Source organism: Phocoena phocoena, chromosome 6 (genome assembly GCF_963924675.1).
Source record: "Phocoena phocoena chromosome 6, mPhoPho1.1, whole genome shotgun sequence".
NCBI classification, from domain to species: Eukaryota; Metazoa; Chordata; class Mammalia; order Artiodactyla; family Phocoenidae; genus Phocoena; species Phocoena phocoena.
In genome coordinates this window covers 64,233,247-64,480,893 of record NC_089224.1, presented here as the reverse complement: position 1 = coordinate 64,480,893, position 247,647 = coordinate 64,233,247, and the positions used below count along the sequence as shown (strand labels likewise).

General features: G+C 41.4%; 1 protein-coding gene across 2 annotated transcripts; it reads left to right on the top strand.

Annotated features, from left to right (window-relative positions):
- The first annotated feature begins 15,980 nt into the window (after positions 1-15,980).
- DOCK8 (dedicator of cytokinesis 8) lies at positions 15,981-238,605 on the top strand. Of its 2 annotated transcripts, XM_065878473.1 has the most exons (48): positions 15,981-16,232; positions 68,939-69,041; positions 81,430-81,605; positions 84,753-84,824; positions 100,263-100,386; positions 104,912-105,124; positions 109,474-109,559; positions 113,316-113,382; positions 115,474-115,623; positions 118,868-118,948; positions 122,284-122,443; positions 124,561-124,691; positions 126,299-126,392; positions 127,117-127,279; positions 151,252-151,369; positions 152,802-152,872; positions 153,960-154,098; positions 154,701-154,802; positions 157,926-158,021; positions 158,693-158,927; positions 161,488-161,652; positions 164,083-164,252; positions 166,904-166,999; positions 170,687-170,782; positions 176,605-176,754; positions 178,035-178,148; positions 184,590-184,745; positions 186,566-186,705; positions 192,330-192,499; positions 195,952-196,094; positions 197,999-198,181; positions 198,512-198,644; positions 199,611-199,698; positions 204,555-204,651; positions 206,247-206,381; positions 207,440-207,592; positions 208,656-208,814; positions 209,464-209,564; positions 210,642-210,834; positions 215,716-215,859; positions 217,414-217,545; positions 218,012-218,146; positions 219,575-219,664; positions 223,611-223,847; positions 226,555-226,698; positions 227,923-228,029; positions 236,986-237,156; positions 237,553-238,605. In XM_065878473.1, exons 1-48 carry the CDS (start codon positions 16,180-16,182, stop codon positions 237,611-237,613), a joined length of 6,297 nt encoding a protein of 2,098 aa, XP_065734545.1. In that variant the 5' UTR covers positions 15,981-16,179; the 3' UTR covers positions 237,614-238,605. The 2 variants fall into 2 exon arrangements, with proteins under 2 accessions (XP_065734545.1, XP_065734546.1); XM_065878474.1 differs by lacking the exons at positions 15,981-16,232; positions 68,939-69,041; positions 166,904-166,999 and having other exon boundaries at positions 81,478-81,605; positions 237,553-237,613.
- The last annotated feature ends 9,042 nt before the right edge of the window (positions 238,606-247,647 follow it).

Genomic DNA, 247,647 nt, shown 5'->3' with positions numbered 1-247,647 from the left:
TGGGATCTTCCCGGACCGGGACACAAACCCGTGTCCCCTGCATCGACAGGCGGACTCTCAACCACTGCGCCACCAGGGAAGCCCAAAGCTCACTAATCTTAAGTGTACAGATTAATGATTTTTTTTTTCATATAACCACAGATATTGGAAAATTTAACTTTTTTTTCATCCTTCACCTACACCTACACCTAGTACAAACACTATTTCTATCTCCCCACACTTTCAATATGTTTATGGTGGCTAAATTAATATTTATTTTAACATTGTTATGACTGTGTACATGATATCACAGTTGAGCCTCAGGGTGTCCTATGAATATATTTTTCTTTCTTACTCAACTTTTTGTTTTCCCTGAAATTAATAGCTTTTTTGTTTTAGTTCTTGTAGTTTTGTTTGTTTGCTTACTATTATGTACTTATCACTAATTTATCTCAAACTCTTAAACACTTTAAATATCCTTTTCATATGTTCAAAAGGATCAGGTATTCCTTTAATTTCACATTCTTTACAAAATCTATCCTGGGGTCATATGACACCTTGATCTTGGACTTCCAACCTCTAAAACTGTGAGAATAAATTTCTGTAGTCTAAGCTACCTAGTCTGTTTTATCTTTTTATGGCAGACCTAGCAAATGAATACACCAGTGTTTTGAAATTGCACAATAATATACCTTGAAGTGCGTCTAATTTCACTTATTATCTAGGCACTCAGTAGCTCTTACAGTATGTAAATGCATGTCCTCTCCTTGAACTTTCTAGAATTATTTTATTGATGATTTCCTTTCTTTCATTTTTCTCTGTCTCTCTCTTTGTGGGACTGCTCTAATGCAGCTTTTGAACTTCTTATTCTGGTCCTATCACTTTTTTTTTAAACTCTTATTTTCCACCCCTTTGTCTTTTTGCTCTACTTTCTGGGAGATTTGCTCAACTTTATCATTCAAACTTTCTTTGAATTTTTTATTCTGCTAATCCCCAGGTCCCCTTTTTTATTCCCTTAATGTTCCTTTAAAAAATAACATAATATTCTTGTTTCATGGGTTCAAAATCACCTCTTATCCCTCTGTGGATATTTATAATAGTTTTCTGATCCCATCATAGGCTTGGTTTCTTCCAGTTGCTTTTTTGTTTGTTTGTTTTGGTCTCTACCTTTCAAGTTGGTTCTCCTTAGGTGTCTGACAATCTTTGGTTGTCTACTCAAATCTAGGAATGAGGTACTAAAAAAGCTTCTTGGAAGTTCTGACCCCATGGGTAAGCCTTGTTGACTGTCAGCTTCAGTTTTGAGTCATCTGGCTAGGTCATTTATTGGGGGCACTCTTGATGTCTTTCCTCTCAAGGTGGTCAGATACCGGAGAGAAATTACCACAGTGCTCTGAAATTAGAACAGAGGTAAAAGACTTGGGATTTTATTGGGTTGTAAATGTTTCCAAAAATGTGTCTGTTTATGGTATTGAATCTCATCTCCAAATATGCCAAGTGTTCCCTAAAAGTAATTCTATTTTACCATATGCAGCCTCTGACAGGCTGGGAGAGGGACAGTTATCTGGCTATACAGGGTTGAATAGAAGGTCTATGGATCTAACCACTTCTTAAACACACTTACAAACCAATTCCACTGTTTTTAACCCAACCTTTATCCACATTTCCAGAGGTACTTGATATTCCCAGTCTTTTGGGAGGTCTTTGATGTAATCAGGTACTTCCTAGCTTTTTCCAAGGCAAGGTAAGGGATCATCTTTCTCAGGTCTATTAAATTGGATACCTCTTGTCTACATGGCTTCTAAATCCCAAAATCTTATTGTTCTTATCTTCCCTCCTAATCTCATTGTCATTGTGGATTTCTGCCTTAAAAAGCAATTCCTTTACTGTCATTTTACTTGGGTTTCAAGTAAAACCCAAAGTAAATGCATATATTCAATGGATCACCCCAAATCAGAAGTCAGTTTTGCATTTTTACAAGGGAACTAAAAGATGGCTCAGGAGTGTTTGAAGACAAACAGGCCTGCTTTATAAATTTGCTACTGGCCATCCCCACATTCAGTGTATCGGGTTGACAACTGTATCCACAGAGCAGAAACTACAACTCTGACTCATGCTTTTATCTGAGCAGCCACAAGTTCATTCACTTTTATAGTTCACTTGTCAATTGAAAAGGAAACTCTAATTCTAGTAGCCTTAATTTTGGCCAAAGGAATCCTGCAAAATTTCAGATCTTCCTGGCTTTAGTCAAAAGTATTAATCTTCCCCCAATCCCTGGTTTTCTTCTGAAATAACACAGCCTCCAATTTTTGAGTGCTCAGTATGTGCTAGGCACTGGGCTAGCATGCATAATTATCCCATAAATGGGATAATTTACATGCATTATTCCATTTAATCGTCCCTACAACCCTGCAATGTCCACATTATTGTCCCCATTTTGCACAGTGGGAAATTGAGGCTCTGAAAAGTTAAAGGGTTTGTTCAGCTTCACACGTCTGTTAAGTGATGAAACGAGGGTTTAAATTCAAGTCAGCCTGAGTCCTGACCCCCTTTCACTCCACTATGCTATCTTAATGATGATTTCTTTCTGGGATTCTTGTGGGTTCATTTTCATGTCCCCAGGTCATTTAATTATGTTCCCTTCTCCTTTTCCAATCCAATTCCCATACTATATGCCCTATGTCAGTGAATGGCATCCAGCTGCTTCTGTTTTTCCAAATGTCTAGACCACTCTTCTAACCTGTATCTGGCTACCTTCTTACCCACCTTACACATCACTTCCTTGGGAAAGATTTCATGACTTTCCAAGGATCGATTTGGTGTCTTTCGTGTGCTTCTGTGACACATACAGAATCCTGTTTGCCTGATTAAAGCAGTGAGTATCCTGTCTAGAAATTATTTATTTACTTATCTATATCTCAACTCCACTAAACTATAGGCTCCTGAGGACAGCGGCAACATCATCTTATTTGTGTGACATGTCTATAGCCTAGTGCAATGCCTGGCACATAGCAGGTGCTCATTAAATATCTTGTTGAATGAATAAACAAATGAAGTTATACATACACCTCAGTCTGAATGAAAAAAACATTTTCATTTAAAATAATGTTCTAATGACATTTTAACATATGTCAAACAGGATTTCATAAAACACACATCTTTAACACTTTACATTTACTATTCAGAATACAGATAATATTTCAACTCCCACATTTAAAACTGTAGTGTGGATGTTAATCCATGAAGTAAATGCTAACAAGTTTGCAAAATACTTATTGAATTTCATTGTAGAATTTTAAAATGTGAATTTTAATTTATATATAAATTAAATGTCATCTTATTCTCAGATAGAAATCTGTCACGCTTTGAAGCCTTCTGTTTTAATTGGGGGAAAAAATTCCATTATATAATGGTAAAGTAAAATGCAAGGAATAATCAGAAAAGTATTTATGATCTCCAGTTGTTACTGTGAATGGATCTGTTGTTATTTTTCTTGAGGTCTATGTGATAAACCTCTTATCATAATTCCTGAGGAAATAGAAATTCATACAACTGTTATCAGAATTCATGCAAAATGTTTCTCAGAAGATGTGATTTTCCAGCTTAGATATTCTATGATTCAAAATCAGCCAAATTAAAAGAGCAGATTGATGGGATAAAATACAAAGAATGGGGAGAAGCAATAAACTCTTTCCCTGAAAGAATATAACCTTTTACACAGTCTTTTAAAAATTGTAAAGGGGCTTCCCTGGTGGCACAGTGGTTGAGAGTCCACCTGCCGATGCAGGGGACACGGGTGCCCCGGTCCGGGAGGATCCCACATGCTGCGGAGCGGCTGGGCCCATGAGCATGGCCGCTGAGCCTGCGCGTCCCAAGCCTGTGCTCCGCAACGGGAGAGGCCACAGCAGTGAGAGGCCCGCATACCGCAAAAAAAAAAAAAAAAAATTGTAAACAATTCAACTGCTTTGTCATGGCACCCCATACAAATCTTTACAGTGATTTTGAGAATCCACCTGTGGATTCTATTTAGAATCCGGGAAGGTCTAGGAAGCCACAGTCAACCTCTAAGCTACCCTTGAGGGAAAAGAGTCATTGACCAAATATTAACTGTCCAGATATATTCATAGCATGGCCACACAGTAATGAGAATGAATGGTCTCCAACTGAAGACAACAGTATGGATGAATCCACAAACAAAATGTTGACCAGGCAGAAAAGCTTCCATTTACACAAACTTCAAAAGCAGATAAAACTGATATATGGTGTTAATAGGATATTAGTTGCCCTTGTGAGAACTCAGCTAGGAAAGGGTAAGATGGGCGCTTCTGGAAGCTAGTAATATTCTCTTTCTTGAGCTGGGTGATTATTACATGAATGTGTTTACTTTGTACATTTATTGCTGTGTACTTATCTCTACATCTATTATACATTGAAAAAATTACTAGCAAAATAAAGCATCATCTGTAGCATTTTCCAGTAATCTACTGCAGTCTCCAAGAGCTCCTAATCTAGGGAAGAGAATGCCCTGAACTATGGCCTTCCTAAATGTGGCTTAATGGCAGGATATCTAAGACTATAGTAACAATATGCTGAAATGTAAGTTCCACTGGGATAAACAAATACAACAAATAAGATATTCCACAACCAGATCAGATGGTAATATGCAGAATTTACCAAGGAAGTTCTGAGAACCATTTCCATGATTCTTGGATCCCACAGGATTTCTAAAGTGTTTTTGTTTGTTTGTTTGTTTGTTTTGTTTTTGAGAAGATTTTGCCAAGGAGAGTTCCCATTTCTGCCTGTGGGGACAGGAGACATAAATGAGGGAGGGCTGCAGCTTCCTTCCAAGGCTTCCAAGACACATTTTAGAGCTTGAAATGACAATTTTATTGCATCTGGGAGACACACAAGTATGCTGCCTGATGCCTGACTAAGGATGTTAAAGTGGCCTGGGACACAAAGGTAGAGGTTGTGTTGGGATCAGCCAGCCAGGATTGTCAAGCCAAGGAGTTGATGAGCAGTTTCAATGAATCGGGTGTGGGTCACATGGAAAAGATCCAACCAAGGGTCATTTGGGGACCCATCAAGTAGGGTCACTTAAGAGAGTGGAGGACCCTAGCAGCAGGAAATTGGAGGGGAGCTGCAAAGGAGTCACAAGTAAACAGGAGGCATAGAAATGAACAAACAAAGTAAAATGACTTATAGGAGAGAAGTCTCTAGGAAAACAATTTTCCAAAAGACCTAAAAAGATCCAAGGAAAGAGTCAGCTTTGAATAATAAGAGCTTTCTTATACTCACCATTCCTCCAACCCCAAGAGGTCAGAAACTAGCTAGCCAGCTGTGGTGGGAGAAGAAAAGAAAGGAAAAATAGTACAAAGCGGAGGGAAGAAGGCAACCATGCATGCTTCCCCTCCTTTGCCTCTGCAGGCTGCCAGGCTCAAGCATTCCCCAGCTGGGGGAATATTTGCCATTAAATTTAAGGTGGAGTTTTGATCAGTATCGGGCTGGACATTCTGGTCTCAGACTTGAAACTATGTTTGCAGCCAAGAAATTTGACCTAAGAGTAAGAGAAAAGTCATGGGACCTGCCCACATTCCCATATGGGATTGGCAAGGATTATCCCTGCTGAATGCACTTTTGAAGAGGCAGTGGGAAACCATAATAAAGATGTGTTTTGTTTCCACTTATCAGTCATATATTCACTGGATGGGTTACATGGACATTTACATTAGTATACTCAGTTTTTATTTTTTTAATCTGTTTTTTAATTTTTTAATGAGGTATAGTTGATGTACACTATTATATAAGTTTCAGGTGTACAACATAGTGATTCACAATTTTTAAAAGTGTACTGAATTTTTTAAAAGTTTATTGCTGAATGATGATCTGGTCCTGGACAGAGAACCATGTCAGGATTCTAAATTCACGGTATGCCTGCTCATACAGGTTGCCTATACTAACTGATGTTTCTTCAAGCTATCCCTCTCAACTATGTTAAAATAATCCAAGCTAAAACTTCATCTGATCATGGTTATTAATCTTATACCCTTTGAGGATATTTGCATTTTATTTGGTAAGTCTCAAGCAGCTTTGGTATATAACAGAATCATCTGGAGACCTTGGCAGACTTATAGAGGTCTATGCTTCATCCTATTTCAATGAGTCTGGGCCCCTGTGTTTGTTCTTAGCTCTCCAGGTGATTCTAATCTTCTCAAAGTTTGAGAACTTTTGTCTTAAAAGACATAAATTGTTAGCGGTTGGGACATAGGTTTGCGGGCATGGCAGACATAGCACCTGAATTTAACATCTATATTCTGCATATTACTCTCCACCAGCACCGTGCTGCTACGCTGTTATAAGAATTGCAAAGATCACATGGTTGAATTGTACCATAGTATGGCATCCAGTCTGTGGTCCTGCCCAGTCAGTGGTGTGCGAGGGCCAGGGGACACTGAGTCAGGAAAATTTGGACAAAGAATCACCAAAAAAATTTTCCATCTTTTGAAAGTGTCCTGGTGCTTGTCATGCTACCTGAATCCTTCTGGTAATATGTGGGGCTATAGGGTGGAGTGAAGTGACTGGGAGGATATTGAAGAACACTGAAATGGGAAAAAAGCATTTCAAAAATGCATATTAAATTCGGTCTCATGTTGACAGTCACCCAGGGCCAACAAAATTTCTAAAATTCTGTAAACTTGTCTGGTTTCCATTTTTCTCCAAATAGCTCAAGGTATTTAGGGAGATCATAGTTCCTTAAAGAGAGATAACCTACAATGATAACATATTACTCAAAAGGGTGGACACAAACCAACAAGAAAAACTCTAAGGCTTTAATAGGCAAGTGGGACAAGATACAAATAGACACACAAGAAAAATACAACTCTATAATGAAATAACATGGAAAAATATTCAACTCATTTAACTAATAAACACATAATTTAAAATTTATTTTTAGTTGAGTAAACTTGCAAAAATTAAAAATGAATGCCAGTGTTAGTGAGCGTATAATGAAAGAGCCTCTTATACATTGCTTATAAGTTGCCACAAACTTACAAAAGCCAAAATTATGTTTGTAATTTTTATATCTTTAACTTTTTATTTTGAAATTTTTTCAAATTTACAGAGCAGAAACTTCTACATACTCTTCATCTAGATTGATTTAGTTAATTTATTATTATTTACAATTTTATTTTAGTATTATAAACATTATTATCATTATCATTGTCATCATCATTGATGACCATCTGAGAGTAAGTTGCAGACATCATACCATTCTGCCCTTTAGCATAAATACTTCAGTGTACATCTCCTAAGAATAAAGCTATTGTCTTTATTTTCTTATGCAACCACGATGTAAGTATCAAATTTAGAAAATGTAATTTTGGTAGAGTCAAATACAGAGTCAATTGGCACATCTTGCCAATTGCCTCAGTAATTTTCTTTATGATGTTCTTTTCTTGATCCACGATCCGCTCCAGCATCCCTCATTGCCTTTAGTTGCTCGGGCTGTTTAGTTACTTTTAAGCTGTGCCAGTTCCTCAGCCTTTCTTTGTCTTTCATGGCACTGACATTTTTTAAAAGATCGGCGGTTGTTCAGCAGAATGTCCCTCAATTTAAGTTTGTCTACTATTTCCTCATGATTACATGCAGGCATTTCTGGCATGAGATTATAACTTTGACCTAACAATTTCCACTTCTGGGACTCTATTATGAGGAAATAATAGTAAATATGTAAAAAACAATTTAAAAAACAATTTTAATGTTGTATCTACATGAGATGATGGATGTCCTCCATCCCCTAAACCTGTTCTGGTAATCATTTTGTGATGAGTGTAAATCAAATCATTACGTTGTACACCTTGAATGTATACAGTTCTGTATGTCAATTATCTTGCAATAAAACTGGGGGAAAACCCCAATTTATATGGCTCCAGAGCAATACAAATGTCAAATAATAATAAAATCACAGCCCACATGTTCTGAGAGTGCATACTCGATAACCAGCAGTATGTTCTGTCCTTTATGTGCTTCGTCTTATTTAATCTCAATGAAATGAGTCTGGCAGCCTCTGTTCACTGCCTATCCTACAGCTACTCTCCCCTTTGTCCCTCTTCTGTTTTTGCAGCTCAAGAGAATGAATCAGAGTAATTCTAAGCCAAACATGATCACCCACTTCTGTTTCTAGGTACTCTTTCCCCGCTTCCCATGCAGTTGAGGAGCAGCCTCTGAGCCATCTCTGGCTAGTGAGTTCTCAGGGCAGATTTCCTGGAGGACTTCTGGGAAAGGCAGAGTTTCTCATGGAGAAAGCCAACTCTTTCTTTCTCTCTTCTTGGGGTGATGGTGTGTGCTGTGGCTGATCGGAGTCCTGACCTCATGGCTACAAGTCCAGCTTGTAGCCATGAGGTCATAAGCGGGATGACCAACATGACGAATGGACTGAGTATGGCAGAGTGCAGGGATGGAAAGAACCTGGGCGCTTGATGGTGTTGTTGAGTTGCTGACCTAGTTCCTTCCTCCGGTTTACTAGGGTAATAAACTTAAACATTAAATTACTTTTATTTAGACTTTTAGTAATCTGCTTCTGTAGACATTTCAAATAGTGATAATAATAGGAATAATTATATGTCACTTATTATGAGCGCTTTAGATTATTTAATCTTTGTAACAATCCTGGAATTGGTACCACTATTAACCACATTTTACACATGAATAATGTCAGCTGCAGCCTAGAATAGAAGCCCACCACTAAACCCCCCCAGGCGTGGATCAGAACCCAACTTTTCCCCTGTAGGGACAGTGGAAACTAGGGGAAGGAGAAAGTGCAACATTTAGTGGATGCCTGGGAAATTGCCCAGACATAACAACAAACCAAGGGATGGGTAACTGATTCTTTAGGGAGAAGATGGTAGATTGATGGGAAAGTGGCTAAATAAAGAGGCAGTAACCATACACATGTGGGGCACTCCAGTGAGGGGCAGAGGTAACCAGACCAGAGGACCAGCACCTGACTTTCTGTCCCCCATAAATCCTCCCTCTCTCCATGCGATATGACTTTGGGAAAATTGCCTAAATCCTGCTGTAAAGAGCAATTTATTGCTTCATTAGTGTCCAGTGTATGTGTGCTCAGGCTGAGGAAGACGGGGATGGCAATGCCAGATCTGGGAGACATAATCCTTACCACCCTGTGTCTATACTCTATGGGACAGTCCTTATCATGGATTGCCAGGTGGCAATGACCTTTATAGAAACAGCAGTCCCTTTCTGGTGGTTTTCACAGCCTTTGGGATAATGTCTGAATTCTTTAACAGGACCCTCACATTCAGGTCCCGCCCACCTTCCAAGCTTCATTTCTCGCCACTTCTCTCTGCACCGCTGGACTCCATCCTACTTTTGACTCCTGGGATGGGCACTGGTGTCTCCTGGCTCCCTGCCTTTGCATGTAGTGCTCCTTCTGCCTGGAATATCCTGAATGAGCTCTTCTCTGCCTGGTGAATGCTTACTTGTCATTTAAGACCAGTTTCCATGTCACTGGGTCAGTAAAGTCATTCTTCCTCAGCGTCAATTTCTCTGCCAACACCCTGTCCACAAGAATAAATCATTTCCTGTCTGTGCTTCCTCACTCTCACAGAGTTCTGTGCAGGAAAACATTCCTGCATTGTCCCACGGAATAAGTCTCTTCTTTCCTTGGTAACGTGTATCTTGTACCTAGATCGTGAATTCTGGGAAGTCAGGGAACAAGTATTGTTAATGATTTTGCCCCTAGTATCATTTAGTTCAGAACCTGACATATGGGAACCACTTGGTAAATGTTTGGGGGATTAATGGAAGGCACATAAATGATAATGAGAGAATTTATTCATTCATTCATGAATTAATCCAAGGTCCTTCTAGGTATAAAATGCTATAGTATGAATATTCCTATTGAATATGAAATAGCATTGTACATTAGAATATGGCCTAACTCCTACATTTAAAATACTAATATACATACTAAAGTAACCATATAAGATACATGTATATAATATGTGTGTATACAGTAGCACCCCGTTATCCAAAGGGGATATGTTCCAAGACCCTCAGCGGATGCCTGAAACTGTGGATAGTATTGAAGCATATACATACTATTTTTCCTAAACATACATACCTGTGGTACAGTTTAATTTATAAATTAGGCCCAGTAAGAGATTAACAATGACTAACAATAAAATAGGACAATTATAACAATATACTGTAATAAGTTATGTGAATGCAGTGTCTCTCTCTCTCTAAATATCTTATTGCACAAATTCAATGCCTTTTCCATATTAATAAGCACATATCACATACCGTGGTCATAACTTTTGCAGTCTGAAGTGTGATAGCAAAACTAGTATGAATTTCTTTGTCCTTCTTCACAATTTCATGGAGAGAAGATTCATTCTCACCATAGATCTTAGCAAACTCAACATACGATATTTTTTCTTTCCTTATTAATTTAGGAACTTTCACCTTTTCCCTTAAAAGAAGCACTTTACAGCTTCTCTTTGGCATATCCGGATTCCAGATCACTACTGTTGCACTTTGTGGCCATTATTAAGTAAAAAACATTGCTTGAACACAAGCACTGTGATACTGCATGTATAACCAAGATGGTTATATATATATGCATATATATAACTGACTACTGGGCAGATACACTGGACAAAGGGATGATTCATGTCTGTGGTGGGATGGAGCAGGACAGCGGGAGATTTCATCACACTACTCAGAACAGTGTGCATTTTAAAACTTACATTTATTTCTTGAGTTTTTCATTTCATATTTTCAGACTGGTTGACCGAGGGTAACTGAAACCGTGGAAAGTGAAACCATGAATAAGGGGGACTAATATATACATATTAAGGGAAAGTTTCTTAGTTTTATTCTTTTCATATTTACAGATCTCTTATGACAATATGAGGAATGAAGTGGAGAAAACTAGAAACTCCAAATTCTAATATCTGAGCTATGGCTGGATTTAAATACTAGCAAACAAATCTTTCTGTATCTGTCCTCAATTACAAGATGATAATAAAGAGATCTACTTGCTAGTAGTAACCTATGTGCTAGTTTGATTTCTCAACCCAAGACATAACTACAAAACAGTGCTGGAAGATATTCATAAAAAGGCACAACTGAAAAACTCAAGAGAGTAAAAAAGGCTCTAACTTCCTTCTGAAAGACTCATGAACTTGGCCACTTCCATTCAAGTTCAATTTAACAAATATTTATTGTCTGCTTTTTTTTCATTCATTTATTCAACAAGAACTTATTGAACACTTACTTTGTACCAGGCATTACTCTAGGTAATAGAGATAGAGAAAGGAATAAAACAAAAATCCCTGCACTCATGGAACTTATAGTCTAGAAGCATGAGCGATAATAAACTTGCAAATAAATAAAATATGTAGTATGTCAGATAGTGACAAGTGCTATGGAGAAAAACTATGCTATGAAAGTTGGAAAAGGAGCTAGGGAGGGTCAGGATTAGGGAAAGGGGCATTGCAATGTTAAGTAGATGGTATGGAAGGTGACATTTGAGTGAAAGCTGATGGAGGCCGGCTTGCAAAATAAGGAAGGAAATGCACAAATGTCACCCTTTTCTCTATAGTCCTATGGACCTTGCATTCCACTAGGCTGTGTTTATTGGTAACGACCTATTTAACTAAACAAAGGGTGCTGTCAGACTGAATGAGACACTCCTTTAGGTAGAGGTGGAAACTGACAACTTGACTCAAACTTTAAAGGATGGGGAGGGACTGGATGTGATGTCTGGTGGGGATGGCAGAAGAATGACATAAGCAAAGGAGGCCCCAGGCAGGAAGAACACGGATTTCTCTAGCTGAAGATCTTCCTTGCTTCCTCAAAGAGGTAAGGGATAGAGTTACTTACATGACACGGAGAAGCCACTATAAGCCAGTTGGAGAAGGTCACACTTGGTCATAGAGGCTATAGGAAGCCACCAAAGTTAATTGAGCAGGGAAATAACATGATGAAATGGTATTTTAGTAAAATTAATACAGTGGTAGAGTCAGAGTGGATTGGAATAAGGAGAAGTTATAGGCAGGGAGCCATTTAAAATCCTATTTTTGTCATCCACACATTAATTTATAAGGGCTGGGTCAGAATGGAAGCAGTGAGAACAGTGATATTTATGAAGGAGTGATGTTTATATAGAATAAATGACAGGCCTTGTTAGCTGATTAGATCTGAAGGGTAAAGAAGAGGAAGAAGTAGAGCTGACACATTATAAAGAGAAGAGCAGATGGGGTCATTCTATGACTGAGAATTCTGTGGTCCAAACAGGGTGTGACTCGCTCAGGATCACATAGTTAGTGAAAACCTGAAGCCAGAACCCAGATTTCCTGCTTTGCCCTCCATTAAATGATTCCAAAGCTTTTAACTGGCAAGTGGGAAACAGTGCCACCAACAGAAATGAGTGATTATGGAGGGACAGCAAGCTTATACAACTGGGTAGAGGAGATGGAGAGTTTCGGTTTTTTGTTTGTGAAGTTTGAAGATATTTAAGTGGAAATATCTAGGGGGTTGGAAATGCCCCGTACTAGTCTGTGATCTTGGGCCAGTCACTTAACCTCTCTGAGCCTTGGTTTCCCCAGCTGCAAAGTGAGGATAATGTTATTACTTAAGGGTTGTTATTAATTAATTAATATTTGAAAAGGGCTTGATACAGGCCGTGGTACAAGGTAAGTGTTATTTGTCTGTTGTAAAAAATAAGTAAGATGCAATGTAAAGAAAGAGATTGGCTTTCTGAGGAGGTAAGAAGAAGATATGGAGAAAACTACTGGAGAATTTGGGATAATTGATATAAGGTCTGTCATAGAAGGGAGGAATTTTATAAAGGTGAGAAACAAAATCAAATGACACAAAGATGCAGAGAAAGAGGAAGGCCTAGAGACGTCACATGGTGTGGAAAGAAGGAAGCCTTTCAGAGTGGGCTTTGGACAGAGTGGCAATTAGGAAAGAAGCCCTAGAGGGAAATAGGAGGGAGTGAGAAATGAAGCAAGGCACTTAGCTATTTTCGAAGTTTGCCAGAGATCTGTGACTGTACCCAAGAGCAGATAGAATATTTAAAAATAGGCATTTGCCTAATTTAGTGGATAACACACTCATGGTGAATTACCAAAAGGCTGTTAAGGAAATCTGGAGTCATTTCTAACCATCATTTCTAACTAAGGAATTGATGGGATGGAGGATAATGATGCTGGCTTTACTTTCATAGTTACGTACCAAATGCTAAGGTGAATGTGTTGAATGCAGCATGAGCTGACATAAGATGGGAGATTTTGACCCACCTCCTAGAGAAATGGAAATAAAAACAAAAATAAACAAATGGGACCTAATGAAACTTCAAAGCTTTTGCACAGCAAAGGAAACCATAACCAAGACCAAAAGACAACCCTCAGAATGAGAGAAAATATTTGCAAATGAAGCAACTGACAAAGGATTAATCTCCAAAATTTATAAACAGCTCATGCAGCTCAATAACAAAAAAACAAACAACCCAATCCAAAAATGGGCAGAAGACCTGAAAAGACACTTCTCCAAAGAAGATATACAGACTGCCAACAAACATATGAAAGAATGCTCAACATCATTAATCATTAGAGAAATGCAAATCAAAACTACAATGAGATATCATCTCACACCAGTCAGAATGGCCATCATCAAAAAATCTAGAAACAATAAATGCTGGAGAGGGTGTGGAGAAAAGGGGACACTCTTGCACTGCTGGTGGGAATGTGAATTGGTTCAGCCACTGTGGATTACAGTATGGAGGTTCCTTAAAAAACTACAAATAGAATTACCATATGACCCAGCAATCCCACTACTGGGCATATACCCTGAGAAAACCAAAATTCAAAAAGAGTCATGTACCAAAATGTTCATTGCAGCTCTATTTACAATAGCCCGGAGATGGAAACAACCTAAGCGCCCATCATCGGATGAATGGATAAAGAAGATGTGGCACATATACACAATGGAATATTACTCAGCCTTAAAAAGAAATGAAATTGAGCTATTTGTAATGAGATGGATAGACCTAGAGTCTGTCATACAGAGTGAAGTAAGTCAGAAAGAAAAAGACAAATACCGTATGCTAACACATATATATGGAATTTAAGGGGAAAAAAATGTCATGAAGAACCTAGGGGTAAGACAGGAATAAAGACGCAGACCTACTGGAGAACGGACTTCAGGATATGGGGAGGGGGAAGGGTGAGTTTTGACAGGGCGAGAGAGAGTCATGGACATATACACACTAACAAACGTAGTAAGGTAGATAGCTGGGGGGAAGCAGCCGCAAGGCACAGGGATATTAGCTCGGTGCTTTGTGACAGCCTGGAGGGGTGGGATGGGGAGAGTGGGAGGGAGGGAGACGCAAGAGGGAAGACATATGTGTATGTATACTGATTCACTTTGTTATAAAGCAGAAACTAACACACCATTGTAAAGCAATTATACCCCAATAAAGATGTTTTAAAAAAAAAAAAAAAAAGATGGGAGATTTTAAGATTCCTCTCCCCCTCCCCCCCCACAAAAGTTTTCCTTAATTGCAAATTCTGAAAATTTGAGATACTCTCATTACATTTTATTTATGTTTGTGTGGACAACAATATATTTTGCTCTATATGAAAGTGTATGTCACCATCATTCAGAAACTAAGAGAAGCCCATCCGAAAGGCTGACTTAGTACACGGTAGACTGAAGATTCTACTGTAAAACAACTTTCTACAAATCATCTATTTGTTCCCAGTTTGAAGAGGTATTGAATTGTTATTATTGAATTGTTCTCTTAGTATTTTTCTATGTACATCTTTGCTTATAAATTCCAGTGTGGTAAACATACCTGGGAGAATTTTGAAAGTCAGAAACTCCACATTTCAAAAAGTTTTCTTTTCTTTGGGTCTCGTTTCATAGTCTATGTAATGTCTCACTTATGACCCGTGTCTTATACTATGCTTAAAGCCATTGATATTTGAAGTGGGGAGGGGGAGAAGAGTTACCTAACCAGCTCTGAAGAATTACTAAACTACCTGAGCTAGCTGAAACCAGAGAAAGAAAGGCAGTCTGTACTGTGTTCAAAGTTCGGTACGAATTTTACACAGCACATCTCAATTCAGACTAACTATAATTTCAAGTGGTCCATAGCCACATGTGGGTAGTGGCTACCTACTGGACAGTAATGCAGCTTTGAACCAAACGTATCTCGATTTCGTATTTTTTTTAAGGGTCAGTTGACAAACAGAGGCATTACATACGGAGTGCTCTAGCAGAGTAAAACTTAGAGCAAGTCGGTAAACACAGACTTTTCCACTCCAGTGAGCACTGGGACTTTACCGATATTTTTCTTGAATTTGGGGCTGGACTTCATACACTTCTCGGTCTGAAGCTGGAATAAACAGGGTTGCAGCATATGCTTGAATCACAGGAAAGTGCTGTGCACTGCTTCTCCAGAGAAAAGCATTTATCTCCAGGTTTTAAAAAACTGTTTATTCCTTGCATGGATTCGTATTTATTTAAAGTCACCCCAATAAGGATGACGGACATACCGTTTGCGAAAGTTGGTATGTCTCCTGAAGTTTCCACCAACGTTTTTTCTTCTTCTTCTTGTTAAATTTAAGCTGCCTGCTCCAGGGTATGGTGCGAACACTTAACAAGGCCTGGCGCAAAGAATTCCAGGGTTGGTTACCCGACCTCGCGCCAGCTGTGCGGGGCGGGCGGAAGGCGCGCGTTCCCAGCTCTTGCCCACAGGCCTTTGGCAGCCTCGCAGCTTCGGGCAGATGGAGTTTCCGGCCTCGCTCAGTGGTCGCCGGGTCATCCGCCCGAGCTCCTTTCTGCCTGAGGTCAGGGCCCCGGGAAGAAGCGCGCCGGCGGTCCGAGCATCCGGAGGGCAATTCCGCGGTGGGTCCACACCCTCCTCGCGCTCCGCTCCCTGCGCGCCGGGCCGGGCGCCGGGTGGCAGGGCTGGCCGCCGCAGCTCTGAGGTTGGGCCCTCCCCCGGGGTGATTTCAGCGCTGAAGGTGGAAATGCGGAAGTTTCCAGCTGCGACTGACAGATGAGGCTCGCGTCCCGCTCGGCACGTGCTGCTGCAGCCCCGCGGCGCACCGGGCCCCCGCTGGGCGCCTCACGAGACCCTAGAGGCCGAAGAGCCGCCGGCGCGCCATGGCCACGCTGCCGAGCGCAGAGCGCCGCGCGTTCGCGCTCAAGATCAACAGGTAAGAGGCGCCCCGCGGCGGACTCGCGGCCGCACCGCCCCAGCTGGTGGAGTGCGGCGCCTGGGCAGCTCCAAGGGGTGGGGGTGGAGGTTGCCGCCGCCAGAGTCCCAGGGAGTCCGCGGGGAGGGGTGGCGCCCGAGACACGGCGGGGGGCCCGGGGCCCCGAGGCGGCTGCGGTGGGGCCGTTGAGCGCGGGATGGCCCGAGGGCTGGGCTCAGCCAGCTCCTCCCCGAGAATCCCAGTCCCCCTGATGGTCCTGTCACCAGTGCCTCTTCCCAGAGCCACGTCCCCAGCCCCGCCTCGCCCGCGCCGCCCTCGGGGTTGACAGGTGGCCGGACCCGGGTAGTGGGAAGGACGCCCGGTTAGCAGTGCTGGGCACGCCACGGAGTTTCTCATAAACTGCACCTTGCTTTGAGGCTGCTCCGAGAAGGGGCGAGAGAAGAAGTGGTTGAAATGAGGAGAGTTTTGCTTTGAGGCAGCTGCTTCAAGATTTCGGTTGTTCTGAGGAGGACGCTTTCCCCTCTCGTTTTATTTTTCCAGAAAAAAGTTTGGCTCCTACTGACATCGCTATTTTTATTCTCTGGTCAAGTGATTTTTTTAATTCTCCGTTTAAATAAACAAAAAGGAATGGCCTGTGGCTGACATTTTTACATTTCTAGCACTCCAGCAAAGAACTAAGGACATAGATCCAACCCACCATCCAATGCATAATCAAAATTGCACAAACTAAATGCAAGCACATCTACTGCTCTCACTAAAGGTGCTTTAGCTGCAGTTTTTCCTCCACTGAAAACTGCCGAGAAGTGTTTGGAGACATTTTTGTCGTGCCCTGAGAAATCTAGACTGTCTGGTTGAAAGATAATATGGAATTCATCCTGAAGGGTCAACTTATTATTTTACTACCCTCATTGCTCTAGGATTAGTTAGTCTTCTTTTAGCTGAGCCTGTGAAAGGCTAGTTCCACAGTCCATTTTTGTGCTGTTAGACTGTGAAGAGGTTTCAGCCACGGGGAATTAGAAGCCCAGAATAATAAGGTGGTATGGTCTTGCAGAGGGCATATTGAGCTTTACTGGCCTTTTTATTTCCATCTGTTGTGTAGCTGTGAGCAAACCACTTCTCTTACCTTACTATTTCTTCATCTTTAAAATGAGTTTAATTATTATTGTGTACTGTGTATTAATGTTGGAGGCCGAAAGGTAGTAGTCAAAAGGCATAAAGTATATCAGGGATTTCCCTATGGGGATTTTTTTCTGCATCGGGTTTTTTGCCTGTTACCATGCAGGAGGGGCAGTTCGTTTTGGGGGCTGAGGGAAATCAAACTGAAGTTCCTGATGGATGTACCACTTGTCATAGCTGCTGCTCTTCTGTCTCTGTGAATTTCAGGTCAGGTGGTATGACTGACAGAAATATGTTAGAGCCTTGGGGTTGGGTGGAATTAATCTGAGGAGAGCAGTAGAACCTGCACTGATCCCTACAAGGCAGTTTTGAAAGCAGCAGTGGGGTTGGTGTAGCCTGGGGTTTCAGAATAAAGGCCCTTTCTGACTTACTTAAAATGGTATGGATGATCCTATTTGCAAAGCAGAAATAGAGACACATAGAGAACAAATGTACGGATACCGAGGGTAAGTGGGAGGGTGGGAGGAATTGGGAGATTGGGATTGACACATATACACTGTTGATACTATGTATAAAATAGATAACGAACGAGGACATACTGTATAGCACAGGGAACTCTACTTAGTGCTCTGTGGTGACCTGGATGGGAAGGAAGTCCAAAAAAGGGGGGATATATGTGTATGTATGGCTGATTCATTTTGCTGTACAGTAGAAACTAACACAACATTGTAAAGCAGCTATACTCCAATAAAAATTAATTTAAAAAACCAATAATACCTGTGTAACCATGACAAATACTAGTCTATTAATCCAACGAAAGAAGATAATAAAAACAAAGATTCTAAAAAAAAAAAAAAAAAGAATAAAGGCCCTGGCTGGAATCACATCTGCTTACCGATTGGCTCTCTGCACCAGACTAACTGTGTGACACTGGGCATGCTATTTAACCTCTCTAAACTTTGAGTTTTTATATGTTGAATGGAGATATTCATCGTATCAATACCTACCTTGTATGACTGTTGAGAGGATTAAGTGAAATAATATATACAAAGTGCTTAGAGTGCCTGGCTCAGAATAAATGTTAAATAAATGCTAGCTGGCTTCATCCGCATTACTATCAGCTTCATCATTGTTGTCGTCATCTCCATTGCCACCAACTTGAAGATTCTAAGAAAGAAAGGTAGGAAGGAGAGCTGAAGCTGGAGAACTTCCTGTGCAGGGACCAATGGGCTGGGAACAATGATGCCAGTAGCAGATTGGATCCCCCTTGGGGTTGAAGTTCTTGCTCATACGTCTTCCATCTCTGTGCTGAGGATACCAGACACACCCAGTGGAACAGAATGCATGATGCAATCTGACCAAGAAAGGCCCCCCTCAAGTTAAATAAAATTTAAAATGTTCCCTAATCCTCAGGCAAAAATAAGGATTGGATATTCCTGTTTAGGGGGTTCTGTTTTCCCTTTGGAAGCGTTTTGTGTACTGGGTAGAGAGTTATGCAGAGGAGCTTGGCAGAAATTATTGTTCAAAGGAATGGATTAATAAGGGCATACCTAGTATTAAGATAATATCAAAATGCACCATTTATTGATCATTTAGTATGTCCCAGACACTGTATTATGTGCTTAACAGATTATATTGTTAGATTCTTACAAAAACCCTATGAGACTCACCTGATGTCTCATACAGAAGAAGAAAATGAAGCTTGGAGATGTAGTTGCACAGGCCATGTAATTTGTTCAAGGCCATGCAAACATCAGAGGCAGAGCTGGGATTACAAACTGCTCCAAAGACTGTTCTTAATTGGGCATGTGCTATTTTGATCCACATTTCTTAAGAATTTCCTTTAAAAATAAGTAAGTAATTAAAAAAAAAAACCTTTCAGTAGCAGCATTGCAGATTGTTCTGATCAGTGTTTAACATGTAAACAAACTGTGATGTTTTGCAGTTTTGAAGTTGGAAAATAAAATATTTTCCCTTGCATGCCTATGTACTATTCTTTTTTTAAAATAGATCAACTTAAAAAAGTAAGGCAATGTTGCAAATATGGCCATCAGGACATTCAGCATATTTTTCACCTTTCTACCCTGAATGATACAAACTATCATTAAAAAATGTTTGTGGGGTTAAATCCATGTGCTCCCTATAAAGGAAATACTCATATCTGATATATTAAAAATTTTACTTGTAAAAAGCTGAGTTCTGCCCATACCAGCCTAAAGAAAGAGTGAGCAGACTACCTCACAGTAGGAAAAGAATGTTCCTCATTGTTCCCAAATTCTTTGGCTTCCTGCAAGCAGCTTTGCCCAGTCTAGGGGCAGGACCAAAGTGAAGGAGGAACCTGGGAATGCCCACCAGTGCCCATTCCCCCATGATTGCCCTGGCTCTTTCATATTCTTATGAAACCTAAATTTCCATGTGTTGGAAATCATCATAGGATTTTTTTGTTGTTGCATTTTGACCACCAAGTGTAATTGTATGATGTGATCGTATGATGTGTTACAGTTGAACATCTCTCTAGAACCCACAGCTTGGGGAGATACAAGAGAAAAGATCTACCACTGAATTTTTCTAAGCTGGAAGAGTAAAGTTTAATTTCTTATAAGCGTTAGATATTTGTCTTCGTTTCAGTTTAATTGTCACTAACTTCCTGTGCGCAAAGGAAAGACTACATCTGAATTAAGCAGTTCATAATTATGTTTGCATTGGGGAATTCAGGCACTGCTGCATTGTGTCATAATACATTCCTTGTATGAGCACCAAGTCTTATCAACTACCTTTCTTTCTTAGTAGCATTTAGGGCTTTCGTGTGTTATAAAAATTATTATTACTATTCTGGAAATTCGTTAAACAGAATCTTAGTTTCTTTCAAACACAGGATATAGAACTAGATCAAATATTAAAGTAATGTAAGAACGTTGGGTAAAGAGAGGAAAAATGCACAATGTAGAAAAAATATTAATGAACCTCTGGACATTAAGGATTGAAAGGGGTAAATAATAATGACTTATGCTTGTATAATTCTTACTGTATGGCAGGTATGGGTCTATGCATATCATAACTCATTCACCCCTGTGATGTAGGAACAATTACTATCTCCATTTTACAGATGGAAAAACTGGGCACTAAGGACTTATGAAAATTGTCCAAAGTCACAAACAGCTAAGACCAGAGCTGTTATTCAAATGCAGGCAGCCTTGCTTCAGAATCCTCTCCCTAAACCACTATACACCATGCTACTGTCTCAGTTTTTTTTTTTGCGGTACGCGGGCCTCTCACTGTTGTGGCCTCTCCCGTTGCGGAGCACAGGCTCCGGATGCGCAGGCTCAGCGGCCATGGCTCACGGGCCCAGCCGCTCCGCGCGGCATGTGGAATCTTCCCAGGCCAGGGCACGAACCCGCGTCTCCAATGTACAAAGTGACATTGACATTGACAATGTAGTGAGATCATAACATGACATTGTAAATCAAGTATACTTCAATAAAAAAAGAACAATCCCAATAATTTTCGGCATAAAGACCAGAACAAGAAGAAGGCACTGAGCTGTTCCTGAGACGTGTTTGCTAATTTTGTCTGCAAAAATGATGCAAGCATAAAATATATGTATTCATATGTCTAAATGCACGTCTGCAGTGAAACGGTGCTATTCTTCAGTAGTGACGGCAGAGCAGGTGTGGTTGCTTTCAGAAATGGCTTCATTCATCGGACGTGTTCTAGACCAAAAACCACAAGAAGAGGCTTCAGGCAATCGAACTCAGAATTTTGGTCTTTCACACTCAGAATCATTTTATTTTTGGATTCTTGGAAAAGCTCCACTTGAACTTCAGTCATCTAGTACAATAGAAGGAACCTTCTGCCAGGGTGAGCTTTTCAGTTGGAGTTCTTTGAGCTCTGACAATTCACATGTACATGTAAAGTCAGTGTTTACTTCTGCATGGCAAAGAAAATATAATTATGTCATGTGGTTACCTAGGGAGAGAGGAAGAGTTCAGGGGACCAGGTCTCACATCTTCACTCCCCACACAGAGCTAGTGATGGAATGAGATGATGTTAAAAACACCTCAACCTTCCATCCTCTGTAACAGACAGGGATGTGACTACTCAGACTTCTTGCTGGAGGAAGCTAAGAAAAAAGAGTGCTTAGTGCTTTTCAGTGGTAAACACTAGGTGCTTATTCATGTTTTGGTCAATAATCAGTGGCTAAAGCAACAGGAATGTGCTATTCCTTTTCCCAAGAATGTTCAGTCTAATTTATTACCAATCAGCAGCTATAAAGGTTCTCTAGGCTCTAGGAAATTACAACAGAGTTTATGCAGTTGTGGTTAAGTGTGGTCCCTGTGCTTCTAGAGTTTGCACTTTTGTAGTATAGTTTGCTATATTGACAACTTGGGGGTACGCAGAATAAAAACAGAATGATATCTCTGAAAGTATATAGGAAGGCATCTGTATGCAGGGTGTGCTGAAATCAAACAAACTGGCAAAGCTGGCCTAGGGTATAAGACCATTATGTTATGTCCCACTGTGTTTAAATCAGATGCAGTATCAGAAATGGCAATGGCAGAACCAGTGTTTCATCCACATTCTGTTCTTTCATCCATGTTCATCATTAAAAGTAGGAAAGTACAACAAGCAAAAATTTCTGTTACCCATAAGTTATAGCTCTTAATATTTGGATGTACATCTTTCCACTTTTAGAAAAATGAGATCACATTGCACATGTTTTATGCTGTATTTTTTAAATTTAAAAATATGAACTCTCCATGTTCATCCATGTAGAGCTACATTATAATTTACATAGGCTGTATAAAATTGTGTTGATTAGATATACAGTGATTTATTGAATTAATTCTCTATGATTGGGCCTTAAGATAGTTTCTAATATTTTTATAATAATATACAGAGCTTGATGAACAGTTTTATGTATATATCTTTATGTGTTAGTGCAAATACTCCCTTAAAATTTCTAGAAGTGGCATTGCTTGCTTAAAGGAAAGAAACATTTTTCAGGCTTTTGCTACACATGGCCAAGTTGCTTCCCAGAAAAGTTATACCTATTTACACTCCTGCCAGTGGCCCTACGAGTTCTCATTTCCTCACATTCACACCCCCGCCTGGTTTTATCATTCTTTTAAGACTGTATTAGAAATCTTGACCCCTTCTCTTCAATGTCTCTTACCTCTTCCTATTCAGCTTCTCTCCCAGATCCCTGTATGACCTCTGAAGTCATTCTTTAGGGATTAAAATAGTTGTGCAATATATACACTACCAAATGTAAAATCCTTATGGGGATATTTGGGACTCGGTAAAACTGAATGGTTGGGCTGATTCTCCCCTGTTTGATCAGGGAGATGTTGTTCCTCTATTGTACCATACCTCAAATTAGACAAACTGGGAAGAAAGGCCATGGATAGAAATGTTTTTCCCCAAATCTCTGCTTTGCCTTGTTGCTACACAGGGCAATACTCAGCACACAGCAGACGTCTTCTTTGTTGGAGTTGTTTGAGTTCTCCGTAGTCAGTTCTGTGCTGTGTCCTCTGAACACTCAAGAGAACTTGGGGTCTCATCAAGAAGTTACCCCCCTGAGGCCCTGGGTTGTTAGGGTTAGGGGTGCTTTTTGTCCTCATGCAGTAATTTACACCAGAATGACCATCCCCTTTCCCTTTTGCTCATAGAAAAACTTGGGTTCAAAGTCCACTAAAAATGCACTTTAACCTACTATTTACCGTAAACGTTGTTTCAAGGCAATGCTGGCCATCTGTTCTCTGTGGGAACAGGATTGCCTCTGGTTTGCTTTACCTACTGGTATTTTACTCTTTCATTCTAAATCACTACCTGTTCTCACAGTGTCCCTTTAGAAGGGGTATCCAATTTGCCTATTTTTTAAAATTAATCTTTATTGGAATATAGTTGATTTACAATGTTGTGTTAGTTTCTGCTGTACAGCAAAGTGAATCAGTTATACGTATACATATATCCACCCTTTTCTGGATTCTTTTCCCATATAGGCCATTACAGAGTATTGGGTAGAGTTCCCTATGTTCTGCAATAGGTTATTATTAGTTATCTATTTTATATATAGTAGTGTGTATATGTCTCCAATTTGCCTACTGTATCTTGTTCTCTACCCAATAATTTCATTCAACTCACATGAATTTTTTGATTGCCTATGATTCTCTCTAGGCATTATAAGAAACAAACAAAAAAACCCAAACCCCCCAAACAACAAGTTTATGCCCCCAGAATTCAGCTGGAGTGAGCAGATTCACATAAGTGAACGCAAGAGATGGTGTTTGGTTGCATGGCCAGGTGAGGGTTAAGGGCAGGAATGAAATGTTGACATAACTCAGAGGGGAAGAAAGGAGTAGCAGCCCTAGAGGGTGAGGGGGTGAGGCCTCAGCCAGGCCTGAAGGACAGGGAGGTGATTGACAGATGAAACTGGTATAGTGCGAAGAATGGGTTGGAAGGGGCTCCACGAGACGGGTAAGGAGGCAGCTGCAGTCATTCCGATGTGAGGTGATGTCTGGGATTAGGCTGGCGTAATGAGCATGGAAAGCAAAGGGTCTGCGTCAACAGATACTTCAAGGGGAATCAGCTGGACTTGAGAAACAACTAAATATTTATTCATTGGCTCATTTCACGAATATTGATTGTAGTCATCTATGTGCCTGGCAGTGTGTGTTCTAAGAGGTGAGGATAGAGCAGTGAATAAGCAGACAAGGTTCTTGTCCTGAAAGAAGTCATTTTTCCAATGGGAAGACAATAAAGAAATAAACCAGGAAATGAAAAGGAAATAGCAGGTAAGATATGGTGCTATGTATTTAGAGAATGTAAAAAGGGCCATGTCAGGTGTGTGGATACTTTAAGATGGAATGGTCAAGGAAGGCATCCCTAAGGAGATGAGCTCTGGCCAGGACCAGGCAGGGGAGTTAGTTAGCAAGTGCCATACCCAGGGCAAAAGTAAGGCTGATGTGGAAGAAAAGAGAGCCAGTGTGTCTGGATAGAGTGAGTGAGGGGGCTTGGGGGTGGGGAGTGGTAGAGATGAAGAGAAAAGTAGGCAGAAACGAAATCATAAAAAGTCCTTAGGGCTTCCCTGGTGGCTGTTGCTCCACAACGGGAGAGGCCACAACAGTGAGAGGCCCGCGTACCGCAAAAAAAAAAAAGTCCTTAGAAGCCGAGGAAAATGTTCAAATGTTATTCCAAGTGCAATGGGAAGGTTTTGAGAGCAGAGGCATGATGTGATTGACCTCTGTGTTTAGAAGATCACTCTGGCTCCGCTATGGAGAAGAAAAGAGCAGAAGCAAGGCCAGGTGAGAGGTAGTACAGGGTCCAGGGGAAAGGTGACAGTGGCAGGACTGGAGAGCCGAGAATAGAGGGAGAGAAGCCGTCAGCTCTGAGACATATTTGGAAATTGGGTTGATGGATTAGATGTGGCATGGAGGACAATGAGAGAAAAAGAGGAATCAAAATGTCTCTCAGGTTAGAGTTATGTGTGGATGTTGATGCTTTTAACAGATAAAAAAGGCTGGATGAAGAATAGGCTTTCAGGCTGAATCAGGAGTTTAATTGGGGACATACTAAGATGCATATTAGAAATTCAACTGGAATTACCTATTACATAGTTTTGTTTTTTTGCGGTACGCGGGCCTCTCACTGCTGTGGCCTCTCCCGTTGCGGAGCACAGCCTCCGGACGCGCAGACTCAGCGGCCATGGCTCACGGGCGCAGCCACTCCGCGACATGTGGGATCTTCCCGGACCGGGGCACGAACCCGTGTCCCCTGCATCGGCAGGCGGACTCTCAACCACTGCGCCACCAGGGAAGCCCTGGAATTACCTACTACGTAGTTTTATTTGGGAATCTGGGGCTCAGGGGAGAGGTCAAAGCTGGATATTTAAATTTGCACATCATTACCACATAGAGGATATTTTAAAATAATGGGGAGAAAGAAACTATTAGAGTAATCTTGGTAAGTTTTCTAATAGCCACAAACCTATTTGTATAGTATGGTATCATTTTTATGGAAAAGTAAATATGTGTGTGTCTCCCTACAGAGATTAAATAGATTGATACATGTGGATAGGGAGGTGAGCAGAGGGACATGTGCTAACATGTGATAAGTGTTGGATAATACCTGGGTGTTAGGATTATTGGTGATTTTTTGTTTCCTTGTATGCGACGTGTGTGGATGTATGTTTGACAAGTTTTCTTCAAAGAGTGTTTTTGTAATTGGGAAAACTAAAGTTTATAAAAGAGGTAACACAAAGATTTCCCTCCTGGGGAAATTGGATAAAGAGGATGCCAATGAGAAATTATGAAAATTAGGACCTTGAGTTGGTTTAAGGAGGATGATTTTGTACTTCTCTTGTAGAGTTTTGTTTAAGAGAATATAGTAGATTTCACATTTCCACATATTTGCTCTCCCTCCCTGTCAGAGGAATTTACTTTTCACCTTGTTGAAAGTGATGTGGTCACTTTGAGGTGGGCTTTCAGAGCTGGCCTGCCCTTTGTCATATCATTGCTTCCTATTCTATACAACCAGCAATGTTCCAGACAGAGGCTGATCTGTCAACCTGTGTCCTAGAGTAGAGACAGAGCAGAGCCACAATTGCTCTCTGGAAGTCTTTGTTTTTATAAGCCACTAAGATTTTTGGATTATTTATTATCACAGCAAAACCAAGCCTACCCTGACTAGTACAGATGAGCATAAAATATACAACATTTCTAGTGGGCAGTTTGAGATACAAGCTTGCGGCTTAAATGATAGGTCAGGATGGAAAATATTGATTAGGAAGTCATCGATAAGATGGGGCTGGGAATGAAGAATGGACACATTTTCTAAGTAGGGACGTAGCCTGGGAAGAGAAAAGGAATGGGCCTAGAGGGTCACTGCTAGTTGGTGCAAGAGAAGAGCTATACGGAGAGGAGGAAGAATTTGACTAAGATGTGGCAGACTGGGGTGGTATCAGAAAAGGGAGGTAACAGGGCAGTTAAACAGGTCAGATGCAAAATTATGAGGACAAAGAAAGAGGCATCCGATTTGACTCGATGGTGATCAGTGTGAACCTCTGAGACAGCAGTTTTAGTGGAGCTGTGGGGAAGGAAGTCAGATTTCACAGGTTATGAAGGGAGTCAATGCAGAGGAAATGGAGGAAGTTGGTAGAGACCACTCCTTTCAAAAGTTTGGATCAAGCAGAGGAGAAGTGGGGCAGCGGTAACCAGAGGCTCTAACAAGGCTTTGACGTTCACACGAATATCACACGTGATGCTAACAGAGGATTCTTTCATCTCAGGGAGAAAGCACGCAGTTGGTTTTTTTTTCCCCTATAAAATAAGTCTTACATGTGACTAAAGATATTTAAAATACCTGATACTGTCTAATATGTCATAAATTTTGCTTGGTACTACCAGTAATTAAGATAGTCAACTTAGATATTTTCTTCCTGGGAGGTTTTGAAACTCAGTGGCACTGTCATATATTATCCTTAAGAACATGGTTATCCTTTCTGTTTTATTTTCTTTACATTTATCTTCATACGTTTGAAGTACAAAAATGATAGGAAAGAGTACAAATATTAGCTACATGTTAAACAAACCACATGTTTTGCGTTGAGTTGTGTCCCCTCGAAAAGATTCCTAAGTCTTTGTGAACGTCATCTTATTTTGTAAATAAGGTTTTTGCAAATGTAATCAAGTTAAGATGAGGTCACACTGGATTAGGGTGGACCCTAAATCCAATCACTGGTGTCCTTATGAGAAGAGACACAGAGCCACACAGAGAGGAGGCCATGTGAAGACAGGCAGAGAATGCAGTTATGTCACCACAAGCCAAGGAACACAGAGGTCTGCCAGCAACCACCAGAAGCTAGAAGAGGCAAGGAAAGATTCTTCCCTAGAGCCTTTAGAGGGAGCAGGTCCTGCTGACACCTTGATTTTGGACCTCTGGCTTCCAGAACAGCGTGAGAATAAATTTCTGTTGTTTTAGGCCACCAGGCTTATGACAATTTGTTATGGCATCCCTAGGAAACTAATAGAGTACCTCAAAGTTTATTCACTTAAAGCAACAGCAGTTCAGTGTCTCTCATGATTCTGTGGGTTGGCAGTTTGGGTTGGGCTCAGCAGTTTGGTTCTGCTGGTCCTGCTGTGGGCATCACGTGGCTGCAATTCCCTGGTGGCTGGACTGAAGCTGGAGCATCTACGATGGCCTTAATCACAAGTCCAGGGCCCTGGGGGGCTGGCTGTCTCTCTGCACATGGTCTCTTTTCCTTCAGAAGTCAGCTCCATATTCCTTACATGGTAGAGAGGACATTCTAAGAGGATGAAAATGGAAGCTGCAAGGCTCCTTGAAGCTTAGTCTAGAGCTCCTACAACATTACTTACACCACATTCCTTGGTCAAAGCAAGTCACAAGGCAACCCAGCTTCAAGGGATAGGGAAGTAGACTAAGTCTCTTGATGGGAGGAGCTGCAAAATATTTGTCCATTTTAATCTATTACAGCCCCCAGCAAAAAAAACTGATCATATCCCATTTCAAATTACACGTATTTAAGCCAAAGGTCTTGTCATTCTCTGTTCAGATCACAATACCCATTTCACTGGCAGAGAAACTGAGAACAGATTAAATCAACTCCTTCAAAGTTACCAATGAGTCATGCTTTGTGAGAGACTTTTTTGGCCCGTGGAAGACAGCTATATATCCGCAAGAGCTAATCACAGTCCTGCCTGGAGGCAAGTGAATAAACAATAACTTCTTGGGTTTCTCTTAAATCCCATAATGACGTTGATGGAGCCCAGATTGCAGAGCTCTCTAGTCCAGAGATGAAGCAGCAGTTTGAGGATATCAGAGAAGGAAGGTGCTTGAAAATTGCTATGTGTCATTCAAAGGAGCAGGATTTGAGACTAAATTAAATGACTAGGAAAAGGGCCAGTGAGCTCTTTATCCTCAAGAGTGTCCAAATGGGCTTAGAAATTCAGTGACTGCCCTGGTTCAGTGTATGTTCTGGGCTGGGAAGAATTAATGAGAGTAGAAGAAAAGAATGGTGCAGAGAAGCAGAGAGATCAACCTGTTAGGAAGGTATGTGCTGTGGTCTTTCTTAGAAGGTTCTCCCTTTTATGAGTTAGGATTGCTTTTAGCTGCTGCAAGGAACAGACAATCCTACTAAACAGTGGCTTAAATAAATCAGGGGTTTACTTCTTTTTCTTGAGTAGGAAGAATTCCAGTGGTTGGCAGTCTAGGCTTGGTGTGATAGTCCAAAATACCACTGGAGACCCAGGCTCCTTGTGTCTTTGTGTTCCACCATCTTTAGTCTGTAGCTCTCATCCTCATGGTCAGAAGATGGCTCTTGAAATTATATGCATTGAAAGAATACTGAAGACAGAAAGAAGAGGAAAGGCCAAAGAGGCATGTCAGCTAACTTTGCTCTCTTTTCAGGAATTTTCCCAGAAACTCCCACAGTGACATTTGCTATATACCTCATTGATCAGGTCTGTTACTCTACCTATAAGAGAGGTTGGCAAATGTAGTTTTTATTAGCCAGGCACATTGCCACCTCCAACAGAACTAGGGTTGAGTTAGAAGGAAGGGGATAATGTCTATTGATGGGCAACTTAATGGTCTTTGCCATTGCTCCCAACAGTTGCTCTGGGGACAAATTAGTGACAGAACTTCCATTGTGGCAACATGGTGCTTCCATCCCGTTAATATTTATAGCAGATTCAAGCTCATCTAATTCCAGGACCCTGGCCTAATGAGGAGGGATATCCAGGCTTATAGGTCTAGTATTAAATTAGCTGTTGTAACAAATAATCCCAAGATCTCAGTGGATTAACCCAACAAAATCTTATTTCATATTCATGTCACAGTCTGATGCGGGTCAGGTGGCTCTCCTCCAAGCAGTGTCTCAGGAACCCAGGCTGCTTCCACCTTATGGCTCTGCCATCAGAAAAACTTTCAGGTTTTTCTGATAACATTCAGCTGTTGGCCAGGAGGAAAAGAGAGTGAAAGATTGTGCCTCCAGTTCTTAAATACCTCAACTCAAAAGTGGTACACATCACTTCCACTCACATCCCATTGATAAGGACTACTTACAAATCCATTGATGTGCAAGGAAGGCTGGGGAAGAGAGTTCTTGTCCAGCAGCTGCTTTCCAGCAACAAATCTTCACTGCAAAAGGGAGCATGAATCTTTGGGGGTCAACTAGCCATCTCTGCTACAGGGTCCCAATCACAAAGGAGGAGCCATTAACAAAATATCAATAAATGTATGTGTAGGCCTGGTTTGCTGTGTGTTTGGTGGATAGATAAAAGCCATTTAAGCAAATGCTGAAAGCACCTGAGATTCTAGGAGGAGATAATAAGGATACAAGGCATAATTATCATTTTAAGGCAGGTGACTGATAGTTAAAAAAAAATATTTTAAATCTAATTGCAGTCAAGGACACCAGAAGTGCTATGTACAGCTGTACACTTATTGGAAACTCTGCAGATTGACAAGGAGCCAAGTTGCTCAGCCATTTTTTTTTTCCTGAGAACAATCAGTTTTAACACACTTTAGGAAAAACCACAAGATGAAGATATTTTTAAAGCTTTTGAGTGGTTAACTTAGAATTAATATTTCACTTGACAGGAAATAAGATGTTTCGGATGTCAGAGAAAGAAGCATTCTAAAACTTTGCGTTCCCACTGAGGAGTAACAATGTCATAGTCCAATCTCCCCTCTGTGACAGGAGAGCTTTGATGAAAAGCTGAGTCACTTTACTTTCCATGACTGGTTCCCTTTGGGTCAGTTGAATTCTCTTGTTTTTTTTGCCTTTTAATCGTTTTAATAATCTGTGAAATCAGTCTTCCTTATTCATGTTAACAGTTGTAGTGATAATAATAATAACAACAACCCACAGAGCTCTCACCGCAGAGAGAAAACGGGTTAAACCTTTGAGTCAGGATAGGAGGAGGCAAACAAGTCAGATTCCTGTCCCAACCCCACTGATTCCCAACAGGAGCATTTTTCAGAAGTTCTTTAACTTCCCCGAGTCTTAGTTTTCTCATCTGTAAGACAGAAATATGAATAATACCAACATCAACAGGGTCAAATGAAATAGTATCTGTGAAAATGCCACATAAATCAGAGAACACTGCGCGCATTTTAATAAAACATCTGTAAAATGGGAATAAGTGTCGTGTTTCTGTGATCAGTCGATGAGGTGACGTATGTCATACGCCTGGCACAGGGTCTCACAACTTGGTCACACAGGGCCCCAGAAAAGGAAAATAAAACACATATGGACGAAGTAAAATACACTGGAAACGAGAGATGGAGAAATGTTAAAAACAGCCGCAACAACATAAAGTAAGGGTTCAACTCATTTACATGTACTTTTTCCCAAAAAAGTAACTCTTTATAGAAAATCTTGGAAGTTGTATAAGACTGTAGAGGGAATTTGGTAGAGTCACTTAGGTAAAGCATGTCATGTGATCACCAGGAATGTTTATATGAGAGATGGGAAAGAAATAAAATGTTGAAAAATCAGAACCATTGAGGAGAAGTGATTCATCCTGAAGAGTAGCAACGGCAGTTAGAGACTGGAGACCTACAGACATGCTTCCTATCCTTTCCTAAAATGAAAAATGGCTTTTTATTACAAAAGCTGTATTTGTGAATTATGGAAAAAGCAGAAGTGCACATAGCAAACAATTCTTTTTTTTAAAAAATTAATTAATTTATTTTTTGGCTGCATTGGGTCTTCGTTGCTGCGCGCGGGCTTTTTCTAGCTGCGGTGAGCAGGGGGCTACTCTTCGCTGCGGTGCGTGGACTTCTCATTGCAGTGGCTTCTCTTGTTGCGGAGCACGGGCTCTAGGTGCACGGGCTCAGTATTTGTGGCTCTCAGGCTCTAGAGCGCAGGCTCAGCAGTTGTGGCGCACGGGCCTAGTTGCTCCGTGGCATGTGGGATATTCCCGGACCAGGGCTTGAACCCGTGTCCCCTGCATTGGCAGGCGGATTCTTAACCACTGCGCCACCAGGGAAGTCCCACAAACAATTCTTAAATGAAAATTATTTCTAGATTTTTAATCTAAAGTTAATCACTTTTAATAGCTTGATATACGTAGTTTTCAGATACACACAAATACATGCATCTTTTTTACGGAGTTGGAAGCATGCTTATATACTGCTTTTTTATTTAAAAATATATAATGAACAACTTTTCGTGTCACTAAATATTTTTGCATTACACTTCTAAATGAATGCATAATATTCCATTGTGAGGCTAGTTCATAATTTATTTAACTAATTCTCTTTTGATCTACATTTATTTCCAGTTATTCACCACTAGAAACAGCACTTCAATAAATAAATTTATGCATTCAAATTTACTTACAACTGTAATTATTCCTCAGGATAAATGCTAGCAATCAAATCACAGACTCACAGGTATCCATTTATATATATATATATATATATATATATATATATATATAGAGAGAGAGAGAGAGAGAGAGAGAGAGAGAGAGAGAGAGAGAGAGAGAGAGAGAAATATTTCCCTTTATATTGTTGTCCTTCTGGAAGGTTTTGTGTGACATCTGTCTTTAAAATGAAGTTTAAAAATATTTGAAAAACATAGCATCCCTGAACTTTGCCTTAATTCGTGGGGAAAGTTATTGAAAGATGGTTTGTTTTCAAATAAGTATAACTGGTAAGGTCAGTCTTTTATAGATGACATAAAAAAAAATCAACCTTGAAAGATTGAACTGAAGCCATTATTATGGTTGAGTCAGTGAACCTGCAGGTAAATCTGATTTGGACAAATACTATTAATTCATTAGGTTTCCCTGTGGCCTCAGTTTTTAAAAATAAATGCTTTTCTGGATAATCTTAATCCTATTTGAGGCTCTCCTCATAATAAATACCAACATTTCCAGCTATAACCAGGAATCTATAAACTATCCCTTTTAAGGCAGTTAAATGTATATTTTCTCAAAGAGAGTAAAGTTATATAGAAGTGTAAGTTCACCTAGAAAAACTATTAATTTATTACGTACAAATTCTTTCTTATTGCCAGAGTTATGTACTATTTACATTTATCTATTTAATTTTCTATTGTGTCCCCTTATTAAGTCATTAATAACTAATTCATCCATTCATCCATCCATTCATATGAAAAATATTTCTTGAGCACTTACTATGTGCCAGACTCTATTTTAGACTTTGGGGCTGTTGAAAGACCCTACCCTCATAGAAGTTAGGTTCTAATGGTGGAAACAGATAATAAATGCTCAGATCAATACATAATATAACGTCAGGTGGTGTTAATTGCTGTTAAGAAGAATAACACAAGGTGAGGGTTTATGAAGACACTAAGTCATTTTGAAACGAACCTGAATATTTGAGTCACACCAGCCTCCAAATGCTCATTTTACCACTTCCTAACTAGTGTGAGCAAGCTACTTAACTTCTCTGGGCCTCAACTTCTTTATCTGTTACAAATAAAGATAATGTACTATCCTATAGGGTTGTTATGAGAATTAAATGAGACTATGCAGAAATTACCATAGAGTTGTTTGATAAATGTTAATTTCTCTTTCCTCTTCTCCTTTGGAAAAGGAAAGTGATTTGGTATAAATAGTTGAATTCTCATTTGTGATTAAGAAATAAGCAAATTATTTATTCCATATTAAAGGAATTGTTTTGTTTTCTGAGCAAAGTTAAATAGCAACTGCTCCTCTGCAGTTTAAAAAAAAATTTTTAACATTTAAAAAAAATTGTTTTGTTTTGTTTTCTGAGCAAACTTAAATAGCAGCTGCTCCTCTGCAGAGAAAGGCAGCCTGAGCCTTCATATCAAGTAGTCCTGATGATTCAGGTTTTCTTTTGCCTGAACACAGCTGTCCTGGGCTGCTACACACACCCCACACGGCCTTAGAAGAATTCATACATTTCAACTTTCTGGGTCTCAGTTTCTTCAAGATGGAGTTATAATAGATGATTTCTAAAATCCCTTTCAGAGCTAACATGACTTCGTTTGTTTATAAATGCTTCCCCCACTAGATCCACTCAAAAAGATGAATGCCAGGTCCCAGACTGTCCTTGAGAAGAAATTTGGGACCCAAGCCAATAACAAATGACAGCAACTTAACTATGACTTTTTCAAAATTGTTTTACTGAGAAGTAGACAGATCAACTGTATAATTTGTCTTCGCTGACAGAGGAAGACTGTCAATGAGAAACTGAGAAATCAGTGGTATATTTCTTGTCACATCAGAAGGAAAGAGATAGACACAATATGATCAATGACTATTATTTTTAAAAATGAATTCTTGCATTTTTTGAGCACTTCTACCATGTCCTTCACATGTGTTACCTTATATAATTCTCATAACAGCCTAAAAGGTTCAGGGTGTTCTTATTATCCCAAGGATGTAGATTTGGAAACTGAGGCTGTGAGGTTATTCAGTTTTCCCAAGGATATAAATAGTAAAGCTGTGGTGGAAACACAGGTCTAGCTGAGACCAAACCCATGTTCTTCACCGCTTGCTTCTTGTTACTGCCAAGCATTGTTGCCAGCAAGCCAACTTTCTTGCTGAAATAAGTTTTCATTGTGACCTTGCCGTGGAATTTGTCAAGATTGTTTTTTCCATATGCCATAATGTGTTTCGTTTCGCCTCAGACGAGTCAGAGGATTAACTTCCAAGAGAGACGGACTGTGTCCACTCCAAACACAACTAGAGGTAGCCTTACAGCGTCTGAAAATCCTGTGCTGGTGTCTCTTCATCACAACTTGAATACGATTTTATGGACTTTTTTCTATCTTTCCATTAGCGTGGACCAAAATAGACTTGATTTTTTTTCTCTGAAATTAGCTGTGAACAAAGGTGCATTTTCAAACTGAAGAGTCTTTTTTGTTTTTTCCTTCTCCATGTTATCAAAACTAGAAACAGGGCTTCCCTGGTCCGCAGTGGTTGAGAGTCCACCTGCCGATGCAGGGGACACGGGTTCACACCCCGGTCCGGGAAGATCCCACGTGCCGTGGAGCGGCTGGGCCCGTGAGCCATGGCCGCTGAGCCTGCGCGTCCAGAGCCTGTGCTCCGCAACAGGAGACGCCACGACAGTGAGAGGCCCGCGTACCGCAAAAAAAAACCAAAAAAAACCCAACTGGAAACAATCCACTAAAAGCACTGCCCAGACTCAGGGGCTTAATTAGCTCAGTGGTATAATGGATGAAACTTGACTTTTAGATGGAGGAGAGAATGTCTGGGGTGTTGGGAGGTGTGGGGAGACCTCTTTATGTTTCGGTGTAACAAACACAGCTCCATTCACATCTGGCCCCTTCAAACCAGTGCCCATTCCCATCCCCAAGTGCTGCTGACGTATGAACTGCACCACACCCACAGATGGAGAGTCAACTGCTGTGTTCATTCTCTGGGAAAATGTCATAGTGTGGAGAAAGAGATGCCACCCTGGGGATCAGACTTGGGTTCTAGTCTCTACTACCAGTGAAATTCAAGTTTCAGATACAAAGAAGAAAGATCTGATTGATCCCCTGACAATTCAATATTTACTAGTTGATGTGTGCTTTGTTTAATGTCAAGATTCTCAGGGTGCCCTAGTTTGAACAACAGCTGTGTTCCCAACTGCAGAGCTATTTTTCTTTCTTCCCTACCCTTCCCCGGAGGCCTCAAGTGGCTCCAGATGAAATGGGGTGTGTGGAGGGAGCAGGGGAGGGGGATGGAGTTATTTCATTTATCTCATTGCCCAAATCTAGACGACTCTGACAGCAAAAGTATTTTCCATCTTACCCTCTGGAAGAGTATGTCAGTGAAAGGGACTGCTTGGTCCACAGCCCTCCTTTCTCTCCAGAACTCCATCATCCATCCTCAAAGATGATCTGTGGTACCTACTACTCCAAAATCTTAACTTGGTCTTTAATGTTAGCTTTCAAAGTTTTTTCCTCACCGTCCACAGATAGAAATACATGGGGGCTTCCCTTGTGGCCCAGTGGTTGAGAGTCCGCCTGCCGACGCAGGGGACACGGGTTCGTGCCCCGGTCCGGGAAGATCCCACATGCCGCGGAGTGGCTGCGCCCGTGAGCCATGGCCGCTGAGTCTGCGCGTCCGGAGCCTGTGCTCCGCAACAGGAGAGGCCACAACACTGAGAGGCCCGCGTACCACCAAAAAAAAAAAAAAGAGAAATACACGGTACATCACAATCTCCCCCTTTCATACACACAGAACACTCTCTTCTTTCTAGCATTTGTAATCCTAAATTTGTATGATTGTTTATTTCGTGCCCCTGCTGCCCCACCTGCCCCTAGTAGACTGGAGGCTTCAGAAAGGTAGGTTTTGCTAACTTTCCAACGTTTAGAGCTTAGCATAACTCCTAGCATATAGTAGATGTTTAATAAATATTTATTAAAGAATTAATAAACTAATTTATGTGGCCAGCCGTTCCCAGGTCTTCAGGGTTCCTCCACAGAATTCCATCACTCCTCTCAAGTCTAATGTTAGCTACTAGCTGTGGAGGTTTGAAGTTCAAAATTATTGGAGGTGCTTCCCCACCACAGCCCCTGAAGGCCCTACTCGTGTTTTCTTCCCAGTCCATCTATGGTCACTTATGACAGGTGGGCCAGTGAATTTTGAAGATGGCTGGCTGCTGCCTCACTGAGTTCTTGGGGGCAGGTGCATCCCTCCAAGGGAGCTGATGGAAGGGCTGTCCAGGGGCAGGGCAGACCTCTGGATCCAAGTCATAAGACACCTGGGTTTTCTGACTGCTGACCATTTGTTTTGCCCACATCAGATTATCATTCTAGGTCACCCACCTTCTAAGGCTGCTTTGCTGATGGCTGACTTCAGGTCCTAGGCCCCTAAGGCCTCACTCAGCCTGCTGTGTACAGCGTAGTAGGCCATCTTCAGCTAACAGCATGGGTAATTTAGCCTTCCAGGGTACTTGCTTTTTTAAAAAAGGCGGCTCTCAAAGTATTTATAATACATCTCTAATGATGAAATCATTAAGCATCTTGAAAAACAGTGAAGAAACTGAAGGGTTCTCTCCATAGGACCCCAGTGAGGCTGACCCTACCCTACTCCCTACCATAGGTTGGCTCCATTTGCTGTACTGCTGTGACTAAAGAAAGAAACTGATATCTTGAAGCATCTACTCCATTGCAAAGTATCAGGCATTTTCCCAAATATCTCTGATACCTACACAATTCCAGGTCATTGGCAGAGAAGCCAATATTCGTTGGCTAGCACCAAGATGTGGATGTTAAAACTTCAAACTCACTAGACCAAGGGATATGGGACTTTGAGATGATTTTTCAGACAATTTAGGCAAGCAAACAAAACAACTAAAAAGGGCACACAAAAAAATGTGGTTTCTTGACCTACTTTTTATCTGACAGAGGCAGGAGAGGCAGAGGAAATGGACTGTAGGAATACTTAAGTGATTCTTTCTTATGGTGGAAGAAAGGACAAATATATATTTTAAACATTTAGAATATACCTATAAAATGATTCCACTTTTCTAAGTGGTCTTGCTGTGGAATCCCAAGATTGTGGACATGTAATTCACAGGTAATTTACCAGTTTTAAAATAAGACCTTCAACAAGTCCAAGTAAGTTAGATAAACTAGATGGAGGTGCCACAGAAAAAAATGAAATTTACCAGTATTTTTTCTCTTTGAGCATTCAATTTAGTGTCTCCTAATTGGCATTGAAGATCACATGTGAATATTGAGTGTTTAAAAGGTTTTATATGACCTGAATATTTTCCTTTTGATGCTTAATAAAAATATTTTTATACTTACAACCAAAATAGAATATAATACTGCATAAATTGTCATTCACACCTGATGTATAGAAAGAAGTACATTTCCTTATTTATCATACTGTTAATTTGAATTTGCTGTTTGTTTTATATTTTCTCTCTTTCTTTCTTTTTAACATCTTTATCAGAGTATAATTGCTTTACAATGGTATGTTAGTTTCTGCTTTATAACAAAGTAAATCAGTTATACATATACATATATCCCCATATCTCTTCCCTCTTGCATCTCCCTCCCTCTCACCCTCCCTATCCCACCCCTTTAGGTGGTCACAAAGCTGATCTCCCTGTGCTATGCAGCTGCTTCCCACTAGCTATCGGTTTTACATTTGGTAGTGTATATATGTACATGCCACTCTCTCACTTTGTCTCAGCTTACCCTTCCCCCTCCCTGTGTCCTCAAGTCCATTCTCTAGTAGGTCTGCGTCTTTATTCCTGTTCTTCATGACCATTTTTTTTTTTAGATTCCATATGTATGTGTTAGCATACGGTATTTGTTTTTCTCTTTCTGACTTACTTTACTCTGTATGACAGACTCTAGGTCCATCCACCTCACTACAAATAACTCAATTTCGTTTCTTTTTATGGCTGAGTAATATTCCATTGTATATATGTGCCACATCTTCTTTATCCATTCATCTGTCGATGGACACTTGGGTTGCTTCTATGTCCTGGCTATGCTGTTTGTTTTTTAATGTCTCTTTGTCAGCTGGAGAAACATTATGAATTGCTATTTTATGTCTTTTCACTGCTTCCACAATTTGAAAATTAATCAAATACGGCAAGTTAATGAGCCTGTAGAATTTACATGAATTTTTTAATCTTTTAATCAAGAAGGGTATTTTTAAAAAATTTATTTAATTAATTTATTTTTGGCTGCTTTGGTTCTTCGTTGCTACACGCGGGGTTTCTCTAGTTGCAGCGAGCGGGGGCTACTCTTCGTTGCAGTGCGCGGGCTTCTCATTGCAGTGACTTCTCTTGTTTTGGAGCTCGGGCTCTAGGCACATGGGCTTCAGTACTTGTGGCACACGGGCTCAGTAGTTGTGCCTTGTGGGCTCTAGAGCGCAGGCTCAGTAGTTATGGTGCATGGGCTTAGTTGCTCCACGGCATGTGGGATCTTCCCGGACCAGGGCTTGAACCCGTGTCCCCTGCACTGGTAGGCGGATTCTTAACCACTGTGCCACCAGGGAAGCCCAAGAAGGGTATTTTTGACAGGGGATCTTTTATGGTGCCTATTTGTCATTTTTAAAATATTCAAATTTGTTTTATGGCAGAGAAATCGTTGTTTCAAAAGTGTGGCAGTCTCTGGGGAAATAAATATTTCCAAGCTTAACTTCTGTTGATAGTATTATTGTTTATAAATAAACTGAAATATTTCTAATTCCATTCTGTTGCCTCCATGTAAAGTATATCAAAAAGTTATTTTCTGTTCCTCTATAAATTAAAAAAAGAAACAGAGTTGAACAAGCAATCTGTGCAAACTTTGTGTTGAAGTTCTTCCATACCTTCAAGAAAGAGAGTCTTGTGTTTGGTATAGTAATCTGGTGGGCTGGGGCCTCACGTGAGGTGGCTTTTCTGGGGGACACTGACACTGAGGTGTTACATGCTGCCACACTCACTCTCCCCTCTGGACTTGTGTCCCTAGAGCCCCAGAGGGAGCCCTTGGTTCTCTTGCTTGGCTATTTTTCCCCATGCTTTCCTTGACCTGTGCCTTTTATACAAAACACTAGCATTGCCCCTTCTGTCATCTTATGGCCTGACTCATTACCAGATTTACTTGGTCAATTTTATATTTCTTCCTTTCAAAGAAATACCATTCACTTACATCGGGTGCTCTTTTTTCCCCCTTTTCTCTGATTCAATTATCAAGGGCCTGGGGAAAATTGAGACATAAGTGATGTTGGTTTAGATTCTCCAGCTTCCTATTCCATCCGTCCCTGGCTCCACCCACTTCTAGCATGTTCTGAGATTCTGATCCAGACATGGTCTGCAAGGGCTCTCTCTATCTGTACCTGTCTTTCTTCTTCTCCCCCAGCCACCTTCAAAACCTCCCCTTACCTGATCCGTCCTTCAATGTGAATTGGTTTGTGGCTGGTAAGCATGCAGTGGGTTATTGCTCATAGAGCTAGTTGCATTTTTACTGAGATAAAGTTATTACCAAATGCAGGGTCACTGCCTGGGGAAGCAGAACTAACTCTGGAAAATGGGACTTTCCAGAAACATCATAATATTATGGATGGGCATTTGTAGCCTGATACTGTTACTTCATTCTAAAGGACAGAATGAGGTGAGGGCAGAACTGAATGCAGTTTATACCTCCACTCTAGGCAGGTAGCAGGGAGGTCATGCCTTCCCAGGTTGGACCCAGTGCCCCATCTTCTCATTTCTCTCTTTGTACCTGGTTGTGTTTGTAACTGTTGTCACTGCTGTATACACTTCTGTTACCTGGGACCTCACAGGATGGGGTGAAGCTGGAGGCAAAGGACTGCTGGGAAGTTGCCCAGGATCTTGGGCCAGTGCCAGGAAATGGCAAGCTTTCATGTCCAGAAATAGCTCTATGGCATGACTTTGGGGGATAGAACTGCCTACACCAGAGTATTCACATCCCAAATTTGTCACGCTGAGTTTTACTCTCCGACAGTAGCCTCTTTAAAGCAGTACAAAGATAAGTCACCATCCAAGTCTTAGCCTGCCTCTGACTGCCATCTATTTTTCCAGGCAGGTAAATGAAAAAAGAGCAGTCAGTGATGTTTTATATACTGTCAGCACCAATCTGACAGCCTCAATAAACATCCCTTCAAAAACAATATATAACATCAAACCTTTCTTCTCTGTTCCTGGCTGGTTACAGTGTATCACATCTGCCATGCCATTTTTGGCCTTTCTACGTATATTCTGTTACTTTTAATTATAGCATCAAAACAATTCATAACACCCTGAAAGCTTCATAAAGTTGCCATTGGCCCAAAGGCCCTCTTTCTTATTTTAGAACATCGGCTTTGTAAGGAGAAACCACAGCTTGTCATCATCTGATCTTCCTGACTGTATTCCACACACTAAGGATCTTTTAAGTTGTCATTATGTCCTGACACAAGCATTTACCATATCTTTAGGAGCATGTGCGGTTCAAGATGAGAGGGCAAGAGAGGGCTGGGTTGTTTATTATTAAACTGACAGGAAACAGTCAAGGCTCATGCGCTGCTGCTTTCAGTTGGGCAAAAGAGGATAAATTGATTGCTTTATAGAAATTCCATTCTGCATTCTTTAGGGAAAAATTTTCCATGTGGGCCAAATGATCAAACTGGGCAATTTTGAGCTCAACAACTTTGACATTGGCTCTTGAAGGAATGAAACAATTAACTGATTTCCTTTGAGAAAAGACCATTTAGTATAATTTATCTGCTCTGCAGAAAATATTCCCAATAGACTCATCACAGCAGGACCCTCTAATACCACATAACATTGGGGTTTTCACTGCTGGGATTCTCCCCTGTTTTTCTTCAATTTAATGCTTCCCCGTATTTGAGGAATAAGATTTACTTACCTGGATCAGCTGCTGATCCTTTTCCTCTCAATCCCAAATTTATTCAAGTACTACCAGTTGGGAATTAACAACATCTAAAGGACAGAAAGGGGGAGGAAAACCAGTTTAAAAAACTAAGGACATTTGACTCGGAGAGTTGGTAGTATGTGTATAATTCCAGGGAGGGTTTTCATGAAGGATGGAGAAGGTCAACAGTGTGTGATGCAACTGAAAGGTCAAGTTAGAACAGGACTGGAAAGAGGTCACTGGCTGCCCAGTGTATCAAGGGCAGCTTCTGCACGGAAGCCTGAGAGCACTGGATTAAGGATGGGAGGGGGTGGCAGAAGGGGAGGCTGGGTGGTCAGGGGAAGGGGAGAGATAGGCAGCTTGAGGATGAAGGGAAGGTTTTCTTTTCTGATGGAACTGAGTTGAGCAAGTTTCTAGGAAGTAGTGAGGAGTCTGGAGATGGAGAGTGCTGGTTAAGATCATATATGAATCACTGATGAGGAAAGATCTTGAATAACATCTCTGTTCCAGGTACCTTTTCTGCCTTCTCCATTCCACATCCCCCACAATATTTAGTGCATTAACAGATTTTGGATTTCAAAGGGCTTCACTTTTCATGTGTTTGAGATTTGTTCCTTGGTGAAACATGAAGAGACAAAACTCTACACAAAAAAAGAGAATCATAGTTGATGAAAAATCAACCTTCAGTAGTTGATCTTAAATCTTTTACCGTTGCTAAATGTATTTGAATTACCTTTGGAACGTATTCCAAGACTGCTTACTGTGGAAGGATTAATGATGTTGGAGCTGGGTTCAAAGTCTCAATGACAAGCTAAAACCTGTTCTCTTCCATAGTCAGGTGTAAGGTTTAATATCCCTTCTTCAGAAAGCTTTCACATGCTGGGCTTTCCATTGCTAAGCTGCTGGAACAGGAAAATGCCAGAAATTTAACTCTTAGAGCAATTATGTTATGCAAGTTTCTTAACCTTTGTTGGCCTCAGTTTTCTAATTTGTAAGGTGAAGATAATACCTATCTCATAGGGTTGTTGTGAGGATTAAGTGGGTTAATTAAAGCAGTTCCTGTCAAACAGTAAGCACTCAATAAGTGTGAGCTAGCCTTATAATTGTAGCAATTGTAAGCTTTTCTAGGTTACAAGGATTATGGATACTAATTACCTCTGGTAATGGTAAATGACCAAGTTACCTGTTAATAGTGAATTATTTTAAGGATACGACACAAAGTAAGGAGAACAGGAAACTACTTAGCACATTAGGTCAGCAGATCCAAGGGAAATGTTTTGTTTTTTTTCTCTTGCCAATACTTACAAACTGTAGATTTCATATGAAAATTCAGATTTCCAGTAACACTAGGCATGTTACTCCAATGATGGCCTGGAGCAAAGTAGTCCCTCACTTCTCCAGATGGGTCTGCGATCTCAGGTTTGCCAAGGTTAGTGCCAATCCCTACTACTAGTTACGGGCCCAGGGCCTCCGTGTAAGGCTGTTCAGGTTGCTCACTGCACAAGGCACCCAGCTATGGAGCCAAATAGGGGCTGAATTCCTACAACCTGCAAATGGCATTTCTTGTAGCCTGACAGATTTGGGACTCAGGGTATCCCTCTTTCCTTCTTTTCTTTATCCACTCCTCCTTCCTTCTCTACTAGAACCATTGACATCTTTTCATTTCATGGCTTCTGCTCACCTATGGCTTCTACTGCTTTACAATTTCTGCTTTTGGCGTCCTCTTTGTCTCTATACGTCTGCCGACACCACCATGTTTAGAAGGTCAACTAATTTGCCCCAAATCACACAATTAATAGGTGATGCAGCAGGATTTGATCCAAGGTTATCACTTGTTAGAAAATGATTACTATATAAGTTAGCATCAGGATATTGAAGGTAAATTTCTTATTTGATTTTTTTTATTTAAAAAAATCCTGGGCTTCCCTGGTGGCGCAGTGGTTGAGAGTCCGCCTGCCGATGCAGGGAACACAGGTTCATGCCCCGGTCCGGGAAGATCCCACATGTCGCAGAGCGACTGGGCCCGTGAGCCATGGCCACTGAGCCTGCGCGTCCGGAGCCTGTGCTCCGCAACGGGAGAGGCCACAACAGTGAGAGGCCCGCGTACTGCAAAAAAAAAAAAAAAAAATCCTATGTAGACTTACTTGCAAAAATTAGGGCAAGGCTTATCATTGACTTTTATTCCTAGCCAACATGCATTTAAACTACCTTGTCATTTCCTAATCTAAGGAAAACTGGAAAATGGACAAAGTTGATCCTAGAGTGCCCCCAAGGTCTTAGAGTGTCCCTGTGTGCTTTGTTCTGTCCCTGGGATGAGGGTTTGATTTAAAATGCATTAGTCTGAGACTAGCCTTGAAAACCTGATTTTTACCTTCTTTACTCTCCATCCCTCCTGGAAGAGGACTGGACCCCCCAGTCCCACCATTGCTTTTTGGGACTCGTTATCTTCCTCAGTCCCCTAGGCCAGCGGTCCCCAACCTTTTTGGCACCAGGGACTGGTTTCCTAGAAGACAGTTTTTCCGCAGGCGGGAGATAGGGGGGAAGATGGTTCAGGCGGGAATGCGAGCGATAGTTCAGGTGGTCATGCGAGCGGTGGGGAGTGCTGGGGAGCGGCAGATGAAGCTTCGCTGGCACTCCTGCTTTGCGGCCCGGTTCCTAACGGCCCTGGGGCTGGGGACCCCTGCCCTAGGCCCCCGTGGGATGGTCTGGGCTCCATTTCCTCAGTGTCCCTGTATGAGAGTAGAGGAAATAGATTAAGCCAATATAGGGACCTGACGTAATAGTAGGTTTCATTGATATATTATTCTCTCAAGTGACTAATCAGTTCAACCCAATGAAACACTTCCTATAATGCTTTAGAAGTGGCGGAAGTTACAAGTACAGCAAGTTACAGTTAGTTGGTCAGGTATTTTTGCCCCCTTTAAATCATAACACATTGATGTATGCCCGTTGTGCCTCCTTAAAGCAACTTTCTTAAGAAGAAAACGACCGCAGCTGACTTTCTTGAGCACTAAGAACTGAATTCCCGTCCCAGCTTTGCTGCTTGCAAGGCTTGTTAGCTTTAGCCAGTGGATCAACCTCGCTGCTTGCTGACTTGTCCCTTGACTCCCTGAGTGTTGTCGACTGCTCGTGCCTATAGGCAGTGAGGCTTTGGACAGGGAAGGTGAGCCTTAGTAAGGCTCTAAAAGTTGTGCCAAAATAAGATATTAGCAGAGCTGGAGACATGTTCAGCAGCCTTCTTGTGGGAACACCTTGCCCTTGACTAAAAGGATGGGCTGTGTGAATTTGGCTACAGGATGGGCTGTGTGAATTTGGCTCTGTGCCCATTACGTGGCCTCTCCGCTAGGTGTGGTGGCTTCATGTCAGAAACTTGTTTTAGATTTTTTTGTTTCCGAAATCTCATTCATGTTAATACCATGTAGTAACTTCCCCCCTACCATGTTTTGTGCAGTCACCTAGTACAAAGGCATTTGAACATTTTCAGGAATTATAACTGCATACTCATGCTTTGAACAAAGAGGGTGAGTGTGGCCAAGATTTTGAGATGTGTTCAAATGCAAGAGACTTTTTTTTTTTTGGCTGCGTTAGGTCTTCGTTGCTGTGCGCGGGCTTTCTCTAGTTGCGGCGCGCGGGGGTTACTCTTCTTTGGGGTGTACGGGCTTCTCATTGCGGTGGCTTCTCTTGTTGCGGAGCACAGGCTCTAGGTGCACGGGCTTCAGTAGTTGTGGCACGTGGGCTCAGTAGTTGTGGCTCATGGGCTCTAGAGTGCAGGCTCAGTAGTTGTGGCGCACGGGGATAGTTGCTCCGCGGCATGTGGGATCTTCCCAGACCAGGGCTCAAACCTGTGTCCCCTGCATCGGCAGGCAGATGCTTAACCACTGCGCCACCAGGGAAGCCGCAAGAGACTTTTAAAACACAAAGTGTTCTAGAACTGTAGGAAGTTAAAGCTAAGAGTTATTCCTTTGTCAAAGTTCAAAAATAAAGCTATTTTCAGGAAAATGCTTTTCCTTGTGTGTTTAATCACTGGGAACTGCATAGGATAGCAGTTTAATAGGAACCATGGCATCAACAGTAAGATACTTCTTAATGTAATAGCCACACCCAGAGTAGAATTTGCAAACCCTTGGCAGACATAGGGGTGACTGAAGAAGAATTTGGTCATCAGGAATCTCACTGGGACATGCAATTCCATGCCATCACTTGGTGTGGATTGAGATTTCTGAGCAAGATCGTCCTTTTAAATGCTCATGGACTCTGCAGAAAATATGAGGCCAGAAAATGAATAATTCCCAACTCTTACTGTTTGGTTACTGGCCAATATTCTGGCTTAGCTGAGTACATGCCTTCTGAAGCAGACCCTATAATTATGCAGCATTTACACTGCAGTCCATCCCCTTATGTGAGCCATATAAACTTTCTGGGTTTTTTTCCTGTAAAAAATCCTCCTTTTCCATCGTTCCTCCTTTCTCTTTTCTCTTTCTTAACTTTTGTAATCTAAAGCCCTGAACTTGTTTACATAGAGTGAGGAGGAAAATATTTACGTAGGTTATCCTGGGAACCTTGACCTTATTGCCTTGTGGATAAAATCATTCCCCTGCTGGAGGAAGTGGGAAATTACAGATTGGACCACAGAGACACACATTCTCCTCCTAGTTCTGTCTGAGTGAGCACCAAGTATGAATTATTACCTGAGATTTAGTGGTTGGTCTAATAGCAAGCTAAGTTTCTCTGTCAGGTTTTCCATTGGCTTTGAGGTCATGAGGCAGTCCTTCCTGTTCTCAAAGTGTGCCTAGAGGGACAGCATCTGAACCCCTGAGGCTGTTGAAAGCGCAGATTCTGGCATTGCTCAGACTCATGAATCGGAATCTCTGGAGGTGGAGCCCAGACACCTGCACTGTTTACCAGTTTCCTAGCTGATTCTTATGTACACTTAAGTTTGAGGCTCACAGCTGGAAGAAAAAGGATTTCAGGACAGAGGCAGCAAAGGAGGTGTTCAGTTTGGTCAAGTTAGCCTTGTTTTTATGTTATTAACTTGAATACCAGAAGATTTTTTATTAAAGTTTTCTAAAAAAAGAAAAAGAAAAAAGTCTCAATACATAAAAGGAAAGATTGTCACACATGTGCCCAATTATAAATATTTTGCATAATTTTCTAGGCCTCTAGACAGAATGTCTTTAGGTCATCCTTATTATTTTGAGACTCTTTGGACTGTTTTGATTTTAAGACAAGTAATAAGAAAGAATCATCAATTAATGGAGGAGGAAAGAAATTTCTTTATATACAATCCTTACTTTTCCCATTTGTCTCTTTAAAAAAAGTTCATGTAACTTTACTATGCATGTCCTCTGGTCTCTTCTTATTTCTCAGTATTAAGAATATACCCAGTAGTATAAATTTTGCTATACTTTTATACAGTAATTATAGTATCATTGTTCTAATATTGCACATGGGGGAAACAGCACATAAGAAACCTCTTCCCGGGAATTTCCTGGCCATCCAGTGGTTAGGACTCCATGATTCCTGGTTGGTGAACTAAGATCCTGCATGCCGCGTAGCGTGGCCAAAAAAAATAAAAGAAATCTCTTCCCCCCAAAATTAGATGAGCTAGTGTTTTTAGCCAGTGTTCTTGACTTAAAATACTTCTTGGTCCCTAACTCAGGCTTTGAGATTTTGACAAAGCAAATACTCTAATAACTGTCATCTTAAATAACTCTTTAGTGCACAGAATATGCGCGCAGTTATTAGGAAGTAATTTTTTTTGAGGGTGAATACGAATATTTATTTATTTTTGTAATAACTTTTTTTTAAACATCTTTATTGGAGTGTAATTGCTTTACAATGGTGTGTTAGTTTCTGCTTTATAACAAAACGAATCAGCTATACATATACATATATCCCCAATTAGGAAGTAATTTAAGGGACTTTTACTTCTGCATATATCACACTAACATGACCAAGACTTTAGTAAGGGATGAATAAAAACTTATTTTTCTAACTACATAGAAATTTTATTAAGGATACAGCCTCAGGATTTTTATGGCAAATAGTGGATGGGACACAAGAACGAGGCTCTTTCTACCCGAGGCCAGCAGGAAAGAATATTTGCAAATTGATAAAGGGCATGGTGGTTTCCTGGAAAATGATGGCGGAAGACTGGGTCTTGCTTCCAGAATAGGATGACTGCTAAAGCTAAGTGAGTGTAAATATGCCCATTCAGCAAGAAAAAAAAAAACCTGGGAGAGGAAGACTTGACTTTTTAGGTCAGAACAGGCTCTGCATCAGAACTTGACCCAGTCAGCCAATTCTTCTCTATTTCAGTGTCCTTTTCTGTAAAATGGGGGTATTACTTATCCCATGGGAGATGTGTTATGAGGATGGATTTGGCTTTATAGAATATGCACGATACTAGGAACTTATAGAGAAATAAAATTTAGAAGCCTCCTTTGCTTTCTGAGTGGCTAGATTTGCTTAGTTGAGATGAGATTGGTTGCCTTCCCTTTTTGAACAATTTCCCCTCATCTTGGTCATCTCCTCCCCTCCCATGAAGGCACCCAAAGATTCCCTTGCCTCAGACACCTACTGTCATGAAACCCATGAGCTGAAAAATCACTGAACAGGGCAATGCTTGGTACCCACTAATGGTGCAGAAGCTCAGGTATCACTGCACATTCAAATATCAGCTTCTTAAGGGCAGGGACTTTTGTCTGCTTCCCTCACTGTAGAACCTTGAACAGGTAGGTGCTCAATAAATATTTGTTGAAAGAATAAATCAATGTCGGACTTCTGGGCTTACATCTCATCTTTCCTTTCTACTCTTCTCAACTAAGAGATTCTCTTCATTCTGCATCTTTCCTCACCTTGCTCTTTCTCCAAAACATTCCCCCTTCTAGTCTCTACTGCCCCTCGATTCAGAGCTTTTTCCTAAAGTAAACAATAGTTCACTATTAGTAGCTTAATAACTTAGAAATGGTGCAGTTTCTTTGGTTTAAGAAGCACTGTTCCCATCCTCCAATCTAAAATAATTTTTTTTTTGCGGTACACGGGCCTCTCACTGTCGTGGCCTCTCCCGTTGAGGAGCACAGGCTCTAGATGCGCAGGCTCAGCGGCCATGGCTCACGGGCCCAGCCGCTCCGCGGCATGTGGAATCTTCCCGGACAGGGGCACGAACCCGTATCCCCTGCATCGGCAGGCGAACTCTCAACCACTGCGCCACCAGAGAAGCCCTAAAGTAAAATTTGAGGAGATGGTTTGGGACTGGGGAAGAGGGATTGGGGAAGGTGATTATTTTGGGGTGCGTTAACAATTTGTATAAAGTGGCATGTTTTAGTTAAATCTGGCTATGTAGGAATTTAAGCATCATTAAATGAATGTTTGTTAGAATCTTGATCTTCAAATTAACTAGCTAGGCAGAGTTAGTTAGACTGAGGAAGGGTGATCAGATGGCAAAGTCCAAAGTCTGAGGGAGGGTGAGTACAAGGCAAGGGAAGGTTGGCAGGTAGAGCTGGGATTTGTCTGCTACAAGAGACCTGCGGTTCTCAGACCTGAGGGTGCATCAGAATCACCTGGAGGGCTTGTTAAAACACAGATTGCTGGGCCCCACCCCGGAGTTTAGGATTCAGTAGGTCTGGGATGAGGTCCAAGAATTTGCATTTCTAACAAATTCCCAGGGGAATGTTGTTGGTCTGGGGACCACACTTTGAGAACCATTGCAATGTAGGGCACACAAGAAGATACAACCAATCTTACAGTCCGTTTGTCTAACACAGATTGAGGCTGTGTTCAAGGGCAAACCAAAACTTTCTCTTTCAGTCACCTCAATAAATTAAACTAAATTCCACTTAATGTAGGAAACTCACAAAAATGGAGGGAGTTAAAATCGCCCCATTTTATCTTATGGTAAAAGGCATTTGAACTTCACAGCTGCAATTACCTTGGGTAGCAGAGGCCAGGGGGCTCTCAGGATCTTTCTGAAGGAACTGGGACAAATAACTTAGATAAATCACAGATCAGAGTGGAGAAATGAGGTGCTTTTTTAAACCAGTGGCACCCAAAAAGGATTGTTGAGTTTAACTGAATCCAGATAGATCAGGAAGTGGATACAAGGGCTTAAACAAAGTGTACTGAGAACACAGTTTTATTTATAAATTGCAGGAGACTTAGAAACAAAATAATAATGGTGAAGGGGGCCCTCAAGAGACTCTTAAGATATTCAGGTTCATTCTTGTGTGTCTCAGCAGAAGAATTTATATTACTCAGTAAGTTGACACATGGGAGGTTAAAAGTGTGTGTGTGTGTACATGATTTGTTATAAGATTATGGCAACTACAGTACAGACACATTGGAAAAAGAAAAGAGAATAGAGGGGAAAAACCTTTATTATCCTGCCTCTCTAACACAACTGTAAATAGTATTTCCTTCTAGTGGTTTTTCTTCTGTATATTTTTTAATAGCGCACTTAAATTTAAATACACTTTTTGAGCTTACATAATCATAGTGACCAAGAGCACAGTCTTTGCAGTCAGATAGCCTTGGTTTCAAATCCTGACTCCAGACATTTCTAGCCCTGAGTTTTGCGTTTGTTAAATTTGAGAAGATAAATTCAGCTTAGAGTGTTGCTGTGTGGATTCAGTGGGATGGTATGCATCAGTGCTCAGCACAAAGCCAGGCATCATGCAAACACTTGATAAATAGTGGCATGGTTTTCTGTTCTCACTAAAAGGCTGTGTCAACTTTCCACAGTCCTAATAACTGGGAAGTTTTTCTCAACATTTAGAACCGTATCTATTTTTATTTCATGAGTTTGGCAAAATTTTATTCCATAAATTCTTCTGTGGTTCAGACACTGCTTTGAGGATCTTTTATGAACAGCTTGTTGAGAGCCCTTATTACCTGGGTTTTCTCAAAGAGTAGAGTCATCAAAGAGGACTCAAAGCTAAAACATAAGGATGACTGTGCTTGAACTGAGAGGTTGGTTCAGTTGCTCTTTAGTTAGGTTATGTGGCTTCGCTCCAGGACCACAGATTCTGACCACACCATTGCAGGTACCACATACAGCCATCTAGGTGATGGGTTGCTAGGGAGATGGGTGAGAAACCGTAGGTGGAGAGGTATTGATCTCTCACTCCTACTGGAAAAACAACCCCTAGCTCAAACCTGGCTAAATTTACATCTGCAACCTGACCTATCATTCTGCTCCAACCTGATTATCCAGCTGCCAACTTGACCACCACTTGGAGTCCTTTTCCTTGGGACCACAAACTCAGTATATCTAGACCAAATCTTCAGCCTGATGGAAGTTAACCAACCATATAGTCCTGAGTTTTACAGTTGCCCTGTAAACGAAGGGATTAACTTTGTTAGATGACACCTTCCTGTCCACAAAAGGCAAAAAAGCTCCTCATTGAAGACCTTGGTTTTCTTTATCACATAAACAGATCTTGACTCTACAGGATAGTTGCAGATAACAATAGGCAGAATAGCCAATTCATTCATTAATTCCTTAAATTTGATGGAACCATTCTGTACGTTCTCTTATATTGCTGGCTAGAGAATTAATTGGTAAAATACTATGTAGGACAAACACACAAACCCTTTGACCCAGCAACTCCACTTCTAGGACTGTATTCCACAGATATTTTTATAAATGTATGAATTAACACGTGCAATTTACTGAACGTCATTTGTGTTGGCAAAAATATAGGAACAACACACGAATGTAAATTGGTGTGGCCAATTTGGAACACAGTATGGAAGTCCCTCAAAAAAATTTTAAATGTTGCCATTTGCGACTACATAGATAGGTCTCGAGGGCATTATGTTAAGTGAAATAAGTCAGAGAAGGACAAATACCATATGATCTCACCTATATGTGCAATCTAAACAAAACAAACCATAGATACAGAGAACAGATTGGTGATTGTCAGAGGCAGTGGGTGGGGAGTGAGCAAAACTGGTGAAGGGGGTCCAAAAGTACAAACTTCCAGTTATAAGATAAATAAGTCATGGGGATATAATGTACAGTATGGTGACTATAGTTAATAATGCTGTGTTGCATATTTGAACGTTTCTAAGAGAGTAGATCTTAAAAGTTCTCATCACAAGAAAAAACTTTTTGTAACTACGTATGTTGACAGATGTTAACTAGACTTATTGTGGTGATCATTTTGCAGTATATACAAATACTGAATCATTATGTTGTATACCTGAAACTAATATAATTTTATATGTCAATTATACCTCAATTAAAAAATTGGAAACAACAAAAATATGTAAAAGAGACTAGTTGAGAAATTATTGCCAATCTATATAATAGAATACATATGCAACTGTAGAAAGAATGAGGTATTCTTATGTCCTTACCTATTAAATGAAAAAAGGCAAATGCAGATCACCAGTGGATGATAAACAGATGATGGATAAACAGATTGTGGATGGGATAAACAGATTGTGGTATGAATGGATAAACCATGAATGGATAAACAGATTGTAGTATATCCATACACAATGTAATGCTCCATAAAAAAAAGAATGAACTATTGGTCCACACTACAACATAGATGAATCTCAAGTATTGTGTTCTCATTTGTGTAAAGAAAATGGAGGAAAGAATATATACATGTATTTGTGTGTATACTCTATATGCACAAAAGGTACACAGGAAACTGTTATGTGGATTGTCTATGGGGAGGGCACCTGCATAACTGGCAAACAAAATTATGAGGGAGACATTTTACAGTGTTCTTTTTTAATACTTTTTATATTTAAAAATACAAAAATATTATATACTCAAAATAAAAATAGAATAGTTTATAACTATTGCTATGTCTAGGTATTATATATAATTTTTCTCTCTTTTTCTTTTAGTTTTTAATCAGTTTTGAAAAATCCATTTATTCAGCCTATGTGCAGAAACATAAAGGAGATGAAGCTTAATATTATGCCATTGGCAAAAATAGCAAATATTTAGAAAGCTAGTTTGTTTTCATTGATTTCTAGTTTAATTCCACTCTGGTGTCAGACTACCTGCTCTATATGATTTCTGACCTTTGAAATTTGTTGAGATTTGTTTATGGCCCAGTATGTGGTCAATTTTGCTAAATGGTTCACTGTGCACAAAAAGAATGTGTACTTTGTCATAAGATGTTGTGTTTTCTATATAAGTCAATGAGATCAAGTTTATCATGTTCAAATCCTATATATCTCTAATTTTTTTAAATCTACATGTTCTATTGCTTACTGAATTAGGTATGTTAAAATCTTTCACTATAATTGTGAATTTGATATTTCTCCTCTTCTACAGTTTTTGTTTTATATATTTGAGCCTTTATTACTTGGTATATACATATTTATAATTGCTATATCTTTCTGGTGAATTGATCCTTGAACATTTAGGAAGTGTCACCTTTATAGTCATGTGTCTGCCTTAAAGTCGTTTTTGTCTGGTATTACTATAGCTACACAAGCTTTCTCTTGGCTATTTTTGCATAACTTTTTCCCACGACTTTGTAAACAGTTCATCTAGGCATTTACCCAAGAGAAATGAAAGACTATGTCCATATAAAGACTTACACATGAATGTTCATAGCAGCTTTATTTGTAATAGCCAAAACCTGGAAATAACTCAAATGTGCATCAACAGGTGAATGGATAAACAAATTTTGGTATAGTTGTGCAATGAAATACTCCTCTGTAATGAAAGGGAATGAACTACTGATATACACTACAGCATAGATGGATCTTAAAATAATTATGCTAGGTGAAAGAAGCCAGACAAAAAAGACATATATCGTCTGATTCCATTTATATAAAATTCTAGAAAATGCAAGCTAGTCTATAGTGACCAAATGCAAATAGGTTACCTAGGGGAAGCGAGTGGGAAAGAGTAAGAAGAAGCATGAGGACACTGTGATTGCAGTGGTAGTTTCATGGGTGTATATCTACATTAAACTTACAAATAGTACACCTTAAATATGTGCAGTATATTGCTTGTCAAATATACCTCAATAAATCTGTTAAAAATAAAGTATGACTCTTGTTAAGTAGCATGTGGTTTTTTTTTTAATTGACATATAGTTGGTTTACAATGTTGTGTTAGTTTCTGGTGTACAGCAAAGTGATTCAGTTTATATACTGTTGTTTATCTAGTTTATATATAGTAGTTTGTATCTGCTAATCCCAAACTCCTAATTTATCCCTTCCCAACTCCCTTTCCCCTTTGGTAAACATAAACCTGCTTTCTATGTCTGTGAGTCTGTTTCTGTTTTGTAAAGAAGTTCATTTGTATCATATTTTAGATTCCACGTGTAAGTGATATCATATATTTACCTTTCTCTGTCTGGAGCACTTCACTTAGTATGATAATGTCTATCCATGTTGCTGCAAATGGCATTATTTCATTCTTTTTTATGGCTGAGTAATATTCCATTGTATATATGTACCACATCTTCTTTATCCATTCATCTGTCAGTGGACACTTAGGTTGCTTCCATGTCTTGGCTATTGTAAATAGTGCTGCAGTGAACATTGCAGTGCATGTATTTTTTCTAATTAGAGTTTTCTCCTGCTCTGTAGCGGATAGTTCTTTTTAATGTAATTTGACGGTGTTTGTCTTTTAATTGGAGAATTTAACCTAGTTATATTTAATGTAATCACTGATATATTTGAATTATTTTCTTTTTCTTGAGCCTTTTCCTTCCTAAAACTTACATAACTTATCTCAAATATGAGGGTGGTAAAGCTTATCTACCTATTTCCCTAGGTTATTTTGAGGAGTAAGTGAGATCATTATACATAAAAGTCTCAGTATGTTATAAATCATTACAGTTTTCAGTTTCTTTCCTGGTTTTCAGAAATGAGCAAGATGAATCCCAGGTAAAATTCTGAAGTGGATGTCCATTTCTATTAAGAACACAAAGGTTTATACTTAGGCAAATCACCTGGCACTGACCTAACAACATTGCTATACTTTGAAACTGCGTATGATGTCCTATTTCTTCAACCGTTTGACCCCCTTCACCCATTTCTTTCACCCCACACCCATCACTGGCAGCCACTAATCTGTTCTCTGTATCTATGAACTTGGTTGTTTTGGTTTGTTTTAGATTCTACATATAAGGGAGATCCTGTGGTCTTTCTTTAGATTCTACATATAAGGGAGATCCTGTGGTCTTTTCTTCTTTTTCTTTCTGACTTATTTCATCTAGCATGATGCCCTTGAAATCTATCCATGTTGTAACAAATGGCAAAATTTCATTCTTTTTTATGGCTGAATAATATTCCTCTGTGTGTATATGTGTGTGTGTATAATTTCTTTTTATTAAACAGCTTTATGGCAGTATAATTGCTTCACAATGTTGTTAGTTTCTGCTGTATAACAAAGTGAATCAGCTATGTGTATACATATATCCCCATATCCTCTCCCTCTTGTGTCTCCCTCCCATCCTCCTTCTCCCACCCCTCTAGGTGGTCACAGAGCACCGAGCTGATCTCCCTGTGCTATGCAGCTGCTTCCCACTAGCTATCTATTTTACATTTGGTAATGTATATATGTCAATGCCACTCTCTTACTTCGTCCCAGCTTACCCTTCCCCCTCCCCGTGTCCTCAAGTCCATTATCTACATCTGTGTCTTTATCCCTGTCTTGCCCCTAGCTTCATGAGAACCTCTTTTTTTTTTTAGATTCCATATATATGTGTTAGCATACGGTATTTGTTTTTCTCTTTCTGACTTACTTCACTCTGTATGACAGACTCTAGGTCCATCCACCTCACTACAAATAACTCAATTTCGTTTCTTTTTATGGCTGAGTAATATTCCATTGTATATATGTGCCACATCTTCTTTATCCATTCATCTGTCGATGGACACTTAGGTTACTTCCATTTCCTGATTATTGTTAATAGTGCTGCATTGAACATTGTGATACATGTATCTTTTTGAATTATGGTTTTCTCAGGGTATATGCCCAGTAGTGGGATTGCTGGGTCATATGGTAGTTCTATTTGTAGTTTTTTAAGGAAGCTGCATACTGTTCTCCATAGTGGCTGTATCAACTTACATTCCCACAAACAGTGCAAAAGGGTTCCCTTTTCTCCACGCCCTCTGCAGCATTTATTGTTTGTAGATTTTTTGATGATGGCCATTCTGACCGGTGCGAGGTGATACCTCATTGTAGTCTTTTTTTTTCTTTTTTTCTTTTTTTTGGCTGTGTTGGGTCTTCGTTTCTGTGCAAGGGCTTTCTCTAGTTGTGGCAAGCAGGGGCCACTCTTCATCGCGGTGCACGGGCCTCTCACTGTCATGGCCTCTCTTGTTGCGGAGCACAGGCTCCAGACACGCAGGCTCAGTAGTTGTGGCTCACGGGCCTAGTTGCTTCGCAGCATGTGGGATCTTCCCAGACTAGGGCTCGAACCCATGTCCCCTGCATTAGCAGGCAGACCCTCAACCACTGTGCCACCAGGAAAGCCCCTCATTGTAGTTTTGATTTGCATTTCTCTAATGACTAGTGATGTTGAGCATCCTTTCATGTGTTTGTTGGCAATCTGTATATCTTCCTTGGAGAAATGTTTATTTAGATCTTCTGCCCATTTTTGGATTGGGTTGTTTGTTTTTTTGCTATTGAGCTGCTTGTATATTTTGGAGATTAATCCTTTGTCAGTTGCTTCGTTTGCAAATATTTTCTCCCATCCTGAGGTTTGTCTTTTCACCTTGTTTATGGTTTCCTTTGCTGTGCAAAAGCTTTTAAGTTTCATTAGGGCCCATTTGTTTATTTTTGTTTTTATTTCCATTACTCTAGGAGGTGGGTCAAAAAGGATCTTGCTGTGATTTATGTCATAGAGTGTTCTGCCTGTGTTTTCCTCTAAGAGTTTTATAGTGTCTGGCCTTACATTTAGGTCTTTAATCTATTTTGAGTTTATTTTTGTGTATGGTGTTAGGGAGTGTTCTAATTTCATTCTTTTACATGTAGCTGTCCAGTTTTCCCAGCACCACTTATTGAAGAGGCTGTCTTTTCTCCATTGTATATTCTTGCCTCTTTTATCAAAGATAAGGTGACTGTAGGTGCATGGGTTTATCTCTGGGCTTTCTATCCTGTCTCTTGATTGATATTTCTGTTTTTGTGCCAGTACCATACTGTCTTGATTACTGTAGCTTTGTAGTATAGTCTGAAGTCAGGGAGCCTGATTCCTCCGGCTCCGTTTTTCTTTCCCAAGATTGCTTTGGCTATTCGGGGTCTTTTGTGTTTCCATACAAATTGTGAAATTTTTTGTTCTAGTTCTGTGAAAAGTACCACTGCTTGTTTCATAGGGATTGCACTGAATCTGTAGATTGCTTTGGGTAGTATAGTCATTTTCACAATGTTGATTCTTCCAATCCAAGAACATGGTATATCTCTCCATCTGTTTGTACCATCTATAATTTCTTTCATCAGTGTCTTATAGTTTTCAGCATACAGGTCTTTTGTCTCTTTAGGTAGGTTTATTCCTAAGTATTTTATTCTTTTTGTTGCAGTGGTAAACGGGAGTGTTTCCTTAATTTCCCTTTCAGATTTTTAGTCATTAGTGTATAGGAATGCAAGAGATTTATGTACATTAATTTAGTATCCTGCTACTTTACCAGATTCATTGATTAGGTCTAGTAGTTTTCTGGTAGCATCTTTAGGATTCTCTATGTATAGTATCATGTCATCTGCAAACAGTGACAGTTTTACTTCTTTTCCATTTTGGATTCCTTTTATTTCTTTTTATTCTCCGATTGCCATAGCTAAAACATCCAAAACTATGTTGAATAATAGTGGTGAGAGTGGGCACCCTTGTCTTTTTCAGGAAAATGGTTTCAGGAAATGGTTTCAGTTTTTCACCATTTAGAATGATGTTGGCTGTGGGTTTGTCATATATGGCCTTTATTATGTTGAGGTAGGTTCCCTCTATGCCCACTTTCTGGAGAGCTTTTATCATAAATGTGTGTTGAATTTTGTCGAAAGATTTTTCTGCATCTATTGAGATTATCGTATGGTCTTTATCCTTCAATTTGTTAATATGGTGTATTACATTGATTGATTTGCATATATTGAAGAATCCTTGCATGCCTGGGAGAAACCCCATTTCATCATGGTGTATGATCCTTTTAATGTGCTGTTGGATTCTGTTCGCTAGTATTTTGTTGAGGATTTTTGCATCTATGTTCATCAGTGATATTGACTTGTAGTTTTCTTTTTTTGTGACATCTTTTTCTGGTTTTGGTATCAGGGTGATGGTGGCATCGTAGAATGAGTTTGGGAGTGTTCCTCTCTCTGCTATATTTTGGAAGAGTTTGAGAAGGATAGGTGTTAGCTCTTCTCTAAATGTTTGATAGAATTTGCCTGTGAAGCCAACTGGTCCTGGGCTTTTGTTTGTTGGAAGATTTTTAATCCCAGTTTCAGTGCTTGTGACTGGTCTCTTTATATTTTCTGTTTCTTCCTGGTTCAGTCTCGGAAGGCTGTGCTTTTCTAAGAATTTGTCCATTTCTTCCAGGTTGTCTATTTTATTGGCATATAGTTGCTTGTAGTGATCTCTCATGATCCTTTGTATTTCTGCAGTGTCAGTTGTTACTTCTCCTTTTTCATTTCTAATTCTGTTGGTTTGATTCTTCTCCCTTTTTTTCTTGATGAGTCTGGCTAATGGTTTATCAATTTTGTTTATCTTCTCAAAGAACCAGCTTTTAGTTTTATTGTTCTTTGCTATAATTTCCTTCATTTCTTTTTCATTTATTTCTGATCTGATCTTTATGATTTCTTTCTTTCTGCTAACTTTGGGGTTATTTTTGTTCTTCTTTCTCTAATTGCTTTAGGTGTAGGGTTAAGTTGTTTATTTGAGATTTTTCTTGTTTCTTGAGGTAGGATTGTATTGCTATAAACTTCCCTCTTAGAACTGCTTTTGCTGCATCAGGTAGCTTTTGGGCCTTCGTGTTTTCACTGTCATTTGTTTCTAGGTATTTTTTGATTTCCTCTTTGATTTCTTCAGTGATCTCTCGGTTATTTAGTAGCATATTGTTTAGCATCCATGTATTTGTATTTTTTACAGTTTTTTTCCTGTAATTGATATCTAGTCTCATAGCGTTGTGGTTGGAAAAGATACTTGACATGACTTCAATTTTCTTAAATTTACCAAGGCCTGATTTGTAACCCAAGATATGATCTATCCTGGAGAGTGTTCCATGAGTACTTCAGAAGAAAGTGTATTCTGTTGTTTTTGGATGGAATGTCCTATAAATATCAATTAAGTCCATCTTAATGGACTTTATTGTATCATTTAAAGCTTTGTATCCTTATTTGGTTTCATTTTGGATGATCTGTCCATTGGTGAAAGTGGGGTGTTAAAGTCCCCTACTATGATTGTGTTACTGTCGATTTCCCCTTTTATGGCTGTTAGCATTTGCCTTAAGTATTGAGGAGCTCCTATGTTGGGTGAATCTATATTTACAATTGTTATATCTTCTTCTTGGATTGATCCCTTGATCATTATGTAGTGTCCTTCTTTGTCTCTTGTAATAGTCTTTATTTTAATGTCTCTTTTGTCTGATATGATATAAGAATTGCTACTCTAGCTTTATTTTGATTTCATTTGCATGGAATATCTTTTTCCATCCCCTCACTTTCAGTGTGTATGTGTCCCTAGATCTGAAGTGGGTCTCTTGTAGATAGCATATATATTCAGTTCTTGTTTTCGTATCCATTCAGGCAGTTTATGTCTTTTGGTTGGAGCATTTAATCCATTTATATTTAAGGTAATTATAGATATGTATGTTCCTATTACCATTTTCTTAATTGTTTTGGGTTTGTTTTTGTAGGTCTTTTCCTTCTATTGTGTTTCCTGCCTAGAAGAGTTCCTTTAGCATTTGCTGTAAAGCTGGTTTTGTGGTGCTGAATTCTCTTGCCTGTAAAGGTTTTAATATCTCCATAGAATCTGAACGAGATTCTTGCTGGGTAGAGCAATCTTGGTTGTAGGTTTTTCCCTTTCATCACTTTAAATATGTCCTGCCACTCTCTTCTGGCTTGCAGGGTTTCTGCTGAGAGATCAACTGTTAACCTTATGGGGATTTCCTTGTATGTTATTTGTCACTTTTCCCTTGCTGCTTTTAATATTTTTTTTTGTATTTAATTTTTGATAGTTTGATTAATATGTGTCTTGGTGTGTTTTTTCTTGGATTTACCCTGTATGGGACTCTGTGCTTCCTGGACTTATTTCCTTGCCCATGTTAGGGAAGTTTTCAACTATAAACTTTTCAAATATTTTCTCAGACCCTTTCTTTTTCTCTTCTTCTGGGACCCCTATAATTCGAATGTTGGTACGTTTAATGTTGTCCCAGTGGTCTCTGAGACTGTCCTCAATTCTTTTCATTCTTTTTTCTTTATTCTCCTCTGTGGTAGTTATTTCCACTATTTTATTTTCCAGGTCATTTATCTGTTCTTCTGCCTCAGTTATTCTGCTATTGATCCCTTCTAGAGAATTTTTAATTTCATTTATTGTGGTGTTCACCATTGTTGTTTGCTCCTTAGTTCTTCTAGGTCCTTGTTAAACGTTTCTTGTATTTTCTCCATTCTATTTCCAAGATTGGGATATCTTTACTATCATTACGGTGAATTCTTTTTCAGGTAGACTGCCTATTTCCTCTTCATTTGTTTGGTCTGGTGGGTTTTTACCTTGCTCCTTCATCTGCTGCATATTTCTCTGTTTTCTCATTTTGTTTAACTTACTGCATTTGGGGTCTCGTTTTCGCAGGCTCTAGGTTCGTAGTTCCCCTTGTTTTTGGTGTCTGCCCCCAGTGGGTGAGGTTTGTTCAGTGTCTTGGGTAGGCTTTCTGGTGGAGGGGTCCGGTGCCTGTGTTCTGGTGGTTGGGGCTGGACCTTGACTTTCTGGTGGGCAGGACCGCATCTCGTGGTGTGTTTTGGGGTGTCTGTGAACTTAGTATGATTTTAGGCAGTGTGATTCTTTGCTAATTATACTGCTAATTAGGCAGTGTAATTCTCTTAGTATGATTCTCTGCTAATGGGTGTGGCTGTGTTCCTGTCTTGCTCTTTGTTTGGTATGGGGTGTCCAGCACTGGAGTTTGCAGGCCATTGGGTGGAGCTGGGTCTTAGTGTTGAGACAGAGATCTCTGGGAGAGCTCATATTAATTGATATTACGTGGGGCCGGGAGGTCTCTGGTGGTCCAATGTCCTGAACTCGGCTCTCCGACCTCAGAGGCTTAGGCCTGACACCAGGCTGGAGCAGCAAGACCCTGGGCTGTGTGACTTAGGATAGTTGTTAAATAATTCTGCATTTCAGTTTTCTCACCTGAATAAAGAATATCTGATATGCTTTCAGGGTGCAGTTCTGGGTATCTGTATAATTGCTTTATCCATTCAGTCATTGATAGGCACTTAGGTTGTTTCCATATCTTGGCTATTGTAAATAGTGCTGTGGTGAAAATGGGGTTACATATATCCTTTTGAAGTAGTGTTTTCATTTTCTTTGGATAAATATCCAGAAGTGGGATTGCCGGGTCATATGGAAGCTCTATTCATAATTTTTTGAGGAAACTCCATACTGCTTTCCATAGTGGCTGCACGAATTTTCATTCTTACCAACAGTGCACAAGGGTTCTCTTTTCTCCACATCCTTGACAACACTTATTTGTTGTCTTTTTGATAACAGCCATTCTAACAGATGTGAGGTGCTATCTCATTGTGGTTTTGATATGCGTTTCCCTGATGACTAAGGATGTTGAGCATCTTTTCATGTACCTTCCTTTTTTTGGGAAAATGTCTGTTCAGATCTTCTGCCCATTTTAAAATCAGATTGGTTTTTTTTTTTTGCTGTTGAGTTGTATGAGTTCTTTATATATTTTTGGATATTAGCCCATTATCAGATATATGATTTGCAAATATTTTCTTCCATTCATCAGGTTGCCTTTTCATTTTGTTGATAGTTTCCTTTACTGTTCAAAGACTTTTTGGTTTGATGTAGTCCCACTTGTTTATTTTTGCTTTTGTTGCTTAGGCTTTTGGAGTCAGAGTAAAAAAATCATTGCCAAGGCCTATGTCCAGGAGCTCATTACCTGTGTTTTCTTCAGGACTTTTATGGTTTCAGGTCCTGTGTTCAAGGCTTTATTTGAGTTTAAATGTACGCTTCTACTTTTTTTTTCTATTTTTCAATCTGTCTCTTCTTTCCATAGAGGTTACAATCCATACTTGACTTACTAAAATTCTAATATTAGTGTTTTTTATCATTTCATAGACAATGCAGGAACTTTAGAATATATGAACTCCATTTACCCCTCCCACCTTTTATATAATCGTTGATGTGTATTTTAAGTCTATGTATATTTTAAATTCCACATTATTATCATTATTTTTTACAGTCATTATCATTTAGATTTACTCACATATTTACCCTTTTGAGGCACTTCATTGCTTTCAGCACTTCTGTGCTTCCAACTGGGATCACTTTCCTTCTGCCTGAAGAACTCTCTTTACTATTTCTTTTAGTATGGCTCTGTTGGTAATAAATTCTCTCAGTTTTTGTTTATCTGATGAAATCTTTATCCTTTATTTATGAAGGATATTTTCACTGGGTAGAAAATTCTATATTGGTAGTTGTTTTCTTTCAACCCTTTAAAGATTGACATTGCATTGGTTTTGGACTTTACTTTTTCAGTTGAGAATTCAGTTATTACTCTTACTGTTCCACTTCCAAGGTAGTGTGTGTTTTCCCCAAATCTTTTTTAAGAGCATTAAAATTTCTCTTTGGGGAACTTCCCTGGTGGCACAGTCATTAAAGAATCCACCTGCCAATGCAGGAGACACGGGTTCGAGCCCTGGTCTGGGTAGATCCCACATGCCACAGAGCAACTAAACCCATGCAGCACAACTACTGAGCCTGCACTCTAGAGCCTGCGAGCCAAACTACTGAACCCGCGGGCCACAACTAGTGAGCCCATGCGCCACAACTACTGAAGCCCATGCACTCTAGGGCCTGTGTGCCACAACTACTGAACCCGCGTGCTGCAACTACTGAAGCCTGTGCACCTAGAGCCTGTGCTCTGCAACAAGAGAAGCCACCACAATGAGAAACCCACACACTACAATGAAGAGTAGCCTCCACTTGCTGCAAGTGGAGAAAGCCTGCATACAGCATAGAAGACCCAACACAGCCAAAAATAAATAAATAAGTAAATAAATTAGTTAATTAAAATTTCTCTTTGATTTTCAGCAGTTTTACTATGATGGGTGTAGGTTTGATTTTATCTGTTTTTTTTTTAACATCTTTATTGGAGTATAATTGCTTTACAATGGTGTGTTAGTTTCTGCTTTATTCTGTATTGATTCTGATTGGTGTTTGTAGAGCTTTACAAACGTTGGTCTTGGTTATTTTTGTCAGCAAGTTTTCTTTAAATGTTACTTCTGCTCCTGTTATGTCTCTCTTCTTCTTTCGGGACTTCAGTTTATGTATGTTAGATCTTTTTCTTTATGTCTCAACACACTTTTCTGGAGAACCCCTTTTTAACAACCAGTTACAAATAAAAAGCACTCAGTATTTACAGGTGTTCTTTTAGGTGATTATGCTGCCTCACTAGTAGGTGGTGATAATGGCAGGAGAAAAACTAACTTACAAGGTGACATCTGGGGGCTGTGGGGAGGAGATCCCTTAGAGAATCACTGAAGACGCTGAGTAACCCTTCTTCTCTAGGCTTGCTGCAGAAATCCTCAAATACTGCAGTCATCTAATAAATATCCTTCTGTATGCAGAGGAATTTTCCAAGTGAAAGGGATCTGGGACTCCCCTGTGAGGGAGAAACAAGTTCCACAGCTTGTTAATAGGGGCAAACTTCTGTTTGTAGTCATGTTTCCACCTGTTGAGTCATCTTTACAGAAGTTGTACATTTATGGCATGTCTGTTTATGAGAAGAGATGGAAAATATGAGAAACTCTAAAACTTGAAATATTTATTTTGAAACCTCAGCATGATGAACTTCTGAGGAATTCATTGCTCAAAACGTATGCATGTATGTATATGCAAGGATGGAGATAGATAGATATAGATATATAAATAATAGATAATATTATTTATAGATATATAAATAATGTATATTGTTAATACATATATAATATGATATATATCTATAGCTGTATATTATATATTACATAACATTGTATATTATATACATATAGATTTTGCTACAGAAATTCATTTTGTAGCCTTTTAAAGTTAAAGATGTACTTCACTAAAAGTATCTGAGGATGCATCTCAGGAAAAGCCTTAGATCATTTTTATATGGTCAACTCCAGGAACTACTCACTCTTGAGCCAGTTCTGTGTTTTCAGACGTTATCCATGCCCCAAACTGTGATCCAACCCTGTGTTATTTACATCATTCAGAGCTAGTTTTTCTACATACATACAGCACATTTTAAAAGCTTTATTATTGTTTTTATACAGCACTGCCCTAAACTTGTAATTCAGAAAGTTTGGGGGGTAACATTCTTTCACCATTTACTTGGTGTAAATCATTTCTAGTTCTGAACAGTGCCTCTTTGGCAAGGTTTAATTATACAGTGTGCTTGTGGCTACATCCATATATATGCCACCCACAAATCTCTAATTATTATTTGTTACCAGCTGGGTACTTTACACTGTAGTTGTTGAGTGTTTTATAGTCAGTTGTTAGTTACTAAGAGTAACTATATGTAAACTAAGAGTAAATTATACATTTGCTTTTTTTTATTCCCCTCCTTTCACTGTTGTTTAAAACATGTCAGATTCAGGAAGACCCTAAACCTCTTTAAACTCTTATAGACAAGGTTTTTTTCTTGAATCAGTTTTAAAATCCTCCCAACCATTTTGGCTGCTGGCCATACCAGCATACAGTGTGAAAGAATTTTCTTTTAGGGATGACAGCCAGAGAGAAGCCTTCTGGGGCTGTTCGGTTTCCTAGCAGAGCTGCTGGTGTAGATGACGGTGCCGATCGTTCCACTTGGAGAGGCTTAAGCATCTTTGCCAGTTAGAGCTGGAAAGGTGCCCAGGAGATCGTATAGCCCAGCCCCTTCATTTTACATGTAACGAAACTAAAACCCAGCTTGGTTAACTGATGTACTTGAATTCAAAACAGCTGGCAAATGGCAAAGCTCAGGGCTAGGTCACCGAGTTCACACTCTTTTTCTTTGCTCTTCTAGCTATGTCTGTTGTAAAGAAACAGGGCAGCCCAAATACTGCCCTATTAAAATGTAGGGTTAAAATACTTGAAGTAGGAGTATAGAAACCTAATGTCTAGATGTCATGAAATGGTTTAAAAAATGCTTGAAATGCATTTTTTTTCCAATCAGGCCTGTTCCTACTGATTTTTTTCTTTTTTTTTCCAAAATATGGTTCCAAAGTCCCCTTTTCCTGGAAGCCTCCTAAGCATTCTGAGACTGAGTTGGTAACTCCCTCCTCTTTGCTCACAAGGCACTGTGCACATTCCTGTGTATAATACATGCTTATCATGTTGTATTATAATTATTCAATTATCCATCTGCCCTCTGCCCTCCCACCTACTGGACTGAACTTCCAGGAGCAGCAGCAGTGTTTTCTTGGACTTCAAGTCCCTAGCACTTGGCAGAGAGGCTGGCACTGTGTGTGCCCTCAGTGTTTTTATGAATGAATGAATCAACCAACCACTCTCTCATAGACTTGCCCCATCAGTGAATCTTATGCTTTCTTGGACATGAAAATCACCTGGAGGTGCTGGTTAAAAATGCATTTTTTCCAGGCCGCACCACAAGAGTGGGGCAGGGTCTAAGAATCTGCCTTTTTACTAAGCAGCTGATGATTTGATGCAAATGACCCATAGGCCACACTTAGCAAGCTCTGCCCAATCATTAATTCCACTGATACTTAGTTCCAACTGTATATATCACAACAATCTGTCCATCTGAATAAAAATATAGAGCTTTGCTACCCATCCCATTCTACCATTTCTGACCCCAGAGTAGGGGTATTGACATTTGCAGAAATAAAGAAGATAATATTTATAAAGCATTTCAAGTTATTAGAAGAAGGCTATCTTGGCTCATCAGGGAAATATAATATAAATCTAGCATCATAAAAATTATCTTAGCCATGTTGAATTTGATCTGAGACTCGAATGCAGAGAAAATAAAACCCCCATGTAATACCTGCATGGACACCACACCTATAGGAGCTCTTTCCCTGGTTGGGTTCTCTTATTTGTGTTCCATATCAGTAAATTTAATAGCTGATATTTACATGATTTTTAAAAATCCCTAGTAGTGCATCTGTGCCTGCATGGCACTTTATAGGTACACACTATTTTTTAAATGATGACTTTAAGCAACTTTATAGGAGAAAGAGCTGAATTGGGTAGTTATTAAACTCCCTCTATATAATTACCAGAAACATTTCTGAACCTTCTGGTATATTTATTTATACATATATTGTTGAATATTTGTATTCAATTCATCATATTACTTTTTACTTTTAACTTCTTTATGTACATTTCCATACAAATATTTAAATGGTAAAATCATATTTCATGTATTTTGTGCTGTTATGTAGTTAGTGTTCTCCCTAATGTTGGATGCATTGGTTATTTTCAATTATTTGCTATCATATGCAGAGTTCTTATGTTCATCTTTGTTCAAATTATATTCTTGTCTGTATAAATTCCATGTGGTATATTCCCATGAAAGAGTAACGACAGTTTTAGAGTTCTTGTCATATGTTACAGTATTATTTTCCAAAGACACGACACCAATATACAACCCCACAGGGGTCTTCCCACAGCTTGACCAACATGTAATTTTATCATTCCAGTCTGTTTTTGCTAGTTTAAATGTGCGTAGGGCCTCTCCAGAGCTATTTTATTTTGAAGTTCTTTAAGTGAATACAAAGCAATTCATTCCACGTGTGATGATTCAGTGTTTTCATTTTAAGGACAAACAATTCATCTCCTCATTTGACGGTTTTGAAGGGACAGGTTTAATTGCCTTTTGTAGGATTGATTCTGTAGGGATAGGAAATAGGCTTGGGGCAGGCTTGACATGTCAGGGAAAAAGATGAGTTATATAGCTCTGAATCAGGAAGCTTATGTGAAGGGTTGAAACAGGAACTCCAGCTGTTTATGCAGGGCTGGGGAGCAGGAACATTCTGATGGCATTTGATGACAAACGTATTGCAGGGCTTCCTTGGTGGCGCAGTGGTTGGGAGTCCGCCTGCTGATGCAGGGGGCGCGGGCTCGTGCCGCGGTCCGGGAAGATCCCACGTGCCGCGGAGCGGCTGGGCCCTTGAGCCATGGCCGCTGAGCCTGCGCGTCCGGAGCCTGTGCTCCGTAACAGAAGAGGCCACAACAGTGAGAGGCCCGCGTACCGCAAAAAAAAAAAAAAAACAAACAAAAAAAACGTATTGCAGCTTTGTTAGACAGCCAACTGTACTTCAAAATGAAAGCAAGAACCTGTACCTCCCGCCGTTCTGTGATTCTCTCACGATGCCACTTCATGTTGGCGTGTTCACTTTCATGAACGTTTTCAGATATTCCCAATTCAGGTAGACCCCTCTGGTCTATGACAGGAAAGGCTTGAGAATGGCCAGAAAACTAAAACTCATTATTTGAGAGGCCCTGGGGGGAAGACCTGGAAGCAGAAATCACAGGAGCCGTCAATCTTGTCTGTGAAAAGTCAGCCCAGTCACAGAAAAGGACTTTGCTTGGATGTCTCTGCCCTTCGTGACTGTGGTCACCTTCTGAAATAAGCAGATAAGTGATTGCTCTGCTGGCTTGGGTTTCTGTGATGCCAGAAACAAGATACAATGTGGTTTATGCAAGATGGGCCTTTTGTTTTGGATAGTTGCCTAGGCTGTTGATTTTTTTAGAAATGGTGACTGCCAAACTTGTAATGAAAATGAACCTATTGAGCACCGGGGATCAAAATCTGAAAGTTTTCCTCCATTCTTGGTCATGCTAAATTCTTGCCTTCACTCTCGTCTCTGTAGAGTACTTACACACACACACACACACACACACACACACACACACAGAGCACACATTTATATCTCTATCAGCTTTATTTAGAAATAATTCAGGTACCACACAATTCACACAGGTACACAATTCAGTGTTTTTTAGTATATTCACAGAGTTGTGCACGCATCAGAACAATTAATTTTAGAACATTTTCATTACCCCTAAAAGAAACCTCAGTCCCATTACTCTATAGATTTGCTTATTCTGGACATTTCATATAAGGAATTATACAACATGTGGTCTCTTGGTTTAGCTTCTTCGACTGAATGTAATGTTTTCAGGGTTCATCCATGTTGTGGTATGTATCAGTACTTCTTTCACTTTTTTATTGCTGAATGTAGTCCATGTATGATATACCACATGTTGTTTATCCATTCATCAGGTGATGGACATTTAGGTTGTTTCCACATTTTGGCTACCGTAAATAATGCTGCTATGAGCATTTATGTATAAGCTTTGTGTGGAAGTATGTTCTCCTTTTTGTTGGATATAAACCTAGGGGTGGGTTTGCTGGGATATATGGGAGCTCTATGTTTACCTTTCTGAGGAACCGCCAGACTGTTTTCCAAAGCAGGTACACAATTTTACATTCCCACCAACAATGTATGACTGCTTCAATTTCTTCATGTCCTCACCAATACTCATTACTGCCCATCTTTTTTCTGGTTTATCCACCCTAGTGGTTGTGAAGTGGTATCTCATTGTGATTTTGATTTGCATTTCCTTGATGGATAATAGACTACTTACTCCTTATCCTAGTATTTTCTCATACTTTAAAAAAATAGAGAAAGAAAGTACTTCGGGAAATGAAGGCGTACAATCACTACGGGCCGCTGTAACTTCTCTGGGGGTTCACATCTCATTGCATCATAGTGTAAAGGGGCCACTGCTGACAAGAATGTGCTCCAGCCGTTTTCTTCCTTTCTCATGTCCATTCATCATTCAGGATCCTGGAAAGGAGAGAGAATTGTCTTACTTTGGGCTGTGTGCCCATCCCTTTGATTTGTGGTTATACCTGTACAACATGAGTGTGCCAATCCTGAAAGGAGATTGAGGTGCTCTTGGGTTGGGAGGATGGATGCCACAGGTGCGGCCAGGACAGGTTTCCTGCCTCTTTCCTGGATGTACCACATTACTAAGACTGGGAGCCAAGCAGGTCATGTTAGAAACCTCATCATGCAGAAAAATTAATAATGATGCCCTAGCATACTTTAAAATGGAGAAAATATAATAAGATTTATTTATAATATTTAAATATTTTATTTTAAGTTATAATTTTAAAAACGTGTATATCTCTTTGTTGGACATGCAGCATGTTTCAAATAGGGTCTCATTTGATCCTCAATAATGCCAGTTTCTAGTTATTTTCTGTAGTGGCCTCATTGTGGTTTAAGTATACTTTTGTGAACTAGGCTAAGAATCCAGATACCAAAGACTGACTTAATGAGAAAATGTGTTCTGAGTTACAAACAAATGACCAACAAGTGAGCGCACAAAAGTCAACCTGCTCATAATCGGGATATCTAACTTGTCGGTAACTCCTGTCAGCAGGTGTGTGTAGACAGTGGAGAGCGACTCTTCTCTGCTTGGTTCCCGGCTACAGGGATGTTGTCTGAGGGCTCAGCAGTGTCACTGCGGCTGACTCAGAGGATCACTCACTAGGAGTGGTTTGGAACGAATACAGTCCTTGGAATTCCAGGCAGCATCTCAGGTGCCTGTGGGGAGGTGGAAGTGTTCATTTAACAGGTCGCTGGCATTTTCTGTGAAAGCAGGCAGCGACCATAAGGGCTCAGCTGCTTGAAAGGAGAGTGACTGGTTCAAGATGACGGCTTGGGGTTTAAAGGACTCTCATCAGAGGCCAGATGTCCTCACGTGGAGAAAATGCCTTTGAATGGCCTGGGAAGAAAGAGCCAAGTGCCCTGGATTTTTTCCTTGGGCTGCAAACTCTTCTTCCTCCTCATGCTGTCATCCTTCCAGTATTGGGCAAGAGCCATAACTGCAGGCATCCTGGCTTCTGTGAACTTCTCAAGAGCGTATATTATCACCCTAAAGCTCTAGTGTCTACCCACAGGCCAGTGAGGACATTTTAGTCAGTTCTGCCAGTCACCCGGCTAAGGAATAAGTTTTATAACATGCTATCAAAGATTGTATCTATAATTGTGATGGTGTTTTAAAATTACCACTTCATTTAGATTTTTCTGTTTTAACCCAAGGTATTCTTCTGCGGAAATAAGGAAACAGTTTACCCTCCCACCCAACCTTGGCCAGTACCATCGACAAAGCATAAGTACCTCTGGCTTTCCCTCTCTTCAACTAGTAAGTATGAGTTACAGGTTTGCTTAGAGAATGGTCAAGGGCAGAAGTGCACAGCGTATACTTTTGCTTCCTGAGTCTTAGATTTTCCCACCGATCCCTTACATCACCAACCACCAGTTCCTGGCTCTGCACTGCTTTTTGACATCAATTCCCCTCTCTCCGTCCACTAGGGCTGGGAATACAAAGCAGATCTCCAGGGACTATGATTCTGAAGTCTCTGGACTCAGTGGACTTCCGGGCTATTTGATTTCACCCAAATTATGATTCACATCTTGGGGAGGGGAAGGATTAGCCTGGAAACTTAAAACCATTTGTAACATGCTTTTATTGGAAAAAAATGTATTCCCAAATCTGAAAAGTCAAGTTATGAACCTTAAGATTTTTAAATATTTTTTTTGGAAGTGTAATTTACATACAATAAAATTTCACTCATTTGTAGGTGTTTGAGGAATTTAGCCAATTTATAGTTAACCTGTACTCAGACAAGATATAGAACTGTTTACCCTAAAAAAGCCCCGTCATGCCCTTTTGCAGTGGGTCTCCTCTCCCAACCCTCAGCCAGCAGCCCTAGGCAATCACCAATACACCTCTGTCATCATAATTTTGCCCTCTCTGGAACTTCATGTCCATGGAATCAGACAGTACAAACCTTCATTTTTAAAACACACTCCCCCTTTTAAGTTGAAGATTGCCTACATTTTTATATTAACACCAATTGTTGAGTGTGTATACATATGTTATGTTATTTGAGGACTAAATGCGAGGCGTGTGCCCAGTGGGTTAAATCTGACTTAAATGAGATAGTTTATAAAACCAGAAGTGAGTCTTCACTTCCTTTGTAAGGGAGCTGCAGCCTCCACTGTACTCACTTCCCCTCACAGCACAGCCCCACTTTCTTGCTCGTTCTCTTGGTTATCTTAAGGAGGTTAGGTTATTTTTTTCTTTCTCACTTATTACTTCAAAACCACTTCTGCTCTTAGAAATTTTATAACCTTCCACTCGGTTTCCTGTAGCCGCCATTTTGTCTCCTGTAACAGTTTCCACGCCGTGTAACTGTGTATCTTTTAAAGGTATGTTTACTGGAGTGATTTGTGGTTCTTTCAGTAGGATAATTTGTGTGTTGTGTCACTGATAAATAGTAGTACTAAAAAATGTATAGCACCTTTTACTGCAAGAGGTAACTTTCGATGACAGTTCTTTAAAAAATCTACTTATGACTTCGGTGGCTTGTTCAACTGCCCTTTTTAGTTGTACTTTTCCTGTCTGTTTCAGATCACAGATTATAATAAAAGCACACCAAGGGCATAATGTCCGTGCTTTCAGATGTATTAGATATGCTTTAATCCAAGATAAAATAGATATGCTTTTTGGTTTCATGTGGTGCTGGTATAGATTTCATTGAAAACCAAAAAAAATTTTTTTTTAATTTCTGACTCAAATTGTCTTTCAAAATATGCGAAATGCAGTTAAAAAGTGACTGGAGGGCTTCCCTGGCGGTGCAGTGGTTGAGAGTCCACCTACCGATGCAGGGGACACGGGTTCGTGCCCCGGTCCGGGAAGATCCCACATGCCGCGGAGCGGCTGGGCCCGTGAGCCATGGCCGCTGAGCCTGCGCGTCCGGAGCCTGTGCTCCGCAACGGGAGAGGCCACAACAGTGAGAGGCCCGCGAACCGCAAAAAAAAAAAAAAAAAAAAAAGTGACTGGATACATTTTAAAATCCTAAACAAGGTGCGGGAGGTGGGATTTGGTGCTTTGCTTCTTTGTAAATTCAGACTGCAGCTTTCTGCAATAGTTGTCTTGAGAAATAGTGTGGACCTCACTATTAAGAGGCTTTAAGGAAGTTTAACTCAGAGGCTTTAACCCCTTAGCTACACACCAGCTGCAGCCTGAAATTTCTTCAGGAGAAATCTTTTTTATTTAAAGTCACAAATTTTAAAAATTGTTTCTTATTTTTGCAGGCGTTCTTTTGGTAGTTATGCTGCGTCATCAGGTTTTGAGAAAAGTGAATTTGGATGAATTATTTCATTAGCTAGGTGGTAGAGTTAACATGTGGCTTAACTTCTAATAGAATATGTCAAAGAAATAAGCAAAAATGTTTAACTATACATGAATCATGTGGTCCTGTCATAATTTCTACCCGGTTCTATTTGCGAATAAATAGCCTTTAAAATGTATTTCTCCTGGTTAATTCCAGTTTAGTCTTCTGAATATTTTCCCCCAGCACGGTGTGCTGACCCTGCTTCTTCTTGTTAACCGCCTGAAGGGCAGGTGGCATGAGGGAGCAAAAGTCTGCATTTGATTCCTCTTTTGTTTTTTAAATGCAAGGACTGCTCAGGAAATCCCAGCACCCTAATGTTTACCTGCTGGTCTTGTTGTAATGTCAGAATGAAGTGGCTGTTCTTTCCCTTGAGTCATCTTCCCGAATGAAGGTTCCTCCAGCAAAAACTCATCCACTTACATGGTGATTTCCCTTTCCCTTAAAAAAAATATTTTGTTTCATAGAAAGATAATGGGACATTTCAGGAAGATTTATTTCTGGCAAGGCAGAGGAGTAGTTTATCACCTAGACTTTCACCCTGAAGCACCTTTAAAAAAACTTTTCTTAAATGAGAAGCCATAGGCTATTCATTGTATGATTTTAGACAATTGGAAAATTTGATTAAGTGCGTTTTGACCTTTATTTCCCTTACCTTTGTTTATAGAACCACCATTTCAACAACCCCACACGCTGATATAAATGTTTAATTTTTAAAAGTATTTAATTGGCACCACGTTATTTATTTATTTTAATTTAATTTTTATTTTATATTAGAGTTGATTTACAATGCTGTGCTAGTTTCAGGTGTACAGCAAAGAGATTCCGTTACATATATACATATATGTATTCTTTTTCAGATTCTTTTCCCATATAGGTTATTAAAGCATATTGAGTAGAGTTTCCTGTGGTGTATAGTAGGTCCTTGTCGACTTTCTATTTTATATATAGTAGTGTGTATCTGTTAATACCAAATTCCTAATTTATCCCCCCACCCCCCTTCCCCTTTAGTAAGCATAAGTTTGTTTCCGAAGTCTGTGAGTCTGTTTCTGATTTGTAAATAAGTTCATTTGTATCATTTTTTAAGATTCCACATATAAGTGATATCATAGGATATTTGCCTTTCTCTGACTTCACTTAGTATGATAATCTCTGGGTCCATCCATGTCACTGCAAATGGCATTATTTCATTCATTTTATGGCTGAATAGTATTCCATTGTATATATGTACCACATCTTCTTTATCCATTCATCTGTTGATGGACATTTAAGTTGCTTCCATGTCTTGGTTATTGTAAATTGTGATGCAATGAACATTGGGGTGCTTGTATCTTTTTGAAGTATGGTTTTCTCCAGATATATGCCCAGGAGTGGGATTGCTGGATCGTATGGTAGTTCTATTTTTAGTTTCTTAAGGAACCTCCATACCGTTCTCCATAGTGGCTGCACCAATTTACATTCCCAACAACAGTGTAGGAGGGTTCCCTTTTCTCCACGCCCTCTCCAGCATTTACTGTTTGTAGACGTTTTGATGATGGTCTTTCTGACCAATGTGAGGTGAAACCTCATTGTAGTTTTGATTTGAATTTTTCTAATAATTAGCAATGTTGAACATCTTTTCATGTGCTTTTTGGAAACTGGCACCAAGTTATTTAAAACCCAGTCAATTATACCTTGTTGTTGTTTTGCAAGAGGCTGGAACTTGCAGTCAGATGGATCTGGGGTGGAGCATAACTGTCACTTATTAGTTACATAATTTGGGGCAAGTAGCCTTGATGAAGGCTTCAGTTTCTTCATGTGCACTACGGGCATAGTAATGCTACCCCTGTTAGGGTTAACATAGAATGATAAAATAGATGCTGTGTACGTAGAGGCTAATGTTGCTGTCTGTTTATTTGGCACTGTGGAGACACTGTGGGAGATTTCAAGAAGATGAATAGGAGATGATTTTGCCTCTTAAGGGCCTTATAATATATTTGGGAAGGCAGATAATACGGAGAATCCATGCTGGCTTTGGGTGTGGTGGGTGTTCAGAGGAGAGAAGATCCAAGATAAAATAGGAGGTAAAGGCTTAAAGGGGGAGGTTGAGAAGATTTAGAGGAAGGTTCTCAGACCTGGCTCTCATTAGAATCACCTGAGACCATTAGAAACATACCTGTGGCCTGTCGTAGAACAATTACATCAAAATCCCTAGAGTTGGGGTCCAGGAATCAGTATTTTAAAGTTCCATGGGACTTTAACATGTGGTCCAGGTTGAGGGTCATTTAAAGAACCTATGTGTTGATAGATAGAAGTAGTCCAAATAGGAGGAAGAACATAAGAAAAGTAAAGTTTCTTTTGTTGTCCTGGTGGCTCTGAATTTCAGAAAATGTAGTAAGCGAGGACTACTTGCTAATCCTGTGAATATATTTTTATATAAATATAGCAGATTCTGTCATAAATCTGATAAATCAAGTGAGAGGAAGGTTGCGTTTGATTTTGTGGGTATGTGTGTGCATGTGTGTATGTGTGGTGTTACTGGGTTTTTGTTTTTTTAACCCTAATTGTAAATGTTAGCTGTGGTGATTGTGTAAACATGCATTTTCAAAGTAGATAAAGTATTTTAAAATTTTGCATTTTTGAATACGAAGAGGATTCACCATTTAGAGTTGGTTTTATAAAACAAAATGCAATGATTACAGACTTGCCCTGGCTCTTTTTGACACTCCTAATACTGCCATCAGAGTCCTTTGTGGCCAGCACCAAAGAGGGGCTTGTGAATAGAATCACCTGTGCATCACCCATTGGCCTTGGAATTCTCCATTGCCACAGCTATGTGAATAGGTTGGCCAGACCCCCTCTGATGCCAGTCATCTATAAAGGCAAACAACTGTATATTAGTTGTCTTCATTAAGATGAAACTGTAAAATAGTAAAACTATCTTTCTGATTATTCAAAGTAGAAAGGAGAGTAAAGCATACAAGAGAAGAAAGGTAGGTCTTCTTTGCCCTAAGTTAGAAAGGATTTGAGATACTGTGTGCATGGTTAATAACTTAACTTACATTTTTATAGAGGAAAAGTGTTATTTTTAAAAGTGAGAAGAGAAAAACTTTGAAGTAAAATGGAAGGAATCAGCTGGATCATAACAGCTCTGGCTGAAGAGAAGGATGTAGAAAGCCACATCCTGGATATAAATCAAAACACTATGGTTACACGACATGTTTGTATATAACAGTTACAGGGGAAAGAAAAAAGAAGGTCTCATACCTTGGAAAGCATTCTTTTTTGTTTCGTGTTTAAGCTTCTCTGCAATAAAACAACCTTTTTTTTTTTAACCACTAAGGATGATCTAAATGGTGGATCACTCGATAAACGTGGTCTTTTTTGTTTTTCTTTTGTGCTTCATCTTTCAAAGAAGTTGGACTATCTTTAGGTTTCATTGATTTCACTGGAGGGGACATGATGGAAAATGAAGATTTCATTACAATTTTCATGCAGATTCACAGTGGAAGGCAAAATGAAAGAGTGCCACCCTGCACGCAGAGCGTGAATTTCATTACTGTCACTGTAAAGCAGAGGAATCAAGTCAGTCTTGGTAAGATTAGGTTGATGTCCATCATGGCATGTCAGTATCTTCCATGCAGTGGCATCAGTGGAAGATTGCCATTGGTGGAAACAGGGAAGTATTCCTTAATCTAAGCCATGAAGTACTTTGAAATATTGAAGCCAGAGGAACTTTACTGCCTTCTGCTCTGTTTACTTAAAGATAGTAGAGAGCCAAGAGGCTTGCTTTCCATATTCATTTACTCAGGAAACATGTATTGGATCTCACTCTGTGCCAGGAATTGCTCTAGGAGCTGGGGATACAGTAGTGAATGTAACAGAGTGTCTGTCTTCATGAGCTTACATTCTGGAATGAGAGACGTAGACAAATAAGTGAATGTAGACTCTCTCAAGGGGTAGTAAGTGCTTTGAAGAATGAAACGTGGATAGGGAATAGAGAGTGACACAGAAGAGAGCACTTTACTTTAGATCGAGTGGTCTGTGGAGGCTTGGAGGTCTGGAAAGGAGACACTTGGGAAGAATTCTGAATGAACTTAATAGGCATTTGAAGGAAGAATATTCGATTTAGAAGGAACAGCAAGAGCCAAGTCCCCAGAGCAAGAGCATATGGCATGCTCCAGAAACAGGAAGGATGCAGACTGTGAGCTGAGCAGAGTGGGCAATAGGAGATGAGATCGAAGAGGAATCAAGGCTGAGTCATCGGCCTCAGAGGCCATGGGAGAACTTTGTCTCTTACTTGGATTAAGATGGGAAGTCACTGGAAGCACAGACTCAGCACCATCAGAATTTTTATTAAAGAGGTTGCTTATAGGGTTCACTTTATAAAGATCACTCTGGCTGCTAAGTGAAGAATAGACCGGGGTGGGGAGGGCAGTTAGGACATTGTCACAGTAACTCAACAAAACAATGGTGGTGCTTTGGAATAGGGTGGTGGCAGTAGAAAAGGTGAGAAGCGGTTGGATTCTGGATATATTTCAGAAGTAAAGTGGATAGGATTTTCTGATAGATAATATGCAGGATGTAAGAAAAAGAGACAAATCAACGTTGACTCCAAAGATTTTGCCCTGGGCAGCTGGTGGAGTGGAATCACCACTTGCTGAGATGCACAGACCTGGAAAATACGGGAAGAGCAGATCCACAGGAAAGTTAAGTAATTTTGAATTTGTGACGTTTGAGAGGCCTGTTAGATCACCAAGGTGCAATGCTGAGACGTAATTGGAAAAATCAACCTGACTATCAGGGCAAAGGTAGAGGCTACAGATATATAGCTATAATTTTAAAAAGAAAGAAAAAGAAGGTATTTAAAGTCATGCGCATAGATGAGATCATATGGGAGTAAATTCGGATTGGGGAGAGAAGCTCTTTTAGGACTGAACCCTAGGGCTCTGCAAAGGAGAAGGAGAACCTAGGAAAAGTCATGTCCTAAAGGTAGAGTGACCAAGTGTCTGTTCCAGTTTGCTGGACTGAGGGGTTTCCTGGTCCATGGACTTTCAGAGATTGGGACACACTAGGACAGTTGGTCCCTCTCCACGTGAAGAAAGTGTTTCAAGAAGGAAAGAGTGATTAACTGTCCAGTGCTATAGATAAACCAGGAATGAGCGACAGCCACTGAATTTGGCAACATGGAAGTCTTGGGTGACTTTGACCAAGACTCGTCTCTCATGAACAGCCAAGTTGATTTGAAGACCACCCACCACAGGGATAGACATGCATGAGGGCACAAGGCCAGGGCATTTGGAAGCATCATGCCTCTTCCCCTAGCCCCACCCAAAGCGGCATGAAGCTTCCCCAGTGTTGTAACAAAGGACCCAGGTCTTTTGTGATTACCTGTGTGATTTGGACCAAGTTATGTAACTTCTCTGCTTTTCGGTATCCTTATTTGTGAAATACTGTGCAGATTTGTTATTTTAATCATCTATCAGTGTGATGGCGGCATACTATGCTATGCTAAGGCTACATAGATTAATTTTAAACAGACATGGTTCTGATGCTATAGAAGTTTTCAGCTTCAAAACAAATTGAATCCTACCCCGTGTCAGGAGAACTAGCCCTTGATGTGCATTAGGGGACAAGGAAAAACTTGAACCCTCTTCATTAAAAATGAATATTTGTCTCTGAATAATTTAAGCTTTTAGAGTATTTATACTTTTTGTGTATTTCTAGTCTTCTATGGATCAGACATCTGAAGAAAATAGCTAGAAAGAAAGACTGCACGAATCTTCACTAGAGGAGTGTTGAAAATTGATGGAGGTCGTTGACTATGTCTCCTTGGCCTAGTGCTGGACTGTTTAGGACCCCAGCGAGTATTTGTTGAATGAGTGAAAGTTGGTGTATTATTCTAGATTCAACCAGAGCAGTGGAACTGGTAGGACATGCATCTTCATGTTTATTAAGGAATTGATTACAGGAAATTGGTTTACCCACTGGTGGTGGCTAAGCAAGCCTGAAGTCCACAGGGCATTCAGGAAGGCAAGATCACAGCAAGCTGGAACTCCACGGGCATGAGCTGAAGCCTGGAGCCCTGAACTTCCAGAGAGCCTCCACTCTCTGTGAAAAGACATCCAACTGATTGAGTCAGGCTACCCAGGCTAATCTCCCTCTTGATTATCTTAAAGTCAACTGGTTAGAGACTTTAGTTACATGGGTAATATCACTTCACACCTAACTTAGTGTTTGATTGTATCAGTAGGTGTGTGTATGCTACAGAATAGCTGCAGTCTCCCTTCTGTCCTCCAGTTCTGGCAAGAGAAAACCCCGTTAGCCAACCACGACTGGAATAATACTAGGAAGGGAATTTGGAAGAATGTAGGTCTGCTGAGCCAAGTTGACACATCACAAAGCCATCACAATCAAAGCCTGATTTAGGATAATTTGCAGTCTTAAGTTGTTTTGTTTTTAAAAATAGGTTTTTTGTGTTTGTTTTTATTTTGATTATTTAGGGTTTTTTCTTATATTATTGTAACAAATGATAGACATGATATGATAATTCCTTGTATAAGATGACCTTGAAATTACTTTGGATCATACCATTTAAACTAGTCTTGAGTCTCCACTGACTAGGAGGCCACATATAACTCAGTAGTAGAGAAAACAGAAATAGTAAATTTTCACATTTGGCTTTTATGCTCCCAAGAGCCCAAGGGACTGACCTCAGAACATCCCCCTCCGGCACCATTCCCAAACTTCAGCCCCCAATGAAATGCAAAACCACTGTAAATCTCTTCAATATTTGTTTACCCCTAAATGTGTGTATGTGTTAATTGCTTAATAATAAAACCTACTCTTCTTTTTTTCTTTTTTAAAACTTACTCTTGAGATTGACTTCAGATAGTTTAGAGAACAGAAATCTCTTTTGGTTCCTGGTTATTTGAATATGCAAGAGGAACAACTTGCTTGGAGGCCTAGATAACTGTAGTTGGCCTCTCCACCCACTTGCCAAGAGCAGGACCAGTTTACATCCCTTTTGCAATGAACAGTTTCCTCCCTTGTTAGTTGCAGCATAGAAAGCGTAGTGGTGACTCGTTATTACATGCCAGCTTATGTGTAGTGCTAGAATGATACTCAAGAATTCTACCATTATGGCTTATTCTTATCGTCTGTTCAGTCCTGAAGTAGATTCAGACCGTAAGAGTTTATGACTTTATGATCAACTGTGTTTATTGCTTTTGGCACATTGCTGCATAGTTAGTGCTCAGTGATGACACTGTATTCTTTGTCATAGCTCCCCCCTCCAAAGATAGCATTATTTTGTATGTGAGAGGGTGGCAAGCTTCCCCTTCTCACAGTTGACTCAAGGTCTGGGGAAAGAGGCGTGAGAGTAGCTTCCTGTATTCATCTTTATCCCTAAGGGCCAACTCAGTGACTTGCATTTAATAGATGTTCAGCAAGTAATTGAACTTGCCGATGAAGTTCAAAAACGGAGTCAGCTATCCTTTGCGGGGGGGGGGGGGCCCCCCCCAGCTCGTCAGCAGCCTGTCCTGTAGGTAACAGGTGCCAGTATCAGCCAGGTTTTTCTTATCCCTTGTGGCTTTGAATTTTAGGGACGTGATAAGTATAATACTTTGGCTGGACCTAAATTTTTTTCTCTCTGATGATTTCACACAAATGCCATTTCTCTGTGGAAGCTTCTACCTGCTATTGGTTGGCCAAAAAGTTCCTTCGGGTTTTTTTTCCATTAAGACGTTACAGAAAAACCCGAAGGAACTTTTTGGCCAACCCAATAGTTATTAGTGCTAGTGTCACATTGTTTCAAATGTGCTTCAATATAATTTTTCAGTATATCTCTTCAACGCCTCTGCTCGAATAATTGATACTCTTCATGATAAATTTACGTTTAGTATCACTTTAATCAGTTAATTACTTCACTATTATTACTTTGAGAAGCCAATCTCATGAGAAGTTCAGGGTGGAGCGTGTGTGTGGTGGCAGATGGATTTATTTTACTCTCTTCTGAACACACTTACCACTGCCTTGTGTTTAATTATTTCTGGAAATCCAGATTCCCTGGAAAGCCTGCAAGAGAACAGAATTAGGAGCCTGCCTAGGTTTGAATTCCAGATGGGCTCCTTCCCAGCTATGTAAACATGGGCAGACTCTTAAATCTCTAGCCTTCGAAGTCCTCATCTGTAAAATGAGGGTAATAAAAGAGTGTACTTTACAGAGTTCTGGTGAGGATTAAATGAGATACTGTCTAGAGTGACCTAGCACAACTTCTCGGCACATCATGCTGAACAGTTTTTAATTCAAGGGTATAAACTTTACAGTAATAAGGTTGAGTATGCAAACAGTGCAATCTCTTCGTTTCGAGTTGAAGTCATTTCAGTCCCTGCCCCTGAACTCTGTGCCGTGTTGTGATAAGGAGTGGAAAGTCTGCTTTCTCCTTCGGGGTTGGTCTTATGTAAGTCTGCAGTATATTGTGTTTTGTTCTGTGCGTGGATAATGCCTGTTGTTACCTCTGGCAGAGGTCAACAATGTCTTTTTGCAAACTGTCCCCACCTGGCTTCTGCATAGCCTGATCTGCAGTTCTCTGAGCCCCTGGTGGTCCCAGCTGCTTCATCTTGAGAGGCCCCTCTAAGGACGGTGGTCCTCTCCTTAGCTGACTTCCAGGTCCCCAGTCAGAACCCAGGGAAAGAAACTTCCTTGTCCTCAGTCACACTTTGTGGGAGCCTTGGGGAACCAGGGGAGTGTCTGTGCTCTCTCCTACTGAAGAACGTCCTGCTGCCTTCTCTTCTGCCCCTTTTGGTCCTGCTGGCATAGGGCATTATGTAAGTCAGCCACTTCAGGAATCTCAGACAAGGAGGGCGTGTTTGCTCACTTCTCAGCTTCGTCCTCACTCTTTCACGTGTCAGTCAGGTCTCCACCACCACCAGGGACACAAAGGTGGGAGGAGACGGGGCAAGCCACACTTACCTTCTCTAATCTTCTTGCCTCTTCCATGGCACTTTTTTCCTCTTCTCTAACCTGGAGCCTTACATCTAGCCTGGTGTATGGTTTCAGGGTGATGAAAAACCGGTTTGGTCAGCATTTCCTTTAGATCTGTCCTTGTTTCAGAGCGAGGCAGTACAAGTCAAGAATCTGGGGTGTTTGTTGGAGTGATGACTCCAAAGAGTCTGCCAAAAATGAACACCACAGAGCTGCTGTTATTATTATTATTATTACTACTACCACTACTACACACGTCAACTTGATCTAAGTGATTCTTTTACTCCGTTAAGGCAGTGGTTTCCTAAGTCTAAGTGGACTTCACAAGCTAGAAAAAAATATTTGTTGAATTGCCAACTTGCACCTGAGGAAAATTATTTTTTAAATTACCACCTACTTCTATCATTTCTTTTATACCCCCACTATGGAAGGATATGATTGAAGAGACAAAATAAAAAAAGGCAATCCTTTCCAAGCAAGTACAGTCAGCCTTATGAAAACTCAGCCAGTTACCCTTAGTTTGCTCATTTAACTGCAGTCAGTGAAAATTCTTCCCAACCAGCACCAGGCAGTGCAGCAGCGTTTGGAAATCACTGCCTTGGAGTGTCCCAGACACCCAGCCTGGTTCACTGTGGGCTGTGATTACGAATGAAGTGCCTTCAAGAATCAATGTATAGGATAACTCAGGCCAAAGAAAGCACTGTACCTAAATACTCAGACAGAAGGACTGTCGAGTTTGCCTGAATCTCTAGAAAATTGCCTCCGATTCGCCGCTTCGCTGTATTTGGGTAAACGTGGCCTCAGAGAGCTTTTGCGTGAGAAATTATAAAAATGCAGCAAAGCCTAGTGATCTCATTTTGGATCTTCTCAGGAATCCTCATCAAGATGCAATTAGGGCTTCCCCGGTGGCGCAGTGGTTGGGGGTCCGCCTGCCGATGCAGGGGACACGGGTTCGTGCCCTGGTCCGGGAAGATCCCATATGCTGTGGAGCGGCTGGGCCCGTGAGCCATGGCCGCTGAGCCTGCGCGTCCAGAGCCTGTGCTCCGCAAAGGGAGAGGCCACAGCAGTGAGAGGCCCGCCTACCACACACACACACACACACACACACACACACAAAAAGATGCAATTAAGCAGAGAAAAATTCTACCTTGGGGTGTGATTTTAATTACTCACTGTGTTCTGACTTGACTTTCCATGCTGTGTTTCTTTTCCTTTGCATATCACCACTTCTGTGTTTGACAGCTTCTCTAAAGACAGCCCCACTTAGTTGTACATGAGGAGCGAAGCACTTACTGGGAGGAGAGGGAGGACAGAGCACACATCTCCTGTCGCCTTAGTGCTTTTACCCTAAACAGTGTGGGAACCTCTTTTTCCTTTCCCTGCCCCCAGCCTCAGTTTTATGACCCAGTGGAGCCAGTGGACATTGAAGGACTTCTGATGACACACCTGAACAGCCTGGATGTGGAGCTTGCCCAAGAGCTGGGAGACTTCTCCGAAGATGACTTGGACGTGGTGTTCACGCCGAAGGAATGTCGAACTTTGCAGCCCTCTTTGCCGGAGGAAGGGTAAATTCCTTTCTTAAAATGTGGATGGGATTATGATGATTATGCCTGTTCTTGGTTAGGGAGAGATGCCCTAATTCTGGACTTCTCTTACAAGTAACATGACTCAGATCTATCAAGATGTGCAGGATGACTACTGTGGCACTGTCACCTACATGTAGATAGATTTTGAACTGGTTTGACCAGAGGCTTTGAAAAGCCATGTGGGGACTAAACCAGTTAAAGCGCTGCAGTGGAACAAAATCGACTGCTTAAGAAGAGGTGAAGAGTGCAGGCTCTGGACCCAGACTGCCCGGGTCAGCTCAGTGACTGTGGGTGAGTCATGTGACCTCAGGAGGCCTCAGTTTTTCCATTTGTAAAAATAATGATCATTGAAATGCCTCCGTTCAGGAGCATTTTAATTCTTTCCATATATGAGACTGGATCAAGTCACAGAAGTAAGTCCGATCCACATTTCTTGAGCATCTACTATGTGCTGAGAACTGGGATAAAAAGATGAATAAGGCAAAGTTCTTTCTTGTGAAGCAAGTCTTGTCAAGCGGAAAAACAATGGGGAAAGCTCTGTAGTGTGAATATGTGAATAGCTGCTTAGGGTTGAGTTTCTACAGTGGGTTAATGGATGTGTTTACAGGTATCAGCATTAGCCCTCAGTATCAAATGATGGAATTATATTTAGATGAAACTCCTGTTATTTCCATAGTGTAACAAGCAATGTCTCTTTGGAGATTTAGGATGAACTTTTATTTGCATTCATCTTCAAAACCAAAGATTCACATCCTCCTGAGATTTTCAACCTTCTCCTCTTCCCCAAAAAGTCCTGGAAATGAGATCATGAAACACGGCCCCTGCCCTCATTATTCGGGGATATTCCAGTTCTATTTTGGATTTTATTTCATCACAGTTTAAGAAGGTTAGATGACAGTGATAGGGTATTATTTGACCCTGTGCTCTTTGTTTAGACAGTTCTCATTCATATAGAAGAGCTGACCATATGCTCTGCTCTAACATTTTGAAGATACTCACTCCCCAGAAAACAAGATCATAGTGATTCTTGGGAAACATTTTTCCCTGTTGTCAGTCCATTTATTCAGATGTGACTTTCATATAGATAACATCTATTATTGTTCCCTTTGGTAGAGAATAATTTAATTTCTTTGTGTAAAATATATGGTTAATTGTCTTCAAATGAGATCAGAATCTTGGAAAATCCTGTTTAAAATACTTAAAATAGGGCTTCCCTGGGAGCGCAGTGGTTGAGAGTCCGCCTGCCGATGCAGGGGACACGGGTTCGTGCCCCGGTCCGGGAAGATCCCACATGCCGCGGAGCGGCTGGGCCCGTGAGTCATGGCCCTGAGCCTCTGTGTCCGGAGCCTGTGCTCCACAATGGGAGAGGCCACGACAGTGAGAGGCCCGCATACCGCAAAAAAAAAAAAAAAAATACTTACAATAAGTTTACAGGTAGGAGGATTTTGATTTTTTTTTTTTGAAATTTGATAGAAAAGGTACTTTTTTTTCTTAACATCAGGTTTTTTTTGTTTTTTGCGATACGCGGGCCTCTCACTGTTGTGGCCTCTCCCGTTGCGGAGCACAGGTTCCAGACGCACAGGCTCAGCGACCATGGCTCACGGGCCCAGCCGCTCCGCGGCATGTGGGATCTTCCCGGACCGGGGCACAAACCTGCGTCCCCTGCATCGGCAGGCGGACTCTCAACCACTGCGCCACCAGGGAAGCCCTTAACATCAGTTTTTGAGCATAATGTTGCCTCGTCACCAGAATTGATAACTAACATGTTATGTGTCTGATGGCTTTCAGATACCCTCTACTGTTTCAATCGTTGCCCAAAAGTCTTGTGTATAATTACAGGAAAGTATCATCATCATCAGAGTAAACGACAGGTGACTCCTGTTGAACCCCAGTGCCTATCCGAGAACATGATATTGAGCTGTGATAGTGCAGTGGGTGTAAACCTGCGCTCCCAGGCGAGTGGCCTGGGGTCAGTTCCCTGCTCTTCCACTTGCTGAGTGTCTTTGAGAAAGATCTTTTCATCTCATCCCTCTGCAAAATGAAAATAGTAATAGCGTCTGTTCTATGGAGCTGATTGACATTAACTGAATTCATACATGTAGAGGGATTGCATCAGTGCCTAGTGCAGAATGAATGGCACACAAGTGTGAACTATCACACGTAGGTCTTATTATGTGCCAGACGCTTTTCTAAGCACTTCACACACTGACTTCATCACAGCTCTCCAAGGGAGCCCTGCACGATTACTATCACCACTTACAGTGAGGAAACGGAGCCACAGAAGGGTTGAGTGACTGGCCCAAGGTCTCGTAAGGAATGGGGCCGGGATTTGAGTAGTCAGGGCCCAGGGACCACATGTCTGACTTCTACAGTATTCCATCTGAAACTAACAGCCAGTCCACGAGGTGGGTACTGTTCTTACCCTCTTTCTACAAACCAGAAAATTAAAACTTAGAGCACTTAGACCTATCTATCTATAGTACCAACACATTTGGGAGAACAGCAAAAAAAACCCAAAACAAACAAACAAACAAAAATAACCTTTGCTACTGTGGGGAAGTAGTGATTTCTAAATTTCCAGACTCCGAAGCACTCTAAGAGTTTCTCTCATGACCCACTCTATGCAGTAGACAAGAGCTGCCCAAATTAATACTCACCAACCAAAGCCAGGGCCTGCCAGCTCCTCAAAGTACAACTCCTCTTCTTCATGGCTTTCAAAGAGGAAAACATGCATGTCCTAACAGGGTTACACGTGAGCAAAAATTATGCCCAGGTTACCCCAGAAGAGACTGGTATTTATACTTATTCTTCTTGTTTCGTATGTGATTACAGCTAGTTCTACCTGTCTTGTGTCGGAATGCCTTCAGGGATAGATAATAATCTAATACGATTCTATGTAATAAAGAAAACCCACAAAGCATAAAATGCCAACGTTTGTCTCATCAAAGTAAAAATGTTACTGCCTCAGGAATACTTCAGACACTTGAGAGGATTGGATAACCATGCCCTTCCCATTCTCAGTTGATACGGATTTGAAATCACCCTGCTGTCCTTGGTTATGATAAAGGATTGCTTTGTTGTGTTTACCTGGTAATAACTTTTTTATGTTGTTTTCCACCTCATTAGGGTTGAACTGGACCCTCACGTCCGGGACTGCGTTCAGACCTATATTCGGGAGTGGCTAATTGTGAATCGGAAGTAAGTTCGTTTTTTTCCCTCTTTACGTATATACTTACTTTATATCGTTACCGTTTTATAACTTTTTTAAAAAAAATTAATAAACTTTTTTTAGAACAGTTTAGGCTTACAAGAAAATTGATTAGAAGGAAGTACTGAGAGTTCTCATATACTACCTCCCACACACATTTCCCTCTATTATTAATGTATTGGGTTTTTTGGTGTGTGTGAGGTTTTTATGTCCTTGAATGACCATGAATATTGATTTTGGGGATTCCAAATAAATTTTAGCAAGTAGGCAAATTTGCAAATGCAAAATCCATGAATAATGAGCATTGAGTGTATCTTGTATCACTCTCCTGCTCAAACACCTTCTAAGGCTCTCTATTTCCTACTATATCAGATATAAACACCACCTGCTTGCCTTTCAAGGGCTTTAATAATCTGGCCCAACTCTTATCTATTAAAACGTATTTCCCTTAACTCCTGGAGCCCCTTCCTTTCTCTGAGCCTGCGTCTCTTCCTCACTGTTGCACCACATGACTGACTCAGTCCTCCCTCCACACCTTTGCTCTTGCTGTCTCCCCTCTGGGCATGCTCTCCCTTCTTTCGTCTGTCTACCCAATCCTACCCGTGGATAAAAGATCATATCAAATTTCTTTTTTCTTCGTGCAGCTTTCTCTGACTAATTTATCCTTCCTTGGATGAGTCTTACTTAAGTGTGGAATATTTGGTACAATTGATGAGCCAGTGTTGATCCATTATTATTTTTTTTTTTTTTTGCGGTACGCGGGCCTCTCACTGTTGTGGCCTCTCCCGTTGTGAGGCACAGGCTCCGGACGCACAGGCTCAGCGGCCATGGCTCACGGGCCCAGCTGCTCCGTGGCATGTGGGATCTTTCCGGACCGGCGCATGAACCCGTGTCCCCTGCATCAGCAGGCGGACTCTCAACCACTGCGCCACCAGGAAAGCCCAATCCATTATTATTAACTAAAGTCCATAGTTTACAGTAGGGCTTTTTTGTGTTTACATTCTGTGGTTTTGACAAATGTAAAATGACATTTATCTACCACTGGAGTGTCATACCGAATAGTTTCACTGCCCTAAAAATCCCCTCTGTGCCCTCTGGTCCTCCCTCCCTGGCAACCGCGTATCTTTTTACTGTCTCCATAGTTTTGCCTTCTTTCTCTGTGTGTTTTTGTGGCTTGATAGCTCATTTCTTTCTTCGCTGAATAATATTCCACTGCATGGATTTACTATAGTTTGTTCATTCATTCACCTACTGAAGGAGAAAGTTACATTTTAAACACAAAGAATAGAGCCCTTTTACTTCTATTCTGATGAATTCCTGGGGGGTGGGGGTGGGGATTAATGAATGGAAATTTGGCCTCAGATTCAAAGGGCACATTTAAATTTATGACCAAGAAATAAATTACTTGCTTGCCTTCTAGTCAAAAAGGCCCTTCTCTCCTGGGTTAATTAAATGTTCTATGACATTGTCCTGAGCTTTTTGTCTCCATGCCAATGACCTGGAGAGTACCCTCTAATGAGAAGCATCTACCCACACTGGAATTCGCAAACTGTATGTGTGTACGTGTTGGGGAGCTGTCTGGGGAGAGTCTGCAATCAGGGGCACACCCCACTAGAGAAACATCAGAGAACCTGTGACAACACACAAGTAGTTTGAAATTCTGATATCCTCACCTCTCCTATACTCCAGTCTGTGGGATAAATGATGAAAGACTTTGGAGGTTGGGTTTTATCCAGCTCCTGGAAGGGTACCATTGAATTTGTGGTGATGTGTTTTGGAGTAATGTCAGTATGCATACTATTTTCAGTAACTGAGAAAGAGAAAGCTTCACTTGTATAAAGTAATTAAGAGAAAGTTAGATGCTAATCCATCATCTGTTCTAACTTGAATAGAAAACCAAGTTTGCCGGGCAGTCAAGTAAGATTATACTTTGCTGGTAATAAATAAAAGATTTCAGAACAAGTTGTTCTCATGCTTTTAAATGTTATAATTAGAGGTACTTTCTGGATATGAAGGTTTGAAAGAAATCTGAGAAGGGGCAATAAATAGAAAGGTCCATTTTACTACATTTGGTTTTTATTTTCTATTTGGGACACTGCACTTTTTCATTCTTCATGGCAATTCCCAATGGAATTTTTTTCCTCTATCTTGAACAAACTTAAAGGACTCTTTTTAGAATACTCATTGTAAAAATTTTGGAGATCATAGCGAAACAAAAAGAGAAAACAAAAATCACTCCATTTCACTATAGACACATAACCACCATTAACATTTGATGTGTTGCCTTTGAATCATATTTCTTTGTATATATTTGCATAAAAATTAAGTCCGATTATGATACTATTTGGCAGCATGCTTTTTCAGTCTTCACACTAAGTGGTAACTATCTCCTTGCTATTAAATATTATTCCTCAAGACAATTTTTAATGGTTGTATAATGTATTTATACAAAAATTTATTTAAACAATTTTAATGTTTAGATGATCCCCTGTTTTTCAGTGTTATACCCAGTATAGCCACATTCTTGTGTATAGTTATGGTTTTTTTCCTTTTGGAATAAATTCCTACAAGAGGAGTTTCTGTGTGTTTAAATGTATGCACAAATTTGAGGATTTGGGAATAATATATCAGAAAGATTATTAGCAAGATATGCGTGAATCCTCAAGAATATTGGATGTTATCTTTTAATAAATTTCCAATTTTATTTGTAAAATGGCTGTCTTTTATTTGCATTTTCTTTGTTTCAATTTGGTATCTTTTTTTCCATAAATTTATCGTCCGTTTGTAAGTTTTTCTTGGTGCTCTGCTTATTCATTAAATTTGTGCATCTCTATTACTGTATTTGTCTGGTCTTGTTTATCTTTAGGGCTGCTTTCATTCGGTAAGGATATTATCCCTTTGTATGTCATATAATACAAATTCCTTACCCAGGATACTCTTTGTCTTTTAAATTTGTTTATAGTTTTTTAACATTCAAAATTATTTATTAGTAAAATCTATATTGACAGTTTTCCTTATGATTTATAGTTTTGCTGTCATGCTTAAAATTTAATCCATAAACCTAGTATTATGTACTAGGAATTTAGGATTAAAATGTTAAACTAGACCATTAGCCACTTTGATTATTGCTTCCGTTCCCTCATGTGTCTCCATTTGTTTTTATCTCTTCTGTAGGAACAGTGGTTTTTCGTATATTTATTCTGTGCAAGTTTTGTATCTTTTTATTTTCACAAAACAAAGCAATGTCTGTTTTAACTTTATGTTTGGCAACATACTGAGGATGGGGATTGTCATTGGCCCCGTTATCTGCGCACTTGGGTAACGGACCAGCTTGTTTCCCAGAAATTAGCTAATGGACAGGTAGATGTGTGAAACGTCGAAACTCGTTGTCAGTTTCTGGCAAGCTTTGACTAGTGTTCAACTGAGGAAGCACCTTTTCCAACCCCACTGTTTGACCTTTTGGTACTCTAAATCTGATACTCTAACATAAAGGCTATAATTCCTATTGAACAGTCCTCCCAGGATCATTCTGCCCTCACGTGCATCCATAGTATTTTATTTGTGGGGAGAATCCAATACACTCTTCCAGGTGCCCTTCATCTCCTAACCCTACATACATATTCAGCTAGTTGTTTTCTATGAGTTGTTTCTATATGGTTGCAGAGTGATGGTAGAAAGAGAAAGGCAAGGAAGGTAGTGGTTCTGGTGGAGAATTTAGATTCCTGACTATTATAGACATTGACTGTTCGGGGACTGGCAGGAAGGAAAATACATAGTGCCTTCCTCTGCATTGCCCTTTGGGGAGGCAAAGTATGGTACATCCTTCTCTTTCCAGCTGCATCTGATCCACAGAGATTCTGTCTAGACTTCGGCATTAAGTTATCTGTTTTGGTGAGTTTCCATTTTTTCTGTGTCTTCATAGGCAGGGAAGTTGGAGAAAGTCACAATAGTGTTGCTGACCAGTTGTTAATTAGCAATTAATGAGCTCTCCTTTGAATTTGTTATTTTATGTGCTAAATAATGTAAGCTTGTGTTTTGTTTTGTTTTGTTTTGTTTTGTTTTGCGGTACGCGGGCCTCTCACTGTTGTGGCCTCTCCCGTTGCGGAGCACAGGCTCCGGACGCGCAGGCTCAGCGGCCATGGCTCACGGGCCTAGCCGCTCCACGGCATGTGGGATCTTCCCTGACCGGGGCACGAACCCGTGTCCCCTGCATCGGCAGGCAGACTCTCAACCACTGTGCCACCAGGCAAGCCCTGAAGTTGGTTTTTGTTCTGTGCGGAAGACACCAGACTCATTGAGGTGGCTAAAGTCAGGGCTGTGCCCTTCTGTGTACTTGGCCAGAGGCAGCCCTGTTGAGGGAAGGAGTGAGGAACAAATATGTGTTTTGCATCAACTGCGGGTCTGGCCTGCCCTAGGCACTGGGGATGCAGCTGTGAACAAGACAGAGGTAGCGCCCTTTACAGAGCTCAGGATCTAGGAGGGCAGAAAGCACTAGATAAGAGTTGGAAGGGGAGCACCCCGCAGCGCTGTAGACGTCTTTAATGAGATGGTTTAACTTGGTTGGGGGCATCAGGGAGGGTGTCCCCAGGGAATAATAATGATAATAAACAGCATTTATTGTGAAAAATGTGTATATGTATTCTTTTTCATATTCTTTTCCATTATGGTTTATTATAGGATATTGAGTATAGTTAGCTGTGCAATACGGTAGGACCTCGTTGTTTATCTATTTTGTATATAGTAGTTTGTATCTGCTAATCCCAAACTTCTAATTTATCCCTACCCCCCTCTTCCCCTTTGGTAACAATAAGTTTGTTTTCTATGTCTGTGAGTCTGTTTCTTCTGTAAATAAGTTCATTTGTATCACATTTTAGATTCCACATGTAGGTGATGTCATATGATATTTGTCTTTCTCTGTCTGACTTCACTTAGTGTGATAATTCTCTGGGTCCATCCATGTTGCTGCAAATGGCATTCTGTTCTTTTTTGTTTGTTTTTTTGGCTGCGTTGGGTCTTCGTTGCTGCGCGTGGGCTTTCTCTAGTTGTGTTGAGCAGAGGCTACTCTTCGTTGCAGTGTGCGGGCTTCTCATTGTGGTGGCTTCTCTTGTTGTGGAGCACGGGCTCTAAGCACACAGGCTTCAGTAGTTGTGGCGTGCGAGCTCAGTAGTTGCGGCTTGTGGGCTCTAGAGCGCAGGCTCAGTAGTTGTGGTACACGGGCTTAGTCGCTCTGCGGCATGTGGGATCTTCCCAGGCAAGGGATCAAACCAATGTCCCCTGCATTGGTAGGCGGATTCTTAACCACTCTGCCACCAGGGAATTCCCTTCATTTTTTTTTTTATGGCTGAATAATACTCCAGTGTGTGTGTGTGTGTGTGTGTGTGTGTGTGTGTATACCACATCTTCTTTATCCATTCATCTGTAGACGGAAGTTTAGGTTACTTCCATGTCTTGTCTATTGTAAATAGTGCTGTAATGAACATACGGGTGCATGTATCTTTTCGAATTATGGTTTTGTCCAGATATATGCCCAGGAATGGGATTGCTGGATTGTATGGTAGTTCTATTTTTAGTTTTTTAAGGAAACTCCATACTGTTTTTCATAGTGGCTGCACCAATTTATATTTCCACCAACAGTATAGGAGGGTTTGGGGGGACCTTTTCGAACAATTCCTCAGAAGAAATAACTATTTAAAATATTTACGAAAGTGATTTTGGTTCCAGTTGCTCTAAGTGTGCAAATCATAGTGGTAAAAAAAAAAAGTAGATCCACATGTGACCAAACTTCATTTTATCTTATAATATTTATTTTCTACTTTCTAACAGAGATCTTTGAGAGAGAGCCTCACATGGGCATTCATAAACTTGCTAGCTTCTTCAAAGTTATTCTCACCAGTATTCATTAAGCAACATGTATGTGTATGCCAAATGGGTAAGCTTTTCTAGTGTATAAAATCCTTAGGGGGCTTTCCCTAAGGATTCAAATAAAAAGCTTCATGTGATCTAATGTCCTGGCAAAAAAACCACCCAACTCAAAGTAATGGAAAATATAGGCAAACATTAAGTTGCTTCCTAAGATTACACTACCCTAAATGACAACACACTGAATTAGCGAGTGTTTTTCCTGAGAAATCCAATTTTAAGGGGAAAAGTTCCCAAAGGAATTAACTAACGTTAATTTGTTCTAAGATGGAAAGAAAACAGTGAATTAAAACTCAAAATTCACACTTGCCCTTTGCCTTTCTTAGGATGTGTACACTCCAGAGGATGTTGACGTCACAGGTTCAGTGTCACATACTTCTTCATAAGGAAACCGGTGTGGGCCACAGGAATAAAAATCCAGAAACAACCTAGCTTAAGACCTTATGTGTGGTAGCCTTGGAGACCAGAACTATTTCTGGTCTTTAGCTTTCTTCCTTGTGTCATAAAATGCACTTATTTCCAAGAGTGTTTACTTACAAGTGAATCCCCACCCCCCTGCCAATTACAGCCATGTGCCTGCTTCCATTTTCCTCAAGTCACTTCTCTCTACGCCTCTTTCTCCATCGGGTATGGCATGGACATGAGCTGAATTCTAGGACATTTCCCCCAGCTTTAAGATTTTAAGATAAAGAGTTCATACACCATATCTGAAAAATTTTGTATCAGATTTTCTCCTCAAAAGAAACTTAAATCTGGGAGAAATGAAACTTATTTGGTTATTGTTCTTTTGCTATTTTATGCAAGCAGATGCTTTCTTTTTTGTCCTCCGTTTTGTTAGAATGTTTTCTGAAGTCATTTACCCGGACTGCCCAAAGACACTAACAAATGGGCATTTAAAAAAAAACTGAGTTACAGAATACTGTTAAAAGTTCATTTCACAACATGTATACTCTAACCATATATCTGTGTCACCCTCAGGATTTGGGGGATGGAAAGCATTAAGACTAAATGTATTCCATGGCTGTGGATTTGAAACCAGAGCAAACTGTGTTCCCCTTCCTCATTCTAGATTTAGCATCTACTTCCCCATTTTGAAATCTCAGAAAGTTGCAAAGCTACCTTGTGACAGCAAGGGTAAAGCTGGCTGGAGAGGAGAGGCCATGGGTTGGCAAGCATGTAAAGATGACTCATTTCAGAAGTGCCAGCCACAGAAGTCAGAAACCACCATGGGGTAGGTAGTGAGACTGCTGGCTGAGTGCCATCAGCTACCAGAGTCCCAGCCTCCTTACCCAACCCGGGCATCTGAGCCAAATAAAGCCATGCTCCTGTGGAGCCTATTTGCAGACAAGAGAGAGATGGGCAAGTAGCCAAATGGTAGAAAGACTATTTCTCATGAAATAAACACAACCTATTGCTTCTCTAGAGAACTGTGTTCCTTTTCTTCAAACACTACCGTTGCCCATTTGGGGACAGTCCAAAGACCAAACATATCTTGAGAGCGTTCTCTTTAGAGGCAGTGTCATGGAGTAGATAGAGTCTAGACTTGGGTCCCGATGCTGGCTTCTTATGTAATGTCTATGAGACCCTGGGCAAGTGACTTCATCTCTCTGAACCAGCATTTCCTCAAGTGTGAAATGGGGGGAAATGTTGCTCATTTTGAAGGCTTATTGTGAAGACTGGAAAATAATACATGTTCCTCTTCTTCTTTTTCCTCTTCCCCTTCCTATACGCTTTTCTCTTTCTTTCCTCTCCCTTCTTGTACAATTTGGTGTGGAAGCCATCAGAACAAGCTAGCCATCCATGACTCAGGGTGGGGAGTAGCTGAAGAGGGCCAGAATGAGGAGTGGAAGGCCAAACACGCTGAGGAGGACACACGTTTAGAAGGGCCGCCTGGCATGGAGAAGCAGAACCTATGTGGTGTGAGGGGGGTATCTGAGCCTGGGGCAGCCTGGCATGTGATAACAGAGCAGACATTCTGAGTAGAATGAGGGGGTGTTACATGGGGGAGAAGCCTACCACGAGGTGTCAGAGCCCAGGCAAGGGACAAGGATGTCCTTGTGGGAGGGTGGCCTGGCACTAACTGTCAGTGCAGACTGAAGAAGATGTCGAGCCAGAGGGCAAGCCTAGTGCAGGGTGTCAGAGTCAGAATATAAGGAGGGCAACATGTGTGGGCATGGAGGGGTGCTGTTAGCAAGGGTTACATTGAGGGGATTAATCAAGTAAGTAAGTATATTAAGGACAGTAGGTTTTAGATTTTTCACTATCTGAGAAGGAAGTTAATATGGAAAGGAAGAAAACTAGAATGGATACTGTGATGTCAGATTGGGATTGCAAGGATCAACATGAACTCCTGGCTTTCAAAACACACACACACACAAACACACACACACGCACACACACACTCCCTACCTAACTCTGTTCACTGAGAAGACATAGGAGGAGCAACACCTTAATAGCAATGAGCACACCCAACACCTACATCTTGGCTTCTAAGAACCATTTTCCACTAAAAAGAATCAGAGCTTCTTGGAGAAATGACTGATTCCAGGGTTGAGGAAAGGAAAGTATAAGATCAGCCTGAATATCTTGTGGCAGAAAGCAGGATGTGATCAGTGACTGCTGGGGACATGTAAAAAGTTGTAAGAGCCAGCTGAAGGGATTCACACTGGTCAAATTGAGGATAATTATAGCACCAAAATAAATAATAGAGATGGATTAAGATATGTTGAATAAAATAGGAAACTGTGAATCCATATTGATACAAATCAAACTGAAAGCTTGATGAGGAATGGGGCATTTACAACAATCAAACCCAAATGGAGGGACTTTCTAAATAATAACTGGCCTATAATCTTAAGGTCATGAAAGTCAAGGAAACACTGAGGAACTGTTCCAGAGTGAATAAGAGTAAAGAAATGTGACATATAAATGCAATGCATGACTTTGGACTAGATCCTTTTGCTCTAAAAGGCATTTGGGGGACATTTGGTGAAAGCTGAAAGGGGTCAGAGGATTAGATGGTAATAATGTATCAGTGTTAATTTCCAGAATGTGACGGTTGAATACTAATTACCATGGAGAATGTCCTTGTTTGTAGAAGTTACACACTGAAGTATTCAGGGATAATGGAGAATTAGGTCAGCAACTTACTCTCAAATAGTTTGAGAGGGGGAAAGGTCTTTGTACTATATTTGCAAGTTTTCTGTAAATTTGAGTTTGTTTCAAAATAAAAGGAAAATAATATATGTTAGGTGCCTGGCATTGTAATAAAGACTGTTAGTGGGTCCCCTTTACTGTCCCATGTGTTTATCTTGCAGCTGCCGTGAGTGTAGGAGCTATTGTGCCCAGAGACATTTGAGCAATTCGCTCTACCTCCCAGCCCCTTAACCTCCCACTTCGGATTGGTGGTGGTGACCAGTGCCTGACCGGCACAATAGCACTGGTGCAATGGGTACCATAGTCCCACCTCTTGTCTCAGAGTGGGACAGTGGGACAACTTTGCAATGTGATCCTTCCAGAGCACCCTGCGTATCAGGCCAAGAATTTATCTGAGCTCTCATCCTTAGTTGACTCCTTCTGCTTCCCTATCTCTCTTACAGGCTTTTCTTCAAGAACACACAATCAAAAATCACATGCACCTGAGTCCCTGCCTCAGGCTCAGCTTCTAGGGAATCTCAACTAAGACAATCAGGTAGACAATCACTAAGACAATTACCAGTCCAAGAAATGATAGCTATATTATCATCAATGATAATACCATTAGATGCAATACCAGTACATGTATTATAGATCTAGATACCCTTATTTTGTGGATATGTTGAATTTAAAATCTCCTAACATCCCTGTTTCTGCTAAACTATATAATAATTTCTATATGAGAAATTTACTTTCTACCAAAACCAAAAGTAGAACTCTGAAAAGTGCTCACTTTAGGATTTTCCACTAGTAGAATTCTCCCCCCAAACAATAAACACGTGAATGATGCTGTGGTCCCGGTTAAACTTGCTGCATTTCACCCCTTCCAGGAAGTCTTGGTGGATATCCTTTCCCAGATGTGCTGCTAAAACTATGGTTTAGATTGGATTTGGGGATTCCAGTTTTCTAATATCTTAGTAGCAATGGTTCTCAATGAGGGTAATTAATGTTTCTGTTTTTAATTGTCTCAATGGCTGGCGTGGGCTACTGCATTTCACACCCTGCAATGCATGGGGCATCACATACAATGAAGGATCATCCCCAATTCAACATCCAACACAACTATCAAATGTCCTGCTGGACATTCAGGGTGGTGAAACACCAGTCTGTAAATATCTGAGCCAAGCCTCTATGCCATCTTACAAATATTTTTGCACTGAATTTTTCAGGAAAACAACTATCATGTAAATATAGGGGAAGTTAAACTTTGTGCTGATTAGAGCTCTACAAGAGTTTTCCCCCATTTTGGAAAATCACATTTCTGACAGCAGTGCTGCTTTGTGGTGTTTGAGTCACCCATACAACACATCTGTTGCAGTCTGCTTTTGTAGGTGTTATATTTACAACGATTCTTCCTACAGGTGCAAACAGCTATTTCATTATGTCCTCTGGTGTAGTTGTGTCCAAGCATTTGCATATTTACATACATGCTATTTTAGGTATTATGTTTCTTTTATTTCTCATTTCTGTAACAGCTGGGACATTTTATTGACTTCTAAAAATGAGTAAGTTGATGGGTTTTAAAGGTGGCATTTTAAAACATTTGTTACAGAGAAAGACAGTGTTGGATCTGACAGATTTGAGAACACTTGTGTGAGAGGAAAACGATATAGATATTTGCTTGTTAGAGTTGCATTCGTTATCCCATTCAACAAATGTTTAGAAAATATCTCCTGAGAATAAGGCACCAAAGAAGATGCAAAGAGGAATACACAGGAAACCTATCGCTAAAGGAGGCCCTGTCCTCAGCGAAGTCATAGTCTAGTGAGAGAGAGCACATATTTAGCAGGGGAGATAACAATTTAGACAAGTAATTAGACTGTAACATAGAATATTATAAAAGCTTCTAAGAGAAATACAAACAACATGCTTTGAAAATTCAGAGAAGGGAGCAGTTACTTCTGGCCAGGTTAGGGAAGGCTTGGTGCAAGTGCTGGCCTTTGAATTGGGCTTTCGTGGGAGTGGATTTATGGGGATGGGGAGTCTGCGTGTAAGAAGTCAAGAGTGGCACAGTGATTTCCACAGCTGGATTGCTCTTTGTCACTGCATAGGCTGATGAGCCTGGCTTGCCTTCCATACTTTCAGAAAGCAGATAGCTAAGCACCTTGACAGCCAGAGCAACAAATGCATGTCATAATAAGCAGTTATTGATCAGGGAGACATTTTTATGGTGTTTTGGGAGTAACTGAATTATATGCACTGATGTGTTTGAATTTTAATTGTTTACCAGTTCACTGGGAGTAAAATATGGAGTAATAAAACAGATGATACCCCATTCCTTGATATCCCAGCTCTCCTTGAGCATGACCTTCCTTCAGAATTACCTTAATCACCAGGATGAAAGACAAAGTCTAAGGGCTTTTATGTGCTGCTCAAAACACCCGTGAAATGTTTCACTGTCACTATGGGTAATACACCAAGAATAAATAGCATGTCAACAAGTTTAATTACTTCAGAGTTTTACTCTCCACCAAGACACCAAACACATTCTTAAGTTATTCTCTCTTTTAAAGAAAATTACAGAGAAAATAATGCTTATAGTATTTACCATCACCCAAAGGATGCCAGTAAACAGCAATACATACAAAATTGTCAAAAGTATATGGAAATAAGATGAGATAAACAGGCAACCGTGGCACCGTTCTATTCATTAGATTAACGGTCATTTGCAAAAGGCATGAAGGAGAAAGTGCTATGATTTTTAGAGCAAGGACACAAAACTTTGTGCTATAGACATGAAAAAGATAAAGTGAAATTAATTCAAGGCATCTTCCAGTCTAAGTAACAGAGGCAAACAGTTCAAGTTGGAAAATACATTTCTCCCAAAAGGAGAACAGTACTTTGTTCTTCTGTGTAGTTTTAATCTTTCCCTACTAAGTTAAAATCTAAAACTTTCCTCTGTCCTGCATGAGCGGCACTATTTGTCTGATTTAAAAGTCTCAATTATAGGATCTGAGTGGCAGATGTCCTATAGAATTATGAGAGTGGGAGGGAACACAAGTGGCCATTACTCTACTCCTCTGCCCCCTAAGTGGGATTCAAAGCCATTATCACACATACCAAGGACATAAAAGACTATTCCTAGGTATTACAGAGAAATGTAATATCAGCAAGGAGATAATTGAGGAATAAAAGAGCTAACTAAATCAGTGTTTGACTGTATGGTTATGGATGACAAAGACATGCCCATAGACCAAGGGGGGAAAGCAGAGGTGCGGGGGGGCTGGTGGTGGTGGTGGGATGAATTTGGAGATTGGGATTGACATATATACACTAATATGTATAAAATAGATAACTAATAAGAACCTGCTGTATATATATTAAAAAAAGACATCCATAGAAAGCAAAGCGGCTTCATTAAGCATGGTCCTCCAGAGGAAAGTAGTTTTTTTTTCCCCTGTGATGCATTAAAATATATGAGATAGAGTTTGGGGTTCATTCCTCTGACATACTAAGATAAGTGCATTTTCTGAAGTCCTCAGAAAATCTTATTTCACTTGAAAGGAATATTTTGCATAGGATGAATTGGAACTAGAATAGCCCTAAAGTATAATTCTTACGATTTTTCAAATCTTATCCTTATTCCATGAATACATACATTTTAGTGCCTATGATGTGAAATCTATCCTGGACCATTGCATTAAAAGAAATCTTCAACAATACTGAGTTGTACCTTTTTTTATTTTTCCTTTGCTTGTAGTATCTTATTCATTGGTCTAATTTGGATTACTTGTCCACTGACAGGGACAATTGGCATATAATTGAGCCATATTCTCTAATACTATTTAATAAACATCATTAAGTAGTGGCAGATATTTACTGAATTATGGCCATAAGGCAAGAAATCTTCTAAGTATTTTACATATGAGAATTTATTTATTGCATGCAGTAGAACTGATGACCTAGGTATTATTCTAATTCTTATTATCTTGATAAGGAAATTGAGGCACAAAGAAGTAGACTAATTTGCCTTAAGTCACACAGCTTGTAAGCTGTGGAGCCAGGACTTAAATCCATTCACTCCTGCTTCAGTGAGACCACCATCCTATAATAAACCGCAGCGAAGTATCAGCCCTTATGTTGAATGACTATTAAATGTACATACTACCCTAATTAATGCCAGGCATAATCCGAAACTGTCCATTGATTTGGAGGTAATTGTAATTCATTCTTTTTAGACTAAAGTTCTGTGAGTTTTGACAAATGCATACAGTTGTGTAACCACTATTACAATCAAGATACAGAACGGTTCCACGCCCCACCCACCCCCCAAATTCCCCCAGGCCTCTTGGTGGTCAACCCCTTTCTCTACCCCCAGACCCTGGCAAGCCACTGATCTCTTTTCTGTCTCTATAGCTTTTCCTTTTCCAGAACGTCATATAAATGGAATCATGCAGTTATCTTTTTATTTTTTTCCTGGCCTCTTTTACTTAGTATTGAATACTTGCTCTGTGCCACTGTGTATAACCCAACACTTCGCCCCTCCCAAAGAGTTATAAACAGTGTTTGGATCATTGCTAGTAGCTCTCCTACATTTCCTGCTTTACCTGTCTTCCATCTGATCTGCCTAATAAATCCTAACCTCATTTCACGTCCCTTTACCAGCTTGCTCAGTGGTTTCCTAATAGTGTGGGAAATCAAACAAAACAGGTGCATGTTTGTGTGGTTGAGTCTGCAGCATGTTTTCCAGGAGGCCTATGAGTCATAACAATGGGGAATACACATGTTGGTTTCTATAGTTATTATTTGACAGCGTATATCTGTTGCCTTTTTTGTGATGGTCTCACTTCTTTCTCCAGTGACAGTGCTAGACATCATATTAAACCCTTTCCATAGCAACACATTTCTTAAAATTGAAGTATAGCTGGTTTACGATAGTGTGTTAGCTTCAAGTGCATAGCAAAGTGATTCAGTTATATATGTATATGTGTATATATATATATATATATATATATATATGTTTTCAGAATATTTTCCATTATAGGTTATTATAAGATATTAAGTATAGTTCCCTGTGCTATACAGTAAATCCTTGTTGCTTATCTATTTTATTTTATTTTTTTGAATTTTTGATTTATTTTTTATATAGCAGGTTCTTATTAATTATCTGTTTTATACACATTAGTGTATATACGTCAATCCCAATGACTATACTACCCAAAGCAATCTGCAGATTCAATGCAATCCCTATCAAATTACCAGTGCAATTTTTACAGAGCTAGAACAAAAAATCTTAAAATTTGTATGGAGACACAAAAGACCCCGAATAGCTAAAGCAGTCTTGAGGGGAAAAAATGGAGCTGGAGGAATCAGACTCCCTGACTTCAGACTATACCACAAAGCTACAGTAATCAAGACAATATGGTACTGGCACAAAAACAGAAATATAGGTCAATGGAACAGGATAGAAAGCCCGGAGATAAACACACGCACCTATGGTCAACTAATCTATGACAAAGGAGGCAGGGATACACAATGGAGAAAAATGTCTCTTCAATAAGTGGTGCCGGGAAAACTGGACAGCTACATGTAAAAGAATGAAATTATCCCTAACACCATACACAAAAATAAGCTTATCTATTTTATGTGTAGTAGTTTGTATCTGTTAATCCCATATTCCTAATTCATGACCCCCCCTTTCTGCTTTGGTAACGGTAACTTTGTTTTCTATGTCTGTGAGTCTGTTTCTGTTTTGTATAGATTCATTTGAATTATTTTTTAGATTCTACATATAAGTGATATATAATATTTGCAACATTTTTTAAACACAAGTTTAATGGCGTGCATGGAGTGGCGACTGAGAATAGCAGCAAAGACTTTCGGTACATAAATCATTTATTTCTATTTTTTCTTAACCATGTCCTGCCTTTTTTATTCATTACTAAGAACATTGATTTGGAGATTAAATGTTTTCCTCTATTTTTATCTTCAAACGACCTTTATTCGCTGCGTCTGCACTTTGCTAGATTTATTCCAGCCTCTTACACTAGGGTCATAGTTTAGCTTCAGCTTGGAGCCAAATGCCCCATAGCTGAAATGGCCGCACTGCTGAAGTGGCATTTTCCCAGGCCACTCCTGCCTTTAATAGTGAGCCAGCCAGGAGGCAAGTTTGTATGTCATTACAACAGAGCCTTGTGTTAGGCCTGGTGCATAATTAGATGTGAAGAATTACAAATGGTCCTCTCTTTGCAAGATCTTTCAGCACCATGTCTGCACTTAAGCCATTACTTTTATTTTAATCTAATGATTTTGCCTCTCTCTCTCTCTCCCTCTCCCTCCTTCCACACTCTCTTATTTAATAACAACAATGAAAGAAACCAAGGAAGTTCGGAGATTTGCGGCTTTAAAAAGACTGGATCCCGAAAAGATTTTCACAAGACGCTTCAGAAACAGATGTTTGAGTCAGAAACCTTGGAGTGCAGTGAACCCAGCTCTCAGGTATTTCCTATCAACAAACACGGTTGCCAGGTTACTGGACGTTCTTCCATGGCACGCTGTCGATCTTTTTTTTAAACTAATAAAAAGGCTAGACTCATAGAATATTGGAATAGGAGGAGTTCTACCATTTGAGTCAGTGATATTTTTTTTCAAACTTGTTTGTAGCTATAGACATTGGTGTTCAAATGAAAATAGATAAAAGTGGAGGGGCTCTAACTGGGGAGGGGGGGAATTGGGCCCATCCCTATAATGATTCCTGCAGAGACTCAGAGGTGTCCCCAGGCCTAAGGCAGGCTGCAGCATGATTGGAAGCTCCACACTGAGGCAGACTGTCTATCACATACCAACTCTATAACCTCAGACAGGATAACTCAACTCTCTGGGCTTCAGTTTCCTCTCCTGGAAAACAAGGATGATAAAAGTACCCAACTCATGAAGTTGTTTGAGTATTAAATGCGTTAATGTGTGTAAAGCATTTAAGACAATGCCAGCTCACACGTTGCACCCTATAAATGTTGGCAGCTGCTGCTGCTGTTGTTATTATTATTATTACTATTACAGAGTAGTTACAGTTTAGAAGTCAGTGCTCTATACACCTGTGTTCATAGAGCGTTATTCACAGTAGCCAAAAGGGGGAAACAGCCCAGTGTCCATGGGCATATGAATGGATAAACTAAATGTGGCATATACATACAATGGAATACTATTCAGCCTTAAAAAGTGGGGAAATTCTGACACATACTACAACATGGGGATGAACCTTGAAGACATTATGCTCAGTGAAATAAGCCAGTTACAAAAGAACCAATACTGTATGATTCCATTTATATGAAGTACCTAGAGTAGTCAGACTCATAGATGTATAAAGGTAAAACGGTGGTTGCCAGGGGCTGGGGAGGGGTGGGAATGAGGAGTTATAGTTTGATGGGTATAGAGTTTCAGTTTTACAGAATGAAAAGAGTTCTGGAGACTGGTCGAACAACAATGTGAATGTAATGAACATTACTGAGCTGTACATTAAAAAATGATGAAATGGTAAATTTTATGTTGCATATATACTTGACACAATTTTAAAAAGATTCTAAAAACCAGTGCTCTGGTCCAATCTGTCCATTTTATAGGTAAGAAAAATAAAACATAGAGGAAGAAATGTGTCCAAGTTTGCACAGGACTTCTTCTAAACCAGTATAGTTTTCAGCTTCCAGGTGCCCTCATAACACAAGCATCTTGCCATGCTGAATATGACTAGAGGTTTTAAATAATACCTATTTTTCAGACTACAGTCAGGCTGACTACTTATCTCTGCAGAGGAATCCGCCATCAATTCCAGTGCTGAACCTGGTGGGCTTACTGAGGAATGGGATATCTGTATGCTGTCCTCTGTGGGAAATTTCAGGGGTTTTTCATTGGTAATTTTGACTAAATTCAGCTTTCATCATGTAGCTGACCAACTAAATTGTTCCTTGTATCAGTCAGACAGAAGAAACACTAGGTATTTCCACAGAAGAAATTCAACATAGGGAAATGGTTAAACACATTTTGGAGGACTGCGAGAACCAAAAAGGAAAATTGAAGTCATACAGAAATTGTAACTACAAGAAACAGCGCGCCACCCTAAGCCTGGGGTCTATGGCAGTGGTTCTCAAACCTAAGCTTCATCAGAACCCCCTGAAGGGCTTGTCGGAACACAGATGGCTGGGCCCCACTCCAGAGTTTCTGATTCACTGGGTCTGGAGTGGGGCTTGAGAATTTGCATTTCTTTTTTTTTTCTTTTTTTTCTCGGTACATGGGCCTCTCACTGTTGTGGCCTCTCCAGCTGCGGAGCACAGGCTCCGGATGCGCAGGCTCAACAGCCATGGCTCATGGGCCCAGCCGTTCTGCGGCACGTGGGATCCTCCCGGACCGGGGCATGAACCCGTGTCCCCTGCATCGGCAGGCGGACTCTCAACCACTGCGCCACCAGGAAAGCCCGAGAATTTGCATTTCTAAATAGCATTTCCCAGGAGTTGCTGATACTGCTGGTCCCAGGACCATGTTTGAGAACCATGGGTCTAGTGGGAGGAGCTTGGAGTTATCAGAACCTAGCAGCTCAGAAGAGGGGCCTCAGAGCTAGGACTCAAATATCTGAGGAGGGGGCGCAGCCTAGTCAGTGGTGTCGTCAGAGGAGAGACCTCACAGGGGCTGGGAGTCTGGACTTAGACCTCCTGGGAGAAGGAATTGCCCAGTTGGTGCTGATACCTCCAAGGAAGGTAAGATGAGGGCTGTTCTGGAAGTGCCAGAGAAACGGAAGACTAGGACCAATGGCCACAACCAAGGTGAGAGAAACTGCAGGCAGAGAGGAAAGGGTCAGTCCCTTCTCCCTCCCCCAGCCGTCCAGTCTCCCTGGAGTGCTCCCTGTTTGCAGAACCTAAAGGGAGAAGGAGCAAAGCAGAAATGTGATTTGCTGAGTTGCAGACCCAGCACCACAGAGCAGAGCAGAAAAGGGTAAATTCAAAAGGTGAGTGTCCAGCGCAGCCATAAAGCACACTCATTTCTTCAGCACACTAACACAGCACTCAAGTCATCGGCTGGGTTTCAGAGCCAAGTTATACAAGAGAGGTGTGGTTTTAAGTATCAGACTAATACTCATCGTGGAGAGAGGCTCAGTCCAGCAGCATCCTCCCTTTCGATCATTTGTTTTAAATTTATTTATTTTTGTCTGCGTTGGGTCTTCGTTGCTGCGCACGGGCTTTCTCCATTTGCGGTGAGCGGGGGCTACTCTTCGTTGCGGTGCGCGGGCTTCTCATTGCAGTGGCTTCTCTTGTTGTGGAGCACGGGCTCTAGGCGCGCGGGCTTCAGTAGTTGTGGCACGCGGGCTCAGTAGTTGTGGCTCACGGGCTCTAGAGCGCAGGCTCAGTAGTTGTGGCACATGGGCTTAGTTGCTCCGCGACATGTGGGATCTTCCCGGACCAGGGATCGAACCTGTGTCCCCTGCATTGGCAGGCGGATTCTTAACTGCTGCGCCACCAGGGAAGCCCTTTTCAATCATTTTTATGCACCTTATTGAGTGGAATTGCGAGGCCAAATGCCTGAATTTCATAAGTTAAATATATATATGATGTGAATCCATGATACACATAATATTTCATAAAAATTATATACAATATTGTATAATTTCCTTTTTTATTAACAAGACAATATACTATGATCATCTTTCTCTTCCAATGGCAGCACATTTTTCTGTTTTTTAATGGCTGCCTAATGTTCCACTGTATGAGAGTTCCAACATCTCTTAATCAGAATAGTTTCTTCTTGAGGGGGGCATTTAGGTTGTTTCTATTATTTTGTTATTACAGAGTTCCAGAGATACTCTTGTCCTCACATCTTTGCTCACTTGTCCAGTTGTGGCCTTAGAATAAATTCTGAAGATAGATAAAGACATCAATAGCTATCTATCTATCTATCTATCTACATCTTTACATCCTTTTAAAGAGTGTTGGGAAATCCAATTCAGTTTCCCAAGCATCTTACAAATTCTAAGATGAACAAAAGTATTAATAATTAAAGTATTACCATTGATTATTGTTAACACATTCAGTTTAGATAAAATTTATGATCTAGGAGAGTAACACTTTTATGAGGTAGACAGATGTCACCAAAAATATGTATTATGGAGATATTGTACAGTAGTATGTCCATGTAATAGTACTTTGAGAATAACATTTTACTGTAAATTTTACAGGAGTTTATAACAGATCCATCTATTATTCTTACAACATATTCTTGATTATGATTGTATGTTTTTTGCCAAGTCTGTAGTTAGGTATCCATTTCCCAATTTCCAGGACATTTATAGTGGAATGAAGTGGCCACTTTGTGACTGAAATAAGACAGTTTTTTTCAAACACACTGCAGCTGAGTGAATACTGCTGGAATAGCAAACACTCTTTTTTTTTTTTCCTGGTGTTTATTCCTGTAACTGTTACTACAGTCCTGTAGGAAACTGTTCCCATGCCCACATCTCTGTCTTCGGAAACATACTATTCAGCTTTGGAGTTTATATAAAATTTAATTTTGAAGGCTTCTCATAGATCGTCTCATTTTCCAGTTTCGAAAGCCAAGCTCTGGAGTTGGGATTAGGATGAGGTCCCTTTATTCCCCAGTCCAGTCTCTGCTTTTTTTAAACACCTTGTTCCAGTTCTGTTCTGGTTGAGCACAAGACATGAGTAGGGTTCATAAGAGGTTTGGCTCCCAATCTCCAGAAAAGAACATGCCCCAAACTAACAGCAATACAGAACTGTTTCCAAACTTTTCCTCAAGAACAGGTGTATCTACATCTGATGAGTTAATTACCTGCTTCCAGGCAGGAAGGATACATTTAATTTTAGGATACCCAGTCCAGGAAGTTATGATGTGATTCTTGTCAGAAATTCTTTGAGGCCCAACTCTGCAATCTCACATTGGAGCAGTCTTGAGACATTCCAGAGCCTTTAGTTCTCATTTTAGACCCACGATCTCTCTCACCAAGACACGTCTTTTTTCACAGGCAGGCCCCTGCCACTTGAACGTGCTGTGCGATGTATCTGGGAAAGGCCCCATCACTGCCTGTGACTTTGACCTCCGCAGCCTGCAGCCTGACTTGCGGCTGAAAAACCTCGTGCAACAAGTGAGTGCCGAGGACTTTGAGAAGCAGAATGAGGAGGCCCGGAGGACCAATCGGCAGGCCGAGCTCTTTGCCCTTTACCCATCAGTGGATGAGGTGGGTGTGACCATCTTTATGCTGGGGAATTTCAGTGAAGACACAGGGAGGCTCCAGGAAAATATTATTGTTTGTCATTACTGTATAGTAATGTCAGGATGCTTACTTGTGTGATTTCTGGGCTGTTCTTTTCACTAAGGCAAGCCTGTGTAACAGCAGAGCAAATTATTGATCAATCATACAGACGAGGTTCCTTAATAACAACTAGGATTTTCATAGCGCTTTACAAAACACTTTCACTGATACTGTCTCATTTAATCCTCAGAACATTCCAAGGGTCTACATGCAGTCAGCCCACTCAGCCAGTTAAACCACTGAGTTACTTGAAGGTGTGTTTTGCGGCTAATCTATCAATACATGTATTACTTAATCCTTGATGCTCGTTAGTGCTTTGTTAAGATTTTTTGTTTTTTGTTGGATGGTCTCTGTGAACAACCAGAGAGACCTGCTTTGAAAGCATTCCAGTCGAAAATAATCATAGTGAGGTTCCCAATGCATAGAACACCCAGGTCTTGATTGTCTACTCTGTATAGTGGAGCTGACCTGAAACAATTCGATTTAGGCTCTGCCTGTGGTCGCTCCTGGGGGCACTTTGGATGGGATGGCGGATGACCGTTATTCAGGCCTGTTCAGGCTCCTTTATAAGAGGCTCATAGTCTCCCGTTCTGCATGTCAGAATATCTTCATTTCTGCGTCTTGCCAGAAACAGATTACCACAATATATCTTTGCTGTCCAAATTTTATTAAAAGCTGAGTTGCAAGAAATAAGATTTAGGGAAATTTTGCATAAAAGGTATGCCATCCTTCCATGCCTCTATGTATTTGAAATGGGATCTTAGGATCAATCAAAACCATCAGGGAGCCTCATTCTCACACCTTGTGAATCCCCCACCCCTGTGAATTGTTTGCTTATTTGCCCTTCGATGAGCTTACTAGTGGTCAGCAAAAAAAGACAATAAGGGAAACAGCAGTTGTTTGATATGATATGTCCACTGTGCAAATATTATTGAGGATATTGACCTACTCATCATGCAGCACCCGCCTCAATGAGGATCTAAAAAAAATGGTCCCTCAAGCCTTCGGACAAAGAAGAATTATGCTCCCACTGAGAAAACGTGTATGCTTAGAGATTGTCACATCTTGTAATCAGCTCCACAGAATTCGTTACTTGGAGTCAAATTTCTGTTCACCTCTACTAAATCTGGTGGCTTACTTATTGGTGTCCTGAATTTACTTCAGCTTTCCTTTTTTCTCATCCTTATTTTCCAACCACCTTGGTTTTCTCGTCTATTTATTTTATTTGCAATGGCCTCAAATCCTTTTTTTTAATTGTCAGGGGCCTCGAATCCTCTTCTGAATGAGGCAGATTAAAAATAAATATGAATTATGTGGGCAGTGTTATCATCTCCATCTTCAGATTACAAAGTAAGAATCAGAGAGGTTAAATAACTTGTTCAAGATACAGCAGGTAGATTGAATTATAGAATGGGGAATCCAAACCCATTAACTCCAAATTTTATGTTTAACTGTTTATTTATCTGTATATGGCTACCTGGTATATTAGCACACCTAATGGAAATCCAAAGATGACATAAACAATCACATCTTGTAACTTTTCAGTTTCCATCTACAGCTTTAAAACTTCTTACCAGATTTGTCAAGAAATATTATGTCTGACTGATATGACCTTCACTTGCATTCCTCTTCCTCCCAGTTCCATGATGGAGGAGCCAAAAGGTAATAAAGACCCAAAATGGACACAAGTAGAGAGAAAACAGTTAAAGAGTGAGGAGAAGACTTCCAGTGAGACATCAGCTCATTAAAGTCTCCTTCATGAGATTAAATGGGAGGATATCCAGGCTTGATTACAAGGATGAATCATAGACTATTTTGAAGGAATTTTGTTTTATGGTCTTTATACAATGCAGAAACTCAATTGAGACTAAAAGTTATGATCTAGCAGATGTCCTAATGGGGCCTGCCATACTAAGTGGAGAGGAATGCTTTGTGATTAGTGTATAGGTTATTTGGAAATTGCTAAGTCTAAAATGTTAGAGGGCTTCTATACCAGCCCTTTAATGTGTTGGAGTTGTACACACAGAAATTGCATCTGTTCTTCTAACTTGTACTTTCTCCAGAGAAAGTCCTGTAGAAAAAAGGGTAACTTTCTGGCCTACCATGAAATGATTACAAGTGCTGAATTTTTTGACACATTAGTGAAATTATTTTATATTATTATTACTTTATTTCCTGACGAAAAAAAGTTAGAAGAGAGATGAACTCTTACATCCAAATTATGACTGAGTATACAGGGGAGGCAAAAGTAGAATTCAACCACCAAGCTTCTATGAGGTGAGTGTTTTCCCTGATTCACTCTGATTCTATAAAAGGCATCCTATATGTTGATCCATAAGAAGGGTGCCACTATACTCCAAATTGTGGAGGAGTTGGCATTAGGACTCTTTTGGTTGCAAGTGATGGGACCCAACTAAAAACCAATTTTGAAAAAAAGGTAGGGACTTATTGGCTCACATAATGAAATCACAAGTAGGCAGATGTAGAGTTGGCCTCAGGATCCTTGGGTCAGCTGATGGAAGAGCATCATCTCTCATATTATCGCTTTCTCTCTTACGATCTCTCTCTCTCTCTCTCTCTCTCTCTGCCTTTCTCCCTCTCTCTCTTTCTCTCTCTCTCATTGTAAATATCTATCTGTTTCCTCCTAGGAAGAGGAAAACAACGGGTATCCAGTACAACTTCACATTTCCTCTTCTGCTTTATTGGCAATTCATTCTCATTTCAGATAACTGTAAAGGTGCAAGAAATTCATATAGATTAGAGTTAGGAAATATATGAATATGTAGACTTTGTTTGGAACCTGAATTAACAAACTAACTGTAAAAAAAACTGAGACAGCTGGGGAAGTTTGGAACTGACTACATATTTCGTGACAATAGGAAATTATTTTTAATTTTTAAAAAGTAATAATAGTATTATGGTACATGTTTTTAAAAAGTCCTTATCTTTTAGAGATCTGTACTGAAATATTCACAGATGAAAATATATGATATGTGGGGCCTTGCTTCTAAGCTTCCAACACTGAATGGGGGAAGGTAGTAAGAGGGAGTATAGATGAAACCAAGTTGCCCATGAGTCGAAACTGTTAAAGCTAGGTGATAGGTAAATGTGGTTCGTTACATTCTTCTCTCTACCTTTGTATATGTTTACAATTCTCCAAGTGAAAAGCTTTTTAAAAAGGATCCCAAAGTTCTGAATCCAGACCAAAGGCAGTCTTGGAAACCCACGAGTGTCTTTACGGTGAGGTTGTTTTCCAGTAAGGGGCCCCTTCCCTTTCAGATGTGTCTGTTCTGATCACCCTGAAAATTCCAGCTTGCTCTGAGAGACTTCAGCTCAGTGTAGGCATCAGAACAGAATTTAAAAATTCTTCTGTTTGCTGTGGGGTATTTGGGATATCATTTATAGCCCAGGAAAATACAATTAGACATGGCTCTATTCGTTGCACCCTTGTGAGCTGCAGACCACTCATCAGAGTTTGCATAGCTTACTACAAGAGCAAGAATTAAAGTTCTCAGGGAAACTGGCACTGTTGATCTTTGCATGCATGACTATACTTAAGATACTGTGATAGTTCACATTTGAATGTTAAAAGTTACAACAGGAACTTGATACTTCCCTTTAAGTCCCTTGGTCCCTATGTAGTAAAATAGACAGACGTATCTCTTAAATTTGTCATTACTAAGCTTCTCTATACTTAGAACTTTAGCAAGTTCTAGCTGGGCATGTCTATTTAGAACCTACCAATTCAACCCCAAATCTCTGTCATCTGTTTAAGAAAACAGTAAACCAAGAAAGACACTGTATTATAGTTTTAATGGTTTATAGCCTCAGGTGAACTGTTCTGACTCAGATCTCAAATCTGAAACTCACATATTTACTAGTAAAGCCTTTGGCAGGAGAAATATTCTGTGTCCTTAGAACCGGCCAAAAAAAAAAAGTCAACAATAGGTATAAGATTTTGCATTGCCATCTGGTGGATGTTACTAAGCCATATCCATGTTCACATTTCCTTCCTTCCTCCCTCGGTCTCTTTGTCTTAAATGCTTGGCTTTCTGAAAGGAGAAAATGCTTGCTGTAAATGCTGACTTTGAAGCATAGGGGTTGGATAATAAACTGTCTTGTAAAAGTCAATGTGTTATTCTGCAATTAGAAATAAAGCAAATGCAAGCTGTCTTGCATGGTGGCTAGCAGCCTTCCCTTCCCCGAGTTAACTTCAACTGGAACTCTTCATGGGAATTCACTACTGATTTCTTTTACAATGTGATTAACAATAGGAGGATGCTGTGGAAATACGTCCGGTACCAGACTGTCCTAAGGAACATCTGGGCAACAGAATATTGGTCAAGTTGCTGACCCTGAAGTAAGTATGAGCAGACACTAATCACTACATTGAGGTCTCTCTTGCCTTTCAAATACAGACTGTGTCTTTACCCTCAGAGCTTGAATCGGGGAGGACCCCCAACACACTTTTAACAGTGCCCTGTGAGGTAGTAGAAAGAGCAGAGTTTGGAGTCAGCTAGTCCCAGATTCTAATCCTGCCAAGCCTTTGACAGTCATTCTTCTATGACAGGGAAGGCAAAACACTAAGGTTAGGCACGTAGGTAATTAATTGAGTGAAGTGGCCTACATTAAGAAAAATAACAGTAAAAGCCACTGGCGTGCTGGAGTCCGCTCTAACTCCTGAGAGCTGATTGCATACTTCTCTTCCCAACTCTTTATTCAGTGAAGTCACGTTGGTAGCTTGAAATTGGCCATGGTGAAATGGTGGAAATATTTACAACACTGAACTCAGAAAATGCTACAAATTAGAGCCTTTTTTTTTTTTTTTAGAGGCTTGTTTGTTAAACATTTACCAGCACACCACTGTTAAAGCACAATGAAAAATGAAACTAAAATTCAGTCTCAGTGCCAGTGGACAATATAGAGTAGTGGGGACTGCAGCAAACTATCTCAACGGGGCACCCACTACTAGCTAGGGCCAATTCTTGCCATCCAAGTAAACAAGCCCATTTTGGTCAATTGTCTGATTTTTTTTTTAAGAGAAGCTAGAAATCCAGATTTTTCTGCATAATTTCCTGACTTCTTAAATATTTTCTCATTCTTAAGTACCACACATTTCAAAAAGAACATGTCTGAAATCTGGATTCATCTCATGGGCCGCATTTGCTTTAAAGCAATTGTTTCCATATTTTTTGATTGTATTTAGAAGTCACACATCCTCTGCACGTGTGTATTCATTTTGTACTTGTTTATTAAATATTACATATATTATAAAGCATACATAAATGAGGCATTTTGAAGGATGAACTCAATAAATAAAAATAAATGATAGTATTTTCTTCCTGCATTTCAGTGGATTGTCTTGCCTACCCCCTGGAGTGCTTGCCTGCCTCCCTTTCCTCTTTGCAGACTGCTGCTTTAGAGAATCAGTTCTTCCACTTCTTCATAGGCTCTTTTGAAGATATTAAGTTGTGAATGCTCTACCAAGGCAAAAGTTCATAAGCATAACATCTCTTGACGTCAATTCATGGACCCCTTAGGCAGCACCTGGTTTGCAATTAGAGCCTTTGGATTCTGGATTCAAGACTATGTTTCAGCCCTGGGGACTTCTCTGGGATTTTGAGTTCTTGTAAATGAAGTAGTGAGACCAGATCTCAAAGTTCCTGTGTGCCATAAATTTCTGATTCTGTTGCGGAGCCTCCCGAATTCTCTGCTCAGAACACAAGCCAGCATGACTGCTTACACAGGTGTGGAGATCTCTTGATGTTGTAACACCCTCCTTAAGCCAGTTTTACCAGTAGGATCGGGTGAGGAGTTCGGACATTTTGTCTTGTACACGGAGATGAGCGGCCAATAAGTGAGCTCTGTATCAAGCAACGGGTACAGAAAGGCAAACTCTAGCCCTTGCGAGCTGACCCGGAAGGGGGAACCTCCTAGCCCTTCAGCAGGAGGACTGAGTGGAAGTGGCTGATCGGTCCCCCTCTGCATTCATTGTTCAGGAAATCCACCCTATTGTCTGAGGCACTCACCCACCCACCACAGGAAGCTCATCCGACACAGCAACTATGCCCTTTGGGATTGGAGGAATTCTTCCCTGTGATGCATGACACTAAGTCTCCTAGATGTTTTCCATAAATAAATGGTAGCTCTTCTCACAGGTGGGAACACATGGTCACTAAGATAGTCATGTAATATTATTAAAAAAACAAATTGAGTCACTTGGATTTCTCTTGATGAAAATTGTGAAGTGTAGTTTCTAGTTATTTTTCCCCCAAACTGCCAAAGCAGAAATTAAGTAGAATCGCAGTGTTTGCTCAACGTATACTTGACCTACTCCACCAGTATCTTAAATAGTATTCATACCCACATATGCCTGCAATAGGGGAGATGAACCAAGGAGATCATCCTGTCTTTCACTACTTTAAATAAACTGGATAAAAGAAAGCAAGTTCTTATAGGTAAACCTAGAATGTTTAAATATGAACAGTAAAAATTTAATGATAATGTTAAATTTTATTTGTGGTGAAATATGCATAATGTAAAATTTGCCATCACAACCATTTTGAGTGGTGTTTCAGTGGCATTAAGTACATTCACACTGTTGTACAACTATCACCACCATCCATCTCCAGAACTCTCTTCACCTTCCCAAATTGGAATTTTGTACCCACTAAACAATAATTCCCATTTCTTTCTCCCACCATTCCCTCATAAAAGTGGAATTATGTAATGCGTGTCCTTTTGTGACTGGTTTATTTCACTTATACAGTGTCTTCAACATTTTTCCATATGGTAGGATGTGTCAGAATGTCCTTTCTTTTCAAGACTGACTAATATGCCATTGTATGCATATACCACATTCTATTGATCCATTCATCCCTTGATGGACACCTGAGTTTGCTTCCACCTTTTGGCTACTGTGGATCATGGTGTTCTTGACATTGTTTATAAGGCATATTCACACACATTATCTTTCACAATGCTTACAACAGTCCTAGGAAATGGGAAGAGCAGATGTCCTTTCCTCATGTGACAGATAAATAAATGCAACTGGGAAAAGTAAGTAACCTGATTAAGATCCCAGAGTTAGCAGGCAGCGGGAGAGGGAACAGAGCCCAGGTCTGTCTGACTCAGTGCCCTCCTTTGCCATCATGCCTTACTGCCTCATTTCCAAAAGTGCCATTTGACCGACTCACTCTTGTCTGTGGTTACCTCTGCCCAAATATTCTACTTCAAAAGTCCTATTTTTAGACAAAGCTATCCAATGATAAGGCCATCCTCTCACATAGGCCTTGAAACAAAATTTGACCTAATTTACCTGACTTCTGCAATAACGGTGATCCAGGGCCTGATTACTAGGGCTCTTAGCTGGCAGTATCATGGATTGTTAACCTGAGAAATTTGGAAGGTGAACATCTCTGCTCCATGTGCATCCTATAACGTGTGGCAGGATTATGCTTTGGGGATGCCCTCTCTTCAAACCCACCGTTTCTGGGGGAATTGGCAATTAGGGCCGTATTTCCAGCTCTCATTGGATCCACACACCTCAGTGTTTATCAGCAGTGCTCAATCCCCTCCCTCCACCTCAGGTCAGCAGCTACCCTGGCAGTGGAGGTAGGAAGGGCCAGATATTCACACACATCATAACCTAACCTAAAGAAAAGCAACTGAACTTTCTTTTTGTACTAGCTGAAAAGCCCCAGCCCTTAAAATTGAATAATAGAGCTTTCTAGTCTAGCAGTAATCTGTAAACTGTAAACAAGACCTTTAGCTAAGGCAGAGACTCAATCCTCTGAAAACACAGCAGCTACAATGGTAAGAAGTGCCATACTGGATCAGACCAAGGGTCTGTTCCACCCGCTCTCTATTGCAGTGACACCAGCAAGCACTTTTGGGGAGAACGTACCATCCACCATGATCTCAAATGATTAGGAATTTTCCATGAACCTCCCATATTTCTCCATTAACATTCCAGTGTGATTCTCACATGCATAGAGCTACCCAAATACTTCTGAAAACAACTTACATTTTTAACCAGATTATATATCCAGGCACTTTCAGAAAATTCAGAATTATCTAAGTTGAAACTATATGTTTTTCTCTCTTTCTCTGACAGGTTTGAGATTGAAATTGAGCCTCTGTTTGCCAGCATTGCCCTCTATGATGTTAAAGAAAGGAAAAAGGTAAGACAGCAAAAAATAGCCCAACCCTGAGGACATTGCATGTTGTTCGTTGTCTTGGGGTTCATGTTTTTAAGTCTCACTTCTATGTAGGAAAACCACATCAGATTTGAAAGCAAATGACCTTTGATATGTCCAGTTCTGTTGCCTTTGCAGTTTTTAAAGAAGTGACCTGGGAATTTATGTTCTTTGAAGAACCTTTACTAGAAAGTGGGCTGGAGGTGGTAGCCTGGCTGAGATAGAGAAGTGAAATAGTGACATATGGGGTTACACATAAAACAAAGCAATGTAAACATGGCTATAACAAGCCCAGTGCATATAATGTTTCCTCAGTTTGGGGATTTTTTGCATTGTGAGACAGGCTTATCATGAATGGAAGGCATCTCGTGCAATGAAAGTCTAAATTTGCCATCAGGTAGAGACCTCACCAAGTATATTGTGCTTTTAATTGAAAAGATTTCTCCATGAATGTCTTAATGTTTTGTCGTTTTGTAACTCCCAGAGGAGGGCACAAATAGCAAAACCAGAGGAGACGTTTCTGCCCCTCTACCCATAACCATTCAGTAGCTAAGGAAGTGTGTATAGTTTGAATAAATATTAATAATCACTAAGATTTGTATTGGTCAGGGTAGGTAAACTGCTAAAACAAGGAGACCTCCCCCACACACATTCAGTGGTTTAAAGCTGAATGGTTTAATGGTTTAAGTGGTTTAAATGGTTTACAGTGGTTTAAAGCTCAGATTTGCACAGGCAGAATCACCCGGAGGGCTTGTTAAAAGAGACGGTGGGCCCACCCCCAGAGTTTCTGATTCAGTAAATCTGGATGGGGCCTAAGAATTTGCATTTCGAACAGGTCCCCAGGTGATGCTGAAGCTGCTGGTCAGGGGACCACGTATGGAGAACCCTTGGCTAGAAGAAGGAGAATTTTCTGCCTTTGTCTCTTTGTCCAGAGTAGGGAGGTGCAGGGTCAACAGTGGTCTCCTCCACTCAGGCATTCGGGAACCCAAGTGGCAGTGTCTCCTCCGTACATCTTCAGTATGTGCCCTCCCCAGTCACTCTTGTCACTGCCACTACGGCCCCCGGAAAAAGGGGAAAAGATGGTGGGGGTGTGGGGTGGTGTTGGAGCCTGGAAGTTAGACACACCGTCACTTGTGCTCACGATTCACTGGAAAGAATCTAGTCACGTGCTCACTCCTAACTCTGCAGGGGCGGCTGGTAAATGTAGTCTCTGCCCGGGAGCCACTTCTTGGCTGTAAATCTATTAGTGGTGGAGGGGAAACCCAGCTCTACATGGTTCCTAAGTAACACCGCACCGCTGAGCTCGGGAGCATTCATCGTGACATGCTGTTGCTCGAAATCTGTAATGGATCCTCACTACCTGCAGCATCGAAAACAAACTCCTCAGCTTCCATGCCCGGCTTTCTTCAGGATGGCTCTCATCTGCTTTCTTTCCCTCGAGAGCCTAGGCAGAGTCAAGCGAGGCTCCTTGATGTGAACTAAAGTCACTCCCTGTGTTCCAGCCTCTGAGATATCTGTGCTGTACTCTCCCTGGTACACAGTCCCCCTCCAGCTCTGCTTGGCGGAACCTTCTTCCAAGGCCTGTCCATCTCACATGCCTCCCCCATGGAAAGCATTCCCCATCCCCCCAACTGGATGTGACCTCTCACCCTCGAGAACTTCCACAGCGCTTTTTTGTATGACTGTGGTCACTTATATTTTGCTCTTACCGTAGTTAGTATGCATTTGCCTTTTCCCTCATTCTCAATTGTAAACTAATTGAGAGCCAAAGTAATGCCTTGCTTTTCTTCAATGCAGGACCTAGCACATCACTGAAATTCAGGAGATACTGGTGGGTTAATACAAATTTTAATGTTTCAAAGAACATCTCTCAAATGACTCAGAAATACCTAGAGACTGTGACAAAATACGTATCAGATTTTCCAGCAGCCGCTAGTCATAAAACATGTCTACGGTTATACTTATTTGTTTGGTGAAACCTGGTGGGTTTTTCTTTTCCACTTTTTTTTTTTTAACATGTTTAGACCATGAGAACAATAGGTATAACTCATTTTTCATTTTGCCACTCATTTACAGATCTCAGAAAATTTTCACTGTGACCTGAACTCTGACCAATTCAAAGGATTTCTGCGTGCTCACACGCCCTCTGTTGCCACGTCCAGTCAGGCAAGATCTGCGGTATTCTCAGTCACCTATCCATCCTCAGACATCTACCTAGTAGTCAAGGTAGTTCAACACAATCTGATTGGCACAGTCTGATGTTCTCATTGTTGCATTACTCCCAGTTCATGTTTAGAGTGAAAGAGGTATCAGAAAATATTACATGTCCTCTGTGAGATTCGCTTTGTTTCCCTCTCAACTTTACTCCTTTTCCTTTATGAGCAAATTGTGTTGGGTACTAGAATGACTATGGGTTTTGGAGTCAAACGGTCCTAGGTTTGAGTCCTGGCTTTGCAACTTAGTAGCTATATGACTTTCGGCAATTACCTAACCTTTCTGAGACTTAGTTTCTTCATCTGTAAAGTGGAGATAATAACACCTCCCTCAATGAGTAGTTGTGATTACAGAATAAAGTCTGGCATGTATAGACACCCTTCCTTCTAACAAGGAAAACACCCTCAGCTATCCAGCTCTGGGATGCTGCTGTGGAGAAAAATCTCAGATAGGGTCTCCTAATCATGTTCACATTTTTCTAAAGACCCAGAGTTAAATGTCCGAAAATACAGGCTCTGACAGTTTGAGGTGTGGGTTATAGTGTCCAAGCTTCACTCTCCCTTTTCATCACCATCTCACAGACTGAGTATGTCTAGTGAGAGTCAAAATCTGTGGGCAGTTCTAAGCGGAAAGACCTTTCATTCTAGATTGTACTCTTTGCTGACGTAAGAAAACCAGAGACTTCCTCTACACACCAAAATGGCTGGTTAGAAGTTAACAGCAAACATTGAGTATTTTATCTACTTTAAGCCAAGTAATTAGTCTCATTGACTCTTTACCCTCAAATTAAAAAAAAGTCCTGTTGTTTTAATTTCATGTACACCCAGCATTCTAGGATTGGGACATTTTCTAGTTAGCACAGTGTTTTATGTCCATAATCTCATTGATTCCCCCACGATCCCATGAGAGTAGCATACAGGTTCCAAAAACTTCAGGTGATGTGGAGGTCACTTAACAAGAGGCAGATGTCCTTCCATTCTAGCTCCTTTTACACCGTTTTACAAAATTTCTGAAAGGCCATTATAGCTTGAAGGGAACTTATTGAAGTTTCTGGAAAACAGAGTTAAAATCCTATTGCTAAAAAGACACATCTCTTGTTGTCACACTTAATGTGTGTCCTTTTCATTGCAATATTACTTAGACATACAGGAAAATTAGCTTAAAGTCCACTCTAGCAAACTGTAGCAGCTTGCAGTTACTTTTAAAATTCACTCCAGCCTGGGAAATCAAAGAAGCCAATACCAGTTCCATAGATCCAAATTTTATTTCCAATTCCAGTTCTCAGTGGATGACTTTATTTTGGGTAACCCATGGTAGTCTGCTAAATATCAGTGGTTACCTACGGGTGACTATTACTAAGTATATTCCAAAATTTTCAGATGTATAAATGCATTCATTTGGCAGTGATAAACATTCTCTAAATTGTCTGGATAGAGTTAAGAAATTTAAATCTACTCAGTAAGACAGTCCCTGGTTTGCTTCTGATTTGTTTTTCTTTATTGTAATGCCACAGTTGTTGCTTCTTTCCGTCTAAATAGGGCTGAGGGTAGCCTCTTTACCTTAAAGAAATTCCCAGGCAATTCTGATATGCCCCTTTCCCCTGCCTGCCGTGGTTACGAGGACTCAGGCGTTTCTTTTACGTATCAATGCTGAAGGACCACATAATAGGCTCTCATAGCAGCCGGCAGCTCCTTCTCGCAAAGTACCTGAAGTTAGCCTTGTCCAACTCAGTGAAGGGAATCGTATCTGCTGATCTGGTCGAATCTGGATCCTCCTTCCAAATTCTGGAGATCCCTCTCCTGTGGGTTCCATGCTCTAGATGCAAAGTCATGGCATTCCCATTCTTCGCTTCCGGATTCTAATGAGAAGGTTCTTTATCTCGGTTCAAAGTTCATTTTAAAGGCCACCTTTCTGTCCACTGACCTCATGGAAAAATTAGCTTCTTTCCAATTTGCTGTATAAACTCCCGACCATCAATTTCAGGAGGATAGGGACCAGGCCTATCATGTTCACCACCTTGTCTCCCCAACAGTTACCCTACAGAAAGGACTCAACAAATGTTTTCTGAACAAATGAGTAGGTGAATGATCGCTGACTAACAGGAAAATGGGTTAGTCTCTACCTCGCGTGTTATGTGTCCATGGCCTCAACCTGGTGCATCTCTCAGGAGGATCAGCCTCCTCTTCAGGCTATGGCAGTGGGAAGGGGTTTTTAAGTTCCTCTGTGAGACGAGAGACTTAATGCTTGCAGTCTCCTTGAGACAGATGTTCATTGAGCAGCCCCATGCCATTTCCTTTGAAACTCCATGAATCACCCTCCATCACTTGGGTATTTCTGATTTAAATACTTGGTGCCTAATTGATAGTGCCTGTTAAGAATGTGTGCCTTTTAGGATATGTTGACCCAAACTTCTTCTTCAAGGATTATCTCAACTACTAACACAGACTAATGGGACTAAATCCATTTGTTTTTCTCTTCCACATATAAGTTAAATTAAATTTTCTTTGAGCAGAGGGTTAGACAATTTTAAATTTCTGCTGTTTTTCTCTTAAACATGGTGCCTAGATTTATGGCCAGCCAGGTCCTTCACTTGCAGCAAGATGGAAGACGATGCTTGACAGTAGTAATTCATATTACCAGCCAGTTAGCAAAGTGAAAAGCTGTACCATCCTACTGCTTTCAAGTTCCTTTCCAAGTCTGTTAAATCCAGAAAAGCAGCCCTAATAGGAAATACAAGGGAGACAATTACAGATAATTTATTCTGTTCATTTATTCATTTTGTGGAAGATTTTAGTCCCCAACCTGACTTTCACAGAGGTCATATCTCTTTTTTTACATTGTAAGCAATAATAAACAAAATGAGCTATTAACATCCTACATATATCTCGTGGGTTTTGTATTAAAAAATAACTTTTATTGTATTTTTTATTGTAGGCATAATACATGTTTATTGTTTAAAAACAGAAAATACACGTAAGCAATAGGAAGAAAATAAAGACAGTACATAATCCCACCATACAAAGATAACTACTATTAACATTTACTGTATATCTATCATCCTTTTAATATGCCTTTATGATTTTTTTTTACAAAACTGTGTGATACTCTTCGTACTAATTTTTTTAATCAAAAAACATATATTATGGATATCTGATGTCATCAAATATTGTCATAAGACACTATTTTGATGGTTGCATAGATTCCATTATACAAATATAATTCACATGCTTTGTTTTAATATTATTTTTGTTGGTAGATTGAAAAAGTCCTTCAGCAGGGAGAGATTGGAGACTGTGCAGAACCCTACATGGTTATCAAAGAAAGTGATGGTGGAAAGGTATGTTATTTTGAGTATTGCTAAATGGTAACATTTTAGAATAAGCAGGTATTTTTCAGAAGTCTCCCATAAAATAGTTAATGGAGTTTAGTCCATAATGTGTCCCCATATGAAGCACTAGTAAATTATATTCAAACAAAATAAGGAAGGGAAACTTCACTGATGACAACTTTTTAAAGAAATAAACTATTAAACTCAGCAAACGATGATGTACACACCAATGTCTAATTACAAAACTTGACTAGGGCAAAAACGCGTCCTGTTTTCTTGGTTCTGAGGCCCGGACTCGGTTGGGAGGGCCACAGACACCCCATGAAACGGAACAGTGCCACAGCTCCCCTAGCTTTCTGATTTGGATATTTGGACATTAGCTGAGACTGCTGTGCATCGTAAATTTATTAGTACAACATAGGTACTGAGCCATGAAAAGGACGTCTCTTCTAAGCACCCATTTGCAAAAGTTTCCAACATAATTTTTAAAACACGGCCTTTTTGGAATAAGACTTGCCTAACAGCATCCTACTGCAGACTCATAAACTTCAAGTAAGATTTATTGAACTCAAGATAACTTGCTTTTTTTAATATACCTTTTATCCTGAACTTAGAATGATTACTTTGGAAGTGTTGTCAACCTAATAGGGAGGTTGTTAGGAACCCTTATAGATCTTTCTGGAATCTTCCAAGACAACTATGGAAAAACAGACTCTCTTAAGAGCTTAATAGATGATGTACAAAACTTTTCATCCCAAGATTCTCTCTTGCGAATCCAGTGTAGCTAGCACCTAAAAGAGGTACTTGTTGATTAGGTAGTATAACAAGCCCCAATACTTTTGGGTTTTTTGTTTGCTTGTTTGTTTGTTTGTTTAGCTGAAGGTATATTTAATAATTGAATGTAGGCTTTCTTTAATTCTTTAAATTCCTCCTTTTCTATTCTGTACTTCCTTATCAGTTGGACTTCTGGCCTGAGATGTGTTGTTTTTCTGCCTATTCCCTCTTTTTAATCAGTAGAGTAGGGATTTTGGAGATGGCTGTCATATCCATGGCAGAGGCAGTTGACTTGGTGCTGGTGCCATATTGGTTTTTTTTTTTTATATCTTTATTGGAGTATAATTGCTTTAAAATGTTGTACTAGTTTCTACTGTACAACAAAATGAATCAGCTATATGTATACATATATCCCCATATCTCCTCCCATCCTCCCTATCCCACCCCTCTAGGTCGTCACAAAGCATTGAGCTGATTTCCCTGTGCTACGAGCAGCTTCCCACTAGCCATCCATTTTACATTTGGTAGTGTATATATGTAAGTGCTACTCTGTCACTTTGTCCCAGCTTCCCCTATCCCCCTATGTCCTCAAGTCCATTCTCTACATCTGTGTCTTTATTCTTGCCCTACCACTGGGTTCATCAGTACTGTTTTCTTAGATTCCATATTTGTACGTGAGCATACAGTATTTGTTTTTCTCTTTCTGACTTACTTCACTCTGTATGACACACTCTAGGTCCATCCACCTCATTACAAATAAGTCAATTTCGTTCCTTTTTACAGCTAAGTAATATTCCATTGAATATATGTGCCACATCTTCTTTATCCATTCATCTGTTGATGGACATTTAGGTTGGTTCCATGTCCTGACTATTGTAAATAGTGCTGCAATGAACATTGTGGTACATGTATCTTTTTGAGTTATGGTTCTCTCAGGGTATATGCCCAGTAGTTGGGTCATATGGTAGCTCTGTTTTTAGTTTTTTAAGTAACCTCCATACTGTTCTCCATAGTGGTTCTATCAATTTTCATTCCCACTAACAGTGCAGGAGGGTTCCCTTTTCTCCACACCCTCTCCAGCATTTATTGTTTGTAGATTTGTTGATGAGGGCCATTCTGACTGGTGTGAGGTGATATTTCATTGTGGTTTTGATTTGTGTTTCTCTAATGAATAGTGATGTTGAGCATCTTTTCATGTGTTTGTTGGAAATCTGTATGTCTTCTTTGGAGAAATGTCTGTTTAGGTCTTAAGCCCATTTTTTGACTGAGTCGTTTTTTTGTTATTGAGCTGCATGAGCTGCTTGTAAATTTTGGAGATTAATCCTTTGTCAATTGCTTCATTTGCAAATCTTTTCTCCCATTCTGAGGGTTGTTTCTTCATCTTGTTTATGGTTTCCTTTGCTCTGCAAAAGCTTTTAAGTTTCATTAGGTCCCATTTGTTTATTTTTGATTTTATTTCCATTACTCTAGGAGGTGGGTCAAAAAGGATCTTGCTGTGATTTATGTCATAGAGTGTTCTGCCTATGTTTTCCTCTAAGAGTTTTATAGTGTCTGGCCTTACATTTAGGTCTTTAATCCACTTGGAGTTTATTTTTGTGTATGGTGTTAGGAAGTGTTCTAATTTCATTCTTTTACATGTAGCTGTCCAGTTTTCCCAGCACCACTTATTGAAGAGGCTGTCTTTTCTCCACTGTATATTCTTGCCTCCTTGTCAAAGATAAGGTGACTTTATGTGCGTGGGTTTATCTCTAGGCTTTCTATCATGTTCCATTGATCTATATTTCTGTTTTTGTGCCAGTACAACAGTGTCTTAATTACTGTAGCTTTGTAGTATAGTCTGAAGTCAGGGAGACTGATTCCTCCAACTCTGTCTTTCTTTCTCAAGATAGCTTTGGCTATTCGGTGTCTTTTGTGTTTCCATACAAATTGTAAACTTTTTTGTTCTAGTTCTGTGAAATATGCCATTGGTAATTTGATAGGGATTGCATTGAATCTGTAGATTGCTTTGGGCAGTGTAGTCATTTTCACAATGTTGATTCTTCCAATCCAAGAACATGGTATATCTCTCCATCTGTTTGTATCTGATTTCTTTCATCAGTGTCTTATAGTTTCCTGCACAGGTCTTTTGCCTACTTAGGTAGGTTTATTCTGTTTGTTGCAGTGGTAAATGGGAGTGGTTCCTTAATCTCTGTTTCTGATTTTTTGTTGTTAGTGTATAGGAATGCAAGAGATTTCCGTGCATTAATTTTGTATCCTGCTACTTTACCAGATTCATTGATTAGGTCTAGTAGTTTTCTGGTGGCATCTTCAGGATTTCCTAAGTATAGAATCATGTCGTCTGCAAACAGTGACAGTTTTACTTCTTCTTTTCTGCTTTGGATTCCTTTTATTTCTTTTTCTTCTCTGATTGCCATGGCTAAAACTTCCAAAACTCTCTTGAATAATAGTGGTGAGAATGGCCACCCTTGTCTTGTTCCTGATCTTAGAGGAAATGCTTTCAGTTTTTCACCATTGAGAATGATGTTGTGCCATATTGTTTGTTTCTGCTGTCTCTTTCCATTTTCCTCTAGAGTAAAGAAAAGATTGAAAAACTAAAACTTCAAGCTGAATCCTTCTGCCAACGTTTGGGGAAATACCGGATGCCCTTTGCCTGGGCTCCCATAAGCTTAGCAAGTTTCTTCAATGTCTCTACCCTCGACAGGGAGGTAACTGATGTGGAGTCCACGGTTGGTAAGCTTTTCAACTGTGGTGTGAAGGGAAGGGCTCCCCAATGTACCAATTCTGAGGTTAGCTACTGATTGGTGGGGGATTGGGGGTGCAGTAAGGTGGGGGGAGTGGGCAGGAAGAAGGAGGTGAATAGAATGAAACATGATTAAGACTGGAATACAAATGCTTGAATGGACAGCGATCCCCAAGACAATTACAATGAACTTTGTGGAGTTTAAATATAGTAAGATTTTTGGTTGGAATTTTCTGTACAGTTTGACACTTTAAAGAGTTAATTTTTAGTGGCCATCTCTTCTTAATAGTAAAATTCTTGAAAATAACAAGAAGATATAATAATACAATAATATAGTTTGTAGTGTGTTCAACAAAGACACCATGGTTGGCTCCTAAATATAAGAAAAGCAAGGGCTTCAAAATGAAAAATTCTGGTTTCTAGCAAAATTTCCAGTTCCTTAAAGTTTATTTTGCCAAGGGCAAATGAAAAAAGTGGATGCCAAAAGAATATTTAGTTACTGTTCTGATTTATTTAGCATATTTCTCTTTTTCATTACCTAACCCTTGATCTGAGTTATTAATTCCCTCAACAGTTTGGGTATGGAACTATCCAAGAGGGTTACAGAGTTTGTAAGAATAGCACCCCTCACCTGTGGCAGAGTTTCTGTTTTTTAAAATGTCTTTGTATCCAGCAAATATTTATGTCTCCAGTCACATTTCTTGGGAAGTTTCTCATGCATTCCTTAGCTCTGCCACTTCTGAAATGTTGCCTTTACCAGAGGAGTGGAGGAAAAGGTATTTTGTTATTGCTGCTGCTATCCTGGAGTTATTGATGCATAATTACCAGTCAGAACTCCCGGGTTATTGCTGATTTATCAAAAACAAATCTCAGGGCTTCCCTGGTGGCGCAGTGGTTGAGAGTCCGCCTGCCGATGCAGGGGACACGGGTTCGTGCTCCAGTCCGGGAAGATCCCACGTGCCGCGGAGCGGCTGGGCCCGTGAGCCATGGCCGCTGAGCCTGCGCGTCCGGAGCCTGTGCTCCGCAATGGGAAAGGCTGCAACAGTGAGAGGCCCGTGTACTGCAAAAAAAGAAAAAAATCTCATTTTAGTGCATCCCAACATTCACACCACAATATGTGTGTGTGGGTTTTTTTTAATGCTAATTTCTATGTAGACCCAGGTAGCCTTATTTGAAAGAGTTCTGCATAGAGCTTAAAGGACACATAAACTAGGTAGTTAAGGCATAGAGCTTGCTGGGTCCTCAGTCATCTCTGGGTCAAGGAGAAATTAACCTGACTACAGAGGCTGATTTTTAAGAAGCAACCAAAAGATGTAGTGTATTATACTGAGGCAGCATGGCAAGTTTCGGTGGCTCAGTGGTAGCAGGAAGTTCCATTTCAGCATTATGACAAGAATTAAGGGTAAGAGAATGTTCAAAGACAGGGTTGAAATATAACAGTTCTATGCAATTTGACCATTCACTACAGAACCCCTGAGTTTTGCGGTACAAAAGTAACAAAATCCTCACCTAAATCTCAAAAGGGGTAAGAAATAACTAAGCAGAGTATCAGGGTTCAGGTTTGGGTGTGACTCAGTTCTAATTACCATTAGGCAGGTTGGCCAAGGCAGAAACTCAGTTCTGCTGCCTGGTCCACACAGCAAGAGCAGAAGAAAGCTCAGATCCAGGATGGACTCAGGCTGACCTGTACGTAGCATGTTCGGGCCAGAATCCCAAATGCCTGCAGGGGCATTTGAGTACATGCCTCTCCCAATGGAATGTAAATATAAAAATAAAACAAAACTAAACACTGTTGACTAAATAAAGCTTATTATTTAGCCAGACCCTGCTCTGGCTGCAGTTCTGGCCTCCTGCTCCTTGATCGCCACGTGGGAGGGCACTGTGGTTGCTCCTGGGCTCTCACTATGATCAGAGGAGGATTAGGGGCTCCAACAGGGGGGTCTAAGAACAGGGATCGGGGAGGGAAATTGTCATGCAAAACAAGAATGGCCGTGTTCAGTGTTCTCCTTCAGTGCGCTTCAACATATCTTACATACGGTAAAGTTAATAACTGCTATATATTCAAACAGAAAGGCAAACTTTAGAATGACAATTGTTTTCCTTAAAGGGAAAGGCTCTGTGAGTGAGCGGAAAACTTTGTCCCAATCTCGAAGACTTTCTGAAAGAGCCTTCTCCTTGGAGGAAAATGGGGTTGGATCCAACTTCAAGACCTTGACCATTAACAGCTTTTTCAAGCAGGTATCTCTTCATGTTACAGTGTGTCTGGCTTTGTCCCCTCACAATGGCATGAGTGCTGGAGCCCAGAGGGGGAGTATATGTAGTGACTAGGAGAACAAGTTAGTCAACCTCACCAAGCCTCGGTTTCATTATCTACAAAACAGGGATGATGGCACTTGCTTGATGTAGCTTTTGGGAGGGTTCGATGACATGAGACGTGTAAAGCTCTTCTCAGAGTGCCTGGGATATAACAAGTGCTAAATGAACGTTAGCCCTTTTAATTGAGAGAAGGACTGGTTCCCATTAATACAAACTATCCTATTTGAACTATCACGGTCAATTCATTTATTAGGCTATGAAAACAGTCTGGCTAAAATATCCATTTCCCCTCTGGCTTGGGGTTTCTTGGCCTAGGTGTTGTCCATCTCACCCCTTTTCCACGTGCGGGCTTTCCAGAGCTGCCTACTTCCTCACAGGGTGTGACCATTACAGACGGTGCTCTTTATTAGCTCAGAAATCATTGAGACTACTTAGAGAATGAAGAATTTCCTAGCGTAATCAAATTCTTAGAGACAGAAGGTGGAATGACAGAAAGTAGAATGATGGTGGCTAGGGGCTGCAGGAAGTGGGGAATGGGGAGTTGTTTCATGGGTATAGAGTTTCAGTTTTGCAAACTGAAAGTATTCTGGAGATCGTTTGCACAACAAAGTGAATGTACTTAACACTACTGAATGGTATACTCAAAAATGGTTAAGATGGTAAATTTTACGTGATATGTATTTTACTACCAAAAAAACCAACTTGACTTATACTTGGTTTGACTCTGTTTTGGAAAATTTTCTGCAGCTCAAGCAGTTCTCATGGGGTATGTCAAGGGGTTATGTTAACAAACTGAAATGCAGAAGAGATACTAAGGGTTCTGTGTGCCATGCCTCATGATGGAGATTGCAGGGGACTGAAAGGGTTTCTATTTGGGAAATAACAACTCCCAAATGTATTGCCTTGGGGAGCAAGGCCCTTGACTAAATAAGCCAAAGTTTTCTCATCTGTACTTAGGAATAGGACACACCTATCTACCTACCTACCTACCTACCTACCTTCCTTACTGGGCTGCTGTAAGGATCAGAGCTCATGCACACGTATCCCTCAGCAGCATGCCTGTCCCACATACACGCATGGAGCGTAGTATGTGTGCTTAGCCTTCTTAGTCAAGACAAATGTGAAGAATATGAGGACAGGAAAAAGATGGAAAGCTGCTTTCTCCATCTTCAAATGTTTGAAGAAAACTTTTCTTCTGTTTTGTTTCAGGGAGTAAACAAGTATCAGTGGGTTCAAGTTATAGGGGGAGGACCTTTTGGCCTGGATTACTAATGGTCAAACAGCCTTCCTCAGGAAGGCAGTAAAATCCCCATCTCCAGGAGGATTGAAGAGGCTGAGAGAGTCAGAGTGGTAGAGGAAGAATATTTGACAAGAGGTTGACTAAAAGATTTCAGAGTTGTTGCCTCGTATCTATGAAAGGCACGTTACGATAATACTTAAAGATAAAAATCTTCTGAGAAATAAATCTTTGGTCCCGACCCCAGGATTGTATGGTGAATCTACACTAACCCTGACTTCTCTCTTGGCAGGAGGGAGATCGCCTTAGTGATGAAGACTTATTCAAGTTTTTAGCTGACTACAAAAGATCTTCATCCCTACAGAGAAGAGTCAAGTCAGTTCCAGGTGTGGATGGCTTGTCTTTATCCTCTTTGTTGTGCCAAAGCCATTTATGATTAGACACATTATTCATGTAACGGTGCAATTTTTTGTCAAGGGAAATGTAGAATTTTGTATTAGGAGTTAAGGTCTGGGTCTTTTTGGCCAAGCTGTTAATGTTTTCTATTTTTATTAAAGGACTGATTCTGGAAATAAACATCATGCTTTATATTTGATTGCTCACTCAGAAAATCAGATAATTGTTTGAAGGGAGGAGCCTCTTATATCATATTGTATGGAACTCTTAACATGAGAAAAAGTGAAAGTGCAATGCTTTGGTAGAAGGTGAGGGCGCACCCTCCTTATCCTCAGCTTAACAGCCCCTGAGGCACTTCTGCAGCCCCCTGGGGTACCAGGGAACCTAGTTTGAAAACCACCAATTTTTAGTGCTTGTAATGAGAGAAGTTACTGAACTATATACTTATGGTGTGGTAGTTCTGGAAGGGACTTCAAAGATCTTCTAATGTGTTCTTACTCATTTTACAGTTTCTTGCTTTTTAAGTTCTAGAAACTAAATCTCAAAAATTGTCACGATATGCTTTTTCTCAAACTATGGGAAATTAACTGGGTATTCCAAAGTGCTTATACTCACACAACTTATCCTCATTTCCATAAAAGAAAGATAGTACGGCAGTCTTTCTTGACTCCCTCGTATATAACGTCTTTACTAAGTCCTATTTTCTTTCTTTAGGCTTGCTCAAACTGGAGATTTCTCTGGCTCCAGAGATGACCAGTTGCTGTCTGACTCCTGAAATGCTGCCAGTGAGACCCTTTCCTGAAAACCGGGGACGCCCACACAAAGAGATTTTGGAATTTCCAATCCGAGAAGTGTATGTCCCTCATACTGTGTACAGGTAAGAAACAAAAGCTCTTGGAAAATTATTGAACCAAAAATTTGAGCCTTGTTTGGGTAATGCTTTCATCATCCTTTGACCTATTTTGCTACTTCCTAAGTTTTGGGGAAAATGAAATATGACGTTTACAAAACTATAGATAATTACTTTTTAAGATCAATTTGTTCTCTCTTTTTTTTGTGGTACGCAAGCCTCTCACTATTGTGACCTCTCCTGTTGTGGAGCACAGGCTCCAGACGCACAGGCTCAGCAACCGTGGCTCACGGGCCCAGCCGCATGTGGGATCCTCCCGGACCGGGGCACGAACCCGCGTCCCTTGTATCGGCAGGCGGACTCTCAACCACTGCGCCACCAGGGAAGCCCTTAAGATCAATTTTTAAAGATGATTTATCTCATTTTTTTCACAAGAAAATGTTACTTCAGTCAAAACTGGAATGTAGAATTATAGTGGACATATTCCTTCTAGAAACAAAAAAATCCTCCTAGTCATTACCTTGGTTTTCCTATGGGCAGAAGGACATATTAGGGAAAGAGCAATGACTAAAAGTGTTCTGGTTGTCTAAAAGACAGGTTTTCAGCTCAAGACCAGCTCTGTCAATAGAATTTAGAGGAATGAAAGAAATGTTCTGTATGTGTGCTGCCCAATAAAATAGACACTAGCCACATGTGGCCCTTCAGCCTTGGAAATGTGACTAGTACAGTGTAGGGACTGAAATTTTCATTTTATTTAACTTTAATTAATTTGAATTCAAATTCAGGTAGCTGTATGTGGCTGGTGGCTACCATATCGGATAGCATGGAACTATACAGTAAAGACCTAAAAGGTTAGGTTGCCTCAGTTTCTTGGAGGTCCTTTGCATGGGGGCTCAGAGGGAGCTTGTCAACACCCGTCCGCCGAAATCATTGCTGATCATATACTTTTCTTTTTTATTTTGAGAAGATTTTTTTTAATGCAGAGAAGAAAGTTATAATAAGCACCTTTTCTCCAGCATCTAGAAATGACATTTTGTTGTTATGTGTGTGTGTGTATATAAATATATATATATATATATATACACACAAACAATCATACTGGTTAAGTTGAAGTCTCCTTTATCCCCAGTCTCCAATTACAGACCCCTACCCTGCCTCTCACATCACATTGTCATGAACTTACATAGTTCCTTTCTATGTTCCCTGGTTTTACACACACACACACACACACACACACACACACACACACACACAGAGTCATGTATTATGAATCTGAACACTGAGTGGTATTATTTTTATATTCATTTAAAATGTATGTAAATGGCTTCATACTCTACGTATTATACTGTACTACTGTACTTTGCATCCAGCAGTATGATTTTTTTCTTTTTTGTTTGAGTATTATTGTGGACTCATGAATTTTATTGATTCAGTGTGTTACACTCAGTAGCAGTCATTATTCTTTTCTAGTTACTCAGATTTTCACAAATGTAACCAATGGGAATTCCTTAATAGCTTGTATTTTAGAAATATTGATTTATAGAGAGCTTTGTCATTCTTTTAAACTGTTATTTAGTGTTCCTTTCTGTGAAGAGGCCATATTTTATTTATCTATTTCCTATTTTTCTATTGATAGATATTTATATTTTTTCAGCGTTGGGCTTTTATAAAGACTGTGCAGTGAGAATTTTTGTCTTTGTCTCCCTGTGCACATATGTGAAAGTCTCCCTAAGCAATATGCCTAGAAATAAAATTATTGGGTCACAGTGATACATATTTTCAGTTTTATTTATACCACCACTTATTTCCAAAATTGTGTCAGTGTGCAGTCCTCCCAGCAGTGTAAGAGAGTTCTGATTCCCCCAGATCCTCACTCATACTTTCCATTGTGATGTTTGGGTATGTGGGACTGAAATGCAAAGAATTTCAGAACTCACCTAATCTAAGTACCTCTACCCCTCACGTTTTCAGATGTATAAATTTGAGACCCAGACAGGATAAGTGAGTGGTTTGTTGATGTCAAAAATGGCAGTGGGTAAAACAACAAGGTTTTACTGTGTAGCACAGGGAACTATATTCAGTATCTTGTAATAAACTATAATGGAAAAGAATCATAGAAAAAGAATGTAGAATCTAAAAAATGGGAACTTATTTACAAAACAGAAGTAGAGTCACAGATGTAGAAAACAAACCTATGGTTAACCAGAGGATTGGGGGGAGGGATAAATCTGGAGATTGGGATTGACATATACACACTACTATATGTAAAATAGATAACTAATAAGGGCCTACTGTATAGCACACTTTGCTGTATACCTGAAACTAACACAATATTGTAAATCAACTATACTTCAATTTTTAAAAATGGCAGTGAGAATTACAACCAACCATTCATACAGTTAGAAGTGCACCTCTTCCTTTCAAAATTGAAGTACACATGCATTTCCCCCATTTAATCCTTTCTGAAGCAGTTCTTGGTTTTCTCTTCTCATTCCTAAATACAAAGTCAGCCAAGTCTCCCTCCTAGATAAGTAAGCATTCCTAGGATGCAGTAGTTTCCATTCTCCATTCCCTAGAGGGAGATGAAGACATGAAAATGTTTGCTTATGGATGCTGTGTATCTTTTTAGAAACCCTATCCTATAATTGGAAAAAAGAGTGCTCTTGGTATTGGAATAAACTTGCACCAAATGAATTCTATAGTTATTCAACTTCCCCTAGCTTTTAATCACCCATGGGAGACATTTACAACTCTCTCTACTCCTTGCTGCAAACATTATCCCTTAATTACATCACAGCTGGACTCAATGCATTAGTGCACCTACTGATTCAGAAATGTAGGAGTGCTGAGGAGGACAAGTTTGAACAGATTACTATGGACCCAACTTGGCATCATGAGAAACAGACCCACAAGTGCAAAGTGAATATTCTTTAGCTGTTCTGTACACTGTGGAAATGCCAAGGCCACCCCATTAAAAATCAGGTCTCTTAGGAATGATAGAAGACAATACTTCCCTCCAGCTTTGGTCTTCTGTCTTCTCTTGGTTCCCAGGCCACCATATTTTATAGCTTGTTTGAGGGAGGAGAGTTGTGGTGAACTTGGTTCAGAATCTTACTATGTGAAAATGTCAAGGAATTGAGAGAACATTTTGTCTAAATTTCTCACGCTGTTGTTAAATTTTTAAGTGTTTCGTCTCCAGGCCACATATGCTTCGTAGTGGTTTTGATTAGGTTGGTCTGGACAGTAACCCAGTCCTAGACTAATTCTCCCCTTTTCTCCACCACCACTCCCATTTCGCAAAACGGAAATGGAAGACTCAAGTCAGGTCCGAACCCCAGGTCAAATTGGGAAGTTGACTCAGTTTACCCTTGGTGACCTCATCTTCTCATTTTTGTCAAAACTTGTAACCTCTTGACTCTTCTGTCCTCCCCTCTCCAAATCAAAGTCTCCTTTCAAGCAAAGGTCTCTAAACCTCTTTACATTATGGTACCAATAACAGGTGAGGTCTAAAGTCTTATCTCTCCCAAGAATATTATTTCAGTAGGGACAGCAGTTCCTGTTTCTTTTAGAAAAGTTTTCCTTTGACTGAGTTGAATTCTGGACATCATTCTAAGGGTTTGGCATGTAGGGTAACTCTTCATGTTGACCTTGCTATTTCCATGTCTCTAATTCTGGCTGTATCCCTTTAAGGAAATCAAATAAATGAAAATTAAGATTTACAGAGCAGATAAATTTAGGGATAATTCTTTGCTTGATAGCAGACTCACCTCATAAATTTGACATATGGCTTGACATAATAAATTGATCTACCTGGAACTTGTGGAGAATATATCTATTGGGCCAAGCAAGGAATACCTACAGTGACAAAGCCAGGGTTCAGATTTCCAATTTGTGTATCTTTCACATAAACTTCAGAGCTCCTTTGAGTGGAGGGAACTATTACATGGACGAATGGCAGGTGTTTTCTGGCCTTGAGTGTCAGTTGTGGCCAGAGCCATGCTTTACAGGATTGTCATATGGGTGGGGTTTCAGTTTAATACCATATGAATAGCACTCAGGTTCTTTACCTCTCTTAAAGAGCAGCTGCCATGGAGCCTCAGATAAAATTGGCCTGGGATAGGCTGAGCTGCCTTCCTGCCCTCAGTCTCTCCGTCCTCCGATCTCTTCAGGTGCCTCCTTTGACAGCCTTGCCCCTTCAGGTGCCCTCAGTTGGGGTCACTGTGTTGCCCACAGGGGCACCATTCATACTGTATTCTCTGTGGATGCTGCCTGATGCCTCAACCTTAATTCAGCTCACTTTGAGGAGTGATCTAGATCGGTTATAAAAGAACTGGACCTGGCTGAGGAAGTATCCCCATGAACCAATGAGAGTGTTGATCACCCATAAGACAGACACTCACTTTGAGGGAAGAGACGAACTTCTAGAGCCAGAAGTACTCATTCTAGGAATGGCGAGCATCTCCCCAACCAGGGTCTTGGGCTTCTGCAGTGCTGTTGGCAGCCTCTATGTGTGAGAGGCATGGGGTCAGACAAGTACACCGAAGCAGACCCAGGCAAGAGCTATTTCAAAATCACAAGTAGAAGGACGGTCATTCCGAAAGCGGAGCAGAACAGCTGGAAAAATTAGGTCGATAAACAGGATTATCCGACTCTGAGTATGGCATTCTTTTCTCCATGCCCAGATTAAAAGAATACTGGTTGTTAGCCCAAGAACACGTTTGAACCAACTCCTGGCTGATTTTCCATGTGGCCCAGCAGCTGGTAATGGAGACTCCAGCTGCCTTCTGGTGGGGGCAGAATGAAAACAATGCGGCCTGGGGCCAAGGCCCAGCGAGACCTTTAAGGGCGTTTTATCCTGTGGCAGTTACTGGAGTTTGCGCTGAGATCACAGGCGCTGAGGTTGTAATGAGCTTGTTAAGCTCCTTGCCGTCCCTGTAACTGGTGATTACATTAGAGAAATCCACATCAAGTGCGTTTTCATCTCTCATCCCAGCCCCCAATAGCCTCTGAGGTCGTTTTATCCAATTATCAGACTCGCTGTGGACGACTGTGCTTGCCGTGAACAAGCATATCACTTAGAACATGATTTCTTTGATGGATAATTAGCTGTTTTCAGGCTGCCTCCTATTTAGCTGAATGTTCTCAGACCAGAAGTCTGCATTCTGGTCTAACAGGGAGGTGCCTTTCGTATCACAATGGCGTTTTGAGGAACACTGCCAGGCTTGCATCCTACAGGGGCAGAAAGCACAGCACAGGATAAATGTGCAAGCTGGTCTTGAATGACTGTCTGGAAGTTATAATTTAGTGAATAGCATTTCTAAGGAATAAACCAGAAATAATTCTGGGTGACGTGTTTAGGAAGGAGTCAGGGCATAGAGAATGGAAGGTATCTTTGAGAGGAACTTTCTTTTGTCCAATCTGAGCCCAGTTGTCTCTCCATCCAGAGTGGATCTGTTCAGTGTTGGGGTGGGGTGGGGGAGGGGAAGAAGGGTAGTGTGCCTCAGAGTTCATTGTAGAGCTTTGTAAAAATGCAAGGGTCCAGTCCTACCTGGAGACTCCCATTCAGGAGGCCTGGGGTAGGGTCTTAAGGGTACAACATGCTTCTTTGAGGATCAAAGCCTCTCCCTCCCTTTCATGGTCCCTCTTAATGAGTTCCTCTACTCATTGGAGTCATCCAAAGTCCACAGTGACGCAAGCCACGGGAAACTCAGGGGAAAGAGCCTTGCGACTTAATCCCTCTGACCTGGAAAGCAATCCTATCGTATGCCAGGATACCAGGTGAAATGGATACGGCGAAGAGCAAGTATTCAATACTTGTCTATCAGGAATCTACAACACCCAGAAAACCTCTCCATGTGAGGACGATGTTTTTTTAATGGCGTAATGCTCCTCAATGCTGTTAGTACTCCAGGCTTATTGCTAATTAATGGTTAGTAGTTTATGATGTGATTGACTCTGGTCTAAATCACCACAAAACAATGCCTTACTTAAATAACTATTCCAAATAATAACTCCCCATTCTTATGTGTTTCTTTGAATTTTATTTATTTTGGAATAGGTATCCTATTCTAATATTTCCATATTTTAAAAGTACGTAGGTGCACAGTGAAAATTCTCTCTACCATGCCTGACCTCCAACTGTAGATTCCCTTCCTTGGAGACAGTCTTAAAATATATATATATTTACACACACACACACACACACACACACACACACACATACGCATTTTATTTTCTTCATTTTATTCTACAAATATTGAGTGCCTGCAACATGCCAGGCCCTTTTCTAGACACGGGAGAAATACTAGTGAACAAAACAGATGAAAGTCATGTATATTTCACAGCTCAATCCTATTTTTGACAATTGGAAACAGCCATTTTTTCAGTTTCTTATTTATCCTTCCAGAAATAAACTATGTTTGTACAAACCAGTACAACCTTGCACTTTTCCTTTCAGAGTGCAAGTATAGCATAATCCTCGCACTGTTCTGCACTTTGATTTCTCATTGAACACTATGTTATGGAGAGTATTTCTATATGAATACAGAGTGGCCTCGTGCTTTTTTACACCTGCACTGAATCTCATTATATGGCTGTATCATAATTCATTTAACCCCAGACTAATGAGCATCTAAGATGTTGCCAATCTTTTAACATTACAAATGATGTTAAAATGAAGAATCTTATATAACCTTTCACACATGTACAAGCATATGGTATAAATTCCTACTTTTCACCCTTTAAAGGAGTGTTTAAATAACTGTTGTAAGTATAAGGCAGCCCTGAAGCTCAGTCATTGGTCTTCCTAGACTCAGTGAGCAGTTGTTTGTGGAACATGAAGCTTATTATAAACAAACACTTTATTTAGGAATAGCAATGACAGCCCAGGCAAAATCTAATCATTTAAATTAGCTGAGTAATGGAGACAAAGGCAAAGTGAATTCCTGGTGCCAAAATTACCCAGATAGTTAAGCTCCTGTACTTGACTTTGCTCTGGCAAGTTGGCCTCAATAATAAATCAGGAACACAATCCTCACTTTCCTCCAAAATTCAGTCATCCTTCCTCTTTTTAGAAGAATGAAAAAACTCAGGAGGGAACAAGTTACCTAAGATTTCTTAGCAGCAAGGGCAGGTTTTGCGAAGCTCCCCTTCCAGTACAACATTTAGCCACTTGAGGGCACAATTTGCTCATTTTTTTCAGAAGCGGCTAGGTACCTTTCCGTTTCTAAGCAGATGGCGTCGTGATTTATTAAAGGCAAACATGCATTGTATTTTTTTGGCCTTGAAGTGCAGGACCAAGAAAAACTGGGAAAGTATTCCAGTGTCCCAAGAGATCACTGTTGGCACTTTTTGCAAAGGATTTTCTTTTACCCTGTCAGCTTCTGCCTTCTTTCATCAGTTAAGTCAGGAACTTAGAAATCTATCACTTTGTTGAAAGATGTGGTGGAGAGGAGGATGGAGAAATGTATCCTGTGGTCTAGAGAGACAGCAAAATCTCGTTTTGGGGGTGTACTGCTCACTATACATTTTTACACATTCACCAAACCTGCCTCAAATACAAAAGTAAAAGAACGTGGTTTGGCAGTAATGAAATAGTGTTAAGGAGGCTCTGTGTACATTAAGTACAAGTCACAACCCCTCACTAGTCTCTATTTTATACTCATTCCCTTTGAGGCCATCATGCTTTAGTGTTACTGCCTGTAAACAACTGTCCTAACCAAAAATCCTGCTCTGTCCACGTATTGGGGGTGAATGTCATTTTTTTCCCCAGAGATCCTTTATGTAGATTTCAGCAGTAAGGTTCCTGAAGCATCCTGTTTTTACATGGGGTGGGACTGTAAGGTTGGTGGGGGCAGAAGCAACAGAGAAATGGTAATGAAAATGCGGCAAATCTGGGCCTGCATTTGATGATGGTGATGAATAGTTTGCCTAGATTAGAAGGAGCTTCCTAACATTCAAAAAGCCTTCTTTCTTTGACTTCTCTACTTCTGTTAGTTTTTCAAATTGTTATCTTAAAATTAGTTCTTTGAAGTGGCTTTGTCTTCTGATGAGATATCCTTCGGGGAATTGTTCCCTCTTATTTCTTTGACCATTTAGGGGGAAAAAAATCTTCTCTACTTTTTAGCTTCTCATTCTTTGTTCTGACTTTACTGTATACTTTAAAGATCCACTCTTCCCATGAAGTGTTTGGCCATCTCTAAAGGAGAGATGTTTTAATAACTCTCCAGTAATGGGTGTCCTGTGGTTTTAAGGACTCAGATACGCTGCCCTTTGCCCCTCCCTGCTGAAGTCAGAATGCCCTGGGTCGAAATATTAGGTGCTGTGTCAGTCTTCCCAGGGCAAAAGTGGGTTTTGGGGTGAGGACAATGCAGGCTAGCCCAACAAAGTAAAATAGAACTAGGAGTGGGGGGGACTGAGGTTTGACTCAGTGTAAGAAGGTAATTTTTAAAAAGCCATGGCTTATCAGTCACATATCATGTACCTTTTATAATTAAAAAATGAATTTCATTTATCCACTGGCCTAAACTATAACTTCCAAAACTGTGCTGTTCCACCTCACTTGTTTAATGTTCTTTGTTTGACAACGTTCAGAATGTAAGCTGAGGGCTTCCCTGGTGGCGCAGTGGTTGAGAGTCCGCCTGCCGATGCGGGGGACACGGGTTCGTGCCCCGGTCCGGGAAGATCCCACATGCCGCGGAGCGGCTGGGCCCGTGAGCCATGGCTGCTGAGCCTGTGCGTCCAGAGCCTGTGCTCCACAATGGGAGAGGCCACAACAGTAAGAGGCCCGCGTACCGCAAAAAAAAAAAAAAAAAAAGAAAAAAGAAATGTAAATTGAGATCCATGCAGTGGTTCAGAAATAGAAATATTACAGTTTAATAAAGATAAAAGTAGAGGAGCTCAATTTAATGGCTCATTTTAATGATTTAAAAGAGATTTCCATGCCTAGACTAATAATTATATATTTAGCAATAAGAGCATCTCAAAGCCCATTTCTCATCTTTTCCTGGAGTTACATTTTTTATTTTTATTTATTAATTTATTTAAAGGGAACATGCTTTTTTATTGAAGTATAGGTGATTTACATATTATATTAGTTTCAGGCTTCTTTTATATGCTCTCTAATGTCTTCTCCAGAGTTGAGTTGAAACAAAACTAACTCTAGCACAAAAATCCAAAATCCCTATCCCAGCCAGCAGCCAACAAAGAACTGCCTCTTTGTGTTTCTAGGTCAGGCAGAAGTAAAGTCCGTAACAATGACTGTTACTCAACCTTCCAAATGGTCTGGGGATGGCACAGCCCTTTGTGGACTTGTCACTCCGGTGTGAGTGTGGGCAGCGAGAACTCTTCCCTCTCCTCCTTCCTCACCCTCTGTCACAGAGCAGGATACCTGTCCTTTGTTTGTTTTTTTGTTTTTGGCCAATGTTACAGCACCCGGGATCTTAGTTCCCCGACCAGGGATCGAATCCATGCCCCCTGCAGTGGAAGCACAGAGTCCTAACCACTGGACCACCAGGGAAGTCCCAGATACCTGTCCTTTGAAAATCTCACCAACTGAGCAATACTTGTCACCCTATGAATAAAGTTCATGCAATCACCTAATGTATTTTTGATCCCCGACCGTGTGCCAGGCACAATGCTTGGTGCTGAGAGAGACAAAGAGAAGGACTGCCTCTCCTTGGAGGTAAACCCCAGTCTCCTGGAGACACTGGAACCCCTCATAATCATGCTGATCTACAGAAAGACACACATGAAACTTTGTCCTGCAGTCACTTGAGATCTTTGCAGGTTCTCCTGCCTCCAAAACCCAGACAAGCCTTCTCTCTCACCAAGTACCCAAAGCAGGCATATGTTTCTAGAAGTTGTTGGGGACATCTGAACAGTTTATTTCTTAGTGGGCCTGCTGTTTCCTCCAATTCCAATATTTTCTTCCTCAACCCGAACCAAGACATCTGCCAATATTAAAATCATCAGGAATGTTAAAGCAAGCATTTTTATCAATAGTATTGATTTATTCACTGGCTGTTATTTTATTTTTTTTAATGGGTAGGGGACTAGTAAAAGTTCTGCCCCAAACCCAAAGAAAAAAGTCAGCTTCAACAACAGCAAAACTTGGAAATTTTCTGGTATGTGTATGAGGTTTTGTCAGTTGGCAGATTTGTTTTAGGAAACTATTTGCAAAGCCTGGAAAAAATGTGCTCCCTCCGTCTCTCAAAAGAACATGCAGGTTGGTTCGTGTTAGTCCTTCACGTGACAATTCTGCCTGGTGGCCTTTTGAAAAACGTTGCCCAGATTTGGCATCAAAATGGTGTCTTTAAACTTGAATTTTAGGTCTTTCACAAAACCAAATATTGTTGAAATGTTTGAATATTTACCAAGCATTTGTTTGGCAAAGCCAAATATGTTGAAATTGTTGTTTTGTTTGGGGGAAACTTTCATTAAAAATTTGATGTTTTAAGGGAGGAAGAAGGTATTTGTGGTCGGTACTTCAAAGCATTCTTCTCCTCTTTTATCTGACCTGTCACAGCCTCTTTAAGAAACATTAATTCAGTGAATAGAATCGAAACTAGAACCAAAGAAAATTTAGTTATTCATATACTTTTAAATTCTCAAGTTTTTATACTTAGTTGGTGATTGGATGGACTCCATGAGGCTATTTTGATGTTGACTCTTTTCCTCTAGGTAGTCATGATATTATACTCCTTAGAGCAGGAATAATAACCCTGAGATACAGTTAAGAGGCAGAAATGTTACAAGGTAAAGGATTTTTAAAGGAATCACCTGTTTAAATATCAGCAAATACCTAACATATACTTTTTTAAAATGTATCTACTCGTATCAGTTACCTATTGTTGCATAACCAAAACTTTGCAGCATGAAACAACAGTTGTTATCTCACAGATTATGTGGGTTATCCAGGTGTGGCTTGGCTGAGTGCCTCTGACTCAGGGCTCGCCAAAGGCCACAGTCAAGATGTCAGCCAAGGCTGGGATCACCCCAAGGGTCAACGAAGGGAGAATTCACTTCCAAGCTCACTCCTGAAGTTGTTGACAGTGTTCAGTTCCTCTCTCGTTGTTAAACTAAGGGCCTTAGCTCCTCTCTAGCTGTTGGCAAGACATCCCCTCGAATTCCTTGCTATATTGGTTTCTCTGTAGGGCAGCTCACAACATGGCAACTGGGGTCTTCAGAATAAGCGAGAAAGAGAGAGAGAGAAAGCAAGATAGCAGCCAGGGTCTTTTTGTAACCTAATCTTGCTGTATCCTATTGGGTAGAAATGAGTCACTAGGTCCAGCCCACACTTGAGGGGAGGGAATTACAGAGGGTGAGAACACCAGGAGGCAGCCATCATTGGGAGCCTTAGAAGCTGCTACCGTAGTTCTTAACCAAGCTACCAAAAGTTGGGGCACTCCAGCTGTGTGAATTTGAAGGAGTGTGGGGAGGTGGGAAGGTGAGTGAGGGAGGGTGGATTACTTCCGCTGATGCGGAGGACCAGGCTTCTTGTGGAGAGTGTTCCCATCAGCCTGGTATATTTTTAGGACAATACACCTCTCCCTAATAGAAAATTAACAGCTTCTTGACAGATCCTCTAAGGTGAGAAGAGTCCGTCCCTGCCCCTGCCCCCAGCCCAGCCCTCCTCACGAACCCACACTCCAAAGAAACAAGACTACCACGCGGGGGAACAGTTTTTTCACCTAGGTTAAAGGAGATTTCCCAAGTTTTCTTAGATTCATAGTAGTAGGAAAAAACCCTAAGCTGTACATATTAAGGAATGGGGTCTTTTATCCCATTGCCCAGCATGTAGCACCTTACCCACCCCGCTCCCCCCTTATACCCTATCATAGACTCACCTCCCAAGCATCTGTTCATCTATATATATATACAAAACCTATATAAATCCTCTGAGTGAAATGCAAAATGTACTTGTGGAAGGGTGAGTTTTATAGGATGTCTGAAATATATATTGCTAAAGTAGTTCCAATCTCTGCTCATGTAAAATAAAATACATTCTTATTAAATATTTTCTAGTCATCCATAAAAACCCACTGAAAATAGGCTAATAAACCAACTGAGAGCTTGACCTATTTAACAAATATCTGAGCCCTCCCTAAGTCAGAATCACAAAGAATATCCAAATAACTTAGGCCGTAAAACCACATCATGGGTTCCATGATGGTAGCTGGGAGTTGAAAGAGCTGAAGTTATCCAGTGAATATTTTGACTGTGTTGTCAGTGTCAAATTTAAGAGAGTTATAGAAAAAAAATTGTGGAATAAAAAGTCTGGATTTGGGTACTTTTCCAACTTTTCCTCTTACTTTGTCACTCTCCCTGACACCCTAGGCAACTGGGGAATCTTCCTCAAAGCAGTGCCTCATGGTTAACAATTACCAGGTCATCCTTTTTATTTCCTTTCACCACTCACACCTAACAGCCCCTAAATCTAACCTCTTTGTAAGAAGGAAAAAACTGGGTAAACTAATTCATACTAAGGTGGGAGTGAATGATACATAAACTACTTAATAGGTTCAATCTGCTAAGCAGAGTTTCAAAAGAATATATAGTAACGTGAATATCTTAACTGGTAAAATTTCAGCCAGTTCAACAAAGTATCTTTAAAAAAACGTTTCAAGCAAGGTTAGAGATTTATTTTTTTCTTGAAGCAGTCAGTTTTCCCCAGCATGTTTCAAATGCTTATGTATTTGCGATTCTTTTCAATGGGAATCTGATCTAGATAAAGCCTAGGATCATAAACATCCCAACTTTCCCTTTGGGTCTTTTGCTACTGAAAACTAGCTGGACTTTTCCTAAACAAGTAAGTGGGTTTTAAGGAGAGCTAGGGTGCTTTCACTTGTTTCTAAAACGTAACATCTTCTTTGCCCCAGCTTGAGGTCCTGCATTATTTCATAGGAATGCTGGCTTTTCAAGCTCTCACTTAAGAGGAACTTTTTATCTATCTCATAAAAAGAAGGGATAGGGATTGATGTAACAGAAAAGGTACTCTGCAAATATAGGAGCTGTGAGCATTTAGTTAGTTCATGTTCAAAGACAGATTCTTAGTACTTATAATAGCTGTCCTATGTAAAGTCACTGTATTTGATGTTCAAACTGTAGTTCATCAGTTGAGAAAGCATAGACCATTTTCCCTGCAAAAGTCTTGAAAATGGTGTAATAACAAGTATTAGAGTTTGCTGTTGTTTTTTGTTTTTCCCTCTCTCATTTGATTTCTGTTTTTGAGTGCATTATTTTAACATAACAAGACTATGGAGAGAGCATATTGGGTCACTGTAGTGTTTCTAAACAACATGGTAACATTTTGTCTCTGGCTTCTTAACCGTGTTTGCTTTTTGTGGGGGCAGAGGGTAGAGGTCCGCAATGTTCAGGATACAGTACCAGCATTTATACAAAGCATTGTAGCCTAGCCTACAGAGCACAGAGGTTACTAAGGGTCAAGCTGCTGCTTGTGACAGCATCCCCGGTGCCTCCTTCCATTCTTGTGCCACTTCGCAGGGCAGGCAGCCTTGTGAGGATCCTGACTGGTGTCCTAGAACGAGTCTCACATTCCGTTTTTCTTGCTCTGATTTCTGAAGATGGAATGTTCTCTTCACCCTACACGTTAGGTGTTTTCTTCCCATTTCCGTTTTTCACTGATTCCTTTATGAGTTTGTGATTTGATCTAACCTTAAGTATTAGAAATAGGAATAAACACAAATAATGGCATGAGACCATGGAACGACAAGACAGGAGGTAGCAAATATTTTATTTTTATGCATTTATTTATAAACATTCCCATTCTAAGAAAAGTATGTGAGGCAGCTTATGGAGATTGTGTAACAAGGAATAAAATTTCTGGGTGAAAGGAAAATAAGGAGAAGGAAATCGGTATAAATCTGGGTAAGGTTAAGGTCCTCTACACTTTCTTACAAAGTCAGCTGCAAATTTGACTTTGAGCTTCCTAGCAACCAAAAACAAAAACAAAACAAAACCAAAAAAACCCCTGAACTACAGGATTCATACATCTGTCAAATTAAAAAACAGACCAGTTCCCTTAGATCAGTGCTTGTCAAACCTGAACGTGCATTTGAATCACCTGGGGTATTGTTAAAACGCATGTTCTGATTCAGCAGGTCTGCAGTGCATCCGAACTGGCTCCCAGGTGATGCTGCTCCTCTCTGGATGTCCTCTGAGTAGCAAAGTCAGCTCATCCAAAAGCATTTACAAAGCATGATCCCACTTAAAAATACGTAGCCGGGGGGCTTCCCTGGTGGCGCAGTGGTTGAGAATCCGCCTGCCGATGCAGGGGACGTGAGTTCGTGACCCGGTCCAGGAGGATCCCACTATGCCACGGAGCGGCTAGGCCTGTGAGCTATAGCCGTTGAGCCTGCGCGTCTGGAGCCTGTGCTCCGCAGCGAGAGAGGCCACAACAGTGAGAGGCCCGCGTACCGCCAAAAAAATAAAAAAATAAGAAAAATAAAATATATAGCCACCTTAGGCTTGCAGGTTTCGTATTTCCAGAATATACCAAATATTAAACTCTGAGATTTCTAACTTCATTTGCACTTGATGTATTTAAAACACCAAAACTTCTGACACTGAGGGACAGTACTCACTCTCATCTTCTCAGTTATTTTAAACTTTGTTATTTTAAACTTTAAAAAAAAAAAACTCTTATAGTTTGCTTGGTGAAATCCTTTAGCCCTTGAACAATTTAATAAAAGACCACATCATGATAAAGTTCTGGTGAGTCTGATTGTTGACCAAAGAAACTGTTTACTGTTCTTAGAAGCAGCAAAGGTTATGGGCAGTGGGTCTAGTATGAGTTTCAGGGCACCCGCATTTGAATTGCCCTGTGCCATTTGCCAGCTGTGTTACCTTGTGCAAGTTATGCAACCTCTCTGTGCCTCAGTTTTATCATCTGCCTAATGAGGCTAAATAGTAGTACCTGTCATTGGTACGATTAGCTGTTATTAGAATGGTGCCTGCACATGGTAAAAAAATAAATATTATTAGCTACTTTTACTATTACATTTAAAATAAATTTTCCTGGAAGTGAAATGTGACTGAAAAATAAAACCACCTCCTCAGCTTCTTACCATGCATAGGCACCTCAAGATAGTATCTCTAGGTTTGCAATTTTCTTTGGAATGCTTGAGTAAACGACATCAGATAACTATAAGATATTACTGTTATTTGAATTTCATTCTGCTCAAATTGAAGTCTGTTGCTAAAAGGAAGTAAGAGACACCAACCTTTTCCTGTAGTTTTTGAATGAGGGCATCCCGTTCTTACAATTGGTTTTGCTACATTTCTGCTTCAGCAAAGAGTTCATCAGTTCTTTGGCTCTGTCTTTGTAAAAAGGGCTGGAGAGGGAAGGTTTTAAAGCACAAGGAAAGAAAAAGAAATTACTTTGAAATTGCCAAGATAGTTAGGTTGAGAGTGTTTGTTTAGAAACCTGGAGAGCTTTTTATATAGAAAGCTGTTTCAATAGTTTTGTATCAGGAGAGGTGGGTACTAATTTACTACCCCATCTACTTCAATCCAGTGCCTCTTGCTAGTGGCCTGCTATTAAACCAACATTTGCTATAGCTATAAGAAAACTAATAAAACAGAAAAAACAGTTTCTCTGGTATTTTATTCTTCCCCTCTCCCATATCAATAGCCAAGTTCCTTTTAAAACCTCCCTAAACCGACTTTGCTGGTGGCGCAGTGGTTAAGAATCTGCCTGCCAATGCAGGGGACATGGGTTGAAGTCCTGGTCTGGGAAGATCCCACATGCCGCGGAGCAACTAAGCTCGTGCGCCACAACTACGGAGCCTGTGCTCTAGAGCCTGTGCTCTAGAGCCCGCGAGCCACAACTACTGAGCCCATGCACCACAACTACTGAAGCCCATGCGCCTAAAGCCCGTGCTCTGCAACAAGAGAAGCCACCCAATGAGAAGCCCGTGAACCGCAGCGAAGAGTAGCCCCCGCTCGCCGCAACTAGAGAAAGCCCGCACGCAGCAACAAAGACCCAAGGCAGCCAAAAAAATAAATAAATAAATTTTTAAAAAATTAAAAAAAAAAAACCTCCCTAAAACCGAAGTACCAGACCACATGTTAACTAAAGCATATTAATATGCACCCACTTCCTTATTAATTACATATACCCTATGTATAATTTTATAGCAATCTGCAAAGTAGGGGGGAAATTTTTTCACCTGTAGGTTAAACTCAATAGAGTTACTGTTGACTAATTGACCAAATGTTGCATTTGGTAAGCATTTAATTTAAAATTCATTAATTTTGATTTTGAGGTTTTACTTTTCATATTTTGGAGCTAATCATTTTTGAGGGTCTCAGGCATTTTTTTTGGAATCTGAGACATTCATAGATCTTGGGCTCTGTGCCTGTCATCCTGAGAGAAAGAAACAGCTCTTCCTGTAACCCAGGCCCGGCTCAGGTGGGAAATCATCAAACGCTTGTGAACTTGTAAGGAAATGGATTTCAGTGACTAGATGAAACTGAAGGAGTGCCCCCGCAAAAAGAGCATTTTGCCTTTCTGAGAGGCCATGGGAGAGAGAAAAAGATGGTAGAGGCTATATCAGAAAGACAGAAAGAGAGAAACTGAGCGATACTGAAAGAGACGCAGACACACACACACGCACACAGACACACGGATTAAAGACAGGGGGTGGGTGAGAGAGAGGGAGAGAGAGAGAAAGAGAGAGAGAGGGAAAGAGAGAGAGAGAGGGAGAGAGAGAACGCCACCAAGAGATATACGAGAGACGTAGATAAATTGAAAGGTGGAGAGAGAAACCCAGAGAAATTGATCCATTCTGTAAGTAATATGTTTTAAGATCTCACAGTCCTGCAGACTGTTTAAAGTTGCATTATAAAGTCCACTCAGCTGTTTTACAATTTTGATAGGAAGAGAATCTTCATTTGTGTCATATATTGCAGTTTACTAAGCACTTTTGGAGTATCATTGCATTTGAGACTTAACTCCAACCTTTCTATTACAGGTGAGGAAATTGACTTGTCTACCTTCTATTTGTAGAACATTTTGCAGTTTTTTAAAGGACATTCTCACCCAATTTCTTGCCTGGTGAGGGTCACAAATCATAGGTCTCCATACAAGCCCATCTTCCCTGGTATAAAAGAAGCTTAGGTTACAGGCATTACTGATACTCAAAAGACAGTGAAGATAACCCAGGCCACAAGACCTGCAATTCTTTTTTTTCTCCTTTTTTTCTTTTTCTTTTTTTTGAACATGTATTTGATATTATTACTTTGTTACAGGTTCTATAGTGAAATAACAGAAAGAAAACCAAAATTGACACCAATTCTTCTCAAAATCACATTACCTTTTTCATTTCCCCAGATCATCTTTTAGCCCTTATCCTTTATGCATATTCAACTTCTGAATATTTACAGCCCTTTCGTACAGAATGTTTTTTATTCTAAATTTTCACTCCACATTATGCAATGAGTATAAGCCATTTAACTCACTTCAGTCTCACTTTCAAAGAGACACATAAGTAGCACCAAGGATTGTCTGACCTGAACAGCTACAGTTAATCCTTTGGCTGTCTTTGGGATTTCCAAGGTCCTGTAATATTCTCAGAGTATAGAAGGCCAGGCTTCTGGCTTTATGGCATGACTGAGTGGTTCTCTATGTACTCCTTGGCAGGTGTGGTAGTGAGTGACACAAATATGTTTTTATTCAAAACATGGTTTAGGTTGGCATTATCAGCCACAGAAGATACGCGAGTATTTGCATCCCGAAGGATTCATCTGTACCACTACTCTTTTTAACCAGGCTTTTGCACAGGAGAAATAAGCCCAACTTGCTGCATCTTACCTTGTGGCTTATTTTCCAATCTGTTAAAATCATGGTTAACTCAAATTATCAATAACGATCTACTCACCATGATGGCATCCATTACCCTAGTCAAAGAGAGCCCACCTGCCTTGAATAACACAGCTTCCCGCAGCTTCTGCTCTAGCGATTTCAGCTTCTCGTTGAAGTTCTCCCTGGGCTTCATCCCTGCAACCAGCCGATGGAGGCCTTCTGTCCTCTTGTCAGGCTGGGGCTGCTCAGCTCTCCTCTCAAGGCCTCCTTTCATCCTCTCCTGCTGACTGAGTTGTGTTACAAGCTCAGCTAAAGAGGTGTTCAGAGCATCCAGTTGTTTAATCAGGTGGCCAGGATGCTTTTTGCTCTAGCTCACTTGCTCCTTGAGCTCCACTCCGAGCTGGAGAAGCCTCTGGGGGAAACACTGAATCTGACAGGGCAGCTTTTTTTTTTTTTTTTTTTTTTGGGTCAGCAATATTTTTATTAATATGTATACTCACACTTTTTTAAAATTGAAGTATAGTTGATTTACAATATCGAGTTACTTTCAGGTGTACGGCAATTCAGTTATACCTACACATATATATGTATATATATATTATATATATACCTATAAGAGAAAATAATCTGAAATGTATATGTACATAATATATATTATATATAATGTATATTATATATATAGTAGTGTTTATATGTTAATCCCAGCCTCCTAATTTATCCCTCCCCCCACCCCCCTATCCTCTTTGGTAACCATAAGTTTGTTTTCTAGGTCTGTGAGTCTCTTTCTGTTTTGGAAATAAGTTCATTGGTATCTTTTTTTTTTTAGATTCCACATATAAGCGGTATCATGATATTTATCTTTGTCTGGCTTACTTCACTTAGTATGATAATCTCTAGGTCCATCCATGTTGCTTCAAATCGCATTATTTCATTCTTTTTTATGGCTGAGTAGTATTCCATTCCATACATACATATATATAAATATATATATATATATATATATATATATAATATATATATATATATATATATATATATATATAATATATATACCCCACATTTTTATCCATTCATCTGTTGATGGACATTTAGGTTGCTTCCATGTCTTGGCTATTGTAAATAGTGCTGCATTGAACATTGGGGTACATGTATCTTTTTTTTTTTTTTTTTTTTTTTTTTTTGCAGTACAGGGGCCTCTCACTGTTGTGGCCTCTCCCGTTGTGGAGCACAGGCTCCGGATGCACAGGCTCAGCGGCCATGGCTCACGGGCCCAGCCACTCCGGCATGTGGGATCCTCCCGGACCAGGGCACGAACCCACACCCCCTGCATTGGCAGGTGGACTCTCAACCACTGCGCCACCAGGGAAGACCGCATGTATCTTTTTGAAGTATGGTTTTCTCCAGATACTTGCCCAGGAGTGGGATTGCAGGATCATATGATAGCTCTCTTTTTAGATTTTTAAAGAACTTCCATGGTGTTCTCTACAGTGGCTATACCAATTTACATTCCTACCAACAGTATAGGAGGGTTCCTTTTTCGCCACACCCCTTCCAGCATTTGTTATTTGTAAATTTTTGATGATGGCCATTCTGACCGGGGTGAGGTGATACCTCATTGTAGTTTTGATTTGCATTTCCCTAATAATTAGCGACTTGGAGCATCTTTTCATAGGCCTGTTGGCCATCTGTATGTCTTCTTTGGAGAAGTGTCTATTTAGATCTTCTGCCCATTTTTTGATCGGGTTGTTTGTGTTTTTTTGATGTTGAGTTGTATGAGCTGTTTGTATATTTTGGAGATAATTCCCTTGTCAGTTGTATTGTTTGCAAAGATTTTCTTCCATTCTGTAGGTTGTCTTTCTGTTTTGTAGGGCAGCTTTTCTCTTTGTTTCCTTGCACTGGATAAAGAATAGGAGAAGCCAAACTGATGTTTTTGGCATTGTGGCTTTGAAAGATTTCAAGGTCCCTTGAGTTAACCTGTTTTCAGCAAAAGAAGTAGAGGATAGTCCCAAGACAGTAAAGAGCAGAGAGAGCTTGGTCAACAATTGGATCTAATAATGACCAAATTCTACAAGTTAACCTCTAACTTTCTGGAGCTGCTCAATCCCAGCAGTTTAAAAATAAGTTGAGGGGCTGTTGCTGAATCAGTGGAAAGAATTTAAAATTTCTAAAATAATTTTTAATCAAGAGAAGCCATCTGAAGTGGCTTTGGAAAGAAAATTGTTGATGAATACCAAATGTCCTGTTCAATGTTGTGATGCATATGACTGAAGAGAAGCATTTTTGCCTGTATTTGGGGAAAGATGAAATTATACTAAATGAACTGCACTTACACTGGACCTGTAGTTACTGGAGAAACTTTCAAAATAACTTTGCTTTAACAAGGAATTCCTATTTCAGTTACGGGTGAGCTTCTCAAAACTCATTAGATAATATAATTCTTAGGATTTTTCTCTAGCTAATATGACACTTAATTTACCATATATAAAACGTATGAGGCTGTTTATCAGTTTGTTGATCATTACTCTTATCTGGTTGAGCCTCTGTGTATCACTGATCCTGCAGGTAGATCTTCCCTTCCAAGAGAAAACACTATTATTTTCTTATATTCATTTCTTAAAAATCATACAGATTTAACAAAGCATGTCACCTGGCATTCTTGCCAGTAAGAACTATGATGATCCTTGGGAAATGCAGCTTCTTAAAAAAATCCGTAAGCAAAGTCATTTAATGTCTCTGGGAGCCGGCTTGTGGCCTGCAAAAAGGGATGTTGGACTAAACTCTTTGATGTTTCCTTCCTGCTCTGTACTGTGTGGAAAGTGCATTCAGTACGGGCAGAACACTGTATGCCCGTGGTGATGATGTTTGAATATAGGGGGTCAGCAAACCCTTTGGAAGCCGTGTGCAAAATTGTTGACCGGTGTTGGGGGATGTGTGGGATAAGTCAGTGGTGCCCATGTGTTGGGATGTAGGAGAAGAGTGTGGTGACAGCTGACTTGCTTATCCATTCTGGCAGGGCTGCTACCATTGTGATCTACACAGACCCTTTCATCTGGCTACTTCAAAGCATTTTTACAAACTGTAGCTCATTATTTCTTCAAGCACAGCATAAAGAAAGGTTGACTGGTGTCTTTTCAATTAACTCAAAGATGAAGAAACTGAACTATATAGAACTAAAAGGTATTCTCCCAGAAGAATACTGCATTGCAGAGGGGCAAGATAGAGAAAGTGTTCATCCCAGCTTCGTAACTGACAAAAAAGGAAAAAATCTTAGTGCTTATTTTTGGAGACTGTGTACATTATGGCACCCTCATAATATGGAAGATCATGCAGCCATTATACTCCCCTCTCTGCATGCAGCCTCTCTCATGCAGAGAGGGGAGTATACCCCACACAGATCCCCGCATCCCAACCGTGAACTGCCTTCTGCCATTGTTTCTACGTCCATGGCCTCTCCTGACAGTATCTGAGGTTCAACTCTATCTGCCTGCCTTGAGACTGGGGTCCCTCAGTGTGACAGAGAAAGATTTGGAAAGCAGCACTGAGACATCCATGTTGTAGAGTCAGAACAGCGCTGAACTGGACGCTGTGCCCAACTGGTGGCTAATTCACGGAGTGAACTGTTACTTCACCTCTCAGGGCCTCAGTTTCTCATCTGTATGACCATCAGATGCAGGTCCACTAGGCCATTCATTGGGACTTGTCCAGGGTTGTGGTTATGAGTGTTGTCACTCTTGATATTGTTGTAGCAAGGAAGATCCATGGGGTAAATTCACGGATTTATGCAAATACTGGTCCAGAAAGACCATTTGCGTACACGCACGCACATACACACATGCACATACACAGGATGGAGGATCATTCTGGTTATGACAATGCAGAGGTTAGAGTTGGTCAGCCTAGTCTTTCTCTTTTGGTTTTTCAGTTCCTGACTGCCCCAGACTTCATAAATCAGACTAAAATTTTCCTTCTCCTCCCTCGTACTTGAGTATTGACTTTTTACCCTTTTCCAATGGAACAAACCTTACATATGCGTATGGACCCCGTAGGTGGCACTGACTACATCTATTAAAGACAGGAAATTTGCCAGGTATAGTTGTATAGATCCATAATGCAAAATTCACATGCATAGCTCAGTGGTTCTCAGATGGGGGTGACTTTGCCCCACCTGGGGACATCTGGCAATATCTGGAGGCATTTTTAGTTGTCACAACTGAGTAAGGGGGAGATACTACTAACATCTAGTGGGTAGAGGCCAGGGATGCTGCTGAACAGCCTACAGTGCACAGGATGGCCCCTCAACAAAGAATTGTCCAGTCCAAAATGTCTATAGTGCTGAGGCTGAAACCCTGGTATCAATTAATATGCAAATCCTTGTAAAGTATTATGAGAGCCTATATTCACAGAGGGAAAATCTGGTCACCTGGCCCTCCTTCTTGGTCACTGCTCTCCTGGTGTCTAGGTCACACAAAGGCTGTTTTGTCCTCTTGATGCCTTTGGGGAGAATGTGTTACCTAGGAGTTAGAATAGTGGACCAAGGGTGAGGAAGACAAGACATTTTCCCAGAGAACATGACACAGTTGAGTCAGCCTTTGGTGTACTGTTGACACTCAACTGTTAATAAGATCCAGAGAATTAAGGCAAGCTTGCCTCTGAGAGATGTCATGAATAACATAGTCTGAAAAGGCCATTCTTATTCTTTTATTTAATGGCAGTCTTATCTGAGGGGATATAACTTAGATAAGGTTAGGAGCATGGCTCTGGAACCAGAGTGCTTGACTTTAATTCTTGATTGCCATTCACTAACTGTATGTCATTGTTTCCCTCATTTGTGATGTGGGGATGATGCCATCAAAATAGTATCTACCTATAGAATAATTATGAGAATTAAACTAATAAATATGAAGTATTTGAAACATTGCCCAACTTAGGATAAGTACCTTATAAATATTAGTATCACTATTGTTTCTTTAAGTCAGGAATATGATTCAAACTCTATACATTCATTCTTTTATTCAACAAGTATGTTTTTTTTTAGCACCTACTATGTCCCAGGCACTGTTCTAGCTGCTGAAGATACATCAGTGAATCAAAAACATCAGATAAAAATCCCTGCCTTCATGGAGCTTACCTTTTAGTGGATTATAGTAGTAATAATGCAAACAGAAAGAAAAAATATACAAAATTATAGTCAGCCTGGTACTTGTCCTATAGTTTTTGAATGGATGGATATATTATTCATAGTTTCGTATTATGTTACATAGCTAATTGGGCTTGGAAGTTTGAACTGTCATCTTATGTAAGGAAAGAAAGTTAGGGACTTCCCTGGTGGTCCAGTGGTAAAGAATCCGCCTTCCAATGCAGGGGACGCAGGTTCGATCCCCGGTCGGGGAACTAAGATCCCACATGACGTGGGACACAGCCCGCGTGACACAACTACTGAGCCCGTGCGCCTCAACTAGAGATAGAAAATCTGCACGCCACAACTAGAGAGAAGCCCGTGCGCCACGACAAAGAGCTGGCACGTCACAACAGAAGATCCTGCATGCCACAACTAAGACCCAAGGCAGCCGAAAAAAGAAAGTTAAACCAATACAGAAAGTCATGCCAATAAAAAATGGAAACTACTGGGACTTCCGTGGTGGTCCACTGGTTAAGACTCTGCTTTCCCACTGCAGGGGGCGCAGGTTCAATCCCTGGTCGGGGAACTAAGATCCTGCATGCCGCACAGCGTGGCCAAACTAAGATTAAAAAAAAAAAAATTGAACTACTACATAACATTAGAAAGGAGAAAGAGGAGAACTGAAATTAGGCCACTGTCTATGGCCATGAGTTTTGTTTAAAATGAACTGAACATTTTGCCTTCTCATCTTCGTATCAGACATATAGTTACCGCTAGGCAGATTTGCACATTCCAAGACATTCCAAGACTTTCTCAGCTGCAGCAGGCACCTCCGTCTGTGTAGCAAAACAGAGAACAATGTTGGTTATTATCAGATCACTGCAGCTGAAGAGGAAGAATCAACAGTAACTCACTCTCCAAAAGTAATTCGCTTCTGAAGGGAAAAACTCCTTCAGAACAGTCATCTCATGAGTGCAGGCTTTAGCATTCCCTGAAGAACTTGGTTAAAAGAAACTCTAGACCTTACTGATTGGTTCCTCATCTTTTGTTTTCCAGAAACCTTCTCTATGTCTACCCACAGAGGCTGAACTTTGCTAACAAACTAGCGTCTGCCCGGAACATCACAATCAAGATCCAGTTTATGTGTGGAGAGGATGCCAGCAATGCTATGCCGGTAATGAGGGAGATAAACATTTGCCTCGAACCAGGGTGGGCTGAACTTCCCTTGCTGGTTCACACAGACAAAATCAAGGGCTGATCAGCGTAGAGTGCGTGTTGATTCAGGCCAGTACCACTGATCATGTGCAGGGGCCTCTGTGGCTGGTCCAGTATTGCTCCCAGGATGCTGATGGGGAAGCAGGGTCAGCCTAAATCGAGAGTCTCTTTCCCAACTTATTCCACAGTGAGCTGGGAAATTTAGAAATGCAGATCATTTTAGAAGACTGAAAAATATCATGAATTCTTTCCGTGCCACCCTAACAGCATAAGAAGTAGAAAGACAGGCCCAAGGTGTCAGCCATGCTTGCTGTACTTTCAGATGTGCACTGCGGTACACGTCTACCTAAGCCTCAGTCCACATCTAAAGATAAATATAATAGAAAGTACTGCCTAGTCATAATAAACATACACCATCTCAACACCTTCTAGGAATGGATCTTCATCCTGAGGTAAAATGTAAATCAAATAATAAATACAATGCAGTGTTCCCTAAGGAACCCAAGATGCCAGAATTTGTACTTTTTTAACCATCTGCCAACAAACGAGATGGTGGTTAGCTATTACTATTTTATTTAAGGTGTAGAATTCAGTTAATACACCTTTCTACTGAAGTCACTTTTTTCCGGTGCTTCCATTCTTCAAATATCCACTTTTTTTAAAAAAAACATCTTTTTAATGTCCCACCTACCTTCCCAATGCAAGGCATCCTTTTGCAATTGTTGTGGGAAAGAAATCCTAGAGGAAGACTCCCCTGGTTCTCCCCACTCTCGCCCCTGGTAAATCCATCAGGGCTGCCAGGTACAGCTGTGGTAGCCAAGGTCCCCAGCCGGGGATGAGTGGGGGCCAGACTCCAGCCTGTTCACCACTCACCAAGCCTGGGACCTTGCATGGGCATTAGTGCATCTAGTAGGAAGGGCTCTTTTTTAATTTACCCAAAGGTGAGTCCACGTGTGAAGTCATGTGCCTTTAGGGCTGACCCAGGCCCAAAGAGGTGTCTTTTTCTAAACACCATAAATGTGTGGCCAGTGATGGTCCTGATGACCCAAGTGACCAGGCAAAAGAGCCTCGACCAGGGATCTCTCACGGAGGGCAAAACTCTGTAATATTGCCCTGTAGTATAGACCTCTAGGGGAAGAGGCAGATCGAGAGAGCACTGGTTTTCTAGTCTCACAAGCCTGTGGCCCTTGGTCACTGATGTAGCCACTGGAGTCTCCGTTTATCCTTCATAGCCAGTTCTTCTGCATCAGTTGGGCCGCTTGTAGAACTCAGCACTCTTAACTTACAAAATGCAGCTCTATGAGACCAGAACCTCCTACTGGGCTGATGATCGTTTATTTGATTTAACCAAATATCACAGTTAATTTGGCCCTTTCTATACTGGTGAACAGGTCATCTTTGGAAGATCCAATGGGCCTGAATTTCTGCAGGAAGTTTACACAGCTGTGACATACCACAACAAGTACGTATATTTCAGAGTTCTAAACATACTATGCCAAGATTGTTTTATGATGTTCTGGCTTTTCTGAATCCCCTAGGTGATTCCTTCTACCAGTATTTATAATTCAGGGACTAAGGGACAGAGGAAATCCATGCCAGTTCCCTGATTCTATGCTGGAGAACCACAATTTTTGCCATTAACTGTGTTTGGGAGAAGAACATATCTTCAAGAACCTAATATTGTTTTGAGTTTTCTGGAGCCTTCTACTCTTGTGTGATATAGAGAGGTCTTATGGTGTTCCATAAAGAAATAAATTTCTTGCCTTGCTTTGAGGTACTGGAGGGGCCAGAAACAAAATCCAGCCCTCCTTGGTCTGTCTCCTTGTCTTCTATCCGTACCTGCACCACTACCTACTTTAAGAAGATTTAAGTTGACCAAAGGAGAAATGAAACACTCATTTTTATGTGGGCAAATTGAGTCAGAGAATAATGTCTAAACTGTTATTCACATTTCCAGGTAGGACATCTGTATAGGGTCAGACAAACTAGGGTTTGAACCCGGCCTGATAACCTTGGCCCATTTAAGTATTGAATACTTCTCTGAACCCACCCTCCTGGACTGGAATGAGGCTTAAATGAGTAATGTATGTGAAGCCCTTAGTAAACCGCCTGGGACATCATAATTCAGTAAAATCAGATTCCCTTTCCTTCCTGCATCCTTCATTTGTTTCCCCCAAATCCTTTGATGAGTGCCGGCTGTGCACCAGTCCCTGTTCTTGGGGTAGAGATAGAAAAGGAGGTCACAGCAGGACTCCAAACCTCATCCTCTGTCCAAATTAAGTTGTTGGATTTTTCCATTGTGTGCAGGGATTTTTTTTTTTCTGGCAAAGCTTTTCGTTTGTGAGCAGCCTTATATAAGTGAAGTGTATCCAGTGACATAAGCTTGGTCTCAGGACTTTTAGCTTAGGAGGAGACTGATGTAAAATGAAAAGTAAAACACCAAGCAGGCGAATTCTGAGGGGCAAAGGGTCCGTGGTGTTACAATTTATAGTCAGAGAAGCCATCACTCTTGCTAAAAGTTATTTGTGTATAATGTGCTTTTGAAACAGGTCTCCTGACTTCTATGAAGAAGTGAAAATTAAGCTCCCTGCTAAGCTAACAGTAAATCACCACCTCCTGTTCACCTTCTACCATATCAGCTGTCAGCAGAAGCAAGGAAACTCCGTAGAAAGTCTCCTGGGATATTCAGTGAGTTGTTTTCAACTTGCAGATTCACTCTGCAGTTGTTGGTGCCTCCAAAGTTCCTGCAGAGATAAACAACTAAATTCTATTCACTTGCTTTTTTCCTGTCAGGAGTAGCAAAATGTGCCAAACCAGATTGCAGCAAAGAGCAGAGATGACTTGACTTAGCAAATGACTATTTCAGGAATGAAAGGTAGTGGGTGAGAGATAGTGAAAGAATACTCGCATTACAATGTCCATTATTTCCAAATTTTATATATATGCTTCACATATAAAAATAGCTCTTTTTTCCCAAGGGGAAAAAGTTATTTCTTTAAAATATATAAAAGGTAAAATAAATATTGATGTTTTCCAGATATACACACACATTGGCTATAAAGAAAAATGCTACTACTTTGGCTCCGAAAACAGTGAATCATCGATATTACCATCTCAGGAGCTCTCAGGGAATTTAAAATCTAAAGAACTTGACAGAAATTACTGCCCCAAAGAGCTCTGGTCAATATCTAATCATCATTTAGTTGCATTTGATTATTGTGAGCTAGATAAATTGCCAGAATTATATGCGGTAATAAATCCCATTTTATTCTTTACATCATCTATTTCAGTGGCTGCCAATTCTCTTAAATGAACGTCTTCAAACTGGCTCCTACTGTCTCCCAGTTGCCTTGGAGAAGCTGCCACCCAACTACTCTATGCATTCTGCAGAGGTAACCAGCAAGCTGGCCATCACCTGTTTCCGGTCCAGCCATGGTCTTGGACCACCTTTCCAGAGCCACTTCCCATTCCTTTATACATGACTAAGGATGCTCAGCGTGTTTTGGGGAGCAGTCATCTGTCAGCACAGGGTGTTTTCTGAGAGCACGTTGTTCTGATAGGATGGGAGAAATAACTGGTTTTAAGACCTCATTAATTTAGATTGTCACCAATTCAGAATGTTGGGTCAATACAACCCATACCCAGGCAGCATTACCTTGTATTATCTATAACAGAGGGGTTTACAGAATGGGGTATTTTAAAAAGGAAGGCAGGGCTTCCCTGGTGGCGCAGTGGTTGAGAGTCCGCCTGCCGATGCCGGGGACACGGGTTCGTGCCCCGGTCCGGGAAGATCCCACGTGCCGCGGAGCGGCTGGGCCCGTGAGCCATGGCCGCTGAGCCTGCGCGTCCGGAGCCTGTGCTCCGTAACAGAAGAGGCCACAACAGTGAGAGGCCCGTACCCCCCACAAAAAAAAGGCAAATAGAGCTCACCTGTGATAACAACTGCTCTCAGCTCCCATCCTTACCAAAGGTTCTCATGCCAGATTCCATTGGTTTCCCCTCTGGGTTAGTTGTCACAGTCCCCAGGTGGATATTGGGGCTTTTATTCCTCTAAAGAGCCCAATGTCAATATTCTTTCTCTCCTCACATTCCCTGTCCCGCCTTTTTCCCCATACATTCTGCTGCAATCCACTAGTTTAAAGGGAGCCCAGTGAACCCTCCGTTCTGATTGCACCAGCACCTGCTCTCATGCTTCTCAGTCTGGTTGGTGTAGGTTTATATCAATAAGATTTATTTTGAAGTAAATACCAGACATCATATCATTTCATTTATAAATAGTTCAGTATTTTATCTTAAAAGATAAGGGCTCCTTTTTTAACCATCACGATACCATTGTCATACCTTAAAAATTAATAATAGTTCCTTAATATCTTCATATATCCAGTGATCAAATTTCCAATTATATCATTCATGTCTTTTTTTTTTACAGTTGTTTGTTGCATGTGAGGATCCAAATAAGCTCTATACATTGCTATTGCTTGACATGTCTTTTAAGGCTCTTAATCTGTAGGTCCCCCTTCATCTCTTTTGTTTTGCTTGCATATTTCAAGTTGAATTTCCCAGGAATTTGAATTTTGTTCCAACTTTTATAGTCAACTTTCTTTCCTACTCTGACTACCCACCCCCACTCCCCCAGGCTATTCCATTTTCTATTTCCTTTTTTTTTTTCCCCTGGAGAGAGAAGCTTCCTTTGCCCTGGGCCACAGGCATATGCCTGAATTTAGATCAAAACTATTCTCCTCAAAACCACCTAAGTGGTTTTGTGAGTATGTTCACAGATACTCCCTGTTTTATGATTTGGACACACAGCCCCTTGCTGAAGCCTGCAAAACCACCTTTTCAACATCAAGCTGCACATTCTAATTTCCTAGAACACCCAGTAAACAAACCTGGCTTTGGAGACAAATACATCTTGATCCAAAATCCAGATTCTGCCATGCCCTTGCTGTGTGAACATGGGTGAATTGCTTACCCTCTCTGAGTCTCAAAGAGGAAACCTAGCCCAGACCTGCCTACAAGGTAGCTGTGAACATTGAATGAGATAATACATATCAAGCAACAAACTCGATGCTTAAGTAAATATTAGTTCCTTTTTCCTACTTGCCTTAAGCTATCTTTATCAATATGCCCTCAGCTTCTCCTAATATGCTTTAGGCCTACCCTGTCCAATATAGTTGCCACTAGCCACATGAGGCTATTTAAAATGTGGCTAGTCCAAACTGAGATGTGCTGTCAGTATAAAACACAAACTGGGTTTCAAAGACTTAGTAGCAGGAAAAAAAAATGTAAAATATCTTATTCATAATTTTCTATATTGATTACATGTTGAAATAATAATCTTTAGGCTATATTGGGTTCAATGAAACATAGTATTAAAATTATTATCACATTAAAAAAATTTTAATGTGGCTACTAGAAAATTTTAAATGACATAGATGGCTCACATTATATTTTTAGTGGTCAGTGTTGCTTTAGATTACTGCAAACTCCAGTGACCGCACAGGTCGGACTCATTAATAATGAGTGCAAGGTCCTGGTGGAATTTGTTCACACTGGAGACTGTCTTCCCACCCAAGGTCATAGCTACTCCTCTGCTCTGCACATTGGTGCCATGCTGGGATGCAAGATCAACGTCTTCATATCTTCAGATTCTCAAAAGACGATAGAAAAGCAGGCTTTCATGTGAAATTTTCTGACATTCTAATGTTTGGCAACTAATTCGACAGTTTCTAACACTGGGCCAAACAGCACCTGTCTGTGGGCTGGATCCAGCTTTGGGCCCCAGTTTGTAACTCTGTCTGAGATAGTTCCAAAGGTCCCCACCCCGTGCACACATCCTACCCTTGCAAGTACAGTATGTTTCCTTCCATTAAAATGCAAGAGACACAATACCCACACTCACATGGCCAAGTCTGCCAAGGCCCTCCTTACTCAACACTGTAGGATGACAATTCCCTTGAGATTTTAAGGCAAGAAGTGGTCTCTGAGGACTACAGGGCTACTGATATATAAATATTATAAAAGTCATTTTGAGTAATTAAAGCAGGAGCCTAGAAGGACTGCTACTTGGAAACATTTTGTTAAAAGGGAACAAAACTGTAGTCTCTCAAAAGCAGTAAAATTTCATGTCTTCTAAAGATATTCTACACTTTGTCCTGACATTCCTGATTAATGGAGAAATCATTAGGATATGCCTTTATTTTAATTCCTAGAATCAAGGATTACCAGTGCTGGATGGAAGCTTAAATTAGATAGATAACTCGATTCAAACCCCTTCTTTCAGCATGAGAAAATGAAGGCCCAGAAAGTTTCATTGACCTGTCGAAGTGAAAATAATTAATTTGGTGTAAAACTGAACTTGAACCCAGGGCTCCTAACTCTAAGGCCAGTTATATTAGTTTTCCAGGGAGATTTATATTTGTATAACCCTGACATCTACTGTCAAGTTGCTTTACTCTGCTTGTTAGTACTGAGAAAAGGGAATTGAATTGCTAATTTGTTTTCTTTTAACACAGAAAGTCCCTTTGCAGAATCCTCCCATTAAGTGGGCTGAAGGACATAAGGGAGTATTCAATATTGAAGTGCAAGCTGTTTCTTCTGTTCACACCCAGGTAAGGAGTATCCAGGTCAAGTTTAGATCAGAACAGCAGGCTAATAATGAAGATGGGGTGCGGCAGAAACTTCTCAGGACAGTTCAATAAAAGATCAGTGAAGAGCTTTGTGCCTGGATAAAACAACACCGAAAAACCCTTTCAGTTCTGTGTGGGAAATTGCAAGCCTGTTAGGTTTTATTTGTTGGTTTCATAGAAAGACCTTATAAAAATGTTGCACTGTTGGTTGAGAAGTTTCGTGGGGAGACTTCATTTAAACATTTTCCTGCTGTTGCTGTCTCATTTCCCTCTGTAATTCTGCCATTTCTCTTCCAGATTTTTTGTTGTTGTTGTTCTGCTTTCTCTCCTTTTCCTGCCACTGTCTTGAGTTTTGCATCTGCTTAGACCCCTGTCTCGGCAGTGTGTTTGCCTGGTATCCCTGCCTCTGACAGAACATGTCAGAGTCCAAATTATTTTTTCTTCAGCTAATAATTATTGAGAGGTTCTATTTTGTGCACAACACTCTACAAAGAAATTCATAACCTGGTCTGAAACACCCGTGTCTTAGAACTTCTGCTCTGAAACACTGGGTAAGAAGTTTTGCCTAGAAAGAGCTACGTGATTGTGTTTGTGAATCCACTGGTGAGCGTTGAGGGGATGAGACCCATGAGGCCTGCCATCTGCCTTCCCAGGACAACCACCTGGAGAAGTTCTTCACGCTCTGCCATTCCCTGGAAAGCCAGGTGACCTTCCCCATCCGCGTGCTGGACCAGAAGATCAGTGAAGCGGCTCTGGAGCACGAGCTGAAGCTCAGCATCATTTGCCTCAACTCCTCCCGCCTGGAGCCCCTTGTGCTCTTCCTGCACCTGGTGCTGGACAAGCTCTTCCAGCTGTTCGTGCAGCCCATGGTCATCGCTGGCCAGACAGGTAGGAGGCCTGGGGGCCTGGGAGGAGGCAGGCAGTGCCTTGTTTTATGAAACACGATTTTCCAGAAGTTCCGGGAGGAGGGCCAATGTGATCTTTCTGTTGAGGATGTGAGTCCAAGGGAAACCAAGTCCACTGCTATTTTTTTTTTTTTTTTTGGAGATTCCCTGTATGTTTTAAAAAAAGAAACATTAATATAGGATGCTTAAAATTATCGGGGTTTTTTTACATTAATGTGTTGAATGACTGAAGCCAGTCCTTTAAATTCCATTCCTAGTAATTGATGGTTTTCTTTTACCTCGAAGATATTTTTTGTTGACTTGACCAACAAGGGAATCCAACGTTTTAAAGAAATAAGACAACCCATATTCAATGGAAGGAAAGGAACTGTCTAAATTGAAATTCCTTTTTTATTGAGATAAAATGCACATACCATAAAATTCACTAAAGTGTACAATTCAGTGGTTTTTAGTATATTCATGACGTAATGCAACTGTCAGTACTTTCTAATTCCAGACCATTTTTATCAGCCTCAAATGAAACCCCATACTCCTGAACAGTCACCCCATTCTCCCCTCCCCTCAGCACGCAGCAAACACCCATCTTAAATGCTTACTTTTAACAAATGAACACTAAATACGATGTGTAAGACTTCCTTTGGAAATAATGTCATGTAGGGCCTGGGTCCAGTGGTTCTTCCAACTCCTGCAGGGGTAGACTGGCTGCTGTAGGCCATCTTTGTTTGACACTATTTTCAGCTGGGCTTGTATTAGTCTGTGCTCTCCAGCCCAGCAGATATCTTTGGGTACCATCCATGCTGCCAGTACTGTGCTTAGAGTTGTAGGTTTTGCAATAATAATCAAGAGCATATTGAACCTCAGAGGACTTACGATAAAATATAGCAAAGATCAGCAGCACAGGACACAAGTCCTCAAATGGACACAGCTGAATGCTGTTGGGGTGATGGCGAAGACATCCATCCGGGAGGATGAGGAAGGCCCCCAGAAGGAAGACTGCAACTGAGATGGCTTTGAAGTGGGCTTAGAGGGAAAGAGGCCAAAATGGGGACAGAGACTGGCAAAAGCAGAGGACCAGAGTGTCTGGTTCAGAAAAAAAGTAGTTCAGAAAAAAGTGTCAAAACCACTTTTCTGGGAGTGTCAGAAAAGAAGGAGATAACACTGTTGGACCGTGGAATATGAGTAAGTTGGTGGGGAGGGAGAAATGAACTTGTAGCCTAGGACACGTGGGGGAGCTTTCAGAGCTAGGGAAGAACGTGACCTCTGAATCCCTCAGTTTGCAGTGTATCCTGGGATGCATCTGCTGTGGCTCCACAGATAAGGCGTCCTACATTGTCGGCTAACTTTTCACACGTGTAGCTGTTGCCTCTCCAGCTAGATGCCTGTGGAGTGGCCATCTGTACCCTCCCTGGATTTCCTTCTGCACCCTCCATATATGTGGTGCACTGCTTTGTAGGCCCAGCTATGGAGTGTAGACTTGTTCACTAGACAGAACGTTCATTCACACATTTTGAGCCAATATTTGGGACTCCAGGGTGTTGGGACAGGCAGAATAGGTGGAGGCACTTGGTCTCCAAACATGTCTTCAGAACTTATCTGTGTCAGGCACCATGGAAGGCATGGTGGGGAGAGAAGAAAGTATGAGAAATGCACTTTGCTTCCAGCCTATCAGAGAGACTGAATTTCCCACTGGAAACAGCCCAGGAACCTTGTGATTTGGTGTCACTTAAGCCCTGTACTGAGTGGTGTCAGAGGCTTCATTGAGGAGGTGGGATGGTGCTTAGCATCGAAAGGTTAGTATGATTTTGTGGGTGGGAGCAAGGAGGGCTTTCTAGGTGAGGACAGCAGCGCGAGCAGAATTGCAGAAGTGAGAAGCAGACGCGTGATGGGGACAGTATAAAGACTGCCTTATTTTAAGGAAGTTGAATTTGAGCAGAAGAGGGTACCAGGTGGGATAAGTAGGGTGGAGCCAGACTGTGGAGGGTTTGGAGCTCCTCCACAAGAGAGTGTACACGGTGAAGCATTGTTTGTACAGGTCCAGGGACTGACATGATACACATACGTCTTTAGATTAATCTGTACACCAAGAATCCATATTGTTCAACAGCCCATCTCAAACCATAGTGTGCGTAAGGATGACCTGGGCATCTGGTTAAAATGCAGATTCTGACTCAGTCGGTCCTGGGCGGGGCCTGAGATTCTGCATTTCTAATAAGATCCTAGGTGATACTGATGATGTCAGGACAGACCCCACTGAGTAGCACCACTTTACAGCGTGGTTTAGAGAGGGGAGGAGGTCTGGACAGGCTCGCATCTTCGTCCTGAAAAACCACAGTGCTGGCAGAAGGAGGAAATGTGAAGTCCTTTGCAGTAAGCAGAGCTGGCATGCTGGAGCTTACTAAAACCACTCACCCTGCCCCAGGGGGTTCAGCCTGGTTCAGCCGGGTCAGTGGTCAGGACTCCTTGTCACTGCCCCAAAGAATGTTCCACCTCAGGCTCATTAAGGACTCACTGCAGGGCCGCCCATTTTTCTCTTGGTTCCTCAGCCAACTTCTCCCAGTTTGCCTTCGAGTCTGTGGTGGCCACCGCCAACAGTTTGCACAACAGCAAGGGCCTGGGCAAGGACCAGCATGGGAGGAACTGCCTGCTGGCCTCCTATGTGCACTACATCTTCCGCCTGCCCGAGCCGCAGAGGGACGTACCCAAGTCAGGTAACGTCCCCCTGTCCCACCCACCACCCCACACCGGAGTATGGGAGCCTGGCGGACAGCACACCCTCACCCCCACCCCACAGAATTCACAATAAAATTAAAAGCCCGAAAGTTAAATTTTTATCTTTCAGAATAAACAAAACTTACATGAATGCTGAAATTAAAAGTTCATGTCTCGGGCTTCCCTGGTGGCGCAGTGGTTGAGAGTCCGCCTGCCGATGCAGGGGACGCGGGTTCGTGCCCCAGTCTGGGAGGATCCCACGTGCCGCGGAGCGGCTGGGCCCGTGAGCCATGGCTGCTGAGCCTGCGCGTCCGGAGCCTGTGCTCCGCAACGGGAGAGGCCACAGCAGTGAGCGGCCCGCGTACCACAAAAAAAAAAAAAAGTTCACGTCTAGATTTTTCTCTCTTGCTTTCTATCTGCCTTCCTCCCTATTTTTATATTCTAAATACTTGTTTTTTCTGCCTATTTGATAATCCCTCACTGATCTTCACCCAGTCGGTACTTTTTTTTTTTTAACATCTTTATTGGAGTATAATTGCTTTACAGTGGTGTATTAGTTTCTGCTTTATAACAAAGTGAATCAGTTATACATATACGTATGTTCCCATATCTCTTCCCTCTTGCGTCTCCCTCCCTCCCACCCCTCTAGGTGGTCACAGAGCACCGAGCTGATCTCCCTGTGCTATGCGGCTACTTCCCACTAGCTATCTATTTTACGTTTGGTAGTGTATATATGTCCATGCCACTCTCTCACTTTGTCACAGCTTACCCTTCCCCCTCCTCATATCCTCAAGTCCATGCTCTAGTAGGTCTGTGTCTTTATTCCCGTCTTACCCCTAGGTTCTTCATGACATTTTTTTTCCCTTAGATTCCATATGTATGTGTTAGCATACGGTATTTGTTTTTCTCCTTCTGACTTACTTCACTCTGTATGACAGACTCTAGGTCTATCCACCTCACTACAAAATTTACAAGCAGCTCATGCAGCTCAATAACAAAAAAACAAACAGCCCAATCCGAAAATGGGCAGAAGACCTAAATAGACATTTCTCCAAAGAAGATGTACAGATGGCCAACAAACACATGAAAGAATGCTCAACATCATTAATCATTAGAGAAATGCAAATCAAAACTATAATGAGATATCATCTCACACCAGTCAGAATGGCCATCATCAAAAAATCTACAAACAGTAAATGCTGGAGAGGGTGTGGAGAAAAGGGAACCCTCTTGCACTGTTGGTGGGAATGTAAATTGATACAGCCACTATGGAGAACAGTATGGAGGTTCCTTAAAAAACTACAAATAGAACTACCATACAACCCAGCAATCCCACTACTGGGCATATACCCTGAGAAAACCATAATTCAAAAAGAGTCATGTACCACAATGTTCACTGCAGGTCTATTTACAATAGCCAGGACATGGAAGCAACCTAAGTGTCCATCGATAGATGAATGGGTAAAGAAGATGTGGCACATATATACAATGGAATATTACTCAGCCATAAAAAGAAAGGAAATTGATTCAGTTGCAAATCCCTTCTTTTAAAAGCTGGAGAAGTGACAACAGATGCCTAGGATTCTAGGATCATAATGATAAGGAAAATAATATATATTTGATAGCTGTGGTAAGCAGTGGCCCCTAAACTTTTCATTATGAAAAAATAAATCCCTTTTCTCATTTCCCCCAAACTAAACTTCTGAAATAATAATTCATTTCTCCAGTCTTTTTATAATACTCAACCAGAACGTCTGGTCAGCATGATATAAAAAGTAGCATCAATAAGTTAACAAAATTCCAGGCTCTGACAAAGGAACTTGGGCATACTTATTACTCCATGCAGCCTCATTTCAAGTAAACCTGTAATTTTAAATGTTTTTTTAAAATACTCATAAAAAAATACTCATAATATTCATAGACTCACATAATCACCTTTGAACACATGTAAATACTCAAAGGTGAGAAACATTGCTATACAGTGTATACTTATTCTCATAAGATTCAGATGATTCCTTGGATTCTCAAATCTCAGAAATGCAAGACTCATAAAGCCGTCATCATTTAAATACTAAGAAATAAAAAATATCCACATTTCGAGCTTGTCTTCAGAAATCAGAACCTCGTGGGCTGTTTCCCATGGCAAGAAGAAGCTGGAGATGAGGAGCATCCCCTGTCTTTGGATGAGGCATGTGTTTCCAGTTTACCACAGTCCTCACCCCTCCCTACTGCCTCACACCCTATCTTTCCACCAAAACATTGCCTCCCTGGCCTCTCCTAGGCATTTGCTAATAAGACCCTAATTCCAAGACCTAATCTAGTGGGTTTCCGCTCTACTATCTACCCCATCCCTCCTCAGTTCCTTCTCAAGTCCAATAAGTGACTCTGATCCGCTTTCTATTGACATGTCTATACCTGATGGGGTGCAGGCAGCCCCATTTCCTTCCCAGACCCTCGCTACCACACATACGGACGCACGTCTGCTGCCGCTGTGAGTTCAAAGCTGATGCAGGCCCGAGTGATGAGCAGCAGTAACCCAGACCTTGTGGGGACACACTCTGCAGCAGACGAGGAGGTTAAGAACATCATGTCTTCAAAGGTAAGGAAGATGTCAAACCCTGGAAAGAGACATGGGCTTTTTTATTTTTAACTAACACTTGGAGAGACAACACGAAATCAACCACTGCTGCTGCCCACTGGCTTGGTCAAATGCTCAGCTTTCAAGTTATTAATATTCTTTTCTTTTGAAGTGACTGAGATCATTCTGATGCCAGGCAAGACTGGCATTTGAAGGTATGCGCGGAGTTAGTGAACTCTGGTGGGAAGTTTCTCGGGCATAGCTGGTTTAGCTCCGTGGAGTTGATGAATACCATGAATTTTATCTTCCAGGAAAAAAATTTGGCTTTAACTGTTTTTGATGCCTAGAAGGACTGTTTTTTGTTTTATTTTTTAATAACTTGCCTTTTAGATTCATTAACATCCATAGATGGATTGATTATCCCATGTAAGAATCCCAAAGATCAAAGCCAAATTTATAAACAAAAACCGAGATCCTGGGAGGGTTGGTGACTTGCCCTAGATTGTTTCCCTCCATGAATTCTTTATGTTTCCTCATAAACTTTTTATTTTATAAAAGTTTTAGATTTATAGAATTATTGTCAATATATGACAGAAAATTTTTGTGTACTCAATGCATAGTTTCCCTGTTACTAACATTTTACATTAGAACGGCACATTTGTCACAATTAATGAACCAATATTGATATATTATTATTATTAACTAAAGTTTATATTTTATTCAGATTTCCTCAGTTTTTTCCTAATGTCTGTTTTCTGTTCTAGGATCCCACCCAGGATACCACATTAGATTTTGTAGTGACATTTCCTTAGCTCCTCTGGGTTGTGACAATTTCTTAGACTTTCCTTGTTTTTGAGGACTTTGACAGTCTTGAGGCATACTGGTCAGGTATTCTGTAAAACGTCTCTCGTTTGAAATTTGTAAAAATTGTGATATAATTCACATACCATAAAATTCACCCTTTTGAAGTGTATAATTCAGTGGTTTTTCATATATGTACAAAGCTACCATGAATTCTTAATCTGAATTTTCTTTCCAGTTATCTGTGGCCTCAGGGTGGCTGAGCTTTTGGAATAATGTCATTTCCTCTAATGAAGATAAATCATACTCTCTAGGTTTTGACATCATTCCCCTAACACAAACCACCTACTTGAGACAGTACGGTGCGAGACAGGAAATCTGGAGACCAGGGTTGGGTCTCGATCTGATACCACCCAGGCCTGTGGTCATGGACAAGTCAATTCCTGCCCTGAGCCTTATTTTCCTCATCTCTGTAGAAGTTCTGAACCCTGGATGAATGTAAGAATCATCTATAGATCCACTCCTAGAGATTCTGATGATCTATAGGTTGTATCATATGAAATTGTTGATATTCTATCCTTTTTGACTTACAGAATCAACCCAGGAATGTGCTGGAGCTGGTTCATACCAGTTTCTGAGAGCTGATTGTTAAATTTTCAGGAACTTTCTGAACCAGGTGTTAAACGCAGACATTATTAAAAATTAAATTATATAAACTAACAAATAAGTTATATGGAAAACAAAGGTAATCTAAATGCAGTGTTCTGGAGCAGACTAGGACATTAGTGGAAAAATTGGTGACATTCAAATAAAGTCTGGTTTAGTTAATGTGCCAATTTCTTAGTTTTGACAAATGTACCATATTTATGTAAGATATTAACATTAAGAGGAACTTGGTGAAGCGTATCCAAGAACCACCTTTGCAGCTTGTCCATAAATCTAAAAAATTATTCCCTTTTTAAGGGAGTACTCAAACCTCATCCCTTCTTAATTACTTTACTACATTTTACTGTTATCTATGTTCTTGAGGTTATTTATGCCTACTGTACAGTGGTTTGCTACTGCACATCTCTTTGCAACACCATATTCGGTAATGTCATGTTAACTTGAAATCAGCTATGATGGAAGCCTTCACAAGCACAGAAATTGGCAGGTTCTACCAATCAGCCCCACCCCTCCGAGAGCTGGTTGTTAAGCATTTGCCAGCACAGCCTGGTTCAATTTTGCATCTAAGTCCTCTTTAAGCAGGATCTTTGCGGATCGCGGAGGGGCGAAGTGGTCAGCAGCTGTTATCCACAGACTTGATTATTACGGTTTCCTTTAATGAAAGTGAAAATATTAACTTTTCTCTGTGGACTAGGTTAAGAATTTTTAAATTGTTCTGTAGTGAGGGGAAATATTTTTGTCTAATTAGAAGTATCAAGCATGATCTTCCTGTCAGAAGTGGTTTTTTGACAATTTATTAAAGAGTGTTTAGGAGACTGGGTAAAGTACCATGCTAACCCACAGAGAGGCACTGTTCCCACACATTTTTTTTTCCTGCTCTTCCAATTAAGTCAGAGACTTAGAAAAGTTGAAGGGACTGTTCAGCACCCGTTGGTTCTTAACTAGGATTTAACTATAGGTGGCTACACACCAACTAACAGTGAATATCTCAGGAGCAAGTAAAGTTCGGTGTAACTTTACCTTGTTTGCTTTGTTTTATGTTTATTTTTGGCAGTTGTTTTACCTTTGTAACCAGAAAAAAAAAAAAAAGAAAGAAAAAGAAATATGTTAACAATGAATTCTAAGCTTGGGATTTCCAGGCAGTTGGCTCATCTTTCTGGGGACCACTGTTGGTTGACTGTTGAGTCATGGTTTGTGTATTTCAGATGGCTGATCGTAGCTGCATCCGGATGTCTTATTATTGCTCTGGCAATAATGATGCTCCAAGTTCAACAACAACCCCAAGGCCAGTCAGCAAAAAGGTACTGAACAGGCAGTGTGAGAATAATTTGCCCGGCCTCTCACTATGATTGAAAATAGATGCCATCAAGTACTCTCCTATCTTGTTCCTGCCCTCCTAACACACACACACACACACACACACACACACACACACACACACTCACTTTTGCAGCCCTGTCCCAGGTGCCCCATTTTTTGACCACCTAGTTACCTACTAAGTGGTTCTCCAACTTACCATGCATCAGAAGTACCTGGGTGGCTTGTTAAAACTGACTGCTGGCCCTACCCCTAGAGGTTCTGATTCAATAGATTCGAAGTAGGGCCCAAGGATTTGTATTTCTGATAAGTTCCCAGCTGATGCCAATCCAGGAACCACACTTTGAGAACCTGAGAACTGCTGTATTAGCTTCTTTTTTGGTAAAAGGAGAGCTGGGGACAATTCATCCTCAAAAAGAGAATGGCAATAATTAGGTATCATTTATTTCAATACGATATCAGACATGAAAAGCCTTGTAATTCTTTCCAATCAGCCTTACCTCTGAGTTCAGAGACTTGACAAGCTGTTAAACTGCTCATCAGAAAGAATTCTTCATATTAAGAGGATTCTCCAGTTGTCACGTCATGTGTGGTCCAAGGGGTGGAGGATAAAGAAACTGTCTGCCCCAAGTTTTCTCCTCCGCCAGGCACCCAAGAGTCTCACGATTTTAGTAGCTACTTAAGGTCTTGAGTGTCTTTCAAGACCCCTATTAAAATGTAAATATGCTGATTGGAAGGATAACACAGGAAGCTCTTTGCAACAGCTAACACCGCTGGGAAAGATGTGTTAAACAGGCATGGAGGGAATGAGCTTCAGCACAGCTCACTTTGGACTGGCTGAGGGAAAGATCAGGCATGAGGAGGCCCTAGTAGGGTCCAGCGCCTGCAGACTTGGCAGCAATACGGGCTCCATTTGCCTGGAAGGAGGTACCAGGAGTTAATTCTAACAGGAGGAGTAAAAGAAGATGTCATGAGGGGCTGAAAATAAATATTTCACCTACTTTAAATCTTAGCTTTGGGCTTCGCAGGGACTGGTTACAAGTACCATTTTCCTTCTTAAAAACCATGATTTGCTTACAGCCTGGCTTGCTTCAGGCAGGGCCTGATTTCTTCTGGGCACATTTGCCTTGTTTTGATTTTGTTTCTGGTCATTTCAATGACCAGAAGAGAATCATTTCATTTCAGAGGGAGGTTTAACCAGTGTGTTTCCTTAATAGCTCAGCAAACTGGGATTAGCTGCTTGGCTATTTTCTGTACCCCCCGGAGCAAGGTGTTCTTGTAATAATGTTGCCCGGTAAGCAACATAAATTACTTTAAGAAGCGGCTTATCCTCCTCTAATCTCCTCTTGCCTTAAGATTCTGACAGTCAAACTGACCTATTTTCCAGAGGTTACCTTTGAAGCTTGTGGAGCGTGTCTTCCCTACAATGGGAAGATCCTGGTGTAGCTGAGTTACATCAGGGCAAGCTTAGACCATCTGCTAGATTAACACGCAGCCCTGCACCTCTCCCAGGTGGGAGAGCTTCCCTCGTGTCTCGCAACAGCACACAACTGTGTTCACGTGTATTGAGATTATAAAGGTTTGACTCGCCTGACAGAATGAAGTGGGACCAATGAGAAGCTGAAACACTTCAGCATTCTCCATTCATCCCCATTAACCGTCAGGGGATGTAAATAGTTTGAATGCCCAGACATCTGCACAGAGATTTTTCCATTTGTCTCCTTTTAGTTTAGCTGAGTAACTCTCCAATTTTACTGTACATAAGAATCAGTAAATTGTGTGGCGTGCCTACTGTACACTGTGGGTAATTTAAAGGTTTGTCAAGGGTAAGCTTTGTTCTAATAAATTTTTGCTTTGGGTGTTGACTTTAAAACTTTATTTCCACATACGCCAGTACTCTAGGATGTGATATTAGGTTGTTCAAGTAGTTTCAGCTTTCTTATCCACTGAGGAATAAAAAATGAGTTCATCTGTATTTATTCTAGATTTTATGGTTGTAAAATGAATGGAATCCACAGAAAATGCCCAGACATCATTTCTGCCATCAGTTAGGGTGACCAGCTATCCCAGTTTCTCCGGGGCTTAGGGGGTCCTTGGGATGTAGGACTTTCCATTTTAAGACCAGGACGGTATTGACTGAAAAGAACGCACATCCTAAACGTTGAGAATTATGTTTTATTCGGGGACATTACCGAGAACTGTAGCCCAGGATACAGTCTCTCAGATATCTGAGGGACTGTTCCAAAGAGGTAAGGGAAGAGCTAGGATATATAGGGATTTTTGCTGAAAAAAAACATGCAGTTGAACATCAAAAGATGTTCATGAAAAACAGACATCTCAAGTTAATGATTTTAGTGTTTTTTCTGTGTATGGGAAGATGCGAGAGTCTGAGCTCCTTGAAATTGTTCCTTAGATATGCATCTTAACTGTCTAGGGCCAAGTATCCTGTTTTTGTTCATCCCGAATTCCCCCCAGGGTGCGCCGTCTGGGTCTCAGTGGCTGATGGCTTGATGGTCTGGAAACATTTGTTGTTCACTGGAATAAGCAGGCAACATTGTTTACTGAGATGACAGGCGACATTGTTTTTGTCCACAGCAGTCTCAGGCAAACTGAGATGAGTTGGTTGCCCTACCTTTAGTCTTAAACTTGTTCCCCAGATAAAGCAGGGAATGGGAAGGATGCAAAAGGTGTAAAAAAAATCACTGTCTGCTACATCTGTAGTCAGATGACTTGACAGGCAGTGTAGACATAAAGTGGAGCAACTGACCCTGGGACAAAGAAGTATAGAAGTTGGATGAGTTCAAGCTGCTACCCCTATGCCTTTTAATGCAGACAATCTACTGATAAACCCAAACCTCGTTCCCCACAAAGCCATAGCAGGATTATAAAAACAAAAAGGAGTTGAAATACCATCTAGACAGTGGTTCTTTGATTGAGGTCCCTGGACCAGCAGTGACAGCATCACCCGGGAACTTGTTAGAGATGCAGATTCTCAGGCCCCACCCCAGACCTACTGAATCTGAAACTCTGGAGGTGGGCTCAGCAGTCTGTTCCTTAACAAGCTCTCCAAGGGATTCTGACGCACATTCAAGTTTGAGAACCACTGCTACCAACTGAGCTTATAGATGAGAACATTGAGGGTAAGGGGAGGAACAGCTAACACGTGGTCACACAGAGGGTTTACGGTGGGACCTGGAAGGAAAAGAACAGAGTCTCAGTTCCGACTGCTACCCAGGAATGCTTCCCCCATAGAATGTATTAGCTTCACTCCCCTGCCGAGGCCAGTCCTTCAAACCCAGCTGTCCAGTAAGGTTTAGAAGCCCCATGTGCCCAGGTTTCCAGTGACTCAGAATGCTCTACTGCCTTTTCTTTTCGGGAAAGGATTAAAAATACACTCCTGCCGTGTCCCCTTCCTCCCTCGAAACTCCTGCCTGTGTTTGTGTGGCTCCGGGGATTTGGGATCCACACAGCCTTCTCCTACCTACTGAAAAGGCCTTCCAGTCTCAGATTGTGTCAGCATTGACTCTGCCATCCACTGTGGTCTAAGACATCTAGGACACATAGTAACAAGCTATTACAGTTGGGAAAAAAGAAAAGTGGGGTTGGCGAATAAAGCACCTAGTACAGACCATCATTATGTAAGTGTAATGTTTTTGTGTTTGTGTGTCCAGCATTTCCATGAGGAGCTTGCCCTGCAGATGGTGGTCAGCACTGGAATGGTGAAAGAAACAGTCTTCAAGTACTCCTGGTTCTTCTTTGAGCTTCTGGTGAGATTCTTGCATGTTTATATCTGTGCTCGGTAGGGCACGAAAAGCAGACAGGCAGTGAGGTTTCCCATGGTAAGAACTGACATCTTATCTACTGAATTGCTCCTGCAGAAAACCTGGGATCATTCCTTCAGTTTTAACTCTCCCTCACCCCTTCATCCATCTTCCACCAAATCTTACTGATTCCACCTTGAAAATCTACTTCTACCTGCCGTTTCTCACCAATCTTCACTGCGCCCCGCCTAGTCAAGTTGCCATCATGTCTGCATTCACTTCCTCTTTGCCCACCTGCATTCATTTGTGCCCTCAGCCCATCCAATCTGCACAGGGCAACTCAAAATTAAGCAGATAATGACACTCCCCTCTTTAAAACCTTTCAGTGATTTCCAGTGTACTGGAAATAAAGCACACATTTTTCTCACGGCCTAAAAAGCCCCTGGATGATTCTGTTTCCATTCATCTCTAACTTTATCTTAGACCCTATTCCCCCCCTCATTCAGCCACATTGTTTCCAGTTTGGTTCTTTGAAGATGCGGAGACCTTTTCAGCCTCAGAGCCTTCTTAAGATTCTTTCCCCTGTCCGTACCTTTCGTGCCCCCCACATACATACACACTTTGGGAGTTCTCTTTAGGTTTCAGCTTTAGTGTCACCACTTCTGAGAGTCCTTTTCTGACCACCTTCTACCATAATATATCTTCCACTCTATTCCTCTCCTTTTAAACACCTTCTTTATTTCCTTCCTAGCACTTATCACAATTTGTAATTGTTTTTCTCTTTTGCCTATTGGATTTCTAGGATTGGGGTCTATCTTCTTCATTATCTTATCTCTAGCCCCAGAACATGGCTTGGCATCGTACAAGCACCAACTAATATTTGTTGGGGGGAAAAAAATGAAACTTGTAAAACTGTTTACCTGCAACTTCTATCTGTTCTCTAGCAGAAAAGCAAAAGGTACAGCATAGTCTTTAATTTAAAATTAAAGAGAATAATAGTAATACCTATTTTATACTAGAAGTGAAAGGATTTTGCCATAAAGCCACTAGAATAAGCATTTTGTCAATGTTGATAAATTGAGATGCATTGCGAAATGAGGTGAAATGAGAAAGGTGTGAAAGCACAGACACTAACTACGTAAAAATGCACATAGAAACAATCCAGAGGATAGAGTGGACTGAGATTTAGTGATAGAATTAGCTTTATATTGACTGGGTTCTTTGCTCTGTGACACTGTTAAAGTGGATAATTATTTTTGAGAGAGATGGTAGGATTTTCACCTGAGCTCTAGTTTATCTATGTAAGTTCAAGCCCAAGTAAAAGAGAACAATACTGAACAATAAGACATAGAGGACAAGAGGGTCAAAGGAAAGAAAAATAAACATACATTGGGGAGGAAATGGGAAGTAGTATGCAACAGAGTTAAAAAGAAGTGAGGCCCATGCCACAGAAGCACATCCAGGGTGCAAATCCCTTAGAGTTTCACCAAGTTCCCACCCCTCGTTTGAGAAAGGTATTGCTCGCGAGATGTCTTTTCCCAACACAGTCCCAGATGCCTGCAGCAGAATCACCTAGGGTGCTTAGTGAGAATAAAGCAGATCTGGAGCCCCTCCCTAGAATACTGAGTGCAATGAGGAGGGGGAAGCTGGCGGTGCATGAACCTGTCTGCCCAGGTGCCTTCCAAGCATGCTGAAGATCCACTAGTCCACACCACCTCTGCTCTGTGAGGCCCAAACAGAGCTAAGGGTCTCTATATGCAGCCAGCACCAGGAGTTTGCATTCTAAAAGCCAAGCTGATTCAGGTGGGTGGCTGCAGCTCACAAGTCTTGGAGCAACCGCATTAGCAGTGAGACATGAGCTTTGCAATCCGGCAGGAAGAGGCTGGCCACAAACTCTGTCTTGAGGCAAGAGAAGGATCAAAACCACCACTGTGTGCCCAGTACATCCTGTTTCTATGTACCCATCCCCCCACCATCAAGTTTCTCCATAAAGAAGATTTACTCAGGTGGTAATCCGTCTATAGATAATTCATACAAATAATCTTCAACTGAGTTGATCTGCCATATTGCAAATTTTAAAAGACATGATGCAAAAACTCACTTTGACATTGTGGAATCTCTTAGAAGAGAGTCCCAAAGGAAAGCAGTATCTCAGTTCAAAGATGTTTCATGTCATTTACTCACACACATGCACACATATGCACACACTTCACCTAATCATTCTTAGATCTTACTTAGTAGCTATGTATTATAAGCTCTATTGTGAGCAGTTATCCCCGGTGCAAACACAGGACCCTGAGGCTAAGGAGGGGTTTGCCCAGCCCTCTCAGCCAGGGAGGGGCAGGCCCTCAGTTCCACAATGCTCTGGTCCAAATTCTGTTCCTCTGCCATTTTGCTTCTCCTTGGAAGCGTAACGTGACAAAACATTTTCTTAGCCTAACGTATTAACAACATGCGAAACCTTTGTAGTCTGAAGTCAGCTTGAATGGAGTGCTGCAATCACTATCCCATTCTCAGTAGGCATGAACTCAGCATTGCTTGCCCTAAATGGCTCCTCGTGGCATCTTAGAGCTCTCTTTCAAAGGCAAGTTCGCATTCTCTGCAAATGTAATGATACTCTGTCCTTCATATAATACCAGTGACAGCTGGCATCCCCAAGGAAGGAAAAATAATAACACCTAAAATGTGTTGAGCATCTCTATACATGCTAGGCACCCTTGTAAGCACTGTAAGCATCATCTGGTTGAATCCTCAGACGACCCTCAGGCAGGAGCTTTCCATCATCCCCAGTTTACAGATGGGGTTGGAGGAAGGGTGGAGGCCACAAGGAGAAGTCTCCAGGTCCGCCAAAGACTTCATCAGTACCACTTCAGTGCCCCTAACTGCAGGGATCTGAGAACCGTGGAACAGGTGAAAATTGCTTTTGGTCTTGCACATCTGTTTACTAGGACTCAGTAGGCTCAGGGAAGAAAGCAAAAGCTAAAGCTGATAGCCCTCCTTCCTCTAGGAGTCCTTTATGGTAAACAGCTGCAGAAGCTGGAAAGAAAGTCCTACTGATACGAGCGCTTGGAGGGGGCTGGTCAACATGCAGATCACCCAGGGCTCTGCAGGTTATAACTAAGTCTGTCAGGGTCCTCGTGAGACAGCGTTCGCATTGTTCAAAAGAGTTAACTGAAAAGCATTTATCAAAGGGACTTTGCCCAGGGTATGTGCCAGGTTACAGGAGCAGATAAGGGTTGGTGAGGCACCCTGGGAGCAGAAGGCGCTGGAAGCATTTCTCTCTCCTAGCTCTAAAGAAGCAAGGGTATGGAATAGTGTAACTGGGGGAAGAGAAAGCTGAGGCAGAGAAGAAGGTCCACGTGACAAGGGGCTGGCATCTCAGAGAAACACTGCCACTGCCAGAAGCACGCTGCACAGGGATGAGGGCAGTGGAGTGGATGCGTACCCAGACCACTCTTCTCCCGCCCACTGGTCCCCTGATGGTGCCTCCCATTTGCCAGGTCCAAACAGAAGCCTAAGTTCAAGGAGTCCTGAATGATGTTGTCTATAGGGATCAGCTTCCCAGGGCTCAGAGGTAGATGGAGAAGGGCAAGAAAGGGAGCTGGAGTTTGCATATGGAGGCAAATGGAGACTATCAGCCCCAGCCAGAACTTTGCAAGGAAACCAATCTTGGACCCAGACAGGACGCCCAGTCCTCCACGCATTGCTTTTGCATTTGCCTTACAGATGCCTAGGAAGTTGTTGCAAAACCAAAAGTTTTCTTCCCAAGAAGCTTGAGGAGAAAGGAGCGACAGCCTCCTTGGGCTTAGCCAACAACCTGGGCAATTTAACATCCTTTAGTTGTATTAATGCCCACGTGCTAATGAACAACCACTTTGGCATCGGAGCTGTTGAACACAATCCTTGGGCAGATTTCACACTTGCTAATGAATAAATTCCCATGCTTCTAGAAACTGCTGAGCCAGACTTTGGGTAAATGGTGACCCAGTTTACCCAGGACATGAAGTTCTACACCAAGGGGTTCTTGGTATCCCAGCTTTGAATGGGTCACAGAGGCCAATGTGGAGGAAAATATTTTCCTGCCTTATCCCACCCTACAGATAACGGGCCAAGTCTCCACTACTATTTCCACTGGGTGTTCCTCTCTTGAGATGCAAAGAACATAGTAGTTGGCAAGTAGCTGACAGTCTGGCAAGAGGCCAGTGGTTGGAAGTATGGTATTGTGAGGATTATCTGTTTGTTTGTAGGATGGCCACACTCAGCAGGCAGGAGGCAAACACAAGAGTGAGTTCTAAAAGCCGGGTGCTGGGGTTAGGCAGCAGGGAATTAGGAGCAGGTAGCTCTAAACAAAGGGGCCTCGTCTTCCTCGGTCCTTTGTTAGGATCATAGAGAGGCGTTTTGTCAGACAAATATTGGGTCCAGTTCCCACCTCTCATTCAGGTCTTCCATCAAGTACATGTGACTCTGCGGGGTACAGACACTTTAGTGTGTCCTGAGCCAAGGGGGACTCTACTGTGAAGAGAAACTGTGGTTCTCACCCTGGGCTTCAGGATTTTATGTTCTTAGATCTTCCCCAAACTAGCTATGGCATTATCTGAACACAGAAAACACATTTACCTATCTGTATGTTTTCACTTCTTAACTTACCTCTTCTGTGTTTTGTTTTGTTTTGGTTAATCTCTGTTTATCTCAGTGCTAAAAATATTGCTACCCCTGCATTCTTAGAAACAGATGTCTGCGGTTAGCACTCTTGGGAGTGAAAGTCATTTTCCCCTCCTCTTCCAGCCCTGACCTAGTGGGTCACCTTCAGGCCAGTGTGGGTGGTTTAAGTTCCAGGGCCATTTCTTTATGCAGTGACTCTCAGACTAGTGTGGACACATTTATGGAAAGGGTAGGCACCTGACCACAGCCTCTCCCAGCCTTTCCCATCAGACTGTTCCTCCTAGCTCTGAGCAGCTTCCAGCAAGACGCAACCTCAGGCTGTATCAAAAGGGGGTGTATTGACCCATAATCTCCTGGCCCAGGAAGAAGTCCAAAAAAATAAGCACGATTTTGACTTAAAATTGTGGTAGGCATTGAGCTGGTATTGTACTAGTCATAATACAGAGAATCACTGATGGATATATAGGTTTTTATTTAAACTACATATACATTAAATATGTATTTTAAATATATAATTATATAATATAAATATATACATAGATATGTATATTTAGCAAGCTAGTCGTATAAAACTCAGAACATAATTTCTCCTAGAGGTAATGTTCCAAGCAGTGGTTAAGTTTCCAGCTAGCACACTATAGAATTGTTTCTGGAAAAACTGTCCTGTTCAACTGGAAACTTGACATAAGATTACCATTTCTCTCTTCTTCTCCTTGCTGTAGTTTCAGAGACAGAAATTACTTCAGTGCACATCAAAAACAGTCTCATAAACACTTCCTCTTTCTGGAATGTGTTGTGTGCCATGATAGGGTGGTGCCTCAGTGGCCCTAGGGGCCCAGTCTAGGTCTGCCTTCCCAGTTGAGAGAAAGGGAGTCTTGTGACACCGCAGCTAAAGAATTAAGCTCCCTGGCTTTGTCAGCAGCAAGAAGGGAGCCCCTTGACTTGGGGTCAAGAAGGGGGCACCCTTCCCACCTCCTGCCACCATGGTAACCATCCGGGTGTCAGGAGTGTTTTTCAGATCAGAGCCTGCTTGGGCAACCACCAGCACAGATAGAGTGTTAGAAAGTCCATTGTTAATGAGCTTTTCTTCCAGGCTTTTCCCCTTTTCCACAGTGTACAAGCAGTCACCAGTTTCCACATTGACATTTCCCCTATCTTCTCTGCAGGTGAAAAGCATGGCCCAGTATGTACACAACATGGACAAACGGGACAATTTTCGGAGGACTCGTTTTTCCGACCGTTTCAAAGATGACATAACTACTATTGTTAATGTGGTCACCTCGGAGATTGCAGCCCTTTTAGTAAAACCTCAGAGGGTAACTGTGTCATTTTTACTTTCTGAAATTTTTTACCTTGGGCATATGTTATTTTCACAATCAAAGAAAAATAAGCATCGTCTTAAAACAGTAATTAAAATGGAACTAACACACTGCATAACAACTAAAAGCAGTATGTTATACTGGACAGGAGCCTGGGGTGGGGCTGGGGACTGCTAGCAAGAAATTACAATATGGAATTGCAATAGTTTAAATTATTGTATCAATGTAGCTACGAGAGATAATATTCTTACTCTTAGGAAATATACCCTGAAGTATTATGAGGTAAATGGGCATGATATTTGCAACCTACTCTCAAATGGTTCAGAAAAAAAATTGTATATGCAGAGAGAATGATAAAGCAAATGTAGCAAAATGTCAAGTATTGATGCGTCTAGTTAAAGGAGTCCTTCTTACTATTCTTGCACCTTTTCCTTAAGTTTGAAATTATTTCAAAGTAGAAAATAAAAAAAATATGGAAAATGAAATAAAACAAAATTCTAAAATTTGAAGCAGAATTTAAAATTCTAGGGGCTTCCCTGGTGGCGCAGTAGTTGAGAGTCCACCTGCCGATGCAGGGGATGCTGGTTCGTGCCCCGGTCCGGGAGGATCCCACATGCCGCGGAGCGGCTGGGCCCGTGAGCCATGGCCACTGAGCCTGCGCGTCCGGAGCCTGTGCTCCGCAACGGGAGAGGCCACAACAGTGAGAGGCCTGCGTACTGCAAAAAAAATATCCTTAAGTAAAAACGGGTTTTTTTATCCTGATTAGATTTTCTGCAACAGTCCTTACAAATTGAGTCTATCTCATTGAAGATAGTGAATACATTTCAAGTTACTTTTGCCAAAACAATAGTTACCAGAATTAAATAAATTATAGTAGAGCAATATAAAGAAATATAAGAAACATGAGAAACCAGAATGTGGGAAAATGTTCATAGTATAATGTTGAATGAATAAATTCAGGACCCTGTTGTAGATAGAGAATGAGCTCAATTATATACAAATAAATATGCACGTAGGAAAAAAAGCCTAGAAGGAAATGTATCTAAATATTAACAGTAGATAAGGAATTACTTCATTCAACACTCATGGCATCAATTAAGTTCTAAATTATATTTGCTATAGTTTTGCAGGGTTGCCTGCTTTGCTCAGTATCTTCCAGAGGGACACTGGCTAAAAACATAGGACCTGCCTGTCCCAACTTTCCCATCAGAGACCTGGGAGTTTATGACCAGGGTTTACCACCAAATGATGTGGGTGTTTGTATGTTTGTTTTTAAGGAAATTGAACAGGCGGAAAAGATCAACATTAGCCTGGCTTTCTTCTTGTATGACCTCCTCTCACTCATGGATCGTGGCTTTGTGTTTAACCTCATCAAACATTATTGCAACCAGGTGAGTGTTCCCTCAGACCCAGCCCTGTTGTTCTGGTTCCTTTCCATCTGATGTGATGCTCATTGCTGTGGCACGCTCTTTTGTTCATTGCCAAGTTAGGCAACTTGACTCTTGTACATTCTGGGTTTTGTGGTATATTCTTCAAGTCATTTGTTTTGTGCCATGGACGTCTGTAGACACACTGGTTTGTGTGAATTCCTGAAGCATTTACCAACCCAGCACAGAAGAGCCAACAAGTTAATCTACGGGAATTGAAATTTGTTAGTGATATGAGCTGCTTTCTTCAATTTAACAGAAATTACATGATGGTAGCATTCAGTCTTTGACCAGGTATAGAACTGAAAATATGAGGTCTCTTTTCTCCTATCAGGGTAATTAATTAAATTGTAGTTGTGAAATTCTGACATTAAAGGACCCTGGTAAAATCAAAGAGACTGAATTTGACCTGGCATGAAGCAAATACTGTCCTCTGGTGTATCTGTAGGGGATTGGTTCCAAGACCCCTCCCCAGCTCCCCCAAGGATACCAAAATTCATGGATGCTCAAGTCCCTTCTATAAAATAGCATAGTATTTGCAAATAATTTACACACATCCTCCCACATACTTTAACTCATCTCTGGATAACTTATAATATCAAGTATAATGTAAATTCTATAAACTAGTTGCCAGTACACATTCAAGGTTTGCTTTTGGGAATTTTCTGGATTTTTTTTTTCTGAATAGTTTTCAATTCTCAGTTGGTTGTACGCATGGATACAGAAACTGTGGATACAGAGGGCCGACCGTATTTTATAAGCCAGGAGCATCTTATCAGTGCCCCAGATTTTTCAAATGGAATTCTTCTTTTGTCCTCTATCCTCCTCAAACTGTCCCAACAATAGAAATGTAAGTAGCAGTTATTATTGCTGCTGCTCCTTTCCTTCCATATTCCTACTTTAGGACCACCACCACTATCCTTGCCACTAACATCGCTACCCGCCACCACTGTCTTCACTGCCACCAGTATCACCACCCAGCACCTCCACCATCACCATCACTGTCACCACCCCTGGTTTCTTCCACCCCTGGACAAGGCACTGTGTTAAGCACTTTATAGAAATTGCATCATTTGATCCTTGCAAGGTGTCATTGTCAACATTTTGCAGATTATAAGGCTGAAATTTAGAGGAGTTATGTAACTTCTCCAGGGAAGAAAGAGCCATGGCTACCTAACTCGAGGTACAGTAGGTTAATTACTCTGTACCTTAGATAAGTCATTAAATTTCTTATCTAGGAAATTAGTGACCTTAGATAAGTCATTACATTTCTATGGGTCTCATTTCCTCATCTGTAAAATAAAAGGATCTCCTCTCCCCAGTAAAAAGACCATGACTATTCTAAAGAGACTCCTAATATGGAAGATGACTTATAAAAAGCGGATCCTAAGGAAACATCAGAAGTCCCAGAGCACCAACATCTTGTGCAGCCTGACGTCCTGACCCTGCATTGATCTTCTGTCCCTATCCCACCAGATTGGAGTGGTGGAGGAATGTGCCATTTCTCTTTGCCATCTCCCTCAGGTGTTTAGGATGGCAGGTCACTGGATGAATTGCAAATATAAATTAATATGTTTTTCAAAACTTGAAGTTGAATATATGGAAAGGAGATACTGGAACACCACTATAAGCCCAGGGTTAGCCTCTGTTAAGGAAAAAATTTATGCATGACACGTGGTAATCTGTAAGGCAGACTTTATTCAGGACCATCGTGAGAGGTGTAGGGACCACTGCACCACAGTTTTTCAGTAGGGGAGAGAGATTGTGTTCAACTCTGAATACAACAGGAAAAATGCCAATTTATAGCCAAGGAACAGGGTAGGAATTGTCAGTGGATGAAAAATTACTAAGAGGAAACATCAGGGGTAAAGGAAGAATTCTGGCCAAACTAACCTAACAGGATTTTGCTGAAGGCAGGCCAGGTGATCATATACCACCTGGGGGATCGTGAGGGATGAGGAATTTGGTCAGATCTCAAGAGTGATCAGATATCAAGAGTGAGGGATTCTGGCTAAACTGACTTAGCAAGATCCTTGTGAAAACTGGGCCACCGAGACTACTGCTTTGGGTCCCGACCTTTGCAAAGGATGTTTTGGGAACTGCACTTTACTCTTTCCTAAACATTGCTAAAATTATTTTTGAAATTTCTGTCTTCATGGAAGTTTCAAGGGACCTATGAAAGATGGCCACAATGTGGTCTTCTTTCAAATGCAAATATCTTGTGCTTTCATAGAAAATATAAACAGACCAATCACAAGCACTGAAATTGAAACTGTGATTAGAAATCTTCCAACAAACAAAAGCCCAGGACCAGATGGCTTCACAGGAAAATTCTATCAAACATTTAGAGAAGAGCTAACACCTATCCTTCTCAAACTCTTCCAAAATATAGCAGAGGGAGGAACACTCCCAAACTCATTCTATGAGGCCACCATCACCCTGATACGGAAACCAGACAGAGATGTCACAAAAAAAGAAAACTGCAGACCAATATAACTGATGAACATAGATGCAAAAATCCTCAACAAAATTCTAGCAAACAGAATCCAGCAGCACATTAGAAGGATCATACACCATGATCAAGTGGGGTTTATCCCAGGAATGCAAGGATTCTTCAATATACGCAGATCAATCAATGTGATACACCGTATTAACAAACTGAAGACTAAAAGCCATATGATCATCTCAATAGATGCAGAAAAAGCTTTCGACAAAATTCAACACCCATTTATGATAAAAACCCTCCAGAAAGTAAGAATAGAGAGAACTTACCTCAACATAATAAAGGCCATATATGACAAGGCCATATATGACAAACCCACAGCCAACATCATTGTCAATGGTGAAAAACTGAAACCATTTCCACTAAGATCAGGAATAAGACAAGGTTTCACACTCTTACCACTATTATTCAACATAGTTTTGGAAGTTTTAGCCACAGCAATCAGAGAATAAAAAGAAATAAAAGGAATCCGAATTGGAAAAGAAGACATAAAACTGTCACTGTTTGCAGATGACATGATACTATACATAGAGAATCCTAAAGATGCTACCAGAAAACTACTAGAGCTAATCAATGAATTTGGTAAAGTAGCAGGATAGAAAATTAATGCACAGAAGTCTCTTGCATTCCTATACACTAATGATGAAAAATCTGAAAGTGAAATTAAGGAAACACGCCCATTTACCATAGCAACAAAATGAATAACACACCTAGGAATAAACCTACCTAAGGAGATAAAAGGCCTGTATGCAGAAAACTGTAAGACACTGATGAAAGAAATTATAGATGATACAAACAGATGGAGAGATATACCATGTTCTTGGATTGGAAGAATCAACACTGTGAAAATGACTATACTGCCCAAAGCAATCTACAGATTCTGTGCAATCCCTCTCAAACTACCAATGTCATTTTTCACAGAACTAGAACAAAAAATTTCACAATTTGTATGGAAACACAAAAGACCCCGAATAGCCAAAGCAATCTTGAGAAAGAAAAACGTAGCTGTGGGAATCAGGCTCTCTGACTTCAGATTCTACTACAAAGCTACAGTAATCAAGACAGTATGGTACTGGCACAAAAACAGAAAGATAGATCAATGGATAGAAGTAGGATAGAAAGCCCAGAGAGAAACCCATGCACATATGATCACGTTATCTTTGATAAAGGAGGCAAGAATATACAATGGAGAAAAGACAGCCTCTTCAATAAGTGGTGCTGGAAACACTGGACAGCTACATGTAAAAGAATAAAATTAGAGCACTCTCTAACACCATACACAAAAATAAACTCAAAATGGATTAAAGACCTAAATGTAAGGCCAGACACTATAAAACTCTTAGAGGAAAGCATAGACAGAACACTCTATGACATATATCACAGCAAGATCCTTCTTGACCCACCTCCTAGAGAAATGGAAATAAAAACAAAAATAAACAAATGGGACCTAATGAAAGTTAAAAGCTTTTGCACAGCAAAGGAAACCATAAACAAGATGAAAAGACAACCCTCAGAATGGGAGAAGATATTTGCAAACGAAGCAACTGACAAAGGATTAATCTCCAAAATATACAAGCAGCTTATACAGCTCAATATCAAAAAAACAAACAACCCAATCCAGAAATCGTCAGAAGACCTAAATAGGCATTTCTCCAAAGAAGATACATAGATTGCCAACAAACACATGAAAGAATGCTCAACATCACTAGTCATTAAAGAAATGCAAATCAAAACTACAATGAGGTATCATGTCACACCACTCAGAATGGCCATCATCAAAAAATCTACAAACAATAAATGCTGGAGAGGGTGTGGAGAAAAGGGAACCCTCTTGCACTGTTGGTGGGAATGTAAATTGATACAGCCACTATGGAGAACAGTATGGAGGTTCCTCAAAAAACTAAAAATAGAACTACCATATGACCCAGCAATCCCACTGCTGGCAATATACCCTGAGAAAACCATAATTCAAAAAGAGTCATGTACCAGAATGTTCATTGCAGCTGTATTTACAATAGCCAGGACATGGAAGCAACCTAAGTGCCCATCGACAGATGAATGGATAAAGAAGATCTGGCACATATATACAATGGAATATTGCTCAGCCATAAAAAGAAACGAAATTGAGTTATTTGTAGTGAGGTGGATGGACCTAGAGACTGTCATACAGAGTGAAGTAAGTCAGAAAGAGAAAAACAAATACCGTATGCTAACACATATATATGGAATCTAAAAAAAAAAAAAGGTCATGAAAAACCTAGGGGAAGGATGGGAATAAAGATGCAGACCTACTAGAGAATGGACTTGAGGACATGGGGAAGGGGAAGGGGAAGCTGGGACAAAGTGAGAGAGTGGCATGGACATATATCCACTACCAAATAGAAAACAGATAGCTAGTGGGAAGCAGCCACATAGCATAGGGAGATCAGCTCGGCGCTTTGTGTCCACCTAGAGGGGTGGGATAGGGAGGGTGGGAGGGAGACACAAGAGGGAGGAAATATGGGGATGTATGTATATGTATAGCTGATTCACTTTGTTAAACAGCAGAAACTAACACACCATTGTAAAGCAATTATACTCCAATAAAGATGTTTAAAAAAAGAATAATTTAAATAAAAGATCTAAAACAGGCTTATTCAAATGTAAAAGAAAAAAAATCTTGTGCTTTCAAATTCTATTAGCTGGCTTGACCCAACAACTTTGTGAGTGGCCATTAAGTGATGGGCATAAGACCGAGTTGTAATCAGTTCAATTTGCTGGTGTTCCCATTGGTCCAAAATCAGCCAGTAATGCACATTGACAAGAGTACGGGTTCTGGTAAATGTTTTTACACAGAAGTCATATATTCTGTTTTTTTCTATAATACATAATGGTATTCATTTGTTTCCACTAACTGTCTAACTACAGATTCTATAGGCAAAATGCCATATCACAATGGGTTTTCCTAAAATGACTGAAAATATGTGCTCATTTAAATTGTATAGTTTATAAAACTGCTCTTAAAGTGCATGAAGGGGAAGCATGGCCATGTGTAAGGATGAGATGCTTGGTTTCCTGTGCTGCAGCAGCAGAGTATTTATAATGATATATTGAGAGGTAGAAGGTCCATCAAGACCCTCCTTTCCTTACTTTGCCTTAAGAGAAGCTGTCTCTGAGTCACAGCCCATAGAGTCTCGGTCCTTCAATTGTCAACCTGCCTGAGGGAAGCAAGAGATCTCTTCCAGACTGTCACCTTTGCCAGCTTTTCATTGCTTATTTCAGGGTTGGTTTGTTTAAGGGAAGATTTTTCTTGGAAACTCTTCCAGCTTTCTCTTTCTTTCTCCTCCGCTTCCTCCTCTCCCACTCTGGGGCAAACTCCTTGGCTGTTATGCAGGGACTACATACTTAGATTCTAAGTAATTTGATGCCTTCATCTAGGGAACTGGTTTGAGAACTTCCCAGGGGGACCTTTAATTAGAAACCACAAAAGAACACTTGTGGCGTTGAAGTCATCCAGTCCTATTCCATTAGTTTTGTGTGGCCCCATGTAGGGTCAACTCCTTCATTTAGTTTCTCAGACACAGTGGGATTTTTGTGAAATTATATCGTGTTACACTGAAGACATACCTCCAGATTATTTTTAACACAGGCTTGCCATGGTCTTAGAGATTTGACAGGGGTGGGAGTTGCAGTAAGCATCCTCATTTCAGACAGCTGTTAGACTAGAATCACTAAAGGGAACAGTAATGGATGAAAATTTACTGGGCCTCCCGGTAATGCAGACCTTGCCATCTGTTGCCCTGTCCCATTCGTTTTTATTCGATTGATTGTCTTAATCTGGGGAGAAAGGATATTTTTGTGTCTGTCAACCTCAACTCCATTCACCTTAAACACCTCTTTTCTCTTCTCATTTTTCTTCCCAGCTGTCAGCCAAGCTCAACAACCTTCCAATGCTCATTTCCATGCGGCTAGAGTTCCTGAGAATTCTCTGCAGCCACGAACATTACCTCAATCTGAACCTCTTCTTTATGAATACTGATACTGCTCCAGCGTCTCCCTGTCCCTCCGTATCTTCCCAGGTAATCGGCTAACCGGAAAAATTGTTTAAGCTATTTCATTGAAATAGCTTAGTTTAGTCATTTATTCCTGTAGAGATTGGTCTTCTTAATTAGAAGAAAAATTGAGCTATTCAAGCCAGATCAATTGATCCAGATACACACAAGTATGGCCATAGTTGTGCCTTCTAACTAATCATTTACAAGCTACGTGATTGCTTTCTTCCTAGGTCCAAGGATCCCTGCTGAGGTCAAGTAGAGCAAAAGGAATCCATATGCACTACGAAAAATGTGTAATTCATAGAAAAGTCACAGATCTTCCTTTTGTCTGAAAGTCATCTTTCCACTCTAGCTTGACAGTCTCCTTTGCTCACTTCCCTTTTCCTAAACCTCAACACCATAAAATTTAAGAAATGACAGCTTCCTTTATATTGATTCCCAAATGATCTAGTAGTGGTTTTTAACATGGATATTATATCTTTGAACGATCCTAGAACTTTCTGCTGATTCTGCTTTAGAATGGAATTCGGCACGAGATGATTCCTCCTTGAATCATATTCCAGATAATTTAGCTCTTGAAACACTAAAAAGATCTCGTTGTAAACTAATCAAATGTTCCGTTTTATAGAGAACGTATTTCCAACAAGTCTTTTTCTTCATCAGCCCAGAAGAGTAACAGTTATATTAAAATTTAGAGATGAGGCTTTGACTGACATGGCCAATCTTTTTTTGTAGAACAATGTTTTGCAGGTTGAGTTTGGTGGGCCCCAGATTCTACAGGATGTTAAGAGGTATTATGCAAATACAGAATTCCAAAGACAAATCCATTTTGAAAACTCTGTGTTAACAGGTTTCTTTGCAGTAGGACATCCAAGTGTCTCTAACTTGTTCATATAAATTATAAATGCCTGTGGGGTAGGAGAGGAAATGGGAGGCTGTATATGATAAGCAGTGATTCCCAATATGACTGGACTCTGGAAATCTTTTTTTTTCCTCCATGGATGATTCGGGGGACTAGTGTCCTCTAGAAAAACTTTAAAGAAATGCTGTTTAATAGTCACATTCCATTTATAGGGAACAAATCAGTAGCTCAGAGCAGCAGACAAGATTTCTTCTTCTTAGGTTTTCTTTCTGATGCATATTCCTTGAATACTAGCCCAAAGGAGAAGGCTTGTCTTAATAATTTTTTAAAACTCTTAGCTATTCATGCCAAATGACATGATCCAGATGTGCACTGCATGACCATCTTCCTGTGAACTGGGAAAGAGCTCACTGACAAGCAGCTGTTCCAGACGTGCCAGCTCTGCCCTGGGTCCTCTCCCACATTCCCCTTCTGACTGCCCCAGCCTCACCAGACTGGAAAGGCTTTCCAGAGACATTTTGGATTCTCCTAGTGACATATAAAGTATGCCCCCAAGATAAGAACACAGGAATTGCCCAGGACTGGTCAATCTGACACTTCCCTGCCTGACGCTGCTTCTGGTTTCCAGGCCAGCAAAATTCAGAGAATGTATGTAAGCCATCTTCAGAAGTGTAACAGGAGCCTTAAATAAAGGGGGCAGTTTGTTACAGAGGAATCACCTGCTCACAACCATAGCAGTGGATAGAGTCCCCATTTCCCTGTCCAGATGTGATCCTAGGATTTCAATCCTCTTTGCTGGGAACGCAGAGTGAACACTCTAAGTCTCAGTTTCTTCATCTGTCACATGGGGACACAAGTGGTACCTGCTTCACTGCATCGTGCCTACAGAGCCTGGCCATAGCATGTGCTCAATAAACACTAGCCATCATGATTTTAATTCCAGTTCTTGTCACTCATAGAACTGCTCCTTGCATTTCTGTAGAACTCCAGCTCCTGCTCCAGTTTCCAGGACCAGAAGATTGCCAGCATGTTTGATCTGACACCAGAGTACCGCCAGCAGCACTTCCTCGCTGGGCTTCTCTTTACCGAGTTGGCCGCTGCCCTGGATGCAGAAGGGGAAGGGTATGTTTCAGACATTTATAATGGAACACAAAGAAAAAAAAAAGCTGCTCCTTATTGAAGTTTGCAGTTCAGCCTCTCTTGCTACGCGAAAATCTCCGCCATTCACCAGTTCCAAAGAGTAGAAGCAGACACGTTTAGAGAAAATGCTGCTATAGGAATGTGGAAAGGCATGGGGTAGGGAGAGAAACCATAAAATAGCTCTTTTCAACCTCCTATTCTTTGAGAGGAAGTTTCCAATTCTACCAGGTTTCCCAGGGATGCTGATTCGTAAGCTCCTTAGAAGCAGGAGCACTGTTTTTAGTGCATGCCTTGGGTGATGTGTGCACACAGAGGCAGCAGCCAGGTGCCGTTTGCATCAGTGCTAACAAAGGAAGTGGCCACTGATGAGAAGGTAGTTGCCCCGTGTCCAGATTAGGTTTCTTGCAAAAAGACCTTCCCAGTCTAAGAGAGATGCCACAGGTCCAGGGCTTACACGTTCTTTCACTGCTTATAAACCTGATCGCCTATAGGCACGTGGCAAAATCTGGACTTGAAGTCAATGAACTGACACTTCTGTTCTTTCCTTCTTTTCCTCTGCTCCATAAGCCCAAAGGATCAGACCTGACTGGACAGAAGCAGACAATGCCTTCCACAATACTACACGTTCCATTCAGCAATTACTGAATGCCTACCATGGGGCAGACATAGTTGAGTGTTGGAATATATCAGAGATATTTCAATGCACAAAACAGACAAAATCCCTTGCCCCCAGAGAGCTCACCATTCAGGGGGTCAAATCCAAGAAGGCTTAGGATTGGAAAATAATTTAGGTTCAGCCCTTTTGGTGTTCACATGAGGCCCACAGAACTGAAGGAACTTGCCAAAAGTTACATAGCACAGCCAAGTCTAGAGCCATGGTCTTGAGAGTCCCTCCTCAGGGCCCACCCTCCTATACCACATCATCTCCCTTCCTGGGAACCTACTCCTACAATGCCTACGTTCTTCCTTCCTCTGCTAATAGAGGACACTGGAATAGAGTACGCTGACTAATGGCAGCATGGCTGTATGTTATAGATTCTTGTCTGATTGGAAACTCTCAAGTTCTCTCGAAGTGCTTATAATTTTGTGGCAAAAACAGGACATCCTTGTATGAAACAATTGCAGGAGCACAAGATTGTGTAACTTCAATAACAAATGTGTCCTAAGCGCTTTGCCCATACTGATATTGCCTAAGTGAATGTAGGTCTCTGTCGCCCAGCAGGTCATTGTGGGGAGTCTGATGTTCTTAGCTCTGAATTCTGCCTCCTTCCAGAAATTCAGGTGTCAAGTGTATCCTTAGAGAGCTTCATTTTCCAAGGTTTCAATTTCATCGTCTTCTCTCAACCCTAACTAAACTCCTCTCAGTTTTCTCAATAGAACTTTCTACTCTGTAGCTAATATAAATTTCCACAGCAACACAAAGTGCCCTGACAAATATGCTGAAAGGCGCTGAGAAGGAGGCTTATGCACAGAGAAAACTGCCTTCATACACACACACACACACACACACACACACACACACACACACACACGCACATGCTTTGTCTTAATTGTCCTTTAATAGCATGGATTTACGTGATTTCTAAAAGTGCTCTTTAGTATTTACATAAACGGTACTTTCTATTTTCCATTTCTCTTCTAGTGAAATGTCTAAGGAAAAAGCCTTTACATCTGTTTTGATTCCTCCTAAAATTGTTGCTGTTATTTTAAATACTAGCAGCAGAGTAGAGTATGTTCAGAAGCCATGATGTGATTATGTTCAGTCAGGTAGGTACATTCTTCACACGTGTACACACACACAAATACACACAAGGTACCTTTTCTACGCCCCCAGAGGAAACTAATTAAGAGTGCCACTCCTTTGGCAACACAGTAATCCCTGATCGCGGTGTTGTCAGTTACTCTCCTGGAGAGTCATTAAAAATACCATCACGGACTTTACCATGTGGGTGAAAATCTCAGAAACATCTTATCCTTTGACAATATTTCCTTTTGATCAGTACTTCCTTTTGCTGCCAATGTAATTAGTAGACTCACCAACACCTGCCCATATGAGGCGCAAGGCCAGTGGGACACATCTCAGTACCTGAACTCCTGAAAAGGAGCCACAGGTCTAGTTTCTAAAGGATCTCTCTGGAACCCCCCTTACCTGGTGGCATCCACAAACATCCACATATCATTAAATCCGTAGTGGTTTTCAAGAATGTGGAAATTATCTAGCATCTTTGTGTTATGCTACCAAATGTTTAAAGAATTAATTCCAATCCTTCACACACTCTTCCAAAAAATTAGAAGAGGAGAGAACACGTCCCAGCTCATCCTATAAAACCAGCATTACCCTGATGGCAAAAGCAGACAAAGACATCAGGAGAGAACTGCAGACAAATATGAATATTGATATAAATATCCTCAAAAAATACTGGCAGACTGTACCCAACAACATACAAAAAGGATTGTACACCATGGCTAGGTAGGATTTATCCCAGGAATGCAAGATTGGTTTAGCATCTGAAAATCAATTGATGCAATACATTATATGAGGAGAATAAAGGATAAAACCCACTCAGTCATCTCAATAGGTGAATAAATACTGAGTGAAGTAAGTCAGACAGAGAAAGAGAAATATCGTATGATATCGCTTATATGCAAAATCTAAAAAGAAATGATACAAATGAACTTATTTACAAAACAGAAACAGACTCCCTGACTTAGAGAACCAACTTGTGGTTACTAGGGGGGAAGGGTGGGGGGAAGGGATAGCTGGGGAGTTTGGGATTGACATGTACACACTGCTATATTTAAAATGTATAACCAACAAGGACCTACTATAGAGCACAGGGAACTCTGCTCAATATTATGTAATAACCTAAATGGGAAGAGAATTTGGAAAAGAATAGATACATGTGTAAGTATAACTGAATCACTTTGCTGTACACCTGAAACTATCACAACATTGTTAATCAACTATACTCCAATATAAAATTAAAAGTTTATAAAAAAGGATTTGACAAAATCCATTAACTCTTCCTGAAAAAAGACACTTCACACACCCTTTAGAAATATATGAGAATTTCCCCAACCTGATAAAGGCATCTGTGAAAAACCCACAGCAAACATCATACTTATTGGTGAAAAACTGAATACTTCCCTTCTAAGGTCAGGAGCAAGACAAGAATGTCCACTCTTCTTCTATTCAACATTGTACTGGAAGTTCTACTCAGAGAAGTTAGACAAAAAAATGAAATAAAAGGCATCCATATCAGAAAGGAAGAAGTAAAGCTATCTCTATTCACAGATGACATGATTTGTTTATAGAAAATCCTAAAGAACCCACTAAAAGAACTATTACAGGTAATAGGCAACTCACGGACTTAGAGAATGAACTTATGGTTACTTGGGGGGAAGGGTGGGAGGGAGGGATAGACTGGGAGTTTGGGATTGACATGTACATACTGCTATATTTAAAATAACCAACAAGAACCTACTGTTAAAAAAAAAAAGAGTAGTAAGTGAGTTCAGCAGGGTTGCAGGGTATAAGATCAATATACAAAAACTAACTGCATTTCTCTACTCCTGAAATGAACAGTATGAAATTAAAAGAAAAATTGCACTTAAAGTAGCATCAAAAGAGTAAAATTCTTAGGAATAAATTTAACAAAAGAAGTGCAAGACTTGTACACTGAAAACTACAAAACATTAGAAAGAAATAGATCTAAATAAATTGAGAGGCATGACGTATTCATGGATCAGAAAATTTAATATTGTTAAGATGGCAATACTCCCTAAATTGATCTACAGATTCAGTGCAATTCCTCTCAACATTCCAGCTGGCCCTTACAGAAATTGACAGGCTGATACTAAAATTCATGTGGAAATTCGAGGGACTCCAATATAGCCAAAACAATCTTGCAAAAGAAGAACAAAATTGGAGGACTCACACGTCCCAATTTCAAAACTTACTACAAAGCAAAAGTAGTCAAGACTGTGGTTCTGACATAAAGATAGATCTATGTAAATTAATGAAATTGAATTGAGTCTATAAATGAATCCTTACATTTATAGTCAACTGACTTTTCAACAAGAGTGCGAAAAAAATCAATGGCGAAAAAATTGTGTTTTCAACAAATGGTGCTGGGAAAACTGGATATCCATATCCAAAAGAATGAAGTTGGACCCCTATCTCACACCATATACAAAAGTTAACTCAAAATGGATGAAAGACCTAATTATAAGTGTTAAAACTATAAAACTCTTAGATGAAATCTTAAGGGTAATCTTCATGAAATTTAATTAGGCAGTAGTTTCTTAGATCTGACATAAAAAATACACCCAGCAAAAGAGATGTTAGACTTCATTAAAATGGAAACTTCTATGCTTTATAGGACATTAAGAAAGTGAAAAGACACCAAATAGAATGGGAGAAAATATTTGCAAATCATAGATCTAATAAGGGATTTGTATCTAAAATATATTTTTAAAATCTTACAACTCAATAATAAAAGAACAAATAACTCAGTTTTTTAAAGGGCAAAGGATCAGAATAGACATTTCTCCAACGAAGCTGTGACCAATAAGTATGTGAAAAGGTTTTCAACGTAATTAGCCATCAGGGAAATGTATATCAAAACTAGTTAAATACCCCTTCTGTCTTAGTTCCTTTTGGCTGCTATAACAAAAATATTATAGAATATTTTTAGAATAGGTGGCTTATAAACCACAGAAATTTATTTCTCACAGTTCTGGAGGCTGGGAAGTTCAAGATCAAGGAGCTGGCAGATACAGTGTCTTGTGAGGACCCACGCCCTAGTTCACAGATGGCCATCTTCTTGCTGTGTCACCCCCATGGCAGAAGGGGGCAAGGAAGCTCTCTGGGGTCTCTTTTTTAAAGGCACTAATCTCATTCATGAGGGCTCTGCTGTCATGACCTAAAGCCCTCCCAAAGGCCCCACCTCCAAACACCATCACATTAGGGCTTAGGTTTCAACATATGAATTTGGGAGGCAGGTCACAAACATTCAGTTCCTAGCACCTTCATACCCACTAGGATGGCTGTAATACAAAAGATAGATAATAACAAGTGTTGGCAAAGAGAAAATAGAACCTTCCTATACTGCTAGTGGGAATGTAAAGTGATGTAGCCACTGTTGAGAACAGTTTGGTGGTTCCTCTAAAGGTTAAATATAGAGTTACCAGATGATCCAGTAATTCCACCCTCAGGTAGATACCCAAGAGAAATAAAAAACCTATAACCACACAAACACTTATACACAAATATTCATAGCAGCATTCATAATTCATAATAGCCCCAAAATAGAAACAACCCAAATGTCCATCAATTGATGAATGCATAAATAAAATGTGATCTGACTATGCGATGGAATATTATTCAACAATAAAAAGGAATGAAGTACTGATCCTACAACATGGTGAGCTTTAAAGATCATGCTAACAGCAGAGCCAGGACTAGAACACAGGCAGTTTGTCTCTGGATTCTGTATGCCTCTACCCTGCTTTGCTTGGTTTTCACGTCGTCACCCCATTGTTTAGGAGCATTCTGGTCAACCTCGCTTCACTCTAACCTTTGGCTTTTTGTGTGGTGCCAATAGGATCAGCAAAGTGCAAAGGAAAGCTGTCAGTGCCATCCACAGCCTGCTCAGTTCTCACGACCTGGACCCGCGTTGTGTCAAACCAGAGGTGAAGGTCAAAGTTGCTGCCCTCTACCTGCCTTTGGTTGGTATCATTTTGGATGCTTTGCCTCAGCTCTGTGACTTTACAGGTAACAATGCCTTCTGTTTCCTTCTTTAGATTGTTGAGAGCTCTTGCCAAATGCCCCACTAAAATGAGGTTTCTGTTACTAGCTCCAGTGTTGACATGCTTGTGTGAGCAATTCCCAACACCGGTGCTCTCCAGACTTTTTTAACATAGGCCCCAATAAGTGTATTTTTTTTTTAAGGCACATAGACCTGTATATGTTTTTCATTTAGAAATTGTTTGTTTATTCATTCACTCATTGGTCTGCTGGTATATGATGAACATTATAGACCATACACCACAAAGGATAAGATAATAACAGAATTATTTCTTTTGGAGATCCGTGATCTAATGCCTCGAAATAAAGTTGTTCCTTTTTTTTTTACTTGTATGAGCTTTTAAGGAAAGAAGCAGACTCAAATGAGTCTAAACAAATGCCTTGAAATAAAGTTTTTCCTTTTTTTTTTTTATGAGCTTTTAAGGAAAGAAGCAGACTCAAATGAGTCTAAACACTTGTACCACGCCAAAAAAAAAAAAAAAAAAAGGCATTGTATCTGACACTCTTAGGAGATTCTGCCACGACAGAGGAATTTTGCCTTTGGCACTAAGAGGCTCATTCTAAGGTTGAAAGTCAGTATCTCCCACTTGGCCACAAGAGGAAAGGATAGATTGTCTGAAAGGCCTTTGTGTACCTCCTGGGTTTATTTGCATGTTACTGTGTGGATTAGGGAATGTAGACAAACAAAACTACCCTCTCCCAAAAAAGAGCATCTTACCTGAGACCTTAGAAAGACAAGCCAATCTGCCCACCCTCCCCACAACACACACTCACACACACACAATTCTGGCCACTTCAGAGTGGTTCTTGCTTTTTCCTCAGCAAAGGGAAGTTCTTAAAAATTACCTTGCTTGTTCTCTCAACTGAAGAAGGATCCCAAGGAATGCTTATTGAGCCCAGCATCCTCAGAAGCAATCATGCTCGGAATCTTAGAACCATCCATGTTTTCTTGCTTCTTGCAAATGCAAAGTGTCCTATGTGACTAAATTATTTCTAAAATCCTTGTGGTGACAATTCTTTAGCTCATAGAATGAGGAAGAAATGGGCAGGGAAATTACAGAAGCAAGCTTGGCACAAGAGATGAGCCGGCTGCAGGGTGAGGTGCGTGGAACTTCCTGTAGCAGTGCCTGACTGGAGGGCAAACAGAGAACAGAGTTGTCTTCAAGATTTAAAGATGCAATTCAGAGCATGGCAGGTGACTTGCAGACCATTTCTAGGATTTTGCCTGGACCTTTCAAGAAAGTTTCACTTGAAGACCTGTGATTTGTTTGTTCCCAAAGCAGGGAATCACATTAGCATGCATGATCCTAAGCTTCCTTGTTGATTAGAATTTTCCAAATCAGTGACTTGGGATCAAAACTTTTCAGCACTTGGTCTTTGAGCCTTTTAAGTCTCAATGGTTTCTTTACGTGAGCACTGAACTTTATAGTCATGATGTAGCTGACAAGTGGGAAAACAGTATAAGTATTCTATTATTAGAGGTAATATAGTGCATCTGTTACATATGAAATCTTTCGATTGATAAACTAATAAGAATACAGTATATTTTTTTAAAAAGATACAACTGAATTCAACTTCCAGCCTATTTATTACTATATATGACCTTTGGAAAGTTCCTCAGCCTTTTAATGCCTTCCCTTCCGTTCCTCGGTTGTAAAAATGTGATAACAATGCCTATATCTTAGGGTTGTGATAAAGATGAAATGAGAGAACTTCTATAAAAGCATTTTGGCAGCAAACGTTTCTATCCTCTCCTCTCCTTGTCTTGTAACCATGACCCTATGCACATTTAGGGGAAATGAGAACGTATGCTCACGTTAATCCTGATAAAGTTATCAGGTCTTGAATAATTGCCACATCTCTTCATTTCACCATTGGTTTAAAAACTCAACTGACTTAAAAACAACAGTGAATTATTATTTTTAAAAATTGAGTTCTGTTTTTATAAGTTTGACAGGTGAAAATACTGTTGACACTAGTTTTTATGAAAAATTGAAAGTCAAAATACTATAATGTTGACAGGTCTAATAAAATTACAGGTTTTTAATGGATCAGTCATACGTGTCTTAACACACTTTTCTCAAAACTGCTTAAACAAATATTAATACTTTCTGTGTGTATGATTCATAATGGTCTTAAAACGAGCCTTTTAAATGGTGGGTCCTTATTTTGTTTGCATACATCTAGACCTATGTATAAATATAGATACATCTATATTACATGGATACAATAAATTAACATTTATTTCAAACATTCAAATTTTAATAAATTATTGCTGAATTTGTGATAATAGCTTGTTATTCTATAAGGTACTGTTTAATTCTGTAATTATAGGTTCCTTTCTATTTGGTCATTATTTGAAATATACGAATGAAGTAAAAATATCATATTATAGAAAAGTGTTATGAAAGCTTTGAAATTTTTTTTCAGTTTGAAAAATTAATTTCTAGCCTAATCTTGTGCTGGACATGTTCTCTCTTTTATTAGACTGCCTGCTTTTTCCTATAGATGCTAAACAGGAATAAATAGATGATAATAAATAGATGCTATTTTCCTGTAGCAGATAAATAATGCTAAATTTCAGGTTTAAAATTACTGTGCTGACCTTAGTAACTAAGTATCAGTCACACATGGGGCAGTGGGTAGGGAACATAGGGTAATACCATCTTTGGCTTGATGGCAAGAAAGATTTTTTTAAGACTTTATTTTTTAGAGCAGTTTTGGGTTTATAGCAAAATTGAGAGGAAGGTACAGAGGTTTCCCATACACCCCCTGCCTGCACACATGCACAGCCTCCCCATTATCAGCATCCCCCGCCAGAGGGGTGCCTTTGTTACAATAGATAAACCTACATTGAGACATCATAATCACCCAAAATTCATAATTTACATTAGCTTTCACTCTTGGTGTTGTACATTCTAAGGGTTTGGACAAATGTATAATGATATGTATCCAGCATTGTAGTATCATACAAATTAGTTTCTCTGCCCTAAAATTCTTCTGTGCTCTGCCTATTCATCCCTCCCTTCCCCCAGCCCCTGGCAACCACTGAACTTTTTACTGTCTCTATAGTCTTGCCTTTTCCAGAATGTCGTGTAGTTGGAATCACACAGTATGTGGCCTTTTCAGATGGGCTTCTTTCACTTATTAATATGCGTTTAAGTTTCCTCCTCGCCTTTTCATGGCTTAATAGCTCATTTCTTTTTAGCACATTGTCTGGATATGCCACAGTTTATTCAGCCACTTACCTACTGAAGGACATCCTGGTTGCTTCCAAGTTGTGGCAATTATGAATAAAGCTGCTAGAAGCATCCATGTGCAGATTTTTGTGTGGACATAAGTTTTCAAGTCCTTTGGGTAAATACCAAGGAACATGATTGCTGGATCATATGGTAAGACCAATAGTATTTTAATTGCAGCTGCAGATGCCCGCAGTGGAAAAAATCGTACCAATGGCTCAGATGAAGAGCAAGAAGGGACCAGTGCAATTAACCAGAATGTGGCACTAGCCATAGCTGGGAATTTTACTTTGAAGACAAGTGGAACAATGCTGTCTTCCCTGGTATGTTGGTGCACAATTTCTCCCGTTTATTTTTCATTTTGTGTCTTTTCCCATCCTTGAATGGGCTTGTTCCTAAATCCACCCACCAGAACCCAGCATAGAGCAGGCAGTGAGATTTCTGCCTCATTGCTTGACACTAGAAGGAATCATTGTGAGGCTAGCAGTTGCAAAGGGAAATGGCACAGCTGAGGCGGCACTCAGTCAGGCAGCGTTCTGACAACAGCAAGAGACTCACAGATCAAATTCAGGCAGTTTCAATGGTGCCAAGTTCAAGGCTCAGAAAACCAAGAAAGGTGAACTTGGAAAACCTGAGATATTGCAAAGCAGATCAAACCTAGGCTCCCTCAGGTGGGAGGCTGACACTGTGTTTATTCTATGCTTATATTATTCATTCTGTGTCTGCCTTAAAAAAAAAAGATTGAAGGAGGCCGGTCACTTGGTAGGGTGTGTCTTAAGCTTCTTCAGCTTTTCTAGGTCCCCAGAGAGCCTAAGCAGAGTTGTTTGGCTCTGTTCTTTTGCACAGACGCTATGGGCTTGAAGAGGGGCTCGTGCAGGAATACAACCTCTGATTCACTTGAGGTGGGATCTACCTCTGTTCCTTGCTGAGCTCTGACAATCCTTTTGTCAAGACAGCGCTGCATCCTCCAGCTTAATTTAACTTTGCATTTCAGTGTAGCGTTCGTATCTGCAGAGAACTCAGCTCAGTTCTTTCCCGGGAAGGCAGCCTCTCAACCTAATTCTGCTTTGCTGGGTGACTTTCTTCTCTTCCCTCCAGCACTCCCCCATTCCCCACACACCCCCATGAGAGTTGAAGGACAGGAGGTAAAGAAAGAGAAAAAGAAACACTGGAGAGTTGACATCAGTCATCCTACAGTTGAATAAATATGGTGTGCTTTATGACCTCTTCCACCTTCCTACCTTCTTACCAAAGTTAGCTGCCTGAGGTGGTGTGTGCCTTTTACATTGTTGTCTCCAGCAGAGAAACTCAAAAGCCCAAGAACCTTCACCTCTTACAAGTTATTTCCTATGAAGTTATAATATTGTGTGTATACGCAACACATCTAAAGATTTCACTTCTTCTTGTGGCCAGACTCAGAAAAACTAAAGTTAAAATAATTCCGTAAGCCCTATAATTCCCATCCAGACCTACCATTCCCCTCACATATGAACTAATACCTCACTGCAGCTTCACCACTACATTCCGTTGGATGTTAGCTATGCCACGTGAATCACATATTGTCCTTTGTGTTGATTGGATGAGTGACAGAAAGTGTGCTCAGCACTCCGAAATGAACACTGCAGCCAAAGTATGAAAGCAAACAGCCTGAGCCCCTACACCTCCCCCCCGCCAGGAGAGCATAAATTGTGGTTAAAGTCCCATCACAGAGGCCTCCACTGAATCATGCACTTGATTAATCTGTTGAGCAGTTCGCGACCCTTATACTTTGGACTCCGACAAAGAAGCTAAGTCTGGAACAGTTAGGGTATTTCGGGAAACCAGCCAGGGTAGTTCTCGGCTATAAGTCCAACCCTGCAGTCGCCAGCTTGAAGGAGAAATATAATACTTGAAGATCTCACAGCTAGGAAGGCCCTGTGTACCACTGAGATTGGGTTGGGGGAGGGCATGGTCAAGGTCCAGGGCAGACCATCAGACCACACTGCTCCTGCAACAGAGGGTGCCCTGGCTGAAAGCCTGGTTAGAATACTGCCCCGGGCCAGCCCCTTTGCAGAACCCCCCAGCTCAAAAGACCACGGCCTCCCCGGCTGGAGGAGGGCAGAGCTCCCGGAAACATCCCCGTCTAGGAAAAGTACCATTACTGTGTCTTAGGAAATAGCATCCCTTTCAATGTGTCTGCTGCTCGGCCTCTTGCCCTACTTCGATCTCCCAATCTGCCTGCTTCCAGCCCTACAAGCAGTACAACATGCTGAATGCTGACACGACCCGAAACCTCATGATTTGCTTCCTCTGGATCATGAAAAATGCCGATCAGAGCCTCCTTAGGAAGTGGATTGCTGACCTGCCATCAATACAACTAAACAGGATTTTAGATCTCCTTTTCATCTGTGTCTCATGTTTTGAATACAAGGTATTGCTCAAGTTCTATCCTGTCTTGTCACTGTTCCCCTCTGTTTGGGCAGTGGGGGCACCCTTAACTTTGTCTTATTTCTGTATGAAAGTCCATAGCCTATTTGTATATCCATAACCTATCTAGCTATGATAATTCCACCGGCAAAGGATCTCTTCCTTCTGCAGAGAGAACCTCATTCCCATTACCAGGATTTCAGCCTTCGGGGCATGTCTGTGTAGCACATGTCCAAACTGGCCGATGTCACCATGAAGTGTTCTGTCTTTAGGATTCTCCCCGTGAACAGAGATCTAACCAAACTTAATGTCCTTCTGCTGCTGTCCGATCCAGGGAAAACAGAGTTCTGACAAAGTCAGTACCCAAGTTCTGCAGAAGTCGAGGGATGTCAAGGCCAGGCTGGAAGAGGCTTTGCTCCGTGGGGAAGGGGCCAGAGGGGAGATGATGCGGCGCTGCCGGGCTCCAGGTGTGTTGGATCGGCCCTTCCCTGCTATCAGCAGAGCTTTGTACCCTTTGTGGGGAGGAGTGTCCTCCCCACATGATGAGTAGACACCATCACTTTCTGAAGACGTTATGGTAATAGAGACAAGCAGCTTCTGGGATTCTGTGCAAGATGTACTTGATGTTAGCCCCATTCCTCTCAGGGAAAGCTCCTTTCCTGAGATCACAAGAACCCTGGAAATGTCCTCAAATGGCATCTTCTGTTTCAAACTTGGTGGTGGTAAAAGGTCCCGTCCAAGAATGTGAGTCATAGGATGAGATTAAGGGTGTCTCCCTCAAGGCTGACACTTCTCCCCGGGATATTTGAATAGTCTATGTAGATAGTTCTACTGGATAGTTCTGGTTCCAAGATCATCTTCCCAAATCATGCAGGGCACTATTAGAATGGATCCAGTCCTCGCAACGGTCTCAGAGTGTGCCAGTCCTTCAGGGATCTCACCACATTAGGAATGATCTCCAGAAAGCTGAGCTCTTCTCTGTAGGATAGAGTGAAGTGTTCAGGCACCCTCAGTCTTATTCACTGTGCTCAAGAAAAACAGAGTGACAGCTCCTTCTAGCAGTGGGACACCATGGTAGGGAACTTGGAAGGAGACGAGCTTTTTCAGTGGTGGTTGGACACCGTCTTTCAACACAAACACTCTCCTTTTCAATAATTCAGGGAGAACCCCCAATTTCACCGGAACCCCGGGTTCATGAGAAATGTGCTTGCTGACACTCCAGAAGGGCAGGTGTACTTTTAAGCTCTAGCCTGTCACTCAAAGAGCAGGTCAGCCCAGACTTGGGTGTGGGCTTTGTCTCCCACCAGCACCCAGCATGGATTCTAATTAGCCAGAGAAGTGATGCTGAGTCCTCTCAGTTGAGCTTGTTACGGAACTTCTGGTTATCTTGCTACTGCTAATCAAATTCCTGTCGTGCATTTCTTAACTCCTAGGGAATGACCGATTTCCAGGCCTAAATGAAAATTTGAGATGGAGGAAAGAGCAGACACATTGGCGGCAAGCTAATGAGAAGCTAGATAAGTAAGTCACTCAGCAACTTTGTGCTACTTTTACCTAAAGTTCAGAACTATTTTTCCCAGGCTACTTGTATTACTGAAACAACTACATCCTTCCAAGGGTAAGAAAATGAAACATCATTATCTGTGTAAATTCAGTTCATCCAGGGACCCGGGATAATCAAAGGTATAAAGAGTTATGATTTCCAGCCCTTAAATATTTATCACACTGATAAGCATTTAAAGAAAACTAATATTTAGCAATCTCAGCTAGCTTAAGAAAAGCCGCTGATGGGGCAGGACGGGGTACCCAGGACCACATCATTTCAGTCCATATTTACACTCCAGAAATGTGTACAAAGATGTATATTCAGGGACATTTATGTCAGCATTACATAAAATTGTAAAAAAACTGGAACGTTCTTAATGCTTAAGAATAGGGAAATATGTAATGAAATATTAGGTTGGCATTTAAATGTTTTCAAATCATTTTAATGATATGGGAAATGCTTATGATATAATGTTAAGTGAACAAAGCAGAACAAATACTTGTTTTTAGAGTACAATCTTAAACCTCCAGCTACACATAGTAAATACATTTTTAAAAGACTGGAGGGAAATTTACCAAAACATTAACCATGGTTTTCTTTGGGTGTTGAGAATATGTGTAAATGATGTTTTCCTTTTTATACTTTGCTGTGTGTCCTACAATCGATCTGTATTATGATGTATTATCAGAAAACAATGCTAAAATGAAATGAAAGAAGAAAAATCCTGCTTGGATTGCAGTATATGCTATATACCTATTGCTATATGTGCAACAATTTGGACAGATGAGTGCTAAAATGAAATTGAATGGATAGCACATATCAGCTGCTCCTCTTAGCAACAGGTAGCCTAATGAATCCTAGCGTTCACTGGCAAAACATTATACGGCTAAAGACACCCCCCCCCCCACACACACACACACACTTGACAAGGCATAGGTAGGGTATCCCCATGGTGTATAAAGCACCCATCATAAGGAGGGATGGGAGATGGGGCAGACTTGAGTAGCAGTGTTGTTTTGTAAATAAATATGTTACTATCTTGGTTGTTACCACAAGAATGAATCAATCTGGCTCACTTATGGGACTTCTGGGAGTCAAATTTATTTTAAAGCATTAAGGAGGTAAATATTTTTATTGTATGTGTTACTTGCACAGCCCAGTTGTTGGTCTTATGAATGATATCCATTTGGTTTGGGTATTTTATGCTTGTTCTAAGTTCCCTGAACTGATTTATAAGATATTGGTTCTGAGAGTGCATAAGTTCTAGTTCAGGCAATGAAACCCGCCCCCTGCCCCCCCAAAATTAAAGAAATATTGTATGTAGTTAGTTGCCACAGAACTGCTTGGGTGGTTAGGCCATGAGATTAAAAGAAGAGCTTAACAAAGCATGTTTGCCTGGGCTGTGTGAGTGGATGTTTGGGGAAACCTTTCCCTTTTACGGCAGAAACAACACAATACTGAGACTTTCCATGCAGGGTGCACCAAACCGCTCCAGGTCAAGTCTCAGCCCTGAGCTACAGGATGGACTGCTCATAATCAGAGCTAATGATTCTCCTCTGATCATCTTCAGGGGTGATTTTTTAAAAAGAGAAAACATAGTAAAATTGTAACTGCTAAATCAAGCTATTTGGAAAACTTTTGTAATTATAATAGTGGTGTCTTTCACCTTTTTTCTTTCGGATCACTTTTCAATTATTTTGGCTCTGTTTCTTTTAGAGCAGTCATTTTCAACCTGGGCTGTACATTAAAATCACCTGGGGAGCTTTTACAATCTCCCAGTGCCCAGGTGTACCCCAGGACAGTTAGCTTGGAATCTCCAGCAGCAGAACTCAGAAATCAGTATGTGGTGAAACTCGCTAGGTGTTTCTTGTGTAGTCAAATTTGAGAGCCATCGTTTTAAAAAAATGGCTTTTTAAACATCAAATTAGTAGTGGTGATGGTTGCACAACAAGTATGAATGTACTTAACTGTACACTTAAAAATGGTTAAGGTGGTAAATTTTGTGTTATGTGTATTTTACCACAATTTAAAAATTTGGAAAAACAAATCCAGATTAGGTCACTCTGGATCTGCACTGTCCAGTACAATAGCCAAGGTAGTACTATAAGTGAAAAATACATGCCAGATTTTGAACGTAGCACAAGTAAAAGAATGTAAAATATCTCATTAGTAAGTTTCATTGTGATTACACATTGACTATTTTTTGATATATTGGGTTAAATAAAATATATTAACATTAATTTCACCTGTTTCTTTTGGCGTTTTCTGGTGTGGCTACTACAAAACAGAAAATGACACATGTGGCCCCCATTATGTTTCTTTTGGATAGCTTTGCTCTAAATCTAAACCTCCAGTAAATTAATAAAAAGTAGCCTTTAAATTTCACTTATTTTACACAAATATTATCATTTGGAGAATGAGGAAAAAATGTAGAGCAGCTTGGGACCACAGAGCCTATCCTAAGCGTGAAAACATTTTCTTTTAATTAAAAAAAATTTTTTTAACATCTTTATTGGAGTATAATTGCGTTACAATGGTGTGTTAGTTTCTGCTTTATAACAAAGTGAATCAGCTATACATATACATATGTCCCCATATCTCTTCCCTCTTGCGTCTCCCTCCCTCCCACCCTCCCTATCCCACCCCTCTAGGTGGTCACAAAGCACCAAGTTGATCTCCCTGTGCTATGCGGCTGCTTCCCACTAGCTATCTATTTTATGTTTGGTAGTGTATATATGTCCATGCCACTCTCTCACTTTGTCCCAGCTTACCCTTCCCCTTCCCCATGTCCTCAAGTCCATTCTCTAGTAGGTCTGCATCTTTATTCCCATCCTTCCCCTAGGTTCTTCATGACCTTTTTTTTTTTTTTAGATTCCATATATATGTGTTAGCATACGGTATTTGTTTTTCTCTTTCTGACTTACTTCACTCTGTATGACAGTCTCTAGGTCCTTCCACCTCACTACAAATAACTCAATTTTGTTTCTTTTTATGGCTAATATCCCATTGTATATATGTGCCACATCTTCTTTATCCATTCATCTGTCGATGGACACCTAGGTTGCTTCCATGTCCTGGCTATTGTAAATAGAGCTACAATGAGCATTGTGATACATGACTCTTTTTGAATTATGGTTTTCTCAGGGTATATGCCCAGTAGTGGGATTGCTGGGTTGTATGGTAGTTCTATTTTTAGTCTTTTAAGGAACCTCCATGCTGTTCTCCATAGTGAAAACATTTAAAACGCAGGGAAGGGACTTCCCTTGTGGCCCAGCAGATAAGAATCCGCTTGCCAGTGCAGGGGACACGAGTTCGATCCCTTGTCTGGGAATATCCCATGTGCCGAGGAGCAGCTAAGCCCGTGCACCACAACTACTGAGCCTGCGCTCTAGAGCCCGCGAGCCACAACTACTGAGCCCACACGCCACAACTATTGAAGCCCGCACGCCTAGAGCCCGTGCTCTGCAACAAGAGAAGCCACCACAATGAAAAGCCCGTGCACTGCAATGAAGAGTTGCCCCCGCTCGCCACAACTAGAGAAAGCCCACACAGAGCAGCAAAGACCCAACACAACCAAAAGTAAACATTAAAATTAAATTAAAATAAAATAAATAAAATTATGCAGGGAAATATTTATTCTGAGCCTTTGATGGTATGTAAGCCATAGCAATGCCCCCATCATTGGGTGAAGGGGACTCAAGCACAGCTAAGTGATTATCCTGGACCAAGAGTTTTGAGCTCATATCAGGATGCCCCAACCCCTATGGCAACATGTTGGCCACTGGGACATCTTGGGAAAGTTAATTCTTCACACTTTCCTTTCCTGGCCACTATATTTAGGAGATACAAAATGTCTCTTTCCATCTTCACTTGGATTTTATGAGAATGGATAAATTAATGCATAAAATGTTCTGATTCTTTAAAAAGGAACCTAATAGAGAAGCAGCACCAGGTAATTTCCCATTCCCTCGTGGGTAATAATCACTGACGTCCAGCAGGATGTTAGATGGCCTGCCCCACAGGAATGCAACCTTGCTTCCCATTGGAAAAGGACAAAAGGCCCATACTTGACTGTGCAACCCCAAGGCAGTCTTTGGAAAGTCAAGACACTGACTCTTCCCTGACCCAGTTCTGAAACATCATCCTTTCCTAATCAAGCAGCATCGCGATTAGCCAAATTCACATCACACCCAGTCTCACCTCCTCTGGCTTGTTGCCGAGGCTTGTTGGCTCAGATCAGGAGATGGTTCTCATGGGTGAAATGCAAGAATGACCCTGAAGCTTTTTTTTTTTTTTTTTTTTTTTGCGGTACGCGGACCTCTCACTGTTGTGGCCTCTCCTGTTGCAGAGCACAGGCTCTGGATGCGCAGGTTTACCGGCCATGGCTCACGGGCCCAGCCGCTCCGCGGCATGTGGGATCTTCCCGGACCAGGGCACAAACCTGTGTCCCCTGCATCGGCAGGCAGACTCTCAACCACTGCGCCACCAGGGAAGCCCAACCCTGAAGCTTTAAGCACCAATCTGATTGGCTGACCTAATTGCTAGTAATAACCAGTAATTGCTTTTTTACCCTTTTTGTTATTTTTTTAATTATCATTATTCATAATGGGGGGATGGGGATGGCCTGGAGACTTTACCTAGAAAGCCTTTTTAACCAGACACCAATTACAGAAGGCACCTATATTCCTTAGTTACCAGTAACCGGCTGCTTTGTTTTCACTTCAAGATTGACTCTTCAGAAGATTTCTTTACACTTGGAATATAGATTACCATCATTGGGAAATGGCCAGATTTGATAGGCACTTAAATTTGACCTCTTTTTGTTTCTTAGAACAAAAGCAGAGTTAGATCAAGAAGCCTTGATCAGTGGCAATCTAGCTACCGAAGCAAATTTAATCATCCTGGATATGCAGGAAAACATTATCCAGGTGAGGACAACAAACAACTGATCTATTCAACATGAATATGTTTACTAGAATTTAATAAGGAATTCTTTATAGAAAATTGTGAAAGAAATAAGATATGAAATGCTTTTTGTTTAAATGAAGTTGGGAAGTTTACCATTTACAATAGTGTCCACCTTACAAATTCCAGAGATACTTACCGAACATCCTTCTGGATTCATTGACTTGAAGCTTGCTTGGAAAGAGTTAGGTGCTTGAAAGACTGACTCTCGTAGTTAAATCTGCCTGCGCATGTGCAAAGTTTATAATGTGGGTGGTGGGCTTATAGTTCAGTATCTAGAATAGGGGTGGTAGGGTTTTTTTTTTTTGATAGGTCAACTCCATTTGAATTATAGTTGATGTCTGTATGGGAGCTAAGATTATGACCGGGCTAGGTAAAAGGAGTGCTAAGTGTGATTAATGATGTCTGTTTTGGACACAAATTAGTGAAGAAAAATCATTTGTACCATGAATTTGCCATCCCTGCTGTAGAAAAGTGTTATATCAATGTGAATTTTATAGTAATACAATTCACCGTACTAATTTCATTTTCTAAGTGAATGCTTCCAGAAATTCTCAAGACATCTAGGTGATAATAGGTTTTTAGTTAACCTGAAAAATGAGTCCTTACATGTTTCCAATGAAAAATCACTCATTAGAGGGCTAGAAGAAGAAATATTGTCGAAACATATTTGAACTTAGTAATCCAACTTTTAAGTTATCTTTTAAAAAGTGATTATTGTACAAAAGTATATGGTACCTTTGATAAATACTTGTTATCAAATACTTGGCATCGGGCTTCCCTGGTGGCTCAGTGGTTGAGAGTCCGCCTGCCGATGCAGGGGACACAGGTTCGTGCCCTGGTCCGGGAGGATCCCACATGCCGCGGAGCGGCTGGGCCCGTGAGCCACGGCCGCTGAGCCTGCACGTCTGGAGCCTGTGCTCCACAACGGGAGAGGCCACAACAGTGAGAGGCCCGTGTACCGCAAAAAAAAAAAAAAAAAAAATACTTGGCATCATGTTGATTATATCTTTATACAATACTGCTTTGAGTGCTATATTCTTAACTCCAGTCCTCAAAATGTATTTACAGTTTTCAAAGGAAGCTGAAACTTATTTATCATTGATCTTGGGGACATTAGTCCTGCTGCAGCTGATAAATAAGCTTCTATTTAGAAACATCACTGCCACAAGCAGCCCCTAGTGTAATGGGAAGCCCACAATTGTGGTTTGAAAGCCCACAAGAAAAGCTGTGCCTTGTATACAAGGAAAGAACATTCCAGAAGCTGTTGCCCAGGATTGGGGGAAGGTGTACCTTATAACTTGGTTTAGCAGCCCAGAATTAGGCATAAATCCCAAATCAATTGGGAGTTTTGGAATAAAGTCATGTGGAAATAGGTCTTCAGCTCGCCTGGTAGTGGACGATATACGGGGTGCTTACCCAAACCCTTAAGATCATAGACGGAGAGAGATGAAACATCAGCATCCCTGTGCTAATTGCCAAGAGCACCCACCTGTGTCTTCCCCCTCAGTTCATGGGCACAGCACAGTGATTCATTGATGCTGTTCTGTTCCCCCAGGCAAGCTCGGCTCTGGACTGTAAAGACAACCTGCTGGGAGGTGTGCTAAGGGTCCTGGTGAATTCTCTGAGCTGTGATCAGAGCACCACCTACCTGACTCACTGCTTTGCGACACTCCGTGCTCTCATTGCCAAGGTAAACATGGGACACTTGCTTTCTTACTCTTAATTAAGAGTTAAGATTCTCATCGATCTAGCTTCACGTTTCTTGCTTCAGGTGCACCAAAACCCACAGACCACTGTGTTAAGTGACACTGCGGTAAAAGTCTTAAGTCTCATTAGGAAGGAAGCAGATACACTGATTCTACAGGACTCACCATAAAGAGGAAAAACAGTGCCTCTCACACTAGAAATGTGGGCCCAACTATAGAAATTTGAAATGGCTACTCACTGAAGACATGAGAGTGGAAATCAGTTGAGCAACTTTGTTTTTCACCCTTTTTCTTTAGTACCTTATCTGAGTGAGACTCAATTCCTATACATGACTCCCATTCGTAAACCTTACAAAATATCATGTCATAAAATGCAGAAGGTTTAGAAATACATTTCTCATAGCCTGAAGAATATAAATTTTCCTGAGGTAAAACAGTCTATTGCAGATTCCTATCTCCCCCTTTATTGAAAATCTCGGTTGATGCCTTCTATCTGGGATCTTTTACATTTAGAAAGCGGAATCCCGGGACTTTCCCTGGCGGTCCAGTGGTTAAGACTCTGCGCTTCCACCGCACGGGTGCGTGTTCGATCCCTGGTCGGGGAACTAAGATCTGCAAGCCGTGCAGCGTGGCCGTGGAGGGTGGGTGGGAAAGAAAAAGAAAATAAAGTGGAATCCCTCTGCTCTCACCCGTCAGGATCATTTGGTCTTTCTCAGTCACCAGTAATTTCCAGGGAGCCCAGTAAACTCAGGCTAATTCCTTCAGAGTTGGGACTTCAGCAGGGAAGGCAGCCTGGCTAACCATGCAGCTAATTACACAGCCCTGATCTTAGCTGAGCAGCTCAAATTGAGATCTTAAGTCGACTCCGTTGCTTCACTTCAACTTCTGATTCAAGGACCTCATCATCTGTATGGAGCAGCGCATTAATTCTTGTGGGCTTTTTGCTTGTCCAAGCAGCCATTTCCATATATCAACAGGCATCCAGTCCAGAAAGCGTACGATCCTGCCAAGTGACGTCTTATGGCCCCTGTGTCTCTCCTAGTTCGGCGACTTGCTGTTTGAGGAGGAAGTGGATCAGTGCGCGGACCTGTGTCAGCGAGTGCTGCATCACTGCGGCAGCAGCATGGACGTCGCCCGGAGCCAAGCCTGCGCCACTCTCTACCTCCTCATGAGGTTCAGCTTTGGAGCCACCAGCGTAAGCGCCCAGGGCGACCCAGAATCAGCAGAGAGAGTCAGTGCGAAGCCCTGGGGGAGGAAGAGTGTGCACTATTGCAGTTGACTTCTGCCACATGGGAAGGAAACAGTTGGGCATGTAGATGGATAGCAGCTTTTGTTCGACTTTGCTTCTAGAAGTAAATTATTAAGATTGATGAATGCAGTGGTTTCCATCCGTGTGTTTCAATAAGAAATGAACAAATATGTGTAGATTCAAGTTTGTCATCTGTGGGAAAAAAGATACAACAGAATTAGGACTTCAGAAGAGTTTGTCCTGTTTCTAAAATCTGATTGGTACCAGAATGACCTGTGGAAGAGAATTTGCAATGATCGCTCTCATCCACACCTGAGTGTTAATTGAAACTTAGCAGCCTTTGGAATTCAGCTTTATTACAGCACCGTCTTAGTTTGTCTAGATTTTAGTATGTTCTTTTGGAATTTACATCTGTAGTCACGTTAATGAGTGTGCTCAGCTGATATGAAAAGATAACTTGGCCCATGGAAGAAAGGCAGGGCCCTCAGAATGTATTAGGTATAACTATTTAAAAGCCTTTAGGACATTCCTCAGAGGCCAGAGGCCCTTGGAATAGCCACAGTTTTCCATGGGCCTAGAAGGAAAGGAGAAACAAAGTTGCTGCCTACCCAGAATTCAGAAATCTCAGAAATCTTGCCCACATAGATCCTGTTCCTCTTTACAGTTTAAATAAAGTTCCAAGAAGAGGAATCTTGACACAAAGGGAGACATCCTGTGACCCAACTCTGTAGGAACCTTCCAGCCTTGCTGCACGGAGCTGGCCAGGTCCTCAATGAAAACTTAAAGGGAACTGAAAGATTTATGTCAGGGCAATAGCCACTTAAACCAGTTAAACAACAGTATGAGTCTTGAGCGAAGTATAACTCATATTTCATTGGGAAAAAAAGGAAATGATTGAGACTGGGTTAAAGAAACACCAGAGAGTTATTGGTATCTGGCTCTACTGCCTTCAGCCATCTACTAGCTGAGTGCCTCTTATTTGTTCCATCATTATTTTTTCCTGACTCAGAACTTTGCAAGAGTAAAGATGCAAGTCACCATGTCTCTGGCATCTTTGGTGGGAAAAGCACCAGACTTTAATGAGGAGTACCTGAGAAGATCCTTGAGGACAATTTTGGCCTATGCGGAAGAGGACACAGACATGCAGACCACTCCTTTCCCCATGCAGGTAGACTGAAGAGCATGCCTTGTCTGTGATCAGCCAGCTATAAACTCGTGTGTGTATGTATGTGTGTATATACACACACACACACATATACGTACTTATACATACATATATATGTGCATGTGTATATGTAGGTAATATATAATTCCATATAATATATTATATAACGTATATAGTTATGGATTATATAATTTTTGTGAAATATATATATTATAATTATGTCATATGGTACAGATAATTATATAACATATTATGATATATATTAGATGGAATCTAAGCTGAGGTCCTAAGCTGCCTCCTACTTGGTATAAAAAGCTCTGATGTTCCAGAGTACAGTTGAGGGCTTTCAGGTTGCAGATAACTGGAACTAGTTCAAATTAATTTAACCAAGAAGGTGTTTGAGAGGGAAGATAATATAACAATTCAGGACTAATTCATGGATCCCAAGGGCCAACTCACATCTGGGCCTCGAAAGTGCCTGGACCTGCAAAGGTGAGGTCAAAGAGGATCCAGTCTAGACTCCTCTCACCTGTGCTCTCTCCTGTCTTAGCGAAGCCTGTCCATGGCTGCCCCTTGGACTTTCAGTGCATCCTAACTTGTTACCATGGACTCCAAAGCTGAGACTGTTTGGGGCGTACACATTTTTTTGCAGGTGGAAGAACTTCTCTGCAATCTGAATAGCATCTTATATGACACAGTGAAAATGAGGGAATTTCAGGAAGATCCTGAGATGCTTATGGATCTCATGTACAGGTAAACTTTTCTGGTAAAATCAAAAGGGTGTCACTTGAGGATTTAGGATTTGTCACTATGAAGTTCTTATGAATATAATGATCACAGGAAATGTGGGTACACTGTTTTGGCTGACATCCAAAACTGTACTTAGAAATCGGTAGAAAATCACCATTCAGAGGGTGTTGATTCATGTACACGTTTTCAGAAAGATCTCCCTAATTTAAAGGGAGGTGCTTATTTTCTGAAATTATTTTCTACTTACCATAGAATGAGAGAAAAGAACTATCACCTGTTACATGAATTATTTCTGAAATGTTTTTCCACTTATATTCAGACATACATGTAAGTTTTATTTAGAAATCATATTTTACTCTGTCATTTAAAATTTTGTCTTATAGTCCTTGTTTTAGGAGAAACTACTTACAAAGGCAAAATTGTTCTGATGCGATGTCATAAGAAGGATAGTACATATTTTTTTTTTTTTTTGGCTGCGTTGGGTCTTCGTTGCTGCACGCGGGCTTTCTCTAGTTGCGGCGAGCGGGGGCTACTCTTCGTTGCGGTGCGCGGGCTTCTCATCACAGTGGCTTCTCTTCTTGCGGAGCACGGCCTCTAGGCACGTGGGTTTCAGTAGTTGTGGCACACAGGCTCTAGAGCGCAGGCTCAGTAGTTGCGGCGCACGGGCTTAGTTGCTCCGCGGCATGTGGGATCTTCCTGGACCAGGGCTCGAACCCGTGTCCCCTGCATTGGCAGGTGGATCCTTAACCACTGCGCCACCAGGGAAGCACAAGGATAGTACTTTCGTCTTCTGTTATTTTTTTGCGAGAAAAGAAGAAAATTGCTAGAGCTCCATTCAAATAGACATCATTTTGTCAGGGGTTTTTTTCCCCCCATAAATCTTTAACTAAATCATAGCATTCTTGGCATCCTGCACACCCCAAACATGGAATGAAAAAAGCTGGACTGATAGACGTTTGCCTCTTCTCTCATTCTCTGAACATGTAGGCAAAACTCTTAATGGGAAAAAAACTGGCCATGCACAATAGAAAAACACTGTCACTAACCGTTGTCCTTGAAACTTTCTCAACCCATCTTTAGAATTGCCAAGAGTTACCAGACATCTCCTGACCTGCGGCTGACCTGGCTCCAGAACATGGCGGAGAAGCACACCAAGGGAAAGTGCTACACAGAGGCTGCCATGTGCCTGGTGCACGCAGCTGCCTTAGTGGCTGAATATCTGAGCATGTTGGAGGACCACAGCTACCTGCCCGTGGGCAGCGTCAGCTTTCAGGTGGGCGGGACAAGTTTAGCTTTTCCTTTAGCGCAGTGGTTCTCAACTGGGGGCATTTGACAGTCTCTGAAGACATTTTAGGTTGTTACAACTGTGGGTGGGAAGGTGGGTGCTACTGACAGTTAATAGGTATAAACCAGGGATGTTGCTGAACACCCTACAATGCATAGGATAGCTCCCACCACAAAGAATTATCTGGCCCCAAACATCAATAATGCCAAAGTTGAAAAACCCTGCTTTAGTGTATTAAATTTGCCTCTTCTAATTGCTTTACCATCTTGGGTTTTTAAAAAAAATTTTTTTTAATTTATTTATTTGTTTTTATTTTTGGCTGTGTTGGGCCTTCGTTGCTGCGTGCCAGCTTTCTCCAGTTGTGGTGAGCAGAGGCTACTCTTCGTTGCGGTGCACGGGCTTCTCATTGCAGTGGCTTCTCTTGTTGTGGAGCACGGGCTCTAGGCACGCGGGCTTCAGTAGTTGTGGCACGTGGGCTCAGTAGTTGTGGCTCACAGGCTGTAGAGCACAGGCTCAGTAGTTGTGGTGCATGGGCTTAGTTGCTCTGCGGCACGTGGGATCCTTCCGGACCAGGGCTCGAACCCGTGTCCCCTGCATTGGCAGGCGGATTCCCAACCACTGCGCCATCAGGGAAGCCCCCCCCAGAATTATTGTTTACAATAAATGTAGAGTCGATAGGCACTTTAGACATTCCCAAACACTTTCACATCCATGATTTCATTTGGCCTTCCCCATAAACCAGTGAAACAGACAGAGAAGGTATTATTACTCCCACTTCACAGATAAACTGAGAGAGCAACTTTTCTAAGGTTATTTAAACCCTTTCTCAAAGACTTGTAGTTGGCACAGTATACTGACAACTGTGAAAGTATTTTTTCTAAATATTGGAGAAATTATTTCCCTCAGGGCCCATTCCTTTTATTACACTCCCTAACTCTGTAGTATCCTCCTCGCTAATGTAAAATCAAGGAAGAACCAAATTGGGACTTCCCTGGTGGCGCAGTGGTTAAGAATCCACCTGCCAATGCAGGGGGCACGGGTTCGAGCCCTGGTCCGGGAAGATCATGCCACAGAGCAACTGAGCCCGTGCGCCACAACTACTGAGCCTGCATTCTCGAGCCCGCGAGCCACAACTGCTGAAGCCCGCGCACCTAAAGCCCGTGCTCCGCAACAAGAGAAGCCACCACAATTAGAAGCACACTTCAACAAAGGGTAGCCCCCTCGCTACAACTAGAGAAAGCCCGCACGCAGCAATGAAGACCCAACGCAGCCAAAAACAAATAAATAAAATAAATAAATTTATTTTAAAAAAAAGAAAGAAAGAACCAAATTGACCTGGGAAGGGAAAAAAAGGGCTGAATCAATACTGTCTTAGGATAAGTTGAATATTACCCATAGTTAGCAGAAGGAAATTGTCTGCTAGGCCTGAAAGTTGGTTCAGGCTGGGATGCTCAGTGGCCACTTGGACTGTTTTGGCTGAGTAGTTTAAAACAGTCTTTAGAGGAAACAAAAAATTTTACGAGTACTTTTAGAGGCATAATCTGTAGAAATGACAATCCCTGAAACCTGTAACAATATAGTACAGTAAGAGAGCCCTTTTCAAGCCAGACTCACAGAGTCATTTACAAGTGTTTGGATTATTCTTGTTTGAATTTTCATGACTGATTTTTATAAGAGGCTCTGTTCTCATTGTTGCTCTTCAACACAATTTTGTGATGCTGTGTGAACCAGAAAGAGAGGACAGTTCAAAGTAGCTTTCCCAGGCTTATAGAGTAAGACACAAAAACTCTTGCTGCTAGAGCCAGGAGCTTCTGACTTCCTGAATACTGTTCACCAGGAAATCTGGGTATTGCCTCATACTACTAATTCCTCCTTTCTTATGGTCTTCAGTAACAATAGTATTTATTCTATCATTTTATTCTCAGCAAACGAATTTTATTCTCAATTCAGGAATGTTCATTATAAAGCCAAAAATTTAATTCTTATCCCAAAAGCATAAAAAATCATATCTGATTTTGAATCACATAAAAGTGAAGAAAGGTATAAAAATCAATTTTAGACATATTTGCTTTTTTGTAAAATTTATTTTGGCCGTACGATATTAGCAAGGATAAATATTATAAGTGCTACTCTTTCAATTACCAGAAATCTCTGGGTTTAACACTTAATGTGGAATTATATCAACCTCTTGTCTTGTTTCATTACTATTGCTTATAAATTCTTTTTAATTTGCCTATAGTAAGTCATGCCAAGGTGAGTAGAATAGTTCTTCTAGAAACAACAGAAAAACTCCACATTGTCCCTACACGGGAGCATGTAGCTCTATTTTTTCATAGACCTTTATCCACATATTCATTCTTTTAGGTGATATTTATTGAGCACTTATTCTGTCCTCATGAACTTTACATTCCAGACAGGGAGAGTGGCATCATACAGCTAATTCTTCCGTTTCTTATTCAATTTCAATTATGATAAATGCTGTAATAAAGAGGTACAAGACGCTGTGAGTGTTTAGCACGTGACTCAGCCTGTGGGTCATGGAACGCTCAGGAAGACGAGGAACGGGAGGGGGAAGCAGAAGGAACTGTGAAGAATGAGGTCTTCAGAATACACAGAACATGGTGAGTTAGGTGATCTCAGCTACAGAAGAGAAGCCAAATTACACTGACACTTATGAGCCAATTCTCTTTTCTCTCAAATGAGACATACCAAATCTTTCTGGAAATGTGTGCTTGCAAGTGACAGAATACCTAACCCAGACGGACCTAAGGTAAAAATGGAATTTATCAGCTTGCATGAGAGAGATGAGTCTGGAGTAGCACCTGCCAAACTGGACCTAGGGGTCCAAACAATGTCATCAGACCTCAGTGTCATCATCACTTCCTGTCTCTGCTTTCTGTTATGTCACCTTCATTCTTCATAGGCTTCCCACACTCATTGAGAGATATTTATGTTTACATCTTCCCAGGTGCAAGTCCAGGAGAATAGAGAAATGCCTCAGTTGTAGCAGTTGCAGAGACAGTCTCAGTGCATCTTATTGGTTCTGATGGGGTCATATGCTCATCTCTGAACCAATCATAGTGGCCAGAGACATGGAATGCTGTGATTGGCTGAGCCAGAGCCAGAGTTGAGGTCCACACATGGAGTTATGGATGGTTTCTCAGGAGGCTATACTTTATAGAAGGATGAAGGAATTCTGGGCAGCATTAACTACAGATGTCTGGTGTTGATTTCTTAAATGCTGTGTGCTTTAGTTTTCAACCTTGTTCTGCTCCAGTAAAATTGAATTTTTTGAAAAGAATTATAAACTGGAGATAAATGAATCTGTGCAAGGAAAATAACTCTGAGGCCGCAGAATTCCAAGGAACTGAGATCGTTGAAATTCTATGCCCCAGAGTACAATATTTATTCCACAAATGTAGATATGGATACATTCTCACATAACTGCTGTTACTTTCACCTCCCTAATTCTGAAGCCAGGAAAGTCTGCCTGGAATCTTTTCCCTCTGATGACAGCTTATAAGGCTGCATAACTGCAAATATATTCCTCTACATGTGGAAAATTGCATATACAATACTAATAGTATTCGTTTCTTGGGTTATTAGATTCTTTCAACTGAATCTCTTGGACCTTTTACCATTTCCAATTCAGAAACATCATAATAGAAAGACCAGGTTTGAAAGAAAGGCTGGCCACGAAAGGTTCTGAAGGCCTCCTCTATTCCTAAAACTACCTTATAATTTTGGATATGAAGGTACAGGACTGTAAAACTCTCTCTTCCTTGACTGCTAAGGATGAGTCACTTGATCTTGCGAGCCAGGCCGGCGAGAGGCAGACAGATTTTACTTCACTAGCCAACTCTGGTCAGTTGGTAGTGGCTGAATGGGGTACCATGCTGAGACCATATCCAAGCTTCAGGGAAACGAGTACTATAATTAATTAGTTCTGTCTGCCATGAGTGTAGGCATAAAAGGAATGGCAAATGTGCTACCTGTATACAAGTCCTAAGCTACAAAGGTTTCCAGTTTCTTTTATGTTCCATATGCACTTCTTCTATATCCATGAGACAGGTTGAAGAAAATGATTCTTGACCTGTCAAAAGTATGAGAGTCACTGCCAGAGCCAGAACTGGGGTGAGGTGAGTGAGGCACATGAAGTGCAGAATGTAAGGAAGCACTCACTCTTGGGGCCAAGCAAGTTCAGGGTCACGACTTACAGGACCCTGAGAGTGAGTGTTCCCTAAATTTTGTTTTCACCTCGTTCACCCTAATCCTGGCCCTGATCACTGCATTCTCTATGAGACTCTAAACTCTATGGTTTATGTAAAAGAAAAGTGTGTAGAAAGGAGCGAAATGTTTGGGGGGGGGAGAAAAAAAATAGTAACTGCTACATTGCCATAAAGAAGACCTTCTCATCTGCAATTGTCATATGATATTACGGCCGTTCACCTAAAAGCCACGTCAGTCATAGCAAGTACTTCAGAGGGTCACTCAGCTGGTGAAACAAAGAGTCTAGTTAACTGTTTGTTGGCCTTTGGCTTTTAAAAACCACGACCCCTGCTGGACGTCCCTTAGGGTCCTTTCTCTAAAGCAACTCAACTATTGTTACACTGAGGTAAGTTTCCTTTCTGTATCTCCCAATAGTTAAAAAGAAAAGAAAATCTTGAGTTTCGAAGGCCAGTTGTTCTGTGCATTCTTTCAAAATGAGTGGCAGCCAAAGGCTTTTCTGGGTGGAATTGCAGACCTTGTATGATCAGGGATGGTGAGGACCTTGGAGCCACGGCTTCCTCCTCCGTGTGAGTCGATTCCTGTGGTGCCTTTGTTGTCAGATTCCCCTGTTCTCCTGGCTCATACTGTGATCTCTTTCAGAATATTTCTTCCAACGTGCTGGAGGAGTCTGCGGTCTCTGATGACACCCTGTCGCCGGACGAGGACGGGGTGTGCTCCGGCCGGTACTTCACCGAGAGCGGCCTGGTGGGCCTCCTGGAGCAGGCGGCCGAGCTCTTCAGCACGGTCAGTGCACACAGCTGTCCGGGCTTCCACAGTCAGCCTGAACTCTGGCGTCGGTGCCCTGAGTGCCGGTCTTAACGTCCAGCCAGTCCCACTTCACGATGACACCACGTGCAGGAGCGTGCAGGGCCGGGGAGGGGCTGGAGGACTTTGACGTATGTAGATTGCCTCAGCTCTCGGGGAGGCGGGAAGGCCCTTCATCACTGCAGTATTCTGGTTTTCACTGCATGCTCATTGGCTGCACAGCAGTTTCACAGTATTATTTCCGTTTAACAGAGGTGGAAACTAAGCCACACAGAGGGAAATGGCTTGCCCAGGGTTACACAATAAATCACGAGGCATGTTCTCACTCTCTTATTTTCCCTCTTTGAGAGAGGGACTCAGCTGACAGCTGAGTAATCCTCAGGATCGGCACAGACCAGGGACAGCCCAGAGAAATGTGAGGGTGGAAGCCATGGAGACTCCCCGCATTAACCTAATCTGGGTCTAAACACTCCTACTAAGAGAAAAATACATAGAGATTAAAAATATATAGATTAAGTCATTGAGATTCAGGGCAGGGAAGAAAGTATGTTGTTCATTTTCATAGTTTCCCTACTCCCTCAAATTTTTTTTAAAAATAAATTTATTTTATTTATTTATTTTTGGCTGCACTGGGTCTCCGTTGCTGCTCGCGGGCTTTCTCTAGTTGCAGCAAGTGGGGGCTACTCTTCATTGTGGTGCACGGGCTTCTCACCGCTGTGGCTTCTCTTGTTGTGGAGCATGGGCTCTAGGCACGCGGGCTTCGGTAGTTGTGGCTCACGGGCTCAGAAGTTGTGGCTCGTAGGCTCAGCGGCCATGGCTCACGGGCCCAGCCGCTCCACGGCATGTGGGATCTTCCTGGACCAGGGCTTGAACCCACGTCCCCTGCATTGGCAGGCGGGCTCTCAATCACTGCGCCACCAGAGAAGCCCTCCCTCAAATTTTAAGCCAAGCAAATATTTAATACTTCACTCTGTTTAGCTGATCCAGTTTTGTTTTCATCTTGATATTTTTCTTTCTTCTCTACTTTTCATTCCCAAGTTTCCATCCTACAATCTATGTATTTTAATTATTATTTTGACTGTCTTCTCTTTTTCCAGCTTTCCCTTTCAGAATTCACATAAAGTCCAAGATACTCTTGTTTTTCCCGGAATTCTAGAAAACCAGGTAGTTAGACCCCTAACTCTTTTCAGGAATGCAATGAACATCTGGCTACAGGAGGACCCCTGGTGACATTTAAATATGCTAAAGCTGCCTTCCTGAATTGTTCTTAGTTCCTGCTGCCAGTCTCCTGTCCTATTTTTTTTCCCCAGGAAACCCCTTTTCCAACTTAACATTATCAAATAGGACCATTTAGTGTGTCTAGTTCAGTTTGAATGCTACAGCCATCCCAGAGATGCTCAGACTTTATTCCTGCTCTATAAAATATTGTGGTGCCCCTAATAAATCCATTCTCCAATGCCTAATGCACTCTGGTTGCTCTTTTAAGTTTCCAGTGGATTAAATTCTCTTTGATTTTTTTCTCCTCTTTGCAAGGGAGGGCTGTACGAGACGGTCAATGAGGTCTACAAGCTGGTCATCCCCATCCTGGAAGCTCATCGAGACTTCCGGAAGCTGACCTCCACCCACGAAAAGCTGCAGAAGGCCTTTGACAGCATCATTAGCAAGGTAGCGGGGGCATCCTGGCTAACAGGCCCTATAATATGGCGGCAGGTGACCCTGTCTCAGAGATGCTTAGCCCTCCTTCCTCTCTAGGGAGTGATTTACCTTAAGGACATCATTACTGTAGCTCTCTCCTATCAAACGGAAGAGGGCTGAGAATAGACAGAGGACCATGATTCAAACCGTGAAAGTAGGCAGCTTGAATTACTTTACAACCAGGAATGTGAAAATCTTAAATTCACTTAAGAGAAGTCCTAGAAATCTTTCATGGGATTTTTTTTTTTTTTGCCATTATTTCCCAAGTTTATTCCATAAACATTAAAAAAACTTTTTAAAGGAGTGAATTCTGTTTGTATTAGCCACAGGAATAGAATGCTTTATAACCCAACAACAGAAGACTCCTGCCCTCTCATCTCAATGGATCCTCATGAATTACATAACTAAGGAGAGGTTTTCTTATTTTGTTCATCAGGGTCATAAGAGAATGTTTGGAACCTACTTTCGAGTTGGTTTCTATGGATCCAGATTTGGGGACTTGGATGAGAAGGAATTCGTTTACAAAGAGCCTGCAATTACCAAGCTTCCTGAGATTTCTCATAGACTAGAGGTAAGACAAGTGATTCCGGGTGATTGACATTGTATGCTTTACACAAACAGGTTAGAGTGGGTCATTACAACCAAACCAAGAGTCATGGATTCCTCATTGATCCATATATAAAGTTTCCCCCATTGCTTGTATAGTATCAAGACATTAGGTGAGATCATGAGGTAAAGCAAGATAAGGATAGCTTTCCCCTAAGATTCTGTACATACTTTTCAAACTTTGTAAGTGTATATGGTGAATATTTATTTTCAGGAGCATCCACATTCAATCAATATCATGTGCTTTCTTATAAACCTTTCCAAATTTTAGTAATAGTTGTTCAGCTTGAAGTTTATCATCTTGACTTTGAAGTCATTGGGCCAGATTATCAAATTACCCCTAGAAAATGCTGTGGTCATCCTTCTGGTGTCACCAGACAACACTTCCCACTTCTGACACGGAGATGCTTGACTAGAGGCCCGCTGTGACCTGGAACAAATGAACTCTCCCTGCTGACCAAGCAGCACCCCTCTTTGGATAATCAGAGTCAGTGTCCCATTACATGGGCTGGCAGCCCCAATCCAACCTGCTGTTTATATTTGATCCGTAACATAGCAGAAGAAAGCAGCATGTTCTTGGAGGAAAGGCTGGAGAAAAGGAGAAACAGCATAGAGAAAAGTGAGAAAAAAAGAAGCAGACGTTGAAAGGGCCAAGCACTAAGAGCTCAGGAGGAAAGTCAAGGGGTGCCCTCAAAACAAAACCATCTCAGACTGAATAACTGGGGTCCCCTGAACTGCTGACAACAACCAGAGATTCACTTCTTTGCTTTCTTGCTATTACTTTGAATTTATGCCCTTTCGTGGCTGTCAAACTTAAAACACTTTCATTGTCAGATTGCTCCATCCATGCCAAATGAGACAAGAGACTTTAATCCTTACTTGACCCAAAGAAGCCATGGCTCAGAGTGGTTGGGTGACTTGCCCAAAGTTGTTCAGCTCATGAGAGGAATTAGCAATTGACCCCAGGCCACTTGGTTCCCTAATATGTTTCCCCAGTTTAGTACTAGAAGCATATATTTTATCTTCCTGTGTGCTGTGGTTTGTCCCATTATGGGAAGCCTGGTGACCTCCAAAACCCTAGAGTACAAAAGGCAAGAAATAAATAGTTCCATGCCCCTGGAGCATCTTTAGGAAATATGATGATGTTGGTTGAATTAGATGTCAAGCATACAGTTTATAGGGAAGCATATATCAGTTTGCAATGATGGACTTCCTTATGTTTCTATTTTTGTCTCAGGAAATGCTGAACTTGCCTCATTAGCTCAGAGGGACTTTCAGTAATCAAAGAGCATATTCTCCCTTACACTTGTTCCAAACGTATTCCACTTCTGAGAGACAAAGAGTTGCAATATATTAAAATAACCTTTATAATCTGTTGGTTTCTCTTGCCTAGGGATTTTACAGTCAATGTTTTGGTGCAGAATTTGTGGAAGTGATAAAAGACTCTGCTCCTGTGGACAAAACCAAGTTGGACCCTAACAAGGTATGGGAAGATTGCAAAAAACAACCATCAGGCTCTGATTCCCTTTGTTCTACACCCAAAAACATGACATGACCTCCTCTGTCTGGACTCTTCAAGTCATTTCAGTGCAGCCAAATATTTTTTGTCTACGGTTTAACTACTATTTGGTTAGGTCTTAAAGAAACAATACTCAAAGGCAGGGATCATAATAGGAGCTACCAGTTATTAAAGATCATCTGTGTGCCTGACACTACATTAGATCCTTTACGTACATCATTTCATTTCATCCTCCTAAAGCCCTTTGCAATAAGTGTTGTTATTCCTACTTTACAGATGAGAAAAGAAAGGGTAAGCAACTGTCCAAGATCATGCAAGTGTCAGAACCAGTATTCAAACTCAGGGTCTGTCATCCTCAAACCTGCACTTTTTTTTTAAAGAAGATTCTTTTTAAAAAATAATTTATTTAATTTATTTATTTTTGGCTGTGTTGGGTCTTCATTGCTGCGTGTGGGCTTTCTCTAGTTGCAGTGAGCGGGGGCTACTCTTCATTGCAGTGCGCGGGCTTCTCATTGTGGAGGCTTTTCTTGTTGTGGAGCACAGGCTCTAGGCGCAGGCTTCAGTAGTTGTGGCTCGCAGGCTCTAGAGCACAGGCAGTTGTGGCCTACGGGCTTAGTTGCTCTGCGGCATGCGGGATCTTCCTGGAGCAGGGCTGGAACCTGTGTCCCCTGCATTGGCAGGTGGATTCTTAACCACTGCGCCACCAGGGAAATCCCAAACCTGCACTTTTAATCACTTCTCTTTATTGCCCTTCTATTAAAACCTTGAATCCTCAATTTAAAATATGTTGAAAAGATACAAAATTCTCACTGACAGCATTTGGTGGAGGCCTTCTTTTCAGTCAAGTGCAGGGTCCTTGTGCTGTTGGAGGAATGATGAAAAGGGCTTGGACTTCAGTTTCCTCACTTTTCAAGTGAGGGTGTATTCTGTCTCACCCCCAGTTGGGTGTACTGCAATACAATTCTGATGCTCACCACCCAGAGTTAGGGTCAGACTCCACCAGTTACAGGCTCATCCTGCAGGAGATTGCCCTAACTTCAGACACCAGCCTCAAGTGGGACCCCAGGCCGCTTGCACTTCTGACCAGACAAATAAAAATTTGTGGGTTCCCATAGCACCTCTCAGTAGATAAACCACTAGAATGCCTCCCAGAACTCAGAAAAGGGCTACACTGATGATTATAGTTTCATGATAAAGGATACACATAGGGCAAGATCTGGGATGTATCCCAGAGTTTCTATGCCCTCTCCTTGTGGAATCCAGGCATGTCACCCTCCTGGTATGTCAGTGTGTTCACCAACCAGGAAGGTCTACCAAGCCTTGGTGTCCAGGGTTTTTATTGGGGTCTCATTACATAGGCATGATTGATTAAATCATCAACTACATTACTGAACTCAATCTCCAGCCCCCTCCTACCCCAGCAGTCAGGCTGGCCCAGAGTCTCAGATCTCTAATCAGAAGTTCATTCTTTTCGATGACCAGCCACCATCCTGAAGCCATCTAGGGACCCACCAAGAATTACCTCATGAGAATAACAAAGACACTTCTATCACTCAGAAAATTCCAAGGGTTTTGGAAGCTCTGTGCCAGGAAAGAAGAACAAAGACCAGATACTTTTTTTTTTTTTTTGTGGTACAGGGACCTCTCACTCTTGTGGCCTCTTCCGCTGCGGAGCACAGGCTCCAGACGCGCAGGCTCAGAGGCAATGGCTCACGGGCCCAGCCACTCCGTGGCATGTGGGATCTTCCTGGACCGGGGCACGAACCCGTGTCCCTTGCATCGGCAGGCGGACTCTCAACCACTGCGCCACCAGGGAAGCCCCAGATACATTCTTTATTATACCACAGGGTGATGCCTACCCGCTCAGCCCAGCTCACAGACAGATATGCACATGAGAGAGCTTTCTAAGCTGCTGGAAATAATGCAAGTTCAAGGTATTTTTAAGGGCTGAGGGACAGAGGAGCAGTCATCATCTGGCAGGCCTATAAGATGAAGAGTTCAAACTCTTCTCTCAGTTCTGTCCTCCAGGATATTATGAAGATGATGCAAGTAGGGAGAAGTGTCCAAATCTAAGAGTTTGTTTTTCTACACATTTCAAAGGACTCACTCACTTCAGATACACTCCCTAATCTAGCCTGGAAGCAATAACTGTGGTAAGTAGCTGAGCTAAGCTTCACACAGAAATGTTTGACATCTTTGAAAGACAGGATTGGCTGTGTGCCCACGGTGACCTGTGCACAGCACATGCCACGTAGAGTTACCAGTGACATCCCTGACACGGTGCTCTTTTCCCCTCTGTTAAAACGCCCAAAGTTGGTTGTGAGAGTTTTAAATGAGAATCTGCAGCCAGAATTACAACCAGATTTCATCACGCTCAATAGTGATTTATGGTCTGAGATCAGTGACCTCATCCATCCATTTCAGTGGGTGGGTATTGCAGTGACTATAGTCATTGGTATTTTTTTAAAAAATAAATTTATTTATTTTTGGCTGAGTTGGGTCCTCGTTGCTGTGCGTGGGCTTTCTCTACTTGCGGCAAGCAGGGGCCACTCCCCGCTGCGGTGCACAGGCCTCTCACCGCGGTGCCTTCCACCCTTGCAGAGCACAGGCTCCAGGCTCACCGGCTCCCGGAGTTGTGGCACATGGGCTCAGCAGCCATGGCTCACGGGTTCTAGAGCACAGGCCCAGCAGGTGTGGCGCTCGGGCCCAGCCACTCCGCGGCATGTGGGATCTTCCCGGACCAGGGCTTGAACCCGTGTCCCCTGCATTGGCAGGTGGACCCTCAACCACTGTGCCACCAGGGAAGCCCAAGGCCTTTTTAAATAAGTGCTCTTCTTCATAGTATGTTTGTGTGGGTTCGTGTGTATGTGTGTACATTTTTTAAATGAAATACATGCAGTAAAATTCACTTTTTTGGTGTTTCTTTCTATGAGTTTTGACAAGCACACGGAGCCACCACCAAAATCAGACATAGAAGAGTTCCATCACCGCAAAATATTTCCCCATGCCTCTTTGTAGGCATTCCCTCCCTCTGTTTTCAGCCCCTGACGGTCACTAATCTGTAGTCTGTCTTTGTAGTTTTGCTTTTTCCAGAATGCCACATAAATGGAATGATACAGTAAGTCAGTGGAATCGTAGGGCCTTTTGAGTCCGGCTTCTTTCACTTAGCACAATGCATTTACGATTCATCCATCTCGTAGTGGTTCATTCCTTTTTACTGCTGAGTAGTATTCTGCTGTAAGGATGTACCACCGTTTGTTTATCCATTCCGCACTTGAGGGGCATTTGGGTTGTTCCTATTTTTTGTCTATTTTGAATAATGCTGCTGTAGACATCTGTGTACAGGGTTTAGTTTTCATGTCTATTGGGCACGTGCACCAGAGTGGGATTGCTGGGTCATACGGTCAGTATAATTTAACTCTATAAGAAACTGCGACCTGTTTCCTAAGGTGGCTGTACCACCGTGCATTCCCGCCGTCAGTGTGTGAACACTCCAGCTGCTCCCCATCCTTCTCAGCCCTTGGTGTTGTCAGTTGCTTTAGTTTGGCCATTCTAATAAACCTGCAGTGGTCATAGCTGTTCTGAAAAGGAAAGCTTTGCTTCTTCTGAATAGCCGTTTGCAAACTCTCATACCAAGTTTCAGTTGGATCAGCAGCTCTGCTAGGAGGGGCAGCTTGTGGACCTGACTTCACACGGGCGCACTCCCGTCCCTTCTTCCAGTTCTGTCTCTCATATCCCTAGGGTGGAGAGGAAGGATGGCCGATGGCTGATGTCTCGCCTGATGCTTTCAGCTTCCATGGCTTTTGTGAGCACAGAGGGGTGGTGCTGCCCCTCTGTGTTCCGCGTGCCCCCCAGTGCATCCTGGGTGGAAGTTTTCAGACCAGCTCATCCCTTACCTTTCCCCCCTCAGGCCTACATACAGATCACTTTTGTGGAGCCCTACTTTGATGAGTATGAGATGAAAGACAGGCTAACCTACTTTGAGAAGAATTTCAATCTGCGGAGGTTTATGTACACCACCCCCTTCACCCTGGAGGGCCGACCTCGGGGAGAACTGCACGAGCAGTACCGGCGGAACACTGTCCTGACCACCATGCACGCCTTCCCCTACATCAAGACCAGGATCAGCGTCATCCAGAAGGAGGAGGTAAAGGCACTGGAGGGAATGGGCTCTGGACAGAGGCCACCACTGAGGGAGTGGGCCTGGGTCACCTCCCAGGATGACACACAAACCTCCTTCATGCTCCTTCATGGCAGACTCAGGTGCAAATCTAAAAAGGGATGCCTTTGAAATATTATTTATGCTGGTTATCCTCTCACTCTCGTGGTGCCAGGGAATCCCATTTAGGCAGCTACATGTTTTATAGCACACTTTATGTATTTTCTACTTTAAAGTTATATCTTTAACATAAATATATGTACACAATTATAATACTTACTGTGTCTTTATATGTTAAATTTACATGAAATATCAAAGTTTACAATATTTTTTATTAGATTTTTATATATTTAAAAGCTTACATGTGATTCAGGCAACGTTCTCTTGTTCATCGTCAGAGGCAGGAACAGCAAGTGAGCAGCCCCAAGGAGTCTGTGTTGAGCTGGAAGAGGGCACCATGCCAGTCAGACAGGAGACCAGTTGTCTTCTAGTCCCAGCATCCTCCTGTGACATTGCACAAGGCTCTTATCTTCATTCAGTTTCCTTATCTAAATGTTGATACAGGGAAGACCTCTTTCTTTTTTCTGGTTCCATGTGTAGCAGAAGTCTTCAAGTTCATTGTAATGGCACTGATGGAGAAAATGTCTCAAGCTACAAAACTGCTCAAAATTAGACATAATGTAAACATTTTCCTTTACAATATATACATGTGCACTTATTTGTCATTCATTTTGTGTAGAGCCACAGCCTTGTCTGTGATTTAGGGTTGGCTGATCACGATTCAGCACTGTCTTTCTTGTATAAACCATATGCAATGTCTACCCATATGCAATGTCCAGGATGTTCAGTTTGGGTTTCTGTAAAGCAGAGTGAGAGCTTAAAGATCCTTGTTAAACAATATAAGAGCAGAATGCTTCTGGATTTTTATGACTTTTTTCCCCCTAGCCTTTTACCATTGTCTTGTGCACACCTAATAAGACAGGAATCTTTCTTTTTAATTTTTATCGCGGTACACGGGCCTCTCACTGTTGTGGCCCCTCGTGTTGCCAGAGCACAGGCTCCGGACACGCAGGCTCAGCGGCCATGGCTCATGGGCCCAGCCGCTCCGCAGCATGTGGGATCTTCCCGGACTGGGGCACGAACCCGTGTCCCCTGCATCGGCAGGCGGACTCTCAACCACCGTGCCACCAGGGAAGCCCCAACAGGAATCTTTTATAGCAACTTGCTTTCATAACATCTTGCCCAAGCATTAGCTTGTTTTTCATAGAAACAACTCTTCTTCTTTCTACAGCCATAGTTCACCAGTTTATGCATTATTGAATTAGATTAGCTCATTAAAATAACAAGTGTAACAGGCATAAGCAAGTTGGTAAACAAACACTGATGAGTTGTGGTGAATACACACCTCCCTGGCAGGAGCACGGGCGCTGAGGTTACTGGAGAGCCACCCACCAGCTCAGGTGTCCAGCAGCCACATCAGAGAGTGGTTTTCACAGAGGGCAAAGGAAGCCAGAACTGATGGCTCAGCTAAGGGAAGGTTTGCTTAGAAGGCATCTGCTGTATTTCTTACTGTTTTAGACTCTTGAGCACTAGGGCATGTCAGCACAGCACAGAAATAAACTCACGGTCCCAGTAAGAGTCCTCACAATTTTCCTGGGCCATTTGTAGTTCCCTAAGAACCTCAGTGTGTTAGTTTGTTAGAGCTGTTGTAACCAAGTACCACAGACTGGGTGGCTTCAACAATAGAAATTTCTTGTTTTATAGTTCCAGAGGCCAGAAGTCAAAAATCAAGGTGTTGGCAGGGTTGGTTCCTTCTGAAAGACATGAGGGAAGGATCTATTCTGGGCCTCTTTCCTTGGCTTGTAGATGGCTGCCTTCTCCCTGTGTTTCTTCACGTCATCTTCCCTCTGTGCATGTCCCTATGTCCAGATTTCCTCTTCTTGTAGGGACATATAGGTCATATTGGATGAGGGCCCATCCTAATGACCCCCTTTGAACTTGGTTACCTCTGTAAAGACCCTGTCTCAAATAAAGTCACATTCCGAGGTACTGGGGTTTAGGAATTAAATACTTGAATTTGGAGGGGACATGACTCCATCAATAAAATTCAGAAAAGGTCATACTCCAAGCCAACAGAACTTAGCAACTAGCAGATTGACCCTTAAGAGAATTCTCTTTACTAAGAATTCACCTTCAGGGTGAGTTAGAAAAGGCACACATGACACCAAAATCTTGTGTTATGGTGGAGAAGAAAATCTTGAATGCTGTGCTTCTAACAGCTTTCCCAAGTATAAGTCAAGTAACTTCTTCCACAATAGGAAAGGAAACCTAACAGTGTAGAAAAAAACATGGATTTTGAATGTGAACATTATTGTGGTCAAAATCTGACCTCCCCACTTACGACCTGTGTCACTTACTTAACCTTACAAATCCCTCTTTGACTGCAAGGTGGAGAGAATAGGAAGTTGTTTAAAGAAGTAAATCATAAATGCATGTAAAGTTCCTGGAACATAATAAGTACTCAAGAAATGTTAGGCTCTTCCTTCCTCTTAACCTGTCCTGATTATTCTAAATTTCTCTGAAAGCCTTCTTAGCTGCTGCTTCAAACCCAGTGTCCTCTTTGTCATAGCTGCAGGTTTGTCCATGGCTTATAAGACCTGACAATGACTTTCCTACATTTATGTCTTACGTTCAGTTTGTTTTGACACCAATTGAAGTTGCCATTGAAGATATGAAGAAGAAGACCCTGCAGTTAGCAGTTGCCATTAACCAGGAGCCTCCTGATGCCAAGATGCTTCAGATGGTGCTGCAAGGCTCCGTCGGAGCTACTGTCAATCAGGTAAGCGAAACCAGCTGGTGGCAACTCCTCTGGTTCTTGTTATTTTGATTCGTGTTACTATATGTCTGCACCCTTCTTTCTTGAGGTCAATGAGGAGTCTGATCAACATACAAATGATGTTCCTAAACTTAGACTGAACACTTGAGGAGGTCCCTTCTGCTTCATGTAACAACCCAAGGTAGACAGGAAATCCTAGAGATGAGTGGACCGTGTCCAAGGAGTAGCATTTTTTGGAGAAGTTGGGGCCAGTCCTGGCAATATGATCCAGATGGAGAGCTTAGTCATGCCCAATTTAGGCAGAGTTGTTGCAAGGCTTGAGATAAATCTGAGAAGGCCTGTAGGAGAGAAGGGAAAGGGTCTGGGACATTTCACCTGGGTCAGTCACCAGATGAAACCAGTATGCCAGGAGCGTTGCTAAGCAGGCATGACCTGGAAGCGGCTTCTTGGGCCACTTCAAAACAGACCGGATCTTCTCAGATCCATTAGAATTCTAACTCCGATCTCAGCATGGAACTAATCCGGCCTCAGATGGAGGGCATACTAGATTAGTTCTCTCTGTCCAGTGTGCTTCCTTAATTTCAGAACTAGATCTGCACACCTCCACACCCAAAAACTCAATGAGTGCCGTGACCCTTTCTTCATTCGGCACAACTGGACTCCCCAGCAAAAATCCTCTGTCCACATAATATCAAGGGGACAGAAATAGTATTTATTACATTTCTATGATCAGAAAATATTAGGAGGCTTTTGCTTTTGTAAGTCCCAATCTTTTAATGAAAATGGAAGACTTTATAAGCCCACAACCATAGATTACACATGTACTATGCATATCTCTGACTCAAGCCAGCAATTATGCAAAAGGGTGCTTGCCACTAGGGCAACTAGACGAATATGAATGGCTGGATCAAGAGAATATTTGCAGAAAAGCAACTCGAATCACATACCCTTTGATGTAGTATATTACCTTTCTATATGAAGGAAAATCTGTAATTAGTAGTATTTGATTAAGGAAATACATTTATACTTTTGAATATTCTCCTAAAACTGCAAACTCCTCCTAAGGGATCAGCATTTTCCTGAGAAGTTCAAGACCTTCCTTGATTTTTTGTTTTGGTCAAACTAACAAAATTAAATGTTCAAACTATGACCTCACTCCCAACATTTCCTCCCAAGTAATTTCACTTTCTTTCCAACATCAGTAATGTTTTTCACTTTTCCCATCAGGGACCACTGGAAGTAGCCCAAGTATTTTTGGCTGAAATTCCAGCTGACCCAAAACTCTATCGACATCACAACAAGTTGAGATTATGCTTTAAAGAATTCATAATGCGGTAAGAGGGGAAATGGCTGGGATTTCAGTAGAGCAGTGGTTTTCAAATTGTGGTCCCCAGGCGAGCAGCTTCAGCATCACTTGAGAAATTTGCTAGAGAGGAAAATTCTCAGATACCAGTCAGACCTACTGAGTAAGACTCTCCAGAGGTGGGACCCAGCAACCCATATTTTAACAAGTCCTCCAGGGGATTCGGATGCGTGCTCAAGTTTGAGAAGCCTGCATAGAGCAACACTGCTTGCACTAGTAGCTCACAAACTGTATGGTGCTTTCATATTTCTCATCTCACACTGTAAAATAAATCTTCATTTTACAAAAGAGGAAATGGAGGTTCAGAGATGGGAAATGATTTTACTTAAGGTCACACAGCAAGTTAGTAGCAGAGTTGAGTTCAAACCAGGTCTTCTGAATCCAAGTAGCGAATACTTCTTCAACGTGCTGATGTTCCACTGATGAATTAGAGCCTGAGAGGTTCTTGGCATTGGCAGTCTTTGTAATTTCCCATATCATACAATAACTTATTTTTATAAATGTAAAAGACACTGCCTCAAATTGAGAGATAGAGGCGAGATTCTAAAACTGGAATTTTACAAAGGTATCAGTCATCTCTATGGCAATTCCCACTGGCAGACAAGCGTCCTCTCTGCTCCTGAATTCTGCAGTAGAGCTGGCTCCAAGAGCAGCCTGTTCAGGCTGGATAGGAAGTGAATCTTGGGACAAGGTCTTGCAAGTTGCTGCAATGCACACAGGTATACTGGGACTCCTGTGGCCCTAAAAGGAATGATTATGAAGGATGTGGATGGCACCTCACCCATAAGAGAGAAGGACATCAGAAATACATGTACTAATATTTCTTTTCACCCCGGGTCTTAGAGCAGCATATAAAGTATAGGAATATCTTCACTTGGCAGATGGGGATAAAGGAGGCTAAAAGTTAAAGTTTGCTAAATTCAGTGAAAACTCACCAGAATGCTAGTGTCAGGTGAGGTTCTCCTCCTTCACAGGCTTTGGTGAGACATATGTAAATTTGCTACGTATAAAGGAGACATTCTTTGTCCTGCAGTGAATCTCAGCAGCTTAGTAATAGGGGTGTGTGTGTGTGTGTGTGTGTGTGTGTGCGTGTGCGTGCACACTATACATATGCACATACATACACATGCACAGACGGAAATTATATTTATTAATGTTTTGTATTTGAATTGTTTCCTGTATTTCATAACAATTTTGACATTACACAAAATCTAGATATTCTTCAGTAAAGAGTGCATTTTCATAAAACAAAAGGCTAGAAAAGTATTGGGGGAATTTTTAAAGATCAATTTACTTTCCACGTATCTTCATATAAAATGAAGTTATTGTGAAAGGCCCATGAAGGTGGCAGTGGCCCGGGCCTCTCTGGACCTCTGCAAGGACCTGTGAAGTGTTTAATGAGCACACACTAGGACCCAGGTATGATATTCGTTATAGGAATACAGGAGCTGGGTATTCCTCTGCTCCTGACAATAGGACTTTTACCTGGCTAAATAACAAAGCAATGCAGCATGTTCTAAGAACTGTGGAGAGTACACAAAATATAGGGCTAAGAGTTCAGAAAAGAACAGTCAGTTGCACTCTGCAGTGGCTAGGGAAAGCTTTGTGGGAAAACATCACTTAAACCTCGTCTTGGGTATGTAGGTGGTAAGAAGGGGGCAGTGGGAAGACAGAGGCATTACTGGTAAAGGGACCAACAGTCGCACAAGACACAGAGGCAGGGCCGTCCTTGATACGTCTGGGCTCCTCTGTGTTGGCAAGAGCAGTACAATCTGTGGGCATGCCAGCACAGGGAGGGGAGCCTGGGAAGACAGCACTATTGACAAGTGGGGCTCTGAATAGAATATAGATGTAAAAGGAAGCTTGCTAAGAGAAGTGATTTTTTAGTTAAAATGTCCTTATAAAATCCCTGTCGAGGGCTTCCTTGGTAGCGCAGTGGTTGAGAGTCTGCCTGCTGTTGGCTGTGGACCTTCCCCCTGCTGGGTAGGCTGCCGCCCTGTTCTAGGAATGCCACAAGAATATCTGTCAGTGCTTCTCAAACTTCACTGTGCAAAACAAATGACCTGGGGATCTTGTCAAAATGCAGATTCTGATTCAGTAGTTCTGGGGTGGGCCTGAGACTCTGCATTTCTAACAAGCTCCCAGGTGCTGCTGAAGCTGCCAGATGGGACCGATCTTTGAGCAGAGGCTGCAAAGCTGTAGAGGTTGCTTGATTGCCGCCATCTCACATTTTCTCCTCTGTGCCCCCTCCCCGAGGGCTTCACGCGTCAGGTCCTGCCTACTGTCACTCACCCTTTTTCCTCCCCTTTCCTCCCTTCACAGGAGGAAATGTGCCATTACTATTAACACCTTTGAACAACTATAGATGCCGGTTCATTGAGCAAACATTTATTGAGCCCATACTTTGTGCCAGGCACCCTGCTACCTGTGTGCAAAGATGAAGTTCCAGTACAAATGAGACGAGGCTACAGGCAAAACAGTACTTCTGCTCACTACTTCATTGTCAAAGTCCAAGTCCAGTGACTTTCATTCCACTTTATTTCACATGCATCAAAAGTAGTGGGTGGGGGCTTCCCTGGTGGCGCAGTGGTTGAGAGTCCCCCTGCCGATGCAGGGGACATGGGTTCATGCCCCGGTCCGGGAAGATCCCACATGCCGCGGAGCGGCTGGGCCCGTGAGCCGTGGCCGCTGAGCCTGCGCATCCGGAGCCTGTGCTCCGCAACGGGAGAGGCCACAGCAGTGAGAGGCCTGCAGACCACAAAAAAAAAAAAAAAAAAAAAAAAAAAAAGTAGTGGGTGAGATTGTGGTGAAGGTTGCATGACTGTATTAATCTACTAAAACTAATCAAACTGTATATTTACAAGGGTAAATGTGATGATCTGTAACTTATACCCTCAGTACAGGTAGTAGGTGAGGAAACCTTCCTTTCCTCCATTGCTTAATTGCTTCTCAGGTCCAGTCAGCAAGTCACAGCGTTGTAATGAATAGAGGAATTGTTTGGTCAAGTTGTTTGCGCCCCTGTGTTTTCTCCCTGGAACCTGCTATCAGCAGAGATGATGCAGGAGGGGAAAATGTTTGGGTGTGAAATCGTTCCCGGTTTTGCCTTGAGTGAGCTCCAGCTTCTCAGCAGACTTGGGCTGTAGGTCGATAAGCCCAGGTTTCCAAGGTGAACATAAGTGAGCCTTCCAAGGCTGATTGCTAATAACGGAAATGTACACTTGCTGGGTACACTGTAGCTGGGTCCTGCCACTGGGCAGTGGCCTGTCTGACTCAGCTGTAGCGGGCCTGGATGAAGCCATAAAGAACCTGGCAGGCTGACCTGCTGCAACTGACACCTGATCCAGCCAGTCCTGCGGCTCTTCACATGGTTGCCAGGTTGGGGCCTGGATCCCCTTCTGAAACATCTCAGGGTTTCAAAAGCCAAGATGGAGAGGTACAACATACTGTTTCCCTCCTCTGCTCCCCAGAGCACCCAGACCATTTTAAACACTGCAATCTGTGCCAGTCTGTGGTTTTAAATTTTCCTCTTACATTTCTGTCTTAGTCAGCTTGGGCCACTATAGCAAAATACCACAGACTGAGTAGCTGAATAACAGACATTTATTTCTCGCAGTGCTGGAGGCTGGGAAGTCCAAGCTTAAAGTGTCAGCAGATTCAGTTCCTAGGGAGAACCCTCTTGCTGGCTTGTAAATGGCCACCTTCTCACTGTATCTTCACCTGGTAGAGAGATGAAGAAGATAGCTCTCTGGTCTCTTTCTACAAGGGCACTAATCCCATCATGTGGGTCCCACTCTCATGGCCTAATTTAAACCTTCATTCTTCCTAAAGGCCCCACCTCCAAATCCCATCACATGGAGGTCACATGTGAATTTTGGGAGGGACACAAACCTTCATTCCATAACATGTGAACTTTCTCATTCTTATAAAGACTAAGTGATTTTTAAATTCATTTTTATATTTAAAGAAAAGAGAGCAGGACTCAATGGCACCAGGTCCAGGTTGCCTTTAAGGGACATAGTTTCAGATACATCAGTAGAGTTCCACCGCATAAATGGTCAAAGAGTCTTAACGGGAGTTAACGTCTGTGAAGAGAAAGGAGAGGGAATTTACCCAAGTGGCCAAAGGAAAACCAACTGTGTGTAGTGTGGGTGGAAACAGAAGCAGTAGGTGAAAAGAGATCTGAGTATTTGGTGGGAAAGCAAAGCCTGAAACATTACGAGAGGTTGCTCGAGAGCAGGTCCGTAGCAGGGACATATGAAGGACGTCTGTCCCTTTTCCAGGTCACAGGGACCTGTCTCAGTGGGCCTAGGAGGCTGGGTGGAAAACTGAGAGCCTAGTGGAGCAGCACACACACACACACACACACACACACACACGTGCGCGTGGCTTCCCCCTCCCAGCCATTCTGCAACCATTCCCAAGAGGAAAAAAATCCACTTCAGTTACAGTGCTATCCTGTCCTCCTCTCTTAGCACATCTCCACCCCCGGTTCTCTTGAACAAGGTCTCGGTCCTCAGGGCTTGACGGTGCTCTCACTTCAGGGCCAGGGCACCGCGTGGGAGGGTGTTTGGGCTGACTGTGAAATCGAGAATAGTGTGTGATCGTCAGAACCACAGGCCTCTGTAACTCCTCAGGACAGAAGCCCAGGGCCCAAGGAGGCGGAAGACAGTGTAATGTGAGTCAGGCCCTAGAGACTAGCCTAGAGTCTGATCTAGGCGGACCCCACCCCCCGCTGGGTTCTGGGGTGTTCAGCAGGTCCTCAGAACCTGCTTCCAGGTGTCAGACTCGAGACTGGACACCTTCCCAAGGCCGTAGTCCCAATCTCGCCCCCTTAGGAGGAGGAAGCAGGGCCACTGTGACTTCCCCAAGGCAGGGAGCCACACCAGCCCCTCTGGGGCCGCCCAGCCAAGGGAATTAGAGGGGGCTCAGGGCGACAGCCAGAGGATCCAGCCACGGCTGCTCCTGTCTGCCCTGGGCTGCGCTCCCTGCCCCCGTGGTGCCCTGCTCCTTCGGCCTCAGGCGCCTCCCCACAGGCAGCCGCGGGGCACCCAGGACAGTGCTCCTGGTGGGCTGTCTCCCCCGCTTCGCTCCAGGAGAGGCAGGCCACGCCGCCTGCACAGCACTCCTCCCGCAGCCGCTTGGTCAGGTCCTCACACGCCCGACACCATTTCATCCTCATAAACCCACTTTATAGATGAAGAAGTGCGGTTGAAGGAGACCACGATTAGCCCAAGGTCACACAGCAAGTAAGTGGCAGAACCAGGAATTAGACTAGCCTTCCCCTGAGACCGGCTGCCCTTGGGATCTGGGGTTTGGTAGAGGTCGGGCTGGGAGGGAGGAAATGCAGGGACAGTGCTGGAGGTGCCAGCCGAGGTGGCTCTGACCAGGGGACCCTCACATCCACTGCAGCCCTTCCTGTGGAAAGGCCAGATGTTCCTTTGGTGCCCTGCCCCCAAATAATCCTTCCTCAACTTCAAGGGCCTGGACCACATATATCACTCCAGTCACGGGAGGGGGTGGGGAGCCAATCCCTCAGTTTCTCCAGTATCTCTCCTCTCACTCCGGCAGCTGTATTTTTTCACTGGACCTTAGCTGGAGACTTGCTGAAGTGTTACCAGGAAGAAGATGAGAAACGCCGAATACTACAAATTGGGACTCGGGAGAGAATAGTTCCAACTTGAGACCAAGGCCGTATGCCTTGGATTCTAGCTGGAAGGGTCAGGGTCTTTCCTAGGCAGCATTTGTGGTGTTGGGGTTATGAGTGTGGGCTCTCGGGCCTAGTTGCCTGGCTTCACATATTCACTCTGAGACTTCCCTGGTGGCACAGTAGTTAGGAGTCAGCCTGCCACTGCAGGGGACACGGGTTTGATCCCTGGTCCGGGAAGATGCCACATGCCACAGAGCAACTGAGCCCATGTGCCACAACTACTGAGCCTGCGTGCCACAACTACTAAAGCCCGTGCACCTAGAGCCTGTGCTCCGCAACAAGGGAAGCCACCACAATGAGAAGCCCGCACACCGCAGCAAAGAGTAATCCCCGCTCGCTGCAACTAGAGAAAGCCCGTGTGCAGCAATGAAGACCCAACGCAGCCAAAGATAAAACAATAAGTAAATAAATAAATAATATCTACTCTGCCTTAACTAGCTGTGTGACCTTGGGCTAGTTACCCAACCTTAGTTTCCCCAACTGTAAAATGGGGATAAAATAGTAACTACCTCTTAAAGTTAGTATCGAAAGAGTCAATTCAGAGAACTTAGAATAGGACTTGGCACATATGAAGTGATTGATGACTATAACAGTATGGGGCAAATAGAAACCAGATTGATTTACATAGGAAAGAGACGTAATCTGATTTAAATATAGACATTGTCTGCCCGTGACTTGTGTGCCTCTGTAAGGTTTGTAACATAACACACAGTGGGGCTAATGAGACATCGGCCTGGGAGCAACAGGATCCTGGATTTACATCCACCTTTCCTGTTCCCAAAGGTGTATGACTCTGGACAGGGCACTTCATCTCTTTGCATCTTAGTTTCATCAACTATGAAAAAAAAGGGACTGGAATATAAAATCTCTGACATCCCATCATCATTCTTATATAGAACAAATAGTTTCTGCACTCAGACTGGGTCTATCAGGAATAGTAACAATAATAATAAAACAATAAGTGTTCTAGGTTTTAGCTATGTAACAGTACTATTCTAAGCATTTTATATATTTAATTCATTTAATCATTACAAAAATTTATGAGGTAGGCTATTTTCACCATCATGTCACAGGTGAAGAAACTAAGGCATGGAAAGCTTAAGTAACTTGCCTAATGTCACAAAGCCAATAAGTAGCAAAGCAGGATTCAGAGGTGAGCACTCCAGCTCCAGAGCCTGTTCTCTCTAGGAAGTACATTCAGTTGCCAGTAACAGAATGGAATTAAGAGTGGCTTAAATAAGATAGAAAATTATTTTTCTCTCATATGAAACAAGATCAGAGATAGGCATCCCAGAGCTGTGTGGTGGTCACATAAAGTCATCAGAGACCCTGACTCTTTCCATTCTTTTGCTCTGCTATCCTGGTTATAGTATATCCATCCTCATAGTCACAGAACGGCTGCTAAGGCTCTGGCCATCACAACTACATCCTAGGCAGGTATCAGGAATAGAAATGAGGAAAGAGCAAAAGGCTACACCCCTTTAAAGAGCTTTCCTAGTGACTTCATCTTATAGCTCTTCAGCCGTCCCTATTTATAAGGGAGGCTAGGGAATGTAATTTTCCAGGTGGGTATACCACCTGGAGTTCTGCTACTAAGCAAGAGAGGGAATGGTTGTTGATGAAGCAACCAGCAATTTTTTGGCCATACTGAGAGACTGATATGTGAGCTGTGCTGAAGGAGCATCACAGAGAAGGGAGGGCAAGAGATGCAGAGGGTGAGGGCTGCATGTCCACCTTCTCTGTAGAAAAGACACCTTAGATAGAGGACTATGAAAGTTACCCCCAGCAAAACCGGGAACCATGTTCTGGAAGCACAACTTCCCACCCTTTCTAGTCCCCATCAATCTGGTTTCTGTAGGACTCTGCTGAAAAATCCCAGCACATCGACTGTAAGAAAATGCTTGTGTTCAGTGAACTTATCAACAAAGGGAGCAGCCAAGGAGGGGGCTGTCTGGAATGGTGGTGTCACTGAGTGAAAGTTGCACAGTTCAGCTGTTTGTGGACCTAATGAAAATGTTACAGATAGGACCATTTTTAAAAAATGATTTGCAGTGTAGTTATATGATCCTGTATACATTTCCCAAGAGATATGGCTCTTCTCTAGGAGGGAAACATAATGCATGGCTCTCTTTAGTTTATGGATTTAAATTAACATAGTGGAAGTTATTTTAACTTTAATAAGAAAATCTAGAGAATATAATCTAAATGGAAGGAAGAAATACAGAAAATGTCTATGAAACAATTTTATAAGGTATAAAATTTGTTAAAATATAAAGTTACAAAAATTTACTCCACCTATTAATATATTTGTCTTTTTAAAACACTATATAAAAATTAAAACATATTTTAAGTAATAAAAAAAAAGAAAGAACAACGAGAGCAACCAAACCAAAAAACCAAATCCACCAATGAACAAGAGCTAAAAACTATACTAAAAAAAAACCAAAACACTATATATATTTATAGCTACTATGTCTTCTGATAACAAAGATCACAGAGAGTATAATTGCTTCTTCCAAAGTTTGCAGAGTAGCCATCCCCAAGTTAGCAGTTCACTCCTGCAGGTCTCTTGTCTGCCAGTGTTACAAAACTGGTCCTTGAAGTCTCGTTGAAGAAACTGATTTCATTTTACACATTGTGGTAGCTCATAACTGTTAGTTTAAGAGGCAATAGAAAAATAATAAGGGGTGATGTAGATTTCTCAGGATTCAAAGGGTATATACCTCCCCTTCCTACCTCTTCCCTGAAACCTTGATATGTAACCTTTGGTATCCTACAGTTTGCTTCAATTAATGTCAAACTTAAAAGATAAGTAAAAATCCAGTTAAGGGCGTGGTTTTGGCTTCCAGGGTGAATTAAATCAATCCGTTCTGGGCTTCCCTGGTGGCGCAGTGGTTGAGAGTCCGCCTGCCGATGCAGGGGACACGGGTTCGTGCCCCAGTCCCGGAAGATCCCACATGCCGCAGAGCGGCTGGGCCCGTGAGCCATGGCCGCTGAGCCTGCGCATCCGGAGCCTGTGCTCCGCAACGGGAGAGGCCACAATAGTGAGAGGCCCGCGTACTGCCAAATATATATATATATATATATATATATATATATATATGTGTATATATATATATATACACATATATATATATATATATATAAATAATTTGTAAGCACTTCAAACTTGTATGAAATGCAACCTCATTTTCTCCCCACCCTGATATTTGCATCTCAGATGCGGTGAAGCCGTAGAGAAAAACAAGCGTCTCATCACGGCAGACCAGAGGGAGTACCAGATGGAACTCAAAAAGAACTACAACAAGCTGAGAGAGAACCTCAGGCCAATGATAGAGCGGAAAATTCCAGAACTCTACAAGCCGATATTCAGAGTTGACAGTCATAAGAGGTAAGAAGAGGGCAGGGGAGGCCTCTTCCCAGAGGATAAAGGATAGCGCTTGAGGCCCAGCAATCAGAACTGCAGAACCTCTGGGTGTGGGAGCGGGCCCTGGAATCAGAGAAGCCACCCGAGCGTGATCTGCTCTGCTTGCATCCCGCTGCCCCTGTGCCTTCTCCTTGACCTCTCCGGGGCCCCTCCATGCGGCCTTCTGCCAGCCGTCTTCCCAGGGCCAAGTTACCGCCTGTATTTCTTCCGGCACAGCGCGAAGGCATGGCCGCACTTTCCCATACTTACTTACTTTACTGAGTTCTCCATGATTGATGTGCTTTTCGAGTGAGTGATTTTCCTCTTTAAAAGGCTAACTGATGTTTCTTACTTCTGTTCTCTCCCCCTGCTTAATTTCAGAGACTCCTTCCACAGATCTAGTTTCAGGAAATGTGAAACCCAGTTGTCACAGGGCAGCTAAGAAAGGCTATCTTCACGCATGAAGACTGGAGGCCCTGTGACCCTGGAGAAGGACCCGCTGGAACTTAAAACAGGACATTTGCCGCACAGGACATGCCACATGCTCCCTGGCCAGACAGCACTCTGGAAGCTTTGGGATCCAAGTGATAATGGGAATTACACCCAAATGGGGTCTGAGCAGATCTGGGGCATTTGGGGGATGGAGGTGGTGGAGGATGGTTAATCAGGGGTGCCTGTATATTTATTAAGCCATGTTTTTTCGCATAATTGTGCAAAACAAAGCATAAACAGCATCTCCTGCTGAGTGGTCAGGAACTGATGACTTCCTCCCGCCTGTATTTGAATTTAACCTGAATTTAGATAAACCCAAATTGCCCAAGGGAAAATGGACAAGTTGTCCACCAACTATTCAGAGTGAACTTCTCTCCTCCCCTCTTTATGGGAAAGGAAGGTGACCTTGCTGGAGTACAAAACATTTCCAATAAAACTGTGAGGGGAGGCCTTACTAGAAATCCGAAGATCCTGAAGGCTGGAAATGTGGGGATCGATTAATTATTTGTGAACTTGTTACCCTTTTGGTAACGGTGGACTAATCGTTGTATAGTTATTTTTGCTTTATTGTTCTGTTAGGTGGTTAATTTAACATGCATTTACAGAGGAGCACACTCGAAGCACTGAGTTAGGAGGTAATGGTACTCTGAGTGACCCGCCCAAAGTCGCAGATGCTGCAGTTACGTAAATTGAAACAATTCTCCTCCAAAGCTTTGTGTTTTTTCTTATGCTCGCTCCTGCTCGCTCTTTTTCTCATCCTCTCTGGGACCAAGTTTATTTTTATAAAAGGGTAATATTTCTACTTTCATTTCTGAACCTTGTGCTGTCCGTCGGCACGTGTACATCAACTAAAGAATATATTCAGGATTCTTTGGACAGTGTACTTTAGGAGAAAGAGGAACAAAGTTATTATTTGAGAATTAAATTATATATTTTTTAATATGACTGGTTACCTTGACTGGTACTAAAAATGTAATAAGAATTGCAAGCAAAATGTTTCCCTTTGCAACTCGTGTTTTTTATTTCGACAACTCATGACTTCTGTAAAGCTTTTCAGAGAAGAAGAAGGATGCATGATCATGGCCTTGGTCAAACAGTGCCATCCAGGGTCACCCCTCGTATATAATATTTGATCTTGGTGGTCATGAGAGAGAATTTAATTTGGATATCCCAGAACTTTTTGCTTATACCATCAGGTATGCATGAATTTATATTCTGAAAGAGGACTGTTTTGTTTTGTTTTTAAATTACTAAAGCTTACTAGTTTAAGGGGCAAACTTTTTGTTTTTTAGGCATTTGGGGCAGAACTCTTTCGAAAGTATATGATATGTTTGTTTTCTTAAATGAGTACGCATGACATATTTTAATCCCACGTGTTGTTAAGTATCTTCTGCGTGGGAGACACTGGGTGAGACCAAGGGAGACACTGTTGTCTTCTGCGTGGGAGACACTGGGTGAGACCAAGGGAGACACGTGTTGTTAAGTATCTTCTGCGTGGGAGACACTGGGTGAGACCAAGGTCAAACCACATTGTCACTGCCCTCCAAAGCCTCTTAGTTTAGTGAGGAAGAGCATCTGTATGGCTGTAGCCATAATACACAGCAGACTAGAATAGGCCCTGTGGAAGGTAACCTTTCCTGAGTGACTCCAGGGTGGCCATTATTATCAACACCTATTATATTTTGCCTTCAAACAATAAGCCTTAGGTGGTAAGTAATGTAGGCCTGGCTTTGAACTCTAAAAGCCCTAATAATCCTATGACCTAAAATATTCCGGATCAAATGTCCCCTGCTTTTAGATACGTGTTGTCACTTTTGATTTCAGTCTCTCTTGTACCGCAGTGGGTACCACTAGCTTCACAAGTACAAGGGCTGTGTCCGCTGTTGCATTTCTATCCCCTAGCCCAGAACTCAACACACAGAAGACATTTAAGAAGCATAAGCTGAATAATTAAATGAATGAATGAGTGTGAATAGGCCTGCTTCTAGAGCAGCACAGTGCAGTAGAAACATAATACAAGCCACATATGTCACTTTAAATTTTCTAGTATGCACGTTAAAGAAAATCGGGAAAAGAAACAGGTGACGGTAATTTTAATAATACATTTCATTTAACCCGACGTATACGAAATATTATCAATTCAACATGTAATTAATATGAAAAATTATTAATGAGGTATTTTACATTCTTTTTTTCATACTGTGTCTTCAAAATCTGTATGTATGTGTTTTATATTTAGAGATTTTACACTTAATCTCAAATCCAGCCACATTTCAGGTGTTCAGTAGCCACATGTGGCTAGTGGCTACTGTATTGGATGGTACAATTCTAGAAGCTTCCAACTTTTATAACATGATGCCTCTGATCTGTGGGCTCAGACTATAGATAACCAATGTAGGAAGAATACTGTCTAGAGTAAGAAAGAACTCTGACTGAGAGCCCATGGGCTCACCTAGAAGTGAAGCTGGTGGAGTTGGCAAGTGTGGACTGGTCAACACTGGTTTAGCTCATACTCTTTCTAGGCTAACCCTGGCTCTTTTCTCAATTCCAGATAGTTTAGTTGTTCTTTATGTAACAGTTATAAATGAAGTGGAGGCATTGCTGCACTTACATAAGTAATGGCATAAACAAAGTACTTGGGCATTGGTCCTCTGATTATGTATCCTAAATACGGGGTTAAGAAAGAAGCATTTCAGACATTGCTAAGAGTAAAGCACATGAGGCCTTTTGAATCCTGAAGGTTGGAGAAACCTCTGTGCCATGGTAGGCCTCTTGATTTTACTTTGGAAAACTCTTCAATGAAAGTTTATGGGAGAAATCTTCTGATTAGCTTCTTGCCTCTTTTCCTTTAGCAAGGTCAAGGGTGCAACTGTCACCAGCTCTTAAGAATCTCATGAAAGTGAGAGATGAATATACTGCATAGACCTGTTTGGGTTTTTCTTGCCACACATTGTCTTAAACTCCATAATTCTATTCAGTAAGAAGTCCTTTCCATGACAATAGATTAGTTGTAAAACAAAAAACTTTTAGAGCTGTCACTGGTAATTGTGGTTTGCAAGCATGTTTTTAAACACAGGGAGCTTTTGTTTTGCTTTGAATGTATTTCTAAATGCTTGTTGTCTCAAACGTTGTAAAGCTGCTATTGACTAAGTATCATTTAAAAAAAAAACCAAAAACTAAAACTAAAGGTTCTATTATATTCCAGAATGCTGGGTATGTCCACAGTGTTTCCCAACCTTTTTCACGGTATAAATGTTATCTATTGAGGCATACCAAATAGCCCTATTAGCTTAACACAATAAACAATATCTCACCCAGTTCCTGTGGATTAGGATTAGTTTAGTTGGGCAGTCTGACTTGAGGTCTTGCATGAGGTTGCAATCAAGATATTGGCCAAAGCTGAAGCCATCATCTGAAGGCTTGACTGAAGCTGGAGGATTCTATTCCAAGGTGGCTCATTCATAACATTGGAAAGTTGGTGCTGGTCATTGATGGGAGGCCTCATTTCTGCTTGTGGACCTCAGCCCCTACTCTGCATGAGTGCTCACTGACTTCCCCTTTGATGAGCAGTCCAAGAGAAGCAAGGCAAAAGTGGCAGTGTCTTTTTATGACCTAGTCTCAGAAGTCATACCCTCTCTTTTCTGCCATATGCTATTTTTCAGAAGCAAGTCACTAAATTCAGTCCACATTCAAGGAGAGGAGAAGTAGGCTCTACCTTTGGAATGGAGGAGTGTTAAAGAATTTTTGAACACATTTTAAAATCACCATAATGGGGCACATTAAAATTTTGCATTTGTTGTCTCACTGGGATAAATGGACAAAGCTACTTGCTGCTAGAGATGACCAGCCCTGGCACTCTGGCTGCCCTGAGTCCCTCCCAAAGGCTAGGGCCGTCAAGCTCAGGTATATCTATAAGCAAGCTCACAGGTGCACCACGGCACACCATTTGGGAAGCCTTAGCCTAAGGGTAGTTCTTAGCTGGCAATTTTTGGTAAGGAACAGAAAACCAAACTCAAATTAGTGTTTTCCAAGGGGGTAGTGGAGTTAATTGGTTCACTTAACAGATTAACCCAGAGGTAGAATTGGTTCCGACCCAGCTCCATTCAGGGCCTACCCACCATGTCCTGGGCCCATTTTTCTTCTCTGCTTTCTCTTGTTTGGCTCCATCCCCAGGCTTTCAACAGTGGTCCCTGAAAATTCCAGGCTCATCCGTCATGACAGAGGCAATCCTGAGCCTCACAACTTCATACCACCAAGCTCCACAAAGAAAAGAGAGTCTGTGTTCCAGAATTCCCAGGCAAATTCTTTGGGTTCACTCTGATTGGAATGGCTCAGGCTAAACAAGGTTCTCCCCTCTAAGGAGAAGCAGGATGAATATCAACTCAAACCACAGGGCTAGTGATAGAGGGGCTGGTGGTTCCCCAGGGAACCAGGAAGAAAGGGAAAAAGAAGCGTAACAAACCATGGGGGCACCCTGCAGAACATTGCTTTAAAGGAAATGCATTCAGAAGAAGGGACTTCTATGGAGATCAGGATTACAGTTTATTTCATATCATGTACACAACCATTGACCCGGAAGCATCTTCCCTAGAAGGGGAGACGAAAGGGATATACAGTACATGAAGGAGGACTTAGGGCTTATCCTAAAAGAGTGGGGACTGGGACAGACGGGAGTGGAAGGTTTTGCTGTACCAGTAATACATCCTCTGGAGTGTCTTGCCAAAAATGACACAAATGATCAGGCATCAGAACTCAGCTGGGAAGGGCACTGGGAGAAAAGTGAGCAACAGGGAAATAGAATAAGTTACGGTAGGTTTGAGGGGAAAAAGTCAAGCATCAAAATTGTGTCTCTCATCATGGCATCCTTAGGGCCTGGGCCATAGTGGGCACTCAATGAATGTTTGTAAATGACCAAAGTACTGAATGAAGGTGGCCATCAGTGATGACTTCTGTCAGACTGTGCCTCTTCTGCATCTCTCGGCTAAAAGCACCTAACAGAGGACAGACAATTAAGGTCAACTAGCCCCGGAGGAACGGCCTTCTATTCCCTCTCGACTTTACCTATTATGAATGCATGGGCAAGAATTAAGAGGATTTTCCCCCCTTTTCTGCTGTTTTCCCTTGAATCACCCTAGACCTTATCCTTAATAAGAATCACAGAGCCTGATTAAAAAGCCAAAGCTCTGATGGTCACTACGTTTTCTGCCATGGGATTACTGAAGGAAATGTAGCACAGCCTTGGTTGAAAACTATTTGGAGAGCTGTCCACGTTCCTTATCCTTAAGGCCTTAATGCTGCAGCACATCTTGGGGGAGCAGTGCTCTCTCTGGAATGATGCTACTGAGTCCAACCCAGTTCCTGGTCTGATGATGATCTTTGTGGCATAAGCTTGGCAGCTAAATGGCTTTCACCTTTACTATTTTCCCCACACGTTTGGAAGATGGCAAATCACTGGTATCCAGGATAAGCGATTAGCAAGGTGGCAGAGCTCTAAAGGTTACAGCTGAGAAATCAGCTCTCTTGTCCCTTATCATTTCCTTTATGCAATAAGAGAACATGACATGGATGAACAAATTGTTCTGTTATCCAACAGGATTATCAGGGTAATTAGTAAGATTAAAAAAACAAACAAACAAAAAAGACTATGTGACTGCCAAAAGTTTCTAGACCACGGATCAGAAGTCCTGGTTTCTTATTCTTCTATTGTACTTTCTAGTCCTGCAACTGTGCCCAAGTCACTCTACCTCTCTGAGCTTCAGGTTTTTTCACTGCAGAATAGGGATGAGTTGCCCCATCTTCTCCCAACCTGCTGAGGAAATCCAATGAGACAATTACTGCATGGAGCATGTTTTGGAAACTCGAAAGTGCTGCCCCAAATGTAAGGAAACACTATTTACAATTGACACCTCCAGAAAGTTTAGCCAGAACCCCACACGTCGTATTCACTGCCGGCAACATTTATCAAAAGCAGGCCAAAGGTGCAGGCAGGACAGAGGCCTGATTTATCAGAAAATAAATGCCTGGTCTATTCAACTTGCAGTGTCAATTTCCATGGTCTGGCCAAGGCCAAAAGCAAGGGCCTTCAGGGTAGAAGAAGAAAGGGAATCGGTGGAACGGAGAGGGCACACAGGGGCGCCTGGAAAGCCAATCTGACCTGGCTTCCCTTCTCCTCTAGCGCAGCGTGTCTCCAGTGCATTCCCCTAGAAGGTAAATACACGGATTCCAACAGCCCACCTGTGTCCCCCGCTTGTAAATGCTCCCGGAGGGTATCAAAGCACACCGACTTCCACTTGAAAGAAAGCTACTGAGCGGCAAGTTTCCCTTACAGTAAGAAAGAAGAAAAAGAGGACTTGGCAGCCAAGACAGATCTGGAATAACTAAGCTGACGTTGCTCGTTGAGAAGCCCAGGCTCTGTCTGCCTGCTCCAGCCACTCCATAGGCTCCAGCTTTGCAGCCTGGACGCGAATGTCTCCAGACGCATATCAAGAAAAAGTTTCTAAAAAGGATTGCGTGGAGCCCAGAAATTGATTAGGAAACTCAATGGTCCTAACCCACAGAGAACTGAGCACAGAACACCCCAGCAAACGTCCCAATTTAAAAGCGGCTTAGAGAAATCAACCAACCCGCCACGCCCACGCCCCCCCCCGGGGGGGGAGGGTGGCTACTGCGTGGTTAATGCGCATGCGCGCGCATTGAGTCGGGGGAGGGGGTGGTTTGTTGTTGTAGTAGTCAGGAGCGGAAAGGTGCTTCAGTCTGGCGGTGAGTAGCCGGAAGTTGGGAAAGGGAGATGCTGCACAGCGTCAAGGAGGGCTTCGGGGAGGCTCGGGGGCCATTCGTCTCAGGAATTGTGAAGCTGCCTTATAATGGAGTCGAAATGGGAAGCAAGTAAAGTAATATCATGGGAAATAGGTACAGTGCTAAAATCTCCTTCCTGGGTTCCCTCCAACTGGAGGAACCCAGAAGGTGCTGCTAAAGGTGTATCTGGAGTGAAGAGTGAGAGGAAGTGGGGCGGGGGCGTGTCTAGTAAAGTCTCCTGAGAGGAACCTCCACCTGTGCCCAGGCTTGGTTTTCACCTGCCTGAACCCTGAATCTCACGGCAAGCCCACACAGTGGCGAGGGCAAGCCGGGCAGGCTTTCCTGCAGATGAGGAAACAAGACCCAGCCCCCTGCCCGGAGAGAACACCTCCACTCCAGTGGGGTCATCTGTGTGCACACAGCTATGGCTGCAGTTTGAAAGGGTCCCCGCCCTCCTTTACACCTGAGCTCCCACTTGGAACCTAGCTGCAAGCTAATCCCCATCTCACTCTTGCTTCTTGAAACTTTCCCGCCCATCTCTCATCGGCCCCTCACTCTTTGGTTTTATCTGAGTGTAAGACTGTCCGCTCCACTTGATTGGAAGTTCCTTGAGGCCAGGAGCTATCCTTTTTTATCAGTGGAGAGATTGATGATCCGGAAGTTCTTATCCAAGTAGACACTAGCCGTCCTGGGTAATTAAGACAGACCTGTTCCTAGTTCTTGTGGTGATTCTTATCATGTAGACTAGACACCAGAAAATTTTAATTCTCCAACTAAGTAATGCCAAGTTTACTGCTAACAAGGAGCTAGTCAAAGTCAGATTAATAAAGAAAAATATCATTTCTTCAAATAAAACTAGATTGTGTTGTCACTGGGAAATATGAACGTTCACTTGGTTGAAGTTGCTTGTGTTTTAGGTAATGAATGAAAATGAATGAAAATACTCTCCCACAGCTGTCACTGGCGGGAAACTGCACTGGGATCTGATCCCTCACCAATGTCTCTTTCACTCGCTAGATGGAACCTTGTCTTTCAGAGCCAACGAAACTGGGCATAGGAGAACCCCAGCACCAGCGGAGACTGTAAATGTTGGAGTTTACAAGAAAGCACCAAGAGAGGAACAAGGAAGGGCAGTATGTATGGGGGGAAGTAGGTGGGGTTTCCTGAGAAAGGGATGAGTACACTGGATGAGGGTGTGAAGGAAGGAACTGTAAGGGGCTGAAATGGGAGAGGTGGGGTGAGGATCACACTGAGGAGAGCTGTGTGAGAGAGATGGGGCTCTCAGTGTAGGAATCCCTCCTTCTGAGAGCCTAAGTTGGCCATCTTCCCTGGAGTGGGATAGAGTCGACTCAGATGAAGTCACAATTTCTGGTTCTTCATCACTCAGCCGTTCTGTGAGGCTAATTGACATTTTAGTAAGAGAATGCATTCTCCTAAACCTCCATTGTAGGTGGGTGTTGCCATTTGAAGTCAGGTGAGCCATCCAGCAAGAACCAGAACTGACTCTCTGGGCCCAAGGAACAATAAAAAGAAAGCTGATCCCTACACCCACCCCTCCCTTTGCTTCAATAAGAGGTAGCCAGGGGCTTCCCTGGTGGCACAGTGGTTGAGAGTCCGCCTGCCGCTGCAGGGGTCATGGGTTCGTGCCCTGGTCCGGGAGGATCCCGCATGCCGCGGAGCGGCTGGGCCCGTGAGCCATGGCCGCTGAACCTGCGCATCCGGAGCCTGTTGCTCTGCAACGGGAGAGGCCACAACAGTGAGAGCCCTGCGTACCGCACACACACAAAAAAGAGGTAGCCAAAAATGCCTTTATGTGACTGAGAAGAAGGGGCGCTGGTCCTCTAGGGCCAAATTATATCCCCATAGGCCCAGACATGGTCTTGCTCATAATTATTGGCCCTTCATAAATAGTTGATAAATAAAGACAAGCATTCCATCAGGTTATATGGCCCACCTTATCCACAGCCCCTTGTTGAGAGCCCATCCAGCCTACAGCCCCTGGAAGGGGCAGTTGTCTCTTCTGAGTGACCAAGTTCCTGCTCCCCCGCCACCCACCCCGGCCCCCAGATCCCGGCTGACTCACCAAGGAAACCAACGTGATCCCTGAGAGGCAAGGCATAGCCTCAGGCTCTGAGTTTCTAACTCTCATTTCCACTTTCCTAAAGTGTGGCTACCCTTCTTTCTGGGAGATTTCTGACTCTCTACTGTCATTCCCTCTTTTTATGAGGAAGCTTAGGTGGGTTTCTGCCTCTTAGCACCAAACAAGCTCTGTCAGAACCTGACTGTTCATGGGAATGCTGGAGGAAGGAAACGGCCGTGAGGTGGATGGCCGCAGAGACTTTACTCCTCCTCCCCTTGAGTCAGCATGGCCTTGTGAGTTGCTTTGGCCCATGGAATGCAGTGAAGTGATACTGTGTGAGTCCTGGCCTAAGTCTTAAGAAGCCTTCCAGCTTCTTCTTTCACCCTCTTGGAGCCTGGAGCCTTTGGGGAAAGAGATGTGGCTACAAGTACTGGCTACATAATTTGCAGGACCCAGTGTAAAAATGAAAATGCAGGGTCTCTTATTTAAAAAGTATTAAGCGGGCTTCCCTGGTGGCGCAGCGGTTGGGAGTCCGCCTGCCGATGCGGGGGTCGCGGGTTCGTGCCCCGGTCCAGGAGGGTCCCATATGCCGCGGAGCGGCTGGGCCCGCGGGCCATGGCCGCTGAGCCTGCACATCTGGAGCCTGTGCTCCGAAGCGGGAGAAGCCACAACAGTGAGAGGCCCGCGTGCCGCTAAAAAAAAAAGTATTAAGAATTTCAAGGCAGTAGCAGTGGTAACAGAGCATTAAACCAAGCAGGCGCCCTTCTGGGTACGGGGCCCTGTGTGACTACACATGTTGCACCCTATGAAGCTGGCCCTGCTAACCACTGTGCTGGAGTGACCTCATGGAAAGAGAGGACCCTGGCCAGGTCCTAGCTGTTCTAGCCATCCTAGCAAAGGTGCCTGATATGAGAGTGAAGCCATATTGGATATCTGAGACCAACTGAGCCTCCTGAGGGGATGCAGGAGTGCATTAGTGACTCCAGGTGAGCCCAACCCTGATGGCTGAACCATAGCAAACACCTGGCTGTTATTCAAGTAAGTTAGCTAAAGCTCTCACGGCAAATGGGCATGCATAGTCCTAGGGCCACTTCCTCAGGATGGTTTGT

Coding starts and splice junctions, on each gene's coding strand:
- DOCK8 (XM_065878473.1), top strand. CDS start 16,180: ATGGCCACGCTGCCGAGCGCAGAGCGCCGCGCGTTCGCGCTCAAGATC. Junction 69,042..81,429: donor GCTTTCCCTCTCTTCAACTA/GTAAGTATGAGT, acceptor CCCTGCCCCCAG/CCTCAGTTTTATGACCCAGT. Junction 228,030..236,985: donor TTTAAAGAATTCATAATGCG/GTAAGAGGGGAA, acceptor TTTGCATCTCAG/ATGCGGTGAAGCCGTAGAGA.